The sequence below is a fragment of the Atractosteus spatula genome, chromosome 8, assembly GCF_055471065.1.
Source record: "Atractosteus spatula isolate fAtrSpa1 chromosome 8, fAtrSpa1.hap1, whole genome shotgun sequence".
Taxonomy (NCBI): Eukaryota; Metazoa; Chordata; class Actinopteri; order Semionotiformes; family Lepisosteidae; genus Atractosteus; species Atractosteus spatula.
In genome coordinates, this window is record NC_142713.1 from 3468835 (window position 1) to 3757192 (window position 288358).

Consider the following 288358-nt stretch of genomic DNA (forward strand, 5'->3'; position numbering starts at 1 on the left):
CAGCATTGCTGACAGCTGCACCACTGCACTGCCATTTTTTAATCATTGTATAATATCGTGGAATGCTTCTCTGTCTGGGAACAATAAAAGTTTAAGGATCCACTTGACATATTCCTTTGCTCCTAAAAGCAGACAGGTGCCTCCCTAGCGAGCTTTGACTTAAAGCAAGTTGTGAAGACAGGACTGTGCAGGGATGGCCAATGCTTTTCACAGCTAAGCAGGTTTTGTAACCCTCTCTGAATCATCTGTTGTTAATCCCCGGGAACAGACTGTTATTCCGACCAATTCAGCTTTGTAATTAAGATAAGTAATTTATTAAGCGCTTGGAAAAAAATATATATATACAGAAAGGAAGGAACATGTTTCACACCCCCTGATGTAAACGCAAGGTGTACAGAAGTAGTAACCTACAGAATGCATGCAGGCATTGACCAGCCCATCACAGGACACACAGGCACTAAAGCCAAATTTCCCACAAGGCAATTAACCTACTGGAGCATCTTTGAACTGTGGGAGGAAACAGTCACGAACACAGAGGGAACATGCAAACTCCACACAGAGCACCCCAGGCCCAGAGCTAACCTCTGCACCACCACACACTCAGAATAATTATAACAATACATAAAACGGATTATAAACAAACAGTATGGAAAATTGATGTATACCGAGTTTGTAGTTTCAATTACGGTATTTCTGCTGCAAACGGTACATGTGGTTTACGTGTAAGAACACTTTTCTCTATACGCACTATGCAGTACGTTTGCCTTACTCGCGAGTTGTGGGTTTCAGTGTTTAATTTTTTTTACAGAGTTTAAGTTTTACAATTTCCAATGTGTACTTTGTGTTCGTTGTGTAGGACTTAACAGATGCAGTGGCATAAATATAGATTAAAACATAAAACCATGTTATTTTATTTGTGTGATATGCATCGTCCTTTTAAAAAAACGTTAATACGCGTGTTAAGTGTTTTATCCCACGGCGGCTTGATGTAGTGGGTACGGAAAGGGCAGTGCTGTACAGAGGCCGAGGGAAGGGTTATTAATGAGGAAATGAATTCATCTACAAGCTTTTGTGTTTTATTTTTTACCATTACGTTCAGGTCCTGAAAATACTTAATAGTCCCTATTGTTCTATTGAACTGTAGATAACTACTATTATTATTTTCAGTATGTTTGTTTGCATACACACAAGCGATCAGAAAACGGATAACTACGTATAGGGTTTTCTAACAAACAATACGTACAGTACAATCCAATTGGTGCATCTACTGGACAGTACAAAAAGTAAAGTACAAATTCTTACAAGTATATTTTTATTTTAATCAGTGTTCATTTAAATACCTTTCATTCAACTGGTGAAATCTGAAATTTTTGTCAGTGGTGGTGAACTTCAGCAGTCTTCAAAAGATGCCGTTGTTTTTAGACAATTTCGTTAAATTAGTTAGAAAACTGAACAATGTCAATCTCTTTACAAGGTTTATAATGCAAAATTATTTAAGACAAGGTGAGTCACTGCAAAACCGCTTAGGCTAAGAAATTTCCCCATAATACCCACAAAAAAACCCAGAAAATTTTGCAATATACACTGTAAGATGGCAGTCAGAATAAAGTCTGAAAACAATTTGAAACATGAGCATGCACAAGTACGAGCTATTATCTGGTTTATCCGTTTCCTCCTTAAAGTGTGTGTTGGCTACCAACATATTGGAAACACCATTGTGCAAAATTCTTCTGAACTTTTCTTCTGGGAAAAAAAAAAAGTGTGCAATCGCCAAGATTCGTCATGATTTGCCTATCAAATTTCAAGGCATGTCCCGCTTTCCTGTTCTTTTTAATGCGTTTTGTCAGGTGTTGGAAGAAATACAAATGAGATGTAACCTAGTGTGTTTTCGTTATTGCCATCGTTGCTGTTGCACGGTTGTTACCAAAATCGTTACATTTCTCTGATCAATAGAGGCAGTAGTTCCGAAGAGGCCAGCTAGTTTTTGTGTGGTCCTGCGTCTGAGTCAATCTGCAAAGATTCCACGAGTCTAAAACAGCCATCTGTTTGGTTGTAGCCGAGAAGATTACGTTGGCAACCCGAGAGAGGGGGAGAGAGAGAGAGGGAGAGGAGAGAGAGAGACTTAAGTTCTTTTCAGCACAGTTTCACACTACGACGACCGTGGTAACATGCACTGCGCTTTTCATTGAGAAGTTTCAAATCGGCTCGCTAACATTATCACCTTCATGTCGACTTTGTTGGATAATTCTACACGGATGCTATGGTTACCTTTATTACGGTAAGTCGCAAGTTTTAAGGCACACCTATATTTTTTTTGGTTGCATTTGATTGTGCTTTATTTTGAGTTCGTGGGAATTAAACAGGACCTGCCGCAGACTGGGGAAAAAAAAAATCAATGCACTTATTTTCAGACTTCTAGCTGGACATCTAGAGTTGGAAAATGGAGATTATATATACACACAATACGTAATGCATAGAAATTGTACTTGTTGAAGCGATATAGGATTAACAGTCCATGCAAGACGCCTGGAGTTAGTTAATGAGACAGCCCAGTTCTTTTTAACCCTTATTATTGCTGTTGAAGAACATTTCTTAATGTTGGAGGTGAGGGTGATTTTGTAACCTCGTGTGATCAATTCTGTCTCAACCCCCCCCCTTCCTCCTCCCTCCTCGTCTTCACTTCTAAAGATTCCAGTCCAGTTTGGTTTGGACTGAAATCTGCTAGGAATGTACGAAACATCTTTACAGACCACACAGTGCCCGAAGGTAAATTTAAACTAGTACGGGCACAGTCATCACTCAATGCACGCCTCTTCTCTAGGAGAAGAAAACGAAATTTTCGGCGTGACACTGCTGTCACAATGTCCGTATTTAATTTTAATGCATTTTAACTGAGGTTTCCTAAAATGAAGACGTAATACTACTCTAATGTGATTCAAGTTCAAAATGAAAATGAAAACACCCAATTCTTACTAGGCTGCAGTTCTGTTTTTAGTGTATTTTCTCTCCAGTATATACTGTACTGGACAGTACAAGCCTCACAGTAGTTTGTAGATAGTGAGTTTTTTTGAGGGGAAAAATGTCTCAGACCCGTGACTCCAAGAAGAACAGTAAAGCGAAACCAGTATGGGGTCTGTCTTTTTAAATCACAGATTACAGCTGTGAACTGCACCTTAAACTTCTGCTTCGGGGACGAACTGTAAAATGCGTCGTTATGGTATGAGTAGGGAAATCCCGACTTTGAAGACACTGCGCTTTTTTTTCTAACTGGAGAGGGAAGCATTTAGACATGAACTTTCTTTCATTCCTGACGTATTTCTGTACGGTTGCAGCCTAATCATTGCCGACGACAGGCAATCCGTAAAATGGATAATCCATACAAATCTTTAGTGGCGACGGGATTGCCAAACGATTTCTGCAGGACTCTGGGGTGGCGGTAGGTTAAAGTGAATGTGACTGTATGCGCTGGGAATTTACGAACGATTCGCGCTCGGTGTTTTTCAATTAGCATTCTCTGGTCTCCAGAGTCGTGTACAGACTTGTTTTTACAGAAGCATCTGTCAGATAATGGCCTTGGCCCCAGAAGGTAAATGCTTTAACTAGGAGGGGAAATAGGAATTAGGTTTACTGACTTCCCAAATTAAGCAGCTGGTTTGATTGTCTTTACTGAAAGTATAGTGCACTTGATTTACGTCTTATTTTTTCCCCAACATAAAACGCAAAGGGAACACAGCGGTGGAGTTTACGCACAAAAAAGTGACAAAGGGTAAAATTAAACACCTTTTCATGACAGGGAAAAACATCGGACAATTTTTTTCACTTTTTTGCACTCTAAAATGCAATCTAACAGCGTTTACTGTCCTTGATTCAGCTTTTCCACAAGGTAAATTGTGTTGAGAAGGCAATGCTTTTTGTGTTTAATAGTACAACACTCGAATAAACAACTAGAATGATGTTTAATTTTGCAGATTCACCATTTCTCCCCCTTTTAATACGTTGCGGTAATACTCTCATGCGCACATAATGTTCTCTTTAGTTTCTTTAGATATGTGGAGTAAAACGTCACGGCACTCAGATCTAATACTTTAAGGATTTGGAATAGTGTCTCATAATAGTGACTTTCAATGTGGCGTATACAAACCCAGGAGAAACAGAATCACAATTATCATAAGAGCAAACGCAAAATAAACGTGCTACTTTGTGGCACTGCGTTTTAAAATAGATACCCTTCAGAAACCGTCTAGTTACATTTTCTGTATGCTGTTATAGCTTTAAATTAATCATTGATAAGGCCACTCATTTGTGTGAGAAAGTACAAACTACGTGAATATAGTAAAATTTACATTGAAACATTTTTTTTAAAATCAGCTTGTTGCAATTTTTAACATTGGAATAACTAATACCAATGGAAGCTTTTATGCAAAAAAAGAGCCGTCATGTTGTTTAGCGGCTGTGTATTCACGTTCTGAACCGTTATTTTCACATTACAGTCTAATAAGGCGATAACGCAGCATAGTTGTCTCCCAGTTCCTGGATTGTAGGTTTGATTATATCTTTCTGTGTGGAGTCTGCATGCTCTGTAGCGATTGCATGTGGGTTTTCCCTATAAGTTTCCATCCACCCTCCAAATACAGAGGGTCTGAGTAAATTGGTGCCTCTAAATTGTCCATATTATGCGTGTGCTCCCTGTGATAGCCTGGCATTCTGTCCAGAGTTTAATCGTGCCTTGTGCGCCGAGTTTTCAGAATAGGCATCAGGGTTCTGCAGAGCTTTACAGGAATAAGCCGATTTCTGCTGCTGACTGGATGGTAGGTACCACTCTTTCCTTTTTTGGTCAGAAAAGAAATCTTCCTACTTACCGTCCATGAAACGAAAGGACTTTGGTTTGTTCTTGGGCCAAGTTTGCATCTTTTGATGTTACAGAGTTGTTCTTTTGCATGGATTGTGTTTCTTTAGCAGTTCCTATTTAAAGGAAGTATGTCACATTTATGTTTCCGTAAGGCCAATTAAGTGTTTAGCCAATTAAGCATTTGTAGAAATCTGTGGCCAACATGATTTTGTGCAAGAGCAATCTAAAAAAACACTCACAGGAGCTGCCAGGTTTACTCAAGGTTTATTCCTGTGAGAGTTCCTGGAAAGGTCTGTGAAGTTATTCATATTTCTTACATTTTAGCACATCCTTTACATCATGTTATGCATTATGGTACTAGATTCTAAGAAGAAAAAAAGCTAAGTTAGGTCTTGCACCTTTTGAGTGGGAATAATTGATTTTTTTCCCTTCTGTGGTACTGTACCTCTCATCCTTGACTGTTCTGTTCTACTTTAGATCACTACAATAAAATTGCCTCAAAAGATAGAATCTCTAGTTTTGTGTCCGAGTGAAACTGTCTCCAAGGGATGACTGGGGAAAAAAATAGCAATGATCTTACTTTATCCGTCAAGACAAATTACCTGAATTTTTTTGTTTTTCCAGAGTAATTTAAGACGACGCCATTAAAATGTCTTTAGAACTTTGTGCACGTGCAAGTACTCTCCACGAATGGCTCATTATCTATCCAGTATATAACCATCAACATGTAGTCTTTGCTCACAAAATTCACTTTTGTTAAATCATTTTGACTTTCAAACCTCCAGTGTAGCTGACTCTGTAATAATATTAGCATCCATTTCTCCTGCTTTAGACACCATGAAAAAGAATCTGAAAACAGACTCTGGTTATGATTCGAAACATCTGCATTTCTGTGCTTTGATCAGCCGATCCTAAAAGAGAAATTTTAGCACAGGCCTGTGTGCATCTCAGCCTCGCGCTTCCCGGGGTAGATCTAACTGGAGATCCTATGCCCCTGGGAGTCAAAGAGTCATAAGCACAGCTGGTTTCTTTAGAAAGCAGTTTGCATCCCCTTAACTACGAACGGGGAGCCGTTTTCCGGGTTTGGTGGGGTATTGTGAAAAGGGAAGGCAGTGCGGTTCACCTAGATGTGTTCCCTTTTTTTTTTTGTTTTCCTCGATTGACAAATGGTCGGGCTGTGGCTCTGTGGGAACGGACACGCCGTTTCTCACGGTTCAGCGATTAAGGGCCCCCTTTCTTGATGATTGTACAATGAAGAACTTTCCTGGTGCAGCACCTCCTAGTCCCAGAAGCCTAGGTTGCCACACGTGCGGCTTTGTTTTCCCACTTAAGTGCTGCCTGCAGAGGCATACTGTATTTTCACTCTTTGTGGTCACTCCCTGGCCTTGGGCCTGCTCCATCTCATCGATTTCCTTCCCTCAGCTGGGCCTTTCTAACGGTCTTTTCCATGGTGGTGCACTGTTTACTTTGACTACAGCAGCGTGGTGCAGGGGTGAGGGTTCTGGCCTTGTAACCGGAAGGCTGGGGGTTCAAATCCCAGGTGAGGGGCTTTTGTTGACACCCTGACCAGAGTAGTTCAGTTAAAACCCTTCCAGTGCAATACCCGGCTGCATGAATGGGGGACACTGTAAGCTGCTTTTGATCAAAGCACCAGGCAAGTACTGTACTCGAGTAATTCTAGAACTAGCAAGAAGTGACAGAGGAATGAATCAGTTTTTCTGCTCCGTTCCTCAGTGGTGATTTGTCTTGCTTAATGCTGGAGTGTCACACACTAATAACCTCTATTCTTATTTATTTGGCTTTAACGAGCAAACAGTTGAACGCCTACTTCCTCCGACATCCATCTTGTTAATTTCATTTTCTCCTTTCTTTTCCAGTTAACTAATAAACCCAGGGCCTGCACTGGCCGTCACAGGTGAAGCGCTTGTGGGGGGGGGGGGGGGGGAGAGGGGAAGTACTGAATGCTCTCCGTTTTGGAAGATAAAGCAAATTTGAACCCTTTGCTAATTTCTTGATTCAGTTACTTGGGTGTAGCCTTAGATTTCCCAGATGGTTAGGATGTGAGAGTTGTGAAAACCAAGTTTACTGGCTGGGTTGGCTACTTTAACAGGCTTATTAAATGAGTAGCCCGATGGGAACACTGAAGACGTCCAAGTGAATTAGTGTGGCTCTTAGGAGGAAAAATGTCATTTTAATTCCCCTTCACAGTGTGGTTATAAGGTATGCCAGAGCTATGATAACCAAAACGCCGACTGCAAGTGTCTTTTAATGCCGTGCTTACCACAATTGATAGAAAACACAGAAACAGAACTCGGGGCTTAGACACTCCGAGGTGGAAGTGTCTCTCATGGAACAGTGCTAGAAGAGAGCGCAGGCAAGATAGTGGGGGAAAAAATAGCACAAGCAGTATATGAAAGATAAGACAGAAATGTAGGTCTGAAAACTTTGGCCGAGAGGTGTGATGTACAGCGTTTGCAAGAAGAAAGATAAATTAAAGCACAGTTACACAGTGGTTCAGATAAATGAGTAATTTTGTTTGTTAATAAACACAGATTACTAGCCCATTACTTCTCTCCCATTGTGACGAAGGTTATCAGCACAGTTCCCTATGGTCACAGAAGACTGCAGGTTTGTCAGGACATTCAGTCAAACCAGTTCCATAGTATTCTGTGGCACTCCTCATTATCCCACGTGTAGCTGTACATTAGGTAGGCCCTTGACTCACCTCTGCAGTTTAGTACCAGCAGTGATAGTTGAGATCACTGCGTTTTACAGGAGAGGCAGACTGCAATCCAGGGCGTCATGCCTTTTCATTGGCTAATGTGCAGGGATCCATGCACGGGGATTACAGGCAGTTTTTGGCACAAACCCCGACTTGGCTGAGGGATGACGACCTACCCTTGAGGACAGGGTAGTTAGACAACCCATATGTGAGGCAAAGTAGCAAAGGCAGGTCTGTGAGAAGCAGAGAGCTACAAAGCTGTGAACACTGGGGAGGAATTGAACATGGTTCAATAGCCGATGTTACATACACCTGCCTAGGGCAGGTACCTGTGTAGATTACATGCCTGATGTCAGAACTTGCTTCTCTCTTCAGAATGTGCATTTCACACCTACGATAATAATATCTGTAACGCTGCAGTGGTCTAACTTGAAAAGGCAGTGACATTGTTTGCTTAAAAAGGGTGAACACTTTCTAATGTTAAGTACTATCCCAGCAGTCCTTCAGAACCCCCGCCAACTTCCTCTGGAGGTCAAAGATCATTATCATCTTGGTAACAATATGAGATGAACCATTTTCAGATGGCTTCATTGTGACCGACGGTAAAAGTCGGTTTGAGCAACCAGTTGGACCAGCCTCTTTTCAAGGTTTTTTCCAGTTTTACAGTGAGCAGCTTCATACAGTAGGTATTATTACTGAATCCGTCAGCTTAGAATTGCCATGCTGGTATACCTTGTGAGTTTTGTTACCCCTGGGGAAAAAAAGATGTATAAAAAAATCTCCCCTCTCCTCCCAGATGCCAAGATCATAATGAATTGTATATTTGAAGATGGAATCAATCAGTGGTCCCTGCATTCCAAGTCTGTAACCGGCTAAGGGAATGATAATGATATCGCCAGATGTTTTTTGCTGCTCCTGCTACTCCTGATAATAATGACGATGATGAAAGCTATTTACTCATGGTTCTGACAGTATTCATATCTAGCAATGCTGGCAGCTCTGATTTGTTTGCTATTCAAAACCGTGCAACTTGTGATATCTGTGGGTGAGTCCATCCGTACGATCATTAAGGTATTCACAACCGTTGTGCGAATTCAGTCAAGATTGATTATTTTCCCCTCTCATGCTTGAGTTTCGCCCTCCTTGCACATATTTTTAAAATTTTCAAGCTCAAGCAATGACGTTTTCTGCACGGGTACAGACCATTTTGCGATGGTCAGCCTCTAGTGCTTTATAATTACCTTGCTTTCAGCAAGGTGGTGAATTGCTCGGAGGGCATGTTGCTGAAGGTCCTATCGCACGATTGCATTGCTACCGTAGTGACAGGTGTGGCCAGAGTTTTAACGGCTTGATTGATTGGCGATCAGCATCGCCTTGTCTACCCAACCATCATTCTATCCGTTTTCGACGCTAAATTTCTGTTGGCTACTCTAGAAATGCAGTTTCACTATAATTTTCATGTACTCCCACGTCCTTAGTGGCACCTGTGTACATTCAGTACTTGCACTTGGGATCCTTAATGCTAATGAACTCTATATCAGTTCTGAAGAGATCCATCATTGCCTCCACTCTATTCTGGCTAAATTAAGCGTCTCTGCTCCAGTAGTTTTATAATGCTGCATTAACAGTGTCACCCTCGTATTTCTGTCTACTGAAGGTCGGGTTCAAAACTATCAAGTACGATATCTCACTGTAATGTAGCTTTTTGCTCACTCTGCGGATTTGTTCCGTTTATCCGGACTTCTGTCTTAAATATATGTTCTTTCCCTTTCCTCATGCAATCCACCAGTGGTCTCGTTATGCAGCATTTGGACTCGGAACTCATAAAACAGGATTTTAGAAGTCAGCTCCCTGCATCGCGGCCTGACATTTGAATTGGCATGATGGACGCTTAGTCACTGTCCTTGAATCATTACTGACAAAGACACTCAAAAACGCACTGTTCTGAATATAATTTGGCCGTCATGGTGGTTTGATTGTTGTAGCATGCAGTACAGACATGAACAACTTCTGCCCAATTGCGTAAGCTGTGCCTGTGAGATTTTTTGTTAAGGAACATGGGAAATGAAATAAGCTTTAGATCTTTTGTAAATATTAAATGATTTCTAAATATTTTGTTCATATATTTAAGCCAGATATGAGATACCAGATATTGTCTTCTTATTCATCACTTGAATTTTCACAGCCCAATGTAAAGGTCCACATTTTTTTAAATACTTGATTTCACAGGACGTTTTAAGAAAAAGGATCTTATTGTAGGTTATAGAATTTCTTTATAATATACAGCTACTGTAATTGCCATTCACATTTAATATATATAATACATAGTGTACTAATATATACACACACTAATTAATATGCTTTATAATTATAAATAATTCTGCATCATAAATATAAATCTCCATTTTTTTCTTCATTACATTTATCCAAGTGTTAAATTTAAAATCAATATAATCCTAATGAATTTTTAGCAATTATAGGAAGAGGCATAGAAAGTAATGATTATTATTATTACAGGATTAACACTGCAGTAAGTAACAGTACAAACTGTACATTGGTATTGCAATATTGCACATGGGAGAGAAGCCTAGTTTATGGTGCTAGTGGGTGAAGAATGTTGTGTCATTAGGTGGCTACTGAGAAAAATGGGGTTTGCTCTTCCATACAGAGAAGCAGCTAATGGGAGAAGCACAGTTCACTGTCCAGTACAGTTAAGGGGGTTCTGGAAGAAGCACAGTACACTATCCAGTACAGTTAAGAGGCTACTGGGAGAAAGACGGTTGGCGCTCCTGTACAGTTCAGAGGCTAGTGGGATACTTTTAAATGCAGTAGAAGGGAAAAGGGGAAAATTCTCTAAAAATGAGCTTTTAAATATTGGTCTATATAAAATAAGTTTAGACATTATTTAATAGAAAAAATATTGTTTTTTGTAATTATCCAATCACAATGTTATCCTACAGTTCATATACTGTAATTGCATTGTAAAACAAGCTACCGTTCTAAATTAAATTGGTAAACTGGCATAATGCAGTAATGTTTTGTCCAGTGTGATCTAGACCTAGACTGAACTTCTTTTGTCTTATTTCAGGTAGTCCCATTCATCCTCAATGGGATTTTTAACACGATTGTGGTGGTCACACAAAAAGACAGTAAAAATCACCTACCCTTCTTTCCTAAAATGAAACGGTTAAAAATAATGTAGAGGATCTCATCTTTGTGTTCTTGTTTCCGTTAAACTCTCTTCAAGTTACTAAAGAGACCAGAGAAAAAGCTAGCTTCAACCAACATGCTCTGAATACCTCATTCTCTTTAAGAGCAGGAGAGAGGGAGGTTTCCATTAGCTCAGTCTTTTAAACACCATTATCACAATTCACATGACAATAGGCACCACACCTCCATCCATTGGTAATACATACAGTTACAGTACGTCTTGAAGTTCTTAATATATAAAGAATATGTACAGTATGACTCGGCTGTTGTCTTGATACAGTATAACTGGAAGTGTATGTAGTGCATACAGTACAAACATACATAAATTATGGAACAGGTAAAGGTTTATTCCAAGAGAATCAATGTTTCGGCTCAGAGCCTTCTTCCGGTGTCACAGGAATAAACCTTTACTTGTTCCTTTGCAGCCTACGCATGCTGACGCAGCTCCACATGTAAACTTCAATACATAAATTGTAATGAGCAGAGGCTTTTTTTTTTAATTTGTAAGTCGAATAACAGTGGGTGTAATACATTGAAACTCGGGTGTTGAAAAGAGAACCATCCTTGACCTTATTGACAGTTTTATCTGTGCGCGTGTCGTACAGAATGCACCTGACCTCGTTAAAAATCGCCACTCTGAAGTGTCATCTGTAACGTTTCTTGATCCCCACCCGAATTGCAGCCCCCCCAACAAAGTAAAAGATTTTTCTCAGATGTTTTGTCAAGATTTCTTTCTGCGTGGCCCAAGAATGGGGGGGGGTCTCTGGGTGGATGGGCAGCAAATCAGGAACCTGTTCAGCTCCCCAACTCAAACAAAAACTAACGGGGTGAATTGAGGCCTAGTAAAAACCCTGGCAAATAACTGCCTGTATACATTCCGGACTGTTGGAAAGGAGTTTGAGAAGAAAATCTGTTAAGATTCACAGAGTAGGAGTCTGCCACGAGAGATCCCTCTCTTCTGAAAAAGACCTACAATTTTCAATACCATGTTATTTTGATCCAGAACCACACTGGAGTTTACACCATTGTAACCCCCATATTATCCAAATAGCTGCTGGGCAGTGCTTTTTCAAGGTAGCACAGTTTTGTCAAATGTACCTTGCCCTTTTTAAAAGGTCTGAAATAAGCTGGATGAGCTCTTCTCCTTTGTGGCATTTCTCATATTTTTCAGTTTTGATCCCCATCAGCATTCATTTCGTTAATTAATTCTTAAAAATAAACAGTTAAGTCAGCCAAAACTCGCGTTTCATCACCACAACGCAGTTTTGCAGTCTGGGCAGGATCAGGTGGGTAATGAAGGACTCAGGTGTAGAGTGTGAGGCAGTGTGAGGGGTAGCTTGCAAGATGCTTGTGTCTTCCACACAGAACGGCTTTCTGAGGTGAAGCTACTGTTTTTTGTATAAGCGGTCAGTGGATATGGCATTGAATATGTAAAATTTAGATTTCAAAAATGCATCTAGGTAAGCATACGGTGATGTGAAAGAAATTGAATCCCCTTACAATTCCACGATTTTACATATTAAGACATATCTGATCTTCGTCTAGTCCTCACCAACTCCAAACAGCAGCTAAATCACACCTCACGCGACAGGAGCACAGCGATGTTTCTTTGCCCTTCATTGCTGTCCTCCAAACCTAAGCCATGCTGCAATGTTCTTTTGGGAGAGAAGGGGGTTTTCTCTTGGCTACACGTCCACAAAAGTCATTATTGTTCAGTCTTTTCCAGAGAAAATTGAATATTTCATCAACTTGGATGTACGGTCATCACTGTCGTGATTGAGATCCCATAATGCCAGAATGTCCATTTTCAGCTAAGTTTGAGCATAATAGCTGAGGAAGCTAGGTTTGGCCAAAATGCCCTCCGTAAGATTAGGGGAATCAATCATGTACCAGGACATCAGGATCCCTTGGTGTAAAACATTTATACTATGATGATTAAAATCATGCACAAAATATACAACACACCCTCTGTCAGACTTGAATAATAAGTGCCTTAACAGCATAAGCTTACCTTCTGTACTCAACAATCGGTACCATATTGACAGAGGCCTGTAGATCCCTCTATGTAGTTTTGGGGTTCTCTAGCAGCATCATACAGTTTGATCTGGGAGTGACCTTGCTGGGACACCCACTCCTGGATAGATTGGCAACTGTCTTCAGCTTTCTCCGTTTATAAATTCTTCTTCTCATTGCTGAATGACGGACTTCATATTGTTTTGAAATGGCTTTACAGCCCTTCCCAGACTGATGAGCACCCACGATTCTCTCTCCGAGACCATCACAAATATCTTTTGACCTGGGCAGGATGTTACCACAAACCTGAATGCTCCAGACCAAACCGACAAAGTTCCTAAATTGTGTATACAAGGTGGAAGCCCTTCCTGATGATCAACTAATCATGTGCATTTGTTTAGCAACACCTGGTTCTAATTACCTGATATCTAATTAGCAGTAAGGGTTAATTAAATAGAAGACAGCTCATGTTTTTGTGCTACTTTCTAAATGTAAATCTTTCAATCATTAGGGATCTTTAAAATTTTTTTATGAAAAGCACTATTTAGACAGGCTTACTGAATTCCTAGTTTTTGTAGTAAATGAATAATTAGAACATGAATATGCAGTATTATTTGTCTTGCAATGTTGCATGTGGTGTTACAACCTCTTACATTTGATTGCTATAATATTTCCATGCAAATTAATAAATATGTATCTTCTGAATTAAATGTTTTGTCATTATTAATTCAGTGTGACCCGTGTTGCTCCACTGGTTGACCCCAAAACACATTTTAGCGTAAACAGACACTGCACTGTGGATGAGTTAATTTTGAGTTAATTGAGTTAACTCAAAATGAGTTAAAATGAGTTAAAATGAGTTAATTTTAATTTTAAAACTTAATTTTCCACACTTATGAATGTTGGCTATTTTTTTTTTAACAAATAACCATCACGTTTGTGTCATTTGTGACTGGAGGTTAGATTTATCTCCTGTATGTCTGAATATGTAAAACCATAGAATCTTAATTTTTCGTAGTTCAAAGTCCCCTTAGAGTAAACGGCTGCCTTAGTTTGAGTCTTCTCACATCCCATTAACTATCTACAGTATATTGGTTTACATTTTTGCACATCTTTCAAAATTAGAACTCCAAACCAACAATGTACTCCTTTGGATTCTTATTTCATTGTCTGCATGACCAATACACAGTTGGGCTTCACTAAAAATTTCAGAAATTTTCAAGTTAAGAAAAATGATTAATACTCAGATGCAAAGCTCTTTAAACACCTGCTCTGAGTAGGCTGTCAAGATAAATGCTATGAGCAGCTCTCAGAACATGCTCGCATTCGTTTCTTCTAAGTTTGCAGTTTCTCCATTGCCGACAGACACTTTGTAGCAGAAAAGTGATTTTCATCTTTGATAGGGGTTGAGCAACGGTGGTTGTAAAACTTAACAGTGGTATTGCTGTAATGATCATGTTAATATAATCTTATTACTCATTATTATTAGTAGCACTAATAATTGTGTTGAAATTCTGCATTTCAGCCCTGGACAACAGCAAAATCGAGGCAGTTTTGATCTATGTGAATGGGATGCAGCTAAAGAGACCAGCTTTTTTTTCTTCCTAGCTAACTTAAAAAAAAAAAATGTTCCCAGGCAGTCCAGCAACTTAAAGGGGAACTGCAGTCCCAATTACTCAGACTGGTTATTAAATCTCAGTTACAAAATAAATTGATCACCATGTTGTCCCTGCAAACCCCTCATCTTGCCACCAGCGAAAATTGCTGCGTTTCCATTGACTGTGACATGCATTTGAGGACCTGTCTCAGATCTCAGATTAACCTTTTGTGAGGAACAATGCTGGGGTGTAATTGCACAAACATGATCCAATTCACTCTGCAAATTAATGCACTATTCCTCCACATGCATGTGCTGAGTTTTTCCATTCTCTAATAGAAGTTGTAAAGAACGGCCAAAGAGCAATGCTCAATGCCACGCATGACCTCTGAGTTAACAAACATGCCGACATCCCAGTTCTGTTTTTCCACTCGATTTTCTCCATCACTCACTTGATGAGTACCATGTGTGATCATTACGTCAAGGTTAGAATGAGTCGCGATTTGTTTTGGTTTTTTTACACATGTCCTGGTGGAAGGGTGGCACAGTCTTGAACACTGCTGCTTCCTTATAGCACTGGGGCCCTGGGTGCAATTCCGGACCTGGGCTTCTGTCTGTGTGGAGTTTGCATGTTCTCTCCACATTCAGACAGGTTTCTTCCCCCAGTCCATAGACATACTGATGGATTCTAAGGAAATTGGCCCTGGTGTGAGTGTCTGTGCATGTCCTGCGATGGTTTGGCATCCCATGCAGGGTGTACCCTGGTTGCTTGCTGGGATGTACTACAGCTCCCCAACAACACTGAATTGGATGAAACAGGTTAGAAAACAGATGGATGGATGGATGTTCTGATGGCCACTGCTTTAAAGTAATCCCTTCAAAGCCACTATGATAACCTTCTACTGCCAACATTTCTTGCTGCCTTTTCATTTAACGGTGTAAAAAAGTACAAGGTGGCCATGGTTTTAATACAGGACATTACAGAGGACAGCTGTGATTGCTATTTGTAAGAGGCTGATATACTGTATTTTATATTGCAGTTTCTTTTTTTTTTCTATAGTACATTAAGTAAGGGCAGTTTGGAAAAGCAAGGTATATAAAAAGTGCGCTGGAGGGCTTTTTGTAAGTGATCAGACAGTGACCTGACTACAGCACTGTACAGAAGATTGCGACGAGGTGCTGAACCAGATGATGGATGAAAGTGATAAAAGAGGCAATTACAAATTCTTTTTAAAGTTGAGAGGAGAGGGCACTTTTCCTGCAAAGGTGACAAGGGAGAATGTTAATGGAGCAGCTGACAGCAGAGGGCTGATTCAGCAGGAAGGGCTCAATAGGTACAATACATTCCGCTGTTGGAGAAGACGGGGGACCTGCTGCTCTCTTATTGCTGTAGCTCCAGGATTTTCTCATAGTGGCCCTGGGGCCTAATAATTCAGTCTTGGCAAGTTGGCAAGTGGAAAGTATGCATACCAGATCTGCTCTGTGACTACACTGTACTTTGGAGGTCAAACAAGGGATACAGGATGGGGAGGGGAGGGGGTTGCAGTTAAAACTGTTGGAAGTCCTGAAGGCACAACAGCTTCAGGAGGCTTCAGCTGAGGCCTACTGGCAGGGACTGGGCTCCGAGGCAAGAGCAGAGGGACTTCGCTCACATGCGTGCGTGCCAGTGAGCAGGTCTGTTGTTTTTCTGACAAACTGCTTTGCATGGGAGGAAACCGCCTCTTCAGTAACGGCTGTCTCACAGTCTTCAATAAATTTGGTCTCACTTTTTTTTTTTTTTTTTAAAGCTTTGCTCGTGTACTGTGAGAACAATTTTTTTAGCCCCAGACAGAAACAAAGAAATGTGTTGTGATCAGACAGGTTAGGCACATGCAGTACCCACCATCTATTCTCTTTTGTTGAAAATAAAACAGCAGAATGAGGTTAAATAAAGGATAAAATGAGGATTCTCAGTATGCAGTTAACCTGCTGTACTGTAGTGTTTCATTTAGGTCATTTAGAGTATTTCAGTGACACCAGAGACATTCATTAACTGAGCAATGGTACTCACTATAATATCCGATTAACACCAATTAATACCTTTATTAATAGATTTAAACCCCAACACCAAAGGAAAGGGAACACAAGTAATTACAGAAAACTGACCACGTACACTTTGTACAGATTCACATTGCGCAGTTCAGGGTTGCAGTCGTGAAACAAAGGAGAATGAAATTAAAAGGGCGAGGACCATATCTGAAACGAGGAAAAGAAACCGCGTCATCTGAGCTACTTCATCAACAGCAGTGTCCCATCTTATCACCTTGTGCTACATAATCAACAGCAGTGTCCTTTAACTTCATCTGAGTTATGTTATCAACAGCAGTGATCTTTCATATAATCTGAGCAACTATTAACATCAGTGCCTCATATCATCCGAGTAACATCAACAGCAGTGATCCTTCATATAATCTGAGTAACTATTAACATCAGTGCCTCATATCATCCGAGTAACATCAACAGCAGTGATCCTTCATATCATCTGAGTTACTTTATCAACACCAGTGTCCTATTACAGCATCTGAGTAACTTGATCAATACCAGTGTCTCATAACATCTTTCTCACTAGTGTCCTCTCACATCATTTGAGACGTTATCAACAGCAGTGTCTCATAACATCATCTGAGTTACTTTATCAATATTCCCTCACATCATCTGAGTTACAGTACATTATCAACAGCGGTCTCCCGTAACATCTTACTTTATCAACACCAGTGTCCCATAATATCATCTGAGTGACTTTATTAAGTGTCCCATCACATCACCCGAGTTACGTGATAAACCACGTTATAGGGGTGTCCCGTAACATCATCCGAGTTACTTTAACAATGATGATTTCACACAAGTATAAGGAAAGAGTTTAAACTGCTGAAAGAGTGAATGTTGAAAATGAAAATACTGCACCCAATCAGCTCGTGATCCCATGACTATAAAATAAATAAGAAACATCCCATTCGTCCATTGGTAAGCAATCAACGTGAGGGGGAGCATTAAGACATTCAGTCTGATGTCCCTAGTGTTCTGTAAGTCGACATGTTTAAAACAACTAATTTGGAAGACAATTATGATGCCCTTGTGGGGTGCAGGTTTGAGGAAGGGGATTACAATGGTGTATAAACATAGCTGCAGGCTTGCAGCATGCAGGTTAGCAGGGACACAGCGATGACATTAGGGATGTCCTGCAGGTAGATATTTGCCTAAATGTCAAGTCTCACCTGTAGATTTGCAAGTCAGGGAGCAGCAGAAGAAAAATCTTAACTGTCTGAAATGTGATATAGCATCTTTCAAAGTATAACCTGATATCACACTGGAACAGAAAAGGAGCATGCAGAACATTATAATACACATGGTGTATACTCTGGTATATGAAGGTATAGCCTTGCACGCTTTTGGGCCTTAAGCTGTTTATGAACCATTGTGTGTATGCGGGTATATATCTATTTGTTTTGTTTTTTTGTTTGGGGGAGCAATGGTTGGTTTTGTGTATATGATGGAAAAGTACTATAATATATTAAATAATAAGAGCAGCAAATCAAATCGGGCATTTTTCCCGAATGAAAAAATTCACTTACACATAGGGCTCCATCATATTGTCTCTTATCAAACAGAGCAAGTACATTTCAATTTCCTTGCTTCTAGCTTATCGATGTTGTCTGTTGCATGTGATAGTTCAGGGGTTGGCCGCCACAACTCAAATGATTAAGACTGAAATGTATTCAATGGCTTATCCAGGGGGTTGCACTTCTTGTCTATGGCCTTGTCTGAAGCCGACAGCTGAATTCATGCAACACTGTCTCTAAGTTGTGACATGATAATACATATCTTTCCATAACTTGGCATTCAAGACACTATTAAAAGCTCATGGAATTATAATTGCTTGATCCTGTTTGATACAGAAAAATTTAAAACGCAAAGATAAAAGGTCTGAATAGTGTATAGTATCTTAACACTGGCTATATAAAAAGATCAAGCATTTCTAATTCTAATGCTCACAATTTCAGAAACATGTTGCATTCTATTCAGGACAAATAAGACCTTTAACCTTTACCAATAGAAACTTTAGTCTCCTCCCAGAAAAAAAACCAACAACTAATCTCTTACATGACTAGTAGACTAGTCAGATCTGCAGTTATACATATTTTCTGCTTTAACATTAATGTGCTCAGTAGATATCAAAATGCATCCAAAATATCCAAGTTCACATGCATCCCTATCAAGAAAGGAACACGTGAAGAAAGACTTGGACCATCCTTGAAAACGGTTATTTTAAGGGGGCACGATTTATTGATATGCCAATCGGGAGTCCTTCCAAGTACTTTATGATCAGTTTGGTCAGTGATGGCTAACTCAAGACCTCAAGATGTAATTAATTCCAAACATCATGATTTTATTAACCAGCTGTCATTTTTACAAAGTATTTAACAACCGAGGCACTAAAGTGAACTAGAAAGCATTCTAGGCTGTGGATCACTGGGAACAGACAGCTTTCTCAGTTTCTGCATTCACCTGGGGTTCCAGCATTACTTGCACTCTGGTTTCACAGATTTGCATACGAGTTTCTTCTTGGAGTATTTTTCCAGATCATTCTCTACATTTTTCTAGACCACTGGCTAACTTTTCCAGACTCTTCACATCATTTTTCTAGTCCCTTCTCTGCATTTTCGCGATCCTTTGCTACATTTGTCCTGATCATTCACAACTCCACACAGTAATGGTTAAAACACGTGTAGGTGAAGTGGATTGAGAAAGCTCCTGTCAATGCAGAGACTTACCAAACCTGCTTTTCAAAATACCTTCAGATGACAAAACTCTCCCATGAAGTTGATCAATCTGATTTGCAGTAAATCTTATGAGAGATTTTATCACCAGTATATGAAATCCTTTTCTTGCTTCCCTGTCAGTTTTATTGATGAATACATATTGCTGGGATGCTTCAGGGTTATGTTCTTCGTAAGATTCGGATATCTGTTTGTGGCCAAACAAGAAGGATGGACTTTAATAAAGGAAGATGCAGAAAAGGGGTTATTCAACAAATCCTGCTGGTTTGGTAGTATAGTAGCTAGGCTAAACCTACAGTTATATCCTTATTAACTTTTAAGATGTTTCTTTAAAGTCCCTGGAGTTTGGAGCTTACCCACTGTGTTGGAAAATGTGTCTTAAGCAAATTCCTTTATTATCCGATTGCAAATCCATGTCATTGATCCTCTACCGAGTGTGAAATAGTCACCTGGCTTGACCTAACACAGTATATTTGACACCCTAGAATCTCCTTCTTGAATTAAATGGTCTTTCTTCTAGACTGAGGAGGCTTACAGTAGCTCCCTTAACCAGACTGTACATGACATTCCCCAGAGACCAGGAATCCTTCTTTTTGCTTTTCCTTGAACTCTTTCCAAGGCTACCAACAATAGAAACAATATTCCAGGTGCGGGACTTCGTCATATTACTTAGCTTACTTTCTGCATTGGAAGCCAGAACCTTCCCAGATTACTACTGCTCGTGCAGATCACTTTGCCTCTCTCAGTGTTCAATTTAATTTTTCCTTACATCAGCTCACTCCAAGATTTTATCTGTCTTTGGGATTCCCTTGCTGCTATTTTTGCATTTGTCCCCCCCCCCATTTTAATCTCATCTGCAAATATATCTAGTTTGCTAAACAGCAGAATCCAAATTAGGCCTTGGAGGTCTGGAAGAGCTAATCTAATCTGCCTAATGAGATGTCGTGCCCCTTAAGGCAACACACTGTTTCCTGCTTGTTAGCCAGGTCTCATTCCTCATGGACATATTACCTCGGATTTGTTTGGCTTTTCATTTGAGAAGCAGCCTCCTCGGGTATAAGGCTGAGGTACATTAGCCTTCTGGATACGAAGCATTCTGGACAGCTATATACATCATGGCAAATGTTTCTCTGCTTTATTCGAGTTCTGTTTCCCGTCTCGGATTAAATGGTGTTTAGCCAGCCTAGCCTTTGAAGAACCATGGTGTCCGTTATGATCAATTTACCCTGTACCGATGGATCATTCATCAGCTAGAGGCAGACACCGACATCTGCTATGGTAAAAACCTGGGTGAAATATGCCTTTAGAATATCCACTACAGTAAATCAGTATCAATTGCTAATCCAGTATTGTCTTCTAAACTATTTACTTGCCTGTTATAGTTATTTTACTGCTCTGGTACTGGACTGGGTGGCCTCCCCCAGGGTGAAAGACGGAACATCATTCTTCTGTTCCTAAGGAGTGTGGAAACGCCCGTTTGTGCTGCACATCCTTTTGTCATAGGCTGTTTTGCAGTTCCCCTTCCTTGAGAGGATGCTATTCTTAGAAGGAATCCATCCATCCATTTTCTAACTGCTTTATCCAATACAGGGTCGCTGGGTAGTTGGAACCCATCCCAACAAGCAACAGGCGCAAGGCAGGGTACACCCTGGACAGGACGCCAGTCTATCACAGGGCACACACAGAAACATGCACACTCACGCCAGGGCCACTTTTCCCAGAAACTAGTTAACCTTCAACTATGTCTTTGGACTGTGGGAGGAAACCAGAGCAGCCAGAGGAAACCCACACGAACAAGGGAAGAACCTATCCCAACAAGCAACAGGCGCAAGGCAGGGTACACCCTGGACAGGATGCCAGTCCATCGCAGGGCACACACAGACAAAAATGCACAAACTCACACCAGGGCCAAATTTTCCCAGAAACCAGTTAACCTACAAGTATGTCTTTGGACTGTGGGAGGAAACCAGAGCACCCGGAGGAAACCACAAGGAAAACCGACCACGCAGATATCGCCCGTAATTGAATCATTGACTCATTAACATAATTGAAACCAGGGCACCAGCATTGTGAGGCAGCAATACTATACAGTCCTCTTTTCTTGTTGGGGTAGTAATGGGAGGACAGGCTGTGGGAGTCTCTGCAGAGCTGGACAGCAAAGATTAAAAAATGAAATGGTCCCGTGAAGTGACATTGCCAATGCTAGCCGACAGTTTCAGCAGGAAATGCAAAAAACTTATGCTTCGCTTGTGTTGAGCAAGTGGAAAAGGTAACTCTACTGGACTGCTGACATCATCATAGGTCTCTGGGCAATGGCGACTATGGACTTTACTGTACACATGCATCACTGGCTTTGCCTGTTGTCCTGCATTGTAGCTCAGTGTTATTCTGTTTACTGCTCGATATTTGAAAAAAATTACAATAAATCGACTGTCGGCTTGCTTCACGTTTGGGGCCTTTGGTTGGTTTGTTTTAACAGCATGATTGCTGAACACATACAACATTATTTTGTAATATTCCTATCGTTCCTTTAGTTCTTTTATTCATAGCCAGCTGCACATCCACATTTAATAGAAAAGAGGCGGCTATTTGCCTCCACACCATGTGGATAGGTCCATCTTAAAATCTCTCTATAACCTTGCTGGCAACCTCTAGTATGGAGCAAAACATTATTTCACCTTTGGTGAACTTCCAATTAATGGCACTAACAAAAATCCCAGTATTAGCAAAACCGAAATCTGCTAAAATCGGAAGCTTGAAAAGTAGTTGAAACAAAATCTGGAGTTTTAGGAGTGCTGGTTACAGTTTTAGTTCAGATAAAATGTCTGCTCTACCGAACCCGTCTTTGAAACAAACCAAATTTCGGCTCCCGTTTGCGGTTAAATTTCTTGTCAGACTTCTGGGCCAGTCAAAGGTTTTAGCCGTTTTCCAGAAGTCATTTTCCCGTCTGCTGTAACTTATTTACTTTTGAAACGGGATTGTGTGTCCGGTGCTCCTTTAAAGCCTCCGTTTCCAATTCTCACTAGGAATGGCAACACCAGAAGAATTGAGTGAAGTGAGAGGTGGTTACCGAGTGTTTTAGTCACGGTAAACTCTGCTTCACCCTCTTAGCTAAAGGGCTGACCTCCTGGCCACAGAACAAAGAGGCTGGGACATCCCTGTGGACAGAGGAGTGACCAAGGGGCAGCTGCAGAGGTGGAGGACAAATGTGAGGGAGAGAAGCAAGCTGGCATACGGCCTAGTTTTATAATTAGGAGGAAGAGGGTCCTAACCTCTCAACACCAGAAGACTGGCCTTCAGTCGAGCAGGTTACGCCAGATCTCAAACAATGCGGGTACTTCAATCAAAATAAGCCTTTTAATACTCCAGCTCAGACAGTTTTCATGCTGTTTTGGTCTTTAAAAAAAGTTATCGGGCTTGTGCAGTACACCTTCTGTTTTGTTCTAGTGCACGTCTAATGCAGTATCCTGTGCTTCCTAATGACAACTAAATGATCTGAGATTGCATGGCGTAAGACAACGCAGACCTGAAAGGCCCTTTCTCACCTGCACAGGTAATTTACACTCTTCTGTGTTCCCCCCCCCCCCCCCCTTTGCTCTACAGATCTTACAGGTGAATCTAGTAATGTCCATCCTGCTTTATGTAATGTTCCTGGCTTACCTCTGCGGTATCCAAGCTACGTCGATGGACAGGCGGAGATTATCACCGGACCCCGTGAACTCGCTGATCATCAGGCTCCTCCAGGCGGACATCGTGAAAAGCAAGCACCAGCAGGGGGCGACGTACAGGACAGCGGCGGACAGCAGAACAGCCGGTGGCGTCCCCGAGGAGGGGGATTACCCGGAGGGGAGGCTGGCCGTCCAGCTGGACGCGGAGCTGCTGAGGCAGCGCAAGCGGTACAGCTCCCCCCGGGTGCTTCTCAGCGAGCGGCCGCCCCTGCAGCCCCCGCCGTTGTACCTGGCGGACGACTACCTGGGGAGCCCCGAGGCGCGGAACCGGACGCGGCAGAAGCGGTACGCGGAGCACAAGAGCTACCGGGGGGAGTACTCCGTGTGCGAGAGCGAGAGCCTGTGGGTGACGGACAAATCCACGGCCGTGGACATCCGGGGGCGGGAGGTGACCGTCCTGAAGCAGATCAAGATGGAGGGCGCCGACGTCAAGCAGTACTTCTACGAGACCAAGTGCGTGGCCTCCACCTCCACCAAGCGCAGCTGCAAGGGCATCGACGACCGGCGCTGGAACTCGCAGTGCAAGACCTCCCAGACCTTCGTCCGGGCGCTGGCCTCAGAGAAGAACTCCGTGGGGTGGAGGTGGATCCGGATAGACACGTCGTGCGTGTGCGCGCTTTCCCGGAAAGCCCGGAGAACGTAACCAAGCGCCCCCACCCCCTTTCTCTCTGGACTGCAGACATAAATTATTCCTTTAAGTTATATGAATTGCATGTAGCATATTAAAATCTTTATATATTTGTGTTATTTATTAAAAAGTCTTCAAAAAGGTGTGTAAAGAAAACAAAAACCACGCAAAGCCACCAAAATGGAACGCTGATGGAGAGACTTTGTGCCTTCCTCACATGTCTTTACAGTCAGTCCTCGCACAGAGGAGGGATTCTGGAGTGCAGATTACCTCTTAAGGTGGTGTCTCCTAAGGCAAATCAGATATCAGTATTTTCTTTCAGTATTGTGAAGTATGTTCATTCAGTTCTCACTTCTCAAGACCAAATGGGTGTTTCACCATGTCCAACCTCTAAAAGATATTTTGGAAAAGCAAATCCTTCTCCGCATAAGAACATGGGGAACTCGTTTTCGTAGTGTAATGGAGCAACTATTTAGAGTTCTTTGTTTTTTTCCTAAAACCATGATTTGATCACACTCCTGTAGAAGGCATGTACATCCCGAACCTATATTTTTGACAATGAAGTGCACGCATGCAAGATCCACAAACTGTACCATCAGGCAAATAATTGCAGAAGCGCTCTGCCGATGACACACCTCTTCAACTTTCGAGCGTCGGAAATGCTTAAAAACCATTAAGCATTACCATTCCCATTGAATGTTTGATACAAGAATTTGCTTGGGCTCAACATGAAAATGGAATGTAAAATATTCTGAGCGCTCAAGACAAATAGACTATTGAAACCACTGGAGATTGTGCTAATATCCTCGTCTGTCAGAAAAGGAACGGAGATAGAAGGGAATTTACACAAGGTATTTGGTAAAATAATAGCAGTCATGCTAAAAAAAATAGCAGTTATTGTTCTATAACTCCATAATATTGTCAGCAATGTGAAATAAGCAATGCTGGTTTAAAAGGCCTTGTATTCATTTCAGTTTTCAGGTTGTTTTCATTCAGGTAGTGGTGAATTCGATCCACACTGGCTTGAATTTCCCAGTCAACACACATGACAGTTTTAAATACACCTGTTTTTACATTTGCCTTTTTCCTAATTTCTCAGAAGACACATATTCCCAGAGTTCCTTACGTCTAGGATGGGAAGGATAAAATTGCTAAGTAAATGTGTATACAGTGTCTGCGACAGAGTTTCATATAGCACTTGTTAAAATATTCTGCCAATGTGTAAGTGAAGATTCACAAGCAGCTCCTCCTAACAAATTAAGAGTAACAATTAGTGGCAAGTGTATTTAAACAGAGGGCCAAAACCAAAAGTATGAGTTGTTTTTAGACCACAGAAGCTGGGTAGTTGAAGATGGTTTTGTGTCAGCTCATCTGTGTGAGCTATAAGGCCAGACAGACAGAGCAATGGAGAGAAAAGAGCTCTTTCATAAGCACATAAGATAATAATTTGGCTTGTCCCTTTCCAAAAGGGTTCTTTCTCCTTTTTCCCCTCCCTCTGAGACCAAGAGGAGATAAGAACCACTGTCTGTGGAGGAGAGAATGGAGAATGGGGCAACTCAGATTTAAGTGTAATCCTCAAATTGTGTTAAGCACATCACAGCGTTATACAAATTAATATTTTCTTTACAATATTAAAGGTGGTCTGCAAGAATAGAAGATTAAGTCAGGCAGTGCGAAATGTCTTGTTTTCTACCAGTTGAGGATCACAGGAGAGCAGGAGCCTAACCCAGCAAGCAACGGGACACCAGTCCATCACAGAGTCAGACAGACACACAGATACACTCACGGGGCCAGTTAACCTACTAGTTTGTCTTCAGATTACTTTGGTCTTTCCTCCAGTGGGAGGAAACCCATGTGAACACGAAAAGAACATGCAAACTCCACACAGACAACCCCCCCAGGAATTGAACACAGGGCCCCAGGACTGCAAAGCAGCAATGCTAACCAGTGCGCCACCATGCATGCGTTTAATTCTTGATGCAAAACAAGCTCCTGGTTCCCCCCAAACTAGAGCACAACAGCAAACATCAATGAATCTGTGGCCTGTTTAAGCCCTTGAGGTATTCATGGGAAGTGCTTAGAAAACAACCTGCTTGTTTGCTTTTTACAGCTAAAATATACAAAACAAAAAAAAAAAATCAGACAATAGTTGACACCAACAAAAGCTCAAAATCCTTTTCTGTAATAAACATTATGGAGGCTGTGCACTGACAACATGATTCTGAATTCTCTAATAATGGCCAATGCCAGGACCATTCTAGGTCAGCATCTTTTTTTATTGTATATTTGACCTGGCTCAAAAAGCTGGCAATCAAGGTTATAGTTTTTTTCCCCAGTTTTATCAATTCTTTGAATGTTTTGGAGCTTGTGGCTAGGAAAAAAAAACTGTCCTTTGACTCTGAACCAATGATCCCTGCTGTCTTATTCCTGAATTTGCTGCGTTAGATATGTCATTTTCCTGTAACTCACAACACTGTGGGCTAACTGTTTAAAACAGAGCTAGTGTATTTTAAAATGTTGGTGAGCTGATTGAGCAAATGTCCTCGATGTACTTAATTTTCCATCCTGTGGGCCCTCAGAATATTTTTATTTATTTCTCAAACTATAATTTTTCATATTGCAATTTTTCATATAGTTACCATACTCAGGAGAGACAGCAAACCTTTCCAATGCATCTGAATAAGTACAGTATGAATGAATCTTAATTGACCATAATAACACTAAACTTTCATTGAACTCCACATTTACAGTTTGCACTACATAATGTACTTCTGAATTTATAATCACAGCCTACACTTTCCTGTACCCCAGTCACAAATAACCTGCTTCCACCTGGAGGAACATGTTCATTCTGAGAGATTCTCACATCGACAACATCTTTATCACTTTCAGAGCCATAGTGAAACTCTTAACAGCAAGCTAATGATGGCGGGGTTACTTTGGTTGCAAAAGATAAGGAAAAACAGCAGCCCTAAAATAAAATCATTTAATGACATTAACTACGCAGCACTGTCACGGCAGCAACTGTAGAGTCAGTCTTATTGTGGAAAAGCTGCCTTAAGAATCTCTCCACACATGTAGAGCTGGGATTTGAACACTTAATCTCCTTATTAAAAGGGTTTACAACATGCCAGTCTGATCTTTTGAGGTAAGCATTTTAGATCTTGAGATATTGAAAGGTCTTCATTGTGCCAGTGATATACAGTATAAAGACAACCAGATAGAGACAGAGGATAATGATCTTATTCCCATCTTGAAATTGATTATATTGATTGCTGCTCACTTTTTGAGGTGTACTTGTGAAAACATGACAGGGAAGAGAGGGGGTAAATTCAGAGCACAGTACTTTACTGATGTTTAGAGTCCACGTCTGGTGCTCTCAATGAAATTATCACCAATGGCAAGAAGAAAGCAGTCCTAGAGCATGACAAGAGAGCAATTTGTGTTATTTGTGGAGGCACCATACTGCAATGCCTGCTTCCTTTGTCAAACTTTAAAAAAAAATTTCAGAGAGCAACATGCATAAAACTACGTGTGGGTGTTCATACACCAAAGGCATGAGTAAAATGTAAATGATCCATTCTTTTTGCAAGTGGGTGAAGTTCAATTAAAGAAAGCATTGTGCAAGTAAGGAGGACACAGAATCATTCACGAATGTTAGAATGGTCACCCATCAAGACAGTATTTGCTAGATATGGGCTCCTCATTGCTCACTTGCTTTAAGCCTCTTTGAGGCTCTCAAAATGGAAAGCCTACACTGAGACAGGCAGACTTAAACCTCTCCTGTTAATGCCTGCACCTCAACATGGCTGAAGACGGTTCACGTTAGGAATTTTCCATTTAAAAACTGTTCTGTAAGAAATCCTCTCTTCTGTAGGATACCTAGCCCTGGTTGTCCACAATTTGGTTCCGTTGTCTTACAGCTTGTTCCAGCTGGTTTCTAAAATACTTTTGCTGTTTTTTTCCCTAAATCTTCCTTGCACAGTTATGGTCACACAACGCAATACAAGAACTTGTCTGTATTAAATACTGTACATGTCTGTTTTCTGGACTTGCTGTGCACATGTATTCAATGTGGTCTAACTTTTTCAGGGTGCTGGCGCTAGAGTATTTATCATCTATTTTATCTTTCTCAAAGAACTTTTTGTATTGATACACACCCATAATTTATCTTCAAAATCCGTTGACTTGGAAATCCTCTGCATTTGCACAACTTGCATTTGAGAGGAGAAGGAATTGAAGCTTACGGGTGGAAAACAAAATCCAGATATCCTTCTACCAAGATATTTTGGCAGGAGAAAAATTTAAGAAACAGGCCTGTGTTGGTGTGTCATTTGTCTTCAATGCACAAGAAGTGTTGTTGATTTGAGTTAGTTCCTTCTTAAAGTATTTACAGCCACTGTATAAACTACTTTCTCAATGTCCTCTCACAATTCCTGGATATGATTGAGTTTGCAAATAGCACAGATGTGCCAACAGAGTGGTTTTATAGTTGTGACACCATGAAGGACATGAAACAGCGCGTTTTACAGGAGCAGAGCTCAAGTTCTGCATCTGTCACTCACTGCCAGTTTTTTTCTTCCCAGGGGTGGGTAAGATATGGATCTCACAAAAATAATGCCATTACTTGATATTTTTTTCCTACAGGCAATGTTCCTGTTGCATATTCTTGAACAATGCAGACTAATCCTTTTGTGGTTACAGAGGACTGCACTCGCCCCCGGGATATTTTTATAAATTAAGCTCTCAGGAGATATGGCTCGCAGTCCAAGTGCGAGGCTTTGTGAATGATATTTCAGTCCACAAAAAGCAGGAATTTGGTTTTGCCGTTATTTAAAAGCAGGAGTCGTATTGCCGAGACAAAACTTGCAAGTAAAATAACCTATCTTAACTTTTCCAGTGAGAAACACATCATTCATTCTGATTTACAGAAGATCTTATGCAATTTATTTAATATACTACGTATATTAATATATGCAGTCTTTCTAGGCATGTGAACCCCAGCACAACCACTAAATTAGTGTGTATTTAAAGTCTTCAGTGAGACATGGGTGACCCGTCTTGTCTGTAGGGTTAGCAGGGATCAACTCAGTTTGTGGTTATAAAGGAGAGGTAAAATTGAATTCTGTGTAAGGCAAGGGGCAGGATCTTCAGATACTGCAGTGCCTTTTCCTGTAAAAATATTTTCCCACAGGGGGCTGTGTCAGTGTGTGTTGGCAGCAAAGGAACACACACATACATGTATTAATTCCCCATTTCTTCAATGCTGAAGAAGGCTCAGGGGCCAAAACATTAACTTTCTCCTTTCCATTTTTAAGTGTGGAATTAACTTTTACTTGTTCCCTATTAATCAAAATCAGTGGAAGAATTATTAGGAATGTAGTTTTGTAATCTGTTGAGACTTTCATTTATTTGTAGAGCCAGGTATACTGGAAACAAATGCATAAATTACGATAAAGTAAATTATACTAAAATTGTAACATTTTCTGAGGGAAGAGGCACACCCTGTAATCACAGTTTTGCTATTGTTGGTTTTCCTCTTTGGCTCTGGTGTTTGTCCAGTATCTGTGATGAACTGGCGTCCCATCCAAATCGTACCCCGCCTTGAACCCAGTGTTTTCCAGGATATGCTCCAGCTTGCCTGTGACCCTGAATTGGACAAAGTGTTTGGAAAATGGATGGATTGATGTCCCCCCCACAACATTGTCACAGGATGCATAACTTCCATAACAATTAAAAAAAATCAATTTCACAGTTCCTCAATACCCCTTATGAAAAGGTTAATGTGCCAAAATTAGAGTACTATGCTAAGTATGCTCCAAGTGTAGAGTAAATTGCCATTTTAAAAGTGCAAATAATATGACCTTATAAATTTAATAAAGACCTCTATTTTAGTACAGACAAGTATGTTGGATGTATATTGTACAGTATATAACTACTTTGCTGCCTGATGTAATTTCCAGTTTGTTGACAGCTGTAAATGTACTTGTGTTTAATAGAAGGACTACAGCTATCCTACATGACAGTTCTATTTGAAATGAATTGAATTAAGATACTTGATGATTTGTTGTAAACTGGTTTACTGTTTCACAAAGTAAAACACCTGCCTGGAAAGGTCTCAGCAGTCTGTGTGAAATATTTCGGAATAAACAATTATGTTTTCTATAGCTCTTCTCTCCTGCTCTGTGTGGTTTGGGTTGTGTTATTGTTTGTACTGTTTGCAGGAGGATAAATTGTCCACATCTGGATTGCTTTCACAGGCACAAATGGAAGTTACACAAGCACCGTCTAGCTTTAACTTGTGTGTAAGGTAGGGTCTAACACAGATGCTCATAGCTTTATACCTATACCATAGACACATACAGTACATGTGTGCAACCACCATAATTCCATTATCAGTCCATTAAAATCCTCAAATACAAATTGCTATTTTCTACCTCAAATCTATCCAGTGAGTGTGTACTTTTTTGTTGTGCATTTTGTATTAAATATTTTGGCATTAATTTCGGTTTATGGACAAAAAGACATCAAGGATTAAAGGATGACCTATTTTTAATAGAAGGCCATGTATTTATAAACCCACAAATTTGAATTTGTAAATATTCTCCAAATTGCATGCGAGAACGACTGTTGTCGCAGTTATTGGGTGGAGATTTAAAGCTGGTTTCAAATTCATTGTGAAAACAGGAGAACCGATCTCCACTCTTTAAAAAAAAAAAATGGGGGAAAGTTATTTCACAAATTAGTTGGCAATGAAAAAGGCTGTTTTCTCAGATTAAATAGGAACTGCAGTCTTTCTTTTGGTAAGGAGTCTTATATGTAGCTCATACTGTATCAAGCTATGATTGGAATATTCAGGTGAATGAATACAACAACTTTAAAACTAGAAATACACACGATTAAAAGCACAAAAAGGGATTGATGTGAAAAATGCAGGAAATGAATTTGTACCCGATTGGCAGGACATTTATAATATAATTTTTGAAAAGCAAAAATAAAGTTGTTGGGTAGCAATACTGTTTCATGTTATAATACATATTCATCATCATTCACTTCAAGTCCCACTTTTAACATCTGCCCATGTTTTAGCGTGATCTCTTTGCATTATTGTAGATTTTAATTACTGTTTTAGTCTAGGACAGGTCCCTTTAAATCAGTCAGTTCTCTAAATGCGCCATTTCAAACTTGAATTTAAATGGGTGGTAGTTGTGTTACTAACAATTGTTCTAAATCACCTTTTCCTTCCTTTATATTAATTATGCCATTGCCTGCATGGTGCAATATTTCCCAACGTCTTGCTGAACTTATTTATAAGCTGACCTTGCACATATCAGTGGGAACAATCATTTATCATAAAGGGAGGGGGAACAGAATTTTATTATCATTGGGGTGGCACTTTCGCACAGAGCTGCAGAAATATCTCTGGAGTCTGCCTCATGATGCCTTTTTCACCGATAAACATGATGCCCACTTCTCGGACAGCTCAGAAGACACAGAGCGCCGAGATCGCCACACTGCCTTGTGATTCAGGTGAGTCCTGCTTTTCAAATAGGACATCTTATACAGGTACAGGTAACACATTCTCCTTAGTAATGCTTTATTTTTTAAAAAAAAATGTATAAAGCAAGAAAAAGAATTACCTGCACACTTTACATTTTTCCTTTGGAGTAATTTTGCAGCAGATTTGCATGTGAATTTCTTTCTCTTTATTATTCATTTTATGATTTATTCTTTGAAATAATTTTGTTTCAGCAGATAAATGCAGGTCACTTACTCTTACTATACGAGATCTGAATGATCCTGTAGATGTGAATACATATATTGGAAGTCTTTAAAAATGAGATATACATTACATCATCTTTGCTATTTCTTGTGAGGGAAGTGGATAATTATAGCAGGGAAAACAACATTGACATAACATGTTTATAGGGAGCAGTATCCTTGCAATTTTAACTTTGCAAAAGTCATTCAAGTTGGTTTGAAAGGATTAGGATGTGACATTTGGACATTCGGTGTTCACCGAAGCTGCCTTGAGTTAGGCAACAGAGTCCATGTTAAAAGTGTTTGCATCATTAAATCTGAAATCCAAAGATTTCTACAACTTTTACAGATTGCTTCCAATTGGCTATTTCCCCATGTCTGCCCAGTCACTGCTGCGTAATTAAATCAATGTGGTCAGGAAAATTTTTGCACATGGAAACTGAAGTCTCCATTGAACTGAGAATAATGACATTGGAAGTATATTTTCATGTACAGTACTCTTTACAATTGTCCAAAACTGAGTATCAGAGATTACCCAGGGGGTGCTGTCTGAGTGGAGTTTGTATGTTCTCTGTATTTGTCCGGGTTTCCTCTGGGTAATCCTGCTTCCTCATGCCATCCAAAGACAGGCGGGGGGGGGGGGGGGTTACTTGGCTTCTGGGAAAACTGGTTCTGGTGTGAGAGGGTGTGTATTTCTGTGTCCTGTGATGGACTGGCGTCCCATCCAGGGTGTACCCTGCCTTGTGCCTGTTGCTGGCCAGGAATAAACTCTGGTTCTCCTGCATCTACTGGATGAAGCAGGAATGATGTGTGTATAAGAGCAGAAACAATGCTGAAAAACAAGTTCCTAATTGCTGTGTGAAGAAAATAAAAGTAATGGATTCAACAACGTGGCTTATTAACATGTTCCAGACTCCTACATCCCCTTAAAATGTAAGGAAGTGTCACCTGTTTTCACTTGTGTCCTCTGATTTGCGTTTGGCTCTGGATTTTGAGAAACTTTGATTCCAGGCTGGACTTTGTCAAGATCTTTGAGAGCCTTAAACTCTTCAACTGGATCCCCTCACTGTCTTCTTTAAGACTAGAGGATCAGATCAGTTTCTGCAGCCTGTCAGTGTAGGATTCTTAGATTTCCCAGGTGAAATAATTCTGTTCACTTTTGCAATATCTCCAAAGAAACATCACATCGTATGTTGGCTGGTTTTCAAGGGCCAAGGACTGTAAACCGATTTCCTGTAGAAAGCGTACTTATTCCATACTTAGCTAACTATTCCATTAGCTTTTCATTCTTGTCATATTTTAGTATTACAGTATACGCACACCGTTGTGCTGTACAGTAGCAGGTGTGAAGCGTAGTAATTATCGAAGCCTAAGCTTCGATAGATCTCAGATCTATCGCAGATCTCGGAGCGCCGTGTTCTCAGGTTTCTTATGGTGAAGCAGAGAGTAGATAAGAAGTGCTAGCGAGAGAGGTGATGCACGCAGGCAAACCGGGTGGGGAGAAAAAAAAGGCTGAATCGCTCTTTAGAAGAGAAAAAGGTTTTCCACTGGGGGGGGAGAGCGATATTGCCTGGCGGAGACCGATTAATAAGGCGAGGCTCCCAGCCGAAAAATTACGAAGATACGGGGCTGGCGAGCTCAAGCCTGGATAAACGGGCAGTCGAAAGTCTTAGAAAAAAATGCCAGCATGAAGAGAAAGGGGCTATTTGTCCGCTGAGCCGCTGTGGTTAAATCATTAAAAAAAAGGGCAAAAAATGCTTGCGATCAGCGAAGCTGCTTAATGAATGCTTTCATAAACGCTGGGGAACTCGATGACAGAGGAGCCACACCGCCGCTTGAATTTCCTTTAATAAGGAACTTTGGTTAGAGCGATCGAGATTTTAATTTGACTACCTGACGGCCGGTCCAATCAAGAGCCGACCCAACCTCGTTGGATCAGGCTGAGAGCCCGTGAGAATGCGGTTTTAGACATTTATATTTACTTAATTCACTATTAATATTAGAGGCACTATTACGTTTGTATCTGATAACACATAGGAAGGAAATGTAGTTTTTCAGAATATATTCTCCTTCAGTAAATAGCCATGCAGAGACATCTTTTGCAGCTCACCACTCTACATACTCTATGTTCTCAGGTTGTATGAGATTCTATTTGAGCACTGTAGTTACGAATAACTAGCGCCCAAAATGTAAGTAAAGCCCCACGTGGTGACTGGCCGCACATGTAAAGGACAAAATAGGATCCCCTACCAAGCAGGGTGTTGAACCACTATAAGCGGCAAGAAAAGTAATGTTTATTCCACATGGCCTTGTCATAACTACAGACCCTGTCTTATTCTGCTTGAGAGGAATGGTGTGCCCCACCACACTGCAGCAGAGTGGAGATCAGAGGATTGTCCTGGGCCAGCAAGGTGATTGCGGCCTGTTCATTTGGCTGGCACTCCTCATACTGGATTTTGACTAGCAAGGACGTCAATGGTCTGCAGACTAAAGGAATGCAACAAAATAAACAATGGATCAAGCACGGAAGGCTAGGCAGGTCTCAACAATGATGCCTTTAACTGGCACTTGAGAACAGGTGTCAGGATTACTGGGAACAACCAACATGAGTGACCTGTTTTGAACACTGGTGTCATTAATACAAATGTTATTTTTTCCTCTGAAGGACTGTCCCTGCTCCAGCTTATTTCATTTACTTTTAGGATGGACCACGGAAAAAGGTTTGAAGGGATTCAGATGTCCAAGGTAGGCTTTTGTTTTTTTTGCAATCAGCCGTTTACGATTTCTTGAAAATGAAAACAAAAAAACAACACATTATGAAAGATATACGAGGACCTGAAGCACACAGTAAATGAATCAGGCAACACAGAAACTACTGTTAACCGTCTTCTCACTCCAATAAACTCTCAACCAGGAAAGCAGAGACCAGATCCCACGTTTCCAATGTGTGTACCATTCAATCTGGCTGTTAATTTCTCAAAATGCGCTATGTCCCTAAACACAAGTAGGCAGCAATCTAACAGGAATACTTTTCTTTGCATATGTGAATCATTGAGTAGAAATAAACAAAGGTTGTGTCTCACTTCACACTCTAATAAATTGAGTTTACACATGACTGTGTGGCTAGATTTAACAGCAACCGCATCATCAAGTGTGCTGATGACACCATAGTAAATCGGTCTTATCAGCAACAATGATAAAACCACCTACAGGAGTGTGGTAGCAGAGCTGGTGGAGTAGTACCACAACAACCTTACACTTAACATTGGCAAAACAAGAGATTGTGGACCTCAGGAGACACAGAGAACGTCACACACCCATCATCTTTCACGGGGCTCCAGTTGAAACACCTTCAGGTTCCTCGCCCTCCAGATCTCAGAGATGCTGAGCTGGTCCGAGAACACAACTGCCACCCTCAATAAAGCCCCCCAGCGCCTTCACTTCCTGAGACAGTTAAGGAAGTGGGGGGGGGGGGGTGAACAAGACAACACCAATTTTTACCATAATACGATTGAGTGTCCTGACCAGTGGTAGTACAGTGTTGTATGGTGGAGCCTCAGTACAGGACAGAAAAGCCATACAGAGGGTTGTGAGGTCCGCGCAGAAAATCATTGGGACCGAGCTACCCTCCGTCGACCAGACATTTTGACCGCTGCCGCAACCAGGCTCGAGCTATAATTCAGAACCCAGTTCACCCTGGCCACGATCTGTTTTCACCCCTGGGTTCTGGTAGGAGGTATCACAGTATCAGAATACTGACCAATAGATTCAAAAACAGTTTCTTCTCCCAAGGAGTCCACATCACAAACAGCTCAAATTAGCACCTGCACATTAGGGTACTGCACTGTTTGCTGTCTTGGCTGCATTACGTCTATTGTCTAAATTTATTGTCCATGTCTGTCTGTTTGTAGTTTGTGCCTATTTCCCCCCCCCTCTAATGTTACTGGGTACAGCTGAACAATTAAGCATTATTTGTTATACTGTATATGGCAAATAAAGAAATCTAGTAGTCAATTACGGTGTGCCTCATGGTTCAGTCTTGGGTCCATTGATCGATGATACTCAAATTCCTGTTAAAACCTCTTTCCCCCCTCTGATTTCCCACTTTGGTCACTTATCTAATGTTCACGTGACAAAGACCTGGTTGACATCAAATTCCCTGAAGCTAAATAGTGACAAAACAAGGCTTACTGGTGGGCAGCAAATATCAGCAGGAAAATCTGGACAGTTTCACAATAATGGTGGATGGCTTCTCCACTCCCGTGTCAGGAATCTGGGAGTCACACTTGATTGTCCCCCGTATTTCAATTACATTTCGACAGATTTGATTAAAATTCCCCCCCCCCCACCTTCAAAATATTGCCTAAATTTGGCAATTTATTTCCATCTCCAATGTCAAGTAATTGATTCATGCATTTACTGTATATATCATGACTTGTTACTACTACTCGTTGCTGTGTGGGCTCCCCAACACTCTCCTCAGTAAGTTGCAATACAGTATGTCCAGAACTCACACCAGGGCCTGGCAGAATATCCCTTTTACACTTACAGTAGGCGTCTACATTGGTTGCCTATAAAGTCACATTTTCAATACAAGATCCTGTTAATAACTTAATGGCTCTGGCTCCATTATACAGCACATCTCTGAACTCCTCCAAGTGATACAGTATGTACACCCCCTCTTGTAGACTATGTCCAGTTGTGTCTGGTCACTGTACCCAAGACTAAATCTCAGTTTTTGGCATCCATACCTTTTCTGTTGTGGTTTAGTGTTACGAATCTCCCCTCCTCCAACTCAAAGAAAAAATCTTTGCCTCTCCTCAGATCAAGATAAAACATTGCCCTACAGTTTATCCCATATGTTCTTGTTTACTTTTTAAATTTTCTACCTTTTCCTTTATCACTATGCACAGCGTTCTTTTGGTCATTATTAAAATGCCTTTCCGAACAATTCTGCCTCATCTTATTATTGCAGTACATCGACTGCTTGTTTCCAAAATGCAATAACAGAAAAGTAAAAAAGTTTATTGTACACATACTGTATACTACATGTATAGTCTTATGTAAAGTATATTGTACATGTACAGTATTTCCTGCTCAAATTAATAGGTTTTGGTCAGCCAATATGTCAAACACTGGAAGTGTCTATTTTTGCAATAGATCTACTGAACCCACTGTAGTCCCCCCCCCAGTACCTGTGCTGTCACGTGTTTAAGACAAAGAAAACATAGTAATTGCCTTGAGGTGGTTTCTGGATTTCCTGGTCTCCGTTACATTTTTCAGAGCGTCGGGCTGCTGTCAGCTCAAGCAGCCCTTCAGAAATGCCACCGTAAATCATTTTTGACATCAGCTCAGTAGAGCCGGACTTGTGGGAATTTTCTCTTCTCCAGAAATTTGTTGTGAGGAGCTATCAGTACGTGCCACAGCACCTAACACCCCCCGAGAACCAGCTTAGAATGAGGAACGAGCAGGTGTGAACAAGTGGGTGAACAAGGTTTAACACTCTGCGATCAAGGAAGGAATCAGTGTAATTGCTAGTTAGATAAATGACATGGAGATGATCAGGTTTCAGTGCAGGAATTTCATTTATTCTCAGTCAGTAAAACCCCACCAGAACCAAGGTAGTACAACATTCATCCTGTAACACATTGAACTACAACAACTTATTATTTTTTTTTTTTTTATGGTGCATCACCCACTTTCTAGAGCCATCTCTAGAGATCAGTTTGTGCTTTCATATGGAAATTACTGACTGCCCACTGAAGTGCTCAGGTTTAAAATCTCAATTCCAAGTTTGGTGTTGTTGTAAAACTTAGCCGTGATCGGTGGATATTTTAGGAATACGTTTTAAAGTTGCTTGGAGGAGAACTTGTATGATCTTATGGCAGTTTGCTTTGAAACATGGGACATTTGCTGTGGACAGAAGAGCACCCTACAGAAATGGCATGCCCCCTACCAGGTACTTTCAGAAACTGCTGTAAAATAAGGGTTTAGGTCTCATAATTAAGAAATAGTAGCTTCTAACAGCTGTAGTTGGGGTCCACATTTCACCAGAAATCAGGACATTGGTCACTGTAGTCAAGCGTGACCCTCAGTGTAAGTCTTTTCAATGGGGCTCAGTAGCTTTTACTCCACACAGTGTTTAGCATTGATGCCCAGAGGAAAACAAACATGGCACATAAGACAGAGGCTGTGCTTGTATTAAACAAATTAACTCATGCAATGCTGCCAGACCCTCCAATTTTCCGTTTTGTTGCTTTCCATGTTAATGGAGTTCAGCGCTAGGGGGAATCATTTAATTTCACATTTCTTGTCCAGCAAGTGCTACACAAACAGTAAAGCAGCTCTTGTTCATGCAGTCAGGCGGAAGCTATTTTCACCTTTCACTTTCACTCAGTTGCATAGGTAAGGAAACGCAAAATGTATTTTTCCCCAATTTAAAAGGTTAAGCACTACAAGGACTCACCCTTACATTTATTTTTTTCCCCCACGTTCAATGTACAACATTTGTGAGTACTAAAAGAAGATGTTGTTTATTGTGTATTTTACATTTCAAAACTAGAGTGGGTAACGTGCAAGGCAGCACCAAAATGTAATGCAGGGGTTTTTTACGCATTCTAAAATGACAAATGCGACGGGCTGACGTCCCATCCAGGGTGTACCCTGCCTTGCACCTGTTGCTTGCTGGGATAGGCTCCAGCTCCCACATGAATTGGGAAAAGTGGTTATAAAATGGATTGATGGCTGACTTAATAAACAAACATAGGTTTACTTTCCTTCCTTTCATTCATAAGAAACTCCATTGATGTTCGATTACATGTTTGGTTTAGGGAGGTGTTGCAATAATAATTTATAAAAACATGAATATAAATTAAGTAAATGTCTAGTATTTGCTAGTGTTTTATAATACTCTTCTGTACATAACAGGCCACATCCTGAACCTTAGCCTTACCAGATTATATTCTTGCGTCTCATACATGTACAGTATTAAAATATTTTGTTAAACCAGAACTGGACTCCCATTCACCTCACTTTACTCATGAATAAAAGACAGGAAAGTTAGTTCTTGTCCGGATCGAGATTTAGTTCAATGGTGTGGTCAGTTTTATTTTCCTACAATTATAAATGATTGAGGTTATACTGTAGTGTTTTGCAACACAAAACAGACTGGGACATTCGGTCACTGCAGAAAAAAAAAAACCTTATTGAATAGGCCCAGCCTGAACTTCACCAGTGCCAATGAACACATTGAAAATCCCCATGCACAAGTCAGGCTCTCCATTTACATGACTTGTTCAATCTGCAGAGGACTGATCCATGGAACGGGTCATTCCCCCCCTCCCTCCCCACCAAGTGATGCACATGACTTTTCCTTCCTTGGTTAATAGTCTTTAATTTACCTGCTTCTGATGCTGTTTTGGGCTCAGGCAATGAGAGAACTTTGCAAAGAGGAGGATTACGCCTTCTTGAGAGACCTCGAGGACAGAGGACATCCGTTTAACGAGATCAAAGGCGTGGAAGATGGAAGAGAAAGACAGAAGGTATAAATTCTTATGTCACCTTACTCCACTGGAGTGATTAGGAGAGTAGAACTCAAAACTTGCTGAACACCTGCCTTGCTTCCTCACTTGCTGCTCAGTAACATGCCTGGTTCTTTACTGCCCATGCCTGGGTCTGAGCAACAGGGCATCTCCAGAACCTGAAATTTTATTTGGCTAGCCAATTAAATTCACACAATCGCTCTTGCATTAGGGGTGGCATGGTACAGCAGTGGTTAGTATTGCTCCATAGCCCTGGGAGCCTGGGTTCAGTTCCGGACCTGGGGTGCTGTCTACATGGAGTTTGTGGATTTGCATGGGTTTCTTCCGGTGCTCTGGTTTCCTCCCCACAGTCCAAAAACATGCTGGTGGGTTAATGGACTGGACACAGGCACACGCACTCAAACCAGGGCCAACTTTCCCAGAAGCCCCTTGCCTTGCGTCCATTGCTTGCTAGGGTAGCCTCATGACTCCGAATTGGAGGAAGCATTTAGTAAATGGGGAAAAAAATAGATGGATTGATATTGCATTGGTCCAAACCATAAAATATGTACTGTACATTGTCATAATAATCTCTAGCTAGAGCTGGCAAAGCAATGTGTTGACTAGGCTCCAGAGGGGCAGGGCTACAATTGCGCTCAATACAAGTACCTACAGTATAAGCAGAATTCCACTTCTTATAAGCAGGTCCTCAGCTGACCATAGAGCCAAGTTTGAATTTGTCTTCCACCGGGGGACATGTACAGTAAGAGTAGAGACGTTTGCTTCTGATGAGACCATTTCTTTTAAGAATGATTACAAAAACGGACTACAAAAGTAGAATGACCTTTACATTCATATTTTCGAACAAATGCTTTGCCATCGTCTAATTTCGGTTGCAGCCGCAGTACAGATAACTCATATACAGTAGTACTGATATTATGAATGCTGTAGGCGTTATGCTTGTGAATCAGCCAGTGCTACTTTCACAGAGTGGAAGAATAAGACCTTTTAAAGGAAGAACAAATTGCTTTGTCTCCTGCAAAACGCAGGTCTATTCCTTAATGTCTGTCACGGACCAGTGGTATGAAACTTCTTTCAGGTTCTTCGGAAGCAAGAAAGAGAAGAGAAAGAGCAGAAACAGAAGGGAGTCTTGGAAGAGATGAAGAAGGTAATTCTGAAAGCCAAGCGATAGCCTTTCTTTATAACCCTCGGCATAAGGAATAATTCATGAAACCGGGAAAGTTTTCTGGAAGATCCCAGATCTTTAAAAGCAGGAACTGTATACACCGAGGTGGGAATTTTAAGTGACTACACAGAAAGCCAGTAGGGTCTGTCAGCTATCTCAAGATCTAGACCACTTTTACCCCCCCTAAAAGATGCTTATTCAGCCTTTAAGCTGAAACCATATTTTCACCATCAAAGCGTCATGTCCATCTAAAACAAGCAGGGAAATTAACAATTGAAAACCGAGATTGCAAAGAGACGTTATTACTGAATGACAGCAGTTACCAGTTACTCATGCCATCCATATGGTAATGACGAGTGAGCTAGAGTTTCAAAATCTCTTGCTCCCCCAAAAGCAATACTTAAATAAATAGTTGCTTAAATACAGTTTTATCCATAACACACTGGCACAGTATTAGATATGCAATTAAGTCGCTTTGATTGAATTAATAGATTTCAGATCAGACCGCACAAGAAGCAAAGTTAATCCCGTGCAGTCAAACTCTTAGAGAGCAGTCAGTCATAATTGGAGGCAATTGTACTGTAATCTGCTTTTGAAGGGTTTTAAAATAAAGGTGCATTCTGCCAAACAAAAACTACCGTAAGACACTTATTGCTTTTGCGCCAGCCAGTAATTCAGAGGATGTTGTGATTGCAGTAATTGTTCACAGGTAAGTGACATCATTTCTGTGCTGCACTTGGCTGCTGTTGAAAGCTCATAAACCACAGGTCTGACGTCTGAGGAAGTTTGGATCCAGGCACTATTGCAAATTATCGCTGCCAGTTAACAAAAAATAATCATCTTGGATAAGCAGAAACTCCATTTCACCTGTCTGCAATTCATTTAAATTCTCACATCTTCCTAAAAAATAAATAAATGACCACTTAGTGGATTTAGTACTGTTTTTGGGGGCAGGATGTTCAGTACTTTCCTGATTTGCATGACTTATGTCTTCTTCTCTTGCAGTCAGTGCGTCTCTCACCTTCAGTATGAGCCTGGACAGAAAACAGTTTTCTCCTTTAACAGCCTCATAGATCATCTGCCTCCACTTGGCTAAAAACTCCCACCCTCTCGGTCGTAAAAGTCTTAAGAGAATAGGGGCTGTCTTGTCGCAGGAAGAGGAGAATGGTAACAGAAGGCACAGGTGTCTTCTACACTTGGGAAGTGAAAAATACAGGAGTTATTACCAAAGAGTAGAATACAAATATGTTGGTGTTAAGGATCTGTGTGGGGAATTACTAGCAGGTTAATTACTAACAGTACATCTAATACAGTATATTACCACTACTGTTGTGAATATCACAACTGTTCTATTTTTAAATAGCATATAAAACATTTACACATGATCTTCAGGTGATGCAAATGAAAAAATGGGTAAGAACTGTTCATAATGCCCACGATGTGCACAAAATCAAGATTCAATACTTCCTTTATTGCTGCAGTAGAGAGTTTTAATTTTCTTATCATACTGTAGGTTGTTTCCTGAGCTCATAGCAGCAACTTGAAGGCTGTCAGGAGTAAACCTGCTCTGAAAGCACAGAGCCTTTAGGCATTTTTAAGGCTCTTATTTCCTTGGTGTGTCAGGAAAGAGCATGGAAATTCAAAGCAAAGGGACAATTCCATGCTGGAAAAAAAAATAGGAGGGAGGAAACACACAATGGTCTGGCTGGCCAGCCTTCTTGAGTTATGTTTTTTACCATTTCTGCAGTGCTTTATGTAGGAGTGGTGGCTCTGTGGTTAAGGATCTGTGCCTGTGGGTGGAAGGTTGCCAGTTCGTATTCCACGGCCGGCAGAGGAATCCTAATCCGTTGGGCCCCTGAGCAAGGTCCTTCACCCCAACTGCGCTGAATAAATGGCTGACCCCGCACTCTGACCCCCAGCTTCTCTCGCTGTCTGTGTCTCAGGGAGAGCAAGTTGGGACATGCAAAAAGAAATTCCTAAGGCAAGAAATCGTATATGCCCAATAAAGTGATCTGATCCGAGCTTTGTGAAAAGACTCCAAGTAGTGAGGATCTCCAGAATTCTCCATTTCACGATTACACTGACTTTGCAGTCTAGTCTGTAACAGATTTCCGGGACATTATCCTTTTCATCTGGATCACATCTTACCCCTTCTGTGCAGGGTGGGCCAATTTCTTTCAAGAATCTCGCCCGTCTCCATTCCATTCCATTCTCTCCCCAATTTCTTTTCAGAATCTCTCCCTTCATTACAGATTTCACACTCCTGCCCGGTGCACGTCCTCACCTGCACTCTCCTTTGTTCTTCTCTTCTTTTATCCCCACTACCTTCATCTCTCTTCCCTCGGCCATTGTGTTCTCTCTTTTCACTTCTCGGCATGGGATTAACCTTCATCTGCTCCTTAAATGATCTGAAGCTGTAGATCTTGATCTTCAGACATCAAGGGGTCTTCTGCCGGCCCGACTCCCTTTTTCTCAATTGCCTCTTCCCCCACCCATAACTACCCATTCAGTCTCTTCCTGCTCTCTGGATTCAACCGAGATCAGGAATCACAACCGTTCACGTGATGTTTAGACTCCTACTGTACATTCACAAGCATAGATGATACCTCCTAATTTAGCAAGTAACCTTCCCACCCATCCAATTAACATTAGGATTGCTTACACTGAGGCCAGTTAACTTGAGGGGTATCTGTACTTCCTTAAATGCTGCAAACAAGTGCTTCTGGCACGGATACTCACATTCAGGGCAACGATGTTGAGACACTTGGACAGCATGGTCTTTTATGGACTATGAGAAGACACTGGAGCATCTCCACCCTGACACGAGAATGCTCAGAATTCACATACTGCCGGCAGTGGCTCATGCTGGAATAAAACTCGGGACCCAAAAGCTATGAGCCTGCACAAAAATTATAAATTAAATTTCACAAGTCGTATCTCTAAATATGAAATTATGCACACAGTACGGCTTATTCAGCCCAGGTCATTCATTCACATGGCCAGATTTTAGTACGATCGATAGCAATGGGTTTGCTCGAGTCAAAGCATCTTTTCCATCCGATTTTTTCCCCTTTACAGCTTTTTGCACTTTGCTAAAGTCTGACAAGCCAGTTTTCAATAGCCAAGCTATTGCTGGTGGGTATGGACCTGAACTGTATACTTTAATAATAGTTGGTTACACCTGTATAGCTCTTGCCTGGACACTCCACTCGGAGCTCTTTCCAGGTCATGGGGAATCCCACTACCACCACCAGTGTGCAGCCCCACCTGGATGATGCTCCAGTTCTCTCCCCACACACCAGCTCTCAGTGGGCAGGAGAACAGAAGCCAATTCAGAGATGGGAATTATTAAGAGGCCATGATTGGTAAGGGCCAATGGGAGATTTGGCCAGGACACTGGAGTAACACCCCTACTCTTTGAGAGACACCCTTGGATTCTTAATGACCACAGAGAGTCAGGAGCTCGGTTTTACATCTCATATGAAGGACAGCACCTTTTTACAGTACAGTGTCTCCATCACTATACTGGGGCATGAGGACACATACAGGCTACAGGGTGAGCACCCCCCAGCTGGTCCCACTAACACCTCTTCCAGCAGCAGCCTCAGCTTTCCCAGGAGTCTCCCCTCCAGGTACTGGCCAGGCTCAACTCTGCTGGGCTTCAGTGGGTTGGCAGCTGTGAGTTACAGGGTGATGTGGCTGCTAGCCTCATGCGATTAATAAATGACTGAAGAACTCAATGGGCACATGCAATGTTTACAATTAAAAGCAATAAATAGTTTCTTCCTTAATATTTGGCTAACATCGCCTCTGAATAGCAGTCCTAGAATGCTTTTTGCAGAACACTGCCATAGCTAAATCCTGAAAAGTAAGAAAAAAGGTTACTGGGGATCCACATTAGCTTTTACAGAAAAGGGTTCCATCACCAAAAAAGTTTGAGAACCAGTCTTAAATGATTAAATCAGTGATGTATAAAGTAGTTGTCACGGGAAATTTGAATTTTCTTCAGACAGAATGGGACATTATTCAGCACTGCAGTATAGAGTTAAATTAACTGCAACTATAGCGTTAAATTAGAGTTATATATTATCACGGCTGCAACACACAGAGTGGTATACAGAGCATTGCAGACTACAAAACGCAACCCAGCTATATCACACAGCAGTCTGCCCCTCCTCCTGATGAGCTAAATTAATTCTATGCTCGGTTTGAGGTCAGTAAAGCAAATCCAGCCAGGAGGATTCCAGAAATCCAAGATGAAAACTCACTGATCATACCCAGAGCGTATGCGTGTAAAGTTTTTAAAAAGACCAATCCACTCAAGGCTCCTGGCGCTGATGCTATCCCTGGCTGTGTTCAGAAGGAACGTGCAGACCAGTTGGCAGATGTCTTCTTGGACTTAAATCTTTCACTAGCTCAATCTATAGTTTCTTCCTAGTTTAAGAAAACCACCATCGTCCCCGTCCCTAAGAAACCCAGAGTCAGCTGCCTGAATGACTCCATTATCATGACGTATGCTTTGACCAACCGCTTTACAGCTTTTTGCACTTTGCTAAAGTCTGACAAGCCAGTTTTCGATAGCCAAGCTATTGCTGGTGGGTATGGACCTGAACTGTATACTTTAATAATAGTTGCTTACACCTGTATAGCTCTTGCCTGGACACTCCACTCAGAGCTCTTTCCAGGTCATGGGGAATCCCACTACCACCACCAGTGTGCAGCCCCACCTGGATGATGCTCCAGTTCTCTCCCCACACACCAGCTCTCAGTGGGCAGGAGAACAGAAGCCAATTCAGAGATGGGAATTATTAAGAGGCCATGATTGGTAAGGGCCAATGGGAGATTTGGCCAGGACACTGGAGTAACACCCCTACTCTTTGAGAGACACCCTTGGATTCTTAATGACCCCAGAGAGTCGACCTTGGTTTTATGTCTCATCTGAAGGTCGGCACCTTTTAACAGTCTAGTGTCCCTGTCACTATGGTGGGCCATTAGGACCCTACAGACCACAGGGTGAGCGCCCCCTGTTGGCTCCACTACCACCTTTCAGGTACTGACCAGGCTCATACCTGCTCCAGTGGGTTGCCAGTTGCAGGGTGATATGGCTGCTGGCTAAGAAATCAGCTTAACACCCAGAGGCTCTTTGCTGTGGTTCTCCAGACCACTTCACACTGAATGAGTAATAGCATAATACCTTGTTGTGCTATAAATCATTAAGCAGAAAATCACCTGGGACCAGATTCTCCACTTTCCAGACCTGTTATTAAAGGGAGGCAGGGATTTCAACAGGTCACTTGTATGGATGCATGGACAAAACACCAACGTGGGTAACCTGGCTAGCTCACACTTTAACTGCTGCTTTTACTTCTCCTAAGTTTGCAATCGGATGTGAAACTCTCACAAAGGAAAACCTGACTTGCTCAAGAGAAAGGTTCATACTATACAACCTGGTACAGTTTGAGCTATTTCTTTGCCCCAAGAGTGAAAAGTTCAATTCTCTTGTAAACAAAAGAATGAGTAGATGTCTGAGAAAATGAATTATTAAGTCTCCACTCCACAATGACAAAGCAATGGGTTAGGCTTGTCCTGTACAGTCTGAATTATTATTTAGGCTGTACAAGGCCTGTCTGTCTTCAAACAGCACTTCCTTCAATTGTTGAACACTGGCACGTTTCTAGGCTGGAGAATTTATCAAAAGTTTTCCCATGTGGATATTTCTGTAGGAGAAAGGGGAACAGTGGAAGATGAGTGTGGCAACTCGAACAGCAGGTCAGGAGAGACCACAGAGGGAGCGAGCCGACAGACTGAGGGACTTCAGGGTAGGTCAGAACGACCGAGGGACTTCAGCACAGGACTTGCATATACAGTACACAAAACCAGTGCTTTACTTTCACACACAAGCCACTTATTAACTTCGTGCTACCCTTACAAACACAATCAGCATAAAAAAGCATCCTTATTTGTGTGGGTTGCACCCCTCATACTAAGATCCAAGAACAGTTCACACCATCGGTATTGTGCATTAGTGGCTACAGCTCTGGACGTCCTGAAAATTGTCCTGAATCTTGTGTGGGGAGCAGCTTTTGTATTCTTATTCTTCAAGAAAATGCCCAGCCTTTTCATGAGCACAAACATATCAATCAAATAAATTGATGTCAAATTCCACACTTTCATTCAAAACAAAATAGAAAAGTGCATTATTTTTTATAGTGCATTTTTAACCTTGTTTCTAAGGCTTTTCCAGAAAGTAGTTTAACTGTTAGGATTGGCCTAAGTTTTTTGGAATTTTAGGCAGATCGTGTCTTTCATTACGACATCAGTTTGTATGCATCAAGTTAAGCACACATGGTTATTTAGTATTTTAGAGACTAAGAGAATCTTAAACCCGATCTGATCATTTCTTTCTTTATTCTGAACATCATAATTAGTCAGCCTATTGACTACAGAACAAATGTTGGAGCAGATCAGATGTTGAAATCTGAGAAACAGATTTCTAAGTTGTTCTTCCCAGAAAGAAAGATTAAAAATAATGAGAAAGTAACTGCACTATTAAATGTAGCAATATCTAAATGTCAATATTGTTCAGTGTTTTAGAGAAAGATGCAACAGTACGATCTTTAACTCAGAAACCATTTCCAATTCTTTCAGAGCTTCCAAAGAACGGTTTTAGAAGAAGAAATGGGACTTGAGCCTGGGACTCATTCTAAGGAAATTGAGGAGATCCTTATGAGAATGTAATTTTACTGGGTTTGGAGAAGCAATAAACACTGTACAAGCAATTGTGCACTGTTCCATTATTCAATCTGGAGCTACAGAACGCGATATCACCCCTCAACGCTCGAGAATTGCAATAAATGTTAAAAGTTTGATTGTGCAATTCAATTAAAAAAAATGTCCTTTCTTTATTGCATTTTGGAATGTTAAACATGTTTACGTACCGTACTTGAAGGAACGGTGAGCCAAATGTCCCCCCCCAGGATTCCATAAAGCATGAGTGTAAAGAATTCATAGAGGATAACTTCAGCATTTTAATAACATCACTATTAGCCCTATACAATTTCTTGCATTAGAAGTTTGTCTTCTCGCAGACCCCAGCTAGCTCTCCATGAGAGACACAGACAGGGAGAGAGAAGCTTGGGGTCAGAGTGCAGGGTCAGCTGTTTTACGGCGCCCCTGGAGCAGCTGGGGTGAAGGGCCTTGCTCAGGGGCCCCAACAGAGTAGAACTCCTCTGCCAGCTGAGGGATTTGAACCAGCAACCTCCCAGCCACAGGTCCACCGCTCTGCCACGACACAAGAAGGACCATTTTGAAAAAAGAAAATGACAGAATAAGAGACACTTTGAAGCTCCCACACAAATCCCTAAACATTTACTTTAACAGTGTAAGCGAACTGCTACTAAACATGCAGAACTACAATGACTGTTATCCAGTGTGGAGCTCATTCCCCAAACACATTGGAAAAGAGCAGTTAGAAGTGCAAAGTGTGCAGAGAAGGAGTAGCCACAACATGCGAAGTGAAAGTCCGGAGCACGTTTTAGTCTGTTGAAGCCTGTCGAGTTCTAAAATCAATTGGAGTAGTATTTCCTGCAATGATAGTTTGACCAGTCGTTACATGCAGTGGAGACCGCCATCTTGATTTCTTCAAAATCCCCCCTTATGTCAACCGCGTCGTCAGTAGAATGACGCCTACCTCGTTTGGCATTAATTAAAATCATGCTTTGCTCGGGAGCAGAGTGCGATCCGTGTATCAAAACAACCCATATGTAATCAACAAGAGAACAAAAATAAGGGCCTAGTTTAAACAATTGTAACTGGTATTGCAACTGCATTGTCAATAGAATTTTACTCATCTGGGCCTGAAGTTCATTTGCCAAAGAGGGATTATAGAAGAGCAGCCAGAAGCAGGTGGCAAGTTCTGAGGGTATGAAGTAATCATGTGCCCTTCTGAAACACCTCTAGGTGTGAAGTCTCACAAGAGTCCATCTTTGAGAGATGTGGTTTAAGCTTTGCAGACAAAATGGTGGCCACAGTGGTTAACGAAGAAAGTTAACCCCTTTCATCACGTTAACTCTTGTCACAAGAGTGGCACGTACAGAGTCTGGATCTATTTGGCCAAACAATTCTTGAACAGGAGCCGTTTCCATTAGAAGCCAAGCAGTTGATGACCTGCTGTGAGAAAATTATCAATGTCTTGTGAGGAGGCAGATTAGAAACAGCTTTGGCGATTTGCAAAAGCTGCCAAGTTTTGATTATAGCAGTTCCCCAAACAGGCTGTTTGAGCTGGGAGAGAACAAAATTGAGCCTCTATTTTAGGGAGCAGAGGAACAAACTAATGCATACTATAACAGGCAGTAGCTAGCCAAGCATTTTTAAAACAGCAGGTCTGGAGCTGTGGGCTGAATATCAACAACAAAGAAAGTTAAATGGTGGTCATGTGAACAAATGTATTATTTTGGCTTCCCATTTTCAAGTTTACCTCTTGTTGGTACTACAAGTAAAATTAGATCTATAAAGTTTTAAATGAATTGAGGTTTTGAGCAGTCTGAGTAATGGGCTGCATTTTTCTAAAGGGTTTATGACCTGTTACAGGAGAGAACACCGATTTAGAAACTTTTCAGGTGCAAAGCTTCTGATGTTTCAATTGTGGGTGAAGTTATTTTCAGCTCAATCTGTGCAGCAGTTCTTAAAGATTTTGAAAGGGTCTCCAATACATGGGCCAGGCTATAATTGATAAAGGACCGACATTTCTTAATGGCTTACCTGACCCAATGTACAGTACCTGCTTAGTATGAAAATGTCAATTTTCCTGGTCTTTGAACTTGAGGAGATCAATAGTGGGAAGAAAATTATAAAAGGCTTCCACTATCTGGTGGCCTAATAATAGGGTAAAAGGCTTAGCAAAACCACACAAATTCTGATTTGTGAATCTTTAATACCCTGCAGTTCTTTTTAAAATCAGACTTTTGATTCTTTTGTTAATGATTTGCTTGCTGCTTAACTTAGCAGGTGTCCGGTGCTTTGAAGTATTCCAGGTGTCATGGGCCTCGGCTGTTTTCAGATTCTCAAGTTCAGGGTCTCCTTGGCTCCGGGGCACTAACAGACCGCAATCACATTGGAGGAATCCACATGTTCAAAGCCGATCACGCTCACTATACAAGGCAAACTGCAGTGCAGACAGCAAGGGGTATCCCAGTGGAGGTATACCATCAATTACAAAACCCTTTTCTCCAAAAAAAACCTTTCGGAACTCTCAAATACTGTTGTCAAGGCCTCCTAACTGTGAGGATCCTGACATGCAAAGAATGCATAAAGAGGTCTCCATTTTGCATGGCTAAACTGGCCAAAATCTAGCACAAGAACAGTTTGAGAGAGAGCTCTACGACAGCAGCATTTAGCAACGGTCTTGAAAGTTCCTGTCTGTTACCAACATCATTAAAAGGGGCCCTGCCTCAGGGTTGAACAAGGTTATCCTGCTTTGCTTTCCTTAGGTTAAAATTCACTTTTATGGCCATCTCTACTTCCAAGGCAGTGAAATCTTCATCTAGCCCTGCATCGGTGTTGATCAGACGCAGCATTTAATGAAATGAGGCTTCATTAAATAGGGATAGAATATGGCCTAACCACTTAAAACGTTAGGCATGCAACCCGACTCCCAATGTCATTCCATGATGTACAGTATGAATGACACCCTTCAAGAAGCTGCTGTATTCTTTTAGGACCAAGCTGTCAACACTACAAGTCCAAGAAAGATCATTTCTCAGTCGCTTAAGCAATGTTTATAACAACCCTGTAGCAATGCAAGGTGTCACAGAGCACTTCAGTGTCGAACAGGCAGTAAGTTTTATTACGCAGATCCCTCCAGAGATCTGAGCACTGAGACACCTGCCTTCTCTCAGCTCTGGAGCGCCAACATTTCTAGGTCCTTTTTTCCGAGCATCTAGATACGGCATGAACAGCGTCCTGGGTTTTCTTATAAACAGCAAATCATTGTGCTAGAATGAGGGAAATACAGTACATGGAACAAATGTGTACAAACACCCAAAATCCAGTCTTTGCGAAGTACAATTGTCACAGAAACTTCTATCGCTCATTCTAAATAATGAGCGTGACACAGGGACAGCAAGTTTCTGCTTAAAACTAGTCTCTACTGCCCAACAGCAAACACCCTGGAGTGTGCACATGTTGTGTGTTTGCCCTGCAATGGACTGGCGTCTTGTCCAGGGTGTACCCCGCCTTGTGCCCCTTGCTTGCTGGGATAGACTCCAGTTCTCCTGTGACCCTGAATTGGAAGAAACTGTTAGAAAATGGATGAATCAATCTTCAAAACTGCCCCAATCAGACTTTTGCCTCTTTCTACAAAAAAAAAAAGATACCTGTATTGAAATGTTTAATTTCACTTTTCCAATAGACATGTTTATGTTGCATGATTTAGAATAACATTTAATTATTCAATCATTCACATGCTGAATAATTCAATTATGCTAGACAGTCCATGTTCAAAGCCCAATAACATCATAAACAACGTTAAATCAAAAATGTATTTAAAATTGGTAGTGAGGTTCTGTTGCAGTTTTATTACTGTTATTTCATTCATCAATGGAGTTCGTACTTATATTTTGCTCACATTGTACAAACAGCTGATAATTTTTAATACCTAAATCAGGTGTGAGGAATAAAATCACAAGAAATAGTTCCTATTTATACATGTAACTATGATGGAATTGGAATTACAGAAAGATGGTAAACAGAGTAAGGATGAGGAACATAATAAGATCCAGATTTTCAACTGGATCCGGACTGGCAGGGGAAAACCCGGCCCGGATCCAGATTTTCAACTGGATCCAGACTGGCAGGGGAAAACCCGGCCCGGATCCAGATTTTCAACTGGATCCAGACTGGCAGGGGAAAACCCTGTTTAGAGCAGTGGTTCTCACACTGTGTTCTGCAGAACCCTTGGGGTTCCTCGGGACGTCCATAGGGGTCCCGCGAGCTCTCACATAGGCGACATGAAAAATACAAATTTGCCATAAAAAAATGCTAGCTATTGTACTGTGCTCTCACGAGGCACCAGATCTGTAGGGGTTTGGGCATTTACTGGGACAATTATTAATTGTAGCAGTAAATCACAAAATGATTCTTTTAATGGCTTTAGAATCCAACCATGCGATATTACTCAAACAATGCACACACACAGGTACTAAAACACGAGGATACATTTATTAATACATAAAATATGCATGTAAACCTAACAGATCTTATCGTGAGGGTTATCAGAATACAAAAGATATATTCATTCAGTCAGTTACGAAGAGTTACACATATCAAGAGGACATACGTTCAGTATATCATTCATTTAGACCGTTTCGTAAATGAACTTGGTTATAACTTCTACATTGGATACTCAAAACAAGTACATAACTCTTAGGAAATAAATTGATATCAACTGGTTGGGATAACAATTGAATTCTGGAGCTGTAATGCATTGAAGTTGAATACTCATCCAATCTCTGGGGATTCAGATCTCCTGCGGGCTCTCTGGCTCCGTGCCAGGCTGTGCTGTGCGGCTTGCGACGGTGCGCTGCTGATGCTCACTGACCGGCTAGTTAGTGTTGGCTTTAACTAGCAAAGTTCGTGCACAGGAGAAAAGATGACTGTGGGTCCCAGCAAGTCAGGAAGAGGACCGGTTCGTTCCTGATGAAGCGCTAGTTCTGAATAGTGATTCAGCTGTCCACAGTTCCGACCTGTTCATGAGGCTTGCTGCTGATGCTAACCTCGGGTGGATCCTCTGGTTACTCTCTGGCAACCTCTGCTCTCGACTCTTAGAACAAAGCAAAGTTCTGGCACTCGGACACACTGGCCGTTACGTGGTTGTCCGGGCTGAGTCTCAGGATGGTCAGGAGGCGCTCTGCGAGAATGTCCTGCCCTTGGGAGCCTTTCTGCTCCTGGGCCGTCCTGCCCTGGAATTCTCCTTTGAATTCTCTTTAGAATAGTCTTTAGAATTTCTCCTACTCCAGGCTCTCCGTGTTGCCTGTTTTTACCTGGAGAAACTTCAGCTTGTTCATAGGCTGAAAGTTTCATGGGCATCAGAGACCCACGTGGGTTACTCGGCCCTACCAGTCCCTGATTGGTTGATCAAGGTGAGATATGAGTCACTTACTCCTGACACTTAGGAATGCAGTCCAGATGTCCATCTGGCACTCCCTAGACAGATAGGCGCCAATGGATGACCATTGATCATGATAGCCAGGCTTAGCTAAGTGCACCCCCATTTGGGCGCTGTCCCTTATCAAAAGAAAACATCTTTAAATCAGCCTGCATGAATAGTTTCTCTGTGGCTACACCACAGAGATGAAGAGAGAGATGGGGCCTCATTTGGGAAAGCACAGCAACACTTAATTTTGTCTTATTAACAAGCATTGCCGCTACACTATGATGGCTTTGCATAGCTCTAAGAAGTCAGACATGTCTTCAAATTCACTCTGAATAAATTTCCATACTTTCTCTGCTAGAGCCAGAAGGTATCTCAAAGATGTCGGTTGAAATTTCCTCTTCCATCTGCTGTTCTATCTTGTTTGGAGATGTTGTTGTTGGATGATGTTGAGAAAATGTTTGCCATTTGGCCATCTGGCCAATTTCAAAAGCTCTCGCAATGAGAGAATGGCGTTTTACTAGGTAGAGAGATCGCTTAGAAATTACTGCAACCACGAGTGGGGGGGGAAAAAAAAACCTAAATATCTATAAACTTCAAGACTTCACTTCACAAGAATGAGAAGCTCATTGACCCGATTTCAGACTCTTCCTCACAAACTGTGCAGTTGGCAGAGTTTTGGTGCGGCAGCAAAAACGAATATCCAGTATTATCAGAGAAACTTTCCATTCTCCTCCCGTTTGTGACCACCGATCTGTGCCAAACCGGATTTTCATCGTACGTGCCCACAAAAACAAAGTATCACAACAGATTGGATGCAGAGTCGGACATGAGACTGCAGCTCACATCCACAACTCCAAATATATATTTTTTTTAAATGTACAAGTAAGAGGCAAACTCACTCATCACACTGAGATTTTTCCGTTTCTGCTGGTACTCCTTTTTAAAAAAAAACCTCATGTATCGTTGTCTCACAGTGTTTTACCAAGTCATTTTGCTACTTTTCCTATTTGTGCCTGGTTGGACCACAGAAAGCGTCATCTGGTTCCATAAATGTTAGTTTCCCCCCCCCCCCCCCCTTTGTTAAATGTAAAAAAATAAAAGTTTTCTACCGGAATGAAACCCTTCTGGTTTTCTCCAACTCAGCTGAACCAGCGGTTAGAACTTTGATTCTTTTATTCTCAACGAGTATTTCAGTGATTGAGCTATATGGAACTGTAGGGGTGCTAATCGCTAATGATCAAAGTTATCATGTGATTAATCCATGTGATTAATGCCAGAGCATTCCCGGCAAGCAACGAGCGCACGGCAGGGTACACCCTGGACAGGGCGCCAGTCCATCACGGGGCCACAGTAAGGGCTCAAGGGGGACATTTGGCCCAGACACTGGGATAACTCCCTACTCTTCTTGAGAAATGCCCTGGGATCTTCAATGATCACTGAGAGTCAGGACCTCGATTTAATGTCTCTTCCAAAAGACAGCGCCTTTTAACAGTATAGTGTTCCCGCCACTATACAGGGGCATTAGGACCCACACGGACAGCAGGAAGAGCGCCCCCTACTGGCCCCACTAACACCTCTTCTAGCAGCAGCCTTAGTTTTTCCCAGGAGGTCTCCCCTCCAGGTACTGACCAGGCTCACACCTGCTGAGCTCCAGTGGGGCTGCCAACCAGGAGCTGCAGGGTGATATGGCTGCTGACATAATGTACTTTAGCCATAGAATAAGAATAATTCCTTACACTTATACAGCTCTTTTCTGGACCCTCCACTCAGAGCCCTTTCCAGGTCAGGGGGAATCCCACTACCGCCACCAGTGTGCAGCCCCACCTGGATGATGCTCCAGCCCTCTCCCCGAACACCAGCTCTCAGTGGGGAGGAGAGCAGAGTGGTGAGTCCAGTTCAGAGATGGGGGTTATTAGGAGGCCATGATGGGTAAAGGCCAGGGGGGAAATTTGGCTGGGACACTGGGGTAACACCCCTACTCTTCTCGAGAGACACCCTGGGATTTTTAATGACCACAGAGAGTCAGGAGCTCGGTTTTACATCTCATATGAAGGACAGCACCTTTTTACAGTACAGTGTCTCCGTCACTATACTGGGGCATGAGGACACATACAGGCTACAGGGTGAGCACCCCCCAGCTGGTCCCACTAACACCTCTTCCAGCAGCAGCCTCAGCTTTCCCAGGAGTCTCCCCTCCAGGTACTGGCCAGGCTCAACTCTGCTGGGCTTCAGTGGGTTGGCAGCTGTGAGTTACAGGGTGATGTGGCTGCTAGCCTCATGCGATTAATAAATGACTGAAGAACTCAATGGGCACATGCAATGTTTACAATTAAAAGCAATAAATAGTTTCTTCCTTAATATTTGGCTAACATCGCCTCTGAATAGCAGTCCTAGAATGCTTTTTGCAGAACACTGCCATAGCTAAATCCTGAAAAGTAAGAAAAAAGGTTACTGGGGATCCACATTAGCTTTTACAGAAAAGGGTTCCATCACCAAAAAAGTTTGAGAACCAGTCTTAAATGATTAAATCAGTGATGTATAAAGTAGTTGTCACGGGAAATTTGAATTTTCTTCAGACAGAATGGGACATTATGCAGCACTGCAGTATAGAGTTAAATTAACTGCAACTATAGCGTTAAATTAGAGTTATATATTATCACGACTGCAACACACAGAGTGGTATACGGAGCATTGCAGACTACAAAACGCAACCCAGCTATATCACACAGCAGTCTGCCCCTCCTCCTGATGAGCTAAATTAATTCTATGCTCGGTTTGAGGTCAGTAAAGCAAATCCAGCCAGGAGGATTCCAGAAATTCAAGATGAAAACTCACTGATCATACCCAGAGCGTATGCGTGTAAAGTTTTTAAAAAGACCAATCCACTCAAGGCTCCTGGCGCTGATGCTATCCCTGGCTGTGTTCAGAAGGAACGTGCAGACCAGTTGGCAGATGTCTTCTTGGACTTAAATCTTTCACTAGCTCAATCTATAGTTTCTTCCTAGTTTAAGAAAACCACCATCGTCCCCATCCCTAAGAAACCCAGAGTCAGCTGCCTGAATGACTCCATTATCATGACGTATGCTTTGACCAACCGCTCAAAGCACATCACCTCCTCACTGCCTGACACCCTAGGCTCACTGCAATTTGCGCATTGCCAGAACAAGTCAACAAAGGATGCTATTGCCACTTCCCTCCATACTGCCCTCTCACACCTGGATAAGAAAGGAACATGTGAGAATGCCGTTTATTGATTACAGCTCAGCATTCAATACCATAGTGCCCTCAAAGCTTGTCATCAAGCTCCAGGACCTGGGACTGAACACCTTCCTTTATAATGGATCCTTTCCTTTGTAAACGTCTGCAGGTGGTGAGGGTGGGCACCAACATATCCTCTATGACTCTAAACACTGGGGCCCCCCAAGGCTGTGTGCTTAGCCTTGTCCTCTACTCCTTATTTATCCATGATTGTGTCACCAGGCATAACTCAAACTCCATCATTAAGTTTGCAGACAACACAATAGTCATCGGCCAGATCACAGATGGTGAAGAGTCTGTGTACAGGGAGGAGGTTGAAACCCTGGCAGCATGGTGCCAGGAGAACAACCTCTCTCTGAACATCAGTAAGACTAAGGAGATGATTGTGGATTATAGGAAACACCAGGGAGATCACACACATATTTACATCAATGGGACTGCAGTGGAGAGGGTCAGCAGTTTTAAGTTCCTGGGAGTTAACATCACAGTGGACTTAACCTGGACCCACCACACTAACATCATGGCAGTGCCTATTCTTTCTCTGCAGGCTAAAGAAGTTTGGCATGCCATCACATATCCTGGCCAACTTCTACAGGTGCACTAGAGAGTATCCTGACTGGTTGCATCACTGCCTGGTATTGGACCTGCTCCTCCAGGGATCGCAAAGTACTGCAGAGGGTGGTGAAGTCAGCACAGCTCATTACCAGCTCTGAGCTACCAAACATCCAGGATAACTACTCAGCTAGATGTCTTAAGACAGCCAAGTCCATTCTCAAGGACCCCAGTCACAAACTGTTTTCTCTCCTACCGTCCGGTAAACAGTATTGAAGCCCTCAGTCAAAGAAGAACAGATTACGGAACAGCTTCCATCTCCAGGCAATAAGACTGCTAAATAGCCAACCTGCAGCTCCTTCAGTATATCACCTGTAATGGCTACATGGACGTACAACGAAAACTGTATTTGGCATACTGCACTTCATGGACAATGTATTGCATACACCCTGGACACATCGCAGCTCTACTTTTATAAAGCTCTGTCTGAGTTTATTATGTCATCTTATTTTGCAACTTTAATTTTGTTATTTTTACCCCCCCGGTGAGCTTGCAGAAAAAACATTTCACTGCCAGCAACTACTGCTGCACGCTGTATTGTTGTGCATTTGATAAACTGAGTACTGTGCCACTTCCAAAGATTCTTTAAACGTGTGATTTTTTGGGAGATTGTGAAGTAGTGGAGTTGTCCATTTCAAAGAATATCTTTTAAATTTGTTCCATTATCTTTATTGGAATAAATAGCTTTTACAGATGTAAATCTCTAATTATGATATCCAACTTTGCACTGTCATCTGACCAGTCTTTTGAGCTTCTAGCAGTAATTTAATATGCTCAATTCTCATTCATCTCTTGCTTCAGAATGAGGCCTTTTACAGGGGCCTTGAGAGGTATTTTTAGTATTAAATAACATATCCAAGATTGAGGGATAATACTACCTCATTTTTTGTGGGATGTTATTAAACTCAAGACTCTTGAACAGATTTTGCCTTTAAAGTAATTACAGTAGAAAACATCACAACCCGATAGGAATTCGAGCCCACAATTAGAAATAGGAGAAAAGAAGTTCGTTCCGCGTAGAACCCAAAACTGTATACCTGGAAAGAGAACTAAAATACAACTTTAAGTAGAACAAGGCTAGATTTTCAAATGTTCTTAAAAAAAAAAATCAATCCAAGAGTCTCACCACTGCTTCAGACCAGACCAGTCTATTATGAAAATGCAGATGGCCCTAGTAGATGACTCATGTTACGATTAAAACACGCATGACTCATATTGAAATGATTATTAATAATGATAGGATCAAGCTCTCTGATCCTGTGCATTTCAAAGACATCTTTCAAGGTATTAATTCACATCTTCCTACTTCTGAAGCTCGCATCCTGTAGACACAGCTACAAGTTGGAGAATTCTTAAATACGTTACAACTACAGTACCTGATTTGACCCCAGAGCTGGCTGAGCTTTCAGAAGGTCTGATGACCTAACCAAGTCACTTAAGAGACCATCTCTTTTCATAGAGACCAAAATGTAGCTTTAATTTCACCGTTGGAAATGAAAGGTAAAGATCAATTAGCATGCTCAAGCTACAGAAATCTATCATGCTGTTTTCCCAAGGACTCTTCTCAAGTGAATGGAAAGACTTATGGATAAAATAATGGTCCTGTTCTTTACCCCTCTGCTCCTACCGTATTCAGTACCACCCCACTATCTCTCGTCTCCTCTCATTGAGCATATCAATTTTTTATTGTTGTCACTCTGTAAAGCACTTCGAAAAGCCACAGTTAAAGGCGCTATACAAAATTAAGCTGATTTTTCTAATACATAATCACTGGACAGGCTTTTTTAAAAAGCTACATTGCTTCTGACAGTGCGCAATGCGTCTTGCATAACCTGCTCTACAGTATTTGCTTCAGCAACTAGCTCCCTCACAGCGCTTTCCGTATGCGCAGAAAAGGCACACGACTGAAATGGAATGATCTTCACGATGTTCCGGTTAGCTCTTGCTTCGTGTTCACTACTGAAATGGGCCATCTTCCCCAGAAATCATTGAACCTACTAGCATGTCCTTGTACTGTGCAAGAACTAGAGCACCCAGAGGAAACCCTCTTGAACATTAGTGGAACTGTGCACAGTATATTCAGTTCAAATAAGCTGGGGGAATACTAGCCTCCAGCTACCACTATCGACATAAATTTTTTTGAAATCCAAATCTGCTTTCTTTCTTAAGCTTTAAGTGAGAGGTCCTTAATTCTGAATGTCAAAAGACTCCTAATTCCAGAGGCTTTTTATTGTTGGTTGAAAGAGCTACAAAAGACATTGACAGGCAGCTGCGGGAAGCAGGTGGGTTAAGGTTAGTGCAGATGTAAAGAATGAGAATGGTGTTCCTGCAGGTTTTATTCTGCTGGGCAAGGATGTATCTCACAGCAGAAGTCTTTGAGGGAATAAACAACGCACTGCTACCAATCTGTTAAACAATTCAGCGTTTTGGAGAGTGGTTCATTTAATTAAACAAGACCCAGAGGGCATACTTGAAAATGGACTTTTCTTTTTTAAAATGGCAGATGCACACACTGTATTGCACTTTCAAAGAATCTGCTATTCAAAAAACATATTTATGCCCCTTTTTAGAGTGATCAAAGCCATTATAACCATTCAGGACTTTAAGAAGCCAAAGCTCTCTTTCAAACAGAACCCTTTCTTCTGTCATTCTTCACAGCAGGTCTATTTCAAAATCTGAAGCCATTCATCATAGTTTAAATAAAGTGGTTAAAATCATTTGTACCCATACATGGGCACTATTCCCCGTGGTCCAGAGCTTCAATGACCCAGCATGGTGACATTAGATATGGTGATGCAGTAATTCAGGTGAGAAGTTCAAAGGAGGTCCTCAATACTTGGTCCCATGTCACACGGCATGCTTTGAAAGAGTCTGGGGAATTAAACCCCCTGTTCAAGCTAAATTCCTTGTTCAATTCAGAAAAACATGCATCTTGGGCCACAGTAAAGAGTTTTTCATGCCCTGACCAGGCATTTTTGGTCTTATTCAAGTGAGTCGATCACATGTTAGTGTTGAAACATCAATTACATGTGTTGCTACAGCTCGTTTGAATCACCTTGCCGTCCCTGATGTTAAAACCTATCCTCCAAATACCTGCCCGATCCATTCATGCATCAAAGTCTTTCTGGAATTCTCCTGCCACCATTTCCATTTTCCACACCCACTCTTATCTCCAAGTTCAACACTAGCTAACTAACAATTCTAAGTCACTGATATACTGTTGACAAGAGAAAGAGCCAAGACAGAGCCCTGCAGCACACCACTGCTTACATCTGCTCAGTGTGCTTTTTAGGAAGATGTACCTGTTCCTGTCCATTGACCAGTTCTCAATCCACATGTATTCATTTAATTGTTTTCTCTGACAGATTCCTCCCCCCAGGTGGCAGCATACCAGGGGGGCACATGGAAAACCAACCCAGAGCATAGGAAAATAAACCCAGGGTACCTACCTGATGTTCCACATACTTCCAGTCCTTACAGTCTTAACTGCATGTTGAACCTGTAGGAGTGGAAAGTCCCTCACCTCGTTAATCCTGTTTGGTTCTCCTGCTCAGCTTCATTTTCATTTTTTTACCAGCATCCCAACAAGTAAAGTGATCAAGGCTGCTAATACATCATAACCTTGTTTAAACTTTACCAAAGTATTTAATTTTTATAACAGAACTCTCCTAAACTACCTCTCCCTGAGACACTTCAGTGCTCACTAGCCCAAGAAACATAGGAGGCTCAGTAGAGAGACTCTTCAGGCTTAAACAGGGATCCAGCAACCTCAGCTGCAGCCAATTCCCTGATTTCCTCATGAGAATGTGAGGAATGCATTTATCTGATTGTTAGCTTAACCCAGTTTATATCATCCTGATATGTCCTCTCTGTTACAGTTTCCTATGCTTTTTAAGTTGAGAACTGACTTTTTAATAAGGAAACTTACCAAATGTATCTGGAAATTAATATATATTATTCCATAAGAATCACTATTATCAAATGCCCACATTACATATTTGAAGAATTCCACTTTTTTTTTAATACAAGAACTTCCCTGTCTAAAATCCACGTTGCCGTCTCTTAAAAAGCATTGTTTTGTAAGTCTTCCTTTAATTTAGCTTTATCATATTCTAGCATTATCACCAAAGTAATACTATTAGTCTTTAATGTTATTGAGTTCAGTTATGTCCTATTTTTTATTAATTGGTCCTTGCAATTTGTCCAGTTTGTCCATTCTAAGAGAGCTGAAATTCACTAGCTATGGGTCTGTGAATATCACGCTTCATTTCCTTCAGTATGAGTGGAAAAATACCATCAGGCCCCAGGGCTATACTGACCACACTATATCCTATGACTTGAAGTACCTTATTAGTTTGACTGTGCAGATCACAGCAGTAAAGATTGTTTGAAACTAAAAGACACATGCTTAGTATCCCTTGGAACTCTACCACTTACAGTATTATTTTTCTTCAGCATACATGAAGTCAGGTGGAACAGTGGTCAGTATTGTTGTTCCACAGCACTGGGGCCCTAAGTTCAGCTCCTGGATGCTATCTGTGTGAGTGTGTGAAGTCCAGCTTGGTTCAATCTTTAAGGAGTGGAATTAATTAACCTGTTTCATTTATATGTTTTTATAGTGAATCAATACATATTAAGAAGACAGCCGACAAATCTGCTTGCTTATATCTCGAAGACGCAGAAAGATACAGCTCTCAAGATCTTAAATGACGTGCACAGTACTCAGTATATAATACCAAAATAAAAAAAAAAAAAAGTGAAACACCAAAATTCCAAACACAGACTGAAGTTGAGGAAGATGCATAGAAACGTGGATGCGGCGCTCTCCTGAATGAGGGATTGTTTCTGGAGAAAAAGAAATCAGATCAAAAATGAGCACAGCTGTAAATCTGTCAAAGTAAAAAGCACAAGTCACAGTTTGATTTCTAAGAGCTCATTCCTGACAGCTCAGAGCACAGTAAATGTCAGCCACGTTTGGGACACAATATGGGACCTCCCTGACCTCAATAAAAAAAAAAAAGACTTGCCTTCATGTCTCCTCAAGAGAAAGTTGCTGGAGGGTCAGGTGCCACCAAAGAGAAGGGGCCTTAGAGAGGTTTAATGACTAGCTGTCTGCTGAAGCTGGAGGGAGGGAGGATGAGCCCAGAGAATTCTCAGAGCTGATCATCTGTGAGAAACTCTGCTTGGGGCTGGAATTCTGAGAATGCTGGGGGGGAACAGACAGCAGCAGCGGGAAGACCGTGTTTGTGCGTCTCGGTCTCAAGTGAGTAAACCGCAAAGAAAGGACTGAACGAAAGCTGACAAATATGGGGGGGGGAAAAAAAAAGATTACAAATATCAAAGTTTTTTTTTGCTCGGCAAAAGCTATCCAACACTTAGTGAAATTAACTCAGGATTGCATTACCACAAAACGTTTGCAGGGACTCGAACACATAAGAAACTCAGCTGCAGTAGTAACTGTAAAGGAGGCTTGATTTCAGCATTTCATACGGTAGCTTCCAAGACAAAAGGCTCAAAAACAGCCACAAATATTCACCATAAAGCCCTTTATACTCTCAAACCACTAATTACTCCCATGTGAGAATGTGCGCCTAACCACCACCATTTATCTAATTAATTAGTTAATTGCCACCCAGAGATCCTTTTTACAGGTAAATGAGGCCCCTTGATGAACTCTTGTGGCAGGTGTGGTGATAACACAGCCTGCTTCCAAGACCAATAAGAGATGTTAATAAGAATGATTCCTGATCTCAGGTCATTGTCAGGGTGGAGTGGTGGCTCAGGATCTGCGCCTGTGGCTGGAAGATTTGCCGGTCCAAATCCCGCGGCCGGCACGGGAATCCTACTCCATTGGGCCCCCGAGCAAGGCCCTTAACCCCAGGGGTGCCGTATAAATGGCTGACCCTGCGCTCTGACCCCCAGCTTCTCTCCCTGTCTGTGTGTCTCATGGAGAGCAAACTGGGGTCTGTGAAAAGACAAAATCCTAATACAAGAAATTGTACATGGCTAATAAAGTGAGTCATACAGGCTGGTGAAGGGAGTGAAAGTTCTTCATTCTAGAACTGAGGCAATTGATAGGTAATCTTATCTGGTTCTACAAAACCCTAATGGTGTAACTAGGCTCACGCAGGTGACCTATACTCAGCAGCAGAACAAAGCTGTGGGATTAGAACTGCAAATTCAACTGCATGGTGAAGAGGGAGCACCTCTCTACACAAAGAGTTGTAGGTGTCTGGAGCGGCTTCAGAGCCAGGTATTTGCTCTGGTTTTGAAAATGAATAGACTACCACCCGTTACGTCCTGTCTGTGTTTTCGAAATTTTATAGTCATCGCCGTCATCCAACCCTAGCCACGTTTCAGTTTTTCATTTATAGACCTAGGTCTCTGTTAAAGCAGCAGACTTAAGTTACTGTACATTATTGCTTATGACTCAGGCCTCGAGGAACGTATAAGCTATTAAGAATAGGCTTATTTGTTAGACATTTTTTTTTAATTGTTAGTGATGACCTGGGCTTTCCTGATCTCACCTGGGACTGACTTTAAATGAACGTTAGCAGCATACGGGCAAAGGCAGAACCATTTAGGCTTTCTAGGGACATTGATCCCAAAATTGATTCCTGACTGGATTATGTTTTGTCTTGGAAACCGTAACATATATAATTCATTGTGTTGTATTACATTGGATTTGAAAGTTTTAGGTATTTAGTGCATGTAAGCTGATTTTTGCAGTTCCGGTAATTGCTTCGAATGTAAGTTGCCTTTGGGTAAAGGCTTGAGCTAAATCAATGCCCGATTCTGTTCAGTCCTACTGCAGAAGGACGGTCTCCTCAGTGAGAGACTTGGTTGAGACTCATCAGGCTAGCCAGGTGGATTGCAGATTTGAGGCCGCTGAGGAATCAAGCACTGGAACATTGTTACTGGTCCCGTCCTCTATCAAGCTCCTGCAATCAGTACCAACTGAGGAAGAACTCAAAATCACTAAAAGATAAGCCTGATACAGAGTAATCAAAAGACAAAAAACGAGAGGAGAAAAGAAATAGCACACATTCGTAGGAATGTGTTGGAAAATTATGACCGTCTATATCACACTGGTTTCCCTTCAGCTCTGCCATTTGGAGGAAAGGTTAAGCCACTATCCTTTCTGTACATAATTCAGCCAGTCATCCTGTGACCACGTCTCATGGGCTTTAAGCTACTGGGAACACAAATATGTGTGCCCTTTACACCGAGGGCAGTTGTGTAATACAGGAAGCGACCATCTGATTCTACAGGATATAATTCATCATCACGGCCGAGTCTAATCTTCTTAAAGTGTGCGGGCAAATGCCTTGTGTAAATGAAATTCAACTGTAACCCATGAGTCAGGGAAAAAAAGAAGACAAATAAGTCTCTGTGACAGCACAGTGGAAAGTCGAAAGTAATTAAATCCGAAGAAATCCAAAACTGATGTTTCCAACTAATTCTCTATCCGCAATCGAACAGATTCCCCCACAGTTCTCCTGTGTGGGATTAACACATAAGTGAGATTTTGTTTTGGTATTTTCTTCCAGCTAGTTTCCTCCCCACACCCAGCCATAATTATACCCTTGAATTGCAATTTGCAACTTCACTGACCTGGTAGGTATTACCTGTCAAAAGTAATAGCTAGGTGCCGTTTTTATAAAGCAAATGAAGATGGATGTGCAGGAATGCTTGTTTTCAGTCTTTTCTGATAGCTTCTGTGTTTGGATAATTCCACAAAATGCCATCCTCCTCTGATTTTATTTGGCTTTGATTTGACGGTGCAATCACACTGCACGTTTGCAATCTTTCAAACAGAATGACAGCAGAAATGTTCTGGTTGCTCATATTTCACATACCACACTGTCAACGTCATTTCACACAGTATTAGTACTAGCTGTAGGGTACTGTATTGGGAATCAGGGCTCTACCTGAGATCTAGATATTATTTGTAGTTCAAAAGTATATACAGTACACGTGTAAGTCCTATAATACTGATCAGCAAACAATGCCATCTCAAAAGAAACAGAAGCATGATTTGTAGGCCATTCACTGCAATATGTTCTCCACCAAATATCATCTCATCTTTGTCAGATGTGCACATTTTCTGGGCCCTCTGCTATGTATCTTACAGATTACATCACTGCTGTCTTTACCTGCTCAGTCCTCATTGTATTCAAGAGCATATTCTTGCTAAGCTCACCCCCATGTCAATGCAAAGGGAGTTAGACCAGAATTGCAAAAGCCTACCAGCTGTGTCGTTGTAAAGTGGCCCCCGCGCTTACAGAATGAACCTGCTTCATAAATGCGTTAACTAATAACGCCTTGTGTGGCACCTCTGGCAACAAAAGGCTGTAAGACGGGGTGTCACCCTTGTCGACATCCTGCCGAGTCTATAATGGAGACCCATTCAGGAATGAACTTTGAAAGGTACAGTACACAGAGGTGGCAGATGGTGAAAAGCATGTCGAGGAGGATGGAATTTTAAGAGGCCAGGCATGTTTTGAAACAGTCTGTTACCTCTCAACAGCATACATATGCCACAGCTCATTACTGGCAAAAAAACAACAACATAACAATTGGATTTTATGTGGTGTTAGCACAAGCTTGCCAACATTTGCTACATACTGTATAATCAAAAGCAATTGCTGCATAACGGTAAGAGAGATTCCATGGCAGCTGTTTGTGATAAAAGTTTCAAGCAATTATGCTTCACAGAACATGTAACAAGCTTGACTATCCAAGCCCGAGCAGTAAATGATGTTAAACAATGTCAAATCGAAAAATAATTCTGAGAGGCTGATATCCTGCGTGACTGGTTTAACATATGTTTGTCAAAGAGCTGAAAATATAAAGGGAATCTTAATTTACCACAAGGGTGTGACTAGATTTAAGGAGCAGAGAGGACAGTATATTGGCCTGTTCTCCTTTCTTGGGGAATATTTTTAATAACATTTCCGAGTGTTTACCTTTCCAAAGTGTTAGGCAAATGGAGAAAATAATAGTAATTTCTGAACTATTACGAAAAAGGAATAAGATAAAGATACATACGGATTTAAAAAGGATTTTTAAATTTACTATCCTTACACACCTGTTACTACAACACATAGCATTTTCTTTTCTTTCAGTATAAATCAAGGAATATACTGTATGGTTCAATGACTAGTTAATGGCCACTAATCTGTGCCTATGAGTTTTTTCCTTGTATCAACCACAACTTTCATGTTATAATTTAATACTGTACCATTTACACCACATTGGGAGCTGTCCATTAGGGCCTGGTGCTGAACCTAATTTAGCAGCTGGTTTCTCTCCAGGCACTCCACTTGAACACAGACGTGTAGAAGCAATGACCCAAACCAATTTTCAGTTTCACCCAAGTTCACATTTGAAGAACATTGTGTCTGATTTAAGCCCTCTTACATGCAAGAGGAATTGAATGCAATATCTTTATACTATAACTTTTAAAAGGTACTCTATGCACTATGCCCTTAAAGGTAGGCCTTAATCTCTTCTTACTCTACAGTAAACACCCGATTAGCAATTTCCTACAGTATTCTATCACAAAAGATATAAACAGAAAATACACTGTGGATTGGGACATGGCTGTAAAACACGTTTTTTTTTGGGATAAGGAATAAGAGTAAATTCAGGAGAAGATGACCACATTTCTAATTCTTCACTGACAGACTGCAGGGATGCCTCTTCATCCTGGGATTTGCCAGAGATTAGATTCTACTTTGTGGATAAAGACTGACACAATCTGACAACTAAGAAATCCCTCCTGCTTTCCTCTTGTCCCTGCACAGTCCCTCTGTACAGTTCTGTTCAGTACCGGGACTCCACAATTCACTGGAGTGAAAATTAAAACATACAGTACAATGAATATAAATGACAAGGCAGGTGGGGTGATAAATCTTCTGCACTCGACTGATTTCCTGTATGGGAGAAAAATGTTTTGGCATAATAGTGAGCGACATTTATTCCGATGTGTAATTTTTCCTTAGTTTGCCATTTCACCAAATAAACCTCAGACATTGTTGCATCTAGTGGTGCTGTTGACACAACCAAAACTATTTACACTGTTGTGTAAATTTGTCATTATCGTGAGAAATAGGGTAAAAATTAGTTTGGAAGCAGGGCTTGATATGGAATTCTTAAGCATTTTTATATTTACTTAGGTTCATAACCGTGAAGCCAACAATGAGACAAAAATAAAACATTTTCACTGGAAAAAGCTGTTAAAAATGCTATTTACAATAACAATACTGGAATTGTGTTTAGTTTGATTGTCCACTACCTTGCTAAAAACTACAATGTGGAGGCCCTTTAAAAGCATTGAATCCAAATAGGGCAAACCATACAGTACATATAAAAGTATGGCAAAAAGAGAAGAATCAAGCCCCAGAGTATGAAAGTAGCATACTAAAATATGTCTGATACGAACTCAAAAACTTTCAATTATCTTTATAAATCAGCTAACACATGGTCAAAAATGAGCGGTATGAGTTTAAAAGATGAAATGCCCCAATTCGTGAAGGTGTATTAGTAATGCATCGAAATATTCTGTTTTTATTTGATTTGGAAACAACCTTATAAATACGGTGTAACAGCAATAATAAATTCCAGGGCGAACCGTGTGCCTACGAACACAGACAAGGTGTGGCAATGTACACTTTGCCCTGTATTACAGCTCTCTCTTCTTTACCATTATCTCTAGCTTAGTAATATCTTAATCACAAAGGCAGCTCAACGTGTCCTGCTTTCTCAACGTAAAGCTGTCGCTCAGGAGAGGGTGCGCCGATTAATAATGTACATCCTTGTCAGACACGTCCACGTTACATAAATGAGTTTCTTTCCAAAGCTTAAATTTAGAAAACGGAAATAAATAAACACATCAACAGAAAAGGTCAAATCCATGAGTGGAGATATACTTATTTTTTAATTATGGTGCTGTATATATTCCATAAAAGAGGAGATTACATTTACACATTGATTAGGCCGAAACGCGTCACCAAGTCGAAACAAGCAGCTGTATTCAACACAGCACAGCATTAGGTACAGACTCACTCTCAGCCTCCACTGTGCCTCTGTCTTCACAGGCCCACAGAGTCATCTATCGGTGGATGGGATTCTTTCTCAGGCTGGGATGCAATAGCAAACTGAATGTGCAAATCAAGAGCACATGCACCTGAGATCCAACCAATCCTGCATGACTGTGTGAAGACATCTAGAGAAATTCCAAACACGCTTTCTCGCACGTCTTTTTTTTTAATTAAAAAAACTTCAATTAAAATGATAGATGTCTCAATCTGGAGTAGCACTGCTTACTCTGCCATCCATGTGCAGTACATGAGTCTCAGCTCTACGATTCGTGTTTTTTTTTTTACATTTGTATAAGAGATCAGAACATGAAAGACAATGCTGTGTAAATGGATTACTTTTAAGTTAATCTGAGTTTTTTCCCTGCAGGGTTAGCTTTCATATCGTACCGCAAAGGAAGTGTAAAGGTATTTAAAATGTAAGATGGAAGCTGGTGTGCTAAAAGTGCTTGAAGCTTATATTTAGCTGAATCAGCCCAAACCCTTGTACAGTACTGCATTTTTCATTAGTCATTGTTTATAACTACTTTTCTTAATTATTGTGTGCTAAGCCCTTCTTTAAAGGAACATCAACATTAGAGCCAGGGAACTTGTGCTTAGAATTCCATTTATTTGGTTTCTGAAAAAGCAAGTTAATATTTTTGCATTGATTTGAGCTTTTTTCTCTTACAAAATATGGTGTCCTTAGCATAACGTCAATGTCTTTTTAGGCATGTCGTAGTGAGTTTTTTTTTTCAGTTTACTTAATGTTTGTTTTAATGAAAATAGACATCTAGTCAAATGGTTATAAACTAAATCTGCTGGATTATTTTTTTTTTTTGCAAGGCGTTCTGAAGAGACATACAGTAGAGCTCGACTCTGAAAAGCATTTTGGCCTTGTTATGTTAGTAAAGTTGCACAGTGATAACCATAATGAAATCCCCTACAGCGTTTTTTAAAATACGACACGTTTGCTTTGCATGGTAGTACGTTACTTTAGAAAGCATCAAAGCCTGTTTTTCATTCATTGCCTTTTTAGCTATAAGTCACAGTTGCCACGCTGCATTTAGACAGTTTTCAAAGGTGAATCCAGAAACAGCCGTTGTGAGGCACTTTGCCCCGTTCCTCCACGTCGCACGCTCTGTGAGTTTACACACCAGAAATTTGGTCACGATATGCTTTTTTTTTTCCTCCGAGAGCAGCATTATTGCTGTGAGCCACCAAAGCCCACCGGAAATAATTTTAAAAAAAAAACGAAAAAAGTGAAGAAATGACTTTGGTTGAAATCAGCGATAGTGCATTTGACCTGCAGTGTTTTGTTTCTTTTTTTAAAAAAATGATAACGACTCCCAGCTGGCACCTGTCCCCTGGAGAAAACAGCCCTTTCAAACGATCGCGCAAGCCGTGGAAGGCCTTCGGGCCTTCCTCAAGCTCCTTCCCCCCGTCCTCGAGATAATCCTGCTCGCGCCGCCGGGCGCCGGGCCTCTCTCCTCCCTCACACGTCGGTGTGCTGGCAGCGCTGCTCCCGGCTGAACTGGCTGAAGCTGGCCGCCCGATGGCGGCGCGGCACGCCCCCGGCCTTCTGCTGGGCAGTCTGGTCCTTCAGGAAGAGGCTCTGGATGAGCTGCAGCTTCTCCTTCTCCTCCTTGAGGAAGACGTCCACCAGCAGGGTCTTCTCTTTCTTGATCTGCTCGCTGATGTCCTTGGGGATGTCGGGGATCATCCAGTCCACCAGCTCGCTCAGGAACATCACCAGGTTCTGCGCAAGAAGACCGACAGGCAAGGTCAGGTCAGATCAGAGGTCTTAGCCTGCCTTTTCCCCATTACATTTTTGATTTCTTCCCTACGGTACAGTTCATAGTAGCTGTCTGACTCATGGTGGCTTGTCATGCAATAATGTCCTCCCTGGGGCGATAAAGTCTGGCCCAGGGCAGGGGTTGGCAACCCTGCTCCTCAACCGCGAGGTTCCTATGGGTTTTAGGGACCCCTTTCAATTAGCATCTCATTAAGACCCGTTAAACGCCACCGCTGTGACTTCCTCTCCAATTAGTCGGGTCAATCAAAGTCATCAAAAGTCCGAGACGGCACGAACACCTGTCACCAAGGAGGCTTCGGCAGGCAGGAGACCTCTCACGTCTGGAAGATAAAGGGCAGAACTGACTAATCCACTCCGTCACCCGCGCTAGTCCAGAAACCAAATAGGTGGAGATCTGCCTCCTGCTCCTCCTGCCCCTGAGAGTGCTCATCTGACTGCAGATTCCTGATGTTTTTCGCCAACTGACTGCGTCGTCTGCGGCGTCTTCTAAATAATACACTCACATCTACCGTTCGCACAACAGAGCCCGTTCAAATCCTGCACTAAGAAATGGTGAGGAAAACTGCCCACTCCTCAGATATATCCAAGTGTGCCAAGAGGCACTGCCCCCATCTGGAAACATTCAACTCCCCCAAAGCCAAACTTTACCTGAAACAGAATAACGAAAGCCAGGCGTGCGGCAAGGACCGACCAATACTGTTTGGAGAAGTCATATGCGTTTGGAGACCACGGAGGCTCTCTGTAATCCTTATACCTGCAATGGACAAGAAGATAATTAATAATAATTGCTTAGACTTACATAGCACTTTTATGGACACTTCACTCAAAGTGCTTTACAGGTAATGGGGATCCCCTCCACCACCACCAATGTGGATGATGTGACGGCAGCCATAGTGTGCCAGAAAGCTCACCACACATCAGCTCTCAGTGGGGAGGAGAGCAGAGTAATGAAGCCAGTTCATAGATGGGGATTATTAGGAGGCCATGATTGGTAAGGGCCAATGGGAAATTTGGCGAGGATGCCGGGGTTACACCCCTACTCTTTTCAAGAAACGCCCTGGGATTGACCACAGAGAGTAAGGACCTCGGTTTTATGTCTCATCCGAAGGACGGCGCCTGTTTACAGTATAGTGTCCCCGTCACTATACTGGGGCATTAGGACCCCACTAACACCTCTTCCAGCAGCAGCCTTAGTTTTTCCCAGGAGGTCTCCCATCCAGGTACCATCCAGGTACTGACCAGGCTCACACCTGCTTAGCTTCAGTGGGTTGCCAGTTGTGAGTTGCAGAGTGATATGGCTGCTGGCTAAAGATGGTTATATTCTACAGAGCAGGAGCACTGGAAGTTACTAGACAGGCGAGGCATGTTTACCAAGTCTTTACCTTAATCACTGCTTACAAAAACTGATAAATACTAAGTAAACAGGTTTGGTGTAGTGTATTTTGTCAATGACCCGTCAATGTACAGTAGGAAAGCTGATCCTTACTACAAGTAAACTGACGTCAAAGGATTCAACAGGGAATTGGTCTTTTGGACTGATAGACAGGCTTAGCAAATTGGGAATTATAGAGACATATTAAAAAACAAAACCACGGATCTCTGGAGTGGAGATCTCTGGGAAATCCTTGACTTAGTCCAGAAGGAGCTCCATCCTTAAGAATGCATATCGAAATATCCGAGTACATCTCTATGATCATTTTGTACTTTTACAATAGATATCCTTACATTTTGCTCATTTTCTCTGCTCTTTTTCATATGGCTTGGCTATACACTACGTTCTGCCGTACTGGACTACACAGATGTCTTGATCTGCCATATGGCTATTTAAAGTAAAACATGTTTATGGCAGTCAGATACACATGTTACAGAGTGCTGGCTTCCTGGGGCTGCTTAACTGGTTAATGACAGGCACAAGGAAGAAAGTGCATGTCTCATCCTCACTGGGTGGGCAATCAGTCAATTAGCTGCAGGTGTTGAAGTCTCCATCCTTTAAAAGCCTGTTAGTACGGTCTCAGTTGTGGGAAGATTGCGAGGAGGAGAAAGATCCCACATCTGTGGCACTAAGTAACCCAAATTGTGAAAGGAACAACCCAGGGCAGCTGCCAGAGAGAAGCTGGTCACTGGTTATCAAATGCAGGACAGATACGGCCTGTCCCACCTCACACATTTGCTCAGCTCCAGAGCCTGGACACAGAAAGACATTTAAGATTTGGATGCAATAAGGCACCACTGTCACAGAAAGAAAAGTCCAGACACCAGTCACGATACCCCCAGCTAGTGTCAGTAACTCCAAAACATACAGTACAGGGAAAAAAGTGGTTGTTGTTAGAAACTCTATGCTCTGAAAGACAGTTATAAATTATAAAATGACACAGAGTCATCAATGGTATGCTATTTCCCTGGAGCTGAGGTGACGTGATAGATACTTTATTGTCCGCTGCTGTGGAAATTTGTCTTCGGCTTCTCCCATAAAAGAACAAAACTCACAAGCAAAGCATAAAAGCCACATAAAATCACATGAAATCACAAGAATATCGTCCAAAGAATTGACAAGCTCCAAGCAAAGACAGGGCCAGTTGTAGTTCAAAATGGGACAAATAGCATTGCCAGTAATGGCATGCTGTCTATAGGATACCAATTCAAAGACTGTAACAACAAGCTGATTCTAATAAGTGGTTTTCGTTTGCTCGGAGAGCATCAAGTCGTTAACTTTTTTTTTAGGGATCCTGTCTGCAGCATGGAAAAGGAAAACAACTGTAAACAGTTCCTGGAGTGTATACACTGAAAATCTATTAAAAAAAATAATTCTAAAATATAAACCATATGGCGAAGGTTATCTGCAGGGATGTACATTAACAAATTACATGAGAGTGCGATGAGTATCAGTGGGCTTGTGGAAAGGATCTGCAGAGGAATTTAAATGGAATGGAAAGGGGGAGAAGCCAGAAAAGGCACAGGCAGGTAAAAAAATGGGCAACAACATGTAAGAGATAGAGGTGTGAATTCCGTTGATTGCTAGACAATGGGTAGGCAATGGAAGTCTGAGGACACGTATTGGAATGGAACCTCATAAGACTCAAGAATGTTTTTGGTACAGAATAAGGTCAATGCAGCTGCTCCAAGATCAGTCCTGCAGTACTGATTTTGGCACAACCAGTCCAAAAATCCAAAAAGGTCGTGGCCCAGTCTTTTTCCTATACCAAGAGATTAGAGTGTGGCAGATCATCTGGGGAAGAACACCATGCCATCAGCACAACACACCTGCAACCAGCCATCCACCACCCAGCTTGCTGCAGCTACAGAGAAACAGCTGGGCGACATCTCACTGCCACCTATTCAGAGGCTGGATGGTTTAGATACAGTATCAGCACTTCAGGGACTGTGTTAATTTTATCTGTATCACTGTACCACCTACTGATTTCATTTTGGCAGTGTGTTGTTACATTTTGCGCTGAAAAGTCAGCATAATTCTGCAATATACACTTGTTCACATTTTCTGCGATTCTTTCTTATATCTCTGTTTCAAATTTTGGATTATATCAGTTAGTTCTTGTTTTGGGTTTTGCGTATTAGTAAACAAGACTAAACATGCAAATAAACGTGCTTTCACAGTAAACAGTATAATTATAAAGAAGCTTGTTGTTTGGAAAATATTCTAGTAATATAATATTAATATAACAAAGAAGCCTGTGAACTTTTTGATTCTGATTTGAACATGAGGCAATGTCCAACTGGGAGTTTCTTTCTTCTTTTTTTCTTCCATCCTCTATTGCTTTTTCTCATCTGCTTTCTGTCTCAGTCAACGGAGACATTCTGAAAGATTGTTCTTCAGGAGGGACAAGGGAGTGATTCACCAGACCTCTCTTTCTCTCATATCACTGTGTGAATTCCTTCACTCAGGAAATAAGAAAAGCCATGGCCCAGAAGCACTGCTGTCACTCCAAACTCATCGGAACCCCTTGAGAACTTTGGAAAACTACAGGGTCAGCTTATTCCCAATACACTGTGCCAGAAAAACAGCCTTTTCCTAATAGAGGATAGGCTTTGCAGTTTCCTCTGGGGGCTGTCTAAAATGTAATCAGAATATCTCTAAAGAGAGCAAAGATGAATTTTTCCTCCTTGGCTTTTCTGGAAACTACTTGAGTGACTTATCTAACCCCCTCCTCTGTCACTAAAGTTTAGAGAGACACCCTCTCTCACAGAAACAATGAATGCTAACACTAGTTTTATATCATTAAATGACCGCATAACATAATTTTAGTGTTAGAATCACTGTTTCCTCCTTTTCCCCCAATTACTGATCTTCAAAAGAATGTAACTCTTCAGGATAGGATGTACTGCACATGCTCACAGATTACTCAGATTTAAAAAAATAGCTTAAAATCGTTCAGACAAACCACATGATTTGTAATCTGTTACACAGGTCGAAACTAAAAAACTCATCCCTGATCTTCTTTTGTCCTCATCTGTAGGCACTGTACATAAATGAATATTATAACTACCAAAGCCATTATGGTTCCAGTTTTCACTTTTATGAATTCGGTAATAAAGGATTAATAATTAATAAATAATGATTTTAAATAACAAAAATAACCCATAAGGTTCTGTTCGTGACCTCCTGCATGTTTTAAATACCCTGACATCATTCCAACAGAAGAACTGCACAATTAAGAAAAAATGTATAACAAAATGCATAACATTGGTGCCGATAACAATATGGTTGTGCAGTCATTCAGAATACCTCATAACAAAACAAACTTTTAGCCAAAAAGATAGAGCTTATGAAAGTTAGGTGAAAGGGATGGAAGACACCATCAATAACATGAGCACTGACAAGGACTTTCTAGAGATACAGCTCAGTAACAGTGGTCCTGGTTCGTTTATGTAAAAATTTACTTTGTTTTTTAGCCATGTTGTTTTAGCACATTGTACAGTGTATACATAATGTTATTCAGTTAATTTAGTGTTTTTAAAGCCACAATCAAGTGTTACCCCAGTAATGTATCTTTCATGTTCATACAGTATGAATGTGGCAAAATGAGGAGATCAAAATGATGGTGGTGTTGCAGTTTTAGCTATCGTAGGAGTGAAACCTGTGAAATAAAATAACCAAATAAAGAAAATAACAATGTGAAGTTATAGAAAATTATTGTGATCAGTAAGATTGTAATATTTTAAAAATGCTGCCAAACAACCATGCATGCAGAGTGTGAGAAAAATGTTCACTGTGCATCGCTTAAACCTTTGAAGGGAAATGCATAATTCTAAATTCTAAGGGAAAACAGTAAGAGGATGTACATATACTGGAGACAGCAATAGTTAATTAAAATCAGGTAATAATGACAGTGTACAATATCTTTAAGTTAAAAATGAAATTACTTAGCAGATGAGCAAAATGTACTGTGGTTTGTCATCAATAACTCACCCTTGATAGCATACTCATCTCGCAGTTATAAAACTGCACTCGGAAATCCCAAATTGACAGTGCTACTACAGCTGCCAAAGTATCCGCATGTCGAGGCCCTCAGGAAACTCTCCTGTGAGGCTTCCAAGAAGAAAGTTTCTCAAAACGTCACCAGGCACTTTTCCACAACTCTTTGTGTTGTAGGAATGGGTCTCTGTATCTATACTACCGAGCAAAGTTTGGGCTAATATCAATTGAATCTATTTTTACAGTATGATAATAATCCAAAACCTACTGCCGGTAGTCAAAAGGAATCTAAAAGCAGAAGCTGATGTGTTGGAAGTGCTGATATGATAAAGTTCTGATGTGAATCAGATTGAAGCAACTGGGGATTCAAACCCATGTTTGAAGAAAGAAATTTTACAATAAATTTAGCACAATATTCCCAGAACACTACTCCACGTATACAGTACACATAATTAAATGTACTGTACGTACTGTAGGAAAACCACATATAACTGTATTAAAAAAAACATTGAGCAACTTATTTTATGCTTTAATATAGTTCTGCTATTTTCTAAACCTGTATACTAAAGGCTGTTGGATGCAAACAATTATACTATAATAATATAAAATAAGAAATAATATTAAGTTTGGTATTGAATAAAGAACAGGTTTCTATGACATTAAAATAACCCAAATCTTTTGTTACAAAAACGTGAATTACAAATGCCATGCAAGAATTCAAAATGCTTTGCTGAACAAGTCTTAAGAGTTTATCGTTGCCTATGCCCACAAATCCTGTATTAACCAGCCTCCTAGAGACTCCATACTGCACACTCTACCCTCCTAAGCTACATTGGCAGTGATCAGTGCTCAATTACAAACACCCGCTTAATCTCGAAATAAATGAGGTTTCTATGCACCGCAGTTTTGTTTTTTTGCAAAGAGGACCAATACAGTATAACAAAACCATATGCATTTTCTTTCCATGTTCCACCTTAACCTTCTGCAACTGCACAGTCTGCACGGGCCTAAAGGTGGAATGCGATTTATAAAGCTCTAAATTGGCTGTACTGGAAGGGGTCAGTTCACCCTAAAAGTCAGGCACTGAAAAATGGGCTTTATCAAAAAGCAGGTAAAAAAAAAAATCAAGAAATTCAATTCTAATATTCCTATGAGCAGCATGTTCATGAGACATACAGCAAGGACTCATGTTAAGTCCTCAGCCTGATTACAGCGATGGAGAATGAGGAAAGGAGAGAGGATATACCAGGGTAGATTCCCCTAGCCTGATCTCCCTAAGGAAAAGATTATCTGGAAACCTGTTACAAATTAACTGCAGAGTTCAAAGAATCAGAACACTTTCTTGTTGAGTTACTGTACATATTCAAAGTTGTTGAGCAAATCTTAGGCAACTATAATTTCATATGTATAGTACAGGGGTTTCGGTTTCCTTCAATATAATGTTTCAAACAGTTTCTCAATTATTTTGTCTGAGTTACATGATTGCATATGGCAAACTAAAAGTCCAACAGAAACTCCAATAACTACTCTGAAATTAGTTCTTTCAGTAAGTTACACTAACCAGTTTGGAATTCAAACATCAAAAGCTGTTGAGGGAGGCCAGCACTTGACAGAATTAAGTTTCAAAGGCAAGCTACTCTTGCTTTTACCAGAAACCTGGACTTGTGTCAGGGTTTGGTTTGTGCTGACCTCTGGATATGAGCCAGTTCACAGGCACTCAGGGTTGAATTCTTAAATGGGCAATCAGACTGTTAGATGTTACTGAAAGAGCTTTTAGTAGCTAGCCTATTGTTTTATAAATATACTGAATCTTTGCTTTCAGTTCTGCCTCCCAAGATGATATTGAGTCAAATATGTCTAAGATGATAAAGAGAAAAAAAAGGTTTTGTAGGTTTTGAGAATTTTAGGCGGTATTTGTTACTGGAGTTCCTTTATATCCTAAGGAAGATCATTAGATAGGTATTTCCTCAGAATGCAAAGATTAAAAAACAAACCAATTTATGACATTCAGCAATGGATTCAGCACATTTGATGTCAATAGTTCTTAAACCAATCAGCTAGTCCCATCATTCAGTCTGTTTTTCTCTAATCTGCTGCAAGATCTTATACCAGCCTGTGTTATAATGAAGCAAGATGGGCAGCAAAAGTAAGAACAAAACTCCAGTAATATCAAGTACTGCAGTTAAATAATAGATCGGTTTTACAACACGGAAACTATGAATAAGCTTGAGTAAAATCGAGTCTTCTGTGGAATGTGGAATGACAGCAGCTGGTTTAAATCAGGCCAGTAATGTGGGGCTGGCACATGTGGTTCATGTGGTCAGACTGGTTCTACCAAACAAATGCATTATAAGAGCCTCAGAAACAGAAAACACTAAATATAAAACAAATTCCCCAAAAGCTTCAAAACCAGAGGAAGTATGCAGTGCAGTGGTGAAATATATATATTTTTTTCTCATTAAACCCTAGAAGTAAAAACTGTTTGGAAGAGGACGACACTGACTAATTCAGCTTTTTGGAGGAATAATCTATCAAATAAACATTTATGTTACCGAAGAGCACTTTGAGGCCAGACTGTGTTGAATCTTCCCTTCCATCTGTTTTCTAACCTCTTTATCCAATTCAGGGTCACAGGGGAGCTGGAGCCTATCCCAGCAAGCAACGAGAGCAAGGCAGGGTACACACTGGATGGGACACCAGCACATCACAGGACACACACAGATTCTAGGGCCAATTTTCCCAGCAGCCAATTAACTTATGAGTATGCAAAGGAACAGGTAAAGGTTTATTCCATACTGAAAAGAGAAGAAAAGAACCCAAAAGTTTCGCCTGTGGACCTGAAGACCCTACCCAAAGAAGGCTCCACAGCCGAAACATTGTGCGTCTTTTCTTCTCTTTACTTGTTCCTTTGCAGCCTATGCATGCTGACACAGTTACCTACTTGAACTAACTTTTGAGTACGTCTTTGGAATGTGGGATTAAGCCAGAGCACCTTAAGGAAACCCATGCCAACCTGGGGACAACATGCAAACTTCACACAGACAGCACCCCAGCTCCAGAACTGAACCCAGGGCCCCTGCGAATCACTGTGCCACCATGGCACCCCAGTTGAATCTTCCCACGGTATAAAACTTAACATTTAAATTTAAATTTAAAACAAATTCAGAAAAGCAAGGCTTTCTCCTACCTCAAGCCTTAATCAAAAGGTTGGCTGGAACGTTATCTGAATGTTCCTGACCAACTTTCAGTCCCTTTACTGCTTGTTCTGCATTAGGTTTACCATACAAGAAGTCTTTTTACCTTTTCATTATCCGGTAAAATAAAGGCTTCTCAAATTAAGTCTGAGTTTTTTTCTTCCAATTGTAACATTTTGACATTCAGCGTTTAAGGGATTCAGCTCAGGCCTTTGGACAAACAAATGTTGTTCATGGCATATCATGAAATGACTCAGAGTTTCCTAAGTATGACAGAAATGGAGATGACGAAATGGCAAACTCCTTCTCCAGCTTTGGGCGTTCCTATGGTACAGCTGAGCAATGTGATGGAAAGGGAAAAGTATCTTACCTGCAAACTGTCACTTCCTTGTCATACTGGGACAGAGTAGGCGCGTTGCCCGGTTTGAAATGGCTGACATTGAAGTATGACAGGGTGTGGTCAATGAAGCCATGCATGGTGCCCGTCTCACTGTACATGTACTGGTAGACCAAGCGAGGGATGAAATCGGAGGTGAAGGAGATGACGAAGGCCTAGAAGAAATACAGCAGCCACGTTTCCACAGAATTCTTTTCGTCGTGAACTTCAGACTCTCAGTACGGAGAGTATTCTTTATTCTGATTTACCTCAAACCTTTTAATCCTCTACGCATTTCCTGCTAATTCTGATATAAATATGCCATTGTACATATACCCGAACACCAGATTTAATTTCTGTTTTGTATCTTTATAAAAAGTGAAGAATGTAGAATTACGAGCTGGTATACAGTACAGTAGATGTGTTGCTCATAACGTATAAGTAATATAATTTGAAGCACCTGGTGACTGTGTTTACCATAGAGGGTTATATAGACATATAACAGGATTTCAAGACCAAATGCTGAACCTTTTCACCTGTTATCTTTATTTCAGTCTCACGTTCATCTACAGTACACCCTTACCGCTAAATTAAAGCAAAATAAATAGGATGATTTTGTAGGACTTGGTTGGAAAAGTACATCATTGACTTCTTTTTCTTCAGTGCTGTAGATCTGCCTGTCACACACATACAGTAATTGTATGGAAAACAGTTTTCAATCCCTTATCCAGAGGCTAACAGTGATCTGAAGAAACTTTGATTTCAAAGTCAATACTGCTAACTGGTATTCAATAACCTGGCTTGGCCATAGCCTCTACATAAGGTCTTGAAGTGAGGAGATTACAATAAAACACATCTCGTTCTCTCCTTCCTTCTAGATAATGTTTGAAACTACATGCTGGTACTAAGCAGCTTCCTTTGTCCACCTTGGGGTGTCTGTCTTTTTGATGTACGTCACTCGAAAAACTAACTCTTATAATTAACACTTTCAGGTTAATTATTATATTACTGGCAAACTCTGAAAGAGAGCTTTAAAAGAGCCACGGACAATATTTTACCTGTCTTTCTGCAATGTACGCAGGGCCATTATTGTCAGGATAACTGTGACAAAACATAGGATTACTGCAAGAAAAGCTCTTAGTGCAAGAAAAAGTATTAACCTAGAAAAGCCTGATACTAGGAGACATTTTTGTCCAATTGAGGCCCTTGATGCCGTGATGAAAGGCACTATTATAATGTAATAATGCTAGTAATAACAACTGTAATTGTTATAACTATGATATAACAACAAATACTGCTATTGATATTTTAGAAAGTAACAGGGACATCAATTGACGGCAGGCAGATGATCACTTACATTTATAATGACAGAGAACTTGCCCATGCCACTGAGAATGTTGTACCAGATTCCTGAAGAGGACAGAAGAGATAAGAAGAATATATCAAGAGGTTCACGTTATAACACACCTGTCATTCACAGCCACCAGATAACCATAACCAAATCTTTTCCATACCCAACCATTTGGTGAATATAAAGATTAGTACAGCATATTTGCGGAGATGAACTGCTAATAATTAACCACCAGGACGTAATCTATAAAATTTCATACTATTCATTTGGTGTCAGATATCAACAGGGCAGTCCGTCAGAATGTGACAGTACAAAAAGTATACTGTACAATACACTGAGATTAATCAAGAATCCAGAAGAGCCGTTTTACCAGAAAAAGACATTGATCCAGAGATAGTGATGACTCCTTTGGGAGGTTTTGGCTCAGCTCACATAACCCATATGCCCACCGTCAAGACTGATTAGGAGTTAGAGCACCCCAGTTCTCTGATGACTTGGGGAATCAGTGGAGACACAGCACACTGAACACGTGTGGGATGTCCTTGCCTGATCCCACATGAGTGTCCTGTGAAACCTTTCTAGGGCTTTTCTCTAACGGGTCCAGTGCATTGGTCTGCGGTCCCTTTCGCAAGGAATGCTGCTCTCCGACACAGAAAGTGTAAGAGCAGGACGGGCCTTCAGGTGCCAGAGGGCGATACTGTATAATACTATCCTCATTCCCATCTTGCCAGTGCTCTATCTACTGTACCTTGCATTGCCTAACCCACTGCTTTAGCGATTAACACTTATTGCTTCTATTTAAATATAATGGCGAGATGCGATTATTCAAAAACCTCAGTTCAGGAGAACTGGAGTTTCTAACAGCCCAGTAGGATTTGGCACTTAAAGTGACGAACACAGAGTTCATTTGTGGAGGACAAGTTTATTTGAGCAAAACTGCTTTACTTTTTCCCAGGCAGCGAATCCAGGCTGCTTCAATGTTTGTTAATGTTAGAAATTGAGTGGGGAAGGTTGGCTGCAACATACTGGACTCTGGAATCCGATTAGAAATCAGTTTGTATGTGTTGTGATTTGCCTGTGACTTTGTAGAATAAAGCTTTGCCTTTTAAGATACTGGAAGGCTTGCTGATTTCTTCACCACCACATTGTTCACAGGAAATTAAATATGTCACATGGCCTCACATAGTATTTCTCTGCAAAGGAACAAGTAATAGGTTTATTCCATGCTGAAAAAAAGAAGAAAGAGAACACAACGTTTCGGCCGTGGAGCCTTCTTCAGGTGTCACCTGAATAAGGCTCCACGGCCGAAACGTTGTGTTCTCTTTCTTCTTTTTTTCAGCATGGAATAAACCTATTACTTGTTCCTTTGCAGCCTACGCATGCTGACGCAGCTACCCACCTGAACTAGTATTTCTCTGTGCTGTTTTCTTATTTAACTATGATAAATTTATTATATTTATTATATGATAAATTTATTATATGATAAATTTATTATCTTCACACTGATGTTGGGGATGACTAATATTTGACTTATAGTGTGTAGCCTGTATTATCTACTGCTACTACAGCTGTTACAATATCATGAATAATCCTTGGAGAATTTCAATGTGTTTCTTCAATCCTGCAAGGTAAAGACACACACTATAATTTTAACAGTGGACATATGGGTTACCTGAAGAATCAAAAATCTTGATGTCATATAAAGAGCCCAGTAGGATTTGGCACTTAAAGTGATGAAGAATGCAAATTCTATTCAAAAGAAAGGGTTTATTATTTGAAACCAAGCGTGCAATTTAAATAAATACTATGACTACTAATAATAAATTAGTTGCTGTGTCAGACTGTCAAAAGAGAAATGGTTTGTTCAAAGTCTTAACTTCTGGCCAAACACAATCCATCAGTGTTTCAATACAGTAGGGTCTTGACATCTGCAAATTTAACAGTAATAATTCCTTACACTTTTATAGCACTTTTCTGGAAAGTGCTGTACACTCAGAGTGCTTTCTCAAAGTGCTCTGCAGGTAATGGGGACTCCCCTCCACCACCATCAATGTGTAACCCCCACTTGGATGATGCTATGGCAGCCAAAATGCACCAGTACGCTCACCACACATCAGCTATCAGTGGGGAGGAGAGCAGAGTGATGAAGCCAGTTCATAGAAGGGCTCCTGTGTAATTTACAGTCATTTCCTGTGACAATGGGCTTCAGAGTTCCTTGTTCAGAGATTGTGATGTGAGTGAGAAAGGATATAAATCACTGCAGAGCAATTAGATAAACCCAAACAATGCGCCATACCAATATCCTTTGCTCGCACAGCGTCAGGCCTCCTGAGCTCCGTGACGAACTTTTTGGCATCGAGGCGGATCTCTATGATGTTGTTCAAGAGGGCAAAGAGAGGAGCCAAGGGGAACGAGGCGACGAAGAGGGAGACGAATCCGAACTGGATGACTGGACACAAAGGAGAGAATCGGAGGTTAAAGTTCGTGGCTTTCTTTCCAAAGAAAACCAAGCGTTCTCTATGAAGGTGTTAAAGGGCACACTGGGAGATGTTCAACGGTATATCAATAACAGATCCATCTGAAAATGTCACGTTTTACTGATAGTATTCAGTTTGTTCAAAACTGTCAGTTTTGTTCAATCGTGCCCATTTCCAAGGACAGTGGATCACGTTCTCTTGAAACAAACATGCATCTACTCAACTGAAGCAAGGCGGAGCCCAGTTTACAACAGCATGCTGAAAGATTACATGCTGTCCTGAAGATCATTCACCACAAACTCCACCCACCCATTTATTCACCCATCCACTCTTAAGACACTCGTTCCTGGTGAGAAGCACAGGGCGCAAAGTGAGACCGCAAAACATGATACAATTATACAAATACTGGAGCACCAAAAAATCGCTGTTTTGATATATCCTAGAGTGTATCTTAATAATAATAATAATAATAATAATAATACTAATAATAATTGCTTAGACTTATATAGCGCTTTTCTGGACACTCCACTCAAAGCGCTTTACAGGTAATGGGGATCCCCTCCACCACCACCAGTGTGCAGCCCCACCTGGATGATGCAACAGCAGCCATAGTGCGCCAGTCCTCTCCCCACACACCAGCTATCAGTGGGGAGGAGAACAGAGTAATGTAGCCAGTTCATAGATGGGGATTATTAGGAAGCCATGATTGGTAAGGGCCAATGGGAAATTTGGCCAGGATGCCGGGGTTACTCTTTTCGAGAAATGCCCTGGGATTCTTAATAACCACAGAGAGTCAGGACCTCGGTTTTACGTGTCATCCGAAGGATGGTGCCTGTTTACTGTCTAGTGTCCCCGTCACTATACTGGGGTATTAGGACCCACATGGACTGCAGGGTGAGCACCCCCTGCTGGCCCCACTAACACCTCTCCCAGCAGCAACCTTAGTTGCTTAACCTTAGTTATACCCCTAGAAATGGTACAGTTATAGTGTGTGAATTATTTGCTGATACTTTTGGCACCTAAGTAAAGAAAAGTGCTTCTATTTAAATACCTAAATGTTTAAAGCTGGGCTCCACCATGTCTTAATCCATTTCATAAAACTGAGGCTGGCAGCTGCTCTGAGAAACACATTTCTGAACTGACCTTTGAAGTCAGCTGTAAGAAATAACCACGAATAAAAGTAATGGTTACTGTTATTAACATCTTATTTATAGTAGTGAAACAATAGCACCACATTATTTTTGATGCTTTGTTACTTTGCATGTTATTGTTCATTTTGCACATGCCTCAAAAATAATGCAAAATGAAAATGCAAGTGTAGTCAGTTTTACTAAGAATTTTCTTTGTGTGGGGTATTGAAATCTCTCATTCATCACTGCCTATACATTTAACAAATATTTTAAACCCTCCTTTTTGTAGAATAGCTAAATGTAAGAGGAAAATCACTTCAAAAGTCATGTGTAGTTCTATTTGAAAGGATACGGTTAATGGTCTTAATTCTGCTATTCAACAGCATTTAATCCATCTCTTCATTCATTTTCTTACTGCTTTATCCAAATCAAGGTCGCGGGGGGAGCCGGAGCCTATCCCAGCAAGCAACAGGCGCAAGGCAGGATACACCCTGGACAGGACACCAGTCCATCACAGAGCACAGGCACAAACAAACATTCTCACACAAGGGCCATTTTTCCCAGAAGCCAATTAACCTACCAGTACTGTACAGTATGTCTTCAGACTGTGGGAGGAAACTGGAGCACACTGAGGAAACCCAAATGAGAATTTACAACACAGCGAGACAGCAATGCTAACCACTGTGCCGACGAAACAGCACTTTCTGCTGTTTTTAATGTAAAAACATAATAAATAAAAATAATAAAGTAATTCATTTTGTCACGAACAGACTGAACATTTTCAGCCCTATACTTAGTACTCTCCAATACTTTACTGCTGTAAATGTTATTTTCCAAAATAAGACAGAAGGAATGAATGAGAAAGGTATAATTTCATAGTTCGATTACATATTTTTAATGGTTGATAGGGAAGTGGTGAACAAATCCTTTTGCTTCTATTGTGTGTCTAGTGCGAAAATCGAAGATTACAATAGGGAATGTTAAAAAAAGATCCATGCTGCAACTGTGTGGATGAGCCCTTTAAAGATAATCCCATTGGCCTTCCACCATTCAGAAATGTGTAATCATTCCCACAATCATTATTCATTTGCCTGTTTTTTAAGTGATCTCCTGCTCTTCTTTACAGCAAGTTTTTCTTGAAGTAAACCACAGAAAGCATTTGTAATCTGTAAAGAAGTAATCTAAGCATTCCACTTAAAGAGAAATGTGCCTGTTATTAATCAGATCTCAGTTTTCGTAACAGTGACTGAAATGTAAGCATTTTACTATGTTTCTTGGTACAACTGCAGTTTTGTTTAACAGTTTGAAGTAAATCCTGTTCAGATGTATCAGGCATTTTAACTATATTTGTTTCTTAAAACTGCTGTCTCAAGATGACTACAGTAGATGATTATTAGTTGACTCAAAAGTCTGAAAGATTACGTCCCTGTTAACAGTGCTCTCCAAGATTTTGTGAAGGAAATATGGTTCGTTCTTTCCTAGCGTTAATCCCGCATCAGCAGGGTCCGCTTGTCGGCACGCCCGTCTCCATTTGGTGGTTTGAACCAAATCTTTGAGCTGACGTTGCCATTAAATGCGACCGAGAATACTCCAACCGGCGCGTAGCTCCACCTGCCGTCGGAGTGGGGGAGGAGAACAAAGTAATGTAGCCAATTCATAGAGGGGGACTGTTAGGAGGCATGGGAAATTTGGCCAGGACGCCAGGGTTACACCCCTACTCTTTTCGAGAAACACCCTGGGATTTTTAATGACCACAGAGAGTCAGGACCTCGGTTTTATGTCTCATCCGAAGGACGGCGCTTGTTTACAGTATAGTGTCCCCGTCACTATACTGGACCATTAGGACCCACACAGACCGCAGGGTGAGCGCCCCCTGCTGGCCCCACTAACACCTCTTCCAGCAGCAGCCTCAGCTTTCCCAGGAGGTCTCCCATCCAGGTACTGGCCAGGCTCCCCCTGCTGAGCTTCAGTGGGGCTGCCAGTTGTGAGTTGCAGGGGGACATGGCTGCTGGCTGTGAAGGAAATATGGTTAAATCTTTTAAATCCTGTATTACTATATCCCTATCAGTGTCGGGATTGTTACTTTAGAGCTTAAATTCTCTGTATTGTGAACTGTGAATCTGCTGTTAGAACAGGGAGTTGTTTTCATTTCTCATTAATGATTTTCTTATGTTCCTGCACTAACTTCCTAAAAACATGTGTCTGCACTCCACTGCTTGGCTTTTATTTCAAAGACCATTATTCCATGTTTTTACTATGTTTTGAAGTCATCACTTGTTTAATATTATCTTGTTCTTCGTGTACTATATTATGCATTCCCAACCTTGAACTAAAATACATTCTTATTGTGTTAGGTTATGATTTGACCATAGCTTAATTACTGTATGTGACTACCTATGTAATTTACTTATTTATAAAATTGTGATTCTTTTACAACCTGTGGCTACTTCATATTCAGTAAATCACCTTGGATAGATGAACCTACTATATACAGTAAGTTATTTTTAATAACTAGAATAATAATTTGTCTTTGTAAGGATCTGATTATTACAATGCTATTTTTTGGGGGGAAGAATGGAGAGTAAATCCATCTTTGCTTTGATCAAAGTCCATGCTGAGAGTGTTATTGCAGCTACTTTATGGACACTAGCCTAACCATCCAAGGTCTACCAGCCTCGACAGCCAGCAAAGAGATTTGTTGGATAATAAAGAAGAATTGTATTCACTACTCTTTCTATATATACATTTCTTTATATACTATACATAGTTTGCCATGCCATATTCCATTAAATACTGTTTGCTGCATGGAGAGAACACTTGCTTCATTCCTGATCCATATTACTAGATGTTCATCTGACATTAATATTGACAATTTGAAATGCTGCTCAACAGCATTTTAGGTGAAAAGTAAACTATTGCAACTATGCTGTTATATTGAACAGGTTTTAACAACCCTCTCACCCTTATTATTTGAATTACAGGCAATCCCTGGGATAAATAACATTAACTTCACACAAATATGACTTTTGTGAAAACACCATGAATGCATTAAAAAAATCTGATTTGTAGACATTATTATAGATATGTATACAAAAGTTTGAAGTAGTTATGGCCACGTAGTACTTCTGCTGTTTAATGCATGAGTCATTTTTTTTTAATTTGTAATGCAGAATTCAGTGTATTCATTATGTTACAAAACGTGTTCATGTGAGAATTGGACAGGGACGTACAGTCATCAAAGTATAAAACAGTGTGACTGTAAAAGAACTGAACTAGACAGAGAGGGTCTACTCTCAGGGAGTTAAAACAGTTACTGTAGGTCTCAGGTGACTTGGAGAGACTGTTGAAGTTTTTTCAACTAATACAGAGAACTACAAATGCACAGACAGTTGCTGTGTCAGACTGTCAAAAAAGAAAGTTTATGGCTTGACTTCTGGCAAGATGTTTCAAACCCACAGCTTTCCAAACCAACAACCATTTGAATGTACGAACAGGATCACTGTTAGTGAGACCTTAGATCAGGGGTGCCCAACCAGTCGATCGCGATCGGAGTGCTTGCCAGTCGATCGCAAGAATGATTGGCAAAAAATAAATGGGCTACTTCACTCCTTTTTTTCAATAGCCTAAAAATTCATTCAGTTCTGTGCATGTAATGTCATACATTTTACTGCCCTTGTGTGTGTTTCACCCTTGTCGATTGGGTTGTAAAAGTCTTGTCCCTGAGTGCTGGCTGACGCTGAAAAAGAGGCTACAGGAGCTCCGTAAAAAAAGACTGTTGTGTGCGCTACCCAAGAACGTTCTCTGGGTTATTGCCACACAAACTCCACATTTCTTACAGCGCATAGTGGAGTGAAACAGACTGGCCGTGACAAATTCACCAACTTTTTGATAAGTTTGATTGCCTATTTGATAGTTGTAGTGTTTGAGCGAAAATTACGAAGCAAAGAGCCCGAAAACTTACCGCTACCACAAGGAATGGGAGCATGATTTTTATTTTGTACTTTTGCGTTCAAATCTGCAATGCTAGCGTCTACACGAAAAAGGGTCATATAGAAAACAACATTTCAAAACTGCACACAACACGTATGATGTGGACTTTCCCGCTAAAAGTGAGTTGCGGAAAAGAAAAGTGGACAAAATTTAAATCTCAGCTCGCAGCAGTCGGTTTTCACGAGGCCTGATACAAGAGGGAAAGCGGCAATCATTCGTTCCATGTGAGACACGTCCTGGCTCAACACAACAAGTCATTCAGGGATCCAAAAGTAATAAAAAAAAGCATTTTCTGAGGCTGTTGACTTGCTGTTTTGAGATTTCAAAAACAAACATTTTTGGTGAGGTTCAGACAGCTGTTGCCTGAAATCAAAGAGGTTCTCAAGTCATCTAAACACAGTGAAAAAGCCCAATTAGGATTACCAGTGGCTTCTGGATTTAGCATTCCTCACAGACTTGACTGAACTGCTAAATGAGCTGAACGTCGAGCTGCAGGGAACAAAATAAAAATGTCATCGACACGATCAGCAGTGTCAACGCGTTAAAAATAAAAGTAAGCTCCTCAGTGCCAATACTCACATTAAGGTACGATATTTTTTTTTTCTAAAATGGGGAACATTACTGGTTCACTGTAGCATGAGTCACTTGCTTTTTTCTTTGCTGTCATTTTAGCGATGGGTATCGTTATTGTACTGATGTGCCCAGAGTGTGTTTTTTTAAGGTTGGGCACCCCTGCCTTAAATGGATGCTGGGTAAATGAGTTAGCCTAGTGTGTTAATCTCTGTGTTAATGCACCTCCATTCATTACACTGGGTTAATTATTATTATTAGCATTTTGTTCAGGCAATTTAATAAAAATACGTACGACCTGGTCTCAAAAGAAAAAGGTTCATATACAGTGTCCACACACAGTTGTTACCCCTGCACTATCAAACTGTTAAACTCCCAGCCTCTCTCAACTACGATCTGAACCTCACGGTGCCTTCTTTCTTACCAAAAACTCAAACACACATTGAAATCTACCTCTACCTCACATGTCTAAAAGCTCACTCCCCATAATTTTCTATCCTTTATTTCATTCTGTTGATGCACGTTTTTGCACATAACCTGTTACGTTTTTGTTGTTTTGCACATTGCCTGTTGTCTCTGTCTTTCTTTTGTTATACAATTGTATTTTTGTTTTTTTTTTTCTTTGTACTACTTATCGTCCGAGAGCTAACTAAATAGCATTTCGTTATACCATATACAGTACCTGTATATGAGTATAATGACAATAAACTTGAACTTGAACATAGAGCAGGCAAGCTTTTCCTTGACTGCCTGCTCCCTATAGGGTTAAGGGGGAGTCTTTCCATTAGCACCTGATTAAGACCTGGGCAGCACAGCTGTCAATAAGACGTCACCACTTATTGATTCTACTAAGTCATTAAGGTCTGTAATGGACATGAAAACCAAAAGGAATTGAGGCAATTGGTGGTACCATGTGACTTGATAGCTTACAAATATAAATACGAGACAGGTTATAGAAGAGCTTTCTTTGAACAATATTGGGCCATATGGCCATACAAGCAAGATTTAACGGACTAATTGCCTTTCATTTCTATCAGCCCACTGACTCACACAAATGTCCTCTGTAGCTCAAGTCCAATCACTCATCATTTAAGAAACAGAAACTGGATGGTCAAAGCATTTAACCATTTTGAATGATTTATTTTTATTATTTTTTATTTATTCCTAAATATAATCCCCTTTGGGGGACGGCACCTTTCACTTTTCTTTCTTTCTAGCTCCTTCTTCGTCTTCTAATTTAAATGAAGGACGTTTGTAGATACAGGTGAGTGTTTATCTCACTCAACAGATTTGCTCCTTCAAGGACTTCTTCTTTATAACCAGACACCATCAGTGAATTGTACTGCTTTGGGCGATGGGTCTGACAGGACATTTCTTATTTTTTTTACCCCCCTCATTTCCACTTTCTTTGCCTATTTTGTTCAACACTTATCTAAAAAGCACTCTGAACAGAAATCATTTTCTGTTGAAAAACTGTTTTTGAGTATTATCTAGAGAGCCCACCGTGAGAGACAGGTCGGTAGTCTGTTATTTTGCTTGCTAAGACACAACCAACAAGGAGTTAAACTAAGTATTAAAAGAGATGAGTAAACTCACAGTCAGAGGACACAACAGGATGCTTGTCAGCGCAAGAAACGGGAAAGGTGATTGTCTCTAAAAACACTTCGCAATTATTTGGGTAAAAGCCTCTTTTTTTCTAAAAGGTATGCTTCAGAAGTTCACTATGATGGTTTCTACTCAACACCAGCAAAACACATTCTTTAGAAGACACAACCTTTCAGGATATCTAATCTGCCTTGTGCTCATCACTCCACAACAATTTGCTTCAGGGACCAGAACCTATTGATTTTTTTTCAGCCCCTGGCATCTTTTACATAACTGACATATTTGGAATGCTCATTTTTGGTGAGAGGCTATTTGCTATTTTTTTGTATTGTGTCTTGAAAAGAACTGCCATTTCCTCTGTGGGTGACTTATCTGATGGCTTTTGCTCCTGAATATGAAAATGAGGGATCCCATTGGAGGCAGCTTTAGCACAAAGAAGCAGGCGAAAGGCAATAATATTTCTGCATACCAAGTATACCACATTCAGATAACTAGATTTGTTTATATTTTTTATATATTCTTTTTATATACACAAAGACTCACTTCTGTTGACTTATACCGCATTGAAACATTTTATATTTCCTACACCATTAATGTACTGTAGCTGTATAGAGTAAATATAATATATGTAATATGAATAAAATATATAATATAAATACAATATACATGTATAGAGTAAATTATACGTGGTTTTTAACAGAGATGATTATATATCTGCCTACATTTCAACATTTCTCTTTTTCTGAGCTTTCTAAATCTGAGTGCCCGCCAACAGTAGCTTCTTATCTTTTTGTGTATTTTGGCAAAACAAGAATGTGTTGCTAAAACCCAGCCTGAGTGCTGCACAATAGCCAACATGCAGGTAATGACAGAGAGTACCTTGTGTGCATTAAGGCTGATAAAATAGTTACTTCTTCAAGATCATCTTACACCTGGTATTAATAATAAAAGAGGATCTGTTCGAAATTTAAACTTTAAGCGATATTGGGAAAATACCATTTTAAAAATGTGGCTTGTCTCTGGATTGCAATCTTTTTAAAAGATAAAAAAAATAAATATGGTGTTTTTTTTAAACTTCATCCTAGAAAGTCAAGTTCAGCCTGTTTTTTAAAAATGATCTTTGTGAAAGTCAAACTGTCCAATCTATTAAAAATTACCTTTCTGGAAATCTTAAAAAAAAAACTCTTTCAAAAAATTAAGCACAGTTTAATTTCAGTTACTGTGCAGTATAAATGGCTATAAAGCCATTAATATGCACCATCCACATGGTAGAGTACAGGATTAATGGAATGTGTTTGTTATCGTTTGTACATCGGTTAACTTAAACTGCACACTACACTAATTGCAATTTTCAGTTTTATAAAAAAGCAAAAGGTGCCTCACATCGTGCTGCGCACACACGTTTTCACATGCACGAATTCTGGATTTGTCTGCAAGACGTTTCTAGTCCTTTTCAAGAACGACTAAAAAAGTTCAGACTGCATACTTTTTTGCATTATGGTGCAGAAGGTGCTGATTTTTAAAGTAAAATATTAACGCAGCGTGGAAAACTGAAGACACTGACCAATTCTCATTAAATTCAAAGGTATAAATCAACACCCAAATTTGGAAAAACCTTCAGCCGTTGTACTCTAGGACAGCAGCTTCTGCCTTTGAAGTTGGAGCACTGCAGCAGATGAAATGCCACTGAAGGCCTTGTAAATTCCAGCCATTCTGGATGACTAAGGGGATACATATTTTTTTTTATCATTCAGATCACTGCCTGGAGAAGTCTTGGAGGGAAAATATAAACTGGGCTCTAACAATCAATCAATGCCAACAAAAAATCCTGAAAAAGGGTAAGAAAACTGCAGGCAGGGAATGAGAGTGGGAGAAAATATACTTTAAGAAGCTACTTCAAATATATCCACTCCAAGTTTGGCAAAAAGACTCAACAAAAAAAGGTCAGGACAGTTTTATAAGACACTGACTGCATATTTGTTAACAAAAAGTAAGAAAGTAAAACAATAATAAAAACAACTGCCAGCGGTTTGGATATGTGAGTTAGAATCCCCAGCCACCTCTTAACAACGAGAGAGGGGGTTACAAATTTAGAAGCAGTGAGGCCAGGCATGCACAAACTGAAAGCACTGCTGAGGACACTGAAATAGAAAAAATCCCTTGGATTTTCACATAAATTTGATCCGTCGTGTTCAATCCATCAATACAAATCAATTGATTTCCGCCTTGAGTGCTGCGGACGGTCCCCCATGTAACCTCCCAAAGCTCCCTGCTGGGGGATGAGCTTTGTTCCCCTGGTGCTTATCACACCTCGGATCTTGTCAGCTTCAAATGTGTAATCTCTTCGGTGTGCCATTTGGAAAACCCTCACAAGGCTTCGCATTCAGATCAGGTACAGTCTAGTAGGGATAACCATGACTGGAATGAAGGTTCTGAAGGTAACACTCAGCATTATTATTATGGACAAAAGTCTTGCTCTACATCATTATATTGTAATATACGGTACTAAATATGCCAAGGCATGGTCCCATCTATGGGTGCTAGCAAATAAAGGTGTTTGCAAGGCAAAATACAGAGCCACTGCCTCTTCGGCATTTATGTCCTTCTGCAAAACCGCCGAAATAAAAGAACACCTGTGACACCCTAACATACAAAGGAAATGCATGTTTGTCACTTGTAGGTCATCACAAAACAGACACACACACACGTGCTGTTTCGTTCAAGACCCACGGCTCGTGTCTCAGATTTTCTAATTCCTCGAAAATGTTGAGCGCTGCATCCGTACTCGAACACCCGGACACAGCAATTCCCCCCCCCCCCGCCAAATCGAAAAATAAACCACCTGGTGATTTACCAGCAAGGTTCAGGTCTGTATCTGTTAACGACAGGTGACAGATTTGGGAATTACACAAGTAGAGACGGCTTACTCATTTCCATGTATTCGGGAGTTAGGCCGGTAAATGGTTCTAAGTTGTAATCCAAGTCCCACTGTCTGGACAGTCTCTGATTGTCATCTGTTTCCTCGGGAGCAGTGCCTTTGTCCCTCAGCTTCCGGTACAGTTTCTTGAGCTTCCTAGAAACCAACGGGGGAAAACAAGACAGCCGTTAGAACCCTCTAACGGGGGTGAAGGAATCCATAACCGCCCCGAAGTCAAAATGTCAACATTCCTGACGGCAGGAAATTAAGAGCCGTATCCATTAGCGATTATCACAAGAAGACCCCCAACCCTTTCTTGCCCAGCCTTAACGGGCTTTCGAAAAATCGGAATTAATTAAAAAGGCATGCCTCTGGTATGTGGCTTGTTCAATGCTTAGCTTTGACCTGTAATTGAGAAGCCGTTATAGTGTTTCATTAGACAGCCCAGCAGTTTAATGGATCTGTCGCTGTAAGTGAGTGAGCAAAATGAAATGTCAGGCTCGTGTCTGAGGAGAGGAGTTAAAAGCTCTACACTGTACTTTGGTAAAGTACTTTGGTATTGACCGGTATTGGCATTTGTGTCACATTATACACAGTGTTTTCAACACTCTTTCCTTTGTTTTATCTAACAGAAAACACTGCCTGCTAAAAAGCATTTTAAGCATTTATAATTACATGTACCCCGTGCTGTACATGTCTATACATTCACACACACATCTGGAAAAGTTTGTCCCACATTCCCGTGAGAACCAAATTTATTAGAATATACTCTGTACAATATTCCTGGTTCTCTCCAATTTATTCATGGAACACATTCAGTAAAAAGCAAGGTTCATATACAGTACAGTTGTTTCCCAATTTTAGAGACATACTGTATAGTTTTTCTGTATTAATTCTGTATTTTCTGTATGTAATTCTGTATTAATACGATTTGACCTAGACCAATGTTTTTTTTATTTTGAAAACAGCAGATGTAAATAAACATTAACAAATCAGTTACTGTGGTTGTCTTTAGTAAATACCTTATTTTTTCTTCTCTTTACTGTTTTTTTTTTAAAGAAAATAGGCATACAGTACTACAATTTACAGGTCTGGGACTGTGTATGAGCTCAGTATGAAAATTAACAAATCGATGCATTCTGTACGCTATACCAATATATGTAATCTTTTCTAATATTTATATTTTTGGTATTATTTATAAAGAAAATAAAAGAAACAATTCAGATATTTATTCAACAGGAAAAAACGGAGAAAAAATCTTCTGGGAATCACAGAAGTGCAGGCGTAACTGGAGCTGACAGAGCGCACATATGGAATAAATCAGTCTTTGTTAAAAAATCATTTAGAAAGTGGGAACAAAATCGCTGAAACAATCTCAGCATTCCTTACACCACAGACAATGAGGGTGGATGCTTTTCTCTTTACCTTAGTCTCCTGTAGACTTAAAGCTCCCTTGATTCAAATACCATTAATCTACACAACACAGATATACAGTTTACAGAATTGTGTTTTGGTTTTATTTAAAGAACGTATTCACCTGTATCTTTAGCACTTCACAGCAGCTTAACTTCCCAGCTTTGTCTGGGATTGTAACATTTATGCATTACTCTGCAGGTATCAGTTGTCAATTCTCTCACACCACTATAATTAGCTGGGGGGTTTTGTCCCAGAACCAGCTCTTATGTGAAATAATGTGAAATTACCCATCAAACTTATTTCTAAATGTCCACTGCAACGCTTTTGACAAAAATTCCTATTCCTTTCGCAAGTTTGAAAAGAAGCACTTGGTGAAATTAAGTTGACATAAGACTTCCAGATACTGCACTAAATTAACCTCGGCTTGCGTAGTGCTGTTGTCACAGAAGCTTCTATGCTAGCCCTGTGGGATGAACTTGACCATTTTTCCAGATGTCACAGCCTCAGCTAACAACTCCACATAGTCTATTTGAAACACGGAAACATGATGTCTCTATTGCAGTTATAAGAGCAAAACAGCTCTTACTATATAACTGCAATAATAGTGTGCTATTGAGCTCCAAAGATGTTCAGGAAGAAAAAACTATTCTTTGTTACTATGTAATACTATAAATTACTATATATTTTACTATATATATTATATAACTATTCTATTATAGAACTATTCTGCTCTTTAACTATTATTTTTAATGCTTGGTAATAGAAATATCTCCTAGCACAGACACTTTGTTAAAAAACATACATGGAATGTTTAATGCCATCTGCATTCTAAGAGAAAGATATTCTGGCCCATATGCATACAATTGGTATTTTAACACTTCATTGGCAAATCGACAATCTTCATTTATATCTTCATTTGATATGTTTTGGTCAAATTGTACTAATGACAAAACAAGCTGATGGATTTAAAGGGACAGAGTCCAGTACTCAAAACTTTGGCATTAACTCAGCTGGCAATGAGAAAGCTCAGCGCAGGCCGAAGATCAGCGCTGTCACAACCCCCTCACTTATACTTATGAGGAATGAGCCAGGGAGGCAGCCTCAAGGGGTGAAGTTGGGTGGATTGAGGGGGGGCTAGAAAAGATCTCTAAATAATAAATAACTATAATAACTACAGCATACTCAGTCAATGAAAACTGTTTTATCAGTCTATTTTTTTATTCATTACAAACGAAAAAAAACCCAGTAGTAATAATAATAAAGATGTATCTTCAGTGCATGATAATTTATTATATGGGCCAGAGACCAATACACACTGTACTTGTTCGAAAGAAAAACATGCATGTCCAAAAATTTGTAAACAGAAGAGATTTGGGATTTGTGTGACAGAGAACTTAAAAAATACAACTGACACCGAGCCAATAACTTATTAGTTTGTCTGAGCACATGTGCTGTGCAAGGCAAAGGAGAGATTTGATTTTTTGAGTCTGAATTAAAGATGTCTATTTTCACATACAGTACTACTCTGTATGGCGCCCATACTGTTAGTGGGAGACTGCATTATTTGTGACATTTTTGTTCTTGAAATAATTTATAATGCCCACAAGTCAAATTTAAAGATGATATGTAACACAAACCATAATTCCACCAAGTTACCATTTGGCAACTACAAATGTTAGTTTTATAACTACACTACATATTTCTACATAAATGTACTATGAGCAAACAATTCTGTACAAGCACAGGGTCTGTGTCAGTGTTGCATTTTCTTGGTACAAGTTAAACTAGAACACTGATTTCTAGTTGTGTTTGTGTCTCACAATGTAAAACAATAGGGTTTCTGTTCAGTTGAGCACTCACATTTTATGAAATGACATTTAATTTTCAACTGTTAATGCATTGCACATGTGTGGTTAGTTTTGAAAGATTATGAACACAGTTTAAATTGCCAAGCATACATTTCACATAGTTAAACAAGTAAACAAATACCATATACTGTCTAGATTAAAACAGATGCAACACTCTCAACAGTACAGTATGTAACACACTTACAGAAAACCCATTTGCAAACTCAATGCAACCATTGAAACTACACCCTGCAGCCATGGTTCACAGTGACCAGTGACATCCTTGAATGCAACAACCACCACTCGTTGATTCTTACTCAGTATAGTTAACAATTAACATCCGTTGTAACCTTACATTGAGCACTGTGATTAGGAAGCTCACATGACACTTCCATGGGACTAAAAATGAATCCCTGACATCGGGATTTAATTTTGGAGATCACATTCCCAGGAAAACGTTCCATGGGACATTAAACTCCTCCCTCGCCTCCGTGAATAAATGCAGAAATAGAAAAATAGAAAAGGACTGGCTGAGCTGTCTGCTTGTGCCGCAAAGCAAATTCAGGGGAAGTGCAAATGAGATGGAACTGATCTACGCCCCAGTCAGCGTCTTGAATTTTTACAATGCGCTTTGCGATTTAACCTCTTTTCAGAACTGCCTGAGAATTCCAGACACAAAAGGTATAGTTCAACAAATCTAGAAATCGCTTACATGTTCTGCAAACCAAGCCAGCTGACAGACTGCAGGCCACTAGAGGTTATGACGGCTTACATAGTGAAACAGAGCAGTATGAACAAGCAGGAGGCAACATAATTGAATCAAGCTGGAGAGACTACAGGTGAAGCCAACAGCACATGAAGACAGATTCCTCCTACACGAAATTGTACAGTATATGGCCAATAAAGTAAGTCACCCTCTTATCTTGCCAGCAGCAGAACCAACTCCGGCAACCGTAAACCCTAATGAACACGAAACTGTTAAACGGCGAAACTACAGTCCCTGCTCAGCAGGAAAAAGTCTTGTCTTTTGAGCAAGTGACAGCTCAATTCAATTCCAGACCACATCAATCTCCATACAGAACACAGCGGGGCTGTATTCTCAAATTAGATCCTAATCGCAATTGACTAAAGCAGCCACCTGCTATTAGCATAATTGCCTTGAAACAACTCATGTATTTATTTGTTACACAGGAGTAGGTTGTGTCATTTTTCACGTTGTAAAACCCGTTGACCTATTTTAATTTTAAAAAAAAGTACATTTGTGTTTACCGAAGCAAAGGAAAGAAATGACACTTTCAATAGCTATAAATCTTAATGTAGATTACTGCTGCCAAGTCCATTTGCATTCTTTCTGGGCAAGACTATTATTTGAAAACAGTTTTGAGGCATGTGTTAATTAAAGAAACAGAATATAGAATATTTCATTAACACATCTCGGTCTTTTCGGTGTATTTTGGCACTGACAGGCCACTGTATGTGTTTATTCATACACATATGGTTTTTGTACAAGTCTTTACAGTTGAATCTTGTAAAACGTCATTTCTGGAGGCAGGTCTTTTTCGATATTATTAATCAAAGATGATATAAATGAATTCTTTACCTTACCACTCCGACAGCAAAAAAAACCCAAAAACAATTAGAGGCAGATGTCTTGGAAGAAATGGCAATAGAAAATACAAATCTGTATTGATTACCTCATCACTTTGACATACAGTATGTATAGCAAAAGATATGTATAGCATATGTTTCTTTTTCATTTGTTTCAGATTTGTGGGTATGACAGGCATTTGCTGGCAGTAAACCAGTGCTGATGGGGTCCATTTTCGTGTGGTTTATTTTGCAACAAACACTGTCAGAGCATGTTCACAAAATGATTTCAATGTGGTTTTTGGAACAGCACAAATATGTTGCATGTGTATGTGAACACAGAAATGAAACACGTACACAACATTTTGTAAATGTCAAATCCACAAAAATACGGACTAGGCCCAAGTCTACACAGACGTTCTTAGCCACAGAACCAAGGAAGAAACAAAACTAGTTTTTTTTTTAATGGTCGTCCTCACAAATGAATGAAGTTACAAGCCAAACATGACTCTGGAGAATTCAACATAGTGAATCCTTGTAATTCTAGAAGAATTCTGGACACTCCCACATTTAAGGTGACCGCTAATTGGGTACTACAGATGCAGCATAATGCAATCTGTCTGCACACGAGAATAAAACTATTCTATTAATAATATTATTGTGGTTAAGGCTTATTATGTTATTGGATTGTAAGGCTTACATAAATACTTAGCAGTTCTCATACATTTTTTCTCACAAACTCACAACAAACTTAAATTAAAATATAAAGATGATTAGACCTAGGAGGTAAGTAACCTAGGAGTCAAGCCACAAAAAAATGTAGGAGCTAGGCAGTACAGACCACCTAGACCTGGCTGCCGTTTCTGATTTTCACCGCCACAGCTAGTAGAAATGGCTCCATCAGTATTTATTGCACTTCTCATCAAACCCTCAAGCTGAACTAAATACTGTATATCTCGGGTTTTGGCTTGGTCTACCCTTCCTTGTCTGAGGAAACGCACATGTGTGGGGAATCCTGACACCAAAGTCCTTTTGCGTCTTCTGTTCCCTACCATTTCATTTATTTTATAAGGCACTTTACTGATGCTCCATTCCTTCGTTGCTCACTGCAGTGTTCCGATCTGCGAAGACTTAAAAACATTGTGTAAAACTCATCACAAACAAAACCCGCTACACCACACACTGGTTTTACTTCGGCTGCTCTGTGGGAGACTTCAAAAGCCTGTCTTGTGAGGACGGATTATACTGTAACCTACGCTCACCATGAAAAGAAAAATAACACTACAAGTATGGTACAGTAGATAACAAGCTTCTGTATATTCTACAACTAGACAATCGTTTTTTTACACAAGTCTGTAGATAAAAAAAAAACATTTTCTACAACTAGACAGTCGTTGCTTAAATGATACTACCTGCTGTATTGCTTTGCAGACAAAGTGTTTTAATTTATTGTCAGCCATCTAGGGTGATGTCTGCCTTGCACCTCATGTTTCTGGGTTAAGCTTTGATGAAGTATGATCCATACAAAGCAGAAGTGGCTTTCTAATAAAGCAGGGATGAATATCCCGATGATCAAAAGGCTCTTTTTTCCAAAACCTTGAACTTTCTAAAGTTGGCATACAATGCAAACCGTATGCGTTTAGATCAAGATGATTTAAGCTGTGGAACTGACACAGTGTAGCCAATGTCCTTGTCCTGATGGGTTTGTAATAAAAAAGTTTTAATAGACACTCCTGACTTGAAGTCATTTGCCTTATATTACTCCCCCTGTTCCTAGAATTATTCACACTGCAGTCTCTTCCCCAGTCTTTCTGTGAAGCATCCATTATCTCTGCTACTGAAAAAAGGACTGGAAAACATATGGAATGTAGTTTGTATCACCGTGTATCAGTGTTGACTCTAAAACCTCAGTCTAAATCGTGGGCCCAACATCTGGAACCAATTCTTCACTTTATACGTTCACCAGATAAAACCAGCTTCATAAAAATACACCACCCCCTCATTACATGATGTTGAGAGTCCTGGGGAGCTGGTGTAAACACAGAATACAATAAGCGCCCAATACGTGTGTGTCTGAGTGTGGTAGAGGGTAGGAAGGGTTGTGTATGAAAAAGAGACCAAAAGATAATGTACTATCACCACCTGGTTTTATTATACACCATCAGAGTCCAACAGAAATGTCCTCTACAATTGGAAGGAAAGAAATATATGTAGAAAGATTTAAATAAATAGAAATCTGATGAATATGACTGGATATTTCACAATTAATGCTAATTGATTAAATACACTATTTAGCTGTATACTGAATTCTAACATTACTGTGTGCTGTAGAGTATCAATGTATGAGCAACATGCCTCCTTCTGTACCACTGCAGTATCTGAATTATTTTACCTAATGTAAAATATCAGGTGTCTGCAATATTACTTATCATTTTTAGAGAGTTACTTTCTTAAGATTTGGTGTACCTCTTTTTGAATTACATTTTTTATATACCTAATCAAGTTATGGCAACATATCATTGTGCATCACAGAAGTATTGAAGAATCTTCATTTCTATCCTGTTATATTTTACTTCTCTTAAACATAAAACTCTCAAATTGTCTCATTCCATTATACTCCGCTTTCTTGAAATTATAAATCTTTTGTTTGGACAGTTGTTTGCTATGCAACTTCAAAACATACTTAAAAGAATTCCTTGTTATGGTTAAAGTACCAAGTGACACTTGGTTGGTGCTGTGGTCAGCATTGCTGCCTTGCTTTGGGTTCAATCCCGGAGCAGGGGTGCTATCTGTGAGGAGTTTGCATGTTCTTCCCGGGTTCATGTGGTTTTCTTCTGGCTGCTGTGGGTGCTTTGCTTTCTTCCACAGCCAGAGGTTCGTCTGGGTTGCCTCAAGGTACTCTGGTTTCCTCCCACAGTCCAAAGACATGCTGGTAGATGAATTGGTTTCTGGGAAAACTGACCCTAGGTACCCTGGTAGGGTGTGTGTGTGAGTATATCTGTATCTGTGTGTCTGCCCTCTGAGGGACTGGTGTCCTAATTGGTGCCGGTTGCTTGCTGGGATAGTCTCTGGCTTCCCCGCGACTCTGCATTGGTTAAAAGGGTTAGATAATGGATGGATGGATTAAAGTACCCCAGTGCTTTCACCTGTTTTCTTTAATGTGTCTTGATTGTTTGAAAATACTATATCAACCGAAAACATTCTCTCTAGTGGCTGTTCTGACAAATAAGAAAGCTTTTGTTAAACATGTTATTTTTATTTTATTTTCAGATTTTGGTGTCCCTACAGGTGGCGCCCAGTCTGAATGTGGAAAAACATAGTCCCCCCTGATAACCACATCTTTCCTTATGCATCTGTTCCTGATTCCAATTCATTTGCTGCATTTGAATTTGGTGGTGTGTAGTCTGTTGCTAATACCACATGTTGATTGGAAAAACAAATGTTAATCATTTATATTTTCTGAGACCTTTAAATCATCAAGTCTAAGTTTAAATTAATTAGGTTCTGGTTCTGTGCCTTTTGATTTTGATGTATAGTATTACATTTAACCCTCTTCCAGTCTTCCTGTCTCTGGAATGATGTACTTTCACTAATGATGTATTCCTATAGAATTCTTACTATGGGGTCTGTTTTTGACTGGATTACCCTTTCTTCTCCCATGTAGAGTTTCTTTGATTCTGCACCATATTTGTTTAGATGTAATCCAGCATGTCAGTACACTTTGCCAAAGTAAGGATTTCAGTGGCTAGAAACAATTCTGTGAATGTGATCCAGATCCAAGTGTTAGAGAATCAGCAGTTACTTTCAGGTGTTTAAAAGACACCGTCAATGATATTATTTAAACAGAGTGTAAACATTGAGGATAATAAAACTGATGCATATCTCAAATTGTCCTTTAACTTAATTTAGGCACTATGAATAAAAAAACCCAAATATGACTGTTTTTAATCAAAAATATAATTCCAAATGGGATCTGATTATTCTGGGACTTGAATAAAATCCCATCCATCCATCCATTTTCCAAGCATTTTATCCAATATAGGGGTTGCTGGGCATCCAGAGCCTAGCAAGCAACAGGCGTAAGGTAGGATACACCCTGGATGGGACATCAATCCATCGCACAGCAGACACACAGAAACACACACCAGGGCCAGTCTTCGCAGCAGCCGATTATTCCACCAGTATGTCTTTGGACTGTGGCAGGAGACCCATGTGAGCACAGGGAGAACATGCAAACTCCACACAGACAACACCACGGATTGCTGGTGTTATATAATTAATGACAGAATTCCAAAAGACACCAAACATTAGTCTTTTGTGAGTAGTTTTAAACAGAAGCTTAACTGCTGTGGTTTAGGAACTTCAGGGCTTAAGACATGCTACGGTTAGTAAATCACAGGGTAATTATGGTATTTTTCCACACATACTAAAGGAAATGAAGTGTAATATTCACTGACCCATAGCTAGGAAGCTCTCTTAGAATGAAAGCTGTACCCACAAAATGGACAAACTGCAAGAACTGAAGCCAACACAGAAATATCAACCATAATAAACTGTGGCAAGTTAAACCAAACCGAAAACAGTTTAGATAATGGCTTCTGCTCTGTGAAAACACATCAATACAAATTTAAAGGGACATGCTCATTAGGAGACCTGCACTCAAGTGTAATTTCAAATGATTGTTAATATGGCTCCGCAAAAGTTCGAGAGTGGTATATATCATTGAAAAGCCACAAATAATAAGCCTAGACTCGAGCAGCTGACCCAAATAAAACTAAATCCTCCTTTTGCGGCGCCCATCCGACATTGAATTGCGCAGCATTTACGCAATTTTTGACAAAACAACAACTCTAAAGATTTTTTTCCCACAGCTGTGTTCCACGTAAACAAGAAAGAAAAACACATCAGCAAAATGAAAATGGCCTCTATTTATAACAGCGACCAAAGTAACAAAGAGGGAAGAACCTGCACTTAAAGAATTAATCTGTTATTGGCCAACAGAAACTGGGGTGAGTAGATTTAGTCCTGTGTTTACTAAAGCTTCAACTTAAAACCTACTAAATGGCGTCTTGCATTATTTATGTGTTAAGTTAAAGCCATTTTCTCACCTCATTACTTTTTAACGCACTCTTTTGTATCTTAAGTGCAATTTCTCTTTTCGTGACAATGCTTTAATTTCACAGCTGTCGAGAGAGGTCTGAACAGAGGATCCCTCGCATGATGCTACCTCTGGTCTTTTGATTAGCAGCCCAGACATACTTGCCCCGCATTTTTCCATGCCCCCAATACAATATTTCTGAATTTTCTGAAAGATGTTCAGGATATGGGATACGTGGGATTATTTTCTGATTTAGGTCAGGGGTTTATATGAAAAGCATGCGTTTTTAGTAAAATCCCTCCGCATTTCCGGTCTCTCTTTAGCTCGGTACACGTGGCAGCCTTGCATTTTACAAACCATCTTCAAACTTGGTTTGATGTGATCCCAGGCTATTTAGAAAAAAAAAGCCAGTGACTTTTCTCGGTGGGATTTGCCTTAAGGCTTAAATATTTAGTATTACAATGAGGCACCTCAGCATAAAACATCATAAAGGAATCACGAGTCACATTGGTGCTTACAAAATAACCTTATCGTTGGCACAAAGTAGTGTCAATGGGTACATACAGTAGCTCTTAGAAACTTTTGCTCCAACCACTTTTTCCCCCCTCTTCTTCAAAGGTTTCTGAGCAGTTCATTTAGTTATAAAAGAGATGTATGCACCTTCTGAGACCACTTTGTGCTAATGCGTATTTTGCTGTCCTTGAAGAAATATTAACACCTGGGCTTTCAACAAAGTCTTTTACAAGTTTCCTCAGCTATCATGCAGGGAATTGTTTACTGCCAACAGTGCCAGTTTCACAAAACCCCTGTACAGGCAGTTGCAGAACTGGGTAAAACGTGAAACCAACCTACAAATTGTCGACGTTAGCTCACCTTCATTAGCTAAGACCTACAGTAGATTTCGATACTCTTCTCAGGGAAGATTTTCTTCAACGAAACCGTAGTGTGCACCACAATCAAAACCCTACACAATTACTTTGCTGCTTATAGTTAGATACTGTAGACCTTGTGGCAGTGAGGCAATTTCTGCAATGTTTTAGCATGTCAATATAATACTGTTTCAGTATTTAATAATCTCCAATGCACACTATAAACACACAATTTCCTCTGTTTCACAGGTTCCAAAAACTGTACTCAATACTGTTGAGTTTTTTTTTTGGTGCTTTTTCAACAAAACTGCCCTGAGGAAAATGATATTGTAAAGTCATGAAAATATTCACAGTTATAGGGCTTACCCCTGAAAGCATTAGTTGTTAATGGGGAGCTCAAAATAATATGGGTTTCAAATGCCCTTCAAGAACACTGTATATGAGTGTGCTGGAGGGTATGTCTTCTGGAGTTCACTTCACACAGATCATACTTCACCCAGCATCTATCTGGGAAACATTTCCATGATTACAACATACTTACGGTACCCTCCAGTAGAACTGGGACAGTAAAGCTTTGCTTTATAATCAAACAATTTGTATTTGTGATATTATATATATATATATTCTGGGGGTAATTCCATGCTTATATTTAATCATATTTGAGCAATAGCATACTTTACAGTATGTGTTACCCAGTGACTAGAGGATTTCAAATGACCGTAAGTATTGGAACTTTACGTTTCCACATACTTTGCCTTCAACATTAAAGGGGAACTGCAGTCTCAATGTCCCAGACCAGTTATTAAGTCTAAGGGACAAAATAAATTCATTGACATTATAGAAAAAGTTTACAAATTTTGATTTAAACACAAAATCGTGATCTTTGTGGAAGTACCTTAAGCCGCCGTGTTATCGGAAACCTCTGGTCTCACCACAGGTGAGAGTGAGAGATTGTGAGAGTTGTGACGTGAAGCGGCCCTTCCTGCTCACTAGTCACTGCAGTGATTAATGTAACGTGATAGACGAGCGAATAAGTACAGGTTGTGCAGCAGACATTTCGCCACAAAAATGTTCCAAAGTGATCTGCACGCAGAGCTAACAAGTAAGTAGTATTTGTTAGTGAAACCATCTTGAAGACAAGAGCAATTTTATTGAATTTTATTGAATTAAAAGAGATGTATTCATAAAGCCTGCTTGTTTAAACTGTAACAGGGCCATTTAACATCACTGGAAGTTATGTTGAATAGAATAGATGAACATGGTGCTGTGCAGGCTTGGTGTAAACCGGAGGTTTTACAAATTACTGTGTACATTTTACTTTTATTGTGGTTTGAAATGCACTCATCAATACCGATTCCTTTTAACCCCAGAATATATAAAAAAACATTGCATTTCCCCCTTTAAATTCAGTTCCCTCTGAAAATAATAAACAGGGCGTCTATTCATTAAAATAAATTTAGTACAATAAGTACCGTACATTTTATGACAGAGTAATGGTCTGAATCTTCCTCGTACTGTACACTGTAAAAATACTGTATTTTTAGTATTAAACATTGCTATTACAATATTATGTACTTCATCCAACATCTACACTGGAAACAGTTTCATGATTACAACTCACTTACAGTGCCCTCCAGTAGAACGAGCTTAAATAATGAGCTAATATTAGTTAACTATAGTTGAAAACAAATTAAAATTGGCTATTTATCTACAATATTGTGGTACTTTATGTCCAGTACTATAACCAGCAGAAAATGACTGTATTGCAGTGTGCTCTGTGCTTATTTGCCTGAAAAAAAAAAAAGCTAAGCTTTAGTTTTATGCAACACTTTAGCATTAATAGCATTAGAGTAGAGAAGAGTTCTAGTACTATATGACAAGAAATAGGTTAAAAAAGGATTTGTGGATCAGACAGAGCTCGGGAGTTTCCCCTCAATCCTAGATGTGTTTTGTCCTCGATTTCGCGTTTCACGCACTTTTTACCTCCCATTTATAACTTAAAAACGTCACTGAACACCTCCAAAATGTCCTTTTGCATCTCTGAATTAAGAAAAAGTCTGCCTTTTATCCGTAAGGCAAAGTAAGTTAGTCAGTTGTATTTGTTGGTACAAGAACCAGAGGCGTTTCAAATAATCATATGTCGAACCAAATATACAACAGCACTGTTTCTCGACTTGCTGACTTCCTGAAATAAAGAACATCACCTGCAGCCATCATTATTGAGTGATGACTGATGTGGAAAAGGATACCATTATAATATACATACCGCTTGCCAGTATGTAATATACCAGAGAGGCATTAAATACCTCAATTGCTACACTCGTTGAATTATTAATAATTTCTCTTACCTAACTGATCCATGATCTCTATAATCACAGCATGTAAAGATGTTATTTACTTGACAGAGGCCTTCATCTGAAGGAGCCTACAAATGTACCCATTTCCGCAGCTGGAAGTTTTATTGGAGCGATGTGGAGGAAGCACCTTGCTCAGGGGTACAGCAACAGCGCCCCCCCCCCCCCCCCAGAGGTGTTCTGAGAGCACAGTCTCGCAGTTCTGAGTCTGGAGTCCTAACCATCCACTTCTCCATCTGGGAACAAGTGAAGGTTTATTCCCTGCTGAAAAGAGAAGAAAGAAAACACAATGTTGCTGTGGAGCCTTCTTTGGGTGTGACACCCGAAGGGGAAGAAGACACCCTAAGAAGGCTCCACAGCTGAAATGTTGTGTTTCTTTTCTCCTCTTTTCAGCATGGAATAAACCTTTACTTGTTTCTTTGCAGCCGACGCATGCTGATGCAGCTCCCTACTTGAACTCTCTCTCCATCCATCCATCCGTCCATCTTCTAATCTGCTTATCCAGTACAGGTCCGCGGGGGTAGCCGAAGCTTAACCCAGCAAAGATGAGGCACAGGGTGAAATACACCCTGGACAGGATGCCAGTCCATCACAGGGCACGCACAGACAAAACATGCACAGTTTTGCGGAAGCCAATTACTCTAGCGGTATACCAATGAAACTATCGGCAAGCAACAGGCGCGAGGCAGGATACACCCTGGGTGGGACGTCAGACACACAGACCCACACACACTCCCACCAGGGCCAATTTTCTCAGAAGCCAATGAGCTCACCAGCCTGTTTTTGGACTGTGGGAGGAAACCCAAGTGATCATGGAGAGAACATACAAACTCCACACAGACAGCACTCTTGGAATTGAACCCAATTCCAATGCTGCCGTTCAGTCATTACCATAAATCAAAAAACCAAAAGGGGGGGACTATTAGAACTGACAGGCACTCGGTGGGTCACTCCAAGCACGAAACTCAGAAGCTTCCCATGAACTACAGCCACACAAATCTGATGGCCTCTGTGCAGTAGCTGTTCTTACCGATATTTGTCATGTGTCTGGCGCTCCTACCCAAAACAACTTAACAATTGCACGCCTTTCCCACAGCTACAGGGTATCGATCGGAGCAATTTAGGTGAGGCGCCTCGCCAGGGATTCGAACCCGCGACCTTCCAGGTTCGGAACGAGTCCGCAAACCGGACCGCCGCCCCAATTCACAGAGACTAACGAATATACCAGTGTACATTTAATAAGGGAAAGAAACAAAGTGATATCAACTTGCATGTTTTTGTGGTTTTATAGATTGACTAAACCTTAAAATTCGTTTAGGTTTTTTTGTTTTTTACACACAGCGAGCCATTTACATCCGTTTTTGCATTTGGAGTTGGAAACTTCCCTGGGGTGGATCTGAAACTAATAAGGAAGTGAATTTTGAAGATATGTCTGAAGGGATATTCTATATGATGCGGTCGAAATGCTTAATGTATACTGTATATCTCACCAATATAGAACTGGCAAGAAACCAGGCAGGAAAGACTTCCAAAGCCAAAAAACAGAGTGCACATAGTGTTACTTCTTACAGAAACAGTGACCCTGTGACCTTGAATCTTCGAGACAGTTTGGGATAGATCCCCTATTTCTATTTTGTTTTAAAAAACAGCAATCCTGGCTCGAACATACTAGCAAAAGCCTTAAGCAATGTGTTGATTTTTTTCTTTTTAAAAGACTTTTATTAGGCTTTCACATACAGTAATTGCAATCTTTGTGCTTATCTAAGTTTAGCCCACCAGTGTCAGCATGAATATAACAGACACCATTAGATAATCCTTTTATACTGTAGGACTCCATCCGTCCTGATTGTGACAATTTATTAATTTGAAGGTTACTGTACATTAAAGCTCACAACACATTGTCCCAGACTTCTGCCGGTAGCATTGCTTGGTGTTTACCTCTGTGGTTGCTTCTAAAATCACTCAGGGACAGAAATCTCTCTCACATACCATAAAATTCCATAAAGTCTGTCTGCTGGGATACAGGCCAAATCTTACTGGCTAAGTACAGCAAAGACCTAAGAACTCATACCAGCTGCTGGGATGTACTGTATAACATTTTCACACATTTACCCCCCCCACCTAGATACAACTACTGTACTTCCCTCCTAAATGTGTAAAAAAGTTGCACATTGGTATCATTTTTTAGGTGCTTTTTAAGGATCACGTTCCTATCATTTAACTTCTATTTTCTGTTAGCAAATCTGCGTCTTTACTCATGCATCCTGTGTGCTTTTCTGTACTTCAGTGCAGGCAATCCAATAAAAAAAAAAAAATTGTGCTGTATCCCAAACATGAACACAGAAACAGTTGCCATAACAAGGGACAATTTACCACAGATGGTTTATCTAATGCCATGAGAGAACAGAGTTATTATAGTGACCAAAGTGGAAAATTTGGCCTGGATACCGTGGCTGTCTTGAGTTTTATAGAAATGTCCCCATTTCATTAAGAAGTCTGGTGGGTACCTAACTGGTAGATTTGAAGGATTTTTAATTAGCTGGTATGTACATCGTGCTACTGAAAAACAAAAGAGCTACAGTACTGTACGTGGACCAAACAGGCCACTTTTGCTAGTTCTTATGAATTACATCTTATTGAATACTTTACGTCACTGGGCTGACTACAGCACAGTAATATCTTTTTTTTTGCGATAGGGCGATCAAAACGACAGAGGCAGAAGCATGCACAAGAATCTTTTGGAGGCTTTTATCCAGCGGTTGATGGATGAAGCCCGGTAGAAAGAAACGCCGATGAGAGGGCAAGAAAGCAAAAAAAAAAGGCACAAAACCAAATTTCTGTGGTGTTGCAAAATATTCATTCGTGTGTGGTTCAAGGTTAGCTGTTTGTCTTCCTCCACACACCCCGGGTTTTGAGGAAGCCGTCAAAGTTTCTAGCCTTTGGGCTTGAAAGGTCTCAATGATATACAGTATAATGCCTCTCAACACAAATCACACTTGCGCATCTAACTTAAAAAGATTTGTTTAAAATAATAGTTTAAGAAAAAGGTACACGAGGTACAGTACTACCCTGCGTGCTACTCCTTTTTCCATCTAAAGGAGGTAAATTACTCAGCAGACTCACTTTGTCTTCTGCAATGGCTGATTTTCTGTTTAGTGTCAAGAAAATGCAGAAGCGTTCCTGTGAATCTGTCTCCTGCTAAGCTCTCAGAAAATGTATTTAATGCTATTCAGTAGGTTTGTTAAAAAAATTACAATTTGAGCTTCCCCCTTACTAACAACCTCCAATCTCTACTTTAAGTTGAACACAGATGGAGAAAGTCACCGTTTAGAAATATATAAGCATCTGGGTGGACAGTGCTTTGGACTTTCAAAACGCATGCTGATCAATTACTCATAAAAGTCAAGTCTAGACTTGGTTACCTTTATCTGGAGAAATCTTGTTTTACATATTCCTCAAGGCACTCACTTTGGTGTTGTGGCCTTTAAAGCTGCTCTTGGGAAATGTTTGCCAAATGATTTATGACTTGTGCATCCATCAGACTCATCATTGCAATCTTTATCCTGTGATTTATTGGGCCTCTCTGGATACGAGACAAACGCTCCGCCTGTTTCAGTTCATTTACAAGCCGCGGTTTCGTGGGCGGATTTTGATTTTGAAAAACGTTTTCTCCTTTAATAATTGATGGCAGCTCTCTGTGCCGTCCTACGACTCAAGATGCAGTCCAGTAAATTCTTCAAATCTCCCAGAGGTGGCTGTGGCCCGCGGGCTGCAGTCACTTCAGGCAGATGCTAAATGGAACCGTCCAGCACCATGAGCTGAAACTGTCCAAATATAACAAATATGTCCAAATATGCCTTCAGCCACACCTGAAGAAGGCTCCGCGGCCGAAACGTTGCGTTTTCTTTCTTCTTTTTTTTCCAGCATGGAATAAACCTATTACTTGTTCCTTTGCTGTCCAAATATGTACCTGAGGGTATTTTACATTTTACTGGCGTGCTGAAATCTTTTCCGCCTGATATTTGAATCTCAGCAGGAATATCAACACGCAAGAATTAGGTGAAAGGACTATGGAGTGTTTTAGTCCAAATGTGGCTGAGCCCTCTTGGCTGAGGGCCGACCTCCTGGCCACAGGACAAGCAGGCTGGGACCCCCCCCCTGTGGACAGAGGAGTGACCAAGGGGCAGCTGCAGAGGTGGAGGTGGGGTGGAAGTGGGATACAAAAAGATGTACAGCAAAGCAAGGGAGAAAAGAGGAATAACAAAGGGTAATTATAGTGTTTCAGGAGAGGAAATGACATCAGCAGTGATTGAGAATTAGTCAGCTTGGTGTTGGTGTTGTCATTCCTCCTGAACTTCTGTTGTGAACTCAATTTAAAGGCAGCTCCCCATCCAGCCATTTTGCATCCTGTTGTGGTATTTTTGAACAGGTCTGATTGTCATCTTTGAACAGCAGTATGAGCCGTTCAGACAGGTTGTCATTATAAACGGCAAACTGTTTACCACTGACATACAATATCTGGTCAGATTGAAGATTTTTGAAGAAAGTTTGACTAGGGAGGCTACCAAACAGATTTTAAAGACCTGGTGATTTATACTTCAGGACTAATTGCAACAGCAACAGGTCTGAATTTTCCATTAAAATCCTTGTTAAATCCCAGTGGAATGCGCACCCAGTGCACAGCTTGAATGGGAAGGAGCGGCCTGGCCTACAGCTGCCAGAGCCTGTGATCCTGCCGCAAGGAGAGGGGCAAGGACAGAGACTTGTACTGCTCATTGTGAAAGACACCGACCGAATCAACAGAATGAGCTTTGCTGCTTTTTCATGCAACACATTATAAATAAAGGGAAACCACAAAACTGCATGTTATAAAAGAGGATAGTCCAATCCAGAGTACTGGAACTAATAACATCAGCAGAGGACAGAGTGGTTATCTGTTATCTAGCAAAGGAACAAAATCAGTATCAAAGAAAGCTACTGGTTATTGACAGCTTCACATTTCATCTACTGGTCCTGTAGTAGGTTTTTGAGACTGGCTCTGTGGACAACGAAAGTGAGCAAGGAAGAACTACTGTATATAGTAATAATGAAGAATAATTCCTTACACTTACAGTATATAGCACTTTTCTGGACACTCCACTCAAAGCTCTTTACAGGTAATGGGGAATCCCACTATCACCACCAGTGTGCAGCCCCACCTGGATGATGCGCCAGTCCTCTCCCCACACACCAGCTCTCAGTGGAGAGGAGAGCAGAGGGATGAAGCCAGTTCAGAGAGGGGGGTTATGAGGAGGCCATGATGGGTAAAGGCCAGGGGAAAATTTGGTCAGGATGCCAGGGTAACACCCCTACTCTCTTTGAGAAACATCCTGGTTATTATTATATAGACTGGAGAGAGGAATAACAGTCAGTATATAGCACAAAAGTATTATTCTCAGATAAATGGAAATTGTTGGCCTGTATCTTAGTTAGGAACTCACATAAAATTGAAGGTACCCTGAGTGCAAGCAAACAGGCAGATTCTGATGCATTTCGCCTTTCCCTCAAGAATATCACTAACCGGGACAGGATACATGGTTCAACCTGACAAAGATGCCAAGAATACAGATAATGTAGTGAAAATAACACAAGGAGCCTGATGAAACACAGATGTTGTGGTTTTCACCAAGCCCTGAAGTGAACATTGAAGCCATATGGAGTCTCATGGAGCCTGAGATGGTTTGTTGAAAGTACTACAGGACATTCAGAAAAATACTGCACAGTTGTTCACTGATGCTCCATGAAAACAAGATTTCAGGTTCTATATAAAGCAAAGGGCTTTACCAAATATTTATTTCCTGAACAATCTTTTCACACTTTGAATATCATCTGCAATAATGATTGCGCTTAATTGCTTAGTATAATGTGCATGATAAACCTTATTTGATATTTGTTTCTACAGTATAATCATGTCCAGTTGAGTAAACTATACAGTATATATCAATCATTTTTAACACTAATCGTAAACTGTGATGGGGCTATTCTCTGACAGACTCACAGTGTGACTTCAGTCATGTAAAGCTCCTTAACCATGTCTTCATCTAACTACTGTTAAACAAAAGTGAAGCACTTTTAATTAACGCTTGTTGTGTTTCTCCCCGTGACTTTGAATGTATTTGATCCTGTTTGCAGCCCCCCAAAAACTGAAATTCAGATCAGTGCATAAAAAGAGGGCTTGGACAAACAGGGAGCTGTCGTTACAAGAAAGATGACGACAGAGCCACTATCATTGTACAGTATCTCTGTCCTTGAACATTGTGCCAAGGAAAACACAAACCTCTATTTTTCTAGCAAAACCATCATTGTATTCCCAACATTTTATTGTGTTGGATTATGTATATCAGAGTCTTGCAGCCTGTTCTGGCTCTTGGATCCTTTTACAGGAAATGCCTCTCAAAGACTCCCATTTTAAACGCAACAATAATTACAGACCGTAATGTGATTTTTATAATGCTACAATAATTTATAGACCATTAAAAGCAGATCTCTAAGAAAATGCTCCCTCCATAATCGCTGTTGGAATAGATCCGCTGTGTGAGAGTTGATTTTGCAAACAAAAAGTCTGGGGGAGGGTGTTCTTTTTGTTTTTGGGACTCCTGCTGTAGGTAGTCTCTAAGGCTACGGAAATCCAGGCCTCACTGTGAAAAACAGCTATAGCAAAGTCTCTTGTAAAAAAAAAAAACATCTTCTTCTTGGACATTCACTTCATGTCTAAATGTTTCCCTAAACGTTTTGATTTTCTAAACAAATTTTGTATCAGACGTCCCCTATACAGTATTTCCACTGTAATAACTTAAAGGTAATAACTTAATTATTGTAATAATTTAAAGGTAAAAATACACAGGAATGATCCATCCACAAGACACTTTATATTTTTGAATACTTTTCTTTAGTGCAGAGGCAGAAACAGAGAAAGTTAATTTCCTGAAAATAAAGAGGACCTAGAGATGATATGATAGCCTTTACGTTCATCTATAGTAATATATGAAAGTAATGGCTATCATATGTGATACTTATTTGAAAGCTTTTGTTGCTGAATACTACACAAAAACACGTGTCTACACTACTAAATCACAGTCCAAATGCAGTTTCCAAATAACAAAGATGTTTCACACAATTTATTATTAAGGAAACAAGGGCCTTGAGACAAAAATACACTTGTTCTGACTACAGAGTGCAAACAGTATTAGGTTGAGCACAAACCTCCATTCTTCGTACGCTGTCATTAGAATCATAAAATGATTCTAAATAAAATGGGGGAGCTGGAGCAACACCTATGGTACACCCTGGATGGGATGCCAGTCCATCGCAGGGGACACAGACACACACACTCACACCAGGGTCAGTCCATCACAGGACACACACACACACATACAGTACACTCACAGCAGGGACAATTTTCCCAGAAGTCAAGTAACCTGCCAGCATGGCTTTGGACTGTGGGAGGAAACCGGAGCACCAGCAGGAAACCCGTAGGAACACAGGAGAACATGCAAACTCCACACAGACTGCACCCCAGGTCCAGAATTGAATCCAGGGCCCCAGCATTGAGAGGCCTCAACCCTTACCATCTTGTGAAAAACACGTACACTTCAGGGACCGTCTCTTGAAGTGAGCTTTCTGTGATCTACTTTAACTAGCAATCGCCAGAGATCGGGCTACTGACCGGCTGAGACTGTGGTTGGCAGAGGAAGAAGAAGAGCCAAGAAGAGGAAGAGGAGGAGGTCAGAGAAGACAGACGCAATGCTGCAGCCTTTTTCCGGCAGGCCTCACCGTCACCACCCTATCCCCGGACGGAGACACCCTGTACTTACGGGATGCCAATCTCAAACAGGTTGTTCTGAATCAGCTGCTTGCCCAGCATGATGATGCTCAGCTGGATGCAGAGCTCCATCAGGCAGCCTCCAGGCGCACACTGGCAAGAAACAGAACAGACGGTGGGCAGAGGTCAAGAGGCCACTGGGAGGAAAAACAGCGTGGTTTCACGGCCAGAGACGGTGCCCCCTCGCAGTGCCTTACCTCCTCCATGCGGTAGTGGTTGAAAATGTAAACATAATCTCCAGGTCGGCCTACAAACCTGGGGGGAAAAAAACAGTTCCTTTTATTTTTAAACATAATCGTCCCAGGCTAGTATTCGTCGGCCTGCTTCTCCCATCAAGAACAACCACTCCGTTTATTTTTGTTGACACCGCAGTCAATGTTTCATCACTGGACTCCTGGAGGAGCTGCCTTGTTTGAATTCATCTTCATTAACTTTACACAACATTCTTCTGTTTATTTTGCTCCAACTTGCTCAGAAAGGTCTGGTGCAAGAAACCCTCCTAATCCTCATCTCATTTATCGTCTGTGTTTTTGACTATAACTGCTCTACCCTTATCCCGCTAAACAAGGTAAAGAAATCATCAAGTCAAATTGTATTTATAAGAACATGAGAAGAGTTACAAACAAGAGCAAGCCATCTAACTTGTTTGTTTGTTTTTCAGTACCTAAATGATATAAGGATCTCATCTAACCATTTTGCTGATGGAAGCTGTGGTAACAGCCTTGACATACAGCAGCAGAGTAGCCCGTTTCAAACTCCCATAATCTTTTGAGTAAACTGACGAAGAATAGATGAGCAATTTTTCAATTTATATCCATCTGTCTGATCAAATGCTAATAATTTAACTGATGTTTTTACAAACATACTTTTGAGTAACTCTGTTACCATTTGCACGAAAGGTCCACACATGCAGTAGTATCATATTTTTGTCCTGTCTCAGAAATTTAAAATTGTCACCTACCTTCCCTTGAAAAAGGCAACATAAAAGATCGGTGCATATGAGTTCATAAACTTCAGAAGAAAGGCCTTCAGTATCAGTCGCTCTTCAAAATCTTTCTCTGTCTTGGGAATCTCTGCAGAATACATCAAAACATGATAAAAGCGCATTAGCAGAATGGTGTTATTGACATTCTTACTGATTTCTCAGTTTTGGATGTCTTCTCAATTTCCATGTGAGCTGAGGTCACAAAATACTGTCTTGAGCTTTAAAAAACTGGATCCCACCAACAACCCCTTGAAATCTATTGATCTATCGGCCAATCATGGGTATTTTAAAAAGGAAACATTGGGTTTTTTGTCTATCATTGCAGGCATGGTCTCTACTTAACCTCAATTCAAGCTTGAGAAGAATGGTCTTGGTCTAGTTTATCTCCCTTTTAATGTTCAATTAACCTAATATGTCTTCATATTTGTCTGTCCTTGACACATTTCTGTCAAAGGTGGATGTTTATGGACTGTGCTGGATTCCTCTCCTTTAAGTGAGTAGCCTTTACACTTTTGCTAGGCAGTGTGTCTGCCTTCTTTGCTCAGCGGTTGGACAGAAGGCTAGTTTATCCAGTGTCACACCTGAATGAGTCAGAGTTTACAACTCCCCTGCATGAGCCAAGAGGATTTAAAACGGCAAATAATCACACATCTACAAAAAAAAATTAAAAAATCCCATTTCCCGGATTCTAAAAAACACGTGACTCAGCAAAGTGCCTGTCGCTCAGCCTTAAAGTAAACTAATCTTAGCTTCTAAAAACAACCTTCTAAAGGGAAAGGTGTAGAAGTGGGCCCTACCCACTATGCTGTGCATGTTCCTGCACATCCAACAGCGAAAACGAGTTCTCAAAAGACAGCAGTCACATAACATACAACTCCCCTAGAAAGCATGTATTCATGGTCCTGTACAATAAAGGCAATGGCACAAGCACTGCGAGAATTAGAGTGTGTATTTTGCTCCTGCTTCCAAACGCTGAAGTCCTTATCTGACACTAGAGCATAAAGCACACCATAAAAAATATATGATGTGTGTAATTCTAGCAATGAGGCCATTCAGCACCTGTGGGACCCTTCCCTTAAAAGTTGAATTCTCCATATAAACAGTTCTGAATTACCACTGTAAAACTACAGAAACTGTCACATCCATTAGGATCTCATCGTACAGAGGAGTCTAAAAATAGTGCAATTCAATTCATTCGTTTCTCATACCGGTCTCCAGTAGAATGTTTTTATTTTTGATTAAAAAATTAAAGTGAAGCTCATACAGTACCACACACCAGAATCCCAGATTTTTTTTGTTTATTTTGCTTGTATTCAGCGAATATTATACAGTAGGTGAGAAAGGGCTTGTGGTTTGACCTCAGCTACGGAGTTAATCCGTCGGACTTTCTTTTTCTTTGTATCCGGAAGGTGAAAGAACATTTTTTCGGGGAATGGACTGGTTTTCATCAACAGTGACTTTTGACACAGCAGACCTCCCTCGCGTCAGGATATTAGCACCCTAACACCCTGTTGACAATTTCTGGATTCTAAAGGGAAGCAATGAAAATAAACTAAGGTCTTCGAAATCCCTAAAATCAGCTAAACCCAATCACAATCAGACGGGCTCATGAGTTCTTAAAGTGGACATACAGCACTTTACACACATTAAGTTAACATTCCGGTGGGCAGCTGCATCAGCGTGTCTAGGCTGCAAAGGAACGAGTAATAGGTTTATTCCATGCTGAAAAGTGAAGAAAGAGAACACGTTTCGGCTGTGGAGCCTGAAGAAGGCTCCACAGCCTCAAATCCCATTCCCCGAATCCAAAAACCAGAGTGCCATCCAAAGTGTTATACAGAACCTCGGCATTTTATTTTTGTCTCCTTTCATGACTCAGCAAAAATAAATGTCCGTCACTCAGCCTTAATGTCGGCTAATCTTAATCTCACCGATTTCAGTCAGCCACGTGGCAACAGCTCCGTAAATCTCGTCCAGGATGAGGATAACAACGAGGTTGATGATGACCGCGGTGGCCGTGACAGTGACACGGACATTTGCCTTCGTCTGCGGGTCCGGACTCATTGCTATGATGGCTGAGGTGATTATCCTATAAACGATCACCCCAAACACCGCCGAGAAGGTCACTCCGAACTGGATGAGGAGAGAGAGACAATGCAGAAGTGTACAGTACATTTTCACAAACGGTCAGGTTAAGGATTAAACCCTTCACTGGGGTGATAATTGAGGTGCTGAGAAATATGGCTTTCTAATTTGAGGATGTTGGAAGTTTCTAATAAGGGAAAGAGAGTATATGGGAAAAATTAAATGAATCTTTAAGAACTACTGTCATTTTATGAAGTACTTGAAATGTTATCTTAAGATACGGAGCACTACAACTTCACACTATTCCCCTAATCATATAACAGTATACCATGTACCCTCGCATAAATGATAGTAGTTACAAGATATTAGGAGACAGAAAAAAAGAAATAAGTCAAGCTACTTTTATTTTGTTTGCAAACTGGAGAGAAAAGTTTTTCAAGATGAAATTTCATATAGTGCTCCATGCCTGATTTAATAAGCAAATGACACAATCAGTGTATTACATTTTTATAATAAGAACTGTGGATAAAATATCACAAATTGCACTTGATATACTGTGGGATCTCAGGCGCCCTGCCTCTCAGATTTAATAATAGGATCTACATCGTACTATACGCAAGATAGTCATTCTCAGTACTAAATCACGCATTTACATTTAAGAAACACAAGATCAGGATAATTTGGACACACCATGAATAAGATGGAAGTGAAATTGATGATGTATCCAGGCATCCTGTCTTTCCAGGTTAGCTTCTCTTTCCCAACCTGCAGGAAGAAATGCACAAATGCAATAATGGCGCACATGCAGACGTATGTTTATTGCGGATAAAGGAGAAATGCATTTTGGGACTCACTTTAATGATCCATTATGTTTTTCATGGTGTTGAAGCGGTATTATTGTAGTGCACACCACTGTGATTGTTTGCAACTTACTTTTACTCATTTTGAAAATTCACCAGACTGCAAATGTTAGACATCGGTGAATTTTCTGTGCCATATTTAGCATGATCCAGCAAAACGAGCTATACAGCAATATATCTACCATGCAGGGAGCAGGACCTGGTTGGTCAGACCAGTATGAAAAGGGTCCCAATACACTGTACAAAAACCACAGGATAAAATGAAAATGGCAAAATCATACCAGAAGTTGCAATATAGCAAAGGTAATTATAAAATGCCAATGAAAACAAGTTCTGACATGCTATTTTAAAACATGGTTCAGCCATCCTTATGGGGATGGTGTTAAAGGTTGCTCTGGTCCACGTCTTTCCTTTGAGAAGGTCCTATCAATCATACAGTAATTCATAATCTAGTGAAGGATCGTGAGAGGCCAGTGGCAGAGTTCTCTGGGACGCAAGGTGGTATAAATGTGGATAAAATGTTGGAAAAATAAGGAGAGGTATCATTCAAAGCCATGTGCGTTAAAAAATAGTCTTTACAGACCTTAACAGTAAGCTAGTACAGAGATTTTAAGACAGGAGCTGTATTAATGTCAAAATGAGTCTTGGTCAGAATCTTAGGTACAGAGCTTTGAAAAACATGTTCAAGAAGGATAAGTAGTAACACAGTTTAATAAGACAAAGGCGTGGGCTAGATTCTCCACAGCAGGCCAAATGCAGAAGAGAGATGAATGCTATTCTTGAGATGAAACAAGCAAATAAGTCAGTTAAAATGTGACAAAGGTCATACTGTAGATTGGACTGACCCTTCTTTAAAATCCTCCAGAAACTTCCTTGTGAGCTAAGAAACAGCAGAGAATGTTTTACATTCGCTTAATTTTGAGGGAGAAAGGATGGTGCCATAGTAGAGGCTCCTGCTTGAGAAGTGCAGTGTCCACATCTCTCTCTGGGGTGTTTGCCTATCAACTTCTGCTCGTGTGGATCTTCTCTGTATAAACTAGTGTCCTCTCACCGTCCAAACACATGCTGTCGAGGGTAATGGTCATCTCTAATTAACAAATTTCTAATATAATATCATAAAATAAAGACTCTAAAAAGATATAGTTTTTTTAAAAACAATATTAGTATATCATTTATATGTAATATTACATATTAATGTATTATATATTCATATTATATATTAATAGATAACAAATATAAATGACATTCTTTGTTGATTACATTTCTATCTTTTCTATTATTGCAAGTAAACAATATGCACATATTAGATTTCTACATTTCATGGATACCTAGAGTATAAGGTGTGTTTCAGTTGCCCCGACGTTATGTTTTTTTCAATTTAAACAGTATATATTCCAGTTGTTCTTGCTTATGTATGGACCATGTAATGATAAATAAGTGGGCATGTACATGAAAGTTATATCTGTATATCCTTCCATTATGATGCCCAGTAAACCTCAAAAAGCCATGCGATCAGACACTGAAACAAATCCGTTTAGTGGAAGTGGCGAGGAGTCATTACTGCTGAAGCCGAGTGACTGGCCAGCTTTCTGTGGTCGGGATATCTGCCCACACCAAAAGTCTCCTGGGGCTGGCTCTTATCGCCAGGAGGCAGGGCAGGGGCCCAGAAGAAAAAGCAAAGCAACGTAACACTGTCTACTGCACTTGAATGGCTGTGGAGGAGCCGCCTTCCCAGTCAAGGAAATACTGTAGGTTTCCTTCACTGTAATCTGGAATAAATCAGCACAGTGCCACGGCCTTAAAAAAAAATAGAGACAAACGGGGGCTCTGCAAAGGTTTTTCAAACTCTTCATAGTTGCAAACTTTTCTTTTTAAATGCAGCATGAACCGTTCTATGGAAAAATGCACAACGTCATGCACTGGTAATACCAAGCATGCTGTAAAAGATTCCAAATAATGCAAACTAGGGTATATTTGAATGTGCACGTACAGTAGTGTGTAATAAAATGCATTGCATATACAGTGGTGTGAAAAAGTCTTTGCCCCCTTCCTGATTTCTTATTTTTTTTGCATGTTTGTCACACTGAAATGTTTCAGATCATCAAACAAATTGAAAAATTAGACAAAGATAACACAAGTAAACACAAAATGCAGTTTTTAAATGAAGGTTTTTATTATTAAGGGAAAAAAAAAATCCAAACCTACATGGCCCTGTGTGAAAAAGTGATTGCCCCCCCTGTTAAAACATAAATCAACTGGTTTATCACATCTTTGGAAAGCTGAGTTCAATTTCTCTAGCCACACCCAGGCCTGATTACTGCCACACCTGTTCTCAATCAAGAAATCACTTAAATAGGACCTGCCTGAAAAAGTGAAGTAGACCAAAAGATCCTCAAAAGCTAGACATCATGCTGCGATTCAAACAAATTCAGGAACAAATGAGAAACAGAGTAATTGAGATTTATCAGTCTGGAAAAGGTTATAAAGCCATTTCTAAAGCTCTGGGACTCCAGCGAACCACAGTGAGAGCCATTATCCACAAATGGCAAAAACATGGAACAGTGGTGAACCTTCCCAGGAGTGGCCGGCCAACCAAAATGACCCCAAGAGCGCAGCGACGACTCATCCAAGAGGTCACAAAAAACCCCACAACAACATCCAAAGAACTGCAGGCTTCACTTGCCTCAGTTAAGGTCAGTGTTCATGACTCCACCATAAGAAAGAGACTGGGCAAAAATGGCCTGCATGGCAGAGTTCCAAGACGAAAACCACTGCTGAGCAAAAAGAACATAAAGGCTCGTCTCAGTTTTGCCAGAAAACATCTTGATGATCCCCAAGACTTTTGGGAAAATACTCTGTGGACTGACGAGACAAAAGTTGAACTTTTTGGAAGGTGTGTGTCCCATTACATCTGGTGTAAAAGTAACACAGCATTTCAGAAAAGGAACATCATACCAACAGTAAAATATGGTGGTGGTAGTGTGATGGTCTGGGGCTTTTTTGCTGCTTCAGGACCTGGAAGACTTGCTGTGGTAAATGGAACCATGAATTCTGCTGTCTACCAAAAAATCCTGAAGGAGAATGTCCGGCCATCTGTTCGTGACCTCAAGCTGAAGCGCACTTGGGTTCTGCAGCAGGACAATGATCCAAAACACACCAGCAAGTCCAACTCTGAATGGCTTAAGAAAAACAAAATGAAGACTTTGGAGTGGCCTAGTCAAAGTCCTGACCTGAATCCGATTGAGATGTTGTGGCATGACCTTAAAAAAGCGGTTAAGGCTCGAAAACCCTCCAATGTGGCTGAATTACAACAATTCTGCACAGATGAGTGGGCCAAAATTCCTCCACAGCACTGTAAAAGACTCATTGCCAGTTATCGCAAACGCTTGATTGCAGTTGTTGCTGCTAAGGGTGGCCCAACCAGTTATTAGGTTTAGGGGGCAATCACTTTTTCACACGGGGCCATGTAGGTTTGGATTTTTTTTCCCTTAATAATAAAAACCTTCATTTAAAAACTGCATTTTGTGTTTACTTGTGTTATCTTTGTCTAATATTTCAATTTGTTTGATGATCTGAAACATTTCAGTGTGACAAACATGCAAAAAAATAAGAAATCAGGAAGGGGGCAAACACTTCTTCACACCACTGGCAACTAAAGGCAACGTTTACCATTGCTTGGGGTGTTGAATTCCTGAACTCAAGCAATGTCATAGAGATCAAAAAGGAACATTGATAGGAAGCAAAGTTTGATTATTTCCAGGTCCTTTCACCTTAGACCACTCTTTCAACAGCAAAACGGAGCACTACGCATTCCTCCCACACGGCCACTTTTTGAAACTTGCTTAATTATGAAGACAACAGCACCACCTAGCCCTTGAAGATGAAATAAATTATTTAACCAAATTTATGCAGGCAATCGGTATACCTTTCCAGTGCGTATTTTAGCATTTTTACATCACCCATTGATTTAATGATCCTGAGGAAATGGGAACAACAATAATAATAATAAAAGATGATTCCTTACACTTATATAGAGCTTTTCTGGACTCATCAGTGGGGAGGAGAACCCAGTGATGAAGTCAGTTCATAGGATCATCCCTGTGATGGACCAGTGTCTGACCTGGGAGGTGGAGGGGGGTCTCTTGCTCTCTAGTCCGCTTAACGCTATGCAAACCGAGATCACCTCTGGCTCCATGAGCCGCTATGCTTTGACATGGGCTTTGCCTTCACCTTTCACTCCTTCCTAAACAATCCCCAGTAAATCCAGTCGGGCTCTCAAGCATGACCGACTGCGAATGAATGATTAGAAGGGTACATTCCTTTAGGACAACAGAAAGCCATCTCGTTTCTCTGGTGCTATCCCCAGACATGAATGAGCACATCACATCAGCGCAGGGGGTGGGCTCCGTGAAGGAGTGGCATCCCACAACGAAAGGGAGTTAATCTCTCTGATCACTTCTTACGTAGAAATCAGGGTGAGCTCTGATGTGGTGAGTCATGGTGCGTGTCTTGACTGGACATGACCTCACTCACCTGGGGGGACAAGTGCTTCCTCAAGGTACTAGAGAGCAATGGAGTAGGTGCGTCCCTTCAAAGAATGTGGTGCATCACACTGTTGGTGGACCTCATTGTGAGGTCTAATTCTAATGGCAAGAGCTAAGGTGTGCTGATGTCTCTGTTTACCTAGAAAGAGCAGGACCAGCATATACAGTCCAGTACTCTTTCAACAGGCATCAGTTGGAGATTATACAAATTGGAAAAAGTATGTGCTTTAATAAAAAAGTAAACGTTCCCCCACATTAAGGCACCTAAAGGAATATGAGTAAACCTTGAGGTGATTGATGACTTTTTCACTGTTTCTGACTTTCCTAGGGAAATTAAAGCAGGGGGAAGTGTCTGTGCGAATTCCTGAGCATACCCTATATCGACAGGTTAAGAGAAATGTGTCTCTTTCATCTTGAACAGAGACAAATTCAAAACGACGTCTAGCACCGTGTCCAATATCCTAGAACGCACAGACAAAAAGTCAACCCAATGGACTAATGAACAGAAAAACATGCAATTTTGAACCCAATACGACTTCTGGATAGATTAGCTACCAGCAATCAAATGAGTTTCATAAGCCAGTCTTCATTTGCTAACTTCTTTACTTTACAACATGCCGGTTTCAAGGTTTTGTTGTGGTAAAGTATGAACAGGACATGGTGCTCTGGAGCTTTGACAGCAGAGGGAACAACAGGTTCTGTGACAGGAGAATACGCTATAATGACAGCATTAAGATGCATTTCAAGTGCAAAAAATATACTCTTCTCATTAAAACACCCGATTACCTAGATAAGAATCAGAGTGGCTGTGTGCAGTTGAATGGAATTCAGTCATTCTATACAGTGCATGATACTACAATGGTTAGGATTACCCAGGGGGTGTTAAATGACTCCTCTCGTTCACATTTTCTTTAAACCAAGACTTCTCTTCTTTTCTCACAGTCATTTTAAATTTGGCCACTTCAGTTACAAGTGCGATCACATGTCTCCCACTCTTAGTGGTCCCTAATCCTCTACTTAGCTGTGTCTCAAATGTCTGCCTTGGACTGGGAACAGACTAACTTGATCACGTGAGAATAAAAGTGGTCAGAAGAGGCACCTGCGAACATCACATTCAGTCACATGGCTACTGTGCGGATATGATTGATCTGATTAACTGACACCCTTGCAGATGGCCTCTCTGTAATGGTCAAAACATTTTCTTAAATGGCACTAATTTCTTCAGTTGTGAATTGTCCGTCTTTGGGTTTTACTATACTTACTGTAGCTTTCAATACCCATGACAAAACTCAATTAATAATATCTACATTTTACCAACAATTTTCAATGTTTCACCAATGAAACAAATCAACTTACTCAGTGCTTTGTTGCTGAAAGCGAGCAAGGTAGTGCTCTGGAAAAACATGTACACTTTTAGATAGATAAATAATGTGCATGTAGTTCCTTGAAGAACTTAACAATACAAGTAACAAACGGACAATGACTAGACAATGATTTATGTTCGGAACTGAACTTGACAAAAGCCCATATTCATTCTAGCTGACAAAATAGTATTGGATCATGTATTTTTTTTTGCCATTGTTCCTGCCTTTGTTAATTTTGTTTCAATCTTCGTGATAAATTGAATAGCACTTGGACTCTCTAACATTTCAGTTGTGTTCTCAAGAAACTGGACTTCTCTGCACTAGATGATGCCAGTGGGATCCTAAAATAAATGCTCATGGAAGTTAGTCCAACATACCATCCATCCATTGCCTAACTGTTCCTCCCAATTCAGAGGCACAGGGGTAGCAGGAGACTGCAGGAACTGGCAGGAAGTGGGCGCAAGGCAGGGTACACCCTGGATGGGACGCCAGTCTATCACATGGGTAAACACATACACACACCAGGGCCAATTTTCCCAGAACCCAATTAACTTACCAGCATGGTTTTGGGCTGTTCGAGGAAACCAGAGGACCTGGAGGGAACCCACATTAACTTGGGGAGAACGTGCAAACTCCACACATACTGTATACTGGTCTCAAATTAAACCCAGGGCCCCGGCACTGCGAGGCAGCAATGCTAACCACTGTGGCACCATACCAATGTCTGCACATACTGTAGTTGTTTACTGCACCACACCATGATTACCACAAAATGATAAGGATAAGGGATTTACTGAAGTTTAATTACATGTGTAAGGCAGAGCTGAACCCTGGAAGGTTCTGGTATACAGAAACTCAAAAGATTCGGGGATAGATTTTCATGTGAACTTTGCTTGACAAGCTCCACATTTCTGTCTATTCCAGTAAGTGGGTAAACAGAATGAGGATATTGTCAAGAACTAATAAAATAGTTGCCTGAGAACTGTATTTATTATCTGGCAGTAAATTAATGATGTATGGTCTACAAAAGGATGTTCCGAGCTCAGATAGCAGTCAGTCTGACTAAATCTGCCCTTAATGCGCAAGCTAACTAACTCTGAAGAGTAAGAACAAGGTTGGAGAGCTAAAATTCTTTGATTCCAGATCAAAGTGTGGGAAACTGTTCATATGACTCCACAGTGGGGTTATACAGAGACCAGAACTTATTCCAGAAGCCATTCTCTAGGGTTTGTGGCTTTTCAGCAACTAGACGTGGAGACTTGAATCCTGAATTGTATAGGAAATCTGTGTTATTTCAGAATTAAACTGTGTGTGTGTGTGTGTGTGTGTGTTGTCCAAATGCAAGCCACATTTTCAAGACACACCAGCTAGCTAACATGCATGAGATAAAAAAGAAACTTGTGGAAAAGACAAAACTATCTGAAGATGATATCTCTATATGAAACACATCTGAGCATTTTTCAAAGCCAAGTATGCCAAAGTCTGTCTTTATCTTCCCACTCATCTTTGTATAACTCTTCTGCCTTCAAAGAAACCCCTATAGGCTGAGTGTCGACTAATGTTTGCATCAGTAAGGGGATTGTAGTATTTCCAGTTCATCATCTTAAATCAATACTGCCATGATGGTACAGACTCCTACATCTGAGCTTCTAAACTCCATGCTACACTTCCAATACATATTTTTGCATTTAGTGTAACTATATTTGAATATATCTGATGGGGTCAATAGGGGATCCACTTCCTGTCTGTTAAAATACAGATCCACGTAGTTATCGTTAATAAGTTATTAATCACGCACACTGGACAAGCTTAATTTGAAATAAATTATAAACAGAAACTGAATAGTCACAACTACGGTAGGTATCCTGCACATACTGTATAGTTTACAATTAACACAATACCAAAAATAATTCCTTTCTTAACATGAAAGACATGCATGGTGTTTATCTTCGTGGGCAATTTAGTACCATGTGGGCAATAAAGAAACCCCACTCTTGCCGAAGGGAGCAGAGACATGCTTTGTTCACTCCAGTCAGAATATGCACCTCAGGGCCTGTCAGTGACCATTTTTCAAATGACTAAGTGATTGTCAGCGCAGTGTCTCACGTTCAAAGCTAAAGTGTGATCCGACACCCCTGACCCGATCTCGCACTCATTCTCCCTGACTTCCGTGAGGCTTCTTTCATTGATCCGATGCTCATTTGTCAAATGAGAGCCGTTTAAATCGATCAATTCCGCCCACTACAGGAACAAGGATCATTCAGGACACTTCTGCTCAAAAGAGTCTCTGGGGTGCCTGAAGAAAACATTATCAGGCATGCAGATGTTTTATCATTTCTTCAATGCACACATCTCACGAACCATGAGAAAAAAATGTGTACATGCTACAGTATTTCATGCCTTTCCTGATCATTTTTGTTGACATCATGGCTCTTAAACTAGCAAGAGCAGTACAATATAATAGTGTTTAAGGCATGCCTTTCACGTACAAGATGTTCTCGTCTTGCACATTCAGTTTTCACTGTTAAAAACCTCCTCTTAAGCCCCAGTGCCAGGCTGTGTGCCGACAGCTGCATCCATCTGACGGCCGTTCCCTCGAGCACTTGAAGAGGGGAACTGTGCTTATTTCACATTTACAGGCATAAGAAGGACAGTAGCAGGCTACCATAGACGTCCTTAATTCACATTCTTCCTTTAGTCCCCTTCACCTGAGCAGTGTTAGAGTCCTTTCCTCCACCAGCAAGAAAATGGTTGAAGCGGTTGGTTTGGCAGCAGTTTGTTTTCTGACTGGGAGATGGTACAGGGGGCGATCAGGTCAGCCCTGCCCCTCACTGGAGAACAGCTCCCCTCTATTTCAGACATGTTTACAACTCGCTGTCCCAGGAAGGCTGGAAGGATCGCTACGGATCCCAGCCATCCTGGTTTCTCATTTTTCTCCCCCCCCCCCACCTCTGGGAAGCGTTATAGGAGCATAAAGACATGAACTTCCAGATTCAAAGACAGTTTCTTCCCACAAGCTGTCAGATTACTGAACTCTACCCCTACCACTGGCACCCAGTGAGGTTTTTTTTTTAAAGTTGTATGTTGTTTAACTTGTTGTTGTTGCTGCTGCTGCTATTCTGTATTAATGTTTTTGGTGATTCCTTTAATGTCCTTGTATCAGAGCATACATGCAAATAAGCATTTCATTGCAAATGACAAACTGAACTGAAACAGCTAACACTTTACAGTACCTGTCCTCCCTCTACTGACTGATGTTACATACTGTATTGTTTAAATATTATCAATAATAATAGCTTACATTTACAGTATATACTGTAGCACTTTTCTGGACACTTCACTCAAAGCACTTTACAGGTAATGGGGACTCTCCTCCACCACCAATGTGCAGCATCCACCAGTATATTGCTGACTTTTAATTGTCAGACTGACAGTGGTGCTTGCTTGTGTGCTACTGTATTTTATTAATGTTAGCGGAAGAGAAATGTGAATGCAAAATTATGTTTTATTCCAACCATCTGAAGGTTGAGAATAGCTCAAGAATCATGAAATCATGTCTACATCTATAACCAAATAGTTAAAGGAGAACCTACTGTAATTCTGGTATAGCTCTCACAATCACTTAGCCCCAGGCCAAAAGAAACTTGGGTACAAACTAAGAAAAGCTGTTTATAATTGGAAGATATCCAAACTGAAGGATCTGTGGAGTGTCAGAAGCAGGATTTCACCATAACACCTGTGCTTTATGAGTTTTAAATCTGACCCAGTCCCTGTTTAACCTCAGTCTTACTTATATAAAATTACCCAATATTTCTCGATCTCCATCGGCAACATGGAACATGCTATCATCTTCTGTCTTAAGAAGCTGTGTGACAAGTGACTGAACTTAATAAGAGCTCACAGGAAACAACTTTACAGGTTGTAAAAGCCAAATGAAATTTAACATAGCGGTAAGCAATTTTAAAATAATTCCCATCCATCCATCCATTTTTGACTACATAATATTATTAATTCCTTACACTTATATAGTGCTTTTCTGGACACTCCACTCAAAGCTCTTTATTGGTCATGGAGACTCCCCTCCACCATCACCAGTGTGCAGCCCCACCTGGATCCGACAGCAGCCATAGTGCACCAGAACGCTCACCACACATCAGCTATCAGTGGGGAGGAGAGCATAGTGATGAAGCCAGTTCAGAGATGGGGATTATTAGGAGGCCATGATTGGTAAGGGCCAATGGGAAATTTGGCCAGGACGCCGGGGTAACACCCCTACTCTTTTCGAGAAACACCCTGGGGTTTTTAGTGACCACAGAGAGTCAGGACCTCGGTTTTACGTCTCATCCGAAGGACGGCACCTTTTTATAGTACAGTGTCCCAGTCACTATAATGGGGCATGTGGACCCACATGGACCGCAGGGTGAGCGCCCCCTGCTGGCCCCACTAACACCTCTTCCAGCAGCAACCTTAGTTTTTCCCAGAAGGTCTCCCATCCATCACACCTGCTGAGCTTCAGTGGGTTGCCAGTTGTGAGTTGCAGAGTGATATGGCTGCTGGCATAGTGATTAGAAATATAAATATTATTTGGATGAAAGGTATGTTCTTGCAGCTGTTCATAATCCTTATAAGATGTCGTTAAACATTAACTGTCAACCCAATGAATACGCAATCGACCACTCTGCTATTTGAATAAGTGGCATTTTGCAGTAATGCCTGCTGTTCATGTTTTTGACTTTTGTTCTTTCTGTATGTACTGTAGCACCTGTCATTTATTTCAGGCATTTGCGCAATCTGAGGACAAAAACAAAAGAAAGCTTTGCCAAAGTTATCTATGCTTGCATATATTGTCTAATAAAGTGATCTCTCTTATATAACTTTGATAGGAGCACATTTGGATCTAGATAAAAATTGGCATAACGTTTGTGGACAGAATGAAATTGCTATTGCCTGCAAAATCAGAACTTAGATTTAGCAGGATAAAATGCCGGAATGTAACTTTCACCATCTGCTTTCTACATTATGGAAAGTTTACATAACATTAAATTAAAGCGGTGTCTTACAAGTTCTCAATCCAACACCAGTTTGTTGACATTTGGTTATCACATTTCACTTTTAAAGTCAATAGATACAGGAAGAACAACCACCATAACATCATTACAGCACCTGGAAAGGGCCCGTGCATCTAAAAAAACATGCAGCTTTTACCTCTCGAAAGCTACATTAGAGATGAAAAAAATAACTGTGTCAAATTCATAGACTCATTCTTATCGCACCAAATAACTGTGGAGAACTGCTACCCAATCTGTAAATTCAGTCTAACATAAGAGTAAAAATCCGGTCAGGTTCTAATGAGGGCTCAGCCTGCTATCCTGGACCCAGTGTGAAATTCTGTACATATCAGCCTTTAAAGAGGAACTGCAGTCCCAATTCTCAGACTGGTCATTAAATCTCGGTAACAAAATTAATTCCTTGACATTAAAAAGGGAAAAAAAATTGAATTAAGCACAAAACTGTGAACTTTGGGGAAAGTTCTCAATAGTTGCCATGTTGTCGAGAGTTTGCGCAAATTGCGATGTGAGGCGGCCCTTCCTGCTCACTAGTCACCGTACCGACTGATGCACTGTGATGTAGTTAGCAAATAACTACAGGTTGTGCAGCAGACCACAGAAATGTTCCAACGTGATCTGCAGGCAGAGCTAACAAGTAGTATTTGTCCGCAAAACTGTCTTGAAATCGAAATCAATATTTCGATCGCATTAAAAGAGGTGTATTCTCGCGGCTGCTTGTTTACAGCGTTGCGTCACCTCACCCGAAATTTTGCTGCCGCATTCTGAAATCGAAGAACATGGCACTGCGCGTACCTGGAAATTTTGCCTATTTTGTGATGTAAATTGTTTCTGTCTTCGTTGGACTTTTATTGTGGTTTGAAATGCACTCATCATGGCCGATTCTTTCTAATCCCCAGATATAAAAATAGCATTGTAGTTCCCCTTTTAATTGCCTCTCAGATGCCACTGTCCTTGAGCTACCTTTGCTCTGAGGTGCCCTTCAAGAAGGTAAACCTGGAAAGGTCCTGTGAGCGTCTATAAGAGTGTGTAATTCCCTTTGTTTGATGGGGGGGTGGGGGCAGTTTTGATGAGTCTTCTAAGAGGTAACCTGCTATGGAGAGCCAAGTGGCTTTCCACAAGAACACACTGATCTATCTGCAAAAGAGCGTGGCGCACCCCACTAAGATGAATTCAAAGCTTCCCATTTGCTTCAATTAACAGTGTCATTCAGGACTGTGTGGAGAGCACAGCAGCAGCAGATCTCATCCTTTAAATTGGATTTGGCACACTGCTCGGCATGCAGAGATTCAAATCCTCACAGGAGGTCAGATGCATTCTATGATTAAGGAATGGAATAAAGAATAATGGGTCATTTCTGTGGTATGTTTCAAGAGCTGCACAGGTACTACATTCACATAGGGAAAAAAAATGGTAATTATCACTAGTGGATGGAAATGCCTCAAATGCTCTTTTCATTTTCTTGTTTGTTTGACCTCTAGTCTTAACAGAACCACAAGAGAGAACCAAAATAAGAAGTGATCCTAAAATTGTAAGCAGATGCTCCACAAATCGACTGGATTCAATTGTATTTCATTTTTTGTTATGGCTTAATGGAACAGTCCTAATGCAGTTAAATGAGACTGCTTAACATACAGAGCTCACAAGAGGGTAGGTTCCCCATATACAGTCAAGTCCTACAGAGGATAATCAAACCTACAGCCGCAAACCTACAAACAGACACAAGTCTCAGAATTCCTTAAAACATCCTTTTGCATTTTAAATGAAGGCATGGGTCTTCGATTCTGACTATTTCCTCTCATGCTTTTTGGCTCACAGATGAATAAGGTAATAAAAAGCCTCCAGTCTGGGCACAAGAGCCCAAGGTGACCTTACTGGAAGGAAAAGAGATCCAACCTCAAATCACTGCACAGTAAGGAGTAAGGAGCTGTAAGCATCTAGTTCCAACTGAATGAGGTAGAAAAGAAAACTTGCCAAAGTGCATGTGTTCCCAAAGATGTTCTAATTTGACACTAAACTGATTACAAAACGAGTAGATCGTTTTGGCCCTTGCTCTGGGATATGCAAGCACCCGAGCTCTTCATCCATGTTAAACCGGCAGATAAGCTCACGCGAATCCCATCTGACATGTAGTTTAATCCCTCCTACACACCGCTGATCCTGATCCCCCAAGACATTAGTCAGCCCGATCGCAGGAAGCCAGCACCATAGCCACGTCACCTGGGTCACCCACACTGACAACAGGACGGGGAATCTCAAACAGCAAAACCACAGGGGAAAGTGATTTTCTCTGATCTTCTGCTGCATTCTCTGGACCATTGCATTACATAATGTTGCGACACCATCCCCTCATTCATGCCCAAGCCTTTGTCCTGGCAAGTCCAAGAAGGTGGCTTCTAATGCTTTATTTAATGCGCGGCAAGCTAGTTGAGCACCTGAGGACACGGCCAGCGAAACTTTTGGATTGCTGGCCACAGGGTGGCCATATTCGACGGATTGCGATAATCCAGGTTTTAGGCACCTTCCTGTGAGAATACTCTTCCTCTCAGACTCTTCGTAATGGTTTAGGGGTATGAAAAGGCTTAGGTTTGAAAATAATGGCAAAAATATTGATTTTACCACTGACTGCCAACACAGGTCTTATGGGTGTCTTCAGGAATTGACTTACACAAATCCTGACTAATTAAGCCAATCAAACAATTTAAAGTGGGAGGTCTAGTCTGTGCAGTGCTAATTTAGACTTGATATACCATAGAACGCAAAAAAGCTTAAAAAAAGACCAAAGCTGTGGTTTTCTATGGTTGCGTTGATAACCAAATGATATCGTTTCCTTCTTTTAATTAATCAGATGTTTTGGGGTACTTTCCCGTATAACTAATCGATACCAATGTATTATCAGGACCTTGAGGATCAAATTCATGATTGGTTCTTTATATCTGTGCTTATATTTGGTAAAGTCCTGAATGCTTTAGGTGTAAATGATGCCACAGTTAAAACAAAACTTCAGCAGTGAAAGAACTGAAGTTTGGCGTCTGCGATTATTTCTTGTTTTTTTTATTTGCTGTAAATTATGCCCCAATTAAAAGATTAGAAGACAAAATTTTAAAAAAATTCAGCATTGAAACAGTTAAAGTAGGCTGTGGGAAATAATGTTTTGTTTTTAAAAATTGGAATCTAATTTATCACCGTCTCATACTAGCACAAGAGAGGTGACTCCTGTTTTGTGCCAATGTGCAGTGTTGGAGCACTATTTTTCCCCCCCCCCAGAGTCAAGTAATAGGTTTATTCATATAAATAATAGCATACAGAAGAGTGGGCATTAATTGCAGAAGTCGGTTAATGACAGAGGGGCAAGCTCACAGCCACCCAAAAGGTCACAAGATGTGGCAGTACGACCTGAGAACACCCTGGCTAATTCAAGTCCAACAACCTCACTAGGCCATCTGGGGAAATCCAATCATTGGAGGTTAATGACAAAACCGTGATTGTGTGGACGATAACCTGTGCACCGAATGAAAACCTCTCTGGGTAACGACTCATGTCCATCCTGCATTTTCACATTTTCAGATAGATAAAAAGGGGTTGAAGAACTTCAAGACGGCCGCTATAAACATTTTCTATTATTTCTTAACAGAGGCTGTACACATTGTGTGTGCTGTGCTATTATCCGCCGAAACCTGTCGCTGTTTGCAGCTGTTATGCCTCTGTGCTTCCTATCAAGTATTTGACAAGATACTGTATCTCCCCTTAAATGTCCGTTATACAAGATCACTGGTTTTAGGTTTCTGTTCCAGAATGCCATAAACGTAGAGTACAGTATATCTTCAAACATAAAATAGGCTGTCTCCTTATGGCATGCCAAGTTCATGTCACTATTTTCACAGAGCACATTTTCATAGTGTAGCGCAACATCAAAGCACTTAAAGGAGACCCTTTTACCCCAGAGCCCAGAATCCTTTATGTACAGTAATTTCAAACTTCAATGGATGGAAATAAGTGCAATTTAGTCCAGTGGTCTAAAGTGATTAATTAACAACTGATTCAATTAAGTCATAAAGATCTCAGAGTGAAACATTGAGTCTCCAGCAATATCAGTAACGCAGGGAACAGCAAAAAAAAAAAACACAGCCTGTGAGATTGTCCAGGCTGTACAATATAAACAATCACTTGGGATTTTTGACAATTGCTTACAAGAAGCAGAGTGACAAAAGGCGAAGGGCTCGATGCAAACATTTTTCAAATCCAAGGTAAATTCAAGCAGATAAACATGGAAGCGGAGCTTTTTTTGAAAAACAGGACGCAGGCTAGAGCACAGGACAGGCTACTGCACAGCACCAATGCTTGTGAGGACAAATACCACACAGGTTTGTCGACAACTCTGGAAAATAGGTGAGCAAGGACAGAGCAAGGACCCCATAAGACGTATCTAGACTCTTGAAGCCTACACAGGCTGTGTCAGGGCGCAAGGTAGTTGAAAGAGTGGTCCCACATTTACTCATCTTAGACAATCAGGTTTCCAGGAAAGCAGAATCTGAGGAGCTCACCTGCCCCACACACACACACAGATGAAAAATTATTCAGGATGCTTGAAATTGTGAAAGACTCTGTCAATTAGGAATGACTTCAGGCTAAACTGTTCCAGAACGCTTTCTTTTTCTCCTCCATCACAGGTGCTGACCTCACAGGAACCTAAAATAGTTCTTCCTTCCTTGTAACTTCCTTATACTCAAATAAATACGGTGCATAAGGAATGTGTTGTATAATATGGGACACAGGACCTAGCACTAGTGCAGGACTATAATGAACAGGAGACGGGTGAAAAAGAATGGTACAGATTCTAGGACGTGCTTTTTTTTTTTCCAGGAAATGAAATGCGTGTGTATTTAGATCGTCAGAGGTTAGATCCTGTTAATGGAACATCTGTTTCCACAGCTCTGACGGATTAACCCCCTTTCATGGGCATTATAAACACGATTCTTGCAACAGGCACTGGTAGACGAATAATCATCCTGTAGGCCAGTGAAATCAAGCGCAGCTCACATGTTGGGGGGGAAAAAAGGAAACTAGATACAGACAGACTATTTAAATGTAATTGGGTTTTTTTTATTGGGATATAAAATAAATGAGCCTCCATACAAACAATGCATTTTGATATATTCTGAAAGCCCTTACTTCAATAAGATAGACTTCCTCCCATTATCACTTAAAAGTAAAAAATATATATATAGAGAGTAGAAAAAGGTTCTTTTTTTTAATCTTTATATGAAACTGCTGCTCTTGATAAAGTGCATTTTTACTAACAATCCATCCCTTATATTGGGAAACATGAGAAAGAGTTGTAAATTCCTTTAACTTTTGGGAAGACCTCAGCCTGTTTGGTAACTATTTTGGAGCTATGAATGTGGGTTGCTAGACTATGAATAGCAAATGCGAACCCCGCTGTAGTTCTGTAGGTGTTTTCATCAATTGCAAGACGAACAAAACTGGATCTACTGTATTGAACAGTGCTAAATCACCATCTACTGCATCTACCCAGTATTGGTATTATTTTATTAATAAGTTCTTACAGATGAAATAAACTGTAGTCCTTAATCACTGAATTTTGCCTTCTTGCATTAGACATATTACACAAAAATGTCATTCAAACATCTGTCTGGTTATTTCCACAGTGCCAATGCCTCAATCTGAAAAAAAAGTCTGTTGTCCGTTCTCAGTAGTTAATGCAATCTAGCTCAATGGAGCACCATGAAACAGTCTCTACTGCACCCTAGTGGTCACACAGTGCTCAGTTCGTTTCTTCAATGTCCTGTAATTCTGCTATGTACTGTGCTGTAAATACTAAACTACATATCAGCTTAAGTCAAATTCTTAATTTTTGAGAAGGCAAGCCCTCCAAAGCTAATGCAATACCCATTTGCATTCTGCTTGGGTCTATTAATATGACAGATTCTCCATCAACCAATGTATGCACAGTGGTATTCTTTACAGACTAAATGAATGCAAATCGCTTTCTCGTAAATATCCTTTGCAGAAATCACACATCTCCTGAAAACATACAGTATCAATAACTGGAACTATCTACATGTGAAGGAGCTCAGATCAACAGCTGCTAAAAGGTGACAACTTTTAGCTCATCTATAAATACAGGTGGAGCACTATTTATAATTTGAAATACAGCGTAGCCATTTTAACCTGTTAAAAAGAACATCAAAGGCAGAACTCCAGGATTTCATTACTGCAGCGTTGGGAATATTGGGTCATTTGGACCAGTTTAGCTCTGATGATGTGTGATTATGGTATACACTATCAGAGTAAAAGAAGAGTAAAATGCAACAAAGACCCATCATGGCAAAGTAAAAGGATGGTAAGCAATAGGGAACTCTGGCAAAACATGATTCAGTCTGTTGGAAATCAAGGCAAATGCATGGTAAAGCTCTAAACATAATTTTGCACATTTACCATGCTAGAATTTCATGCTGGAAACATCACAAGGAAAATGACCGTAACTGATCGTTCCAGTCTCATCTGGGTACAGAGGGTAAATCTACCGCAGCACATGGCAGCAGTGGGAGAAGGAGCTTCCTGGTTTTTAAGCTGTCACCCAACCTCAGGTGACTGAGGGCGGTACACCAGTTCTCATAGCATTCTGGGTGATGTAGTTCCAAAAGGAACTGCCATCTTGTTTGGACCTGCCGTTCCCTCACACCAGATAGATTTTTTTAATTACTCAGTAAGGCTTTCAAAGTTTAAAAAAAAAGTGTAGCAGCCAAATGGGTACACACAACCATTATTCCTGAGATTTATGGACATCTCGTACAATAGATTTTGCTTGAAATACAGTACGTCAGTGCTTGATACTGTAAGTCCCTACTGTGCTCTGGTGATGAAAAATCTCACTATGTTTAAGAACATACTGTACAGTGCTCTCCAGAACTATTGGGATAGCAAAGTTAATTTTTATTTCTGCTTAACAGTTCATTACTTTGCATTCATGATCACAAGATTAATGTAATGGACAAGTACAATAAAATTTGTGTTTTGTTTGCGGGTAATTTGATCACATTCAAACAATACGCAGCCACAAGAGTGCTAACAAATAGTTAGCTTCCAGAATAATCCAAAGTAATCATCACTCCCTGAGGCCCGCTGTTGACAAAGGTGCTAAAAGTGACTTTGCCTACTACACCAGGTAGTGTTGTCACATTATTTCAAAGTGGCAAGATGGAGCCAAGATAGAATGTCAAGACGCTCATCCTGCAAGTGAATCTTTTCTTATAATTCTACTATCAGTTGGATCAAACATCTACTGTACAAGCATGCTTCTGAAAACTGAACACATCACTACCCAAAACAGATGGCACACAGATGGTTCTTTATCAATAGAATTTGGGGCATTCATTTTAGTAACATTCCTCTGCATCTCCCTTAAATGTGACTTGGAGTTAGAAATGGACATTTAATTTAGAAATCGAAGCTCATAGGTACAGTATATGACATGAGGTCAAAAGTGTAACTACAGACATAGTAGATATCTGAATCTGATCCCACTGGGTTCTGAGAAGAAACTGCTGGAGTGGATCCAGGGATCAGTTAGATGCTCACAATTTAAGAGGCTAGATGGGCTTTCTTACGCCCCAGCTGAAGTATTGGAGACAATATCAAGGTCATAACCGTGTATGTCAAATATTTACAGAACATTCTCACTGCTTTTTGAGACGAAATAACAGAACTTTGAGTCTATGATTCAAAAATACCACCAAATCAAATTCTGTTAGCACAATGGCACAACGGCACTACAGAACACCCCCTGCCTGTGTTTTGTGAACCAATCATAATCAGGGTGGGCCTCTATATTTCAGTAAAGTGCTGTAAAGTCGACAGGGGATTTTTCTGATCTATGACAAAAGCACAGTGTGTTTTGATACGCATAAAGTGAACAAAGATAATCATGGAGCCTTAATAGCAAATACCTGTTTCACTCAATCATTCGAATCTTGTAAAAACGGTTGTAAACATCTCCACACCGATTGCGCCACATGTGTTTTCTCGGTTTTAGAAAAGATAAACCGCACAATCCATCTTCCACTAGCTCCTCTTTCAGGCTAATAATTTACTGAGTGCAGATGGTCACATCTGTGTCTTGAATTCCACAAGCTTTTACTGCTGAGCATAATGGAACTGCACTGCTAGCTTTATCATCGGACTAAGACAGACACTCACCGGCGCACTGCCTTCCGACTGAGCCTTTGACACTCGCAATCACTGGCAATTTTCTGTGACTTTTAAGGCGCCAGCGTTACATGACCATGATGTTTCCTGTCAGTGGCTGCATGAATGAGGTCATCACTATTCTGCAGACAGCAGCCACAGTAGACAAGGGACGATACGATTACTCCGTGTAAAACGAACCCGTCAAAGCATGGCAGACTAAGTAATGATTGCATTCACTGGATGCAGAATTAAAAACCGAAAAGAATGATACAGCTCCAAAAGATCATTTCGTAGTGGTCACCGTTTCCCAACTGGACATTTGTCAGGGAGACACCCTGAGGCTAGACTGGCTGACCACAGGGGCTGCTAGTTTCCGTACACTCCAGAGAGAAGGGAAGGACAATCTGTGACGGACTTGGATGTTTCCCTAAGAACTCCAGGACTCCACCCCCTTGAGGACCAAAAATACAACCGGAGTAGCATCCTAACTGACAACTGTCTGGAAACTAGATAGTTTAACTTACTCCTGAGTTCCTCAGCTCCTTTTTTAGGCTTAGCCCATTCTATAAAAAGGTAAGGGCATTGAAATTCAGTTCCTGTCATGCTATAGTATTATTGCCTACCCACGCTCGCACTACACTAATAGCGGTTGGAAGTTTTCAATGGTCTCCGTATTTGATGACTGCAAAAAAAAAAAGATGCAGGTTGACCTCACTTTTCTTATAACTGTAGGATCCAGACAGAGCCCATTGCAGGAGAAAGCTCTCACACTGCATCAAGAATCACAGTGTCCACTGGGATAAAATTCACATATTTTTGTAATTACTGTAGGAACACAATCATATATTGACCTAATGTCACATAGGGCACCAAATTCCCCTGACTGCTACTTTGACACAGATGTATATTGAAGGATGAAGGATGTTAACATCTTTAATGTATTAATGTCATGCAGAACATACTTCAATGACCAAATGTATTCCACAGATTGAGTAAGAAACTGTCCTATACCTTGTGGCAACCACCCAACATGTACAATAGTCCTGTTAAATGCTGAAGTGTCCAGCTCTGGTGCAATATTGTTTCTATCCCATCAGCTTCACAGGGTTTTATGCAAATATGCCACAAGGGCTGCTTTCCAAATCTTCGTGTGAGTATTATCCTAAATCTAACAGGGGAGAGCACCCTAACAATGTAACAGCAAGCCAGAAGGACAGCGCAAAAGGAAAAGTCAAGGTTAAACAAGAAAAGATTCGCGGCACCAGATGACACTTTCAGAAGCCACTGGCTCTTACCGTTTTCCCATCCTGTTGTGTCAAACAGGCCCACCGTAGAAAAGAAAAAACAGCCGTGAGATATAGGCAAAGCTGGCCGAGACTCCAATATAAAAGCATGCCCAGCGTGGGTGACCAAGCGTTTACAGTAGCTGCGCAGATGAGCGAAAGAGCAAAGCCAAAGCATGCAGTCAGCTTAGTTACCGAGCTCTCTCCTCCCATGGCAGACAGGACCTTTTGCCTCCATTTTTCCTTGCCTGAACCTCCATTCTCCTCCTCTTTGCTAGGCTGCAACATACATATAAAATATTAACAATCATGTCAAGTAACTTGAGTTGCAGTGTGACAGGCTGGTTAAAAGACCACTGGCAGCGCAGTGTCACACTGCAACAATACATCACTTTATGACACTTTTACGTTGCTGGTTAAAATGCCGCATTCTGGGGAAATGAGTATTAATATTGGAGAGCGAAATATTGAACATCAGAAGAAACATCAATAAGAACTGCGACAGGTTAACTGGAAAATGACAAAACCTTCTTTGTGTAGAGGGTGCACAAAAAACATTTTATTGAGAATCTATTAACCAGACATGACATTTATTAGACAGATTTACATTTGCCATCAAGGGGTTGAACCATAAGAGGTGTCCTGTGAAAGTGATTAGCTAGAAATGTTTGTGACCACCACTTTACACCCAGGTGCTGATGCTGTTTAGCCGGGTCCTGTCCCATTCCTTTCCGGAGAAGCACGTGTCTGATCACTGGGCACTAAGCCCTAAATGCCACACATCATCTCGCAGTCTGGTGAAGGGAGCATTCACTCATCATGTTCTCATCTCACAAAAAATCCTCCTTTCCATGAGCATCATAGGGGTATGCAGTGTCTGACTGCAGGATAGGCTACATGTGACATCCCAGGTCTTGATCCATATAGTGGCCATGGAGTTACTGTACTAGGCTGCCATCCGTCATTAGCTACTAGACACTCCTAGCCAGATCCTCAAAACTGGAACGCTCTGTCAGTCTGGCCAAGGTGGGATGGCTCACGGTCTCACAGGTCACGCCTCTCATCTCAAATCGGAGCATTTGTTTCAGTTATACATAAAAGTATTCAATTGCCGAACGATGGAAAGATGGCTTGGAGGTAGGGGTTTGTTATTATTGTTAGCTAACAGTCCATTTCTAATTACATTATACGGGATTGAGTTTTGACGGAAAAACATTGTTAAATGTTGTTTTGTATCATGATAATGTACTGTTGCTGTATTGTACTATTTAACCTTTATTGCCCCTTATGTTATACTCATATACTGTATGTTATGAGCTTTTGTAGTGCAAGACAAATTCCCTTAAGGGTATTAAAGGTTAATTTAATTAATTAATTCAATTCAATCAGGTCTTCTTACTCTATTGAAGGCCAGACGCCACACAATCTTTCTTTTTACTTCTATTTTGTGTGTGACATCTGTTAATTGTATAGCACTTTGTGTTACCCTGAAGTAATCATAGAAAAAAAACTGGATGATGTTTTCAAGACATTTCATGTTAACATTTCTTCAAACACAGCAAAAAAACCAAACAAACATTACTATTTAAGGAACTGTATGTTAAATATCTGAAAAATTAAACAAGCATTACATTCAGCTTGTGAGACACCAGTTTCCCACAATCTGAAATGATCCATTCCTGCAAATGTGTGCCTTTCACTTCTTCGGCTGTTTGAAGCACACATCAGAGGTAATAGCTTAATCTCTAAATAACGGCAGAAGAACTGGAGTTACTAAATATTCCAGGGTGTCCCAACATTTGGTCTTGAAGGAATATTGTGTATTCTGTGTTTTGATCCAGCTCGGTTCTCAGTGACAGGAAAATTATTTGGAGCATTTTTGGAAAACTGCTTTCAGTTCCTACAAAGGTAAAACGTGGGTTGTGACGGGGATCACCGCCGTACCCGTTTCAGAACTAGTAGAATCTGGCATCACGCAGGGATTACTCCATGATCAGGGTTGGATCACATGGAGAAATCATGAGCAAGTCTGTACATACAGTAGCTCACACAGAGATGGCCACTTCTCCAATTCTAACACAGTGTCATTTCCCAGACACTGATGGTCATTTACTTTTTGGGAAATACACATCTGAATCTTATTGCACACTCGCTAATTACGTCCAACTCACTGTGATTTTACATGCATGCAAAACCTTACTTTGAGACTGTAATTAATCTGTCATTTGTCTGCCATTGCTGAATCTTATGTATAGTAGAACACTGCACTGTCCAAGAAGGTATGGATTAGCCTATATAATCAGATTGATATCATAATTCTGTGTATTGAAGAAGCCTTACGAGCTGCAAATCTTTACCCTGATGGTACATACTGTATCATGAACAGCAAAAGGCATCAGTACTGAACCTAATGAACACCAAAAAAAGAACCACCAGCTACTGTACAGCACACACGCACTGATGCACTGGGATACCTCAAGAAGATAATTATGAGGACCAGTGTTAAGACAACAGTCACTGATCTGGGAGGAGGTTGACCCCAGTAAATAAGAGATGGAAACTTGCCACTCTAAGAGTGGATCAGGTTCCGGCACCGCTACAAGTCACTTAATTACAGGACAGAGTTCAAGAAGGCAATGGCCGGGCAGCAAAGGAAATTAATTTTGATGGATGACCTGTACTAACTGTAATCACTTCGTTTACCAACGTGAAAAATATGTTGAGTGGTTTCTGTTATATGTTGGATGGTTTCAATTCTCCCATGTGTCAGGAACCCTGTATTTTTAATCCACAAAACTCAAACCATTCTTCATAAACAACAGAGCAATGTGAGTCAGAGGACACAAGAGGAAAATTAAGGTAGTATTTTGCACAGTATGGAGTGGGCTGGAGCTACTGTAGGTGCCCAGTCCTGCTCTCGAAGCGGAAATCCTGGTTTCTGTTAAGAAACAGCTGTATGAGATTCTTAGATCACACTTTTAGTTCTATGTGAAACAAATGATCTAGTGAGCTAGTGACCTCCCCAGTTGGTGCCTATTTACCACAAATATTGTATTTCCTGTGTCTTAGCGTCTAGTTCTGATATAGCTTCTTTTAACGGCCTGGGCCTTGTTGCAATTTGGAAAATTTTTCCCTTTGCAGACTAAATCTCCTCGAGTCTAGAGTCCATCAGCTTTCAATTTAAGGGCCAAATAGTGCAGATGTTGATTACTGTTGATTCCTGGGATGAACAGTTTTCTCTGTTGCAAAAAAAAAACATTTCTTGAATTTTTAGTATGTGAATTGCAACGTTTTCTTCCTGCATTGCAATTTGAACCACTTCTGGCACTCTTTTTCAAGATTCTTTACTGGTTTGTAGCACAAACGAGAAGACTTCCACCCTCTTTTCTGTTTATAGTTTTGACTATTATTTTTGATATCCCAGTCTTATCACTGCTGTAAGCACACCTCAAAATACTTATTAACAAGTTTTCATTTCCCTCTTGCTTTTACAGCAACTGGAGTCATTGAATTCAACAAACATTAAAAGCATTTAACTACTCCCTCTACTGGCTTCTGGAAAAAAAACACTAAATAAATATTTCAGTTCACAACGTGGCAGTGTTGTTCAGTCAAATTCTTATATTAATTAAAGAATCTGACAAAGAAAGGGATAGCATGCTTAAGACTTTGGATTTCACTTGCCTGGCTGAGAAAATGACAGTGTTGCTCAGTGATCCCTTATGAGGAATGAACCAGGGAGACCTGCTGCGATGGTGATGTTGGGTTGTATTAGTGCTATGAGGATTCTGTTCAATAACATCACTGTCTCTCCTATTTTGTCACTCTCACTGTACTGTTATTATTTCTCTTGTTGTGTATCCTTCTGAATACATAAAAGGATAACACTGAAAATCCCAAAATAATAACACAACAGTCACAAGTGATGTAGCCTGTATTGCTAAACGCAGAAAACTATTTAACATATGTGGCATACTGCTTTAATGAACTCAGATAAATAGCAAGCGGATTCTATCCAGTGATGATTTTTTGTCACAGTTTTATCTTCAAAGTAAAAGCACTTGCCTTATATTTATGTTTTACAGTATGAAACTCTGCTGAGACTCAATACATTTACGGAAGCTTATTAGCACCATGGAGAAAAAAAAAATAGTTTGCATTTAAACAAGAAACTGTAGTGCATTTAAAAGATGAATTTTTTGTGTAGTAGTGACAGTGACACGTTTAAACCATGAATGCTCACTGACAAGGTGTTCTTCTTTTTATATACAAAACATGGTAGACATGTTCCTTTTGATTCTTCTGCACAAAGAGAAAATATGACGACATTCTTCCGTTGTTAAAGTCAATGCCACTTTGCATGAAACAATATTATTGCACATGTGATGCAATATACAGTAGTAGGCAATATGGTTTACTAATTCTTGTGTTTTAACTAAGTTACGTAGTATAAACGCAAAAAGGATCTTGATTTAATGAAATGTTATCTTGAATGAATGCAAAAGGTTTCTCATTTAAACACAAAAATAAATTCTCTTGACATTAACAAGCTTACACAGTTGTTGTTTTTACCGATATTAATATTATTTAACCCAAGACATTCAGCTACCTTTCACTAATGCAATGTAGGAGGCTCATTATTTTTGACATATATTTGACAGGTCACAGGCATAGCAGATTCATACTTCATACTTCATACTAGGTTTCTCTCAAACACACTGTTACATTGAATTAAACTATTTGTGATTTGAATCTGGGCTGCAGCACACCCAGTGGTCAGCAGCAGTCACCATGGATATTGTATGTTCTTCCCATGTTAGCATGTGTTTCCTCTATGTTCTTCAATTTCTTCCCCCAGTCCAAGAACATACTGGTGGGATAATTAGCCCTGGTGTTAAGTGTGTGTCTGCCCTGCGATGGACTGCCATCCAGTCCAGGGTGTACCCTACCTTGTGCTCATTAGTTGCCAGTATAAACCCCTGCTCCCCCATGACCCTGTACTTGTGTTCTCTCAAATTGACTGCTGTAAGGCTCTACTCACTGGGGTATCTAAATCTACTTTGAACAAACTGCAGTATGTCCAAAATTCAGCAGCCAGAATCCTGACCAGGTCTAGTGCAAGTGATCACATTACTCCTGTCCTGGAGTCTTCGCACTGGCTTCTTGTCAAATTCCGTGTGGACTTTAAAATCCTCATGCTCACCTATAAGGCTCTGCATGGCTTGGCACCTCAGTAGCTGTCTGAACTATTATCACCCTACTCCCCATCTCGCAACCTTCGCTCTTCTAATTCTGGTCTCCTAACTGTCCCCCAAGCCTGTCTACATTGTATGGGTGACAGGGCCTTCTCCTGTTATGCCCCCAAGCTTTGTAAATCTCTCCCCAAGGATATCAGAGAGTCACCTTCTTTGAACTCCTTCAAATCCTGACTCAAAACCTTCTTCTTTAGAAAAGCCTTTACTTAACTGGTTCCATTCTTCACCCCTCTGCTTTTCTTAGTACCACCATCCACGGTCTCCTCTGTATATTGTAATTGTGTTTTTTCTTGTGTATTCTTTTAAGTTATTGTTGTTGACATTCTGTAAAGCGCTTTGAGAAGCCACCTTTAAAAGGTGCTACTGTATATAAAATAAAGTTTATTATTATTAGATAAAGTGGATATAAAATGGATGGATGATCTTATGCTATTAGGTGCCACTGCTGTATAATGGACACTCTTGCTGCTGCCTCCCTGGTTCATTCCTCATGAGGGTAGGTGGTTGTGACAGTGTTGACCTTTGGCAGCATCTATCATATCCTCAGATAAACGACTAAAATGAATCCCAATATATTAGGTATTAGACACCCTAATATCAATCTGTTTGTTTTGTTATTGGAATTTGACCGAATGCTGAATGTGTTTTAAGTGCACATTCTCCTAAATTACCATGGGAGTCCAAGGGATCTTGTTTTACAAATTCTCCTGAAATAATCCCCTGGGTTTGATTTGTAAATAACTTTCAGGATTTTGGGAATGCCCAACACCATTGGAGGTCATGGACTATTCAGAAGGTACAGTATATAACACAGACCATCGGGTTCATCACAACACAATTTAGTTGTAGGTTTACTGCATGTGGCCATTTATGCCTGTTTCGGCGATTCATGGAAAAGCAAAAGCAAAATAAAAACATTTCATTACATACTGGGGCTTTCGCACTTAATTGAATATGGTAACATAGCGCATTCATCATTCCAGGTATCATCAGAGCATTATAGCATATGAGGTACAGTATGTTATCCGGCAAGAAATGAATAAGAACCGTCTGTACAGTCAAGGTTCTGTCACCTGTGTCAAATGTTCTCACACCCTGCATACAAAGTTAACCTTGTTTAATTATATCTTACCTCACTTTTGTTCTTCCTTTTACTCCTCCTCTTCTTCTGCCTTTTCTGAAGCAGCTTGGTTTCGTATTTTGGTCGTGGATGTTCCTGAAGAAAATAACAAAAGAATATTTAGAATTCAAGGAAGAGGCACAAGCAGGTCCACTCGGGGTTACACGGGGGGTACAGAGTTTCTAGCTACTCACAGCATTTCAACACATGAGAACGGACAACCGGAGTCATATTCACCACTGAAACCAGTTTACAAACGAGACAACGTCAGAACAGGTTCAAAAGCACGAAACTGTGGTACAAATAGATACTGTGAAACGAAAATGCAAAAGAAAAAGCCCAAACCTTCACCCGGTCCTTGTTGTAAAGATGGCATATTAAAAGAGAAAACAAACAGTTTAAAGTAAATCTAAAAAGCAAGACGGCATTAACAAGCTGCAAAAATATTTTGCCTCTGCCATGCTTTTGGTAAAGAAAAAAAAAAAGATGTTACCCTGTTGAAAAATGGCTTGATTTTTTCTGGTTGGTACTCAGGTTCTATAAACCAGTCAGATCATTTGATTTTATTTCTCTGCAGTACTGTACCATTGCCAGCACTGGTTGTGCTGGGTACAACCCCCTTGAATGGCACAATTTAGAATAGGGCATCAGATCTAACCTGCATGTTACTGGGAGGTGGGTGGCAATTGGAGATTATGGTGAAATCCCTTCAGCCAATGTAGCGAGAACATGCAAACTTCACACAGACAGGTGCACCAGTTACAATCAAACCCAGGACACTAGATCTCTGGGGCAGTAATGCCAACTCCCGTGCCTTCATGCGGCCAGCTGACACTCCTGTACATGAATTTTGCTGAGGTTGTTGCTCAGTGGGTTTAATCGCCCTGCAACTGTGCTTTCTAATCGTTTCAGGTAAAAACTGCAGGTGGAAATCGAGTGAAAACTCAGGCATCCCCACCTAACTAAAAAGACACTGAGCCCCAGATGTAGTATGGATCTTTGCATTTCCTCAACCTTTTCTGAATCGTAAAGGTGGCAGCAGTCCTTCTGTGACAGGGTTCTGAAGTATTAAAACATATCAATCCAGGCGGTTTCTGAGTTGAGCAGCTCCCCTCAGATGCAGGTTTGTAAAAGATGATCATCAGCCTCAGTTGTCGTTTCTTCCTTTCAGCAAAACATATCCCTCAGTCACTTACCACTCAGTCCACCTCTCATGAAATGATCTAGCCTGAAGGAGCTCTATTGAAACCACAATCTAGGTGGTTGCCTGGGCTCAGGTATGCATTCTGGATTTATTTCCTTCTACAGAGCCACAGGTCTTTTTCTTCATGCCAAGTCACTAGTGTTATTACCCACTGTCCCCTGCCAGACTGCCAAACATCAGAAAGGCACCTTATTGATTTACTGTAAATTACAGCTCAAATCTATATTCGTGAATAATTGCAAACTGAGTTTCACAGTGAATGAATAAAAATGATCTGGAAACAAAACAGGAAATATGATTTTTTCCACAGTAACAGTGGAACCTTTGTGCATTGGACATGTTAACATCAGAAGATCATGGACAGAAATCTCCCACAAACAACCCAAGAGGCATCTGCTTAAAACCATGGTGAAGATTGAAGCGGATTTCAACTCCTTTACATAGTAATGCCAGCCTTTGTAACTCTACATCTACAGAACTGCACTTTGCTTTTAGTTTCTACCCCAGTGCTTCCCAAGTTCAAGGGGGGTACACAAAGCAGCTGAAAAAAAAGCTCTAATTAAATTAAAGGAAAGGATACCGCTGTCCGTAACTTAATGAGGTTGTAAAACCACCATTGGCCAAAACCTTAGTAATTCACATTTTCTCCAGGCAGTTATCAGCTGTGGTATACCTATACAAAAATCTATAAAAATTCATATTTATTTTCTGCCCGTTTTCCTCCACGACAGCAGGTTCTGGACTGCTGTACGAGTCCAACTCTAAGGTCAGTGGACTTACCTCTTCCTCTTCCAAGCCGGTCAAATCCCAGCGGTAGCTCAACCTCATCTGCCTGCGCTTCCAGTGCTCCAGAAACATGGCGGCTGCGGGGAAAAGCGAGGACATGGCGAATGTCAAGGATTAACCTGCGCCGGCCGTATCGCTTGAGCCTGCTTGGCTCGGGAACACAATGGGAGCATGGTCCTGCTACCCAACACTCATCCCAAAGCTGAACAACGCAATGAGGACAAAGGGTCACTGGTGGAAATTAAGATGATTACAAGGGTTTCCGGAACAAATGACTCAGCCACATTGAAGAAGATTTTGGGATTAATTACTAGCATTCAAATAGATGGGATACGACAGGCAGCCTGCTGTCATTTTCATCCTCCACTTCTCTTGTTTTCTGAGATCCATGCAATATTTTCTCAGGTAGGCTCTTGGCATGATTGGTTTGCTCAGTATGAATTGGATTTGGTCGGGGTTTGAGAAATGTGTTTCTTTCCACCTGCTGTTCTGCAGCTTTGGGTTTATGACCAGATACATAGAAAAAAAAAGTGGCCGTTTCCTTGATGGGACCATTTACCTCTTGGTAACATGGAGGTGGCACTGTGGCTAAGGATCTGTGCCTGTGGTTGCCGGTTCGTATCCAGTGGCCAGCAGAGGAATCCTACTCTGTTGGGCCCCTGAGCAAGGCCCTTCACCCCAATTGCTCCAGGGGCACCGTATAAATGCCTGACCCTGTGCTCTGACCCCAAGCTTCTCTCCCTGTCTCATGGAGAGCAAGCTGGGGTCTACGAAAAGACAAATTCTTAATGCGAGAAATTGTATCTGGCCAATAAAGTGATCTGATCTCTTAACACAAATAGGTTCCTATGCAATGTACGGCCGCCATGTATTTTCGTTCACAACAAGTGTCATTTGTTTCAGCTGGTCCCCACAGGTGTAGCAGGACTACTGCTGACAAAAAATCTCTTATACTGTAGGTCACCCTCCTGGGACCACAGATGTGAGAAATAATTCATGGAACTTTCCCCGCTGGACCATTTTGATAGAGATGATCTCTGCAGTGCTCACTGCAGACTCTGTAATACAAGCTGCTTTTATCAGATATTAGACAATATGGCTGTCAGGTGTGCGAGTGACAGTGCTACCCATAGCCAGGCACTGTAATACAATAACAGGCAGTTTGGAAACTGCAGACAGGAGCTGAAGAACGTCTATAGCTCAGTGCAGCAATGTCCTACGGTGAAATGTATGAAAACAGATTAATGCTTTTTATGCTTCATGTCATTTTATATGTCAAACACCAAAACATGTTTATGTTTTGCATATTGCATAATTTAATAATAACATTACTAAAACAGAAAAACAACATACATCAGCATAAACAAACTTAATTTATACCGATATACAGTTACTGTATTATAATACTCTGGTATGTTTTATGTACAATATACTGTAGATCCCAACACAAAATTATGAATTCTGGGTAAATAAATTAGCATGCAAAATCAATGAGGATATACTACCTTCAGATATGAAAAATAAAGACATCATGTATTGTGCTGGGCTTCAAATGTGTGTGCATCTTTTGTTTTTTAAATGAAAAGGCCAAAATGTGTGCTTATAAGATTTTTTTCCCCCAATTGGTCTTAAATCATATTTTCATAGTGACCCAGCACTTAACACACAAAGCAGACCAATGTGTTTCAGACTGATCTTCAACATTCACATTCATTTGTTACGGTAAAATCTTCAACAACGTTCAACTGTGTTTGGAGCATAAAACCTGCTCCAAAACTGAAAAAAATATGAGTCCTGATACCAGCAGCCTGTACATCGTAACCCATTTCAGTCAAAAACCTTGTCTGAACCCCAAGGAAAAAACACAACATGAAAGAAAACAAAAATTACAGTAATACAAATTGCAGAAGGAAAAATACGAAAAAAATGAGTTCCTCTGCAACTTGTCCTTTTATGATTTTAATAATTGTCCTTCTCAACCTCTGCAAAACCTCATCAGTTTTGAAATTTCTAGGAAGGGAAGTCCTGCCTAGCTCAGTCTTTAAAGACCACTAAAAAAAGCAAATTTCATTCCTCACAACAGCATCTTGTACTTTCTAACTCTGGCAAAGTCTGGCAAATTGTGACATTTTTAACACACAAAAACAGAAATGTTCTTTATGTAATGTGGCATCCATTATTTAAATGATGTCTTGCAAATTAATTGTAATATTTTCTCTGTATATACTGCGATATGTTTGCCTAGTTAAAATGCTTCTCTACATTGTCTGGTTAAAGAAAATGGAGGAATTCACATAAACAACAACTGCAGATCTTTTAAGTCTTTTTCCTGAGAAGAGTGCCACTCAGTTGTGAAAATGATTAAAAGGTCTGGTTACACACAGTGATTTCAGGAATTGTCTTAGCTAACCGAGAGCTCAGCTGAAACCAGATGTCGGAGGGGTCTTGTTGCATTAGGAAAGCTGTCCAGAAAAAGCAGAAAAAAGCAGCCCTAAACACTGTCTCCATTACTTTTTGTTATAATGCATATTTCGAAACTCAAGGAGGCAAAGCTACATTTGGCTTGGACCAACAAACTGCTCTTGGTGATATTTCTTAAACCACCAAACTTTTTCACCAGTAGCACCACAAGACTGCAAACCCCCCACACAACCACAGGGGTCGCTGTGGTGCCAAGAGAGCCCAGGCTGACCTAATGTGTTAGACCCTATGGGGAACAGTGGTCACAGTTGGCGAGTGACGAGACCCAGGCTCAACCCTTGGAGGAGAGCAGCCAGGATCCCCCCCATTTAGAGCTGCCGAAGGGCTCTTACCCCAGAGGGACATGAAGACGGAGAAGAAGACGGTGGCAGGGTTGTCGAAGAGGTGGCTGGCCCTGGCGGTGGAGCAGGCCGTGCTGAGGTGCCAGTAGTCACACGGCCCGTCACACAGTGGACACATGGTGAAGTTTTTGTCCTCGTTGCACATCTCAAGGCTGCAAGAGGAATACTGGTATGATGAGGACGGTGATGATGAGGACAATGAAGATTAAGGTGTTGGAATACTGATGTGGTTGATGTGCTCTGATGATATCCATCCAGGAGGCACCATTTGTACTGCATGAGTACTGATTTGGTCATGGCAACACCCAACCTTTTTGGGGTACAGGACAATAATTAATCCTAAAGATGCCTCAATTGGATAAGCATACCAACCATGAGAAGGGGCGGTAATGTCTGGCTGCCCTGCGCTGCTGTCAGTCATGAATTGTATCCTTCTGAATCGCCCCTGCAGATCTATTCAACTGGGGTACTTTATCCTGGACATTTACCTCTATACCCTCGCAATCCCAATGGCCTCTTCCTTTCCCCTTGTAGCTGGTCTATGCTTTTTAGATCAGCAGAGATTAAAGCATGTTTTTTTCTGTTAATTATACCCCATTGTCAGAGGTGCAGTAACATAAATGTGAATGTGCAGAGCTGTAAACCATTCTACCCTACAAGGTGTATTGCAAATCTACAAGGGACCAAGATGAGTTTTTTCATGTTTGCTTAATTGAAATAAAGAAATACATTCAGAAATATAATGAACTAAATTATTTAATATTTAAATAAATATGCAATAGTGAAAACAAAACCTTTCAGTCAATGTAATGCTTTTCAGTATATAATTGCCCAGGTCTACCACACTAGAGCGCTGTGGAATGTTCTAGCATTACCACGGCAACTTAAAAGCCCTTGCACACCTGTCTACCAGCTGGTTGCCATGACTACACGGCAGGCAGGAAATCTGTTCCATACGAGGTAGGCGTGGTCGATAATTGAACACAGGTGGAACAGACTTCCCACCTAAGTGCGTAGTCACGGCAACTGGCTGTTGGACGTTCAAAGGCTAAAATACAAGTGAGTGGTGGCTTGGCTAGATGCTGTGGTAATGCAAGAATGATCTCCAGCAGGGGAGACCATGATAATTGTCAGACATTTATGACAATTATGAGGGCTTCAGAGTGGTGTCTTTCAAAAACAGTTATAAGGATCATGGCTGAGTTGCAGATTGCCATTTCTCCCCATTAATCATAGTTTGCATTAATAACATAGTGCTGAATCCATCTATCCTTCTTTTACTGCATTTTTGTTTGCAAACTTGCCTTTATATGATTTGGAGCCATTTAAAATATTTATTTTCCACCTGACCATGTTAACCTTGACATTAACTTAGGAGTATTCTTACATTTTCCTCCATTGCTTGTTTGAAGTTGTGCCTCTCTGCTGTCTTTTGAAATCACAATGAATGACATTCTAGAACGTTATTATCTGAAACATTCATAGCTTGAATTACCCCCCATCAAAAGGGGCAAATGTTTTGTTTTCTTTTCACAGCAATACATTCATCGGTAGACCCATCTCAATTTTGCCGACATTCAAAGATTTCAAGATAAACATTATAAAGCCATTAGATATTATATTATATTAGCCATTAATGAGAGACTCTACCATCCATGGTTTAAGCTGTGATATTGAAGGCTGTTTCTGTTAAGTATATATTTGGCTTATCCTTACTTTACACCTCTGCATAACCTTTGAAATTCAACCCAAACCTGTGCACAAGATTAACATGAATGAAAAGTTCGGTGACTAAGACATAATGGTGTAAACATTTTCACATTTTTTTTTTACTGTAGACACTACAGGACTGTATATTTGTTTGCTCCAGCCATGCAGTCCTTTACCTCCACATGTGTATTTCTAATCATATCTGCTCATACCCCAGTTATGTACCCATCTGATTTAGCTTCAGGCAAGACTTCCACTAAAAGCTGGAGTTTAGCATGTAGCCTGCGGGCTCCCATACACTATTCAAGAAAAACAGGTTATCAAATTCTACTGATGCCCAGATAAAGTCAGAAACGTTGAATTACCTGGGTATGTCCATGTCAACAGTGGCACAGCCATAGAAGAACACTATGATTCCCACTAGAGAGGCAGGAATGAGGAGCTGAGTATAGACTCCCAGCCATGCGAAATACAGGCCAATCTTCTCCCCAAAATACTTCCTACAAGACAGAAGCAGAGATACACTCACATTTTAAATTCACCAGATACCTTTCACCACTTTTAAATATATCGAACATGTCCATGTGCACTATAATTAAAGTAAATCACTTAAATTGTGTATAAAACCATTGAAACCACCCATCCATCTTTTTTTAATAATAAAAAAAACACTTTCATGCACATTTTGCATAACAATTACAACCATCCTTTCCTTCTCAAACAGCTTCCTCTTTTTCAGGGTCGCATAGGATCCTCAACATGATTTTAGAAGACACCAGTCAATCAAAAGGCAGACAGAGACACAGCCACACCACGACCAGTATTCCCAGAAGCCAATTAGCTTAGCAGTGTAGTTCTGAACCCATATTAACACAAAACAACTCACACCCCTATGATTCAGAACTGAACCCAGGATCCTTGCTCCATAAGGCAGCAATGTCCTTTATGCTGTACACCAAACTAGTCTAAATTAACCAAATCTGAGAATTTCTCTCTTAACCCTTAGACCACCAATAAGATAATCAATCAATGAACATATACAGACTGTAAAGTCCTTAATGACCTCTAGTGGTAGGTCAGCTGCAACTACAGTCCTCACTGCTTCTGGCCTGCCACAATTGTATTATCATATCATGAAATGCTGTATAAATCAAGGCCAAGAAACTTATATACCAAATCTGGGTAAATTTTTTCCCCACTTTGAAAAAGACTTTTTCCAATCAAACAGGCACACAAAACTGCCAATCAATATCAATGAAAAAAACTTCTTAATGTTTAAATAATTGTTTTTTAAAGAGATGTAGGACATAATACTTTCAAATCAATAAGTGACTATTTTACATGGTATTTTTTAGGATAAAGCAGTCTTTTTCACTTTAGGAGTACAGTAAGTCTTTTTAATTGAATTTAAAAACTTTTGATTTGTACCTTATAAGATCAACTGGCTGGTACTTGTAAAAAGCTCCATATCTGGCCCATTCCTGATGTAAAATCTAAAAACAGTAATAGAAAAGAATATTAAATATTGAGCAAAAGTTACTAAAATAATACGTACTGCATGTACAGTGACTATCAATCATATTCACCTCCCGTGGACTCTCTCACATTTTATCGTGTTACAATATGGAATCATAATGTATCTCATCGGGAGTTTTTGCCATTGCCTGACACAAAACACCCTCCTTAGCAGGGTTGACAACATCCAAGATCAATCATCCTCAACTGTCAATACTTCAAAATCACTCCTGATGTTATTTCATCACAGGATCATTATAAATGCTGTCCAGAATCCCCTTCTCTCACTCACACGTTTTTGTATCCCACTTCCACCCCATCTGCACCTCTGCAGCTGCCCCTTGGTCACTCCTCTGTCCACGGGGGGGGGGGGGTCCCAGCCTCCTCGTCCTGTGGCCAGCAGGTCTCAGCCATGAGGGTTCAGCTAAATTTACGGAGACCTTTTCAACGTGTTTGATTCTTGGGTGTTGTCAATTCTGGTGTATTATCACTTATACAGATCGGAGATTGGTTTTCATGCAATAATGTGCTTCAAAGGGGCCTATAGCATGTCTGGTACTTCATCTTTGTTTTAATAGAAGAAATGTCTGGTACAGCCCTGGCAGTAACATCCACTCTGAGCTTCTCCATTATAACAATCTCATAACCAAGAGATGTTTGCACACAATTTGCACAGAAAACATATCCTTACAGTCGCCTGGACAACTGATCCATAGCTTTATCCACCCATCCATCCATTTTCTATCCGCTTTTTCCACAGGGGAGCCAGAGTCTATCCCAGCAGCAACAGACATAAGGCAGGAAAAATCCCGGAGCAGATACCAGTCCACTGCAGGGCACACACTCACACCAGGGACATTTTTCCCAAAAGCCAATTAACCTGTTAGCATGTCTTTGGACTGTAGGAAGAAAACCAGAGGACCCGGAGGAAACCCATGTGAACATGGGAAGAACATACAAACTCCACATGATTGCTTCTGCTTTGTGTATTTTACATATGAAACTCTCCTGAGAACCTCACAATTGGCAGGAATTAATTCCACGTTACCTGTCTCTCGTTCTTTTCTTCCGTGTTCTCAAACGTACCCTGTGAAGCCAACACAAGTATTATTTTAGGAGATGTCGCCTTGCTTAATATTTAATTTCAGATCTTTGCATAATGTATAATGCAAAAGGTCATTTCAAATGTAGATTACTTTAAACAATAATATCAGACTTGAGCACAGCAGCCCATTATGCTTGATGGTCAGGATGAGGTTCTGCTTTTTGCAAAAAGGTGTTGTTTGGTTTTCACCACACAAACTATTTCTCATTGTGGTCACAAAGTTCAGCTTTGTCCAGAGGACATTCTTCTGGTAGTCTTATTGTCCAGGTGCTCTTTGTTGAACTTGATACAGGTGGCAATGTTCTTTTTACAGAGCAATGGTTTCTTCCTGCCTGTCTTCTCAGGAAACCCATGCCGATCAAGTCTCATCCTGATGGTTGAGGACTAAACCATTATGATTTGCAGTGAGAGAGTTTTGTATAGCTTTGGAAATGTTTTGTGGAAGCCAGTAAACACTTTAGCTGCAACGATACTCATAACGAGGGACACAAGAAGGTCAGTTAAAAGCTCAAAGAGGAAGTTACACTTTTATTTTGATGGCTTCGGTTTTTTTTCACGGTGGAAATAAAGAGCAGTGTACCTGACGGCTGTGTGTGTTTTGGCTTTCTTGAATCCAGCCTATTAAAAGATGTCATATGGTGAGTCATACCTCACTGAATAATGGGTCAAGCAGTCAGCTGCTAAAACTGTAGATCATGGTGAAAATCGGGGAATGTGATCCTATTGATTTGTCAGCTACTCTTCTCAGCGTCGTGAAATCCCATACAACTACGGGAGCAACTCTTTGTTGCCGATACTAGCAACAATGGAACACTTGCCCTTGTTTACATCCTTGTCCAGTCTCTATGACTAAATAATCCCATTGGAACAGACTTAAAACCAGTTGTAAAGTAAACGTAAATGTAAAATGACATCAGTTCAGCTGCTTTTAAAGCTTCAATAGTGTACACACATTGTGAGAAGTAATATCACTTGAATAACAGAATGGTACAGAAAGTAGCCTACTGTATATAACCTTAATAAGTATTACAGTTAAAATTAAAAATCTAGATCAATCAGATACCTGTACCCCTTACATGTATTATCTTAATGAAATACAAGAATACTTCTGAGTGTTTGATTTTGGAAGGGACAAATAATGTTTTTTATAAACTAAATATTAAGTAATTGACAAATAACTATTTTTATGCCAAAATTCTGGAATTGTGTTTATTTCTGGAAATTTCTAGAACTGTCTGGAATCTGGACACAAAGATGGAAGATGCCTCTAACGTGCCAGAAACTGCATTCAAACACCATTTTGGGTATACCCAAGTTTTAAAAAAGAGCAAACTAATAAATTGCCTTATTTAACACTGAATTTTGATCCATTTTACACAGCACATCACAACCCTGGTGTGGGAGGACCTCTGTGTTTTTTGGTTGTGGTCCAGCCGAGCTCTTAATCACAAGCTAATCGCTTTCAATTTTTTTTGTCCAAGGCTTTTTTAAATTTACCTTTAGCCTTTAAAAAGCTGAGGAGGGATTTGGAATTCATACCAAACTTGTACAGAATTTCTGATGATCGAATCTACCGGAGGTCAAGAGTGTTTGCTGAAATTTACCCAACTGGACCTCCGCAGGAGGAAAGCACACTTTTACCACTGGCGCTAAACATGACCCTGCTCAGCAAGAGGGTGTCAAGTCACCGCTGGTCATGAGACTCCAGGTGCTTCACAAGAGCTAAGCTGTAGATGATTTGCCAGCAGCTGTGTAATGTCTGAGCTTTTTGTTCCAGTTTTTCTGTGTCACCTTTTGTGCCACTTCAATTTCCAAATAAACTCCAGTCAAACCCTTAAAAAGTATGCAAAGGAACAAGTAATAGGTTTATTACTTGTTCCGCATGCTGACGCAGCTACCCACCTGAACTACTACCACCTTAAAAAGTATATTGGTAATGGTGGTCATACCTGTTCAGCATGAATTGATCACCTAATAATATTTATTGCTGTTATGTATTCTAATATTAGATAGTAAAAGGGGATCAAACCCTTAAAACAGATTAAAGGAGAGACCGCATAAACCAAACAACGTTTGATAGCAAGCACACTAGGAGTGCAAAGCAAGTCTTAACAAGCCGGGAGATCAATTAAAGGTCTCAATTAGCGCCAGCGATTACCAGCTCGGCTGGAATGAAAAACTAGATGCAGCAGCAGGCATCTCCCAGGGACAGAGCTGGGATCTGCTGATTCAGCATGCTGGGCCCAATGGGTAAGATCCATGCAAAGCTCCACCTTTTCATGTGAAACGATCCAAACCGTACCATTCTCGTGGACATTTCCTTTATTCTTTCTACAACATACTATATTGGGTTATTAAGTATCTTAATAAATGAGAGTTGCATTTGGACATTAGTTTTCGGGGCAGCCATTTTAATTTTTGAAAACTGTGGTTCTTGTAAGGTCTAAGCAGAAGACAAATTTGACATCATCGACTTACGTCATGCAGGGGGAAAGCAGAGTCATAGACACCGTTTGCTATCAAAGTGGTAATACCTAAAACAAATGAAGAGAACAGGCAGACAGGTAATACTGGAAGGAAAATGTAAGGTAAACAACAGTTGTCCTGATTTACAGCCCACACACAAGAGTTGGTATACTGATACAGAATCTTAAACACATTTAAATACTTTAGCCTGCAAAGTTTAATAGAGACACCATTGGTTTAAACAATCTTATAAGGTTGTGTCTTACAAAGGGTTCCAGAAACACATTTAAGGTGTTGAAAACCTGTCATATTCATTTAGGAGCTGCATAATAAAGAATGAACCATGTTAGCCCAGCTGGACGAAATTGAAAGTTATCGGTCATGCCGACAGGTACCTACAGTACACAACACATGTTCAGCATTGCCTTAAGAGCATTGCCATAGCATCGAGAAAGCAGATTGCATAAGGCTGGGTGTTTCGCTCTCCAACACTGAAGCTCATTAGGGAAGAGAGCACAGCCTCGCTCGCACTGGGGCCCCTGGTGGGTTATTAATTCCAGGTACTTCTTGGCAACCCCGCCCCTTTCTCGAGAAGCTTACCCGTACTCTGACATGTCCTGATGCAGGAGGTGCGCTTCAGTATTTCATACACCTGAAAACAAGAAGAACACACCATGAAGCCAGTTCCCAGAACGCGGTCCCTGGTGTAAGATGGCAATTACTGCAAAGGCTTTCGTTTCTATGTCCAACAAACACTTCATTATACTGTATTACGTGCTTTACAGGTCAGATTCTTCCCGGATACAATTCAATTAAAATTCGAACCTTCCGATTCAAATCTAGCTCGGAATCAGCAGACAATTTTAAGAATGACGAGATCGCTAATTACTGTATAAACCCACTCAGCAAGTGGGTGTCAAGTCACACTCAGTCACGAGACTCTGGGTGCTTCACAAGCGCTAAGCTGTAAATGATTTTGCCAGCACCTGTGTAATGACGTCAGGAGTGGGTTTGCTCCAGTTTTTCTGTGTCACCTTTCTGTGTTCCATGTCTCCTAGTGCCAAATAAACTCCAGCCAAACCTATAAAAAGTCTGTCGATTTAAATTGCCTTCAGAACATAAGCAGGGTTACAAATGAAAGGAGGCCAATCAAACCCATCCACCTCATTTGGTAGTAGCTAATTTACCTAAGGATAAATGCAGGATCTTTTATACCAATACTATTAAGAACAGAACATTGTCTTTCCACTGGCTGTGGTATTAGTGACTACCTGAGTAAAAAACGCATGTAGTGTATCAACTACTCCCCTTTCATTTTCTTGGGATTTCCCCCATTTTATCCCCAGTACTTGATCTGTAATATTTTATTCCTGTTGTAATACTCAAAGAAACTTTTATTTTAGCCTCCACTGCAGTGTTCCTTTTACTGTATATTTGAATATCTTAGCCTTCCCAAAAACCCTGGGTTTGTAATTCATCGTACACCTATTCTTTAACTAGATTTGTTTTTTAATCATTTTAAGTGCTTTTGACCCTTATATATCTTCCTAACAATACCGCTTTAAAAAAAAAAAATCTGTTCAGTGCTTCATTATGCTCCAGTTCTGTTATACCAGGCAGAGATGTTCGTGAACCTCCGGCAGTCTTTTCCGGAAAAGCAAAAGGGGTTTATATATTTACCAGCTGAATGGTTTTTTGAGAAGCAATACCGTATGAAGTAGATACAGTGATGATTCGTGAACATGTGTGGCAGACAATAATGAGCAGCCTGCAGTACAGAATAAATACAACATCTCATCTCAGAAGCAGAGTATTACGTACTGTAGCACTGCACATACAGTAATTACTGTACTTCAGTCATGTTTCAAACTACAGGTTTCCTGTGCCGGTGAAGTCTACCATACAGTATGTCGGGTATATTGCAAGGTAAGAGTGTGCTTGAAAAGACCTTATGCTCTTCTTGATACGTGTTTAATACATTGATATTCTATATAAAAGAAGTTTCAAAGAGGTGCCAATTAAGCAGTTCGCATCATCTATTACCACATGATGATTTCGGTCTCCGAGATCTACAGTAAGTGGGAGCATTGCTTTATTGGAGTGATAAAAAGATAAAATATTGAATTACATTGTAACCTACTTATTGTTTCTTTCCGGATTTCCTCTCAATTACAAGATAATTGTTTTGTTGCTACTTTATGATAACAGATCATACAACAAAAGAAGAGTATCAGGCATTGTAAAACACTGGAAAAATAAAGTCACTTCCAAGTCCATTAAAACAGTTAACTGCTGTGGATTATGATGATTTACAGTATATGGCAGTTACTGAGTCCTCTGGTTTTATCATTTTGATTAGCGTATGTCAATAATGCCATGATGATTTTAAAAAATGCTTTATACCTAAACATGGTACCATACGTTATGGTATCAATATCATCTTAAAGTCATGTACTGTATAACAGAAACTGTAGTAAGATTAAGCACTGAAATAAGTGATGGATGAGAAAAGCCTACAAACACTCTTAGTTGGGTGTTCACTGCATTTAGAAATGATCATAAGAGGCTCACTTGATTAAAAAATGTTTTTAAAATACAGGATAGTGCAAGTTACCCCTTTCTGTAATTGGTGAGTGCAGCAATTATTTTGCTGCATTACACTTCCCAGCAGTACAACATAGTGTATCCAGACTGGGGTTTCATAGGACTGAGGACTCTTTAGGTTGAAGGGGCTCAACAAGTAGGAAAATCCTACAGGAACACAGACATTCCTGAGGAACAGAAGTGGAGAAGCGTTGATTTAATGTAGTAGCAAAATCCCCCACAAAAATAATCACTGGACAAAAGACCGTGGTACTTTACATGTGCTGCCTTTAGTCAGACACCACATTTCAACTGCCATCTCTGAGATCTGCAGACCTGCCAGTTCTTAATTCACCGTACCGAAAGAGTCCCAGGAAATAACATATCCAAAACAGTCTTGTCTTACACCATGAGATCGGTTGTGCAATTCTGCCATGGAGCAAGCAGCTGGAGATCTACCAGGAATATTAAACATCCCCTGAAACTTCACGGTTTGCAGTTGCCTAAAAATTGTTTTTTCCATAAAGTACAGTATAGGCATCCCTCAATTTGCGAAGGCTAGCTGCTCCATGAAAACTAAATTCCAATAAGATTGCATGCATATTCCTCCAATTGGTTTCTGAATCCAAGAAATATCGCACAGTATTATTCTAAGTTACTTTTGTGTAGTATCAAAGCATTACAATGACAACAGCTTTACTTTTAATGTGAATTACAGACAATTAAAGCTTAGTTAACCTAACTGAACACTTTCCATATGATAAATCATATTTACCGTACATTGTCCAGTAGTTATGGTATTTAAAGCACAAACAAAACGTCCTAAACAAGCAATATTCATTATATAAATGTTTAATAAAACTTTACTTGTTAATGTAAAAAAAAAAGAATACAGTAAATTAAAGTAAATTATATTAAATTCATAACACGAACATCATGGAAGATGCAGGGAAGCCTGTATTTTGAAAAGTACAGTAAAGAGTATTTTGAAAGCGACTCGTTACAAAAACCTCAGGGGTTAGGACACAAACATGCACAGAGCTTTTGAGGGAGTGAACAAGCAGCCAGGAGTTGTGTAGTACTCCTAGACTGTAAGTTGCTTGTCACTTACTATTCGACTTCGTGTTGCATTGTCGAAGAATGTCTCCTTCTCGCTGATGTTGTACCTGTGCAAATGAAAAGCACATATAAGACAGGAGCCAACTGCTGAAATAATTTGCCACAAGAACCGGAAGGCTGTGGGTTCAAATTCCAGGTGGGAATGTTGTTGTTGTACCCAAGCGGAAGGAGAGATCTGAATGAAGGCCCACTACTGTGTATAGCGGAGCTAGTTTGGACACAGTGATGTCATCTTGTGTCCTTGTGGCTTGTGAATCCAGCTCTTTTAATCCAATAGAAATAGAAATATTGCTCACGACTTTGAGATGGTTTTGCCAATAAGCACTACTTTTTTGTGATCTGCATGCAGATCACGTGGGAACATTCCTGCACTGAAATGTCTTCTGCACAACCTGGATGAGTGAGTGAATAAGTACATCACAGCACATCAGTCAGTACAGAGACTAATGAGCAGGAAGGGCTACTTTACATCACAGTTCATTGGGATTCAAATGCGAGTTTGTGACAACGTGGCGACTTATAGTATATTTTTTCTAGAACATCAAATAATTTCTTTTGTTGAAAAAAAAAAAAAGATTTAATATCCAGTTCGGTGAAATGGGGATGGAAGTTCCCCTTTAATGGCATTCTTAAGGCATTCTTTTCCCCAACATCCTGTTTGCTGGTGACCTTGAAGGCTGGTGACGCAGACTTTGTTTGCATCTGCACATACTGTAGTGTGCTGTGTGTACTATTGTGACTCCACTCTCACTGTACAGCAGAAGGGAAATACCAGAGGTATGAACGTACCTAATTGTTTCCCATTTATATTAAACGCAGGAGGAAAAAACATTGAAAAATTGACATTCAGTAGAGATTCTCAAGGATTTATCATGCTGGAATATAAGGGATTTGATGGAACCATCAATACTCCATTAGGGTGTAGAGTAAAAATCCACTGGAGACCTCTTTGTCGAGCAGAAGAGTTTATTATATATTCAGCCGAAGAGAAGCACAAGAAAAGTTACAGCTGACCTTCTATACACTTACTTGATAAGGAAGACAAACAGCTTAAGTCTCAAAAAGAACTTCAATTGTACTTGATTTCTATGGGTTAAGCAAACTTCTACAACAACTGATCATAAGATGCCTACAATCGTAAGATGTCTATGTAACTGAGCTATGTCAGTGTTTTCTAAAAGCAGGTACTGTTACAATTAGTCTTCTACACATAGACAATTCTTTGGAATTCTTAAAACAAGAAAAATCCCTCAGTCTTGCACATCTGAATGATTCACTTAGTAGCAGAGTGGTTCACTTTTTAGTTTTAAGTTTTTGTATTTGCTGCACAAGGCAGGTATCTCTCTATTTTTGCACGTTAGGCGTTATATAGGATTCAGCTACTTGATAGTAGTCTAGGTTTTTTTGGGTTGATTAGGGCGTAGGCCTTTGAGACACCTTGTTTGTTAAATAGTGTAACTTGTATGTTTATGTTATGTGTTGTATAAGCAGTGTTGTGTCTGTTTAAATAAATATTTGTTTAATCCAGTGTACCTAATTTATTACTCTTTTCACCAGACCTATGCCCGAGAACAAAGAACTCGGGTACCTCTAATTATACTAACTGCTCTTGAATATTCTTGGCAAGATCTTTACATTTTGGGGGTTATGATTAATTGATTTCATTATTGATTAACCCCCTCAGCCTATTGCTGGTATTCTCTATTTGTGGCATATATTCCATGTAGACAAGGGATGACTTAATGGTCAACCCATTAACCAGGTTGGCTGTTGCCTTCAGCGATGCACCAACTCCAGCACGTGCATCATGTCCCTTCACACTTGTTTCTACAAGAATGTAGATACAGGTATATAATACAAGAATTACTTGTATTTTCAAGAACTCACTTGTATCTTTTTTTCTTACATCACAGTAACAGCTTAGAAATATTCTTTCAGTAGACGGATGTAGTCTACAGTACCACACCAGGGCCAGTTCATCACACACACACAAACAGAGACACAGAGACACACCAGGCTGGGATTTGAACCCAGGGCCCCAGCACTGCAAGGCGGCAATGCTGACCGCTGTGCCACCACACTTCTCAGTATAGTATACATGAACACCAAGAAAAGGCAAGAAGAGCACTGGCAATGAATGACAGTCCACGGCGATACTCACAGATGCAGCTTCTCCCGTGAGAATGAGTGCGAGATGTACTTGGTCTTTGTGTTGCTCTGAAGATGTGGCACTTTGGGCTGTAAAGGCTTGGTGATTGTGTCCCACGCGGAGTTCAATGTCGCCATAACCCCACCTTCTTCCTTCACTTCATAAACCTAAGAAAAGAAAGCAGCTGTGGTCAGGCCACTCCAAGAACACTGGGATTGCCCGCCTCCATTCTCCTTAGTAAGCGCTCGGGATTTAAAGGGCAGATAACGTAAACGATTAGAGTAGCTGAATCACTGGAGTGGCTGCTTCTATCTAGACACCTAGAAATAGGGCAGACAAGCAGTGCAGCCCTGATTGCTTCATTTTTGAATTAACTGTAGAATAGGACCAAATCAATACTCAAACACATCTTAGTCCTGGGCCATACACTCAAACCAAAATGATTTCAGCTCTGAAAACAGCACTGCTTGAAGTCACCCCAAACATGTATTAAACTGAGCTTTTTGTTCCCCCCAGATGAACGCTTGCAACATAACACTTCTTTTCTGGCGTGTCAAAAAAGCAAGGGGATAAATAGAAGCATTATGACAATAAATGAGACTGGCACATTGGAAGCACAGCAGCCGAGGTACTGTGCAGTAGACACCAATCCAAAAGCATAACAACAGGACACCTACAGCATAGTTCATTAAGAGCCCCTTTCAAGTTCAAGTTTATTGTCATTATACTCATATACAGGTACTGTATATGGTATAACGAAATGCTATTTAGCTAGCTCTCAGACTATAAGCAGTAAAAAAAAAAACAATACAATTGTATAATAAAAGAAAGACAGAGACAACAGGCAATGTGCAAAAACAACATCAGATGTGCAAAAACATACATCAACAGAATGAAATAAAGGATAGAAAATTATGGGGAGTGAGCTTTTTGACATGTGAGGTAGAGGTAGATTTCAATGTGTGTTTGAGTTTTTGGTAAGAAAGAAGGCACTCTGAGGTTCAGATCGTAGGTGAGAGAGGCTGGGAGTTGAATAGTTTGATAGTGCGGGGGTAAAAACTGTCTCTGAGTCTGGTAGTCCGGGCCCGAATGCTCCGGTACCATTTTCCAGATGGTAGAGGGTCAAACAGTCTGTAGCTGGGGTGTGTGGGGTCTTTGATGATACTTAGAGCTTTCCTTAAGTACCGTCTGTCATAAATGTCCCGTTTCAATTAGTTGAAAGCAAAAGATGAACATGAACGGAACGGAGGAAGAAAGATTACCCTACAGCTCGCACGACTCCATTTGGTATTCAGGAACGGGAATGGTTTTTAGAGTCGTTGTGCAGAACTCTAAACCGTTTCGGCGCGAGAAGAAAGGATAATGGAGGGAAACGCACCTTCTTGGTGGGCACCTTGATCTTAAGGAATTCTGCTTCGCGGCTCAGAACCAACCAGGGCGCGTGGAGTCGGACAAAACCTATGCCTTGGATTTTACTCTGTGAAAGCAAAGCAAAACAAACATATTGTGCATACATTTCAGACCTTAAAACATGGAAGTGCTTAGAAGCTATGAAGTAATAAGGGTTGTGGAAGACCGAGTCAAAATGTCAAGGCAGTTCGCTGTCTTCACAAGACCACTGGCTTAGGTACAAACTAAAGCCTGTGATTCCACACACCCATTCAACCAGAGAGAAATGAAGCAGATTGCAGGATGCCAAATGGCATCTTCCGGTCCTGTTTGTTTGACTTCTGACACTGCCCCTTTCCCTGTATGTTCCTTTGATATGTTAAAGTCTTGCCTACTTTTAATATATAAAAAGGAAAGTGTAACTTTAGTCCAGTGAGCATGTATGAGTACTAGGGGAAACCCTTCCTCTGAGATATGCTCCCCTTCAGCTGATTGAACTAAAGATCTCTGTTGACAATCTCTTAACCTGAGTGAAGACTGAGTTTTCTTCGACAGGGTCTAAATAACACATTTTTTATTTCAGGTGCAGGTTTATGCGAAACCAAAATACTGGCGTTCAAGTACCAGAACCAGGCTGAGTCCGTGCTTCCCTTGCCAACGGAGAGGACAGCGCGAGGTCAGGACTGCTGTGCGAAAGCCAATCACGGACTGGCACTGCCCATAGGACAATGGAATAATGGAATAAGGGGGAAGGCAGGGCAGAGCATATTGATGAGCAACGTGATGTGCATTTTGGGTAACCAAGGCAAAGAAAAACAAATTCATGACATACTGTACCTCTAGCAAAAGCAAGGTAGCTGCAAAAATACTGTCCACATTTAGTCATCATTTATATCACTTCTACAAAGATGGCAATATACTGTATCGTTCTGCTTGACTCAAGAGGTTTTCTCTATAACACAGTCTGGGTATACTTTCTCATGTGCAAACCTTTATTATTACTAAGGCAAAACAGTTTCCATAATACAGTATGTTTTGTCAGGATTTCCTGGCAATTTTCATTATACCGATAAGCAAAGTGAAACAACAATTGGTTGAACACTGGGAGATGCAAGATGTACCTGTACCTATTTTGCTGTGTCGCAGGTGTGACGTTGGCCACTAACAACCGTGTGACAGCACAACATGTTTTTCCAAACTGAAGTACACCTTCGACTGTGTTCTGCTACACACTGTTATTTAATCTTGCATATCTCAGAACAGTGAAGTCATTGTTTTGTTTTCCCCAGCACAAAAAGCCTCGAAGATGCAGGTCTCCATCTGCTTTCTTTAAACTGGAGGAAATTCCGTTTCCACTAACTTCAAACAGATGTACTTTATCAAACCAAGCAGCACACCTTATTTGAAAACGGGTACCCTAGAGTATTTTAAAATGTCCTCTTAAAAGGAACTAAAAAACAGAATTTAAGATGAAAGAGATCACTTCATAGGCCTAATTAATATTACAGGACATCTTTTTGTTTTTTCTCGTGTTGTATCAGGTGCCAGGTGTGGTAAAGGTTTAAGTGCCCTTGGGAATTCATATTTTCCAGGAAAGCAGAGCAGGTTTTCTCCCCAAGGATGGTTGCCAAAACCACAGTTGCCTGGAGACTCAAGTGACCTGCCCAGAATGATTCAGTGCATCTGTGTGATGGAAGGCCGGGCAGTTGTTTTGCGGTGTACTGTACATATTAATTGTATTGCTCTGTCTCAAATCACATTGGCAAACAAAAACAATTAGCATGCAATAAGGAAGAACATTAACCAGCCAACTTACAGCAGTAACAAACAACAAAGATATTATCCCAGGGCCTAACAGCCTGGGTGTAGGACTCGGAGAGCTACAGAGGCTTCTTCAACGGGTGGCTGGTATTTCTCTATCATATGTCATAGTTTAGATGAAGATAAGTTTCACCACTTTCTCCAGAAACGGCCTCAGTATAAACCATCTGGATTTCCGTCAGCAAGAAATTTGGCCAGTCTGAAAACATGGTTGTAGAAAAGTGACCAGTATAAAGTCTTGTAGGACACCCCCTTACATAGCCTTGAAGAATCTGCCTTTAATTACATTTTGTGATGGGATATAGACAATTGAGGTCACTGTGTCTCGATGGAAATTGTGGGAGACCTCTTGCATCCCATAACATTCAGTCTCCTGACAACGTCCAACATGTGATCCAAAAGTTGAAAAACCGCAAAGCTGGGACAAAGATTTGTTTCCATTCTCTGCTCCCTGAATGTCCATCCCTGAAGACAGGTTCAGCTGGAGCTGTGAGCTGAAGAATTCTGGGTATCTTCCCTGTGGCTCCGATATGTAACTGATGTTTGAAACCAAACCGTGACAAGGTCAAAAACAAAATTACTGCGTACAGTGGCTACTTTATAAATAGAATGTCTCAGAGATGTTCAGCTGTTCAAAAATGTGACACCTTCAACAGTTGCTCCTTCAAACAACAATTCTTTCAAATGAATTAACTGAGTCAGCTGAGAACAGATTCTCATTTACACTGGAGACGTGGCCAAGAAGCTCAGACCAGTATCATACAGAAGGTACAACGGAGAAAGAAAAGGACAAATCAGTAGAAATAACACAACACGATGGAACAGGGCTAACAGATGCAAGTGCACATGTGTGAAGCAGAAAAGAGTTAGTCATACAACCGAAACCCCCCTCAAATATGATGTTGGGGGGTTTCAGCTCACTCTGCGGACTGGGCGACAGGCATTTCAACTTGCCACAGTGGAAGATAAGAATAAGGTTAGGACTTGCTTTAAAGGCTTGGAAAAGCAACCTCATCGTATTAGTCAAGAAATGTGCTTTCCAAGTTTGTGGATTAGTTTAAACACATGATTCGTCTTGGATGCAGAGAGAAGCGACCACATCAAGAATAAAGGTCAAAATGATGAGTGCTGGGCTCAAAATGCAAATCTAATAGAAGAAAGAATTCACATTATCCAAGTGCAGTTTTAGAAGTTTTCTACATTGCTATAGTCCCCACAGTACAAGACGGTGAACACGGACAACTAAACGAGCGTGCCTGGAGGAAAGTGTAAATCAAGATCTGTTGCTTAAAGCTGGAACAGCTTTGAATTTCATCTTTGCTGCTCCATGCCGTCTCCAAGACTACATATCTAACTGGGTTAATAAGCTTATTTACTGAAATGACATACAGTACTTGCATCAGGCGCTCATAATCAGTCATAATCATGAAGGCAGTCACAAACCTTTAAAGTAAAGGCAAGCTATTCCAAGTGTTTGTAGTTCTGCAAGTCCAAAATTCCAAATGCAAACCTATATGAATACACTGAAATAATAAGTAAATCAGAGGTAAAATGTAATTCCATAAGCGTGGCTAGATCCATTCTTCCACTTGCTGAAAACATAAAAATTACTCCAACCTCGGGTCAAAGTTTGCAGTTTTAAATTCACTTTCGCCCGTGCTAGAATGAATGATCCCAATTATCAGGGCTTCATCCATCAGTAAATGTTGTTTCATCGGAATGCGACCTTTGGAAAAGCTGCCTATGTTGAAGATGCAGCAGCAGCAGCTCTGGAAGTTTTCAGTGTTTTAGAGGAGTTTCTATCAGCATAAATCAGAACAGTAAATCAGTAAGTAAAGACAAAAAGAGAAAAGAAAAGAGACTTAACTGTACTAATGAGAACTGACACTTTACAGAGTTAGTCTGACCTAGATTGGGTACTACATGTACAGTAGGAGATTTTTATGTTTTTTTGTAGTATTTATTAGGTTTTTCTAGGTATGCCATGGACTGATAATGCTAGCTCCTTCCTGTGCATTATCCCTGATTAAACATTAATTAGCCCTGCAGCTAATGAGTGATTCTGACTGTACATCTCCACCCGATTTGAAACTATTGGCTTAATGGACGGTGCATACAAAAGGAAATCATATTAATGGTGTACTGAGGCGTTTTGAAGTCTGCACTTGAGGTCTAGTGCACTGAAGTCACCGTGGCTGAAGTATTGTACTAAAGTATATAACAGCAAGTGACTTTCACCACAGTCACAGTCTCATTAAACACAGAGATGGTACAGTGTCCTCTCAAGAGAAAGAACAGCGATAATTAACATACATCATACCTTTCCCGTAAACAGGTGGTGAAAATGTACTTTGACTATTTTCAGAGAAAGGGAAAATGTGTAGATGGTCAGCCTGCATGCCAGTTATGTAAAGGAAAAATATACATATATTAAATGTATAAATGAAAGGTGAGCGAAATAAGCCATTTTCACCTTTTCTGCATAAGAGCATTCGAGTGGTCCTTACCATTTAGGAGACAGGGTACAACAAACATGATTTGAACAGAGGACTGCAGCTACCCTTGTGCTGTTTTAGTTAAAACACAATAACGGGCAACCTTTAGAGAACAACAAATCCCACACTTCGTGATCTCCATCTTCCTCTTCAAGTAAAAGTCCATTATCTGTAATAATCCCAGTAACACAAAACACGCTCCAGGGCGTATCCTGTCTTGTGCCTGCACTATTCTCTGATACACGCGCACAAGGACAAAATAAAATCCACAAAGCACATACAGTAGTTCCTCCACACGTTAACACATTTAATAAGCTAGTACACTAGGTATGTAAAAGAAACAGGTGCAGTATGGACTGAATTGTTAACCAAAAGCACAATACAAAGCTTCCTCTTTGTTATTCCATATTGTATGTTAGATATTCATGTGGGACAGTAACTTTATAACATCTATTCTGTGCATCGGAGAAAAGAATCTGGTAATATAAACTACCATTACGTCATGGTATTGCACAGTTTGATCATCCCTGCTTACAAAAGCAGGGCCAGTACTGAGTTAGATAACACAAATGCTATATATACAGCACAAACACACACATTAATAAAACAAGAATTTGTTTTCAGTTTTCAAGGGATTATACTGTATTTTACAAACTAGCCTTTAGCAATATAAAAACTACTTCATTATAACACCTTAAGAACAAATGGCAGTTTACAAATAAGGGCATTCATCCCTGCTTTTATTTAGTAGCTAATTGATCCAGGGATCATATGCAGTCATTTCTTGAAAGAAACTAGAATATTGGCCATGATGTCTTTGAGGATTTTGAAAACAAGATCCTAATTAAGGTTAACAGGGTCAGTCCATGAAGCCCGTTTGTGCAGGATATTCCATTATTTTTTGTATTGTGCCAACCAAAATTGTACACTGTCACAAATGAGGTCTAATGAACAATGTACAATTTCTGCATGCCATCCTTTGATTACGGGACAGCCCCATGGCACTGTGGTAAGCATTGCTACCACAGCGCTTGGGTCCTGGGACTAATTCCTGGGGTACATGTTCTCCCCATGTTCGTGTGGGTTTTGTCCAAGTGCTTTGGGTTTTTCCTACAGTCCAAAGCCGTTCCAGTAAGTTAATTAGCTTCTGGGAAAACTGGCCCTGGTGGGAGTGTGTGCGTGTCTATCTACCCTGTGATGGACTGGCGTCCTGTCCAAGGTGTACCCTGCCTTGTGCCCATTGCTTGCCGAGATGGGTTCCAGCTTCCCCACAACACAGTATTGGATAAAACAGTTAGAAGACATTATATATATATACACACATCTTTATGTAATAATTCCTTTCACTAATATAGTGCTTTTCTGGAGACTCCACTCAAAGTGCTTTACAGGTCATGGGGAATCCCACTACCACCACCAGTGTGCAGCCCCACCTGGATGATGTGACAGCAGCCATAGTGACCTTGTTCATTTGCAGGCAGAAAAGCAGAAAGTAGCAACACAATGTTTTGGCTACTGAGCTTTCTTCAGGTATTTCAACAGCAGAAACACTGCATTTCTTCTTTCTACTTTTTAATTAAGTAAGTAGTCTCTATAATACTCAGTATTGCATATTCAATATTATAGTTTGATATTTTGTTACTTTCATGAAATGTCCTGCATTTGTCCACATTAAATGTCACCTGCCGGCGTTTCGATGGTCTTGATGATATAGAGTACATTTGGAAGAGCCGTCCTAATAGTACACATCCCTGTGATACTCCACGAATTACAATTATATTACAATGACTGCAATCATGCACACCTGCACTCAGTTTTCTATTTCCATTAACACATTCTTAATCCTAAATGGCAAGTCTGCAATTTCATCAAATCTTTACATCAAAAGCATTGTAAAAATCTACATCTACAGTGCCATATCATATACTCTGTTTGTATCCATTATTGCTGTTGCTTGTTCAAAGTTAAGCAAGAGCTACAGTACAGCACCTCTTCTTAATCCATGATGACGAACAACAGGAATTCTACTGTACTTCCATACAGATAACCCTCTAGTTTACGTCTGATTTTAAGGGTGTAGATACAAAGAACACTTAAAAAAAACATATCCTGCTTCCAAAAATGAACCTGTTTTCATGCTCATGAAATCAAATATATTTGCTTTTAAAACTGTACCAGCAAGCATAAAGCTTTGCATGTTTGTGCTTCTGTGATGGTGCGATTTGGGGACAAAGCTCTGTTGGTTTTGTATCAGATTTTCACTCAAGCTTTCAAATAAAGGGTGTACTACTGTATATGCACTGGAAATAATAAATGTCATCAGCATTTATGCATTCCCAGAATCTGTGCTGTCATCTGGGACTGACAATTTCGTATTGTTCCTTCCATCTTTGTCATTTTAACTGTGTGCGTGACGCAGTAAAAGGTTTGTGCATTATACAAATGTTTGAATTGGCTTGAGAAGAGAATGGCTTGAATCCATTCAATAAATATATAGTAAGAACTCCACTGAGTGCTGTTTGCTCATGCTTAAAGTGACGCCTTAATTCATATGGGATATGCGTCTTCTTATTCTGTATTCCAATGGCAAAACTGGACAAATCGGCAATATGGTTTTTTGTGCTCTAGAAGGTAAGACATCATACAACGTGAATAAATAAAATCTCCAAAATGCTGGTATCCGAACATTGAAATCCTTGTGCCCTTAAGGGATTTTTACTCAGCCATCCCTGGATTAGTGAAATATAGGATTGTGGGAAATCATAGGTGTACATAAAAGCCTTCATAAACACCTGACTTCCTGCTCCCAACTTGAATTTTGACTTTTGTCCCAGGGTTCCTGCATGACGTCCCCCACTTTATCATGACTGTTCAATTGTAAAAAGATGGCAATAACAAGTTAGTTGGCAATAGTAAACAGCAACAATATACTTCTTGTTGTATGGAGTCATCTGCTTCAGCAATTTGATTGGTTTCACATTTTATCCCTTTAACATGTTCTCCAGAAAGAAAAAAAAATATGTTATGGCATACTATCTTCCTTTCTTTGCGACTACCTAAGCATAGTACATCATTGAAAACGTCTACAATTTTTTTTATTTTTGTTTGCTTCTATAATTTCTAGGACTGTATCCCCAAGACACTTTACCTTGAGGGTTATTTGCTTTTGCAATATTGAAATAAACCCTTCATATGAGTTTTTGCTCTCATAGCCGTGCTGTACTTGCTTCTGTATTTCTTCTTTCTCTCCTGGCTTTTTGTTGCCGAGTAGACAATATGGTCTGCCTCATCCTTGTTTCTTTTGAACTCTGTCAAGCTTTTCTTTCTCTATTGTTCTATAATAGAGCATTTTCAAAGGCTTTGATAAATGTACCACTGGCATGATTTTTTCTGGATTGTCCGCTACTACCCTTCAAAGTGTGCAAACACAAATCCATCCACATTTCTAACTGCTTCTTCCAATTCTGGGAGCCAGAGCCTATCCCGACAATCAACGGGCACAAAGCAGGGTACACTCTGGATAGGATGCCAGCCCATCAGAGTGCAAACATATGCACACACTCGGGGCCAATTTTCCCAGAAGCGAACTAACCTACAGTACCAGCATATCTTTGCTGGGGTCTTTGGAGCACACGGAGGAAACCTGCATGAACATGGGAAGAACATATGAACTTCACACGGGTAACACCCCAGGAACTCAACCCAGGGCCCCAATACTATTGCGCCACTGTGCCACCCCCCAACAGGCAAACATTTTCTACAACTGATTTTATTTACCCCAGCATGTTTTTTTTTTTCTTTTTTAGGCTCGTTCTTATTCACTTGAAGTATGTCTTTTTAAAATTCTAAACCGTGATCAAAAACGATCATGGTTTGATCAAATGGTTCCAGTGTTATTTCCTCTGTTTGGGTCATTGAGTCAGTGCAGATCACTGCAAACATGTTCCCAGAGCTGGATCCTTAACAAGCCAGGTAAGAAAGCAGACATGCACCAGCCTTATTCAGACAGAAAACGTAATTTTCCCCAATAATGGGACGTCATCATCCCTGTATGCAGATTTGATTGCACTTTATGCTATACACTCCTGCCGTGTTCTCCAGTTTGTTCCTTAAAGATTCAGGAGCAATTCTATGGTCTATTTCAAATGTACGCAGTCTTAAATTGCTTTAAATTGATTTTTATCCCCATCACCTCACCAGTCTTGCCTGCCTCTAAAAGAGAAAGGAAATGGTGGACTAGACTTTAGGAAGAGAAAAAACTGCATATCCTCATTTATTTTCAAGACTTTCCTCGATTAATTAACCACGATCCCCTTGGTGGATCACACATTAAATGCATAGCAAATCACTCCAGAGAGAGCCTATTGCATTTTTGCATGTATGGGAAACTTTACACATCCACTGATACTGTACTTTATTTCTCATTGATCTACCCATTGCTGAATCTTACCTACAGTAGATTGCCTTGTGTTGCACTAGATGGTTTTGATTAAGGTCTCTAGATTCTGTGTATTGAAGAAGTCTAACGAGTTGCACATTTGTAAACTGAATTAAAGGAAAAAGCCCCCCCCCCCAATATCCAAAGCTACAGTATATTGTACAAGTATGTGCTGATGCCGTGGCACAAGGTAATTATGAGAGCCAGTGTTACTACAAGACAATCAGTCAATGATCTGGAAGGAGGTTGACCCCAGTAAATAAGAGATGGAAACTTGCAACTCTAAGAGATGATCAGGTTCCAGCACCGCTACAGGTCACTTAATTACAGGACAGAGTTCAAGAAGGCAATGGTTGGGATACAAAGTGAGGATTTTAGAGAAGCACACTATACGCAGTGCAGTGGCTCTGTGGCTCAGGATCTGTGCCTGTGGCTGGAAGGTTCCTGGTTCGTATCCCACGGCCGGCAGAGGAATCCTACTCCGTTGGGCCCCTGAGCAAGGTCCTTCACCCCAGCTGCTCCAGGGGCGCCGTATAAATGGCCGACCCTGCGCTCTGACCCCCAGCTTCTCTCCCTGTCTGTGTGTCTCATGGAGAGCAAGCTGGGGTCTGCGAAAAGACAATTTCCCTAATACAAGAAATTGTATCTGGCGAATAAAGTGATGTTATTTAATCTAATCTACTGTATACAGGAATGAGGCCGAGGTTACGTGCAGTGAACTGAGAAAAGAGCACTACAGCCGCTAGAAAATGAATGGGCATATTTTGTTTTGTTTTTGAAACCAAAGTACTTCAGGTTTTGGAAAGAATGGCCTAAAAGGTTTAATAGATAATTATATTAAGAAATAAAATCAAAGGCAGAAAGCTCTCTAAAGACTGTGTACGAGTCCAAAGTTCAAAGATGGAAAAGTGTATACAGAGCGGTCGAATTGCCATGAGGGAAGACTATTGCAGCAGAGTCCAAAAATAACAAAAAATAATAAAAAACAGTGAAGCTATTTTTCCTGAAGTTCTTTCTAAAAGCCGGCATAGTCTATGTGATTAGTTAATTAATAAAGATACAGTAAACATGCGAAATGAATATTTCACACTGGTTTTTCCAGTAGAAGACATCGATAACAACCCATGTTGTAGATCAAGCTTCATCCATATTGGTTAACTTTAAAATACAGTAACTTCCTAGCAGTGCTCCATAGCGTTTTCCAGTCATAATCAAGGAAATAAAGGATTCCTAGACCCCTGGCTAGGCTATTTCAGATCTCACATAGAATGGGAGGACTATCTATAGATTGGAGAAATGAAATGTCATACAATTCATCCATTTTCTAACAACTTTGTCCAATTTAATGGCAAGGCAGGGTACTCCCTGGTGTCCCTGGACAGGACACCAGTCCATCGCTGGACACACAGGCAAAGACACAAACACTCACACCAGGGCCAATATTCTCAGCAGCCAATTAATCAACCAGTATGTCTCTGGACTAAGGGAGGAAATCAGAGCTTTTGAGGACATATCCCAGAAACTGAACCCAGGGCCCTAGCGCTGCAAGGCAGCACTGCTAACCACTGCACCACCCTAAACCCAGATGAACAAATTAATCGAACTTATCTTACAGGTAATGAGCGAAATTAGGAGGACACTGAATAAGAGCGACATTTTAACAGATGGCCAACATGAATTCAGAAAGGGGAAGGTCCTGTTGAATTAGCATGCACAGATTCTATGGACAGGCAACAAGCATATTGGATAAAACTGAAACCATGGAACATGATATACTGTATATGACGAGTTTTAGAAAGCCTTGAATATGATCCCTTTTAAAAGGCAGATCAAAACAAATTCAAAGTCATAAGAACCCAAGGCAATGTTTGCACATGGATTGAGAGCTAGTTCATAAAACAACACCAGCACGCCATCTGAAGTGGTCGGATACAGAGCAAATGAAATTTACCACTGATATTAGCAGAAGAAACATACACTTCACATACAATACTGTAGGGTTGATTCAGGGCTACACATGAAAGGGATGCATTATTCTATGCATCATGACGATGTGCAGAAGAAGTAGCAATGCAAACATAATAAATTGTGTAATAGTAAAAAGTACTAAATTTAAATCCAGGGCAGTTTAACAATGCACTAGTAATGCCTCCCTTTATGATCTGTAATGGGCACTGTACCACAAAATGGATATCATACTGTAGCTTTAGAATTAGTTGAAAAGGGAGTAATCTTGATCTCAGAGGATTGTAATAGAGACAGGATAAGGGGGATTAAGTTCCTTCAATCCAGAACAAAGAAGATTGAAACGCGATTTGACTCAAATATATACAGTATGATCCTAAGGGGTGCTGGAGAAATTTTCCTGCTTCCCCTTAAAAGACAGTCAGGAGTCATCTCGGAAGTTAAAAGAAGTTTTTATTTCATGTGCCCAGAAGCAAAATGCACAGAGATGCTTGGGGTATTTTACCTCAAAGTGATTCAATTAGAACAGTCCTTAAAGATTTTTTCCGTTATCCATCACGCTACCCTGTACTTATCAGATTAGTGGCATTCCAGAATCACACTGATCTTCATCTTCCCCATTAGCCAAAGAACAAACTTCTTTTAACACCATTGGTTACTTGGTTTTGCAGCACGTGTTCCTAGAATTATAGATATAATTATAGAACAGTCTAGAATTATACAGTAGCCCTTGTGTCCAGCATTCTTCCAATCCAGTTCAAACCAGTTCTGAATGTCCACCTTATAAAAGACTGCAGCTTCAGCAGAAAAAGTACGTTCAAAGTTCACAGAGACCTCCCTCAACAGGGGTATAGAAAGAGCCAACGCAGGGGACTATTACACCCTCACAGTCAAACAAGGACATGCGATCGCAGTTGGAAAGCAAAAGGGAAATCGTTCATGAGGGAGAAGAAGAAGCTCTTCTTTAGACAGAGTGGCGAGGGTCTTTGGACAAGCTTCCTTTTCATGTGGCTAAGACCCAAACTCTGGGAACATTTGAGACAATTTTTAGAGTCACTTTAGTAGAAACTACTACTTTAGCAGTAGTTTCTACCACTCAAGCAACTAAACTACCATACGAAGAAGACGGGCTGCAAGGCCTTCCACTGTCTGCAAGCTTTCTTACAGTATGTTCCATGTTCCAGCCAATTCAAAATGCCAGCATTTTACATTTTCATGAAAAAAATGTTTAAAATCTAAAGCTCTTCTGGAAGGAGGCTTTCAGAAAGCAAATCATTTCACGTATCGAACTGTATTGCAGTTTATACAGACATACTGTGCAACTGTGGCACACACCTGAGAAAAAACATTCTCTGCAAGAAAGGAAATGTAAAACGGGTTCAATATATTTCCAACACTTCATACGAAACTTTGAGAATGTTACAGTGCAGATTAGAAACGATTAAGAAGACTGCTTTACAATCAATATTTCATTTTCCCTTGATTTTTTTTTTAGGGTGGTATTTGAAAAACCTTTGAGGTGGTAGGATTAATAAGAAACACCATGCTTTTCTAGAGCTCTTTACTCCAGATGCTTTACATTAGAGTCCTTATAGTCTTGACTGTCACGACTGAGTTACTTAAAGACATTTTTTTGAAAAATCACTTAAACTACAGTAAGTTAATTTAGTGTTAGTACCGTACATGAGAGGGAGTTACCAACTAGGGAAACAATTATGTATTGTTTCAAAAAACATTTCATCTTAAACTGATTGGCTATGCGTTTGCAGTAAACCTGAAAACTGCAGTTCCACTTAAAAAAGAGGAGTCTCACTGCTTCCATGTGTCCAGGTGAGAACTGAAAAATGTCCTACAGGAATTTTTTTTTATTCTAAGTTATGTGCTACAGTTGTACAGTATGTGTGTATAAAATGCAATAGAATTCTATAATAAAATTCCATGCAGCAGATGTACTGGCTTCTGTTTAGCAGAAAAAAACACATCTATTCACACAGGTTATCCAGATTCAGCTCCACTCTTCGTTATACAGAACGAATGTCCTTACGTATGACTGTGCTGGCAACATGCATCTACTACATCAACTGTGGCTCCTGAATTTTACTAACAGTGAGGGAGGGCGGTCATGGAAACTGATAACCGCATCTAAGCCACGCAAGCCCTACAACACCCTCACTCTGGAACAAACAAAGGTAAAGCACATAAAATCCATGAAGAAGAACTGGGAGACAGATTCCAATTACTGTAGCATTCACAGCTCAGCAGGGACAAGCAATTAGCCTCCCCTCTCTAGGCTAAAAGAAAGTGTGACAATCCAGAACAACATCAAGGTAGCACTTATGACATTTTGAGAATTCCCAAAGAGAGTCACTTTGTTGCTAGGTTTTTGGCAAAAATATTATGCTCTGAAGACACTCATTACTCAAGTATGGCGGCGGGTCCGTTATGTTTTTTGTATGGTTTTAATTATATTATTATAGTATATACCGTACGTTTTACTCCAAGGGATCCTGCTGCCCCCGGTAAGATTAGGGGAATCAATCATGTACCAGGACATTTTGGCCAAAAACCTAGATTCCTCTGCCAACAAGCTCAAGCTCAACCATAAATGGACATTCTGGCATGATGGGGGATCTCAAGCATGACAGTGACGCCTATACAGTACAGTACATCCACGTTGACAAAGAAGTGGTTAACGGCACACACAATAAATATTCTTGAGTGGCCATTTCATTCTCCAGACCTCCATCCAAGCAAACGCTTGAGGTGGGAAGGCGGCAGCTCACAAACACAACCCAAAGGGTATGAAGGACCTAGCGGACATCTGCCTGGAGGAATGGTTAAAAATACTCCCTCCAAACTGCCTCACAGCACAGCACAGCACAGCACAGCACAGCACAGCACAGCACAGCACAGCAGGACTGTTGTCAGTGTAATCCCTGCCAGAGAGGCATTTACAAAATACTAACTACAGGGGTTTGAATAAATATGACCCTAATAATAATAATAAAATAATAATAAGGACAGGAGAGCAGGGTGATGAAGCCAGTTCAGAGATGGGGATTAGGAGGCCATGACTGGTAAAGGCCTGGGGAAGTTTGGCCAGGTTTACTAGGGTTAACACCCTACTCTTTTCAAGAAACACCCTGGGATTTTTAATGACCAGAGAGAGTCTGTGGGTTGCCAGTGGTGAGTTTCAGGGTGATATTACAGACAGTAGCCACTGGCATCTACACAGGAACCCCATGAAACAAAGCCCTGACTGCATCAGCAGCAGATCTCCAAGCCTCCATCATCCCTCTACTGACATCATGGATCCCAACAGTCAAAAAAAAAAAGTCCAGTATAAAAATGGAAATGGGAACGAATGTGGAGGCTTCCCAAGCCACACCTGCAGCTTGTGATATCTCATGTTGTCGAAGACCCTTTAAGCCAATGTCCACTTGGAATTATACCCCTTAAACATTGTTATATCTCTGCAGCAGAACATAACAGGAGCCTGGTTCAGGTCTTAAATTAAAGCTAATCCCCTTGGCTTTGAATGTGAACAATCAAATGTCTTGTATTTCTTAATGTGTCCACTCAGCAGACAAACATATGAAAAAAAAAACCCAAAAACAGCAGGCGGAAATTTTGCTTTGGTCTTTAGAGGTCAGAATTTTCAATTCTAGGCCTGTCAGGTATCTGGAAATGGATTTAAAAACCTTGTTGTAGGCGTCTACTAGCTTTAATAAAAATCTGGGACAAATTGATCAATTTGAAACAATTCTACATCATGTTTTGTGAAGACTAGACCTGGAATGAAATTTCTCGCATATAAAAAATTAAACAAAAAAATATTGAAAGCAATAACAATAAAAAAACATTGCAATTGCTATAAAAACCTTTAGACACTGGTAGAGAGCCCTTTTCTGCTGTTAGGCATTGGAAAAAAAAACTCAGAGTTGCCTTCTGGTGCGAAAAAAAGGACCACTGATAAGAAACTGATTGCTTACTCCTTCTGAGTCAATGATTGACAGCTAGAAGGCAGGTGAAATGCAGCCTGGGGCTTCTAGAGGAAGTCTCACCCCCTAAGGGCTCTGAATGGTTGAAAATACAATGAATGACTGCGTTTTTTACCAATCAGATCGCCAAATGGGAACGTGAAAATGCTGAATAGTAGGGGATCCTGTGTCAAGCTCTTAGGAGCACCAGACTTAATAAACCTGACATCAGAACAAGTCCCACTTCAAACCCCCGAGAGAGACAAAGCATCTGTGATCAGTAAGACTCAAACCATTTAAGAGCCATGTCAAAAATCCAAACACTGGGAATTTCTCAAGAGGGAACAGGAGACACCCCAGTTTAGAACAGTGGACAAACAGTCCACAGGCACTAGAACTATCCACTTCAGAAGCTAAACATCAATAAAAGAGTAAGAGACTCATTTAAGTGGACCGCTCATTGGTTAGTATTTTTGGAGGCAGAATTTGTATTGTCCCAGGAAATGGCATCATCTACAACACACCATTTCCAGATTGCTGAATGTGCAAATGTGAAGCCTGCAACAAAATGGCATAAAGACAATCTCTTGATTGTGTTCCTGAGGTCAGACAAATCATGCACTGGGTGAAAAAATACCCCCCGCACACAGACCAGGGATGCACCAATGCATTAAAGGCTTCATAAGATAACAAGTCATAGCAAATCTGAAGCATTGATTCTAAAATTCAACATTTTATTAAAATAAGATTCCAGTAAAAGAATAGACTCCAATGACCTTTTACATAGCGAGATGATATTTAATTCGTTACTCTTGCACTGTAACAGTTCTACTGCAGCACGGAAAGACATTCCAGTGGAAAAACACACTCCTTCATCAAAACACCAGCTCCCTCTTTAACACCCTTCATTGCACCTGTCCAGGAGTTACATCTCATAAAGATCCATAAGAGACCAGAGGCAGTCAAGCCCATGCTCTGTAACTGGGAAAAAGAGTGGTTTTACATTAATACCACGACAGGAGACAAGCAAATGGCCAGCTCTATTTTGTCTTGGGCTTTTGTCGCTCCTGTACACCTCTGCAATCAAACTTCACATGCCGATAAATAATTGAACAGCACTTTTGCTGACACAGTAATCCGATCCACCTGCATTTTGTCAGGGTCCCATAGATTTGAACCAAAATAGCCAAGTTATGCAGCTGGGGAACCGATCACCTGCACAAAGACAAAACGGAGGCTGTTTGAGGAAGAAGGGGTGATTGCTCAGGTAATTAGCTCTTGCCCACAAGTGTGGAAAATGAATGGAGAAAGCACAAAAGCTTGAGCAGTGAAATTTAATCCGGGCTTTTAATATTTATTCAGCGGTAGCACACACGGTCATGATGTGCACATTTATTTCCCTAGTGGTCCTGCATAAGTACAGAATTATGAATCACGCGGTGATTGCACACGTATATTTCAGTAAGGCATCACAAAAAACGGCTCGTCTCAAAGTCGGTCAACTTTTCATTTCAATATTCGTATTTTCCGTTTTGTGCAACGGGTAACCAAAATGCACTGAAACCATAACAGAAACACACCATAGAAGTAAAAGCATCAAGAGCCATTACTGTACATCGGAAGGCAAATGTGTAGCACGTACTGTAGCACAGAGAATAAACCAAATCTGACTTAAATAAGATTTCACCTAATTGTAACCTTTGTCAGAGTCAGAATCAATGTAACACAAGGAAAGTCTTTTTAGATAGGCTCATATTATTTTATAAATTGATGTAACCTAATTTTATTTCTTATTTTAAAGTTAGTTTTTTTAATATTCAGATTTTAGTATGGGTTTCTGAAACTTACAAGTTTGCCTATAAAAAAAACAAACTTAATTGACTTGTTTACTGTATATCTTTCTATAATAGGCTCATTTATTTAGACTCATCCTAAAGATTTATTCAGTTTTATAATGCAATTCCTATAACTACACAAGATTTCCATAACCTCAACCACGACTTCCAGTACCAGAGAAAAAGAAGGCTTTGTTTTTGATGTACAGGATCAATAGTTCAACAAGTTCAAATCCAATTTAATCAGCAAGATAAAATTTACGTAGGTCTGTTTTCCCTGTAGGCTGGGTTTGAGCACACTGCTGACTTCATAGTTAATGAATTAGAAGGGCAAATTGACTAATGCCTGCACAGGGGGATACGAGCCTTAAAGCATTGTTTAAAACACAGGATGTTAAAACAAATGTGTTAAGACTGCTCAAAGTGTTTCTTTTTATGTTTCCAGAGTTTTATACAGTGTCCTGTCATGTCCTGTAAATCTGTCAAGTTGCTGTATACATAAACAGCAACATGTACTGTAGCTTGTGCAACAAAAACTCCTTCTATCTTAAAGAAGCTTGGACTGTCAATGGACACATACGATACGAATAAAAGAAAATTTGATTTTTGAAGCAGCAAAGTCAAACTATTCATCATAAACGGAATACAAAGGGTGAAATGCCAAATAGATACTTGGTCCATATCAATATGGAAGAAGAAAATTCAGGATATTCAGGGGAACCTTCTCTTTAGAATGCTGTAATCAAAACAAGAGCTACTATCAGAAAGAAGCAGCAGTTCAGCAGTCTCTTACTCAAACGGTGAAGGCACTAGTTCTGGTTATAAAAGACATATGTCCAATCAAATCCTTAGTTTTGGCATCCCTACAGGCAATACTTCCATCAGTCTTTCTCCACCCTTCAGGCGGAACGTGGAAGAGAGCTGAGGATAATTTACATCACTCCTAAGACACAATGGTCCAACAACAAGAACAGCAGTCACAAGTTAGCATCTTTCTTCCACAGTTTGGCTCAAAAACGAACAGATCGGAGACATCTGTCCTCTAAATCAACAAATACAATTACCGGCTACAATGCAACGTCTCACCAGTTTGTAAAGGCTTTTGGTGCAATTCAAACTGGTGCTGATCAGGGAAAGTACTGTAGCTGCTCTACTCTAGATATTACAGATACGCAGTCACATAAAATCAGTCAGACAGCTCTTTGCCACAAGAATTTGCATAATTGGTCTATCTTTGTCCATGAAAAACTGATAAATGCATGCTTAAAAGTATTCTCCTAAGTTAGCCATTTCACTAGATGCGACACCCAGAGAAAATCCACATTGAATGGAATGACTCCAAAACTGGAGTCAAACCCGAGACCCTGTCACAGCAAGACAACTGTGCCACTCCCCCGTGCCCACTGTTTAAACAGGATTTTGTATAAACTGCCTATAACTGGACTGTTCACTTTATTAAAACTGAAATACACTGCTTCTGGAAAAGTGGCCAAATCGGAGAGCAAAGGATGTTTGAACAAAAACTGGGAGAAATAAGAAGGAAACGGTCTCTGCTGTGACATGTCACCGCAGGTCAAGGACTGGGAAAAAAAAGTGTCCCAGGTCAGCAAATACTTAGGTCAATTAAGTAATTAAGAGCAACAATACAATGAAAAGAAAAGAGCCGTGCAAACCCTGAGTCTTGCATTACATGCTAATGATAATATCAGTCAATTAATTTTCAGCAGGATATTTGACAAACACATTATTTCAGCTTAATCATTCCCCATGCTAAAACAAGCCATTAGTACATACTAGTTTTTAAATTAACCAGCTGGGCTGTTCACATGACACCGTAGTTTCTTCAAAAAGAAAACATCTCATATGAAGGAGTTCAACATAAGAGTCTGCATTATCCTTTTATATTCATCACATATTAAACATTGATGTTACTGAGTGCAACACAAGATTTTTCAAAATGATAGAAATGCAATTGTTCTACTTTGGTCCTCCATTGAAAATGGTGTCAGTTGACAGAAGGAACAAAACAAAACCAACCAAAGCTGGCAAAAAAGAGCAAGCATCACAACAGCCTCAAAAGTTTTCTTATGTTTTAGCTCAGACTGATCAAAGTCTGCATTAACATCAAATATATTTGTAGGAACTTGGCACTACTGTACCTGCAACTACAATGCGATACTCTTACATGCTTTTACTGTATCTGTAGTTTTACTAAGCACTAAGGGTAAAGTTAAAGAAAATGAATTTGAAGGGGGAGGGATGGCTATATAGAAGCATTTAATCATTTCAATAAACAAAAGACTTGCATCAGTTAAAATATAACCTCTGATATAAAATAACTGGAGGTTTAATTGCGAAAGCATCAAAGTCAGAAAGCTTTACATGGGGTTTCATTTGCCTGAGGAAGAGCCAATGTACTGACATATCCAGAGAATATATTATCTGAAACATACATAAACCACAGTACACATTAACCCAGAAAAACCAATGAGAAACTATTAAAAATTAAATTCAATCAAAATACTTTCTTCATCCCCAGGGGGATCAATTTAAGATAAAATACACGACATGATGTTTATCTACTGTAGCATGCAATGTTCTATATAAAAAGCCTGATGCATTGTTTGGTAGCAGCCTAAAGTCTGCCAGGTTAAATACTGAACTGTTTTCTAAATTTAGGAAGGCGCAATGATAAGAAAAGATTAACAAATTAAGTTTGTCAAAGTTAGTCAGCCACAATGGTGAATTGATCAATACACAGGCCCGAACTGTACCATGAGTACTAAGACGTACGATACTGCACACAGTTTCATATTTCAGCATGACATGTAGCCAAAGTGCATCACTTTTATCAACAGCATGGTTTCTATAGAGGAAGGACATCCCATTGCGAGACTGGCTATCACAGTCTGACTCTCGACTAAAATGAATCCTGTGGATTACTTAAGTGTAGGTGAAGGATTTTCTGATTTTCTCGTCCTGGAAACCCACATTTCTGCCCATTTGTGTTACTCCATTTCAAAATCCATCCGTTCTTATGATCCTGTTGACAGGTCTGACTGCAAACCACTGCTTCCCGATTCCTGTTTCTATGGCCACTTGACATGACTTGATGGATCAGTAGGGATGCAACCTGGCTGCTGAACAGTGTCCCCTTGTCCACAGGCTGTGTGCCACCTACTAGACTACCAACGCTTCTTAAATGGGGCATGGCTTGGGGCGGTGCAGTGGCCCTGTGGCTAAGGATCTGCGCCTGTGGCTGGGAGGTTGCCGGTTCACATCCCGTGGCCGGCAGAGGAATCCTACTCCGTTGGGGCCCTTGATCAAGACCCTTCGCCCCAGCTGCTCCAGGGGCGCTGCATAAACGGCTGAGCCTGCGCTCTGACCCCCAGCTTCTCTCCCTGTCTGTGTGTCTCATGGAGAGCAAGCTGGGGTCTGTGAACAAGACAAATTCCTATTGCAAGAAATTGTACATGGCCAATAAAGTGATCTGATCTCTCTCTCTCTCTCTCTCTTATCTTACATCAGCCTGGTTTTCTTTTCAGGCCTCACACGCCACTATTGACCAGGCCCAGCCTTAAACAGCATTAAGGTCAGACAAGATCAAGAAGCTGCATGTCTTTATTGTAGGACAAGGGAGATCTAGAGAAGATTTCATCCAAGCATCTAAAATGTTCAAATGTATGGTTGGGGATCAACCCAGGGGACACTCAGTAGCGAAACTAAGCACATAGGGTCACAACCAGGAACGAAAAAGGAATCCATTTAGACGAGCGAGTAGGAAACACTTCATTACACGAAGAGAGGTGGGTGTCTGGATCACGCTTTCATACCAAGGTGGCTGAGGGTCACATGAAAAATTTGGATTTGTTCAGGAGCATACAGGACACCTCTAAAAACACTTCTCACCAGCAAATACAGTAATTAGCAATATTAAAGTTTATAAATACTTGCCGATTGCCTATAGATTATTGCACATTTCAAAGCTTGTTCTGGTTTAATATCTGCAAAGATTGTGACGACACCACGTACAGTATGAATAGAATGGCCTGACTGTATGTCTGTGGGGGACTTTCTAACGTCTCCTAAAATTTGAATGGTATAATGAATTATGGATCAGTGAGTGTGAGGCAGTGGGGGCAGGGTAAGCATTGCTGCCTCACAGCACTGGGGCCCTGGTCTTAATTCTGGACCTGGGATGCTGTCCGAGTGGAGATTGCATGTTTTCGCCATGCACTCCGGCTACCTCCCAAAGGTGGTGGGCGTCCCTACCTCCTTATCCTTTTCCATTTCCAGTCCCGCTTCCATGAGGTTCTTCTCAAACTCTTCCCTGCTCCGCATTTTCTCCTCCTCCACAGCGTCCTGGGGCGTCACGTCCACCACCACGTCCTGGGAGCTGTGCACCGCCTGGGTGTCTTTCTTCTCGTCTGGGTTCCCATAGCTACCGTTGGAGATCACCGCCAGCCCCAGGGCGCCCGGCGTGCTCAGCGGGGGGCTGCGCTTTCGGTAGTGGTAGGCTAAGACGTAGTCCACTTTTCTTTTTCCGTCACTAAAGTACAAACCATTCCTTGTGTCCGGCTGCGCCGCGTCGAGGAAGTTGTTGACAATCTGAAAAAAAAAAAAAGAACATTACATTGCGTGCGTTATCGAAATTCCCTAAAAAAAAATGTCATCGTGTCTCATTCCCAAATATGGAATTAATCACTAAATGACACTTTTAAATTTAAAAAAAACTCAACTAACAAATGAAAATGTGACATCCTGAAACATATTTCCATGCACCCTATTAACAAAAACCGAAACAAAACGTTTTGCAGGTGTATCAAGGAACTGGCAGTTTCCCCCCAGATTTTCAACAGAAAAGCTTTCTGCAGGGCATTCCCAAGCTTGCAATCCCCTAACCTCCAGCAAAATGCGAGTTATCCCGATTGCATTCCCGTCCACGTACTTACGGGGATTTTATTAATACTTTGCGACTCCAACATGTTCTTTTTCCAAAAGAACAAAACCACGACCTTCTAAGGCACAAAAAAAAGAGGTGCAGTTAACTCATCCCGATGTTTTTTTTTTAAATTCTCCCAGAAGAAGTTGGACAATGCAGACCAGCTGTCAACAGGCGCTTTAACGTCTCACAATAAGGCATACGAAATCCATCTGCTCAGATTCGGGCGCTGCACTCTGCTAACAGTTCGTCGGGACTAAGGCAGGCTGTGGTTCAACTGCCGATCACCATAGAAACTCTGCGTTAACGGAGGATGCTGCCTCTGGATGCCCAAGACACTTGTCTGGAACAAACCGGCTCCAGGGTGTGCCCTATAGCAACCTAATTATCATCTGTTGCTTCGTGATATGTGCATATATACAGTATATATATATTTTTTTTATTTAGAGGCCTCAGATCAACAGCTCTCAGCTCGGAACCGGTTTCTTCCTTTTGCAGAAAACCCTACTGAAGCGCCTGAGGGGTTTTATGCCCTGAACTGAAAGATTACAATTCGTTTGCGCCGTCTTCTTGTGCAGGTACTGTGAAGTGCGTACTGCCGATTTCGCCTGACGGTTTCAACACCCACACACTTAAAATTTTAAAATGGACACAACTGGAGCACCATCCAGAAAACGTCAACTACAGTACGGGATGTGGACTTTCACTCTTTGGAGCAACGAGATGTACCGTATAGATGTCAGTTCTTTGCAGTTTCTGCGTTGGGGCTCCTAAATTCGATTTAAAATAAAGAACTATAACAGTATGGTCACAGACATTAATTAGTTGTCCACCGAACATCATAAAGGCCCTTATATCTTAAACCAGATTTCCAAGGAGTATATATTATATACACACACACAGAGTATATATTCATTATTTCTGTTAACTTGAAATTAAAAGAAAGACCTTCGATACCGAGATTGCAATTTCCTCCATTTTTTTAGAGCTGCAGTGTCTCAGTTTCCGAAACTCACACAAGGAACCCAGCACAGATACTGCACATAACGCGAAGAACACAGAAACATACAATTCTCGAAGTTTCTGATACGAATTCTTTTGAATTATGCCTTGACGGCTTATAAAGTATATTGCATAAGAGTATATTGTCTGAGTTGCTTGACATTTGCGCAAATTGCAATCGTATATTCTGGCACTTTCCTGTAAAGTTGCTTCTATTTTGTGAATCACGACGCAGTGCATGGTTAAGTCAACACAAAACACAGACGAATGTTTCTGGAGTAGTGCAGATTTTATCAGAAAGAAAAGCTTAAGCACGTCAGCACGGTTCGACATTTTTAAACCACCCTCTCTGCTGCGTGCGCAGAAGAATCCCAGACACCAAAACTCTCCCCACCTGCCACGACCTCTAACGGCTGGACGAAGAATTTACACCTCAGGTGTAAACGGGTGTACAGTACGTACATGTACAGTACTGTGTTAACACTGCGAGATTAATTATTTTTTTAAAGAGTAAAATAAACACCTCAAAGGCACTGGAAAGCCAACACAGTGAACTTCTTCACAAAGAGCAGTGAAACGGGAACCTGAGAGCACAAGTGGAAACTATATGGAAGTGCACATACTGTACTGTCCTACCAAGAACAAGAGGCACTTCTTTACACAAAGGTTGTGGGAGTATGGAACAAGCCTGACTTCTTCCAAGAAATGGATAGGATAAATTAGCTACCAATCACATTAGAAAGGCCAATTGACCACTTCTTATTTGTATCCTTGTTTAATGTTCTGATGCAGAACTTCAGCACTCTGTGCAATATGTAATACGTTTAATTATTTTCATGTCTGATGTGAATTACTGCTTTTTAGTGAGAAAGAGCTGAAGGATTGAAACCTTATAAATGTGGTGAATACATATATGTTCAATAAATATAAATCATGTATAATCATTTATAATAACTCTACAGATATAAAGGCAGATAATTATCATATTAAGGTACAGTATCTTCAGTACACTAAAAAAAATAATTGTGTAGAAATACAAAAAGACTGAAAAGATTTAGCAGCTAGCGGAAAAGGTATTTTTTAATTTAGCACTAACGACCCATTTCCATTATCAAAGTAGTTAATTCAAAAGAGAGTGTGGCAACACAGCTGACAATTAAACTGCTTGGTGCTAATTTATGAAGGGGAGGGAAACCGCAGGACATACAGCAAAAGCTTTGAAGCACTTCAGGAAACAATTGATTCTATAATGAAATTTCAAGTCAGTTAATGGCCCAAAGTAAGCTACTTGTTCGACTGCTCTGGTTGGTTAAGCAATGTACTGCACAGATAATTTCTATGGAAGAAATGTGATTGTATTTAATATTTGTACTGTATTGTATAAGCGCATCAGATGCATAAGTGTTCTGTTACAAAGACAATGATATGCACTCATAGAGATACTCATCAATTGATGCACTGAAATACTGAGAAAACATTTGAGCACAAAATTCTCTGATCTAAGGATTTCTTTGGTTGTGGTTTCTTCGGTACAAAAAGATTAGAGTATTTCAACTGACAGTCTAATGTCATGTTCCAAACCCAAATAAACATGTATAAGGTAATTCATTATAAGGTAAGAATTATTCCAAGTCAGCAACACTCAACAGGATTGGATTGGACTGCATTGCTTTTTCTGGGAATCTCTCTGCTCCGTTTCAAAATAAATACTGCTGCAAGGGTGAGTAGCAGACTCTACATTGTTAAAGGAAATAGCATAAAGTATGTAAATATAGGCAAGATTGAAAAATACACAAACCATTTCAAAGCCTTTCCAAATATAAATGAACATAAAAATGCAATATACTCTATACTGTAATCCCAGAAACAGCTCTGAACCGTTGCTTGCACATTTCAACTGCTGTCTATAATTTTTTATGAAGTGAATCTGGTTCTCTTCTTCCACTCAATACAGCCATATGGGGGCCATACATACAGCTTCATTCTGGTCCTCGAAGTAGTCAGAGGGGTTGAAAGCACCATTGACTGTGTGGAGATCCAGCTCGGAAAACTCCCGTGGGACGGAAAGGAAGCGGTCGCTGTGAATTGAAGACGACTCACTGACCGCCGTCGACGGTTTTACACATTCCACTCGTGCGTTTGGAGTATCTGCGGAAAAAAAAGCAGAACGTTAGTCTTTTTTTATGCTTTTAAAGGTACAGGAACTTCCAAAAAAAGGGAAAACGTACAGTAGTTCATTGTGAATTCAGTACCTTGGACAGCTACAGCCAGGGACTTACTGTAACTTTCAATTTAAAATTGATAAGAATGAACGATGTAAAAGAAAGCATGTTTTTTTTTTAAATGATGAAAAAACAGAAATAAAATGGTTAAATCAACTAACAAAGACCAAATAGTGTGTTTTTCTACATCACACTATTTTTTTATCATGGTTTACACAAACTGCTTAACCATATTAGATTAATAAGAGAAGAGTTTGTGACAGTTTATCAATATGAAAAATAATATGCTTGGTACTGGACTTTTTTATTCCAAATAAACCTGTCCTTCTCTGAATACCAATAACAGTTTTTAACTGATTTTGTGTGATTTAAAGCACTTAAACCCAAGAACTGCAAGAAGTGAAGCACATATTGCACAGCTGGGTGAAGCCCATAACCACAAGAGATCAAAGAAAACTCTCTTTCAACAAAAAGGGCTGACTGTTTCAAATTTTACGATCGATTGTTTCCTTACCTTATTCAGCTTTGCTGCCAACTTAAAATTTCCACAACAGTGACGTACAGGTTTGTGGGCAGAGTCGTGCCTATTAAATGTGTGATCATCAGACCAACCCCTTGTAAATACATAAAACAGAAATTCAACTAAAAAAAGCTGATCAGAAGAGTTTTAAGGAGACCATAAGGGACGAATGCAACAGTCCTTTGAACTTCAGAGCCGCGAGACGAAAAAGAATTTGAGAGGCAAAAGAACCTAGTTTGGCAAAAATGTCTGCCGGCTTGAAGGGTTGGGGTTGTTTTTACTGGTGCACAAACAACATGAGCAGTGAGCACACAAGACACAGGGGAAATACCGAGTGGCTCAGCCAGCAACACTGTAGCGTAGATGTCTCTGGCCCAAGCCAAGTCAAAGTCATTAGCTGACTGTCACTTGGGGTTCCCCGAGCAGTGATGTGCAAATGGACAAGTACTGCGGAGGTAGGGTGTACTTTTCAGGCCAAGGCACTGTGACCCCTGGGGTTTTCAGGCTCAGGTGAGCCCGCAAAACTTGCAGCACCAGCAGGAGAAGCATCAGTATAGCATCACTGTCTCAGTGTCACACATGGGCTCATCATACAGGCAGGTCCAAAAGGTCAACATCACGCAGATCTCCAGTGGCCACAGCATGGACCTGAATGTATTTACAAATGAGCATTTTCCCCCAGATTGGGGGCAGAAGCCAAAAAGGGAAAGCAAATGGAATTAAATCAAATCAAACCAGATTAGACGGATCAAGACAGAAGGAGCAATATTACTTAATTCGTCAGCATCCAGCAGAGCGCTCAAGAAGGTGAGCTAGGAGTCACGGGGCGGTTTTTGAACAAGCTGATGGAAAACGCAAGAAGCAAACCCCAACCTAAATGATTGAAATAAGAGAGAGAGTCAAGAGGTTTTGAAACTGATGTCCTTACACAGCCTGCTAGTGTTACAGGATGAGTTGACAGAAGACTGGCGCAGGACACTGCAACCAGAATAAACATGAGATGTGAGTGATGCACGCCTAAACGTGTATATTAGGACGCCTAGCGTACTGTGGCAGGTAATCTTGACTGGCAACAGGAAATCTTTGCTCACAGGAAGTTTTCTGTAAACCTTGGCCGAACATCCTCTGGTTGCACTGTTTTCCAGGAGGGCCTCAACATTTTTCATGAAATCAGTATTCATTGCTGTTTCGTTTTTGTGCTCCACCGAAGTTTTCCGAAACCACTTCATCCAGGACAGGGGCACAGGGGAACCGGAGCCTATCCTAGCACGCAACGGGCACATGGCAGTGTACACCCTGGATGGGACGCCAGTCCATCGCAAGGCACACACAGACACAAACACTCACACCAGAGCCAATTTCTACAGAAGCCAATTGACCTACAGGCATCGGTACTGTATGTACTGGAACTGTGGGAGGAAACCCACGCAAACATGAAGAGAACATGCAAACTCCACACAGACCACACCCCAACAATTGATGCACTCGGCACATCAACTACTAACTACTAGTGCTGAAAACGGCGCCTCTGTGCCACCTTAAGTTTACAGTGACTATAATTCCATTAGTCAGTATAGATGCATCTTACATCTTTCGCTATGTATCCTGAATGTAAATACTAAATCTATATTTTGTATTCACATACCCTGTATATCCTATGGCATATACAGTAGATCACTAATGTTTTTTTTAATTGCTGAAATTCCTTGCACTGAATAAAAAAAAGCCCCTGTCTTCGAGGTATATAATGAAACTGCGTTCTAATGTGTTCAAAGAAATATATCCGTGTCTATTAAAAAAAGTAAAAATTGTTTTGAAAAAAAAGTCTTTGAACTAACAGGAGTGTAATGAAAGTCGCTTTGGATAAAAGCGGCACCTAAATTAATCATAAGAAGAACAGCAAGAGCTCTTGAATTCCTAATGCAAAGTATCGCACAAAAATCCAAACATACAAGCAATTACCGCATCTCCCAGAACTGCATTAAACAAAAAATTTAGGGGTTTGTGACAGATCAAATAAAGGCAAAACGGAAAACAAACCAACTACCCTTACACGCCATTACTGTTTCCTACTGTAAGCAGTATACCAGTCTCAAAATAGCTCAGATTAGCATTTTGCTAATTATATTAAGTGTAATTTGCGTGTTCTAATCCACGTAACGTGGTCTTCGTTTCTTTCTCATCTCTTCATTATTCCCTTTCAAAAACCAAAGGCAAAAACTGTGCATGCGCCTTTAAAGCCAAGAGAATTTAATTGCCCTCCTCGGCAGCAAACAGGGGGGGGACAAGTTTATAAAATTTGGGGCAAGTAGATTAGAGACGAAGCACACAGTAGTATCCGTTAATCGTCCGTTTGCAAGTACTTTTTTTCCCAAATCGATTCCAGCCAGGGATAGACTCCGCGTATGGAGACGCAGGTTCAGAAAGGTTTCAACTCCCGAAGAAACCGCTGAAATTACTCGACACCCCCCGAAATTCTCAAGAATGACCCACTTACCGCTAACCGGTGTTGAACCGTCTTCCATGGTGTGGAGGGTCGCAGGTCTGGGAGCGGAGAAGCCTGTAACAGGATGTGGCTGTGTTGTAACTATGTACAGTCTGCTCCTCGGTCTGCAATGGCTTAATTTGCGGACAGCTCTGGCAGCTAATTCCATCTCCGCTTTGAAAGGGCTTTAGACAAGGCAAACTTCGGCTAATTGGCCTTCTGCTTCTTTAATCACGAGAGACAGACTCCTCCATCCGCTGTCATTTTCCTCATTTCTTCCGAGTGGAGTGGCACAAGTGGGCTGTCCAGAGCTTGCATTGACGAAGAAAAAAAAAATTAGGCGATAAAGAGTTTCAGGTTGCCTTTTTAAGCAATTAAGCAGCTCGTTAGCGGTTGCGGTGCTTAAAGTCCTTATGAACCGGGTCTGCGAAGATCTTTAAATTCACAGAGCAGTAACTTTTATGTTTCAATGTGTTTTTTTTTTTAAAAAAACAACTTGAACTTTTCGCTTAACTGTAAGTATCATATCATTTCATATTCACGCGTGAGCTGACCCGACCATCTTTGAACTGGAGTCACCTCGCCTCTTTACATTGTTCTCCATTGTCTCAGGTTACGTTCATCTGGCAAATATATCCCGCCAATGAAATATTCAAGCCTTTTATCTTGTAATCGAGGGAACAATTAAATGCACAGAGCCTTTAAATTCAGCAGGAGCTTTACCGGTGCAGTATTGCTCAAATGCTGCGCCTCGCTCAGATGAATGTCAGAACTACGTTTGCTAAAATACCTTGAAGCAGTGCGCGCAAAGTGCTGATTTTCAATCCCGAGAGACAGCGGACGTTTTATTATTAAAAGAGTTTAACCGATACTAAATCGGTGTTTTAAAATGCCTATAAACGTACAGAAAAACAGGTGGGATAGGGCATGCTTTGTGGGAAACCGTGTTTATTTAGGTAGGTTGGGAGGGTTAAGTATTTTGATTCTTTTTTAAATATTAATCTTTATAAAGAAGCTTCGTATTTGTTGCGTAATGTTACTGATGCCCCCAGTATATTGTAACCGGATTCCCTCCCTCCTAGCAGAACGGTGGATGGAGTTGTGCAAATGGGGACACGGCTCTCGGTGGTGTTTTTTTGAATTTATAAAACCGTAGCCAGGTGGTGATGAAGTTGTCTCACAAACCGAGCAAATTATCTTACTTTCTAATTATTTGCTCAATAGTCTTCACTAAAGAAACGGAGTTCATTTACCTCTCTCTATTTGGAATCAACTAACAGATACTTTTGTTTTTAAAAAAAGGTGTAAGTTTGATTACGGAAAATAACTACTGTAGATCGCTGATACAAAGGGGATTCGTTGTAACATTGTAACGTAAGTGTAGGACATACAGTACAGTATATTCATAAACAAAAGACGCGGCAGCACTCAGGTCTGATGGACTTAATGTTTTTAAACGGATACCAGTCACAATCGGAGAACATGCGTCCCTCCAACTATTTTTTCGAATAACTTAAGACATTTCAGGGTCATGGGGGAGCCGGAGTCTATCCCAGCTACCAACAGGTGCCAGGCAGGGTACACCCTGGGCAGGACGCCAGTCCATGCAAGGGCACACACAGACACAAACACGCAAACGAACAGTTTGTTGGCCAGGGCCAATTTTCCCCAGAAGCCAATTAACCTGCCAGCATGTCTTTGGATTGTGGGAGGAAACTAGAGCACCCGAAGGAAACCCTCATGGACATGGGGAGAACATGCAAACTCCACACAGAAGGGCCCCAGCTTTGCAAGGCAGTAATACTAATCACTGCTCCCCCTGTACAGCAGCAAATAGACAATGGCAGGGTGGCCGGTGTTGTGTCCTACAAATCGAAAATTGGTCCTACAGATTGTCTACTGAGCTCAGCTTAGGGGAAACATTTGAGTATGGCAATGTTTTTTACTTGAAGTCATGGCAGAAAGGGGAAAATAGGAAAAAAACATACTGTTTAGTATACAGGTATAGCTCACCCGACTCTGTTTAGGAGGGATTATGGACAGACGGCACACAATAATTCTCATTTAATTTACTGCAAAACCGAAATCCCTTTAAATATTACCAGAAACACCATAAGAGAAGTGTGATTGTTTCCCCTTGACTAATTTTAAATGTGTTTTATTTATTTTTAGACTGTCATTTAGGAGATTCCATTTATTCCCAGGCCAGGAAATTAGTTGTTTGGTTACTTGAAAATGTCATACAGCGTACTGTGTTCCTATTCCAAAATTTGCAGCAGGTAGTTTGTCTGTTAAACGTGGAGACTGTAAATCTACAGTTAGTGAATTCTATAAGTCTGTGCTGCCCTGTTTTAAATTAAACGTGGTCAAAGTTAATAAGTGTGACTAGATAACGGAGTCTTAAATTTCATAGTCTAATGATATTCAACACCTTTGATGTTCAGATAACAGTGAGTAGGCAAAAGGACAACATTGCTTAAATTAGCCTCCGAGAATACTCTATCTTCTACATCAAAGTACACTGGTGCTGGTTTTTGGTGGAAACAAGATGCATAAACATGTCATATTGCTCCGTAACATCCTGCACTATATCCTGCATGCACACTGGACAGGACACCAGTCCATCGCAGGGCACACACACACTCACACCAGGGCCAATCCATCACAGACGCAGACGGAGACACAGACACACCAGGGCCAGTCCATCACAGGACACACACACAGACACACTCACACCAGGGCCAGTCCATCACAGGATACACACACAGACACACACACACCAGGGCCAGTCCATCACAGGACACACACACAGACACACACACACCAGGGCCAGTTTTTCAGAAGCCAGTTAACCCACCAGTATGCTTTTGGACTGTGGGAGGAATTCCATGTGAACACTAGGAGAACATGCAAACTCCACACAGACAGTACCCAGGTCTCAGATTGAAAACCAAGGCTCCAGTGCTTGGAGACAGCAATGCTAACCACGGTGCCACTGTGTTGCCCCTTTTTCTGCCTGTGTTTTATCTTTTTTTTTCCTAATCGTTGTAGGCATAAAACCCTCAGGAGGGATTCACTTTGTCCCACACAAAACAGGCCTCTCCTCAGACCTCTTGCAGAGGAAGGTGGTGCAGTGTGTTTTAGGAGCAGAGCAGCTCTGGCCAAATGAGGAGTGACTTGGACAGGATGCGATACCTTCCTCAGCATTTCCCACAGAAATGACCTCAGGACCACATGCGGTGATCTGATCAGAGAACAGGCAAGCAGAACACACTGGACACCTCAAAATGTCCTGGAAGAGACCAGAAGGAAGACACTGGCTCTGATGTGCAGAGATAGTAGATGATTGTAGAGAAGCTGTTTCGTAAAACAATCATCTACTGTACATTGCAGAAGCAGGATAAAATGAAGGGAGCTGATGACAGTGTAACAGGCTTGATTAGATTTCATGTCTTTATTTTCATATGCTGGATTGAATTTTACTTTACTATTTGACTTACAGTAGTAGTGGGTGGCAGGGTGTTGCAGGGGTCAGCATGGCTGCCTCGCAGTACTGGGGCCCTGGGTTCAATTCCAGACCTGGGGAGCTGCCTGCGGGGAGAGTGTTCATGTGGATTTCCTCTTTTCATTCTGGTTTCCTCCCACAGTCCACAGACCTGCTGGTAGGTTAATTAACCTCTGGGGAAAATTGGCTCCGGTGTGAGACCTGGTGTCCCAGCCAGGGTGTACCCTACTGTGACAGTGCTGTAGGGGAGTCACCCCGGCGAGCGCCGGTAAAAAGTCAGACCCCCAGGTGAGGGGACAGAGGCACCAGTGTGAGGTTAGCAGGGACCAAAAACAATACAAATCAAAAAAGGTGAAAATAAACAGAACGCAAAAAGAAAAGTGTACAGCTGTGCCTCGTGACCTCCAGGCTGGGCTGACCCTATTTAAGGGGGTCCAGCTGGGGGGAAAAAAGAACTGCTCGCACAGCGGTGACCAGACTGGACTTTCCCTGTTTGGCGGGGTCCAGTCTGGTAGAGCCGGGTGCGTCAGGCAAAACACAAAGTTAGTGGGTGGAAAAAGGTGTGCCTGCCCCGGTGAGAATACGTGACGCCTTACGTGGGTGCCATCCTCTCCGGGACTCTCGGTGTCAAACTCCCCCTGCGGGGGGTGTCCAGTGTGCCTTTATAGGACCCGCCCAGCTGGGGCTCATCATCTAGAAGCCGGGACAGCTGGGACTACAAAGGTGAGGCTCCGCCCTTCTACCAGAGCTCCGCCTCCCCACTGGACACGCCCCCACATAATGCCACACTACCTTGTGCCAATTGAGCCCTCCTACCAGGGCTCCGCCTCCACACTGGACACGCCCCCGCATAATGCCACACTACCTTGTGCCAATAGCTTGCTAGCACAGACTCTGGCTCCCCTGAGACCCTAAGCTGGAAGAGGCACTTAGGAAACGGCTGGATGGATTAATGACTTAATATTGTTCGATTATTTTAAATGAGGCCACATGAGCCCATGGATTCTGTAGAAATGCTGGTTACTGTAGGTTTAATCGGTGTCTCTAGATTGTCCCTGTGTGTATGTTTGCTCTGCGAGTGATTGGCATCCCATCAGGGACGTAGCTCTGCCTTGGGCCGTGTGCTCTTACTGTAGGGGCTTCCGATTGATCGAGTTTTTGGATAAAGAATGGATAGGTACAATGAATCAGGTGGGGTAACCCTCATTAATGCAACTTGTTTCTAATGAGCTAGTGAGAGGTGGGAGTGTGAGAAAGCCACCATCTTGGCTCAAAACATGGGCCCAGCAGCGTGGCTTTGAGCCAAGATGGTGGTTTTCTCACGAAGTCGCCTCTCACAACTTCACCCAGTCTAATAGATACCATGAATATCACTTTTTACACCTTATCCTTCATGTTCTTTTCCTGACATAATGTTTAGCTTTTCCACCCACGTCCCAGAGCTGAGCTTTCAACGATTTAAGAATCTGAAAATGAAGCAACATTTTGTGGAGGCTTACAGTGATGTGAAAAAGTCATTTCACATAAGCCACTAAGAGCATCATAACACTTCTGATTAATCAAGTATTAAACACAAAAAACTTCACTCATGGAACTATGCTGTTGGCTTTATTTGATGATTTTCAGTTCAAATACTGTCAATTCCAAAATTCTAAAAATTGAAAAGGACACATTGTTTATGCTTTAAGTATTTTGAGTAGTGTGCAGGAAATGAATATTATACAACGAGCTACTTGGAGGTGTTTTGCTAGTTTTATTCCCCAGTAGTAAAATGCAGTGTAACAAAACCAGTCACGCAGCTATTTTGCATGCAGATTTGTCCAGTAATGTAAAGTAGGGAGTGAGTACAAGGTTGGCAGAGGCGTCTGCCCTGTGGAGGTCTGGGATGTCACAGCCCGCAGTCGTGATCAGACGCCGATCTTGTCGGACCCCTGTCACTCTCCTTCGCATCTGTGAGAGAGGCAGTCACAGGCCGTGACGGTGAAGATCTCGTGCTGCAGCACAGTGCCATTGGCGCACTGTAGAGGGACCAGCATCGTCTCGGTGCCTTTGGCCGAGCAGCACACGCACTGCTTTTCCACCTTATGCGTCTCCAGAGAATAGACAGACTTGCTGGTGCATTTCCCCTGAAAGAGACGGGGTCCGACAGTTATACTTTCTAGCTAGAGGGGCCCAAAAATTTGATGCACTTGAGGATGTTTATTGAGTACTAAGGTATAGAAAAAATTGGCTTAGGCTGGCACGGTGGCGCAGTAGTTGGCATTCCTATTCATATTGCAACGGTGGGGCCCTGGGTTCAATTCCTGGGGTGCCATCTGTGTGGAGTCTGTATGGTCTCATTGTGTTCACCTGGGTTTCCTTTGGGTGGTTCGGTTTTCTCTCGCTGTCCAAAAGCATGCTGGTAGGTTATTAGACTTCTGGGGAAACTGGCCCTGGTGATAGTGTGTGTTTGTCTGTGCCAGTGTGTCCCCTGTGATGGACTGGTGTCCTGTCCAGGGTGTATAAAATGCCTTCTGTAGGTTTTGAGTGTCTCACTCACTGCAGTTACTATACATACTAATCTGTGCCAATATGTGTTTTTTTTACCAAACCCTCACCCCCTTCAAATCTCACACAAAATCAAAAAATCTCTTCAGCACTGGTCTCTATACTAGGCCTTCTGCCAAGTCCTATATCATTTAATATAGTTACGTTTGCTTATTCTTTTAACATCTTCAAGAAATAAATGTTTTTCACAGAAGACGTTTTGAGCCCCAAGATAAATAAGAGTTATCTTATGACGGAGTCAAAACTGGGTTATCATGGGTATATTTATCACAAGTGTAGCAGTTATCTTTTATTCTTACAGCTATTAACTGGCTCAATTTGGATAATTGACTGTAAATTTTACATATACTGTATACATATGTATTTTCTTTCTCATTATAACATGTACAGTATGTCTCTTATCTGTTAATGCTTTGCTGTGTTAAATGTACTGTCTATTTTACCTGCCTGCAAAGCAAATTTTTGCTGTCTGCGAGTAAGTATATATTGATTACAGAAATTATAATCAATATCTGAATCGATACCTAATCAATACCTAAGAAGAAGGCTCCACAGCCAAAGTGTTGTCTCTCTTATTTTCCTTCCCTTTCAGCCTGGAATAAGCCTTTACCTGTTCCTCTTTTGGTTACAGTTCACAGTACAGTAAATATTCAAGTCGAAAATCAGATATTGACAGTCAATCTGTGTGACAGATGGTCAATGACCTGACCAGACAGTTCTGCACCTGAGCTTACCTCGCAGTAATGAATGTCAATCCGATCCCGAGACATGCAGTCGTCAATTTTAATATACTTCAGGACTCCGGCGGTTTTTTTACACTCGGGCTCGGTACCTGAGGGCGAACAACACAGAGCCTCACTGACAAAGCCACGCAATGCTGAAACCGAAATAAGGCCCCTTTTGCAGGACTGGGGATTGCTGAACTGCACATTTATACAGGAAAAGGGCAGAAACAAATAGATGTGAATTTTTAATGTCCTTCTGCATCTTCCAAGAGGACAAAACTAGGAAAGATTTTATTTAAAGTGTATACAAGGGCATGTATTATTTCTTTATGACTAACCTAACATATGAGCACTTTATTCATCAGGACACTAGGAACACTCTGCTGTAGGATGGGCCCTTTTCCCAATGAGATGGTAAGACAAGGTCCTGGATACTCGACCACAATAAACTGCTCAAAAGCATGGGAGTTTTCATACCCAAGACCTGTCCAACTACCACTGTGGTCTTCAGAAACCTGACCTGCTGTACTTAAAGCTCATCCTTCTGGTTTTCAAATTGGTAAAGGAATCAGTGGGGCTGCTTGTGCATAATGCTGCTTCAGATTAGTGATCCTCTCCTAATGTAAAGCACTTTGGGATCTTTTGAGAAGAAAAGCAGTATTGACATGAATGACTGCTTAATTATTTAAATATAAATACTGCTAAAGCTATACTGGATATTGACAACATTCCATCTTTTCAATGTGTTTTCAAAAAACAAAAAGAAAGGTCTGTGTAGAATCACCAGGTTTCAAGTAATAGTCAAATATTATTTTACTAAAATCGGTCTGGGATCCAAAACCAGTGGTATCATCAGTTCTCAGAGAATGAAAGTAGTTACATGAAAGATTTCATCTTTAAATAAGCAGACCAAATAGGAGAAGCTTTACAACCAAAAAACGTATTTCTTTTCAAGTTGCATTATCCTTATTAATTATGAACTCTCCATTCATATGAATTGTTTATCCCTACAGCAAAAACTGGTATCTGCATCCTGAATCATAGGTTTCTACTCTATTTCTAAACCTACTGCCCAAATGTACAAGTGTCTTAAATTCATATTGGGTTTATAGACAGAGGTTATTGTTTTTTTTTTTTTTACAGTGACTCACTGAACATACAGAAAGACAAAGCAATAGCTTTATATTAAAAGCATTAGGTATAATACTCACAAGTCTCACAGCAGCTGTTGCCCAGTTGGGTGACTTTGCCCTGGTAATGATAAAGAAAGATCCTTAAAGTATGTTAATCAATATTCCCACCACCCTGTATGTAAACACATGCCTTCTACTCTCAACAGGATTCTATCTGAATACTGTATAGAGATCTCAACATCAGCTAATAAACAACATAATCAGTACAGGCCCCTTGTATTGCATTTTTGTATTGTATTTTTTTATTTAGTTCAGAATCACTCTTTAAGGTATCCAATCTGGCCTGGTTAGACAGAGGAACTGAGAGAGGAGGAAAATCAGAGCTACTGACCCCTTCAGCCAGGCAGCTGGCCTTGTCAAATGGAGGGCAGGTAGTTATTTTTGTTTCCAGCACCAAATCATCCTGTTTATTGACTTTGCAGGTATAGACGAAGCATCCCTCCTGCTGGGTTTCATTTGCCTGTAAACATAGAGAAACACGGGTCAAAACAAAAAAGCCAGCGTGTTGTAGGCCTCCTGCATGATCATGGAGCACATTGAACAAGTCAGTGAGAGTTAACGTGGACAAACAGACCACGATCACCTCTCAACTTCCTGGTGGTACAGTACAAGGTAGCAAGCTCAGATTTCCTATAGTGCTCTGGGTTTACTTAAAGAAAGGGGCTCAAATGTCAGTCAAATTATAGAGAAGGAATGTCAAAGAGCTACACCCTACATTAAAACAGTTTCAAACCAGAGAAACGCGTTTGACCCATCTAGCCAGTTTGGCAGTTAGTGGTTAATTGGCCAAGGATCTCATCCTGCTGTTTCTTTGAAAGAAACCAGGGTGTCAAATTCAACAACATGGCTGGGTAGCTTGTTCAACACTCCTACAATCCCTTGGCTAAATAACTTCCCACTTAGGAAGTTTTCTCCTGTCATACTTATGAACAGTATTATGTCTATTTATGATTGATTTATATCAAATTCAGCATTGCAGACATTCATCATATGTTTATTTAATGAATTTATTGTTGTGTGCACTTCTTTCACATCACTGTGTTATTTTATTTTTCATCAGGGTTGTGCTTGAAGTGGGATTTTGAGCAACTCAATCTACTGTATGAACTTGAAGATCTATGAAAATGTGTATTAATTTTGAGAACTGACCATGTCGTACTCTTATCTATGTTGAGACCAGTTATCATACAGAAAAGGGAGTCCGTTATGTTCACAAGGAAGACAAGAATGAGAGATGCAAGTAAAAGGATAAACCAACTAAATCACTGAGTTTGGTTGTAGCGGGTTACATCTGGAAAGCTCAACTGATCATCTTGATGATGGCATTGCACTGGTACAGTAGGTTACTAAATATTCTTACACAATGCTCACATGATTTATTTTGGCTTTTATCATGCATTTTTTTTATATCTATAACCCTCAGTAGCTGCAGGACCGGGTGGAAAATCTATGCAGTAAATAATCCGATACACCCGGAGACATTAAAGACCACATCACAAACCTTCAGAGTTGTGATTGTTCCATCCTTCAGCTGGATGATGCAGGATGTTGCAATGCATTTTCCACAGCAAGAGCCAGTAACTTGCTCGAACCTGTAACCCTGGAATATAAAGGTTTATATTATAAATAATTGGAGAGGGTAGTGAATGTCTGACAAGATGATTTTGGGTTCAAGTGCCCACGACAGATACAGTACTGATGTTGTATCCTTGAGCAAGGTGCTCGATTAATGTAATCATCCATACTGTATATCCACCCATCTATTTCCATCCACTTCTAATCTAGGGTCGTGGGGGAACTGACACACAGACAGACACACACACACACACACACACACACACACCTAGTCTGTTTTCCCAGAAGCCAATGAACCCACCAGCTTGTCTTTGGACTGTGGGAGGAAACTCACATAAACCAATGGAAAACAAAAAAACTCCATGCAGTTAGTACCCCAGGAAATGAACCCAGGGCCTCAGAGCTGCAAGCCAGCAATGGTAACCACTGTGCCACCAGAACACCCTAAATTTATACATACAGCATGAAAGGTACTGCTCAGCTATGAACACCAATCCAAAAAAAAGACAAAATATGGTTTAATCCTTAATGCACATGGCGGTTCCTTCCTGTTATTTGAGACTTGAACAAAAAAGCAATGAACACACACGACTGAGCAAAACTGAATTATTTAATTCTTTAATAGTCATTTTTAAGGCACTATTTAAAAGTCATTTTAAAATCAGGAACACTCCGAGTGGGCCTTACCAGTGGGCAGGGTGTGCAGGTGATCCTCTTGCAGGACAGACGGAACCTCCTCAGCAGGCCCTGCTCCATAGAGCACTCGCAGTGCGTGCACAGGTCCACCATCAGGCTCTCCCCTGCCTGCAGACGAGACGTCGCAACCAGGCCGTCAAGAGCAGCGCGGGGAAAAACGGTCAAGGACACAGTTTTAGAATTTGTACATTTTTTGGTATTTGTCTTTTTTGCTGCTTCTGTACATTTCAAATGCACAATTTATTGTGTCTTCTGACTGAGAGAATAACACTGGTCAGCCGGAGCGACTGACTGACTGACTGACTGACTGACTGACTGACTGACTGACTGACTGACTGACTGACTGACTGACTGACTGACTGACTGACTGACGGATCGGTTGGTTGACTGATTGATTGCACTATCGATTGATTATTAAAATTCATCGGTGCCTACAGTACTAATTAAATCAAAACCACTTACTGTATGTACAGCACACAAACGTATATGTAGTTTTGGTGGAGCATGGTACTGACATAAAAGTCCTGTGATCAATTCCATTCTACCTCAATGGTTACTGACTAATGCCAATGGAAATGGTACAGTGGAAACTGGTGACCACAGCACTCATAGTCCCACAGTCATGCATTACTGGGTACAAAAGGACTGACTCTGTAATACAGACTCATACACTTAATTAACTCTGTTAATCATCTTGATGTTTTCAAAAGGATACCAACCCGTTCTATGAATACAGCATCAATCCTCTACTGCCACAAACATTTACATCTACAGAAAACCCAGGGGAACAGGTATAAAGTATAGAGGTTACATGCCGGTGGCTCTTGTGGCTCTGTGGCTCAGGATCTGCGCCTGTGGCTGAAAGGTTGCTGGTTCGAATCCCGCGGCCGGCAGAGGTATTCTACTCCATTGGGCCCCTGAGCAAGGCCCTTAACCCCAGCTGCTCCAGGGGTGCCGTATAAATGGCTGACCCTGCACTCTGACCCCCAGCTTCTCTCCCTGTCTGTGTGTCTCATGGAGAGCAAGTTGGGGTATGCAAAAAAATTCCTAATGCAAAAAATTGTATATGGCCAATAAAGTGATCTTAAGAGGGCTGTAAAAGAATAAGAGCAACGTTAATATAGAGATCAGCGTAGGTACTTACCCCAATGATAGTGTTGTTCATGACACAGGCATCAAGGGGAACTAGAAGAAATGATGGACAAAGATCAAAGCAAATACAGAGAAGCTTTAACTTGAAAAACTCATTCCATAAAAAAAAACAGTTTACAGTCCTCATGCTTTTCACGCTGTGAGTAAAACCCGGACTTGAATAACTTGTGCATCTTCCTTAAGAAAATGATAGAAAAGCAGCATTTTTAAACAATGGATGATGTTTTCCCACCTGTATTCAACTAACTACTCCAATAAAGTTAAAGAATGTTCTGTTCCCACAACATTCAGTCCCAGACTTAATACAAATAAGTTGTGGATGCATTATAGTTCAGCTTACTACAGTATGTGCAGTACAATACATTCAATTTCCGTAGCACGTAATCCAATAGAACCAGAATTTAGTTTTGATACTTAGAGGCCAGATGATCTTTCACAGCGTAACATCAAAAACCACTGAAATTTCTTTGAGTAACATGTGAGAGGTGCCTTCAATCAAAATGGAGATTCTTGTCTGGACCTCATTTCCCAGAATGCTGTGGTGAGGAATGACCCCATCCCCCACCCCTCCCCCCGTTAGTCACCTGACCAGTTGATGCAAAACAATTGGCCAGGTGAAAGTTGAAAAAACAGGAAGCTCAGTCCAATGGTCAGTGATATCTGCTGTCTGAAGGAGAGAAGGCAGAATCTCAGGTTGCTCCGTTCCCCAGAGGTGGGAGGAACGGACTGTAGAACCGTGGACCAGAGGAACTTGCAAGACTTATGAAACTGAACTTGTGAGTTTGAGAGTTTGGAAGTCTTCTGAAGACTCTTAGGAAGAGACTTGTTTGAAGCCAGAAAACAGCTGAACAGCCCAGCATGACAGAAAGGGACTTTCAGGTAGCTCAAAAATGAGCTTAGGCTTTTGTTTTGGCTTGGGGTTTTGTTTGAGTTCCTAAACTGTAAATAAATTGCACCATTTTTGTATTTTATGTCTGTGCATTCATGTGTCTGTGGTCCTGCATCCTCCTCTTTATAAAGATCCCATTATGGCATGCCCAGTGGGTATCACACACGTACAGCAACAATATTCGCTCAGAAAGACACTGGCTCACATTTTCATCTGAGCTGTCAGTACTGGCACGTACCACATTGGCAGGTGGGACAGCAGCCGTCTAAGTTGTTGCAGCGAAGCTCAGTCCCCAGGGGGCATTTGGGGGTGTCCATCTGAGTGCAGGACACGTTGTACTGATTGATGAAGACCTCCTCGTTGATCCGCACGCACTCATTGATGACACACGGCTTCTGGGGAGACCGCCACTTCTCCCCCACCTGCAGCAACACAGAGCCTCAGCAGTTCAGTGTTTCTTCTCGCATGAGTAAGATCGCATGACTCTTTACTTGATTGAGCTGTGGAAATGCAATGATATACCATGTTAGACATGAACATGGTATCTCATTGGCATTGCAGCCTCACAGTGCTGGGTCTCTGGGTTCAGTTCTGGACCTGGATTGCCATCTACATTGTTTGTACAGTATGTTAGTAATAATTCCTTACACTTCTATAGCACTTTTCTGGACACTCCACTCAAAGCACTTTGCTGGTAATGGGGAATCCCGCCTGGATGATGCAACAGCAGCCAAAGAGCGCCAGTATGCTAACCACACACCAGCTATCAGTGGGGAGGAGACCAGAGTGATGAAGCCAGTTCAGAGACGGGGATTAATTGGAGGCCATGATTGGTAAAGGTCAGGGGGAATTTTTACCAGGAGACTGGGGTAACACCCCTACTCTTTTTGAGAAACAACGTGGGATTTGGTGGCTACTCTGTATGTATGTTCTCCCTGCGTTTGTGTGGGTTTCCTCCAATAGTCCAAAGACATGCTGGTGGGTTAACTGGATTCTGAGAAAATTGGCCCTGGTGTGAGTGTGTGCATGTTTGTGTCTGTGTGTGCACAGTGATGTTTTGGCATCTTGTCCAGGGGGTATCCTGCCTTACACCCTTTGCTTGCCAGGATAGGTTCTGGCTCCCCCTCAACACTGTACTGTGATAAAGCGGTATACTACATGGTACTCTCATGGTCCTGTGGAGTAAAGCACAGGAAGTGGAGACAGTATTTGATGATATGAGACCACAGAATTCACTATGGTAAAGCTAATGTGGATGTACAAAAATCGAATGATAGATTTGACATGTTAGATTTTCATAAAGGCAGCCACACTGGCTACAATGAAAATCATCAATTGAAACAGCTGTTTACATTGGAGTCCGCAGTGCATTAACCCCACAAAGAGGACAGGGACCATGTTGTGCTTTGAAACTACTGAGAATAACTATTAAAGTCATGAGAAAACCTCTAGGTGGTAAAGTGGTCCAAAAGAGGTTGCACACAAGCGGGCATTTTCTTTAAATAAAGGCTTTAGAATTAAAAATAAATACTGATCTCGACCAGTACGTGCATGAGAAGACTAATCACAAAGGCAAACCAATGTACTGTATGGGGAGAGAAAATAAAAACAACGATTAGAAAATGCATTTAAAGAAAAACAACTTACCATGCGCAAACGGCCAGAAACATCCATATCACCCATGGGCCTTCCAACAATGTTTTCCAGACAGGAGGTTGTCTTACACCTGCCACAGCATGCGTCTGGGGCTCTCATGTATGTAGAACCCTAGGTACAGCACAGGCAGTCAAGCCTCCCATTCAATTTCATTTGCAGACTCATTTACAATAAAAGTAATTTGTACAATTCGCGTGTTTTGGTTTAAATCAAGTTTCTACGCCATATTTCAGGATTGGCAACCAGACTCTGTAACAGCTTCTTCCTGCAGGCTGTCAGCCTCCTCAACACCCTGGAATCTACTTGCACCCACCCCAATTCCAGAAACAGGGTTTAAATCCCCCCAGTGTGATGTGTATATAGTATTATGTATTTTCCTTGTAATTTGCACTATCTGCACTTTGATCTATGTGTATCTTGTCTACAATGTCTATGTCAGTGTCCTGTCTGTCCTGTCTGTATTTGCACCGTGGGCCAGGAGGAACGATATTTCATTTCACTGTATACTTGTATACTGTATGGCTGGAATGACAAACGTGAACTTGAACTTGAGACGATCACAGCCTGTCTTTATTTGAGGTTGATAGGCAGACATGATGAATGTCCTTGTCATCACTGCTGCCTCTAAAATGTAAAAAAAAACAACCAAACTATTTCTGTCATCCGTTCACAAAAAAATCTGCGACAGAAAAGGATTTTTCTCTTACCAAGGGGCAGATCTCATTGCAGACTTTTTCAGTGCACTCCACGATGTGCAGGCCCGTGACTCTGTCCTGCCTGTCTGTGCAGCTGCAGGTTTTACAGGAGTCTTCCCACTCATTCCCAACGTGGTACGCCACACCAGAGTGGACACAGACCTGCGCGGAATCAAAACAGAAGCGGGAAACTGCTCAGGGGGCTTTCTGGAGCGCCAGCAGTTCCAGAGGCCTCTGCAAGATTGCAGTACCGTATCTCTTGCACAAACACAAATCTCACTCAAGGTTGGCCGAAACAGACTTGCATATCCCTGAATTCTAACTTTTTTCGTAAAGAAGCATACCACTGTCTCCGTTCTTCAATGTACTGTAATGCAGTAAGGTGACTTTTAAGATATAAAAAAGCTGAGTATCATTCAGCTTGCAAGGACCAGAGTTCCCTTAACTGGACATATTACTTGCATAACTGACCAACAGCTTACAAATTCTCGTAAGCTTGTAAGAGTGGGTGATTTATGGTGATCTTAAAGACTAACTGCATCAGAACTCTTCGGGACCGTAGGTGGAAACAGCCCGGACCTGTATAATAGTGTTCATGCTATTAAAATCAGGAGGTGATCAAAACCTCAAAACGGAGCAGCGAAGTGACAGAATCCAGTCGCGGCCTGTTGTTTTAACTGGGGCCCCAGCTGGAGTACAGTAGCTGCATTAGCACCTGAGCCTCAGTGGATTCGGTGTGGAAACAAACAGCTTTGTTTGCTTTTCCCCTGCTACACCGTAATCTCCCGCCGGGCTGGGGATCCTCTGTGGACCAGGCCGGCCTTCACCTTTGTTCCCCCGGATTCGGTGCCCTCCTCCCCAGCCTGCTCTGAACGGACTGTGCTGACAGCTCACCGCCGGACCCGTGACACTGTCAGTTTGTGAAAAGTCACCCGAGCAAACGGGTCACAGATGACCTTTCCATCACACAAGCAAATGTGTGAGGTCCTTGTGGCACACAGGCTAAAAAAAGGCCCAGCTTGTGATAGCTCAGGCAAGCACACACACACATAAATAACAATGCATTGATTCAGTGGGGTTTTGAAGAGCCATCACTCACTTTGTCGGGGACACAGCTGACCTCGCTGCAACCACAGTCGTTGACCACCGTAGTAGTGATGTAGCCCAGAGGGCACGTGATGGTGGAGTTCTGGCAGCTGCAGACACACTCGTATTCATCGCAGCACTGTGTCTTCTTCACCTCGACCCGCCTGTGGGAAGGGCAAGAGGGCCTGCTCTGCAGAGAGCACTCTTCCTTCTTACAGGCTTGAAGAGCCGCAGAAGAACATCAGCACATGTGGGGATAACATCGAGCAGACGATAAACAAGGTTAGAGGAGAGAGTGAAAAAGGATCTCCAAAGACACTGCTGTTTAGCTCAGGGCTGTTCCACTCAAATGATTTCTTTTTAGGCTTTCATTTCTTAGAAAGCCGGAGATTTTACAAGAGACTTGAAACCCATAATGGTTCAGATTGATTACTGTATGTTACTCATTATTAGGATGAGAAGCTAAAAGCCAGAAGAAACTCTCAAGGGTCCTGTCCACAACGATGGGGTCCTTCCTAGCTACTGGAGGAACACAGATCCACCGTCTGTCAACAGGAGAGTTAAAGAATCTCTTGCTCACCACACTCATAAACCGGCTTGCACTCTCCGGGGTTCGTCAGGACGACTGTCAGTCCAGCCCCACATTTAGGCATGGATGAGAGATCACAGGTCACCAGATCACACACTATGAAAGAAGGAAAGGGGAAATGTTCAGCCTCCGTCTGCTGTTTTAACAGGAAGTGGGTGGTAAGCAGAAGAACTCTCCGACAGCCTCATAGGGGTGAAACCGTTATCACGAAGGGTGAAATATTAGAAAGAAATTCAGCCAGCAGCTATATCACCACTCCCAGGTGGCCGCCCCACTGGTGCTCAGCAGGTGTGAGAGCCTAGACAGCACCTGGAGGGGAGACCTCCTGGGAAAGCTGAGGTTGCAGCTGAACGAGGTGTTGGATAGTGTGACCAGTAGGGGGCGCTCACCCTGCAGCCTGACGGGGACACTATACCTTCGGATGAGATGTTAAACCGAGGTCCAGACTCCCTGTGGTCATTAAAAATCCCAGGGGATTTCTTGTAAAGAGTAGGGGTGTCACCCTGGTGTGCTGGCCAAGTTTCCCATTGGCCTTTACCTATCATGGCCTCCTAATAATCCCCATCTCTGAACTGGCTTCATCACTCTGCTCTTCTCCCTACTGAGAGCTGGTGTGTGGGGAGAGGACTGGAGCATCATCCAGGTGGGGCTGCACACTGGTGGTGGCAGTGGGATTCCCCATTATCTGTAAAGCCCATTGAGTGGAGTGTCCAGAAAAGTACTACAAAAGTGTAAGGATTATTTATTATTATTTATTACTGATCTTCATTTTGATCAACATAAGTGACACTTCCCAACCTTACCTTAGTTTCAGGTGTCTCTTAACAGACTTAACAGCCTGTACTAAAATGCAGGCCAGTCCGTGAAGCAGGACTTACCACATTCATACTCGGTACAGCACTGGGGGCCTCTCTTCTCTCGCAAGACTTCACATGGTCCGCAGACTGGTACTGGAGAGACAGGAAGAGCGCAGAGGGTAACGGAAAGCATTTCACCGTCACAAGAACAGGCTGCTGAATGAGACATTAACCAGAGTTCAGGTGCCGTCAGAGGTGGTTAAAAACACGGACTCTTTTTCATCCAGAAACGCTCGAGAAGGAGCTGGGAAGAAGAGTTTTTGCGTACGTTTTATGAACCAGGTGTCTGTTGCCTTTCTTTGTCCTGTATGGCTGTGTTACAGGTGCTTGGCTCCAGGTATTGGGTTTTAGATTCACCACTCACAAAGCACAGTATACTGTACATTCATCCTCACTCCGGCTGGAAAACCCTGGAAATATTTATATTAGGTCTGACTCAGCATGGAAGCACACAGGTTGCAAAAATCCCCTAGTTTGCAACTATGCAGTCCTGTAAAAAAGAATCATAAAACCTCTGATACGATCAAAAGGGAAAGGATGATTTGCACTCAACCACAGTATTGCAGCTACAATTCTTGTAGCCACCAGGTGATGCGGTGCTTTTTTGGGCCTACACAAGGCGGGCTCCTGAGAGCGCTTTACCTTTGGAGCTGGAGCATGGTCGTGAAGTGCAGTTGATTTGCCTGTTGTCTAGACACATGCAGATCTGACATGCGTCGCGGGAGGGCACCCAGGTGTCAAGGTGCTTGGGAACGAGAGAGAAAAGGATTTCAGACAAGAAGAGAAGAGAGAGAAGAAAAGATCGTGGTCCTTCCAGATTCTTTAATAATTTTTTATTAAATTCTTTTAATTTAATTCTTTAATAATAATAATAATAATTGCTTACACTTATATAGCGCTTTTCTGGACACTCCACTCAAAGCACTTTACAGGTAATGGGGACTCCCCTCCACCACCACCAATGTGCAGCCCCACCTGGATGATGCGACGGCAGCCATAGTGCGCCAGAACGCTCACCACACATCAGCTATCAGTGGGGAAGAGAGCAGAGTAATGAAGCCAATTCATAGCTGGGGATTATTAGGAGGCCATGATTGGTAAGGGCCAATGGGAAATTTGGCCAGGATGCCGGGGTTACACCCCTACTCTTTTCGAGAAACGCCCTGGGATTTTTAATGACCACAGAGAGTCAGGACCTCGGTTTTACGTCTCATCCAAAGGACGGCGCCTGTTTTTACAGTATAGTGTCCCCGTCACTATACTGGGGCATTAGGACCCACACAGACTGCAGGGTGAGCGCCCCCTGCTGGCCCCACTAACACCTCTTCCAGCAGCAACCTTAGTTTTTCCCAGGAACTGACCAGGCTCACACCTGCTTAGCTTCAGGGGGTTGCCAGTTGTGAGTTGCAGGGTGATATGGCTGCTGGCTAAGTGGAATGCCCAGCTCACATCTAAAGAAGCTTCGAATGCTCATTTACTAAAGTCTTCTGATTCCTCCAGACGTATCCTCACTGTGCCAATATAAATACATTCTTCACACCCAGTCTCTTTCTTATGAGCTGCTAGACTATTATTATTTATTCATTATAGCATCATCACAACAGTGTACTGTATATACAGTATTTGCGTTCCCTGCCTCTCAGCGCTGCGGTCCTGGATTCAATTCTGTACTTGCAGTGGTGTCTGTGTGGTGTTTGCATGTCCTCCCTGTGTTTGCACAGATTTCCTCCGGGTGCTCCGGTGTCCTCCCACAGTCCAAGGACGCGCTAGTAGGTCAGTTGACTTCTGGGAAAACTGGCCCTGGTGTGAGTGTGTGTGTCGGTGTGTGCCATGCAGTGGACTGGCGTCCTGCCCAGGGTGTACCCTGCCTTGCGCCCATTGTTTGCCAGGATAAGCTACGGCTCCCCCACAAGTCTGTACTGGAGGAACCATTTGGAAAAGGCATGGGTGTATCTATATAATCTTTACGGACCATAAAAAATGTTGATCTTGTGCCAGATGGAAATATGCCAAAGCAGGTACTGTATGTGGGTTGAGCTAAGAAATACTATTAAGACATGTATTTAAGTGTGATAATAATAATAATAATAATAATAATAATAATAATAATAGCTTACACTTATATATCACTTTTCTGGACACTCCAGTCAAAGTGCTCTATACTGTAGGTAATGGGGAATCCCACTACCGTCACCAGTGTGCAGCCCCACCTGGATGATGCTCCAGTCCTCTCCCCACACACCAGCTCTCAGTGGGGAGGAGAGCAGAGTGATGATGCCAGTTCAGAGATGGGGATTACTAGGAGGCCATGATGGGTAAGGGCCAATGAGAAATTTGGCCAGGAAACTGGGTCGACACCCTTACTCTTTTTGAGAAATGTCCTGGGATTTTTAATGACCATAGAGAGTCAGGACCTCGGTTTTACGTCTCTTCCAAAAGATGGTGCCTTTTTACACTATAGTGTCCCTGTCACTATATTGGGGCATTAGGACCCACACAGACCACAGGGTGAGTGCCCCCTACTGGCCCCTCTAATACCTCTTCCAGCAGCAACCTCAGGAGGTCTCCCATCCAGGTACTGACCAGGCTCACACCTGCTGAGCTTCAGTGGGGCTCCCAGCTGGGAGTTGCAGGGCAATACATCCCCACATGGTCATCCCTGTGTTGGGAACAGTGTACTGGAACCACATGTACCTGGTGGACCACTCCTTCTTCATCCACGCACTGTGAGCAGGCTTGCTTGCTGACACAGGCGCCGTTGTGGAAGACGCTGCCCCTGGGACAGAAGCAGCCCTCTGTGGGGATCTCCATGCACAGCGTGGTGTTGTTCGCCGGGTCACACTCGTCCACGCAGCCGGTCCTGCAGCTGTCGAGCACCATCGTGCTGGGGCAAGGCATGGCTGTGGGGGAGCAGACAGAGCCACACAGGTCAGAGAAGAGTCGAACCCCCGACCCTTTCTTTCCTGACTGGCCAGGGCTTTAAACTCTCATGGCTTCTTCTAAGAATCCAAGCAAGAGGACTAAAGACAGTATTCGTTCAATTTAAGCATTGACCTGTTTTTCCTGGCGTGGACAGATTTTATCAGATAACTGTTTTTACAGGCTCCTAAAGACCATGTTCAGTATAACATTGTGCATGTATTGTACTGTATGCAACACTATGACAACAACCGCCCCAGTGGGACCAAGAACTTATGTTTTTAAGTTAAGGTATCACACATACGGTATTGACAAAGCACTGATAATTATAAAATTCCTGGAATATTTCCAGGCTGTTTCCCTTACTTTGATGGTTATTTATATACTGTAGGAGAGACAGCTTTGAGGCATCAAACTAACTGATGTCTTTGTAACTTTTGAAACCTTAATTTAACCTAGTGGGCTTGACTAAAAGAGAGGTGATTGCATTGCTTTTACGAATGATACAGTAAGTTTAATCTTACTTATTAGCAAACTGGGGCAACAGGCAATATATACACTGCAGTTAGTTTAATAGACCCAGCCCTTTGCCTTCATCTTCATAACATCTCCACGTAAAAATTATGATAATTGTTAAGAGATTTTTAAATTAAGTTTAAATGGAAAAATTCATCTACATAGCAAGGGGAATTAGACTGTATAAAATTGTGAGCATTTTTTCAGTTTTGTTCTGGACTAACCTGGAAAAAAGAAAAAAATTGAGAAATGATCTTCTTAATATCCTGCTGAATACTGGCCCTGATGTGAGTGTGTTTGTGTGTGTCCTGTGATGGACTGGCCCTGGTGTGAGTATGTGTGTGTCTGTGTGTCCTGTGATGGACTGGCCCTGGTGTGAGTGTGTATGTCCTGTTTAATTTTTAATTTGTACATTTGAAATTTCATTTTTCTCCTTCCTCCACAATCCCCAAATGAAAAACAGAATATCCCCGAGAGCTCGCTAATCCCACCGTCCACAGATTTTTCATAATTAAAAACCCACTGAGTAAATGTTGCCAAGTTACAGAAGCAAAAACATATTAGGTCTTAATGGATCTCAGCTGCTCTTTCGTGAAAAAACTGTCAGGTAGTTCCCAAATAAATTGTGTGATAAAGCAGCTGGCATGATAACATACACTTCAAGCCCGCAAGACTAAAGCTTTTTCTCAGACTGACAGGCTGAAGGAACTCAACCTTTTTAGTTTTGAACAGAGAATATTATGAGGGGATAAATTCACCTAAGCCAGGCCTCAGCCTATTTCTTCAGAATGAACAGTGAAACACAAACTAGACACACAAGTGAAAACTATGTGGATGTCCATCTAAAACCCAGATTGGTTTTACACAAAGGGTAGTAGGAGTTTGAAACAAGCTACCCAGCAGCGATTATGTTGTTGAAGCCTATACTCTCTGGTTTCTTTCAAGAAATGATGGAAAAGGATTTGGATCAAGGAGCGACTAATTACCAATTGGGCTAATGGCTTCTTCTTGTTTCTAATTGATATGTTCTTATGACAAGATGGCATGGTGGCGCAGTAGTTAACAGTGCTGTCTTACAGCACTGAGGCCATGGGTTCAATTCCTGGGGTGCTGTCTGTGTGGAGTTTGTATGTTTTCCCCATGTTTGCGTGGGTTTCCTCCAGGTAATTTGGTTTCCTCCCACAGTCCAAAGACAGGCCTTGTGTGTGTGTGTGTGTGTGTGTGTGTGTGTGTGTGTGTGTGTGTACTGTGATGGACTGGCCCTGGTGTGAGTGTGTGTGTGTGTGTGTGTGTGTGTGTGTGTGTGTGTACTGTGATGGACTGGCCCTGGTGTGAGTGTGTGTGTGTGTACTGTGATGGATTGGCCCTGGTGTGAGAAGGTGTGTGTGTGTACTGTGATGGACTGGCCCTGGTGTGAGAGTGTGTGTGTGTACTGTGATGGACTGGCCCTGGTGTGAGAGTGTGTGTGTGTGTACTGTGATGGACTGGCCCTGGTGTGAGAGTGTGTGTGTGTGTACTGTGATGGACTGGCCCTGGTGTGAGTGTGTGTGTGTGTGTGTGTGTACTGTGATGGACTGGCCCTGGTGTGAGTGTGTGTGTGTGTGTACTGTGATGGACTGGCCCTGGTGTGAGTGTGTGTGTGTGTACTGTGATGGATTGGTGTCCTGTCCAGGGTGTACCCTGCCTTGTGCCCATTGCTTGCTGGGATAGTCTCCCCTCCCCCCATGACCCTGAATGGGCCAGATGACAGGATAGATGTTCCTCTGACAAAAACGCATATCAAACACAGGAGGGCTGAATCTTACACCTTTTACACCTTTAACTCACTGTAAAAACAGACACAGACTTCAGGCTGTCACAGCTGGTCTTACCACAGAAGTCTGTCGATCTCCAGTTGACACAGATGCCCTGTAGCCGGCACAGGTGACTATAGGCTGACACGACATCGCAGATTTCTCCACCAGAGCAGCTGCTTTGTTTGCAAAGAGCCAGGAAGGGAGCGGGCGACACCAGTTTGTGACACCTGGCGAACAGAGAGGACTGGAGGATTTGACACTGGTCACTGGCCTGCTGAGTGCAGACCTCGCTGACCTTCGAGGTTTCACAGCTGGGGCCCCAGGGCTCCTGGACAGTCCACTCCTTAATGAACACGCTGCTCTCTGTCGTTATAGAGCCGTCCCTCAGAGTGAAGTCATTAAGCTCATCCTGGTCGCAGTATCCTGAGTAGAATCCAAACGAACAGACCAAGGAGACACAAAAAGAAAACACACAGAACGGATAAATTGTTGTCGTTGTCTGGAGATTGTAGCCCTGAGAATAGTGAATCCGAAACGCTCGCTTCACTTTTGCAAGAGGTATGTCAAAACCCGAGCAACTACAATGACTGCTACTTCAAGGATCCCATTAAGGACGTTCCTGGAAACATACTGTAAGAGAACAACAATTGTCTGCTTCTGAGAGCACAAAAGCAAATGTGTTCTCCATTTGACTGCAAAAGATCCTTGCAGTGTGTTTTGTTTTCCAAATACAAGTCATGTTTAGTAATGAGGCATTCAGAATATGTCATGTCATGTGCCAAACCGTTTAATACGATATGGTGTCGCGGCAAGCAATGAGCAGGGTACACCCTGGAGGGGGTCCATCGCAGGGCAAGTGCAAGCCCATCATACATGGGGACAATTTGGAGGCCACGTCAAAGGCCGAGGGGGGAAACTTGACCCGGACACCTGGGATAACTCCCTACTCTTCTCGGGAAATGCCCGGGAGAGTCAGGACCTTGGTTTAACGACTCATCCGAAAGACAGCGCCTTTTTACAGTATAGTGTCCCCGCCACTATACTGGGGCATTAGGACCCACACGGACCGCAGGGTGGGTGCCCCCCACTGATCCCATTAACACCAGTTCCAGCAGCAACCATAGCTTCCCAGGAGTCTCCCCTCCAGGTACTGACCAGGCTCAACCCTGCTGAGCTTCAGTGGGTAGCCAGTTGAGAGCTGCAGGGTGATATGGCTGCTGGCATTTTCAGAATATATGGTATTAAAATATAGGGTTGAGGAGCAAAAGCAACAATAAAATAAAATACCCCTTTATATAGGATTTACTTTAAATAATAATGGGATATGAACAATAGCATCATGCAAAGTAATGCATTTTAATTCATCTTTGTGTGTGTTTTTTTGCTTCTTGGCAGATAGAAGTACTGACCCATTTTGTTTCTCCTTGTGGACCACAAAAGCTGATGTGATTTTGGCTAACATTCATTGCCACCTGTGGCCAGAAATATTGCAGTGCTTGCTGCCATTGGCATAAGGCAGTTTTTATCGCAACAGGTCTAGGAAAAACTCACCACAAAGCCCAGATGTTTTGTTAGAAACTTCTGTGGGGCCCAACTGTATTGTGAACTCGTTATTTCTAGGAGTGAAAGTCACTATGTGACCTGAGTTCTTCAGCCCCACTCTGTGCATGATGGCTCCATACTGATTAACTTCCATTCCCCTTGTGGTGATGGGAATAGGGGTCTCCATCCCATTCAGTGTTACCTGTCACAGAAAGAATACAGTATGATTTTTCCATTGCGAAAGAAAAGTAACGCCACTCTCTCTCACGTTTTACTTTATAAAGTGAATGTTTCTTCAAGGGTGACTTTGGTCTTGCAGCCTTCAAGATAGCCATCTGTACAGAGCACAAATCCCCAAAATCACATGCATCTGTTTTGTAAATATTGTGCTTTCCCGTAGGTACCCTCATTCTCAATGCGACTCATGCGAATGATTTCCAAATGGGCCCATCTCATTTATCACATAGCAGGCAGCTGCACAGTAAACGTTATTCAAGGAGCATTCTTATTATCACATTGGCTCTGATCTGCACTGTCTGAATTAGCAGGAGGGACACTGGATGATCTTAAAGTAGAAGCCATGTCAGGTAAACCTTATAATCAAGGTTTTCAGTTTTGATTTAAAAGATCTAACAGTCTTGCTAATGTCCTGTGGAAGACCATACCACAGCCTAGGTACAAAGTAGAAAAGCCATAACAATTATTTCAGCACACATTGCCAGCCAGAGACTGGGAAATAAGGACTCCATGGTGGAGTGTGCTGAGAAATTAGATGAGGAATGCAATTCAGTGCTGAACCATGCAGAGCTTTGATGGCACAAAGTGAATTTAGAAGTTGCAATTCACTGAAAGTCGAAGCAAAGGATGCTAAGACTAACATTTGACATGTGCTTTCAGTGTCACACAGGCGATTAAAATTTACGTCAGCAACATCTTAAGTATGTACTACAGGAGTCAGTCTTAAAGCAAAGACCAAGTTTCTTTTAATTTAACATAACATTTTACTGAGCTGTTAAGAAGCATCATTACTTCAGTTTTCTTAAGCTGCAGAAAAGTCGGGTGCATGGAATTCTGAGATCACCCAGGCAGAACAGCCAAGAAGATCCTGCTGAATCCATACTTGGAGCTGGGCCGTGCGCATACACATTTGGGTATCGGCAGCGCTGACGTTAAAGGAGATGCTCAAGCAACAAGAAATGTGACCCACAGGTGGCCAATATTGAACAGGATTTGCACCAGTACCAATTCCTGCTGAGCAACACAAAGTTTTGAGACAAAGCAAGAGTCAGATTTCATGAATAAGCTGTTGTCTACCCTGATGCGATCAGTGTCAGTGTGGCACAGAGATCTGCAACATCCAGTGCCATCCAATTGGATTTGATTTGATTCGATTCAATTGAATACTTTATTGCCATGTTAACAAATTTGAAAGGAATTTGCTCCAGTGCAGCCCAGATAAAAAACTGCAGAAACAACAAAAACACACATTCCACTTACACAGAAACACATATAGCCCTTACACATACAGTACAGTACAATGAGTATTGCAAGAGTTTGAAAGGATTAATCAGTATCTTTCCAACTTTTGCTTGTAGAGCAATTTAGACAACATTCCCTTTCGGGGCAATGCACTGTATATGGGAATATATACCAGAAAAAAAGTTTAGAAAACATTGAAATAACTGTTTTCCTGATATCATTTCTGTCCTAAAACACAGCCATGGCATCAGAAATTGTTTATGTTTTTGTGGGAATCTTAACCCTAACCCTAGCTATGAGTTTGCCACAGGTTAGGGTTAGGGTTTAGACCTTCCTCAAAGAGTTTCCACAATCTTCTACTCATTTGATTGGAAAATTTACTTCACTGCATCAAAAAATGAGTCTGAAATAACTCACAACCTTGTCAAAACAAAGAGAATGTACTGCATGAAGAATGGTAAAATTAAGTTTTGACAAGTGTTCTGTTTGAAGATATTTTGTGTTGAATGGGGACATGAATTAGTACAGGTTCGGGCTTAATTGGCATTAAAGTCAGAAACAGCTAACACTTTTTCGCCGTATTTGTTAATATGCCTGTACATACAACGCGTATTGCAAGAGTTTGAAAGGATTAATCAGCATCTTCACAACTTTTGCTTGTAGAGCAATTTAGACAACATTCCCTTTTGGGGCAATGCACTGTACTGTACACGGTGCTAATTATTCAATCAATGCAACATGCAAGTTCTACATTTTGAGGTGCCTAATGGCCTCTAGATGCGATTTCAGAACCAAGCAGGACTACATTTGATGCTTTGAAACCTCCTCCTCGAAGAGAAACGTTTTAAAATGCATCACAACACATTAACTATTGCTGTTGAAGAAATAGCACAAGACACAGCTCTCCACCACCCGTCCCATGGTAAAAGATCGCATACCTTCATGTCATCATGTAGCACCAGAGAGACTCCAGCAGCTTTCACCTCTATAGATCTCATGCAGATCTGGTTTGGAGATGCCTCACACTGCCCGTTATGGAGTATAATCTCAATGCCTTGCCCGACGTCCTGGAGCAACGTATAGGAGCAGAATCCGTTCAGCTTGAAGGCCAGTCCATCGAATGTGACCACGTGATTGGTTGAACTGCCCATGCACATGCCTAATGGGTTAATATTAGTAAACAGAAACCATGAGTAAACACATATGAAATCAATGGAAGTTTGTATTTTGTTTAGGTTGAAAACAACACGTACTGTAGCACGATCGGTTATGAAATCCAGTGCTGTGATGACAACAGTGGAAGAACATATTTAGCTGACATTATCATTCTCGGCCACTTTTATACACTCTTCCCACACTGCTGTGCCACCAATTTAGTCAAATCAGGAGGCACAGAGCGTGCGTCTCATTGCATATCAAGAATTTACTTAAATTAGCTTCCATCAGTGTTTTCTGCCAATACAGCGACTTTGACTCTTATTTATACAGCTTAGTTAGGGAGTGACAAAACCCAGCTGATCCTTCAGCTTCCTTTAATTCATGTTGACCAGAATCTTTCTGGATCACAAGATGAAGGTTAGATTATAGCGGTTTGAAAATATTGCCAAATACAAAATACTGGGATGCCACACGTGATAACCATATTCGTTGGGGTCTCCCGCCTCCCCCTCTTCATATCACCCACATGGACAAGCCCATCGGCAGCCGCAGGGCTCCTCGATTTTCACGCTGCGCAGGTTGTTCTTGCACGTGGGCCTCTCCATCCTCTCGCAGTTGATGTTGTGGCTCTGGATGGTCACGATTCCATTCGGGTGGCACAGCAAGCTGTGGCACTTGTCAGAGAGGACCCAGGTCTCACCAGGCTGCCAAGGACAACAAGGGTGGGCGCTTGCTTTAGGTAAATGGCACCACCGGGCAAAGTGCTTCCTTTGGATCAATGGTTAGTCTAATGGTCAAGTTCAAGTTTATTGTCAGTATACTCATACACATATATGGTGTAACGAAATGCTATTTAGCTAGCTCTCAGACGATAAGTAGTACAAAAAAAAACAACAATACAATTGTATAATAAAAGAAAGACAGAGACAACAGGCAATGTGCCAAACAACAAAAGGTAACAGGTAATGTGCAGAACAACATCAGATGTGCAAAACATACATCAACAGAATGAAATAAAGGATAGAAAATTATGGGGAGTGAGCTTCTTGACATGTGAGGTACAGGTAGATTTCAATGTGTGTTTGAGTTTTTGGTAAGAAAGAAGGCACTGTGAGGTTCAGATCGTAGGTGAGAGAGGCTAGGAGTTTAATAGCTTGATAGTGCAGGGGTAAAAACTGTCTCTGAGTCTGGTAGTCCGGGCCCGAATGCTCCGGTACCGTTTTCCAGATGGTAGAAGGTCATACAGTCTGTAGCTGGGGTGTGTGGGGTCTTTGATGATGCTTAGAGCTTTCCTCAAGCACTGTCTGTCATAAATGTCCTGTATAGATGGGAGGGCACCCCAGTGACGGACTGGGCAGTTTTCACCACCCGCTGTAGGGCTTTGCGGTCAGCAGCACTGCAGTTGCCATACCACACTGTGATGCAACCTGTCAGTGTCCAGTCTTGGCTCTGTAGGGCCAGTGTGTCTCAGGGTTTTCATTCAAACTAAGATCTTAAGAAGTTAAACAAGCAGGTTCCTGCCTTAATGGGACCAAAGTAACAGCATCTCCCAGGGCTTCAGGTGCTGTTGCTTAAGGCAGAGTTTGAAAACCTGCAGACGGACCAGGACTGGACTGCCCTGCATTAATATCACCAAGGCAGAGGCAGATATTGTACTACAGTATGTATTAACTAACTTCTGTAAAGTTTTTACTCCTTAGTAATGAAATGGGCTGTACCTACTGGATTTAAAATGCAAATGAATTAAACTGTAGTTCTGACACATTGTTAAATGTGCTGTGGGCTTCACACAAAGTGTCCCACAGGGCTTTAGAGAACGATAACTAGAATAATTAATCAACAGAAGTTGTCATGGGTATCAAGACAAAGGACTTAATATGGTTTCTGGTGAAGTTCTTTTTGTAATGAAGCACGCTGGAAGCCAGTATTATTGCTTTCTGTCCTATACTGCACTGGTAGCCAGTGAGGGGCTATGAAAATAGGAGTAATTAGTGAGGTGGGGTGAGTCTGTGTGACAATCGTGGAAGTGAGACTAGAGGTAATCAATCCTCACAGGGAGCATGTGGAAGTCCAGGGTTGTCCCACTGTCTCAAAGGGTAATATAAGAATTACAACCTACCTGTAGGATTTTCTCTAAGTGTAGGATTTGCTCTATAGGATTTACCCTGTGTGCAAGATTTTCTTGTGTGAAGGACATTGCTATACAGACACCTGTTGTTGCCACAAAAGAATCTGACAGAGAGGCTAAACAAGCACACTGTTGTCTTTGCATACTGTATATGGGCATCTGTAGAAAGGATCACAGGTTAACCCTAAATATAAGGATCCTAAAATAAGTGCTTCTCCAATACCTGTTGGGTACGTAGCGGAGGTGTTTTAAAGTATAAAAGGATGCTTGTGAACAAAGGTAGGCAGATCAGAAAAGGAGAGAATCAGTCTGATCTCCAGCTGGCCTCTTCGTTATTAAATTAACCTCTTCCAATTCTTCACTGAACTGCGCTATGACTTTTTGCTTCTCTACATACCTTTCTTTCATTTCCATTGTCATCTATGCATTTGCCTGGAGGACCCGCTGGAACATAAGAGAAGTTAGTTAGGAGATCGTTATGAAAAATGGGTTTGTCAAAAATTGCATGTGTGCATGATTAGGGGCAATACCTCGGCAAAGCTTGTCAATGAACGTGTGCCCCAGGGTGACCATCACAACCAGGTCGTCCATGTGGTTGAGGTGAAGGATGTTGCTCTCCATGTTGTGCCCTGCCAAGGTGGCGAGCTGGCTCTTATCGTAGTGCGTTCCCACGCCGATCGGAAAAACGGATAAACCTGAGGGAGACGACACAGTTTGGTCTATCTTCAACTGTCCTTACCACATTCTACAGGTGCGCTATAGAGAGTGTGCTTGTGTTGGATTACAGTGTGGTTTGGCAGAAGCTCGTTGTCTGACCCGGAAAGTGTTACAGGCGGTGATCAGCTCAGCCTGGTCCATCACTGCAGTACAGCTCCCCTCTATTTCAGACATGTTTACAACTCGCTGTCCCAGGAAGGCTGAAAGTATCGCTGAGGATAATGGTCATCCTGGTTCTTTACTTTTCTCCCCCCTTCCCTCTGGGAAGCGTTATAGGAGCAGAAAGGCAGGAACTTCCAGATTCAGAGACAGTTTCTTCCCACAAGATGTCAGATTACTGAACTCCACCTCTACCACTGGCACACACTGATGGTTTTTTTTTTAAGTTGTATGTTGTTTAACTTGTTGTTGCTGCTCCTGTTCAGTGTTGATGTTTTTGGTGGTTCCATTAATGTCTTTGTATTGTAACATACATGCAAATAAGCATTCCATTGCACTTGTGCCTATGACAAATAAACTGAACTGAACTAATTAACAAAACAGGTGTCTTCACGATGGCCTGTGCTGCTGTGTGGTTTTCTCACACAATGTGAGAAATTCAGAGCATGTGACTTTTTTTCAGTTAGGGGATATTTGGAGCAAGAGCAAAGCGAAGCACAAATGGATGCATTTTAAATGACAAAAGAACTTTGCAGCCCTTGAAGGAACTGTAACAACAGCCCCTCTGAAAGCAAGCAGGGCAAGTTGCTTTCGTGTTTAGCACATGCTGAGAAGGCGGGCTTCTCTGGTCTCTCTGACTGTAAGAAGAAAGAAAACTTACAAGAAATTTTACGATAAAGCCTCTTGCACCTTGAAGTTATTGTCATTTGATATCTTATCTAAGGGCAGGCTCTGTCTAAAACATATCAACTGATGTGGACAGGACCATTAATGGAATGGAGGTACAGTATGTGCTGGTTCATTCAAGTTTTCTAAATGTGAAACAAAAATAACTCTTCTAGGATATACCACTTTATGAAGCTTTTCAGGCCCTTCATTCAGCAAGTTATCCGGGGACCAGTGTGATCTGACTCAAGATGTACTCAGGCAAGATCGATTATCAAGCGTCAAAGCAGACTCAAGGAATCATGCATTTTCTGTTTGCGTGCAATCAGAGTAGGCCTAGCTGACACTGTGATGCAGATGACTTGGAAATGACTTTCAAAAATGATATTCATGTCTCCAGCTCAGGCAGGCGATGAATAAAATGAAACCGTACAGTGAAAGTGACAAGTAATGAAGAATTATTTAATGGTGCAATTAAAAGGATCTATCTGCTATCTGCAGCAACTTTTGTCACAGCACATAAGTGCAGAAATACAGCCAGACTAATGGTGAGTAAGCCAGACTAATGATGACTAATTATTTAGCAAATCAGGCTAGAGGGATCAAGGGAAGGAATGTACAGTACAGTGACAAGAGCACAAGGAAACAGGGATCTGTTTGAATGGAAATGCGTGTTCACCTCATTGAGAACCGAAGTGAACCAGGTTTGAGCTTTACTGTATCCTACATGATTGTGAAGATTAACTGAGAAGCACAATGACAAATTTAGAGGAAAATATGTTAGGATCATGGAAAACCATGGGCCGGTATTTTGAAGTGCAACAGAAACTACAGTATATAGGACCAAGGAAAACATCTTGCAGAGTCAGAATGCACAATTGCATAAAAACCGGTGCAAAATGACCACTGAAACCATTCCTAAGGGGTGCCCTCAGCCACACCCGCTGTATTCAGCACATGAAGAAGCAATACACCTTTGTACCCACTGGCAGAAAGCTACTGTACCTGTGAGCTATCATACAGGTCACCCAATGTCAATGTGTGGGTGCAAGCAGGTGTTGGAGGAATGGGTGACAAAGCTCCCTGTCCTCCTTTTTTCCTGCTTCTCTAGCTAACAGCATCGAGCTGATGAAGACGTCTGAGACTCAGAACCTTCAGAGGGAGGCGGGTACTGTACGTACCGGCTGTCAGGGCTTCGTTAGCTGCTTGTTCCACTGGATCCTGAGACCTGTCCGTCACGATCATCACTGCAATCTTGGCCACTCCAGGCCGTCCTCCGCTGCCTGAGGATATTGCATTCTGGACGGCGAAGTGCAGGGCAGCACCTACATCACCCCAGGAGAAAACAGAGTATCATGCTTCACTGCATGTCCAGGACAGCACAAAACACCATGCTTCACTGCAGCTACAGTAGAACACAGAGCATCATGCTTCACTGCAGCTCCAGGACAGCACAGAGCACCATGCTTCATGGCAGCTCCAGGACAGCACAGAGCACCACGCTTCACTGCAACTGCAGGAGAGCACAGAGCACCACGCTTCACTGCAACTGCAGGAGAGCACAGAGCAGCATGCTTCACTGCAGCTGCAGGAGAGCACAGAGCACCATGCTTCACTGCAGCTACAGTAGAACATAGAGCATCATGCTTCACTGGAGCTCCAGGAGAGCAGAGAGTACCATGCTTCACTGCAGTTCAACGTCAGCACAGAGCAGCATGCTTCACTGGAGCTCCAGGTCAACACAGAGCATCATGCTTCACTGCAGCTCCAGGACAGCACAGAGCACCATGCTTCACTGCAGTTTTAGGAGAGCACAGAGCACCATGCTTCACTGCAGCTTTAGGAGAGCACAGAGCATGTTGGGGAACTTCTGTGAGAAAACATGAGCACAGAGAGAGTTCAGGAAGTGAGATACAGTGTTTATAATAATAATAATAATAATAATAACAATAATAATAATAATAATTGCTTACACTTACTGTATATAGCGCTTTTCTGGACACTTCACTCAAAGCACTTTACAGGTAATGGGGACTCCTCTCCACAAACACCATGAAGCCAATTCATAGAGGGGGATTATTAGGAGGCCATGATTGGTAAGAGCCAATGGGAAATTTGGTCAGGACACCAGGGTTACACCCCTACTCTTTTCAAGAAACGCCCTGGGATTTTTAATGACCACAGAGAGTCAGGACCTCAGTTTTACATCTCATCTGAAGGACGGCACCTGTTTTTACAGTATAGTGTCCCCATCACTATACTGGGGCATTAGGACCCACATGGACTGCAGGGTGAGCGCCCCCTGCTGGCCCCACTGACACATCTTCCAGCAGCAACCTTAGTTTTTCCCAGGAGGTCTCCCATCCAGGTAGTGACCAGTGGGTTGCCAATTGTGAGTTGCAGAGTGATATGGCTGCTGGCTAGCAGCTCAGAGCTATTTATACTGTACCTTTAAGAGCAGAATTGGGATTATATGATGACCTCCTCCAAAACATTAAAGCCCATTTAGTTTTAGAGTCTGTCTTCATCCAGATACAGATTGCGTTCTTGGATTTCACATTCCAAGTCAAGTGAGGGTTCTGTCCTCCCCTCGCTGGTGTGAAAGCTCTGAGAAGCCCAGAGAGGCTTGATCATGCTGTGTGCACACACAGTCATACCTAGTCTAGTGGAGGTGGCCTTCCTCTTGCTCATGGCGTCAACCAGCCTCACAAGGTTCTCCCTGCTCTGCCGATCCTTCCAGGTGACATCAATGGTGTTCGTGTCGCCGTACTGCAGAACAGACACTTGTGTTCCTGTCGGACCTGTGGAGGTGGCGACAGTGTAAGACTCAGAAAAGAGCGGCATCATTTTTGACAGCTTTGAGTGACCTGGATCCCCCCCAAAAAAACAGTGGTCTGTGTTTCACTACGACGTGCCAGAGCACAGTGTAGAACTAGTAACTGCTTGAACTGGTTTTAATCTTATTTACGGTATAATAAACAGTATATAAAAATTTAATCGGCAGCCGTACAGTATGTGAAAAACAGACATTTTGAGAGTAAGGGAGGTTGCATTTATTTACACCAGTTCTTCAAATTATCAGTCCACAGAGATTAAAACACTACAGCTGGATGTGCATTCATCACACGCACGGTGAAAAAAGTACACTTCGTACTGAAACACTGATGCGTTCCAAATCTGTTGATCAACTTTCTCTTCACCCGAGATTCCACCTTGAACTAATTACGAACAGGAGGAAGTTGTAAAGTGTTCTCGCATAACCGCATTTCATGCGTTGTCACAGAAAAAAAAAATCTTTGAAGAACAAAAGAGAATGCTCTTCAGAGCATAAAAGCAAAACATTTCATAAAATGCTACATTCCGGCATCTTCCACCGGTTTGCCGCTTATATACGTACCGATATTTGCTTTGTTGATAAAAGCCTTGACAAAGGTCTTCATGTCTTCAAACTGGGGGGAGGACCTATCCGAGGTCTCTTTCAGAATGAAAATCACATCCATGGGCTTGTCACAGGGCACTGCGGAAGGAAAAAAGTCAAAATTATTTAAAAAAAAGGTGCACTTTTGTACTTGACATGACAATCTGGTTAAAGTAACCAGAAAGGGTGGAATTACAATGAGGAAACACTAGAGGGCAGGACAATCCACATTTTCTCCAGCACAGCAGTTCAATAACTCAATGAATGCACTTGTTAATAGCCTCGATTTGCATGAGAGATGCAGGGCATTTGGGGATTTCCTTTATACAGTAAGATGCAGCCTTCTTGGGTTCTAGACACTGTTGTGTAACCGAGCACCACAAGCTTAGTGTAAAAAGTTAGTTTTAAAAAGATGGAGTAAATACTGTAGGGTGCGTCTCTCTACTAATAGTGTTAACTGTGAACCGAAGCAGGTGAGAAGAGAAGTATAGACAGTGTTGTACAGACAATGAAACGGGAAGGCAATTCTGTCCATTCCGAAAGTCTACACAAAGGCTGAACACACAAGTAACAATTTACAAAATTAAAGAGCACAAAAGACAAGGGAGTTGCTCAAATGCCGTCAGAGATGGCATACTCCTGGAGTTTCTTGGCCAGTGTGGGAAAGACAGAATCACTCAGTGGTGAGTCAACTGGAGCTAACCGATGACTGTACACAAAGCAATCTCAACACTATCTGGACATTAAGAGTAGCAGATGCTCCTGTTACCTGACAGCGCTTAAAGTACATGTAGTGGCTGCCATTAGGAGAAATACCAGGTCACACTACCTACTATAGGACACACACACACTATAAACTCAGTTACTCTCATTGACTTTACACATGAACACACAGAACTGGTTCCAACTTGTATCCTTTTCACAACCAGTTGCACAAAGGAAAAGTCTGCTGAAGTTACAGTAGACCCAATCCGGGTTTCAAAATTCATAAAATTTTAAATAAAACTGGATTTTGTTCAAATGCTTAGAGAAAACAAAGTATGGTCTGGAATAAGCTTTGCCCTAAACTGGGAGAAAAAGAAGACAATATAATTATAAGACTTTTTTTTCTTCACTTACAAGACAAAAGCTCTAATTTAACAAACTCAAGTTAAACTTTTTTTTTCACTATAGAGAGTTTAAATTTCCCATTTTGCTGTAGCTAGGAGCTAAATAAGCTGAAACTGAATCTAGTAAAGGAAACAAGTTAATTCCTACTTGAAATTGTCAAGATATTTTCTAAACATATAGAGTTTAAGTTCCATAAATATAAAAAAAATATATACAGGATACTGGGCGGACAAGAGGTGCAGTGGTTAGCATTGCTGCCTCACAGCGCTAGGTCCCTGGGTTCAATTCTGGACCTGGGGTGCTGTCTGTGTGGAGTTTGTATGTTGGTGTGGGTTTTCTCCCACAATCTAAGGTCTTGCTGGTAGGTTGATTGGCTTCAGGGAAAACTATGGCCCTGATGTGAGTGTGTCTGTCCTATGAGGGACTGGTGTCCTGTCCATGGTGTGTCCTGCCTTGTGCCCATTCCTTGCCAATAAAATTATAAACCCTATAAACCAGGTTTTACTGGTTATAAAATGGATGGGTAGATACAGGACAGAATATATAATGCAACCAAGAAACACAAATCATTCTAGGTCCTTATAATGATTAAGATCACATGGGGTTTGTGTGCTTTGATGAGTGTCGGCTCCTGAGTATTTTGGAATGATTAAGGAATCTAAAAATGTCCAACTCCAGTGCCTTGTTCTTGGCAGTCTTTACAGTCTCTTCAGCGGAGGCAGACACTTACTCCCATATATTGAACATTTTAAAATAAGTCAGTGAGTTAAATAAAGAGAGTAATAATACAAATGCAGCCATTCAAAATGCGTGGAGTATTTCGCGGTACACCGTGGTGGGCGTGACACAGTATCACGCAGTGCATCGCATCATTTGACGTCATGCCGGAAAGTATCCGGAATCACCTTGTAAAACCGCCAGGAGGAGCCAATAAAGCTTAACCTCTCGTGTACAGCATTTGAGCTTTTAAATTTAAACTGTGTATTACAGCATGTTAATCATCAGTCATTAAAAAGTTGGTATATTTTATGAAAGCAAGATTGCTCAGTTGGACAAAAGTACACAACTTACCTTTATCATAAATATTTTAATTATGCAGAAATATTTTTATTATGCATCAAAGCCTTTACCGATGATATCACTAATAGTATTAATAATGAGTGACTTTGGACAAGCTGTAAACTCAAAGTATTACGCTGGTCCACATTCTTTCTAACCGTCATTTTAAACGAAAATACTTTTATTTTTTTCTTTGACAAACACCACAGCATTTCGTTGATCTAATTAACGAGGACAGGACATTAGCTAGCCAATACGATAAAGGAATGACTTTTTTTTGCTAATTTCTTTAGCACATTTGTACAAGCACTTGGAATCTGTCCAAGCCCTACTTTGTCAGGCATTTTCTTTTACTGTAACGGACATAAAAACCTTGCTTTTCACAGAGCGTTTCATAATTTCTAACTACGAAAATTATTTAAACTGTGACACTTATCATTCAACCAGAGCTCAAAATATCACAAGGATCCTCAAGAGCCTCAAAGATGAATACTGTATGTAACCTTACAATGTAATATTGTACATATTGTAAAGAATAGGGACATGGAGTTTACGCTGTACAATTTTAACAGATCTTACCCTCAGACGATAGCGTAATAGAGAAACCTGCATATAAGCTGTCCCTACTTTGTCCTTCTATTAACAGTGGAAAAACCCACACCTGATTGAACCCGTTTCACCAGTCCACCAAATACCGTCTTCTTATTTTATCAGTGGCTGACATGGCTACGACCGAAGCTGTTACTCAGAACTTAGATACTTGTTCCTATCTTTAACTGGAATGGGTTCTCTGCTTTCAGCTGTATGGAGTATTTGCGTGACTCACTCTTCAACGAATCGCTAGGTTCTAAACGCACCTGGTTCCACTGTATTGTTACTTGTTACCTTGTAACTCCATGTAACTTGTGTAGGAGACACCACGTACAGGTGCATTCTATTTCCAGATTTTCTGGTACAAGTGCAGTTTAAGGAATGTCTCACTGCTTCCCCCTAGTGGCTCCACCCCCCTTTTCACCTCCTAAACCTGGCTGCCCTGTTACAGCAATATAATACTTGCTCGACCTTATTATCTCTCCCTGTCTGCAAAGATTACCTGAAGGAGACAGTGTTGTCATGGGGGCAGGGGCAGATGTTGTAGTAGTGGTATGATAGTAGTTTACAGGCAGCACTGCCTGATGAACCACCTGCGTCACCACGTCCTGAAGCTGGGTGTAATCTGGAACTATAAGGGGTCTCCGTGGGTGGCTGAGGGGCTCAAGGTCGATCTCTCTGATGGAGGGCCCCACTCCAATGGGGAAGACCTGCACTTCGGACGTCTCGGTCTGCCTGGTGATCTTGTCAGTGGGCGTGTTGCTCGTAACCAGGAAGACCAGCTTGGGCACCTGATCCCTTCCTCCCTGGCTTTTTGTGAAGGTGCTTTCTGACACCGTCTGTACCGCCTTGCCAGTGTTGGTAGCATTCCCTCCATGCCACTGCATCTTCCGCACTCTGTCAAGGATGGTCGTCTTCTCCTGGGTTTCTCTGTAAGAGTACTCGATGGTGGTGGTGAAGGAGTACTGGACGATAGTGATGCGGATCGTCTCCTCCCCCACAGGCAGCTCTGTGATGACCTTCTCCAGGAACTCCCTGGTTTTGTTGAAGTTCTCCTCCCCGACTTTGTCCGATCCTTCGATGACAAAGGTCAAGTCCTTGACGGCCGTGAGGCTGGGGAGCATGGTAGGCGCCAGGTGAGTGGGCAGCGGTGTTTGGGAGGTGACACGCCTCACTGTGGGACCCACGGGAGCCCCAGTGGATGAGGTCTGAGAAACCGGTGGCTTTTTAGTTGGCGGCTTGGGGACAAGAGGTGTGAGCCCCAGAGTGCACATGTAGTCGGTGATTTCGCCTGTGCGCTCGTCAAGCTCGTCGACGCTGTTGAGGATGTAGGCCCGGCTGTTTTTGGAGGCTTTGGTGATCTCGTTGATCTGGGCCGTGCTGACGTCTGGGCCGAGGCCGATGGTTACCGTGGTGATGGCTTTCTTCTTCAGCAGCCTCTGGGTGGTCTTCATGGCCCGGGGGTTGGTGCTGGCGGTCAGCAGCACCGCCACTCGCTCGGCGTGCTCGCGCTTGTCCTTGTCGTAGATGAAGACGGCCAGGTACTTCAGGGCCTCGTCCATGAACGCCGTGTCCCCGCCGCTGTACTTCATGCCCCTCACCATCTTCTTGAAGACGCGCTTCTGCACCTGCATCTCGTAGCTCTTGACGCCCGAGTGGAACTGCAAGATGGTGGCCCGGGTGTGAGCCGAGCCCATGCGGAACTGCTCCATCACCGTGATGATGAATCGCTTCACCGCCTCGAAGTCCTCCTCGGACAGGGACGAGGAGCCGTCCACCAGGAAGGCCAGGTCCATCGCGCGGTCACACGCGTCCTCTGGCACAGGGGTGGAGAAGGGCTCTGGAGTGGGGGTGGTGGGGACATAAGCGGCGGTAGTGGTCACAATCTCCATCGGGCATCTCTCGCAGGTCAGGTTATCATTCTCGCAGTGGCTGCCAGAGACAAGACCTCAGGTTACAAGCTGAAGCTGCAAACGCAAAGACATTCTTCACACTCCTGTGGTCCTACGTTTCAGGAGCTTTTCTCTAAGCGTATTACACATTCTCATTCTTGTGTTAAGATATGTTTTTATATATTGAACTGTACCCTCTGAAGACTACTGTACGTGATTTTTTTTTTCCATTCAGAATGAAACACAATTAGATGTTATCATTAGGAGAACATCAGCTGAGGAATAGCTGAGAATAATGATTTACTGGAAGTGTACTGGAGAAATCATCTTTAAAATCTTCACTCCGCCCTGCTCTGTGCCCACTCTCACCCACTCTGTCGTTTGTTCTCCTGTGCACATCCAGATACCTTTCTCTCTCTCCCTCACCCATGACGAAGGCTAAACAGCTGATGTACTGTTTCTTTTTTCTATTTCTCAACTCAAAATGAACCGTCATTTTGTTTTTTGGCAGACAACGTGTGCTGGTGCGGCTCGCCACTCAAACCATATACTGTAAACTTTTCCTGTGTCTTCCTCCATCAGGAAGTTGGGATCCACATGAGCTCTGGCTGTATTTCTGCTCTGCTAGTGCCTCACTAATATTCTCAAGGAAAACAGCTGTTCTTTCATGGATGACTGCATGATTTGGGGTTTTGGGTTTGTGGAACAAGCTATGCAGCCACGTTGTTGAACCCGACACCCTCCAATCAGGAGAGAAGACACTTTACACAGAGGGTGGTGGTAGTGGGGAACAAGCTGCCCGACCATGTGGCTGCATGAGACCCTTGGATCAATGGCTTTCTCTCATACGTAACCATTCCTATGTCCCTATGTTTTGTCCAGCAAAAGATTAAATCACAGAGAGCCAACTGCTCTTTACCAGATCTGACACAGCTCTGGGATCTCACGGTTCAGGATGATCTTCTTCCCGTGAGCGACTCTCCTGCCCTCATGAAGACACACGCGGCAGTCTCCTGGCTCCACACACCTCATAGCCACCTCATCCAGGATCTTCCCTGTGGAGGAGCAGAGCAGACAAGCACATTCCTTTAGGTGCATCCACAAATACAGAACAATCTCATTTGCAAGGATATAGCAAGCTCTTCCTTTTTATAAATAAACAATAATTAACTCTTACACTTATCTAGCGCTGGACACTCCACTCAAAGCCCTTCACAGGTAATGGGGAATCCCACAAACACCAGCAATTTGCAGTGTCCAACTGGATAATCGTGGTGGTGTTGGAGTAGCAGAGGTCAGGCACTGAGCCAGTTACAGAACCTACTTTAACCCCCTTCTGCCATATAAACTGCAAAATTGTGATGTGACAGAGGACCTGGTCTTGTGCACAGAGACAATTCCTAGCATGATGGTCCACAAATCTTCCATGTTTCCTCGCACTGGGACTCTTGATTCGTCCGTCTGCTTACGTACAGGCTCTTTACTGTCTGCTGTGAATGCAGTGGTGGTGTTCTTGTGGTTTTATGAGCATGGTAAAGTGATCTATATGCAATGGCTTATCAACTCTCCTGTTCTCATTGGGCAGTAACAGTTTGAACCCTGTCCAATATCATCGCTGTGTCAGGACCAGAGATTTCCTTCTGGATTTATATGGCCGTAGAACAGGGGCTCAGCGTGCTGAGCCGGTTACAGGAGTGACATCACCCACCCCTGCAATCTAGACAGTGTACAGCTCTGCAAGGTCAGAGGACCCGGTCTTTTGGCATGTCCCAGGAAAGTGCGCCACTGTCGAATCCTGGCAGGGGCAGGGGCTGCCTGACCTCAAGACAGGGAGGAGAGGAAGTACTGACCTGGCGGACAGGTGGCATGGCAGCCCTCCACGCACATCTGCGGGCAGGGCAGGGGCTCCGGGTGCTGGCAGGTCACAGGGCACGCGGGGGCGCAGGTGTTGTATCTCCACTCGCACTCGAACTCGGGCTCCGCTTTGTTCAGCTCCTGACAGCTCAGGGCTGGAACACACGAGAAATTCCAGGTCTAGTGTCTTAGTTCAGATCAGTTTCCGGGACAATTCTCACGTGCAATCCGTGCGGTTTTCGAATTGCACACATATGTGTGGATATAAGTCAAAATTTTTGAATTAAGGGAGTTTGTTAAGGGAAAGTAAAAAAGCCCTGTAGAACATCTTTTTTTTCTTTTTTAATAACGAATAATAATAATTATTATTATCCATTCTGAAGAATTTTGAAGCCTTGTCAGGTCTCCTCATAGTCTTCTGCCTGAAGCTAAAAAGGTTTAGCTCTGTTAACCTTTCAGAGCAGAACGCTCCTTCAATCCATTCAAATGTATCTACAGTATTTTAATATAAAATCAATTTTGATTTCAATTCCACACTTTTGACTATATGGACTAATATTTGTCTGGGTCTATTGTATCGATTCCTTACAATAAAATGAAAATTTGGCACATAAATACTTAAGGGGACGTCATGGTGGCACAGTGGTTAGCATTACTGTCGCGCAGAGCTGGGGCATTGGCTGCATTTTTTTTTGGGGTGCCATCTGCATGTATTTTGCGTGGTCTCCCCATGTTCTTCTGGGATTCCTACAGGTGCTCTGGTTTCCTCCAACTGTCCAAAGACACGCTGGTGGGTTAATTGACTTCTGGGAGCTGGTGTGAGTGGGTGTGTTTGTGTATCTGCTCTGCGATGGACTGGTGTCCCATCCAGAATGTACCCTGCCTTGCTTGCTGGGAAAGGCTCCAGCTCCCCTGTGACACAGACTTGGAAGAAGCAGTTGGAAAACGGATGTAGGGATAAACACATAAGGCCTTTATCAAGCTCTCAACAAGCCCAGAGCTTGCCATCTTGCGTTTACAGTTCATGTTTTTACATCCTGAAGACTTGAAAACCATGTTTAGAATACTGAACATTTTGGCATGCAAATTTAATGCACACATACTGCAGGAAAACTCCCTGAAACTGTAACCCTAGATTCCTCTAGATTAGTAATGTTCAGAGGCAAACATACGACACAGGCTGTTGGATCTCCAGTGGATGACTACTCCTCTCTGGGCACACTTGTGGGCGTAGGCTGCTATAACATCACAGAAGCACGTGCAGTCGCCAATGGATTTGCAGGAGCAGGTGTCATGAGTACAGATCTCCCAGTAGGGTTCTGGGTTAACCTAGTCAGAAAAAGAGAATCTCTGCTTGAGGTGTGGACAGTATTTTCCATTGGCAATCAGCTTATGAAGTTATTCATTCTGTCAAAGATCACTTATCTGTAAATTCAAGGGTCTTACAGAATGCATACAGTATTATTAGGGATACTACACTGTCGTCTACACTCTACATGAAAATTAAATATTTTCATCACACCTTTGATGTGCAGAAGGTATTCTTAATATGATTGTGAGGTCTGTTCTGGCTGAGTGAGTTAGCCTACCTCTAATAAAAATGAAGCAGAGGAAAGGACTAAATTAGTAGCACACAATAAAATCAAGTGTACTTTAGTAAGAACCCACAATTGTGTTCTTGGACAGGTGAAAACAAAATGATGGGTTGCATGCAGTATTTCTGGATGCAACACTAAAAGAAAATTTAACAGTAATAGATACAGACGTTTCCCTTCTTTAATTACAATGTTTGAAATATTTCACAATGTTATATTTCAAATAAAGGTCTAACTTAACTGTAATAGAAAAGTTATAGATTGGAAACTGTATGAGGAAACACACTTCAATAGCTATAGAATAACCTGTTCTGACTTGCCTTTTTTACCTCTCAGTGAATTGTGCTTGTTCTGCCCTGGCAGTTACCTGTTAATGTTTAAGCTCTCATGGGAACTAAACAAGCTAGTTTCGTTGCTAGTCTTACCACACTGTTGCATTGCTTGAAGAGTTCGCTGGTGAGAATGAGACAAGTCTGCTCCACGGAGACCAGCTTCATGACATTGTCACTGCATTGAGAAGGAACCTGAAGTCATAAGAAAATCACAAAAAAAATGACCATGGATAATTGTGGGCTTTATTCATTTTTCATCCTGCTCGCATATTTTTCAAAAACATATTTTTGTTAGAGCAGCATGGTGACACAGTGGTTAGAATTGTCATCTTGCAGCACTGGAGCCCTGCGTTCAATTCTGGACCTGTGGTCTGTCATGAAGTAAAGTAACTCTTATCTCCTGTTACACTGTTGCACTGTCCTCTCTGTTGGTGAAGTGTGTGTCTTCTTTGTAGCACTGGACTGTGACGGTAACACAATCATTCCCCAGAGGATGATAAAGCTTGAATTGAATGAAATTGAATTAGAGCCAATGACGGCAGCAACAGAAGTCTACCAAAACATCCTGTTTGCTTACTGTATGTAGAAAGCAACATTGTTGAAGGACATTTGTTCTTCTTCCTTAATTCGTAGGCCACAACAGATTACCTCGGTTGAAAGATGTTATAGAATTTTGGCAAGCAAGGGGTGGGAACTATTTTTCTTACCACAGAACCCAAATTCTTCTAACAATGGGGACACCATCAGTGGCATGCAGCACAGAGAAACACGTAGAGGTGGATTCCATGTTGAACAGCAGAAAACAAGAAAGACAGAAGAAAGCCAGCAAGAATGAAGAAAGAAGAAAAAGAAAGAAAAGAAGACAGAAAAGGAAGTAAGAAAAAATGAAAGAAAGAAAAAAGAAAGCAACTTACAAAGAAAAGAAAGAAAAAAGAAAGTAAGAAAAAATGAAAGAAAGAAAAAAATAGCAACTAAGAAAGAAATGAAGACAAAGAAAAGAGAAAAAAGTAAGAAAAAAGTGAAAGAAAGAAAAAAATAGCAACTAAGAAAGAAAAAAGAAAGTAAGAAAAAATGAAAGAAAGAAAAAAATAGTAACTAAGAAAGAAATGAAGACAAAGAAAAGAAAGAAAAAAGAAAGTAAGAAAAAATGAAAGAAAGAAGAAAGAAAAGAAAGCAAGAAAGAAAGAACACAATGTTCTGGCTGATGAGCCTTCTCATCGACACATAATGAAGGCCCAGCAGTCGAAACCTTGTGTTTTTAATTTCTTGCTTTCTTCTTTCAAATTTTTCTTCCTTTCTTTGTCTTCTTTCCGTTTTGCTCTCTTCTGTCTTCTTCCGTGCTTGCTTACTACCGCCACCTACTGTACCTGAGAGGCGTCAGCACAGCTCGGCTGGACTTTCCAGGAATTCCCAAAATCCGCCGGCTCCACCTCCAGCTGGTTGTTGCTGCTCAGCAGGTCATTGTTCTGATTGCCATCGAAGTTGCCACAGAGGCCGCACACTTTCTCCTGTCGTGGCGGAACGAGAAAACGAAACAGGTCTTTGATAAGGACCCTGCCAGCGTTGCTGTCTCCGATATCCTGTCCTCTCTCTGCGGGAAGAATTGCCGGTCGATTGATGTTTCCCACATCTTACCCTGTAGTGTCCTTTGAGCTGGACAATGACGCGGGTGCCCCTGTCCCACGTGACTGATATATCCTTCCCAAGCAGCACAATGTAGAACAGGCCTGACTTTATTATCTCCACCTCAGTCTCGTGCACCACAGGCTTCTGCATATTCACCTGCGCCGAGTGGACAGAACAAGGCGATTATGCTCAAGAAAGATGAATATGAAATCATACAGGGCCAAATTATTTTTATACATTCTGTAATATCGATATTGCCAAGCCATCCCGGAGTTCGTCAACTTAAAAGCCTAAGCATTTCAACGTAACATTTTTATTAGTGGGTTTATCAGCTGCAAAAATTGTCCTTAAACCCTGGATTAGACCTGTTATGGTCACATTATGTTGCCTGCTAATTGTGTTAATGGACATACAGTAGTCCACCTTGAGCGGTCAGCTGCTAGATTAAATGGAGGTGGTTCATTTGTATTAGAATCATGGGAGCCAGTCTCCACCTACTTGGCCAAGTTCACTAATAGTTCATTAAGTTCATTAATCATCAATGACATTAGCTGACGATAAATAGCATTATTAGTTTTACGGAATTAGTGCGCAATTAGATACTGTATAATAAAAAAACAAATCCCGAGACATTTCCAACTGACTTTTACTAGACATTGAGTGTCCTATGGTTGGCACAGTAGCCAATTCCAGACTGGGGTGCTATCTGTGTGGAGTTTGCATGTTCTCCCCCCCCCATTCAGGTGGGTTTCCTCTGGGTGGTCTTCTCCCACAGTCCATAAACATGCTGATAGGTTGACTGGTCCTGGTAAGAGCGTGTGTGTGCCTGCATTTGTGTCTGTCTGCCCCTGCAATGGACTGGCATCCCATCCAGGGTGTACCCTGCCTTGTGCCCTTTGCTTGCCCGGACAGGCTCTGGCTCCCCTGCAACCCTGTATTGGATGACGCAGGTAGAAAATGGAGGGATGAATAAATCTGCTGTAGATTATGAAAATCATTGGGCCGAATATCTATAGTGCCTGGTGGACCACGTGCTCTGTATGTGTTCATTCTGTTCTGTTCATATTCTCACTATAAACTGTATGTCCTCACCTCTCCATGTGCCATCTCTATGACTCCTCCCTTGTAAAGCACAGTGATGATCTTTGAGCATTTCTGCCCTGGACCTCCGCAGACACCGTTCTCCACTAGGATGCGGAAGGTGCCCTCGTTGCCATTGCAGTGATCCTGAGGAGAGAAAAGGTTTATGTACTGTACCACGTGCTCTGAAAGAAAGGTTCTCTTTTTGCCAAATCAAACATCACCTCTGTCAACAGGTCTCTTTCTGCCTGGGCTGCCCAGAGTGGACAGGCTTGATGACCACAGCCAGGCCGGTGGCGTTGAACCAAGAGGATGTAAAAATGAGAAGACAGCAAAATATATACTGTATAGTATATATTTTTTTATTTTCAGTGACTCAGATTCAAAGAGCTCTACTGGCATGACCAATGAATTGCAGCACCGCCAAAGCAGAACTAATTAAAAAAACCATTACAGACATTATATTGTTTAGGGACATCACATGAAACATTTTCTTGCGAGACAAGCGTACTGTCTGATCCTTTTGCTGTAACAGGATCACGTAACGGGCTGCCAGCTCTATTAAATTTCCTTACCCCCTCCCCCAGTACAAATGGCAGCTGTTCTGATTTGGGCAAGAGTGGAAATTCTGGGATTAGATTAATTATTTTAGGGATGAATGTTCATCTATACCCTAGTGAGTGAGTATTTCTCATGTAGCAGCAGAAACTTCATCTCCCTGCTGGCGGGGACCTGTAGCTGACCTGTAGCTATGGACAGGCTGTGGACACTGAACCTGTCCTCTCTGGACAGCCAGGTCTGCCTGTGTTGACCCGTTGCTATGGACAGGCTGTGGACACTGAACCTGTCCTCTCTGGACAGCCAGGTCTGCCTGTGTTGACCCGTTGCTATGGCCAGGCTGTTGTCAGTGAGCCTGTCCTCTCTTTGTCGCCAGGTCTGCCTGTGTTGACCCGTTGCTATGGCCAGGCTGTTGTCAGTGAGCCTGTCCTCTCTTTGTCGCCAGGTCTGCCTGTGTTGACCCTTTGCTATGGCCAGGCTGTTGTCAGTGAACCTGTCCTCTCTTTGTCGCCAGGTCTGTCTGTGTTGACCCGCTGCTATGGCCAGGCTTTGGTCAGCGAGCCTCTACTTCGCCAGAGTCCATTTCTAATCCTCCACACAGGCTCTGCTTACCTGTGCCAACACATACTGACAGAGCCCAGGGAAGGTATACTTCAGCCCATCAAAGGTCAGGTAATGGGACTCCCCGATGGCCTGACAGAAGCCATCACACACTCGCTGACTGCACTCCCACTTCCTGTTGCGGCACACACTGCCGAAACAAAAAACAACACACACTTCCCCACTCAGAACATACACCTCCAGGTTTCTCTGTAAACAGGTAATATCTCACCTACCATGGCCTCTGAGACACAGGTCCTGACTTTCTTAAATGTGTCTATTTAAAATGGACAAAAGCATTTCCAGTATAGTTTTTCCAATGATGGGCATAACGCATGGACTTCCACAATGGATTTAAGAAAATGCAAATTGTCAGGTCCTGAAACCTTCTTGGTTGAAAGTACTGTACGTGTTTCTGGAATCGCCCACTGCACAAAAAGACTGGGGGCACAAGAGAAGGGACTCTGGTTTGAAACTTAAGGAACGACTGGTGTTTCTTCTACCAGGTAAACTCCACCCTCACCCTCCCCTCCCAGCAGCCTGCAGCACAAGCAATCGAGAGAGATCGTGGAAGGCGTGATGAAGATAATAGATCACTGTACTGGACAAACACTAATTAATAATCCCCGAGCTAATCTGAAATTTGTTCAGGATCTGAACTGAGGTGCCTTACCGGTGGGCGGTGTGGTGGCACTGTGGCTAAGGATCTGCGTCTGTGGCTGGAAGGCTGCCGGTTCAAATCCTGCGGCCGGCAGAGGAATCCTACACTGTTGGAGCCCTGAACAAGGCCCTTAACCCCAACTGCTCCAGGGGTGACGTATAAATGGCTGACCCTGCGCTCTGACCCCAGGCTTCTCTCTCCCTGTCTGTGTGTCTCATGGAGAGCAAGTTGGCGGTTTGCGAAAAGATAAATTCCTAATGCGAGAAATTGTATATGGCCAATAAAGTGATCTGATCTTACCAAGTGTTGCAGTCGTTGCTGATTGTCTGCCCAGGACTGTACTCCTTTCCATTGTGGAAACAGGGGCAGAGCTCTGGGGAGAGACACTGGTAGTTCCTGTATCTGACCTGTGCCATAAAATAAGTATCAATATTCACAACCCTGCTTAATTACAAGATTAAATTCCCCAGAGTTGGTACACACAATGTATGATACATTAAACACAGTCCCAGAATCTCATTCAGCCATTTCTTAAACAATCACAGAGAGTCAGCTGGTGTTTGCAGATTGCAGTATGTGCAAAATAGCATTCTGATCTTTTGTGTTACCAGTCTGCCACTAGCCAAATATACTGATCCTTAAAAAGAAAGATCTATTTCACCATCCACTAGGGGGTGAATTTCCACATTAATTAAGTGAACTTATTAATCATTTAATCATATCATGGTGGGACAAAAATAAGATTTTAAGTTCCCAGGAACAGTTTAATAATATTTAATTACATGGGTGGATAAAAGCCCAGTCTCTACTGGATGAAACATGCATTCAGTTGAAGTTTATGAAGAGTCAAGAATTGACTGCAACTTATTTTTATACTTTCTTGTCAGATTATATAATAATATTTCTCTACACTTATATAGCGCTTTTCTGGCCACTCCACTCAAAGCGCTTTACAGGTAATGGGGACTCCCCTCCACCACCACCAGTCTGCAGCCCCACCTGGATGATGCGACAGCAGCCATAGTGCGCCAGTATGTTCACCACACATCAGCTCTCGGTGGGGAGGAGAGCAGAGGGATGAAGCCAGTTCATAGAGGGGGATTATTAGGAGGCCATGATTGGTAAAGGCCAATGGGAAACTTGGACAGGACGATGGATAGGATAAATAGGATAAATCATGAATTTGCATTGCACCAACAAATAAATTCAGACACTCAACATCAACATTGTTTCCTCTCTTGCAGGTGAATTGCTCCCTTCACTTCATGTTTTGGTGATTTCATACCTATGACTTGGCATCGGGACTGTCAAGATATTGTCTTCTGACCCAGATGCTCTAAAAATCAACAGTAGCAACATCTGTCTCAAGTCCTTTGTAGAACAAGCAAGCAGCAGTTAAAAACAGATCTTCGGATTTCGCTGTGAAATTGTTGAATGACATATTCAATCGTGCAATAGGTTAGGCAGAGTATGCTGTCCTGTGTCTTAGGTCCTTCAATATGACTGTTATGAAATGTCGCTGTCAGGAAAACAGCTTTTCTAACTTGCTGGCCTACTACAAGCAAGCAAGATCAATTTTTTTCTGGGTCCCGATCAGTTTTAAAGACAACATCTTCAGTGTCAAGTGAAGTCCTTCTTGCTTCAGGATCTCTTCCACAAAATCACCCTCTGAAAAATTAAGTAATCATTTTCCTGCATCTCTCTAACTCCCAGTCAAAAAACAGCTGGGTGAATAATTTTCTCATACAGTATGTTCCCATTTTCAGCAATGTTTGGCTGCATTCCTTTCCGATCCTGGTATTTACTGGGTGACACTTAATGGAAGGTGTCTTCATGGACATGCTACAAATCCTTACCGTCCCAGCAGGACACATGCAGCCTGAGACACAGCCCGGACTCACACACTCCAGGTCATAGTTTTGACAGGTCTTGGTGCACTCGGTGCCCTCGTCCCTGTGGCTGCTGCACACAAACATACTCATTGGTGGCCGACACGTCAAGGATCTTCGCACTAAGAGAAGCACAGACACACTGTGAGACACACTGCACTACATTACTTCCTCTTCCCTTATTTAGGGAGCCAGGAATTCCAAAGTTCGCTCCTGATCACTCCCGTTGCCATTCTAGCTGGTTTGTGGAATCAACTTGGAACCTTGGAAAATCCCCCATAACTTTTCAGATTTGAGATCTACGGACACTTTAGTGTTCAACCAGCTCTTTAAAGCCTCAAAGTTGTCACAAAAGTTTCACGCTTGAGCAACACACGTTTTCTGTCTTTTTTTTCCCCCAATGGTTCAGCTAGGAAAGGGTTTACTTGATGATACCAATCTCTGTTTTAAATTTCTTGTTTTCCCATCATGTTGCTTAAAGTCTTTTTAAACTTTTAACAATTTAGCTGTCATGTTGCCTTTACCGTGGTCTTACCTCTGGGGTGTGCCAGGTCATTGAATAACAGATCCGAGAGCATAGCTCCTGGGACTTCATTGGAGCTGCAGCGCATCGCCCCATCCTCACAGTAACTGATGAGTCACAAATTCAGGGTTAGTTACAACAGAGAGAGACCAAATAGCAGCCCTGGATAACATAAAAGTAAAAGTTATAGAACAAGTGTCTCCAACCTTGGTCCTGGAGAGCCCAGGTCCAGTTAGTACAGGGGTCTCTGACCCTGGCTCTGGAGAGCCCAGGTCCAGTTAGTAGAGGGGTCTCTGACCCTGGCTCTGGAGAGCCCAGGTCCAGTTAGTAGAGGGGTCTCTGACCCTGGTTCTGGAGAGCCCTGGTCCAGTTAGTACAGGAGTGTCTGACCCTGGTTCTGGAGAGTGCCAGTCCAGTTAGTACAGGGGGCTCTGACGCTGGTTCTGGAGAGTGTAGGTCCAGTTAGTACAAGGGTCTCTGACCCTGGTTCTGGGGAGCCCTGGTCCAGTTAGTCACATGTTTCTAAAGACTGATACCACCTGTAAGGTATTTGATGAATCCAGTAAGTCATCTGTTCAAATATGTGAACTGTAGTCAGGGCAAGCATAAGACCTGAACTATCTCTAAATAACTGAACATGAACAAATCACCTGTGTGTTTGATTGCAGTGGATTTGTTCCATATCTTTAGAAACTGGTGATGTGATGGAGTCCTACAAAACCTATTGGATTGGGGCCTCCACAGGACCAGAGTTGGAGATCCCTGGTGTACTGTAGAATATTATCCGTTTTGGACGTGGCTGGTGGAGATGAGAGACTGTGCAGAACGCCCTTTTTAATGTAAAAAATCAAACCAGATTGTTTGGTTATGACAAAAGCCTTCTCTCTCCCAAGTTGATGAGACTACACTATGTTACAAATGCAAAAGGAAGGAATATACAGTAAGGCTGAAATGTATATTTGTTTGTAAGGATCCATAACCTGTCTCCTCGAGACCTTACTTTTTTTATCAGGAGCAGATCTCTGAATATTGCCCAGACAAAGTCGGGTATTTCCTGCAAGGCTCACCAGATAGTGGAGTGATCAGAGAAGATGTCGTTGGGCTGGTAGATCTCTCCATCGTGGTAGCAGGAGCACTGGGTCTTGTCCACACACTCCCCAGTGTCGGTCAGGTAGAGCCCCTGGGGGCAGAAGCAGCCCTCCATACACAGGTCCCGGCAGTCGGTGTCGGGCAGCGACAACGAGCGACAGGTCTGGTTACAGGGGCTCCCACACTGCTCGTACACCTGGTCTTCCGGGCAGCTCATATCTGGGCACAACCACCCTTATCTCACTCTCGTGCGCATTCACAAACAAACTGTAGCAAAACTCCCATTTAGAAAGGAACAGCAGCATCTGTGACTAAAACATTACACTCTTATATTCAAGTGTTTGGGCAGCACAGTGGTTAGTGGTTAGCATTGCAGTATCAAGGTCCTGGGTTCAATTCTGGACCCTGAGTGCTGTCTGTGTGGAGCTTGTATGTTCTCCTTTTGTTTGTTTGGGTTTCCTCCCACAGTTCAGGCTTATACTGGTAGGTTAATTGGCTGCTGGGAAAACTGGCCCTGTTATGTGTGTGTGTCTGTGTGTGTCCTGTGATGGACTAGTGTCTCGTCCAGGGAGTAGCCTGCCTTATGCCTGTTGCTTGCTGGGATAGGAACTGGGTCCCCCGCGAACTACAGGAAACTACAAGTGGGAAAAATACAACTGTTGATACAAAATGAACCGAAAAACATACTCTTTAGACTAATGCATGAGAAGAATGCACTAGAGAAATTCCTCTGATGTGTCAGGTAGTTTAAGAAAGTCTACACAACCAGTGTTTCTGTGGCCAACTTTGAGTGATGAGAAGAGATTGAAGGACAACAACTTCTTAATGTGTGACGTTTGAACACTGAATGATAAGCTGTAGAAGCAGGAACCATTTTAAAGGTGTGGAAATTTTCTGTCTCTATAGCCGATTATGAGTTTCTTAGGCAAAACATCATACCACTGGCCACAGTTGATTCTCTTGCTTTTGGGAAACGTATCTCAAGATATCTGACAATCTACTGTGTCTACACCCTATTTCCGTCAACACTCGACATTGCCTATCACTTTTTGTTGATGAGATATTGTTACTGTATATGTAAATAATTCATTGAGTAATCAATTGACTGTTTTGAGTGATTTTAATTCTCTGGATACAAAGTCTGTTAGTTTGTTACTTTACTGCTGTTGACTTTTTGTGATGTGGAAAACAGGCCTCTCTCCGATGATGGAGCTACATGTTAAATACTTCAGACACCATGAAAACCAGGTTCATTATCACAGCTTGGACTGCACCTCCTTTGTGCCCCATTTTGCCCTGAGGCCCTTACCGCAGAACTTGGCGTTCCTCCAGTTGATTACGACTCCCTTGCGGGCACAGGCCGTGGCGTAGCTGGAAACGGCCGAGCAGAGGCACTCCTTCCCGTCGGAGCAGGAGCAGACGTCATAGCGGCAGTTTTTCACAAAGGGGGCCGGGTTCACCTCGTAGTGGCAGGGCTCAAACTTTGCGGACAGGAGCACAGAGCAGGACTCCTCCGCATAGCGCACTGACGAAAGGGAAAGAAGAACAATGAGAAAGACTGGGGGGGGGGGGGGTTGGGGAACGGCAACTCATTGATCAGGAATGAAAACAACGCGTGCCAAGACTGTTCTTGTTTTCCAGTTCGCTTTGAAAATGTGCGTGAGTGGGGCTGTGCTTGTTAGGAACGGAAGAAGGACATTTGAGGAGATGAAGACAGAACCATGGCAAGGAAAAGGAATGAATGGGCTCAACCAAAACAGACTCAACAGCTCAACAACATTGTTCCACAGGTCTCCAGAGGAAATGTGATTCCAGTATACATCTGACTGATTTCCTAAACGTCCGCACCGGGCCGAGGTTGAAGTGCAAGCTGGCTCACGCACCTCTTTTGGGATTGAGAATGCAGGGATCGGCGTCCTGCTTCACCATGTTCCTGCAGTCCCCGTTCAGCTTCCAGGCGTTGCCAAAATCCTCCACTTGGGTCTCCTCCAGCCCCGCTGCCGTCATGAAATCGTCTCCCTGGTTCCCGTTGTAGTTCCCACACAGGCCGCAGGTTTTTCCCGCAAACACGGGCCCCAGCTGTGGGACAGGAATCACACGTGGTTAGCCATCTTGTTCCCTACATCAGGGCCCGGGTTTCAGGTCCACTCCTGTCCTCAAACCAAGGTTCATACGGTCAGGTTCTAAAATAAAGAGCTTGCACTGCAAAGTTAAGGGTGCGGCATTAAAACTCAATTCTCAGACGTGAGTTACTGCACAAAACAGCAACAACTCAGTCTCTTCAGTCTCAGCTTTCAGCCAGACGATCCCATTGCCAGATTCTGCACTACACAGTTATCAATCTGTTACCTGGATAGTTTCTATGCATCCATATTGGACAGACTTTATACCTCAACCCAGCCCTATGTGAGTGAAATATACAAGGACAGCCACCTTAAGCAGAAACTACTCTGTCTCTGTCTCTCTTCAACCGTTAGCCAGGTGATCCCATTGCCATATTTTGCACTGCACAGTTATCAATCTGTTACCTGAACAGTTTGTATGCGGCCATATTTGGCAGACTTGAAACCTCAACCCAACCCTGTATGGGTGAAATATACAAGTAAGGACACCTTAAGCAGGAGTTTGCCTCGTCCATCCCAGTCCACCTGGAAGTCCTCATTGTATGCGAGTCTCACCGAAGACATGACGGTTTTTTGAATGCGGAGGGGTCCTGTGAAAATAAGTTAATGTTAAAGAGATAGCAGCAGCGAGCCAGTTCTCGCTTGATCTCAGAAGGCACACAAGTTAGGACAGCTTTTTTCTTCTGTTTCCAGCATTGAATAAAGCTTCACTTGTTCCTTTGCTGCCTACGCATGCTGACGCAGCTACCTACTCAAATTAATTTATTATTGTTTCTTTTTATTAAAGGTAATCAAATTTAAGTGTGATACTCATATATGCTGTGCTATATTATTGGTAATTTAATACATTCGATGGATGTAAATGATTATGGGAAAAACCTACTTTATGGAAAGCAAGTAAGACAAAGGGAATCGATCAATTCCCAACACCCAAACACGTTTCAGTGTTCAAAAGTGAAACCAAGTATATTATGAAGGAAGACGGGCTTTGAATTGGGTAACATGTTTTATACTCAGCAGGTGTCACAAACCTTGTGCTAAAGGAGTTTGAATGTCCATTCCATCCACAGACACCACACCTCCATGCTTCATTTTAATGGTCATGTTGGCCATTTCATGGAAACGTAACGTGGCCGACCTTGTGCACACAGCATCTTGGTCATCTGCACACTAGACAAGAAACCACACATCAGTGCGTGACCAGCCCACTCCTCCCTTTAAACCAAAAGGGCGTCCTACAACACAAAGCTTAAGTGACAAAGTTCGAAAATGAAGAGCTTGCATTGCAAAGCAAAGGCTGCATCATTAAAACACAACTCTAAGACATGAGTTACTACATACAGTACAATGCAAAACAACTTTGTCTCTATCTTTTTTTTCATCAAAGTTTCAGCCAGATGATTCCATTGCCAGATTCTGTGCTGTCCAGTTATCAATCCCTTACCTGAACAGTTTCGATGACAGCGGAAAAGAGGTTGCTTTGGCAGTCCTTAGCAAACAAGTATTGGCAGGTCCCGCTGAAGGTGAAGAACTTGTTGTCAAAGCTTTTGAAGTGAGACTGTCCGGTGACAAAGCACTCCCCTGAGGAGAACAGCACGAAAAAGGAACTCAGGTCTGGCTCGTACAGCGGAATGACTCATTTTTGGCAGAAAAGACAAGACTTCAGTCCTGCTTGGTTTCAAAAGAAAGGACGTAATGGAATTACAAAAAAATTGAAACAGAAATTCAGGAGGAAGGTTGGATCCTATAATCCAATGTAAGATAAGATCACTTAACTTTACGATTTCTTGTATGAGGAATTTGTCTTTTCACATACCCCAACTTGCTCTCCATGAAACAGAGAGGGAGAGAAGCTTGGGGTCAATGCGCAGGGTCAGCCATTTATACGGCGCCCCTGGAGCAGCTGGTGGTGAAGGGCCTTGCTCAGGGGCCCAACGGAATAGGATTCCTCTGCTGGTCACAGGATACGAACTGGCAACCTTCCAGCCACAGGCGCAGATCCTTAGCCACAGAGCCACTGCACCACCCCAATCATTGTAACCCAGGACGTCCCATAGTTCATCTCTCTCATACCCCTCCTGCCACCTCATCTACACCCTTGCAGCATCTCCCTAGCTCATTCATGGGGTCTGAGCAATGTTGTCCTAATGGTGAGGCTGCAATTCCTGCAGTCAGTCTAGCTATGGCATATACACTCTGCCTGTCTTATTTCTCTCTCGCATCTAATAGGATTTATCCAAACCACTGAATAGACCCATTTTGGCCAGCATCTAAAACTGGTTTCAGAACTGTGTGTTGAAAATACACCGCCACTGCTGCAGAATGCAAGCACCTGTTGAGCAAACAAGGAGACATATTTGTTGTTCTCTTTTAACTTACTTTTAAGAAATTATAGCACTTCTAAACATATTATGATGACATCTGGAGCCACAGATCAAAACTGCAGAACCGTTTTAGTTTTTAAGTTTAGGAATTTATTTATTATTTATTATCAAATTACTTTTAGGAAAGAGGTTGTCTTGAAAATGAAGTGACATTATTGAGCTTTATCCTAAAAAATCCATCCATGCCATCGCTACATTATTGTGTATGACAATGCGTGGGTGTTTTTGTTTTATTACAAAAAGTAAGTTTTAAACAGCACAATATACTGTACCTAGGTATATTAGACCAAATTCAATGTCAGAGAATAATGTTATAGCAGGCCTAGGGATTGCTCTGCTCTAAATTAAGGGCATCTGGGCTGCAGAGCTCAGCTTCTGATCTGGCATGAAATTACAGAAGCTTTGCTGTGCTCTCACTGCTTGTTCAAACAGTCACTGAGCCTGTCCTGCAGTTCAGCTCCTGCCATATAACTACATGCATAAGGAGCAGTGAATTGAGTTATATAATAGGTAAGCGAATTGGATATAGAGCTGAACTTAGGGGGCAGACAGTAGAGAGAAAAATTCTGTTTCCTCAGGTAAAGTGCAAACGAAGACCATTATTTAGGAAAGTACAATAGACCCTACCCTATACAAATATGGCCCCCTTATGCAGTTAGAAGTCCATCTCGACAATGGAACTTGGCAGGCAAAAAAGCACATTTGATCTTGGCTTCTTACACAGTAAGCATATTGGCAAGCTTGGATAAAAGACAAACTCCAAATGATCTGACAGCGGCAAGGCCTTCAGGTCTGACAAACCCCTGCAACAGGGTTGACAAATACTCTCTGCCAGTACGGGAGTCTTTGAGCACTGCACGATACAACAGGAAAGACTGGAAGCAAAGCCTTTCGCAGTTATTTCCTTACTCATGTCAAAGGTGTATCTGTGCTGGGAAGTTACTGGGCTAGAGCATGGGTAAACATGTTTTTTTAGACCATGGGGTAAACATTCCGGAAAGCTAAGTGGGCAGGTGCCTCTTCTTTCAAATGCATTATTCTATCAGCGTCCCAGAAACATCTGAAAATAAATAAAGCCCACTCATGGCCTATAGACATCCGATTTCCACAGAGGCGGTGTGTCCTACAGATCAGAGTAAAGGAAACTGGCATGAAAATGGATTGAATGTCAAACGCATAAAAATAAAACAAAACACGGAGTTTCCTACAAAGGAAAATTATGCTTTCTATACAGTATGTGGCGGTGAGCTGTTTTGTTGGGAGCACATTGACATCCTCTGTGACAAAGCCACTGTAACTCAACAGTGCTTCAGTTTTACTTGGAAGTTTTGAAATGGCTTCCAGGTGATAATGTAAATGTAATCTATATAAATCTGCGTCTTGTCTTTGGCTGCAAATTTTCTCCCTTAGAAAGAACCGCACCAACCTACTGTACTACAAGCATTTGAAATTTTAGAGAATATTAACTTTTCATTTACCTCTGCATCTGTTGAAAAGAGTCCAAATAGTAAAAATCCCAAAGGTAGATTTTTCAAAATGTTTAAATAGGGGGCTGCGAATACTCTAGTCTTTTGTTGTTAAAGATGATTAAAAATATAGCAAACAAATGTCAGGAAGGAGCACATGGAAGGAGTATGAAGAAGCAGAGGACAAAGGAAAATGAGATGCACAGATGGCAGAAGGCGGCATTGCTTGGCTTGTTAATGGCTCACCCAGAATTAGAATAATTTATTTCAAATTATATTTGCATTCTAGGGGGGCTTTGCGTCATGTCTGCAGTCCATCTGAAAATTTAATTATTTCCATTTATGTTCTTATGCATATGAAAGTGAAGGAGGGTTTATGTTTGGAAACTGAAATCAAGTCTTGCACATATACAGTAGGTGCTTTCAAGGTGACAAACTGACAAAAGTCTCTGAGAAAGCAACAAAACTACATTTTTATATTGTAGGTAAAGGTCTTTCCAGTGGAAATGAAATTGAACTTCGATTGTTTTTCGCAAAATGATGAGATGTAGCCAGGAAAGAGTGGGTGATTCTCATCAGCTCATGTTTCTACAGTAGGCGTTTCTGCTGTGGAAAAACCAAAATGGCAGAGCTCTGTGTGGCTGGTGATTGCATGTGATTAGGAAAAGATAAGACAATATTAATAAAACAGGAAAAGTTTCCAGTGACTATCATGGCTGTCCTGTCCACTCCTATTATGCTCTCACATTTTCAATCCTTAATAACACAAAGAGTTCTGCCTGTAAGTTCGATTCATATCATTTAGTTCTTTAACCCTGATGATTATAATATTGTTTATTTATTCAATTTATTTTAAAATGAGATTGATACATGAGCATTGTAAATTCCAAACGAATCATAACTGTACCCCTAGTGAACATATTAAACTAAAGTAAACCAGTGTAAAGTGCTTTAAGTATCACAAAGGATGTTTCTTTGTAAAGTAGTTTGAGATTCCTTACACCTACTGTACCATAGAGCTTTTCTGGACACTCCACTCAAAGAGCTTTACAGGTAATGGGGACTCCCCTCCACCACCACCCATGTGTAGCCCCCACCTGGATGATGTGACAGCAGCCATAGTGCGACTCATCAGCTATTAGTGGGGAGGAGCACAGAGTGATGAAGCCAGTTCAGAGATGGGGATTATTAGGAGGCCATGATGGGTAAATGCCAGGGGAGAAATTTGGCAAGGATGGTCAAATGGTTTTATGTCCCATTCGAAGGACAGCACCTTTTTAAAGTATAGTGTCCCCGTCACTATACTGGGACATTAGGACTCACACAGACCACAGGGTGAGCGCCCCCTACTGGTCCCACTAACACCTCTTCCAGCAGCAACCTTAATCTTTCCCAGGAGGTCTCCCATCCAGGTACTGACCAGGCTTGCACACCTGCTGAGCTTTAGTGGGGCTGCCAGTTGTGAGTTGCAGGGTGATATGGCTGCTGGCTAAAGTCCCCTCTCACCTGAGATGTTGCTAGATGTTGCAAACTGTCCCCGGCTGTATACCGATGTGAAAGTGGAATGGCAGCTAGAAACGTTTAGCGTTGTTAAAGCAATGCTCAACCATCGTGGCAGATTCAATCACGAATACTCACCGGGACAGTCCTCATTCGAGCATTCCCACAAGCCATGTCTGCAAACACTGTAAAAAACGAACAGACGGGCGAGTTATGGTTTGCACATTAATTACTGCTGAGGAGTCTTGCTAGAATAAAGGTCATGACTCCAAAAAAAAAAAGGGATTTACTTAGAGAGGTGAAACACGTCTCACACGTCCAGGTTCTGAGGTTGCCAGCATGCACTACAGGGAACTGACAGACTTTATGATTATTCAGCAGCTCTCGCCACCTGTTCATTTTATTGAAAGAGATCCTAAAATCAGCAGAAGGAAAATTCATATAAAAAGAAGGAAATTGTCACATTAATAGCCTAGTCATTGCATATTCATCCATCCGTTCATCTTCTAACTGTTTTACCTAGTAGGGAGGCAGTCCACTGCCGATAGAGAGACATAAACATGCACGCACTCTCCTGTCGGCCAATTTTACAGAAACTAATTAAACTATCAGCATGTTTTTGGACTGTGGGAGGAAACCAGAGCAAACAGAGGAAACCCCTGTGAAAACAGAGAAGAATCTATCAATTCCATGCAGATAGCAGCGCAGGAATTGAACCCAGAGCTGCAAGCCAGCAAAGCTAACCAGCCCACCTTCACTGTATTTTTCTGAAAAGAAAAGTCTTCACTCCTAAAGGGTTGACTGGATTAATAGTTCTCTGCCGATCTCAGACCATATCTATAGAGATAAGGTACGGTCCCATGATTAGCAAAGGTTTTTCCCCTGCAAGGGTACCAGAAAGCCATGAATGGCAGCAACAGACGTCTTATGATACTAGAGCTATGTGTTTCTCAGCTCTGGTTTCTCACTGTGTACTGTGAAAAGGTTCTGCTCTGTGCCACAAAAGGGTAAGCAGTACAACCTTTTTAAATGGTTATGATCTCTTATCTGTCTACAGATTTGACACTTAAAGTCACAGATGGATACAAAATAACCTTCAAGAATAATAATTTGACCCTTCTAAGTTTCTCTATAATAAAAAAGGTTTACAGCTCTCATTAAGTCAGCTACAACATTTTCCGTAATAACCTGCTTTATCATACTGTATAATCATAAATTCATTAGATGAAGTGTATGTTAGGCAGTTAGTAATGCGTGTTTCCATTTGACAACTCATCAAGTGTATCTGCAGTTTCTGGATTACTTTTTCAGTGGTATAGAAAGATCAAAGCAGAGTGAAGTTTAAAAAGCACAGTAATATCATGGTAAGCATGTACAGGAGCGTAGCATAGGACAATGTGGCATAATTCAAACTGCAAGAAATATGAGCATAATAAAATCAAGGGAAGATTCCCAAACTACCACATTTACCACAGTAAACCTAACTTGAAACCTAAAACACTGCTGGTGTGAAGGAGCCTCAGGTATTCTGATACGACTGGGGTGTTTACAATAGGAGGACTTGAGACTCTGTTGGGAGAACTGGCACTGACCAGGTGTTGCAGTCTTGGGCAATGCTGGAGCCTGGTGGGTAGCGCTTGCTGGTGTGGACACAGGTGCATCGAGAGGCCTCCACACAGCTGTCTCCATCCAGAACCTTCCCCGCTGTCAGACAGATACAGACACATTAACAGTGGCCCCTCCTTCACATGTCTTCTCAACACGGAGTGCTGTGAAGCCACACGTCGTCACTCAGTACGCTAAAGTAAGATAAACAGTGGTGGGAGTGGGGAACAAGCAACCCAACCACCCCGTTGAAGATGATACCCTGATTTCTTTCAAGAAACGGCTACACACGAACCTCGGATCCATTCCCAGATAACTACCAAACAAATTAGATTCTTCTTCCTCTCATTTATAACCCATCTTACGTTCTCATAACAGGTAGCCCTTGCTGTTGTGGACACAGCTGTCTCCATCTAGAACTTTCCCCACTGTCGGAAAGATATAGACACATTAGAACGTCCAAGCGACCTCACTTTCACGCGCGTTCTCGACACAGTGTTGTGAAGCCACAAAACATCACCCAGTACTCTAAAGTAAGATAAAAAGTGGTGAGAGTGTGGAACCGATACCCTGATTTCTTTCAAGAAATGACTACACAAGAACCTTGGATCCATTCACTACTAACTTCCAAACAAACTACTTCATCCTCCTCTCGTTTGTAACCTGTCTTATGCTCTCAGAACAGATAGGCCTTGGTCTAAAGCCTACCGTACATTTCCCCCACAAAACACGCAAAGCAATTTCTCACATTTTGTCAACTAAGCTATTTTGCGTTAGAAAATGCTTTTTTTTTGCTCCACAGATGTCGTTGTTTTTTTGGGGTGGATGAAATACGAGCTCCCTCGTAAACTGGTTGTTTGAAACGCAGCCAGTGGGCGACAGGCCAGACACTCACTGGGGCAGGTACAGCCGTCCACACACTCCTCCTGGCACACCTCGTTGATGTTCAGGCCTTGGCAGGTGTGAATGGCACAGGGGCTTGTGCAGTCACTGTACACCATGCCGAGGGGACACGTGGGAGCTGAAAGACAAGGGATTGGCCATGCCTATTAGGCCTGTACAGCAGAACATACAGTAGATTCCCAGAGCCTAAAGGTCTGTAGTCGACTTGCTAGAGGGCTCTGAAGAAGAAAAAATATACTTTGTTTGACAGCTGCAATAGTCACCTGGCAGGGAAGAAATATATACTGGAAACAGATTATACTTGATGGATCTTTAATACAGCAACTAGATTGCTTGTAGCAGTCAGTATCACAGCAGAGCCAAAAATGCAGAACTTCAGCACAGGCCACGTACCTGTAACTATCTCTAACAATCTTACCATGTCTCCAACAGAACTTACCATTCACCTTAGTTAAACATAACATTTATTGTGTTTTACAATATTGTGTTAAACTACAATTATTCCCAATGATTCCTCTGATAGCTTTGTTGAACATGTATACAGTACTTTGAAGCAATAGGTATGTTATACACTTATGCAAAACCTATGCGTGGAAATGTATACATGTACCTGCTGCTGAGTTGTGGTTTGACAAAGTTATCTACAGTATCAGAAAAGGAAGAGAACCAGAAAGATAGATGTGGCTAATGCATTACCATGTTGATTATTTACATATTTTACAGCATGACAGTCTTTTCTTCTTTTATAAGGTTTCTGAAGGAGCACCATTCTCAGCAGAAGGCTTAATGGCTTTCCATTTGATCTCTGAACTGGTGCACCTTGCCTTTGGTCCAAGTTGTTAATCTATGTTCTCTTGTGTTATTTGGGGGTGGAGGTACGTCTCACTTCTCGGGAGGAAGGAAGGGAGGGGGTCTACTCATGTTTTTTTCTGCTTTCCAGGGGAGTTCTCTATCACTTAATTTACTGCAGTTGAAGGTCTAGAGTTCAGTTCCTTTTGATCTAACACTGGACCTCTGTCAAGACTACACCTAAGCTTGGAGGACATTATGGGTTTAAATGGGCTTAGATGTACTGTACCTCCTGACACCCAAACTGTCCCTATTTTTTTCATTGTGGATGAAAAGTGACGGCCTAGTCTGAGGGTATCCAATCCTGGTGCTGGACAGTCACATCAGGTTTTACATGTACTGTAATATCAATTTCAATTTCATAATATCATCAATTTCCCTACGGGATTAATAAAGTATTATCTATCTATCTAATATACAGTATAAACTCACAGGTGGAATTACCTCTTAACCACATAAGCACTTCTGATGTCTAATGAAATAGTTTAGAGGTCAAAGAACACAAACATCCTTCAGGCTCCAAGGAGCAAAACTGTCTTAATAAGTTATGTGTATAGGTTGTAAACTGGTCAAAAGTGGGTACACCCTATGATTTGGTATTTGATGACTGAAAAGTGAATTTTAAAACCTGCTCTCCAGGAAAGAGACTGGTTGACTCTGGCATCACCCAGTGTGTCTGCAAGGGTAGCTACGTATACTCACCACACTGGCTTTCTCTCTGCCAGCCCTGGAGAATCACGCCCTTGAAGGCACAGCTCCTGCTGTACTCCAGGAAAGCCTGGCACTGGCACTCTGCGTTACTCCCGCAGTGGCACACGTCCTGCTCGCAGAGAGAGGCGAAGGGCTCGGGATCGATGACGTGGGCGCACCGCAGGAAGACCTGAGAATTCCGCAGGGCACCGCACCGTGACATCAGCTCCTGCAACACCGAAGAGCAGGTGGATTAGGAAAAGGCAAAGCACAATGAAAAGGGGGAAACCAGCACCACAGTAATCTTTCCTTCAGCGTTTTACATTAAGAGCCGTGAAAATGGGTTACTGCACTGAATAGCATCTTTTTTTTTTGATGTTTGGTACATCTTGAGATTGTCGGATAAAGGGGTTAAAATTTCCCAAATGCATACAAGCCTGCAGCTCGAAGAATACAAGTGAAGTTTTATTTCCATTGTGAGACAATGATCACTGTCCTGTTTACTTTCACTTTTTTTTTTAGTTTAAGGTGTCCCTGAGGATGGCTTGGTCACAAAAAACTTTTCATTCAATCAGAGCTTGGTTGTCATATTGTTTGTGCCCATGCCTACCATACTTTGGACATCATAGCCATCGGTATGTGGCACACTTACCCCTGCGGCCTCGCTGGACACGTTGCAGGTCTGGCTGGGAGGAGAAACTCTTCGGCAGGGTTCTCCGGCACCATGCAGGGCCCAGGAGTTGGCGAAGTCGTAGCTGCTGTCCGTTAAGAATCCTTCGGCACAGAACAGACACCAGCAAATCGCATTAATGGCTGTGGCCTTCAAATAGCAAACCGGACACAGAAAGAAAAAGCACAACCCTTTTCTTGCTAATTAATAACTTTGAGCTCGTTTATGTGTGCTATGCAGATTCCACACTCAAAATGGAACTGCTTTCTTCCAGTGCCTTCTTTCAGGTGTCAGTTGGACCAGTAGGTAGCGCCCATCCTGTGGTCTGTGTGGGCCCTAATGCCCAATTATAGGGGCATTCTCAGGGTGTTTTTCCAATAGAGTAAAGGTGTTAAGCCTGTTATCCTGGCCAGATCTCTGTTTGTACTTGATATCAATCATGGCCTCCTCATCTCTGAACTGGCTTAATCACTATGCTCTCCTCCCCACTGACAGCTGATGTGTGGTGAGTGTACTGATGCACTATGGCTGCCATCACATCATCCAGTTGGGGCTGCACATTGGTGGTGGTAGTGGGATTTCCCATTACCTGTAATGAGCTTTGAGTGGAGTGTCCAGAAGAACACTGTACTGTATAAGGGTAAAGATTCTTATTATTTTCCACTTTCATTCTGCACATTGTACAGAACAGGCACTGTACACAGTTCTCAGCATATATGTGTGCACATATAGAGTGTTTTTTTTAGGTATTTTTTCCCTCTGACCAAAGGTGATGAAAAGATTAACTTGCTTTGCGAATTGCACCCCAGTAGTTTTCTTTCTTACAACCGCTCAGCTACTAACAGCCTGTTGACTGTTTAATTGTTGGCGCTGTGGGAGAAGAGAGCACAGCTGGACCTCAGCAGACTGAGGAGAAAGGCAAGGCCCAGAACAACCAAGGAAAGTAAGTCTCACCTTCCTGCGCCATATAGTCATCAGCAGGTATCCCGTTGAAGGTGCCACACAGTCCACAGGTGTTATTAAAATGCTCTTCGGAGAGGACCACATTGATGTTGCCACTACTGTCGATCCTCACCACAAAGCCATACTCTTCACTCCATAGCTTGTAGTAACCCAGCTCCAACTCCACAAAAACCCCGTTAGAGGCATAAGGTAGTGAGAGCCTGGTCAATTGGCACAAACACACAGACATCAGGAGTTAGGCAACGCTGGGTAGAACTAAGAGTGTTGAGTATGCGCTATGAAAAAAAAAGGAAGTGACTCGTTTATACCCTCATGGTTTGCTCTTTACAACTGTTAATCGTCTTTTGCACTAGCACAGGGGGAATGAGGTCCTGTCCTCTCTATTGTATGCGTTCCCCAAAATGAAGCCATTACTGTACTTTTAAACCCTTGTACTGTATGTAGTAACCTAGTGAGGTCCCAGCCCACCCAACAATGGTGTCAAACAGGCAGTTATGCTCAAACACATACTGAATGGATAAGCATGTTTAGGGTTCATGACATCTTCCAGAACTTAGCGGATTCTCTACCTTTGCAGGACATGACTGATCATAGACCTTATGGTAACCCAAAACAGTAAAAATAAAGGCTTGACAATAAATGACAAAAAAGCCTGTTTAAAGCTCCCCCCCCAATAAAAACCAGTTGTTTAAATCTTTAAATACATCTAGTGCATAAATACAACAAGTTCATGTACAGTATATGTATCAAACTGTTCACAAGGTTATTATTTATGTGTGTTTTACAATCAGCAACTAAACAGATAACATGTAGTTCTAGATGTTCAGATAAAAAGACGATCAGCATATTCAGGGCTCCACTCATCCCCAGCCTACACACTATAACACAAGCCTCCTCACTTTAAATGTACTATAAAGTGCCTCACTTTTAAATGTAGGAAAGCTGAGAAAGAAATAGACAGAGACAGCAAAGCAAAGAAATGATCATTTCTGTTCTATCCATGTGCCTTTGTGACAAGAGGACCAAGTCATAGAAAGACTGTGCTACCTGGTTTCTCCTTGAGTCACTGCTCCCTCCAAAGAGACATGAAGTTCGAAGAATTCACCGAGGAAAACCGTCACGCCTTTTCTCTGTCCGTTATGGTAATCGCCTGCACAGGAAGAAACTCAAGGCTGTATGATTCACCCACAGAGCCACAGTCACTAAACCCACCCAATTCAGGGTCGTGGGGGTGCTGGAGCCTGTCCCAGCATGCAACGGGCACAAGGCAGGATATGCCTTGGATGGGACGCCAGTTCTTCACAGGGCAGAGACAGACACAAACACACTCACTCACACCAGGGCCAGTTTTCTGAGAAACAAATTAACCTGCCAGTATGTCTTTGGGCTCTGAGAGGAAACTGGAGGACCTGAAGGAAAACCACACGAACAAGGGGAGAACATGCAAACTCCACACAGACAGCACCTCAGGTCTGAAACTGAACCCAGGGCCCCAGCACAGCAAGGCAGCAATGCTAACCACTTCGTCAGCATCCTGCCTTGGTTATGAAACCCTGCTAAAGATTTCACTCCTTTAAAAAAACGACTTTCCATTCCTGAAGATATACAGTAACACTTTCTTGTCACTGGAAAAAGAGTCAATTTCCACCTGGTATGATGTCCCCTCAAACATTTTGAAATACCTCTGGATGTTTTTACAGAGAAGCCTGGTTTATGGCTTAAATTAAAAATAAACTAGGTTAAAAATCTGTAGCTCCTTTCACAAATTCAGCAGCAAAAACCAAATAAATTATCACGTTTTCACTTCATTCCATTTTCATACCTTTTAAGGTGATTTTTTTACAGATATCAGGATCATCTTTATCATCCATGTCAACATCACCTAATGTGTGTTCTCCTGCATTGTTTTCCACTGGTATTTGGCTACATTTTGCTTCAGAAAAATGGCTTTGTGACCTTTGCCTCCCTAAGCTGTTGAGTTCCTGCCTGTTCAAATAAAACGGTAGGCTGAGATAAGAAATCCAAAACGCAAGTGGTTTCCAACATTTCTGACTCTATCGTTTTGTGAGTCTTGTAAGCGACACCCTTTGTTACATGTGTATCTCCAGCCTAATTTGTGGGGCTTTGGTGGAAACAGGCGTTGGGGTTTATTTACACTAGGAAGTGTTCTTGATGGTCCTACTAATGGACTGAAACTGACTTCCTGTCCTGTCTGAAGTGCTGGCTTGCTTTGTTTCCATTACCCATAAGAAAGAAAAATGGGTTATTTGCAGTTAGGAAGGACTGTGTGGTAAATGAGAGGAAAGGAAGGGTAGAAAAATGTTTAAAAATGCTCAGTCATTTCTTTTTTTTGTAACAAGTCACAGACAGACAAACTGTTGCAAACTGTTGTCAAGCTGAGCAATGTCCCATGCATTTTGAGAATGACATCACATGAAAGTATAAAAAAATGTGTTGCAGGAATTGCAATTGACTTGCATTTTATATCCAGATGTCGTAATAATTGTTGACAGTCTGGTTAGGCTTGCATACCTGTAATTAATAAAAGCTCTGCAAGGGTGGCACAGAGGCACAGTGGTTAACATTTCCACTTTGAAGCACTGGATTCAATTCCAGACCTGGGGTGCTGTCTGTGTGGAGTTTGCATGTTCTCCCCACGTTAATGTGGGTTTCCTCCAGCTGCTCCAGTTTACTCCAACAGTCCAAAGACATGCTGGCATGTTAGGTGGCTTCTATTAAAAAATAGCCTGTGGTCTGAGTGTGTCTGTGTCTTGTGTGTGCCCTGGGATGGACTGGCGTCCGGTCGAGGTTGTATCCCATAAGGCCGTGTGCCTGTTGCTTGCTGGGATAGGCTCAAGCTCCCCTCACAACCCTGTAACTGGATAAAGCGGTTAGAAATTGGATGGGTGGTTGTGTGGTGCACATGCCTACTAGTATGGTGGTTCTATTGTGTTCTCCTGACTCAGTCACTAAAGTGCAATTTTGAGAATCCAGTGATTAATTTGTCTCTTCCAGGCCTAAACACGGTGGTGATGTTAGGAGGTCAGCTAAGTCAGTAAAGCGCTTTCTCAGAGCTCACCCTTATTTGCTGTGTAGAGGGACTGCTGGCTCTGTAACCATTGTGTGTAAACATGGCCTCACCTAAGAGTGAGAAGGATCTCTTCTGACAGTCCCCTGCCAGCATGTAACTACAGTCCCCAGGAAAGTCGTACAACGTCCCATCAAACGTCTGGATGTGGTCTTTCCCAAAGAGGCTGCAGCGAGCTGGCAGCACATCTTCGGCTTTTCCTGATGCCAGCTCCGAAAATGCCCAGCCTGCGGTATAATTGGACAAAGGCACAACATGAATCTGTGATGTCTGTATCGCATAGTGCACGGTGATGGCACTAGAAATTCTGTGCTCCAATGTATGGTAATTGTCTTTAAAACTTTTTTTTTAAACCCTTTTTTTTTTGCTTAGAGTATTTCATTTTATTGTTCTGAGTTTTGTTTTAAAATTAATCTTCTCCTAGAATTCTCACACTGATATGGTAACTTGCATGGTAGCGTATCAGATAATTAACATAAGAATTAATTGCAAAACCAAACACTTTTAATTGTAGGTCACATAATAACAACAACAACATAATGGAAACATGGTAGTTACAGTATCACAGTTATGGAATAAGCAGAGCAATTAAATGACAAATTTATTAATATCATATCTTTATTTCTATATTTGTATTCTAGGCATTTTAAATTCCAGTGCTGTCTTCTAGAGTTTTATTTGTCCACATCAACGTTCAGTCGCTCATATTGATTTAATTGATGTGTTCATTGGATAATCGAAATATTTCTCTTCAGGCACAATAATGTTTAAAGGTACGGTACCTGGGATTAATGGCACATTTTGATTGAGAAACCCCATGGGGAAGATTCATCATAAATGTGTTTTTGTGAAAATAAAAATGGCTCTATGAAGTAAGTTGCAATACAGACTGAGTCTGATACTCCTGTGGAGGAAAATTCTTGTAAAACGGCCAAATACGCAACGTAGTGATCAGGCCACATTCTGCTGAGGCATAATGAGAATTTCAATTCTATTACCCACCTATTATTAGGAACAGTAAACTCCATTGGAATGTTCTCGGGCTGTTGAATTCCATCTGTCAGGAGGGGGAATAGCTAGGAGAAGAAAATAATTGTCATTCTAATGGGCTCCTCTTCCTACAGTCCCTTTTGTCCCTGACAGTGACAAGTGCCCGCTGTGTTACAGAAATGGCTCAATTCATGCTTAAACATATTTACCTTCCCCCTCTCTTGGCCCCACTGACCTCTCTGTTCATGTCCTTTCACAAATTCAAAGACACCTATGCAATACAAAACTTCAGAGGGAAATTGAATTCACAGGGAGGGAATTTTCCCCTTGTATTTGACCATGGTTAATTCTGGATTCTGGATTTATCCTGCTTAATCCTTTCAGCTTACACATTTCAGCCCTTCTTGTGGGGTATGTGCCTCTCCGATAGTCTGACCACTGTCCCCCCTTTGCCTAAACCTCCAGCCTCATCACCTTTAACTGTCCATTACTTTCCCTGCCCACCCCTTATTCCTGTTCCTCTCTTCTCTTTTTCTGTTTTGTATTCACAGAAGGCTCCACAGCTAAAATGTTGTGTATTTTACTCTCTCTTTCCACTGTCCAGGATGAAATTAACATCCTGACAATTAAAATGATACACATGGATGGACAGTTCTGAGGGACTAATAATTGAAATATTGGCAATGTCGGTATCCAGATTCTGTTACTCACTCTCGAGCACCAGAAACAGAATATTTCTGCTGTAGGAGGCTGTAAGAAACTAGCTTTGATCAGACGTGAGGTACTTCCTTAACTTACTTCATGTGAATTCCTTTTTAACATAACTAGCACATCAGATCCTACAGTAGCATGCTTGGTAATTAATTAATCTAATGATCTCATCCAGCTGTTTACTGAAGAAAACCAGGGGATCAGCTTCAAGTACCTGATCGGGTAACTTGTTCCAGACTCCCACCACTCTTTGTATAATGACATGTCTCTTGTTCTTGACATTTCATCAGCCTGTCAGCGCACAGCATTCCTCTATTCCCTGGAATGCATCCGGTTGCTCTTCTCTGAACTGATTCCAAAGCAGCAATATGTTTTCTATAACATGATGACCAAACACCATTTACTGTAAACAAGGCCTAATTACGACATTGTCCAATTGTGGCATAACATTCCTGGATTGTTCTAGTTCTACAAGTTCTACATTTTCAACTATATAATGCCTATATCCTGCCATTCTGTTTGCCTTTTATATTACTTCCAGGTATTGTCTGGAGAACATATACAGTGGCAGATTAAGATCTGATAAGGGTCTGGCTACAAAGACCTCTGGGATCTCCCTCCCTGCGTTAAACAACAACGTATCCTTACGCATCAGATTAGAACATAGACTGCATTCATTTTTTACACACAATACCTTCGAAAAAGCATATATCTCCAAGAACTATGCGTATGTGTTAATAATACTGTTGCATACAACACCATGTGAAGTCTAACTTATTAAACAGTTTCTTTCAAGCTTTGGGGGAGGGAAATTGCATCTAAAGGTGATCAAAGTGATGTATTTTACAAGTTCTAACTCTGCTGTCATCAGAGACCGTGTTTAGACATGTTTGACACATCGTTGACCTGACTTTGTTTTTTATCCTTGCCAGCTTCAAACTTTTCCTTGCCAACTTTCTGCCTTTAACTCATTGCTGTCTAAAAACAAGGCACGTGTTCTCAAAAGCTGATCAAAGCTTATTATTAATTTGCCTGGAGGTTTGTCCTGCATAAAAAAATCTGTATCTGTATTAAAGCACTTTAATAGATATTGAACTGATAATGCATGCAGTTCCTGGGTGAAGTCGTGTTCTACTGTAAGTTATTGGGGGTAAACTGCAATAAATTCACCTATTTTTGTATGCGAATTATATTTATATTATTTTTATATATTATATTCAGGTTGTATTCAATTCAATTAATTGGATTTTAAAGAGATCAATCAATCATTAATCTATAGGTATCTAGTCATCTATAAAGATAATATAACAGTTAATAACTGACCAATTACAGTACTGAAAATCAGTCCTGACTTTCATTAACCACTTATCAATATGATGTCATGGTGGCCTGGAGCCTAAATGCCAGCCCATCACAGGGCGCACACACACACGCACCAGGACCAATTTTCCCAGTGCTGACAGGCTGCAATACCAACCACTGCACCACTGTGCCACCCCAGCTTCAATCTATATTTGGTGATACCTGCAATTACTAATGCTGCTACCTAGATTTTAAATTGACCTTTTCTTTTCCCTGATTTGCTCTGCCTTTTTGAGTTGCAGTGTTTAGAGCTTCTTGGCCAGGGCGTCGCTGTAGATGAGAACTTCTGTAGGCACCAGTCCATTGCAGGGAAGACATGGACACAAGCACAAACACGCACATACTCATCAGGAGAGCATTTGTGCACTCTCCAAATTGTGAAACTGATCTCATTGCGAAGCCACAAAATTCTTCACCTGATCTCAGTAACTGAACTTCTGTCTTTTCAACTTTCATTGTTGTCGCTTGTCTGGGTCATATCCAACTATCAAAAAAAAAAGTGCCCCAGAAACACCATTCAAGATCTTTCCGGGTACTGATTTTTTTCTTAAAAATGTAAACATTTGAAAGAAAATGCATTCTATATTTAAATAAAGGCCCTTCCATTTCAAATTATTATTTACATGGGTTCAAAAAGCAATTGGCATTTTAGGGCCATCAGAGTATCACTTTACAGACCTCAGTTTAATTGACACCATGCTCGTTAACGAGCTTCAAGCAGACTGAAGGTTGTATTGTCATCCCTCCATTTTATCCCTCAGTTTTAACAAGCTTTCTAATCCCTGCTCCATGAGAACCTGGCTCACGTTGCTTGACAGAAAATGTGGAGTTGATCAAGAGACTTGTTGGATCTCTGCTATCGGCCTCAAGGTCTTGAAGCAATGGGTGGTGTCTGGGTGGTAAGATAAATCTTCCTCTTCCAAACAAAATCCAAAATCCTCTTCGAAATGATCAATTTCACCATGCTCAAAGGGACATTCAGCATATTTGACCCTTCTTCTGATCTTTGCCTTCTGTACTTTATCCGTGTGTCTGTTTTGAAATCTTGTTTGAAATAGAGGGAATTTACAGAGACAAATATATTGGATCTGAAGTCACATGAACCACTATTTATTGTCTGTGTGTAATGGCACACAGACAGTGGCTATTCAACTAATTGTGTGGATTGTCAAGGTGATTTAGTGCAGCTGAAGTCATTTAGGCTTGAAATAGCAAGGGGGGTGGTGAATAGGTACTGTATGCAATCAAAATATTTCAGATTTTCTTTGCAGTTTTTTGGCTGATGCGGAAATTTCTTCACCTGTTCTATTGGAACACTCCGGCTTTAATTTAAACATTCACTTTTAAAAAAATGGCTGGACAAAATTTGGAATTAAGCAAAATGTGACATCATCGGAAAGGGGTGAATGCTTCGTTAAGGCACCAAACATGTGCAACAAAACAACCCACTACATTTCTCTACAACAGTTAATCAGAGAGATCCAGCCATTGATTGTCAAGCCATTTTAACCAGTACTGTGTCTCAGGAGACACTGGAGTATAACCCAGCTTATTGCCAAGATATAAAGTGAGATACAGCCTGGACAGGATGTCAGTTCATCACAGGGAATGCCCAGACAAACACACACAGATATAATCATTCATATATAAGAACAATTAGAATTATATAGAATAATTATTAGAAGAATATAGAATAACTGATTCATCCAATTCAGGCAGACACACTCACAGTAGAAGCCAATTAACCTACCAATATTTTTTTGGACTGTGGGAGGAAAGCCCATCCGAACAGGGGGAGAAAATACAAACTCCACACAGACAGCACCCCAGATCTGGAAAAAACCCTGAGCTAACTACTACACCACCGTGCCACCCACAAATGAGAGCTAATATATTTTATTCCAGACGAAAAATCAAATTGACAGATGGATACAAGATCCATTAATCTGCGGTCTCACAAACTCTACAACATAGATTGTGGAACAGCTGATATACATCACAGTGATTAGTTGAAGTGCAAGTTTAAGATGTTAAAAGGTGGAAGAATTTTATATCTCTGTCACTGAAATAATAAACTAATAAATGGAGCAGACGTCTGTACTGCATTGAGTCAAATTTTAGCAATATTGGGCAAGACTGCAAACATACTTAGAACAACATTCTTACGATCATCTTATATCCCTAGCGAGTGTTTTTCTTTTTGTGCTTTCAGCTGTGCAATGTTCCATCATTGTAAGAACAAAATTTGAAAAGCAAATCATATTGAGCTATTGGGGGGAAAATACCCAATATTACCTAATTAATTGTTTTAATTTTAAAACACACAATGAATGATTAATGTGTAATTAAAGCTGTTCCCCTTTACAGTTTGCAGTTGTATTTACAGTATTAGATATGCTCTTTCACATAAAAAAAAAATATCTGACGATTTCTTGGTGTGGGTCAAACTGCAGGTTCATTAAGAGTCACATTTGACAGAACTAATACAGCACATCTGTAATCTCTCAGTCAGAGGCTCATTTAGATAAAAGCTTTGAAACGGTCAGTTCTTTATTCAGCCTACCTCAGTCTTCAGTAGAAGGTGTGTGGATGGCTGGACTTCTGTGATAACAATCCAATACCGTAGCTTCAGCTATGAGAAACCATAGCTGTGAAAATGTACCAGTCTCTGGGAAACAGGGGAATTGAAAGGGGCTTATATAAGCCAGGAACTTTCCTTGATGCCTAGAGAGTGATAAGACATGAGTGTTATATCCGCTTGCCATATTGTCTGTACAAACCATTGAAGTGGCTTGCTGGAGACCTCTGCCTCGTTAAATGCCAAGAGGAAACGATGGAAGGAAGTGGGACACAACCAAATTGATGGATTTGTCTCTGAAAAAGCCAAACACTGCAGCTCGATTCCTGCCAAGATAAACCCTTAGAAATAAAAGCCAGCTTCATTGGACGGTAAAAACAGAGAAATAAAATCAAACATTCAAAGACATTCTGAGAAAGTAGAAAACAGCCACTGCATTTGGCTGTTATCAAAGATATGAACGTTATCAGGTCTTACGGCCTGAGACGGCCATACACACAAAGCACAAAGCTACAAATTAAGACACTGTGTCCTGTATTGCCTTGATGTTAAATGTTTTTTTTTCTCTCAGAAACAGTTCACAGAAATATTTCATATATATTTATAAGCTCATAAATCGGTCAAGACACAAACCTCCTCGTTTTACATCTTAATCAGTTAATGGGGCCACGTTTTGATACTCTAAATACAGTATATTGACATAAATAACAGTTTATTACAAAAGAGGAGACAGTTTCTGTTCTGGAATGCATAGATATGAGTGAATCGAAGAATTATGCAGAATTAGAATGAACAGCAGTTGTGCTCAGCTTCAGCTTACCTATGCAACACGTTTCCAACCTTTGGAATAAAACCTTTAGGATCCTGATCATTTTTTGGATAATCGGCTTGTATTTACTTAAAAAAAACAGCAGGGAAGGATGCTGTGAGAGGGTCACTCACTGTGGAGTCTGGAGCTTAAATGTTTGTTTGCAGGCTACAAGGAAGATGAATCTGATCATGGCAACACTAACATAGGCTTCAGGATACAGACAGCCTCTGGCACTCCACATCACGAAAGCAGTGGTTATTGGCATTGCCAACAAGATCTATAATAACCCTGATGTTCTGGGTTTAAATCAAAGCTGAATTTAAATCAAAACAAAACTACATCAATTTAATATTATCATTATTATTGCAATGCGATTACAAATACACGACCCCAACTGTCCAGCAAACAACTGAAAACACAATGCAAATTCATATTAAGTAAAATATTCATTACTTTTTTTTGTCTTCATTTTTTGCAGCGCTCTTAATTTCCATTTTGCTGTCACCCTTTGTTAATTCGCGCAGACTCCCCGAAAGGAAAACCACCTGCAACACTGCCTGACGCCAAAGAAAAATAAGAGATGGTCAAGGAACTAAAACAAAAGGGTTGATGAGGGGAATTGCAGTAACCTCTCGGTATACGTTTAATTTTTTTTGCAGTGACCATGGCGAGTGCAATTAGCAATCACCAGTCTGAGAGATTAGTGCAGGACAGGGTAAGGGTTTTGAGGATGTGCTTGAGAACTCAGAAATCATACGCACTGTCTAAACGGATAAGCCTTGATTGGGTACCAGAAGCTGGATCAAGGGTAAGTGCTTATGTGTTAGGGTAGGAGTGAGGGTGGTGCATCAGCAGCCTTTGGAAGTGGAATAAGTTACAGGGAGAAGAGAAACTTCTGTACCACTAGAGGCCGCTACAAGTCTTCAAATAATTGCAGAGAGCTTCACCCAGGGTCAGATTATCAGATCAGTGTGGGAGGGCACATTCTCACGTGGGGTTAATTAGTGGTGTCAGAGCAAGCAAAGAAAGGGTGTGTGCTTGCGTTGGTGGGAGTTGTTCTTTTTTCGGAAGCATCCATCCATTTTGGCAAGTCAGGCCTTGTAGAAACTGGAGCTCCTGAAGGAAACGCATACAAACACAAAGAGAACATACAGTACAGTTAAAAAAAAAAGCTCCACACAGTTTAAGGAAGCACATAAGGCATCTTGCTAGAGTTACTAAGTAGGAGAAAACTGGGCACACAGGAAACTTAGAATTTAGAGAAGCTAAATAAGCTAAAAGCTAGAATGTCTTTGGAAAGAAAGGGTAAACTCAGTTATCTGGAAAAATCTGACACAAACATAAGGAGAACATACACACTTCTTTACGCAAAGAGTAGTGGGAGTATGGAGAAGACTAACCTGTCATGTCAGTAGGTCCTCTTTCAAGAAATGGCTTGATGAGATTCTTGAATCAATCAGATACAAATAACCAAATGGACTAGAGGGGCCAAATCGCCTTTTCTCATTTGTATTTTTGTTGTTCAATCAGAAGGCGGCTATTGTTACCTTTCACCTCCTGCACTGATCTGTGTTAAATGTTGTTTTCCAGGTGTTTGCACCGCAGGAAATTAAAACTGAAATCTCTGTGGGCTTGCTTTGCAGCTCATGCAGTGTTTGCTATTTCTCCTGTCCTTTGTGACCTACTGTATGTACAGTAAGAGAGGTCTGAATGGAAGTCACTGATAAAAATGAGGAAGGCCTAATATAGACTTTGTGGTTTTTTGCTAAATAAATCACCCTAATATGAGCATTCACCCTTTACCTGTTTCTCTTTTCTCTATTTTATTAACCATTACCAACCATTTTCTGAAACCTTCTCCAGATTCTTTACGGCTGTTGATGGTTTCTAAAGCCATCTTGATTATCCCCAGGAATGCTTCTGCCACATCTTCAGGTTAAGTTGGATTATGGTGGTTATTGAGTCCATGGTCTTACATGCGATGGAGGTTAGATTTATGGGTTTAGAAATGAAATAGTTTAGTTTCGTCATCCTGTTCTGTGCTGGATTAGTGATGGGACTACTAAGACCATTGTTATACGGTATTTCCATTATGCTTGCAATGTGGCTCTTGTTCTTAACGGTGTGACAGAGCAGTCACTGGGATGCATCTCTTGAAAATCTAAGAAAAACAACCATGATTTGAGTGTCTGGTATACTAATTTGAAATCACTGGGTCCTCAAAACTCTCAACTTGTTAGTTGAAATGGATAAGACAGAGAAAAAGCATCAGATTTTAAAGGTCTATTTAAACCATTGCACGTCTCAACAATTTGTTAATGTTGCCCATATAAAAACTAAAGTGAGCATGGAAAACAAAGGACTCCATGGCTCTTGAGGAATGGACCTGGGAAACACTGGTTAAGTTTATTGTGCTTAAAAACCGGCAAATTAAAAAAGTTAATATGAATGCTCATTATGCAATGCACTTTTCTCTGGGGGTTTTGTATTGCCTTTTTAACAAAATTGATCAGAATCCTTCAAATCCCTAGGAATACGTGTATGCAGGGTGACACATTTGGAAAAAGGAAGTACAAAGCAGGTGAAATGAGCTTACCTGTTTGTATGGGCTCAGCATGCAGCCCAGGTGTAATTTCCTACAGGTGGAAAAAAGATCAAATTTTCACGGAAAAACTGTAAAACTTTTTTTTTACGCCTCATAACTACAGTATGGAGCTCAACTTTGACACCCTGAGCTGCACTACCTTCACTTATGGACACTACCAAAGCACACCACACCACTGTGACTCTTTTGTCACGTAGTGCAAAGTAAATATGACAAGTCAGGCCTTGTAGTTTCCGACAGGGTGGTGTTAGGGGGAACGTCGAATAAACAATCATGACTCATAAGAACATGCCAACCATATCTACAAAGGTCAGAGAGGAAAGCCTTTGGAAGACTTAAAAGAGAAAAGCTCCTCCCTTTTGTAACCATTTTGTTATAAGTTAATCAGAAGGAAGGAACATAAAAAAACAAGAAAGAATGGAGGACCTCCTGCTAATAAGGACAGCATTGTGAAAGACAGTCTAAGTGCCAAGAGCGATTTAAAGCTGTGTTGTTTTGGAAGAGAATACATAAAGCCTTTAACAGAGTCAGTAAAAGGAGCATTTTGTGCAGCCCTTTACAAAAAATGCAGCCTCTTTTTCCTTCTAATTGCAGATATTTGTCACAAGGGGCATAATTTAGGGCTCCAGCTGTAGGGGATAGAGCTTTAAAATTCTGTCCAATATTGGTTTGAATTCAGCGCTGCTTTTTGGCACAAAAGAGACAGAAAAAGTCCAATTGGACAACAGGAACCACTACATGAGGAAGAGCTGTATTTTAGAACAAGACAATCCCACAGCAGCCTTGTTTGCCAGTTCACTAAACCCACAAGCAGGCAAGCAGAGACCCAAGTGCTAACCTGAAAGTCAGCTTGGGGTTCTCTTCACAGTAAGTGCTTTGAAATGGCACAGAAAGATTAAAATCCCACCGATTCTTTTTGCCAGACCACCATAGCCTTTTGGGAAACACTTCTTAGCCATCTTAGTAGCGTGGTATGCTACTGTATTTATTTTTCAAACATTTATATTATGACCGCATCAGAATGCAACAAATGTATTGTTAGTCTTGCAAGTGATTTTTAAGATTATTAAGATTTATGACTATTCTTGTAAATAACTCTAAATAACCGATAAGTAGAAATGACTGTTATTGCTTTATTAGTTAAACTGGCCATTATTTTGTTTCTGGTTATTTTTAGTCTGCTTGTTGGAACTTATGTCCTACCTTCATGATTGCTGACACAGATAACAATCCAGTATGTCTAAAAAAATAATTGAATTTAACTTGGGATGACAGTTGAAATATCTCCATCTTAAAAGTATTTGAAATTCTATAATGAAACCCTGGAAACCATAGGTCTCTGCCTATTATATTAAAGAGAGAAGAAACTTCAGAAATGTTTCACAAAAGAGGTACGCTACTATACTTTAAAGGCAACTAATCACAAAGTACAGTATGTTTTGCAATGAACATATGGAAAAAATCAACATTATTATAGTGGTAGTATTTTTACAGTTTACTCTTTTCCCACCAGTTCCAAGGATAAGAGGAAGTTTGTATTTTAAAAATTTACAGTTTCGCTTGGCATGGCTCAATCTCATCTAGTGAGTGTTTTTTACACCTTAGACTACATTAGTCCAGGCTAGATTTTGCACAATTGAGACTGCAGATTCATGAAGATCTATACAGGACTTCTGAAAGCATGTGCTACAAGTTTTCAGGGTCTTAAGGAATCCCCACCATATTTGTGAACTTTCCCCTTTTGCTTTTAAATCCAAAAGGAAGCTTTCTTGGGATCTCTTCAATCTCAGACCGCTACTGTATTTCATTCACTTTGCCTTTCCCCTCTCTGGAACTAAGAGCCTAGCCAGCTTGTTCCAGACAGGCAGTAGATGTCCGACCCTAACTGCTATCCTTTCCCCCAGCTTCCTATTTTACATAGACATGTCTTGTCAAAGTCAGAAATCCCCTACACGGATCAGGCTGCATCACAGTGTGGTATGGCAACTGCAGTATTGTTGACCGCAAAGCCCTACAGCGGGTGGTGAAAACTGCCCAGTCAAGCACTGAGGTTGCTCTCCCATCCATCCAGGACATTTACTGTATGACAGACGGTGCTTGAGGAAAGCTCTAAGCATCATCAAAGACCCCACACACCCCAGCTACAGACTGTATGACCTTCTACCATCTGGAAAACGGTACCGGAGCATTCGGGCCCGGACTACCAGACTCAGAAACCCACACACTATTCAAATTATTAAACTCCCAGCCTCTCTCACCTACTATCTGAACCCTTACGGTGCCTTCTCTCTTAATCAAAACTCGAACACACATTGAAATCTACCTCTACCTCACATGTCAAGACGTTTACTCTCCATAAATTTGTATCCTTTATTTAATTCTGTTGACGTATGATTCTGCACAACTGTTGATGTTTTGTACATTACCTGTGACCTGTTGCTGTTTTGCACATTATCTGTTGTTTTTTTGCACACTGCCTGTTGTCTCTGTCTTTCTTTTCTTGTACAATTTGTTGTAACAGAAAGAATAAGGTTCTTGATCCCGAGATGAAGTAAAACAGATGAGTTTATTGCATGCAAGGAACAATAAAGCCGAAGTCTTGTTTCCCGCAAGAAACAACAGCAAGAAACGAAGTATTGTTCAATGTGCCGGTACAAACTTTTAGGTTATATAGTCCTTGCTTGCTGCTTCAGACGTCATTCGATGTTATGGTAAGGGGGGGGGGGGGGTCATGGTATTTGGCCAAATGGTCAGTTTAAGATTATGCCCCCAGGGGGTTCCTTGCTCGCATCTGGAATCCTTATCATTTAACCCCCTTTCCTGCCATAAACCCCTGTTGCTTAGAAGTCTAATTTTCAGGCAGAACTGACTTAAGTTATTAACCCTTTTAACATCTTGTCTCTTACTTCAAATGGTATTGTTGTTTGCACTACTTACCGTCCGAGAGCTAGCTAAATAGCATTTTGTTATACAGTACCATATACCTGTGTACTGTATGAGTATAATGACAATACACGAACTTGATATGGACCTAAACAGCAACATATAATAATAGTACTGTAACGCATACGGCCACCATTGAGTGTGTAAGAGCCGGCTTACCAGAGCGGTGACGTCACCGCCCTCCCCTGTGATAGCAGGGCCCGCAGCCCCTGAGCTGATGGGAGATCTTCCTTTAGCTCAAGCGGCTGGGTCCCTCTTGAGCTACGCTGGCGATCGCGGGTTCGAGTCCCCGACGGTGGGTGCCCGACCTAAGCAGCAACGGCAAGGGCGCCTGCCTGAACCCTGGAGCGTTACAGTACTTTATAGAAAGGCCAGAATATATAATATCTGTACAGGGTTACATTTCAATAAAAACAATGAAAGTGTTGGTGTTTTTAAAAGCCAGATCTAAAAACTGGCCCTTAAATTGCAGTGTTCCTTCCTCTTTCTGGTATCAGAGGGGAACTACAGGCATAGAGAAGGCCTGCCTGCAGGCCACATCAAACAAACAGACAACTGTGAAGTCCCGGCCACACAAAGGCGCAATGTCACCCTGCCAAAAAAAAAACAGGTCCTGGTCACCAAATGTTTTAAAAAGAAAATGTTTCGTTCAGAATGCTTTTTAAAACAAAACTAAAAACAGCAGAGGGAAACGTCTTTAGTGTATACATCTGTTTTCAATCTTAAATTTGGGTCTAGAAAAAAATGGACCAAGTTAGTAAAACATGATTTGCTGTTGCTGAACTCCAAATGTGTGACAGTAAGTGAAATGACCGTAAAGTGAAATGAGACTTTAAATTAAAGTCTTTTTGCTTTTATATCTTTTTTTATTATTAAACTTGTGTTTGCCGAGTTAAGGTGCTCTAGTTCCCTTCCACCTTAAAAACACATGCTGACTAGGTCAATTGGCATCTCTAATTTGTCTGTGTGTGGGTGTCTACATACTGTATGCCCTACAATAGACACGCATTCCACTCAGGGTAGACAACACAACACCTTGTGCCCTGTGTTTCAGGGATGGACCCACAGAGCTCTTCTAATTAACAACGACAAGCTGGGAAGAAACTTCAACCACTGCAACACAATAAGGCAGAAGAAATCAAAATAAGAAAAGATCAGTTTAATATCTAGATGGCAGAATTAGTAACAGAAAAATCACCAAATATGAATTCAACCGTGGGGCAGCACAGTGGTGCAGTGTTTAGGGTTGCTGACTTGCTTGGATGTGTCTGTGTGTGCCCTGCAATGGACTGGCAACCCATCATACATTGTGTATCCTGCCTTGCTTGCTGGGATAGGCTCCGGCTCCCCCGTGACCCTGAATTGGATTAAGTGGTTAGAAGATGGATGGGTTGAACCCTGTAATTGAAGAGACCCCTGGATATAAGTTTGGACAGCTGGTTTTAATTAACCTTGTAATTCACTCAAGCTCTGCTGTGGTAAATGGAAAACTACTCTGATCAAACTGCAGCCCTTGGAGATCCACTGTGATAAATGAACTTGAAAGATCAGAAATTACAAGACGACGCGGAGAACTGCAGTTTAGACAATTTAGAAGGAGTGGTCGCAATCTGAAACAGGGAGTTAGGCATCTGGTATGACAAGCAGTCCAATCAGTCAGAGTTTAGAGATCTCGGTAATGATTGTGATAAGGAGCTCCCACGACAAATGTTATGGCAGAATGATGCATCACAAAACAAGAACCATTTTTCTTTAGACATCACTAAAATTCAGAATAGGAAGTTCAGATTTCAGAAGTACTGTAGTATGTACTTTGATGTGTGATGTTCTGCAAGCACACATCATATTACTCATGGAAGATCATACATACAGACCCTTAATTCAAATTCATCGATGTTACAAAATGCTGAAATTATGTATTTCGAGTCTATTACTGTATGTTTTTATTCTGCGTTTCTGAGCCCTGCAGTTTGTTGAACTGTGTTCTCTGAAGCAGTAGAGTTCTAACACGCATTAGCGTACTGTACATACAGTATAGAGATCAGGCATGATGGCGGGGGAAGGCCTAGACATCACCGAGATCCTGCTGCATCCCAGGATCCTAATGACCCAAAAGAGATCTTCCAATGGCAGGATGAACCTCTTTCTCATCTGCAAGCTCATCAACAGGACCATGCCTGGACTTGCATGGAAAACCCCCAGATGAGATCCACCACCAGAGTTGTCCACGTGGCCACAATCAGGTATACAGCCACCCCCCGCAGTGTGGATTAAATCAGACTCTGAACACAGTTAAGGACAAAGAAACCCTTTTTACAGGAGAAATACTCCTTAATTAATCTCCTTCAGTCTCAAATGACTTCTCTCAATGGGGAGCTTGAAGAGAGAGACACTCACCTGTAAATGCAGCAGCTCACATTGCTGAGTGAGGACATTACAGAGCGTACCGCTGTTATTGACAGAGAGACTGCCCAGATATCTACACTTATTAGTGCACTGAAGGACAAAGAATCTTTAATTGAAAAGCAGCAGCCCCCGATGGCCAGCCGGGAGGACCAGTTAAAGAGAAGAGAAGTGATCACTGACAATCAGTTGGCCCAAATTATCACCTTGAACTCTGAGCTTGCAGCAAAAAGGGGCTTAACTGATCAATAACGCAGATCCCATATGACCTTTGACCCTGAGCGACAGCCTGTTCCTGAACAGCAGCAAGCTCAGCTACAAGAAGAATGTGGAGTCAAGGAAGCTGTAATTCAAAATAAAACAGCACACCGTGGTGCCCTGAACTCTCACGTAATGGACTTCATTGAGAAATTAAAGAATTTGGAAACCAAAACACAGATGTCTCCAGAGATCCCTCTGTTATCCAATGGCAGAAATATTTCCAGCCGTGACTTTACTACAGGAGTCAATATGAATGGTTTTCCTACCACAAGGGAGTGACAGACGCAAGTACCTGTTGCCACCCAGCAAACACCGCTACACAGCCCATTCCACAAGTCAGCAACCTCTTGGGAAGTGCTAACCAGAACAGCACACTGCCCAACCTCAACCACAGAGGACACCATCCAGGCCCATGTCCCAGCAGAATTCCCCTTCACCATAACACAGACAGCAAGGAGGTCTGTCTTGCTTGTCTGGATTGGACTTTTTCTGGATATCATCAGTGCTTCAACTCTCCCTTCACTCAATGGTAACTTAGGAAACCGATCAACCGCTGACAATCATTCTCATGCCACAAGATTGACTAGGTGGTACCATTAATTCCTAAGATTGATCATGAATCCAAAGACCGTAGGATAGAAGCCCACTAAACCTGCATTAAGTATGATGCCCAAGACTAAGAGATATCCAAAATATTTTAGCTGTATTGTTAAAAAGCCAGTACATTCAATGCCAAATGCAACAGTTTGAAATATTTTACCAGTTTCATTCAAACTCTTGATTTTAGGGCAATTTAGAACCTTGTAAATTGCAGTCATTTGAGCAGAAAATATAAAAATGTAGTGTAAAGAGCCATATATGCAAGAAAAAAAAGTGAAGATAACATTACAATATCACTTTTCCTACATGTCATTTCAGTCCTACAACACAGCCACGCAATGAAACATCCTCCATGTTTTCAAGAATCCTAACCCTAACCCTAGCTAAGGTTTGGGCAGGTTAGGGTTAAGGTTCAGATTTTCTAGGAGGAGTATTGCAGTCATTTGAGCAGAAAATAGAACTCAGGACATCAAAATATTCATTTCAAAAGACTAAGCAACCTTGCCAAACCAAGGAAAATGTATCACCTAGGGTACAATTTTATTTTTTGACAATTATTCTGTTATTGGAAAATTCACATTGAATGGTGATCTCAACGAACATGGTTTCAGGGTTCAATGGGTTAAGAGTCAGGAATACCCATAAATTTAAGCTGTATCTGTAAAAATGCCTGTGCATTCAATGGCAAATGCAACAGTTTGAAACTTTTTACCAGTTTCTTTCAAACTCTTGCTTTTAGGGCAATTTAGAACCTTCCCCTGTAGGGCAATTCAGTGTATTGTATAGAGCTATATATGCAAGAAAAAAAAGTGAAGATAACATTACAATATCACTTTTCCTAAATATCATTTCAGTCCTACAATACAGCCATGCCATTAAACATCCTCTATGTTTTCTAAGAATCCTAACCATAACTCTAGCTAAGGTTTGGGCATCTTAGGGTTAAGGTTCAGATTTAGGTTAAGGTTCCTACAAACCTAAGCCATCTTCCCCCTTCCAGGAGTCTAAATTAGACTTTTTTCTTTTTCTTACCTTCCCCCACACTTATTCCTAAACTATCTTCCACATAAGGTTTTTGATTCGGTGCTTCAAGAGGGAACTCTCTGTGATCATCTGGACTAGTTGGTGACTGTATCCAAACTGGGCAGGAAACATTCTCTACCGTACTCTCTCTTACCTTACCACCTGGAATGATGTCTCCCTCTGAATCAGATGATTCCGATATCACCCTTTTGTGTGTTGTTCCAGTATCTTGTGCCTCCATATCTGATGACTCCTCTTCCCCTTCACAAGAGCTCTCTTCATTTCCCTCATTACTGCTATCACCCTCACTCTCCTCCTCTACTTCCTTATAACCACCCTTTCCATACTTGTCTGCCTCTTCATGCAAACCTTCCCCCTTACTTTCACTTCTCCCTCCTTCCTCAGTTTCACCTACAATTCCCCCAGCCACTTTACCAGTTTCCCCCTGTTTCTAAGTTTTCTTCGCCCTCCTCCTCTTCCTCCACCCCACTTCCTACAAAGGCCCGCACCAAATTTTCCTTTTTCAGTTTGTTTGCAAAAGAGTTTGGACAATTCCTAAACAAGTGCTCCCCACTACCACACAAATTACACTTCCTCCCATTTGTACACTCCTCAAAACTATGGCCCACTTCTTTACACTTCCCACATACAACTTGTGTGCAAGCCTCCACGAAATGACCCAGCTCCACGCACCGTCTACACAATTTCAGTTGTCCCTGATAGAAAACCAGGCCCCTGTTTTCCCCTAATACAATTTGTGAAGCTATGTGCTTATATCCCCCAAACCCACCTATGTGTTCGTACAGACTTACCGGTACTCGCCAGGCACATGACCAAATTCCATCATCCAAAACTTTCACAGGACCACCCTTAACCATACAAAATCTAGACAACCAAGTCATTAAACATTCTCACAATCACCATCCTCCCTGATAAATCTGTCAACTTCTCACATTTAAACTTGTCTAATAGAGCAGAAGTTGATTTCTGAATCTTACCCAAAATTCCACCATTAAACCCGCACACTTAAAGCTTACATCAAAATGCTGGTTCCTATGCAAAGTAATTAGACAATTAATATCTGCATTGTTGAACCCCAACTCACCTTGCAATACCTTCCGTGAAAAATGTAAGCGAGAAAGTACACCCGAGTCCGACCCAGATCTACCCAGATCTACCCTCCCTATACTCTAACCTAACACAAAAAAAACAACCAACCACAGACCCAGTTAAGATAAAACAAAGACACCAAAATAAGAAATCAAAAACACTTACCCCACACTCTTCAAGAGCTGGTGTAAAAGCCTCCTTCAGATCCTGAGAATCCAAACCCTTCGTTCGGGGAATATGTACTATACTGTAGGTCAGAAAAAATTGTTTAGAAAACATTAAAAGAACAGCCCTAAAACACAGCCATGCCATCAAAAACTGTCTACATTGTATGGGAATAAAACCCCAACCCTAGTTACAGGTATTGCTAGATAGGGTAAGGGTTCAAATATTTCTCAAAGACCATTTTCTCAATATTCCACTGATTTGACTGGAAACTTTGCTACTCTGAATCAAAATATTAGTCTGAAAAGACAATACAACACAACCAAAACCAAAAGAGTGTGTCAGGAATGGTCAAATTAATTTTTGAAAGATTCTTTCATTGGAAATTTTGTGTTATACAGAGTTCTGAATGAATGTACACTTAGGCTTAAGTGGCCTAAAAGTATGAAAGAATTAATACATTTTGGCTTTATTTGTTAATATGCCTTTGATTTTAAAGCCCATGGCAAGAGTTTGAAAGTTAAATCAGGTTCTTTCGGACTGTTGCTTGTCGGACCATTCAGACACCATTCCTTTTTGGGGCAAAGCACTGTATACAGCCATATAGGTCAGAAAAAAATGTTTAGAAAGCATTGAAAGAACTATATTCCTAAGTATCCTTTCAGCCCTAAAACACAGCCATGCCATCAAAAACTGTCTACATTGTATGGGAATAAAACCCTAACCCTAACTACGGGTTTTGCTATTTAGGGTTAGGGTTCAAATATTTCCCAAAAACCATTTTCTCAGTATTCCACTCATTTGACTGGAAAATGTGCTTCTCTGAATCAAAATATTCATCTGAAAAGACAATACAACACTGCCAAAACCAAAAGAGTGTGTCAGGAATGGTCAAATTAATTTTTGTAAGGTATTCTTTCATTAGAAATGTTGTGTTAAACGTAGTGCTGAATGAATGTACCTTTAGGCTTTTGTGCCCTAAAAGTCTGAAACATTTAATACATTTTGGCTTCATTTGTTAATATGCCTTTGATTTTAAAGCCCATGGCAAGAGTTTGAAAGTTAAATTAGGTGCTTTAGAACTGTTGCTTGTCGGGCAAATCAGACACCATTCCTTTTTGGGGCAAAGCACTGTATACAGCCAAAAAGGTCAGAAAAAAATGTTTAGAAAACATTGAATTAACTATATTCCTAGGTATCCTTTCAGCTCTAAAACACAGCCATGCCATCAAAAACTGTCTACATTGTATGGGAATAAAACCCTAACCCTAGCTTCGGGTTTTGCTAGTTAGGGTTAGGGTTCAAATATTTCTCAAAGACCTTTTTCTCAATATGCCACTCATCTGACTGGAAAATGTGCTTCTCTGAATCAAAATATTAGTCTGAAAAGACAATACAACACAGCCAAAACCAAAAGAGTGTATCAGGAATGGTCAAATAAATTTTTGAAAGGTATTCTTTCATTGGAAATGTTGTGTTAAACGTAGTGCTGAATGAATGTACCTTTAGGCTTAAGTGCCCTAAGAGACTGAAACATTTAATACATTTTGGCTTCATTTCTTAATATGCCTTTGATTTTAAAGCCCATGGCAAGAGCTTGAAAGTTAAATCAGGTGCTTTAGAACTGTTGCTTGTCGGGCAATTCAGACACCATTCCTTCTTGGGGCAAAGCACTGTATACAGCCATATAGGTCAGAAAAAAATGTTTAGAAAACATTGAAAAAACGATATTCCTATGTATCCTTTCAGCCCTAAAACACAGCCATGCCATCAAAAACTGTCTACATTGTATGGGAATAAGACCCTAACCCTAGCTTCGGGTTTTGCTAGTTAGGGTTAGGTTCAAATATTTCTCAAAGACCATTTTCTCAATATTCCACTCATTTGAATGGAAAATGTGCTTCTCTGAATCAAAATATTAGTCTGAAAAGACAATACAACACTGCCAAAACCAAAAGAGTGTGTCAGGAATGGTCAAATTAATTTTTGAAAGGTATTCTTTCATTGGAAATGTTGTGTTAAACGTAGTGCTGAATGAACGTACGTTTAGGCTTAAGTGTCCTAAAAGTCTGAAACATTTAATACATTTTGGCTTCATTTGTTAATATGCCTTTGATTTTAAAGCCCATGGCAAGAGTTTGAAAGTTAAATCAGGTTCTTTCGAACTGTTGCTTGTCGGGCAATTCAGACACCATTCCTTTTTGGGGCAAAGCACTGTATACAGCCATATAGGTCAGAAAAAAATGTTTAGAAAACATTGAAAGAACTATATTCCTAGGTATCCTTTCAGCCCTAAAACACAGCCATGCCATCAAAAACTGTCTACATTGTATGGGAATAAAACCCTAACCCTAGCTTCGGGTTTTGCTAGTTAGGGTTAGGGTTCAAATATTCCTCAAAGACCATTTTCTCAATATTCCACTCATTTGACTGGAAAATGTGCTTCTCTGAATCAAAATATTAGTCTGAAAAGACAATATAACACTGCCAAAACCAAAAGAGTGTGTCAGGAATGGTCAAACTAATTTTTGAAAGGTATTCTTTCATTGGAAATGTTGTGTTAAACATAGTGCTGAATGAACGTACGTTTAGGCTTAAGTGCCCTAAAAGTCTGAAACATTTAATACATTTTGGCTCCATTTGTTAATATGCCTTTGATTTTAAGCCCATGGCAAGAGTTTGAAAGTTAAATCAGGTTCTTTCGATCTGTTGCTTGTCGGGCTATTCAGACACCATTCCTTTTTGGGGCAAAGCACTGTATACAGCCATAGAGGTCAGAAAGAATGTTTAGAAAACATTGAAAGAACTAAATTCCTTGGTATCCTTTCATCCCTAAAACACAGCCATGCCATCAAAAACTGTCTACGTTGTATGGGAACAAAACCCCAACCCTAGCTTCGGGTTGTGCTAGTTAGGGTTAGGGTTCAAATAATTCTCAAAGACCATTTTCTCAATATTCCACTCATTTGAATGGAAAATGTGCTTCTCTGAATTAAAATATTAGTCTGAAAAGACAATATAACACTGCCAAAACCAAAAGAGTGTGTCAGGAATGGTCAAATTATTTTTTGAAAGGAACTCTTTCATTGGAAATGTTGTGTTAAACGTAGTGCTGAATGAACGTTCGTTTAGGCTTACGTGCCCTAAAAGTCTGAAACATTTAATACATTTTGGCTTCATTTGTTAATATGCCTTTGATTTTAAAGCCCATTGCAAGAGTTTGAAATTTAAGTCAGGTTCTTTCGAACTGTTGCTTGTCGGGCAATTCAGACACCATTCCTTTTTGGGGCAAAGCACTGTATACAGCCATATAGGTCAGAAAAAAATGTTTAGAAAACATTGAAAGAACTATATTCCTAGGTATCCTTTCAGCCCTAAAACACAGCCATGCCATCAAAAACTGTCTACATTGTATGGGAATAAAACCCTAACCCTAGCTTCGGGTTTTGCTAGTTAGGGTTAGGGTTCAAATATTTCTCAAAGACCATTTTCTCAATATTCCACTTATTTGACTGGAAAATGTGCTTCTCTGAATCAAAATATTAGTCTGAAAAGACAATACAACACTGCCAAAATCAAAAGAGTGTGTCAGGAATGGTCAAATTAGTTTTTGAAAGGTATTCTTTCATTGGAAATGTTGTGTTAAACGTAGTGCTGAATGAACGTACGTTTAGGCTTAAGTGCCCTAAAAGTCTGAAACATTTAAGACATTTTGCCTTCTTTTGTTAATAAGCCTTTGATTTTAAAGTCCATGGTAAGAGTTCGAAAGTTAAATCAGGTTCTTTGGAACTGTTGCTTGTCGGGCTATTTAGACAACATTCCTTTTTGGGGCAAAGCACTGTATACAGCCATATAGGTCAGAAAAAAATGTTTAGAAAACATTGAAAGAACTATATTCCTAGGTATCCTTTCAGCCCTAAAACACAGCCATGCCATAAAAACTGTCTACATTGTATGGGAATAAAACCCTAACCCTAGCTTCGGGTTTTGCTAGTTAGGGTTAGGGTTCAAATATTTCTCAAAGACCATTTTCTCAATATTCCACTCATTTGAATGGAAAATGTGCTTCTCTGAATCAAAATATGAGTCTGAAAAGACAATACAACTCTGCCAAAACTAAAAGAGTGTGTCAGGAATGGTCAAATTAATTTTTGAAAGGAACTCTTTCATTGGAAATGTTGTGTTAAACGGAGTGCTGAATGAATGTACGTTTAGGCTTAAGTGCCCTAAAAGTCAGAAACAGTTAATACATTTTGCCTTTATTTGTTAATATGCCTTTGATTTTAAAGCCCATGGCAAGAGTTTGAACGTTAAATCAGGTTCTTTTTAATGTTGCTTATCGGGCAATTAAGACACCATTCCTTTTTGGGGCAAAGCACTGTATACAGCCATATAGGTCAGAAAAAAATATTTAGAAAACATTGAAAGAACTATATTCCTATTTATCCTTTCATCCCTAAAACACAGCCATGCCATCAAAAACTGTCTACATTGTATGGGAATAAAACCCTAACCCTAGCTTCGGGTTTTGCTTGATAGGGTTAGGGTTCAAATATTTCTCAAAGACCATTTTCTCAATATTCCACTCATTTGACTGGAAAATGTGCTTCTCTGAATCAAAATATTAGTCTGAAAAGACAATACAACACTGCCAAAACCAAAAGAGTGTGTCAGGAATGGTCAAACTAATTTTTGAAAGGTATTCTTTCATTGGAAATGTTGTGTTAAACGTAGTGCTGAATGAACGTTCGTTTAGGCTTACGTGCCCTAAAAGTCTGAAACATTTAATACATTTTGGCTTCATTTGTTAATATGCCTTTGATTTTAAAGCCCATTGCAAGAGTTTGAAATTTAAGTCAGGTTCTTTCGAACTGTTGCTTGTCGGGCAATTCACACACCATTCCTTTTTGGGGCAAAGCACTGTATACAGCCATATAGGTCAGAAAAAAATGTTTAGAAAACATTGAAAGAACTATATTCCTAGGTATCCTTTCAGCCCTAAAACACAGCCATGCCATCAAGAACTGTCTACATTGTATGGGAATAAAACCCTAACCCTAGCTTCGGGTTTTGCTAGTTAGGGTTAGGGTTCAAATATTTCTCAAAGACCATTTTCTCAATATTCCACTTATTTGACTGGAAAATGTGCTTCTCTGAATCAAAATATTAGTCTGAAAAGACAATACAACACTGCCAAAATCAAAAGAGTGTGTCAGGAATGGTCAAATTAATTTTTGAAAGGTATTCTTTCATTGGAAATGTTGTGTTAAACATAGTGCTGAATGAACGTACGTTTAGGCTTAAGTGCCCTAAAAGTCAGAAACAGTTAATACATTTTGGCTTCTTTTGTTAATAAGCCTTTGATTTTAAAGTCCATGGTAAGAGTTTGAAAGTTAAATCAGGTTCTTTCGAACTGTTGCTTGTCGGGATATTCAGACACCATTCCTTTTTGGGGCAAAGCACTGTATACAGCCATAGAGCTCAGAAAAAAATGTTTAGAAAACATTGAAAGAACTATATTCCTATTTATCCTTTCATCCCTAAAACACAGCCATGCCATCAAAAACTGTCTACATTGTATGGGAATAAAACCCTAACCCTAGCTTCGGGTTTTGCTTGATAGGGTTAGGGTTCAAATATTTCTCAAAGACCATTTTCTCAATATTCCACTCATTTGACTGGAAAATGTGCTTCTCTGAATCAAAATATTAGTCTGAAAAGACAATACAACACTGCCAAAACCAAAAGAGTGTGTCAGGAATGGTCAAACTAATTTTTGAAAGGTATTCTTTCATTGGAAATGTTGTGTTAAACATAGTGCTGAATGAACGTACGTTTAGGCTTAAGTGCCCTAAAAGTCTGAAACATTTAATACATTTTGGCTCCATTTGTTAATATGCCTTTGATTTTAAGCCCATGGCAAGAGTTTGAAAGTTAAATCAGGTTCTTTCGAACTGTTGCTTGTCGGGCTATTCAGACACCATTCCTTTTTGGGGCAAAGCACTGTATACAGCCATTGAGGTCAGAAAGAATGTTTAGAAAACATTGAAAGAACTAAATTCCTTGGTATCCTTTCATCCCTAAAACACAGCCATGCCATCAAAAACTGTCTACGTTGTATGGGAACAAAACCCCAACCCTAGCTTCGGGTTGTGCTAGTTAGGGTTAGGGTTCAAATAATTCTCAAAGACCATTTTCTCAATATTCCACTCATTTGAATGGAAAATGTGCTTCTCTGAATTAAAATATTAGTCTGAAAAGACAATATAACACTGCCAAAACCAAAAGAGTGTGTCAGGAATGGTCAAATTATTTTTTGAAAGGAACTCTTTCATTGGAAATGTTGTGTTAAACGTAGTGCTGAATGAACGTTCGTTTAGGCTTACGTGCCCTAAAAGTCTGAAACATTTAATACATTTTGGCTTCATTTGTTAATATGCCTTTGATTTTAAAGCCCATTGCAAGAGTTTGAAATTTAAGTCAGGTTCTTTCGAACTGTTGCTTGTCGGGCAATTCAGACACCATTCCTTTTTGGGGCAAAGCACTGTATACAGCCATATAGGTCAGAAAAAAATGTTTAGAAAACATTGAAAGAACTATATTCCTAGGTATCCTTTCAGCCCTAAAACACAGCCATGCCATCAAAAACTGTCTACATTGTATGGGAATAAAACCCTAACCCTAGCTTCGGGTTTTGCAAGTTAGGGTTAGGGTTCAAATATTTCTCAAAGACCATTTTCTCAATATTCCACTTATTTGACTGGAAAATGTGCTTCTCTGAATCAAAATATTAGTCTGAAAAGACAATACAACACTGCCAAAATCAAAAGAGTGTGTCAGGAATGGTCAAATTAATTTTTGAAAGGTATTCTTTCATTGGAAATGTTGTGTTAAACATAGTGCTGAATGAACGTACGTTTAGGCTTAAGTGCCCTAAAAGTCAGAAACAGTTAATACATTTTGGCTTCTTTTGTTAATAAGCCTTTGATTTTAAAGTCCATGGTAAGAGTTTGAAAGTTAAATCAGGTTCTTTCGAACTGTTGCTTGTCGGGATATTCAGACACCATTCCTTTTTGGGGCAAAGCACTGTATACAGCCATAGAGCTCAGAAAAAAATGTTTAGAAAACATTGAAAGAACTAAATTCCTAGGTATCCTTTCATCCTTAAAACACAGCCATGCCATCAAAAACTGTCTACAATGCATGGGAACAAAACCCTAACCCTAGCTTCGGGTTTTGCTAGTTAGGGTTAGGGTTCAAATATTTCTCAAAGACCATTTTCTCAATATTCCACTCATTTGAATGGAAAATGTGCTTCTCTGAATTAAAATATTAGTCTGAAAAGACAATATAACACTGCCAAAACCAAAAGAGTGTGTCAGGAATGGTCAAATTATTTTTTGAAAGGAACTCTTTCATTGGAAATGTTGTGTTAAACGTAGTGCTGAATGAACGTACGTTTGGGCTAACGTGCCCTAAAAGTCTGAAAAATTTAATACATTTTGGCTTCATTTGTTAATATGCCTTTGATTTTAAAGCCCATGGCAAGAGTTTGAAACTTAAATCAGGTTCTTTCGAACTGTTGCTTGTCGGGCAATTCAGACACCATTCCTTTTTGGGGCAAAGCACTGTATACAGCCATATAGGTCAGAAAAAAATGTTTAGAAAACATTGAAAACTATATTCCTAGGTATCCTTTCAGCCCTAAAACACAGCCATGCCATCAAAAACTGTCTACATTGTATGGGAATAAAACCCTAACCCTAGCTTCGGGTTTTGCTAGTTAGGGTTAGGGTTCAAATATTTCTCAAAGACCATTTTCTCAATATTCCACTTATTTGACTGGAAAATGTGCTTCTCTGAATCAAAATATTAGTCTGAAAAGACAATACAACACTGCCAAAATCAAAAGAGTGTGTCAGGAATGGTCAAATTAATTTTTGAAAGGTATTCTTTCATTGGAAATGTTGTGTTAAACGTAGTGCTGAATGAACGTACGTTTAGGCTTAAGTGCCCTAAAAGTCTGAAACATTTAAGACATTTTGCCTTCTTTTGTTAATAAGCCTTTGATTTTAAAGTCCATGGTAAGAGTTCGAAAGTTAAATCAGGTTCTTTGGAACTGTTGCTTGTCGGGCTATTTAGACAACATTCCTTTTTGGGGCAAAGCACTGTATACAGCCATATAGGTCAGAAAAAAATGTTTAGAAAACATTGAAAGAACTATATTCCTAGGTATCCTTTCAGCCCTAAAACACAGCCATGCCATAAAAACTGTCTACATTGTATGGGAATAAAACCCTAACCCTAGCTTCGGGTTTTGCTAGTTAGGGTTAGGGTTCAAATATTTCTCAAAGACCATTTTCTCAATATTCCACTCATTTGAATGGAAAATGTGCTTCTCTGAATCAAAATATGAGTCTGAAAAGACAATACAACTCTGCCAAAACTAAAAGAGTGTGTCAGGAATGGTCAAATTAATTCTTGAAAGGAACTCTTTCATTGGAAATGTTGTGTTAAACGGAGTGCTGAATGAATGTACGTTTAGGCTTAAGTGCCCTAAAAGTCAGAAACAGTTAATACATTTTGGCTTTATTTGTTAATATGCCTTTGATTTTAAAGCCCATGGCAAGAGTTTGAACGTTAAATCAGGTTCTTTTTAATGTTGCTTGTCGGGCAATTAAGACACCATTCCTTTTTGGGGCAAAGCACTGTATACAGCCATATAGGTCAGAAAAAAATATTTAGAAAACATTGAAAGAACTATATTCCTATTTATCCTTTCATCCCTAAAACACAGCCATGCCATCAAAAACTGTCTACATTGTATGGGAATAAAACCCTAACCCTAGCTTCGGGTTTTGCTTGATAGGGTTAGGGTTCAAATATTTCTCAAAGACCATTTTCTCAATATTCCACTCATTTGACTGGAAAATGTGCTTCTCTGAATCAAAATATTAGTCTGAAAAGACAATACAACACTGCCAAAACCAAAAGAGTGTGTCAGGAATGGTCAAATTAATTTTTGAAAGGTATTGTTTCATTGGAAATGTTGTGTTAAACGTAGTGCTGAATGAACATACGTTTAGGCTTAAGTGCCCTAAAAGTCTGAAACATATAATACATTTTGGCTTCATTTGTTAATATGCCTTTGATTTTAAAGCCCATGGCAAGAGTTTGAAAGTTAAATCAGGTTCTTTCGAACTGTTGCTTGTCTGGCAATTCAGACACCATTCCTTTTTGTGGCAAAGCACTGTATACAGCCATATAGGTCAGAAAAAAATGTTTAGAAAACATTGAAAGAACTATATTCCTAGGTATCCTTTCATCCCTAAAACACAGCCATGCCATCAAAAACTGTCTACGTTGTATGGGAACAAAACCCCAACCCTAGCTTCGGGTTGTGCTAGTTAGGGTTAGGGTTCAAATAATTCTCAAAGACCATTTTCTCAATATTCCACTCATTTGAATGGAAAATGTGCTTCTCTGAATTAAAATATTAGTCTGAAAAGACAATATAACACTGCCAAAACCAAAAGAGTGTGTCAGGAATGGTCAAATTATTTTTTGAAAGGAACTCTTTCATTGGAAATGTTGTGTTAAACGTAGTGCTGAATGAACGTTCGTTTAGGCTTACGTGCCCTAAAAGTCTGAAACATTTAATACATTTTGGCTTCATTTGTTAATATGCCTTTGATTTTAAAGCCCATTGCAAGAGTTTGAAATTTAAGTCAGGTTCTTTCGAACTGTTGCTTGTCGGGCAATTCACACACCATTCCTTTTTGGGGCAAAGCACTGTATACAGCCATATAGGTCAGAAAAAAATGTTTAGAAAACATTGAAAGAACTATATTCCTAGGTATCCTTTCAGCCCTAAAACACAGCCATGCCATCAAAAACTGTCTACATTGTATGGGAATAAAACCCTAACCCTAGCTTCGGGTTTTGCTAGTTAGGGTTAGGGTTCAAATATTTCTCAAAGACCATTTTCTCAATATTCCACTTATTTGACTGGAAAATGTGCTTCTCTGAATCAAAATATTAGTCTGAAAAGACAATATAACACTGCCAAAACCAAAAGAGTGTGTCAGGAATGGTCAAATTATTTTTTGAAAGGAACTCTTTCATTGGAAATGTTGTGTTAAACGTAGTGCTGAATGAACGTACGTTTGGGCTAACGTGCCCTAAAAGTCTGAAAAATTTAATACATTTTGGCTTCATTTGTTAATATGCCTTTGATTTTAAAGCCCATGGCAAGAGTTTGAAATTTAAATCAGGTTCTTTCGAACTGTTGCTTGTCGGGCAATTCAGACACCATTCCTTTTTGGGGCAAAGCACTGTATACAGCCATATAGGTCAGAAAAAAATGTTTAGAAAACATTGAAAACTATATTCCTAGGTATCCTTTCAGCCCTAAAACACAGCCATGCCATCAAAAACTGTCTACATTGTATGGGAATAAAACCCTAACCCTAGCTTCGGGTTTTGCTAGTTAGGGTTAGGGTTCAAATATTTCTCAAAGACCATTTTCTCAATATTCCACTTATTTGACTGGAAAATGTGCTTCTCTGAATCAAAATATTAGTCTGAAAAGACAATACAACACTGCCAAAATCAAAAGAGTGTGTCAGGAATGGTCAAATTAGTTTTTGAAAGGTATTCTTTCATTGGAAATGTTGTGTTAAACGTAGTGCTGAATGAACGTACGTTTAGGCTTAAGTGCCCTAAAAGTCTGAAACATTTAAGACATTTTGCCTTCTTTTGTTAATAAGCCTTTGATTTTAAAGTCCATGGTAAGAGTTCGAAAGTTAAATCAGGTTCTTTGGAACTGTTGCTTGTCGGGCTATTTAGACAACATTCCTTTTTGGGGCAAAGCACTGTATACAGCCATATAGGTCAGAAAAAAATGTTTAGAAAACATTGAAAGAACTATATTCCTAGGTATCCTTTCAGCCCTAAAACACAGCCATGCCATAAAAACTGTCTACATTGTATGGGAATAAAACCCTAACCCTAGCTTCGGGTTTTGCTAGTTAGGGTTAGGGTTCAAATATTTCTCAAAGACCATTTTCTCAATATTCCACTCATTTGAATGGAAAATGTGCTTCTCTGAATCAAAATATGAGTCTGAAAAGACAATACAACTCTGCCAAAACTAAAAGAGTGTGTCAGGAATGGTCAAATTAATTTTTGAAAGGAACTCTTTCATTGGAAATGTTGTGTTAAACGGAGTGCTGAATGAATGTACGTTTAGGCTTAAGTGCCCTAAAAGTCAGAAACAGTTAATACATTTTGGCTTTATTTGTTAATATGCCTTTGATTTTAAAGCCCATGGCAAGAGTTTGAACGTTAAATCAGGTTCTTTTTAATGTTGCTTGTCGGGCAATTAAGACACCATTCCTTTTTGGGGCAAAGCACTGTATACAGCCATATAGGTCAGAAAAAAATATTTAGAAAACATTGAAAGAACTATATTCCTATTTATCCTTTCATCCCTAAAACACAGCCATGCCATCAAAAACTGTCTACATTGTTTGGGAATAAAACCCTAACCCTAGCTTCGGGTTTTGCTTGATAGGGTTAGGGTTCAAATATTTCTCAAAGACCATTTTCTCAATATTCCACTCATTTGACTGGAAAATGTGCTTCTCTGAATCAAAATATTAGTCTGAAAAGACAATACAACACTGCCAAAACCAAAAGAGTGTGTCAGGAATGGTCAAACTAATTTTTGAAAGGTATTCTTTCATTGGAAATGTTGTGTTAAACATAGTGCTGAATGAACGTACGTTTAGGCTTAAGTGCCCTAAAAGTCTGAAACATTTAATACATTTTGGCTCCATTTGTTAATATGCCTTTGATTTTAAGCCCATGGCAAGAGTTTGAAAGTTAAATCAGGTTCTTTCGAACTGTTGCTTGTCGGGCTATTCAGACACCATTCCTTTTTGGGGCAAAGCACTGTATACAGCCATAGAGGTCAGAAAGAATGTTTAGAAAACATTGAAAGAACTAAATTCCTTGGTATCCTTTCATCCCTAAAACACAGCCATGCCATCAAAAACTGTCTACGTTGTATGGGAACAAAACCCCAACCCTAGCTTCGGGTTGTGCTAGTTAGGGTTAGGGTTCAAATAATTCTCAAAGACCATTTTCTCAATATTCCACTCATTTGAATGGAAAATGTGCTTCTCTGAATTAAAATATTAGTCTGAAAAGACAATATAACACTGCCAAAACCAAAAGAGTGTGTCAGGAATGGTCAAATTATTTTTTGAAAGGAACTCTTTCATTGGAAATGTTGTGTTAAACGTAGTGCTGAATGAACGTTCGTTTAGGCTTACGTGCCCTAAAAGTCTGAAACATTTAATACATTTTGGCTTCATTTGTTAATATGCCTTTGATTTTAAAGCCCATTGCAAGAGTTTGAAATTTAAGTCAGGTTCTTTCGAACTGTTGCTTGTCGGGCAATTCACACACCATTCCTTTTTGGGGCAAAGCACTGTATACAGCCATATAGGTCAGAAAAAAATGTTTAGAAAACATTGAAAGAACTATATTCCTAGGTATCCTTTCAGCCCTAAAACACAGCCATGCCATCAAAAACTGTCTACATTGTATGGGAATAAAACCCTAACCCTAGCTTCGGGTTTTGCTAGTTAGGGTTAGGGTTCAAATATTTCTCAAAGACCATTTTCTCAATATTCCACTTATTTGACTGGAAAATGTGCTTCTCTGAATCAAAATATTAGTCTGAAAAGACAATACAACACTGCCAAAATCAAAAGAGTGTGTCAGGAATGGTCAAATTAATTTTTGAAAGGTATTCTTTCATTGGAAATGTTGTGTTAAACATAGTGCTGAATGAACGTACGTTTAGGCTTAAGTGCCCTAAAAGTCAGAAACAGTTAATACATTTTGGCTTCTTTTGTTAATAAGCCTTTGATTTTAAAGTCCATGGTAAGAGTTTGAAAGTTAAATCAGGTTCTTTCGAACTGTTGCTTGTCGGGATATTCAGACACCATTCCTTTTTGGGGCAAAGCACTGTATACAGCCATAGAGCTCAGAAAAAAATGTTTAGAAAACATTGAAAGAACTATATTCCTATTTATCCTTTCATCCCTAAAACACAGCCATGCCATCAAAAACTGTCTACATTGTATGGGAATAAAACCCTAACCCTATCTTCGGGTTTTGCTTTATAGGGTTAGGGTTCAAATATTTCTCAAAGACCATTTTCTCAATATTCCACTCATTTGACTGGAAAATGTGCTTCTCTGAATCAAAATATTAGTCTGAAAAGACAATACAACACTGCCAAAACCAAAAGAGTGTGTCAGGAATGGTCAAACTAATTTTTGAAAGGTATTCTTTCATTGGAAATGTTGTGTTAAACGTAGTGCTGAATGAATGTACGTTTAGGGTTAAGTGCCCTAAAAGTCTGAAACATTTAATACATTTTGGCTTCATTTGTTAATATGCCTTTGAGTTTAAAGCCCATGGCAAGAGTTTGAAAGTTAAATCAGGTTCTTTCGAACTGTTGCTTGTCGGGCAATTCAGACACCATTCCTTTTTGTGGCAAAGCACAGAATACAGCCATATAGGTCAGAAAAAAAATGTTTAGAAAACATTGAAAGAACTAAATTCCTAGGTATCCTTTCAGCCCTAAAACACAGCCATGCCATCAAAAACTGTCTACATTGTATGGGAATAAAACCCTAACCCTAGCTTCGGGTTTTGCTAGTTAGGGTTAGGGTTCAAATATTTCTCAAAGACCATTTTCTAAATATTCCACTCATTTGACTGGAAAATGTGCTTCTCTGAATCAAAATATTAGTCTGAAAAGACAAAACAACACTGTCAAAACCAAAAGAGTGTGTCAGGAATGGTCAAATTAATTTTTGAATGGTATTCTTTCATTGGAAATGTTGTGTTAAACGTAGAGCTGAATGAACGTACGTTTAGGCTTAAGTGCCCTAAAAGTCTGAAACATTTAATACATTTTGGTTTCATTTGTTAATATGCATTTGATTTTAAAGCCCATGGCAAGAGTTTGAACGTTAAATCAGGTTCTTTTTAACTGTTGCTTATCGG

General features: G+C 41.1%; 4 protein-coding genes across 5 annotated transcripts; 2 read left to right on the plus strand and 2 right to left on the minus strand.

Moving 5' to 3' along the window:
- Positions 1–2111: 2111 nt before the first annotated feature.
- ntf3 (neurotrophin 3) lies at positions 2112–29731 on the plus strand. Its single transcript, XM_088924075.1, has 2 exons — positions 2112–2278; positions 22812–29731. Exons 1-2 carry the CDS (start codon positions 2261–2263, stop codon positions 23577–23579), a joined length of 786 nt encoding a protein of 261 aa, XP_088780201.1. The 5' UTR covers positions 2112–2260; the 3' UTR covers positions 23580–29731.
- A 1241-nt stretch (positions 29732–30972) lies between these two features.
- On the plus strand, positions 30973–46810 carry LOC148829099 (uncharacterized). 2 transcript variants are annotated; one of them, XM_088924076.1, is made up of 6 exons: positions 30973–31094; positions 33991–34070; positions 38753–38866; positions 39945–40013; positions 45755–45850; positions 46680–46810. In XM_088924076.1, the coding sequence occupies exons 1-6, from the start codon at positions 31001–31003 to the stop codon at positions 46767–46769; spliced, it is 543 nt and encodes a 180-aa protein (XP_088780202.1). In that variant the 5' UTR covers positions 30973–31000; the 3' UTR covers positions 46770–46810. The 2 variants fall into 2 exon arrangements, with proteins under 2 accessions (XP_088780202.1, XP_088780203.1); XM_088924077.1 differs by having other exon boundaries at positions 31024–31094; positions 34028–34070.
- Positions 46811–68628: 21818 nt separating this feature from the next.
- ano2b (anoctamin 2b) lies at positions 68629–190514 on the minus strand. Its single transcript, XM_088923468.1, has 26 exons — positions 190358–190514; positions 187094–187266; positions 183447–183782; positions 162630–162728; positions 161264–161418; positions 159095–159149; positions 156001–156052; positions 155413–155468; positions 152878–152916; positions 151743–151807; positions 150680–150814; positions 148596–148756; positions 145777–145859; positions 143805–143888; positions 137613–137696; positions 116780–116854; positions 115936–116137; positions 113984–114095; positions 113220–113277; positions 113015–113115; positions 92001–92146; positions 81598–81750; positions 79308–79360; positions 77945–78126; positions 69598–69703; positions 68629–68892 (listed from the first exon to the last, which is right to left on the minus strand). The coding sequence occupies exons 1-26, from the start codon at positions 190512–190514 to the stop codon at positions 68629–68631; spliced, it is 3186 nt and encodes a 1061-aa protein (XP_088779594.1).
- A 4930-nt stretch (positions 190515–195444) lies between these two features.
- vwf (von Willebrand factor) lies at positions 195445–262435 on the minus strand. The gene is made up of 52 exons (XM_088922958.1): positions 262335–262435; positions 257711–257784; positions 256762–256935; positions 254668–254770; positions 253612–253820; positions 252640–252761; positions 252000–252216; positions 250441–250566; positions 249533–249644; positions 248079–248125; positions 244035–244171; positions 243622–243760; positions 243080–243180; positions 242351–242546; positions 241777–241992; positions 240446–240686; positions 239391–239485; positions 238823–238977; positions 237267–237373; positions 236318–236456; positions 235160–235294; positions 234077–234223; positions 233809–233949; positions 232535–232633; positions 231687–231843; positions 230511–230669; positions 229580–229715; positions 227271–228700; positions 223988–224107; positions 223248–223391; positions 221772–221915; positions 219579–219743; positions 219446–219492; positions 217447–217624; positions 216701–216921; positions 214293–214485; positions 212817–213164; positions 210205–210410; positions 208153–208255; positions 207532–207603; positions 206645–206749; positions 206078–206283; positions 204991–205140; positions 204275–204394; positions 202866–203049; positions 201731–201771; positions 200578–200694; positions 199817–199915; positions 198647–198775; positions 198334–198373; positions 197132–197229; positions 195445–195976 (listed from the first exon to the last, which is right to left on the minus strand). The coding sequence occupies exons 2-52, from the start codon at positions 257763–257765 to the stop codon at positions 195785–195787; spliced, it is 8517 nt and encodes a 2838-aa protein (XP_088779084.1). The 5' UTR covers positions 257766–257784; positions 262335–262435; the 3' UTR covers positions 195445–195784.
- Between the last annotated feature and the right edge of the window lie 25923 nt (positions 262436–288358).

Bases quoted from the DNA above. Each gene is read 5' to 3' on its own strand.
- ano2b (XM_088923468.1), bottom strand. From the start codon at position 190,514: ATGGAATTAGCTGCCAGAGCTGTCCGCAAATTAAGCCATTGCAGACCG. The intron at 116,138-116,779 runs GTGTGTCCAAAT...CTCCTCATCCAG, and splicing joins TCACTTCCATCTTATTCATG to TTCGGAGTGACCTTCTCGGC. The intron at 78,127-79,307 runs GTAAGTGATCAT...TATTTCTTCTAG, and splicing joins AGTTCTCTGTCATTATAAAT to GCCTTCGTCATCTCCTTCAC.
- LOC148829099 (XM_088924076.1), top strand. From the start codon at position 31,001: ATGATGCCTTTTTCACCGATAAACATGATGCCCACTTCTCGGACAGCT. The intron at 31,095-33,990 runs GTGAGTCCTGCT...TTTCCTCTGAAG, and splicing joins CACACTGCCTTGTGATTCAG to GACTGTCCCTGCTCCAGCTT. The intron at 45,851-46,679 runs GTAGGTCAGAAC...CAATTCTTTCAG, and splicing joins ACAGACTGAGGGACTTCAGG to AGCTTCCAAAGAACGGTTTT.
- vwf (XM_088922958.1), bottom strand. From the start codon at position 257,765: ATGGAATTCAACAGCCCGAGAACATTCCAATGGAGTTTACTGTTCCTA. The intron at 252,762-253,611 runs GTGAGACTTACT...TCTGTGCCGAAG, and splicing joins TGACTATATGGCGCAGGAAG to GATTCTTAACGGACAGCAGC. The intron at 248,126-249,532 runs GTCAGTGCCAGT...CGTTTTTTACAG, and splicing joins GCCCAAGACTGCAACACCTG to TGTTTGCAGACATGGCTTGT.